Source organism: Sceloporus occidentalis, unplaced genomic scaffold (genome assembly GCF_023333645.1).
Source record: "Sceloporus occidentalis isolate IW3139 unplaced genomic scaffold, rSceOcc1.0.p SCAF_5, whole genome shotgun sequence".
Lineage (NCBI taxonomy): Eukaryota > Metazoa > Chordata > Lepidosauria > Squamata > Phrynosomatidae > Sceloporus > Sceloporus occidentalis.
In genome coordinates, this window is record NW_028316985.1 from 43,035,178 (window position 1) to 43,286,857 (window position 251,680).

At 40.0% G+C, this 251,680-nt stretch overlaps 2 protein-coding genes across 7 annotated transcripts; both read right to left on the reverse strand.

Annotated features, from left to right (window-relative positions):
• Positions 1-13,787: 13,787 nt before the first annotated feature.
• Positions 13,788-49,557, reverse strand: NEDD1 (NEDD1 gamma-tubulin ring complex targeting factor). Of its 2 annotated transcripts, none has more exons than XM_089523914.1 (15): positions 49,537-49,557; positions 46,500-46,645; positions 42,954-43,048; positions 41,191-41,307; positions 37,623-37,763; positions 29,509-29,738; positions 26,369-26,570; positions 25,322-25,508; positions 23,522-23,653; positions 23,117-23,164; positions 22,643-22,866; positions 20,290-20,440; positions 19,159-19,315; positions 16,591-16,657; positions 13,788-14,531 (listed from the first exon to the last, which is right to left on the reverse strand). In XM_089523914.1, the coding sequence occupies exons 2-15, from the start codon at positions 46,636-46,638 to the stop codon at positions 14,427-14,429; spliced, it is 1,995 nt and encodes a 664-aa protein (XP_089380040.1). In that variant the 5' UTR covers positions 46,639-46,645; positions 49,537-49,557; the 3' UTR covers positions 13,788-14,426. The 2 variants fall into 2 exon arrangements, with proteins under 2 accessions (XP_089380040.1, XP_089380039.1); XM_089523913.1 differs by lacking the exon at positions 49,537-49,557 and adding an exon at positions 49,438-49,530.
• A 12,893-nt stretch (positions 49,558-62,450) lies between these two features.
• On the reverse strand, positions 62,451-230,826 carry CFAP54 (cilia and flagella associated protein 54). Of its 5 annotated transcripts, XM_089523915.1 has the most exons (70): positions 230,613-230,826; positions 223,137-223,242; positions 219,415-219,561; positions 214,934-215,105; positions 213,349-213,407; positions 210,589-210,732; positions 208,521-208,634; positions 208,309-208,410; positions 207,587-207,785; positions 205,559-205,648; positions 202,468-202,580; positions 202,218-202,389; positions 201,177-201,262; positions 198,488-198,622; positions 197,113-197,263; positions 187,567-187,637; positions 185,501-185,629; positions 182,770-182,920; positions 179,571-179,645; positions 179,356-179,477; positions 177,122-177,292; positions 175,429-175,521; positions 174,226-174,411; positions 172,775-172,917; positions 171,528-171,675; positions 169,466-169,621; positions 166,287-166,409; positions 163,142-163,273; positions 161,384-161,483; positions 159,442-159,525; positions 154,074-154,200; positions 151,153-151,252; positions 148,191-148,285; positions 144,140-144,367; positions 142,312-142,454; positions 139,639-139,836; positions 138,583-138,731; positions 134,843-135,070; positions 133,771-133,994; positions 133,551-133,683; positions 131,870-131,957; positions 129,676-129,825; positions 122,336-122,536; positions 121,036-121,123; positions 118,243-118,449; positions 116,082-116,148; positions 113,847-114,029; positions 112,460-112,546; positions 111,842-111,964; positions 111,346-111,399; positions 110,099-110,315; positions 108,471-108,574; positions 108,007-108,176; positions 105,703-105,799; positions 103,222-103,372; positions 101,154-101,311; positions 100,262-100,447; positions 96,840-96,966; positions 94,604-94,759; positions 94,262-94,370; positions 93,543-93,654; positions 91,355-91,447; positions 88,077-88,218; positions 84,954-85,124; positions 78,027-78,235; positions 76,017-76,202; positions 73,536-73,642; positions 70,773-70,935; positions 66,315-66,392; positions 62,451-63,039 (listed from the first exon to the last, which is right to left on the reverse strand). In XM_089523915.1, the coding sequence occupies exons 1-70, from the start codon at positions 230,801-230,803 to the stop codon at positions 62,920-62,922; spliced, it is 9,594 nt and encodes a 3,197-aa protein (XP_089380041.1). In that variant the 5' UTR covers positions 230,804-230,826; the 3' UTR covers positions 62,451-62,919. The 5 variants fall into 5 exon arrangements, with proteins under 5 accessions (XP_089380041.1, XP_089380043.1, XP_089380045.1 ...); XM_089523917.1 differs by lacking the exon at positions 208,521-208,634; XM_089523919.1 differs by lacking the exon at positions 139,639-139,836.
• Between the last annotated feature and the right edge of the window lie 20,854 nt (positions 230,827-251,680).

Sequence of the window (251,680 nt, forward strand, 5' to 3'; positions counted from 1 at the left end):
AGAGGCAGAAGCGATCTACTAGGTTTTTTAACTTTCGTAAATAAGGTTTTTGCTACTTTTTGATTTTTTTTTTTTGCAAACTGATTTGAGTCTCTTGCCAAAAGAAAGGAAAGTATTAATTAATTAATTAAGCAAGCAAGCAAGCATAGATTTACAAAGCAAGAACATCAGACCAACCAACACTATTATTGACAAATCTCTACTTCATCTTCCCTCACACTACCCCCTCCCACACATATATGCACATAAAGAGTGAGTTCAACAATGTGCCATTAGGATCTAAAATAATTTTTACCCATTGTTTATCTGAAATAATTACCTATACAATATTGTGTTATCAAAGTTCACTCTCAGGATGTTATTTTTAAAGATACACAAGAAGCAATGCTTCAGTTCCTTCCCAGTGTTCATAGTTTTATTTTTAGTATAGTCATGAAATAATTTGTGAGAAAGAAACCTCCACAAAACAACCTATGGCATGTCATACAGTTAAAACATGTTGTTTGTGGTGTGTTTTCAAGTCACTTTTTGATTAATGGCAACCCTAAAATAAACCTATCACTCTTTTTTTTAGCAAGATTTTTCAAAGGGTCAGCTGTATGATTTGCTGAAGATCACCCAACTGGTTTGCATGGCCACGCAAGGATTCAAACCTTGGTCTCTCTCCTAGTACAACTCTCAAACCACTATACTACTAAATATGTACATGTTGTTACCTCTTATACGTATACATTATTTGATTAAGTGGATATGTAGCCCCATTAAGGCAGATATAGCAGAATCAAAGGGTGTGGGGGGGGGGCATTCAGAAACATGCAACACAATCCAATATGTGTCTCCTCAGACATAGGTCAAAATGAGTTCAACATCACTCTCAGACATGTGACTGTAGGTTAGTACCAAGGTTTTTGAATAGAGATGTATGGACTCTTAACCATATGAAAACAGTTGCATTTGGAGAGGCCTGTGTGTGCAACTGACATCCGTTCATTCACAGAACAAAAAAATATATGACCCAGGCCAATGGCCTGGAACATAAAATTGACATAATATGAAGAATAACAGCCTGTACAAACTGGATCTTATAGACTTGAAAACATTGTTAGTTTCACTGTGGTTCTTCCATTAGACTTGGTGTTGTAATCTTTGACACTAACTGAAGTATAAAGAGCTTAGACCTCTTGCCCTCCTATCTTTTTACCCCACCACTGGGATTTTTAATGGTCTGTAATGGATCAGGAGGCTTTCTCCGCCTTCCGACAAGTCAGATCTTACCATGCTGATCCCCAAGGTCCAAGCAGAATTATTGCAGTACTCTTGAAGAAAACAAGGGAAACTAAGCTGATTCAGAACACAGAAGTGCCTCTCTTACTTGGTGCAGGTAAGAAATGCAGACATACTTAGTGTCATCCACCTCATGCACTAATTTATCTGTTGTGCTTCCAAGCCCATTTCACCATACTGGTTTAAGCCTTTTATGGTGTAAGGAAGTATCATACCTTAAGGATTGTTTTCCATCACTTGAGGTCACCAGCCAGCTGAAAGTTAATCCACAAAATTGGCTTAAGTAGCACATCAGGATCATACCATCTGACTCTTTGGTTACTTCAGTCTCAGTGCACCAGGTACCAACAAAGTTTATAATACCATAATATTAAACAAGGAAGGGCCCTTTACAATATGCACACACCCTAGAATTAAGACCTCCTGGTTTGGAAGGTGTAATTTTCATAAGGAGCTACATTGACTAGACTTTATTCTCCTCTGTAGAAAAAAATCTTTGTTCTTTTGTATTAAGCCCTATTTCATTACATTCAAGAAAAGAGCTACAAGAGTGAGAATAATCATGGGGAAATATAGACATCAAATCCTGGTGGAGTAGGGTTTTTAAAAAAGGCCAGTTACACCTCTGTAAACCTCTAAGAAAGCACAATTGGTCATTCAGGTCTATTTTCATTCATTCATTCATTCTTCCATCCATCCATGGGGACCTGTAACTTCCAGTATGGGAGGAGGGAGTCATCTCTGTCCTAAAGCAAGTTCCCATCAAGAAATGCCCTGAAATGTCCAGTCATGACCCCAGAAACCTCTAAACCGCCAATATTTACACTGCTAAAATATTTTTAGGCTGAGGAATAAGGGAGCCCAAAATAGCAGAGTATGGGGCAGTATGGCTTTCTTAGGAGACAGCTGATGCCTGCCCCTACCATAAAGTGTAGCATGCAGCACCTCAGCTAACAGATCCTGGAGTGCAGGAAGGCCAAGCTGTGTATACCTGTGGTCTATCCTCAGCCCCACAACCTCCAAACACTATCCTCCTGCTTGCATGTATGGCAGACAATGTTATCATGTCTGTAGAAAGATTCAACAACCTGTCTGATTGATTTCTACTAGTGGGATGTGGGCAAGGAAACACCAGCTTGTTCTTAAACTCAGGCATCAAAACTGGAGCAGCCCACATACTGTGTGCATAAATACACAGGGGAAATACTTATTCCTCCCCACAACCAAAAAGTACACATCAAGGCCTCTTATGATCTGAACAGCAATAAAGTTAAGAAGTTAAATTAACTTAAAATATAGGCTGGCTCTGCCCTCTGCTGGAGAAATAGAATTATGTGCAACAAATCCTATAAAAATAGATGCTAAACATCATTTTTTAAAGTTGTTCTGTTTAAACTACCCATGCCACAACATAACATCCATCAAGGTCTGACCTTTATGAAAACTGTTCAGCTAGTGCTGTCAGGATTCAGTTGCTCAAAGGTGAAGTAAATAGTAAAACATAAAACCATTTCAACCCAATAAATTAGTTTATATAGGAACTTTACTTTTTATATGATAAGATATACATCCACAGCTAATAAATACTTTATAGATTCAAAGAAACAGGCCTTCTGAGTCTGGTACAAATCATATTGCTTCATAAGCATAAAACCAAACTGCTCCATCCTCAGAGAATCAGAAAAAAGAGAAACTCAACAAATAGAAGGCATGTAAGCTTGTAAGTTACTTTTATTTCAACACTGTAGTCACTGTCCTCCTCCACACCTGAAGGCAATAAGTGAGTTTAAAGGGAGAAACCATGGGGCATACCAAATGCTACACGTCCAATAAAAAACAACAGCAGGGAAGCAGCAATTGCTGCCTGAAGTAATTGCTTCTTTCTACATAATGGTCTCTTCTGGCAAACGATGTTCATGTTTCATGTCTTTTCTGACTTAAGGAACCCAAGATGATTAAACTGAGACTGTCATACTTTGGCCCCATCATGAGAAATCACAACTCATTGGAAAAGACAATAATGTTAGGAAAGGTGGAAGGACACAGAGAGATGCTAGATGGACTCTATTAAGGTGGTCACAGGTATTATTTTGCAGGACCTCAGCAGAGCAGTGGATGATAGGGAGTCTTGGAAGTGTCTCATCCACAGGGTTGTCGTAGGCTGGGATCGACTTGAGGGCAGTTATCAGCAACAAAATGTATTTATCACAGGATTTTCTTGGCAAGATTTCTCACAGGAGCTTTGGCACTGCCTTCCTCTGAGGCTGAGAGAATTTGCTCAGCGTCACCTAGTGGGTCTCCATGGCTGAGCAGGGATTCAAAGTCTGGTCTCCTACAGTCATAGTCCAATGTTCAAACCATTACACCGTACTGGCTCTCTATCCTGTTACAGTGGAAACTTGCCTTATTCAGGGAATCCGGACCCCCTCCCCCCGCGTAAGGTGAATTCTGCCTATGCTCGAGCCCCTGGAGCTTGTGTGTGCGGTCACATGGCGGCGTGCACACAGCATGGGCGCCTGCCCCATTCATTCAAATGGGATGTGCCGCCCCTTGCACCCCGTGTGCTCCCCACAGCTTGAGTGCGTACACTCAAAGTCACGTATAACACAGGCACACCGTATACGTCACTTTTTTGGTAACTGGTTGGAATTCTCTATTAAACTTGTGCAATAACTAAAATCAAACCACTACACCCCACTGGCCCTGTAATCCTCAATGCACTTATCTAGGAGTCTCTTTCCTAGGAATATCTCTCAACTGAATACAATGGAATTTACATCACGGATAAGACTGTGATGTAAGAGGGAGCCATCATTTCTGTGCTTGTGAGTCCAAGACATGTCTTAATAATTATTCCCAAGCATATTTTAATTACAACTAAACTCCCAAACTATGGCAGCTTCAATGAAGGACCATGGAAATATTGTTACTTTTTCCCAGTCTTTAGAATAACCAGCTAGAAATAACTGCCAGCCTATGCCTTGCATCCTCCTATGACCTCCCAGAGGCAGCAAAAGACATCAGTTCTCTCTGGTAAAGAAGTCTCAAGAGTAGGACACTGGCACTTACAGAACTGTCTAAAAGAAATCTATGTGAACTTTCCCTCATGTAGAAACTGAGAAATTGCAGAAACCATAGTCTACATCTACAAATGTTCATGACAGCCTTTCCTAACCTGGTGCTCTTCAAATATGCTGGATTACAACAGCCAACTGTGGGAGGTATGCTCCAAAACATCGGGGGGGGGGGGGGGACCAGGTTTGGGAAGACTGGACTATGGTCTGATGTAAAAGATTCTGTGACTATTTTTGCAGAGAAAATAAAACCCAACTATACGAAGAATCTGGAATGGCATGCAATTGCTTGTCCAGGGACTCTCACTGATCACAGTATGGCATTAAAAATTCCAGCACTGACATTATATGAATTAACAGCCAAAATAAAGCTGCTTCGAGTCACTTTGGAGGTATGGTATTTCAATGATACATGCGTCCTAAGAGTCCAAAGGCCGCACCAAAGCCACGCTCCAGTCCTAAGGACTGGAGTGCAGCTTTGGTGAAGCTTCCAGACTCTTAGGATTCATGCATCATTGAAATACCATACCTCCAATGTGACTCGAAGCAGCTTTATTTTGGCTGTCTGTAACAGGCCATAATTATATTCAAACTGTTTAACAATATCCACAGACAAATAATAAGAGTTGTTGGTACTCATTTCATCTCAAGTATGTTAAGAGGTCCATGCCCCCCAAAGTCATTTATGCAGCTCTTGGGGAGGGGTAATGCAGCACCACCTCCCCCACCCACCCCGGCAACATGGAGACCTGTGCCTCGAGGGGATGTTATAATATCCTCATACACCATATCCTCCAACATTTCTCAGATGAAAACGAGGACATATCTGGTCACGCAACAGCAGAATGTGGTCATGGTGGCAAAAGTTATCAGTAAGGAAGAACGCACAAAACAGTTTGCCTTTTCCTGAGCCTACTGGTAAGGACAACTTTCCACCCCTCCTCTCCTCTCTGCTGAATTAATTGCATCTAGAACTAAGTTTGTAGTAAATGAAGTAAGCTGAGAACAAAGCAAGAAAGGGGAAAGGAAAGAGAATAACTGGCACATTTTAAAAGCAGTTGAAAAAGTGGGCAACAGTGGATTAATTGGGAATGTCCCAGATAAATCACAATTGGAATTATGTGTACACACACCTTGAGCAGACAATTGTGTTTTTCTCCTCTGGTCATTCACTATTTTATTTAGAAGAGGGTCCTGGGGGAAAGCATGCACTCCCACACCCCTGAAGTTTGCAACCCTGCTATAAATAAATCAGTTTAAAGTGAGTTCTTGGGATAATTTAAGAGTGCAATCCTATGCGTTTGTTTATTTCCCTGCTAAATCCAATCTAGGCACATAGTTGTTGCAATTTGGAGAGCTCATATCTGAAATCCCACCCATGAACTTTTCCAATATCCTTCTGCTATCTTTAGGCACTGTGAGATACAAGACATAAGCTCCATAATTTCTTTTAGATTGTCCCTAAACCATATTTATTACAGATTGCTTTTAATGAAGGGTATGTCACTAGTTCCTGTTATATGTTATTAATTGCTCTACTATTAATAACAGAATGGCTAGCCGGAATGACAGTTTTATTGCTCTTTCTATTTTGTTATTTTACCATTGCTTTATATACTTTTCTATTCATTTTATTATATATTGTGTGTCACCTCAAGAAAGCACTGTTAATTACACTTTTTTAAAAAATAAACTAAGAGTATTAAAATAAGAGTACATTTCAAGAAAAGCCATGGACAGTACAATCCCATACATGTCTACACAAGAGAAAGACCCAGTGTGCTTAGGCAACAGCCTTTCTTCCCAGTTAGGGAGGTCTGGCCAGTTTGCTAAAAGTTTGCTGCTTTCACAGATAACTAATCTGTTAGAAATAAGTGGGCTTTCAACCACACCCACCTAAGCACCTGCCAACCTTGTACAGAAAAAATGTCTTAAGGGGCAAAGCAACAAGACTGGTCACATCATCTGGCATTTTCACAACAGAAGAGATTATGGTCAGATTCCCTTACTTGCCCAGCCTGTGCCTGCCTTTCAAACCATTCTATATTAAGCAGCTGTACGCTTCGCGTTCAAAGCAGAGGTTAGAGATATCCCCACCACTTACATCATTGTTACTATGGCAACTAAACGTACTTCAGAAAGGAGAGACTGTTAAGTTTGGGTCCTGTTAAAATAAGCAGAAAACCCAAAAGGACGGCACAGAAGCTAGGAAGACTTTACAGCTAGCTTAGGGAGACACAACGCTCCAGAGCAGTAGAAAGAATCCCAGTGGGTGCCATTTTTTATCACCATTTGTTTCGGCAGCTTATTTTATTTTGTTTTTATTTTTTTTAATGGCTTTTCCTTTTTGGAAAGACATGTTACTATGGAAACAATGGATTTACTTGGTATAGCTATCCCTTGGGTTCACCCGTGATTTAAGAAATGAAGTTAAATAAAGTGGCAGAGCTAGCAACAGGGAACCCAAATATAGATCTGGTAAGCTAGTGAAGAATCTGAATGAAGAACATCTTATGCTTGCGAAGACAGTCAGCATCTGCATAGTAAGTATACAGGCAGGGGTCATGTCCATTTCCACTGAGAAGAGGAACAGACATATTAATAGGTACATGTGAGGCCTATGTCTTAATTATACAAAGGTGCCAGGTGCCTGCCCAGAACTAAAGTATAATCTAAGAAGACATGGCCAGATGGATGATACAATCAAACTTGTTTAAAACCAATTTTGTGGCCACAAGGAGACCCAGCATTTTTGTCCCCAATGAAACTCAAGCATTACCTGCTTACTCCAAAACAAAACAAAACCAAGAAGTCCAAAAAAGTAGTTGACACAGAGGAAGCCAGTCAATCTTGCAGTTTCTTGAAAATGAGTCAGTTCAGTTATTGGCTCTTACTGCAACTTTTAAAGGTCAAAGGTATCTCAGTTCATTTTGATATGGTACATTTCATGTAGTAATAGCAGGTATCCCTGCCACAGAATATATTCATTCTTCAGATTTACCTCTGACATGATAAATAGCAGCTGTCACTGCATTAATAGGCCCCCTTTCCCCCTAAATTTTCACTTTCTGCGGTTGACAAGTCTTCACCACTTCAAAAGGATTGACAGAAGACAGATCAATTGTTCTCTAAAAAGAGGAAAATTTTCTACTTTCCACTTTTGAAATCTCAGAAAAATTCTAGCTTAGTTCAATTTTTCTCCTTTCACAGCATTTTAGGTCAACATATTTGATTTTATCTCATCTTAAAATTCTGTACATAGCTGAAGCTTTAATTTTTAAATATTTCATTCTAGAATAATGTCCAAGATTATGCATACACATATAGGTTAATGGGAAATCCTATATTTGGAAATAAAAGGAAAGTATTTGAAGATGAAAAATTATTCTAAAATATATGTGTATTGAATTTAGAAAGCATCATAAGCAGAAAACATAAGCAAAAGGCATGATAAGCAAAACAGGGTCAAACTCAGAAGGAGGAGAAATGAAAACATCAACAATCAAAGATACGCAGATGACATCATAACACTAGCAAGAAATATCACAGACTTGGAATAATTAAGTTCAAAAAATGAAAGTGCAAAGGCAGGCTTAATGTTAAACATAAAGAAGACTAAAAAATGACAACAAAAGAAATACATAAATTCAACTTAGACAATGAAGAAATCAACGCAGTTAAAATTCCTGTACCTAGGATCAAACATTAATCAGAATAGTGATTGCAGTCAAGAAATAAGAAGACAACTAGGAATGGGAAGGGCAGCCATGAAAGATCTAGACAAGTGTAAAGATATACACCTGAGCATTAAAGTCAGAATTGTTCTAGCCATTATATTCCTCATCACCATGTATGGATGTAAGAGCTGGACAGTGAAGAAAGCAGAGAGGGAGAAAAATCAACTCTTTTGACATGTGGTGCTGGAAAAGAGTGCTGAAGATACCGTGGATAGTCAAAACAGGCAAACAAATGGGTCATTGAACCGATCAAGCCTAAAATCTCCTTGGAAGTCCAGATGATCAAATTAAGGCTGTCTTACTTTAGCCACATAATGAGAAGGCATGGATTACTAGAAAGACAACACTAGGAAAAGTACAGGGTAGTAGAAAAAGAGGAAGACCACATGCCAGATATAAGAACTCAATCAGGGAGATCACAGACATGAATTTGCAGGAACTAGGCAGAACAGTGGAGTATAGGGGATCTTGGAGATGTCTCATCCACAGGGTCGCCCTGAGTCAAGATCAACTCAAGGGCATTGAACGACACTGAATTTATTTTGTTCTATTTAACAATAACACTTGTCCCTCCCTTTTCATGGACTTGGGAGTTCGCGATCTTGCTCTTCGCGGGAGGGACAAACAGGGAGAGAAAATGGTGGTGCGCTTGTGCCATTATTTTCAATGGGATTCAAACATTTGTGAGTCACCAGAACGAATCCCCCGTGAATTGGGAGGGGCTACTGTATATTTCAAATACATAACAAGTTCACTCAAAACAGAAATTTGTTGTTTTCACAGTGGGGAGACTGCAGAATACACAACCCTACACACTATTCAGGAATATGTGTCATAGAATGTATTGGTGCTTACTTCTAGGTAAGTGTACATAGAATTGCAGTTTCTGTGAACTGAACCCTTGCTATGGTTCCTGTTTTGCTTTCTCTCCCATCTCTCCCATCTTTCCCCACAAAAACACAAAAGTTGGCACACCACTCAATGGGCAATATAGTTTCTCACAATGACTTAGTTTGGCCATATTTTAGTGCATTCCCACTGAGAATTTTTTTTACATTTCTCAAAAAGTTGAATGGATACAAATCTCCTATATCTGTGGAACTTCATAAAAAATTAAGCATTTTATTCTATTTCAAAAGTGAAATAAAATTTCAATCAACTTTATTTACTTTTGATGGCTAAAATCTAAGTGTGGTTCAGATGCCATACTAACATTTTTTTAAAAAATTAAAAATTAAATTAAAATGCTGCAAAAAGATCAAGCATGCTACTGTGAATATTTAGTTTCAATAAAGTACTCGATATTTTCTTCCCTTTAAAAATACTTCTGTTTTATGTCTAGACATTAACACATTTTTAATGCCCTACTGATTTTCAGCTATGCAGCATGCGAAAGTGTAGCAGTACATCTTGTAAGTTCTCTCACATTTAGTGAGAGACTGAAAATGAGCAATGCATTAGTTGCAGTGGGATGAGGGGAAAAGAAGACAAGTACTATTTTGACATGTGCTATCCAAGTGTTTTATATCTTCTACCAAAATAATATGCATTTTCTGTATAGGAAGATAAAAGCTATTCAGGCTGTTAAATGCTTTACCTTTCACAAGAATTCCCACAAGGATTATTTCATATCGTCATCATCCATTTCAGTGTTAGAACAGTCATCAGCTACAAGTCCCTGATGAAAAGCCTGTACGATTACCGAAGAGTTTTCATTTACTCTACTGAATATCATACATTCCTAGTTTGTGGCATGTACAGGAAAACAATTCAAAAGTTACCTTGAAATATGAGAAGCAGCCAACTTTTCTGTTCTCAATCATTATACTTCTAGATTCTAGAAATGATCCTGTTAATGTTACAACAAAGGTGAGTGAGGCAACTTAAAAAATTAAGTGGATTGTTCTCTTTTGGTAGCCTATATAGTCATGGCATAAAAGTCACTTCAAGAGGTGCATGAAGTGCAATCTGCTTTAAAGACTAAGCTGGGCTAAGGAGAGTACTGTATATATAGACTATAAGTCAACTTCATGTATAAGTCGAGGGCAGGTTTAGGGGGCAAAATTATGAATTTTGTCATGACCTGTGGATAAGTTGAGGCTAAAACTTGGAAGGTTCCTTCAGTGTATGTATGTGTGCATGTGGCAAGAGGGACTCTGAGGCCTTTTGCTTCAGTGTTTCAGCTTTCACTCCCCAGACAGTGGCGGCATGGGCGGGAGAGGGACTTGTTTGTTTAACAGGAATCAGTCACCCAGGACTCTTTCTGCTTGGCTCAAGGGAGAAAGAAACTGTTCTCCCCACCATATGGGGAAATCTGAAAGAGCTATTATCACATTACCATACTGTCCCGTAAATAACCTGGGATTTTGGGGTCAATTTTTGGGCACAATGTTTTCGACTTATAGACAAGTATATATGGTATTCTTTCAAGTTACAGTATTAACCCCACTGCACCAGATACAATTTAAAGCATTATCATGTCAAAGGCAGAACATTCCAATTGTTCTTCCTATTAACAAAAATAAATGACAGATTTTGCCTGTAAAGTCAACCTTAAATGCATCAAAAGGTAGGCTACCTAATCTTGCTCAATTTTAAATCTCATCTTACAATAAAGCTGTATCTCTTCACTGCAGAGCCCTTGTGGTGCAGTGGTTAAATGCCAGTACTGCAGCCACTAGGCCTCCAAGGTCAACTCAACCTTCCATCCTTTCATAATTCAGTAAAATGAGTACCCAGATTGTTGGGGACAATTGGCTTACAGATTGTAAACCATTTAGAGAGTGCTAAGTTCACTATTAAGCAGGTATAGAAAGGTAAATGCTATGCTATGCTGTGAGCTGGAAGGGACTTCAGATGTCATCTAAGCATGTAGTTTGGCTCTAACACACATGCTTCCCCGATCAGTTTGATGTCATCAGCTAACTCGCTGAACACCCTCTCTTACTTCTTCTTTCAAGTCATTTAGAAGATGATGAACAATATTCTGGCATCTCGCATCATTCTTCAAGTTGACAAGGAACCACTGGAGTACACCTAACAATGTAATTTGTGCTGGCCAAATCAACCAGAAAAAAAATCTACTTCTAGAAGAACCTTTGTAAGCAGGCATCAATCCAAATGCTTTTGTTTTGTTTTGTTTTGGGTTTTTTGGTGGTGGGGCAGTGGAATCCTACCCTCTGACTGACAAGAAAGTCAATATGCTGCACAATCTGCAGCAGATATGGGTGAAATGCAGCCCTCCCGATGCAATGATACTGAAATTAGTATCAATCCAAGCCAGGATAATCAAAGGTGAGGAATGCAGGGAGATGCTATCCAATATCCAGAGGGCTGCACTTTCCCACTCCTGATCTGCAGCTGTTGTTCAAACATTTTAACATTACTGCTATTTCTCTCAACAATTCCTTCTCCAAACTAAACATGCCCTACTACTTCAACTTTTCTCATAAGACCTGGTCTCCAAGCCCACATTATACTTATCACCCTTATGTAGGCACACTCACTTTTCAATATTGTCCTTACACTTGGTGCCCAGAACTGGGTGGCATACTCTAGGAGAGGTCTAACTAAAGTACTGAAGTACAAGTGCACCACTATACTTATGCAGACATAAAGTAGATGTACATTAGACTTTTTAGCCACCAAACTATACTTCTGATTCATGTTCAGCTAGAATTTATTGTTAGTCTTAGCCAAATTTCCTATTATGTCAAGATCATCTTGATACTCTTTCTTCTAAGTGTCAAACTATATATTGCTTTAAACAGGTACGTGAACACAATTAATCTCAAATTGTCATCAACTGAGGTGTGTGTGGGCGCATGTGCATGTGTTCTAATTATTCTAAAAAGCAAGGTGGAGGTTACATTAAGAGAAATGGAGAAAAACAAATCAGCAGAAACAGATGATATTCCAATTGAATTGCTGCAATTCACATTAAACATTAGCTTTAGTAGTAACCAAAATGTGTCAACAGATTTGGAAAACAAAACAATGACCAACAGATTGTAAATGATCTTTATGCTCAAAATTCTGCAACATGGATTCCAACCATACATGGAGAGAGAAATCCCAGAGTTTAAGCAGGGTTCAGGAAAGAAAGAGGCACTAGAGACCACATTGCAAACATACAATGGTTAATGGAGTGCACCAAAGAATTCCATGAAAGGATCATGAAAGGCTATAGACTGCCCTTAAAGACATAGGAGTGCCAACACATCTGTCAGTAATGATGAGCAATCTGTATTCAGGACAGGAAGTTACTGTCAGAACAGAACAAGGAGAAACAGAATGGTTCCCAGTTGGCAAAGGAGTCAGACAAGGCTACATCTTATCACCCTACCTGTTCAACTTCTATGCAGGACATATTGTAAGAAAAGCAGGCTTGAACACAGAAAGAGGAGTGAAAATATGAGGCAGGAATATCAACAATCTAAGATACATAGACAACACCATAATATTAGCAGAAAACCTCACAGACCTGGAACAACTACTAACGAAGAAAGGGTCACTGCTGAACATAAAGAAAACAAAAATAATGACCATGGACAACCTAAATTCAACCTAGACAATGAAGAATCAGTAAAAGAGTTCTCATACCTAGGATCAAACATTGATCAGAACGGGGACCACAGCCAAAAAATCAGAAGAAGATTAAGAATGGGGAGGGTGGCTATGAACGAACTAGAAAAGATTATAAAACGCAAAAATATAAAACTGAGCACAAAAGTTAGAATCATACAAGCCATTGTATTCCTTCTTACCATGTAAAGATGTGAGAGCTGAACAGTTAAGAAAGAAGAGAGGAAGAAAATCAATTCATTCAAGATGTAGTGCTGGAGAAGAGCACTGAGTATTCCATGCATTGACAAAAAGACAGACAAATGAATCTTAGAGCAGATGAAGCCAGAAATCTTCCTGGAAGCCAAGTACTTCAGACAGATCATGAGAAGGCACGACTCATTGGAAAAAATAATAATGCTAGGAAAGGCGGAGGGAACTAGAAAGAGAGGAAGGCTGCATGCTACATGGATAGATTCTATTAAGGAGGCCACATGTATGACTTTGCAGGACCTAAGCAGAGCTGTGGAGGACAGGGTATCTTGGAGATGTCTCATCCACATAGTTGCCATGGGTTGAGATCAACTTGAGGGCGGTTAACAACAATATATATGGATTTTGGACAAAATGGAGGATATTTTAAACCTTTTCCATCCTATTGCCACAGCGCACTTCAAGACAGCGTAGATTTTACTTCAGAATTTTAAAGAGTGGTCTTTAAATAGAGATTATAGCCTAGATCCTGAAATGGGAGGGGCAGGGGCTTTAGCGCGCGCACACACACACACACACACACACCCCAAAGGCTGGGGAATGGAGAGAAATTATGACATAACAGCAGGCCAAAAGTGTTGTTACACCCTGATTATACAAAGCTTACCGTACAGAGTCAAAGAGACAGTACGAACCAGGTTTTCTGTTCGTTTTTTTTTTTTGCTCCAATCATTTATAAAATGGTAGAGAACAGTTGATACATCTTTTCAGCCACAGATGCAGAGCAGTAACCGAAAGTTATGTCAAACTGACAAATGCAAATGCAGACTGTCACCAGACTGGAAATGAACTTACTACTCTGAAGAACGGACTGAGGATTAGAATGAAATCCAAAAATACAGCAATATGAGCCAAGTGTGTTTATGCAGAAGTCCACAAATTATTTATTCAGACTGAGCAAATTAATCAGTGTGCTATTAAATTATGTAAATAAACAAAATACATAAGTCAGTTGCAACTAAAGGTAAACTTGCACCCTACATTTAGAAAGCAACATTTTTAAAAAAGTATATTGCAAATGAAGTATAGACATTAATAATAATTAAAAAGAAACCTCAGAGAGCCAGACATCTGAATATTTTTTCAGCCAAAGGAAAAGAGAATTTCATTGAAAGACTTCATTGTAAAAATATCACCCAGATGCCAAAATATAATAAATGTATCAAGACAAGAAAGGCTAATAAATTCTTATACAAAATACATTTCCTGTTTAGTTTCCCTTTTTATAAAGGCACTTTGTATATAACTAAACCTGGTTAATAATATTCTTACTAGCCTTTGTTTACAAACAATATGTTCAAGTTTTCCATAAAAACACTTTGATACAAACATTATTAGTGCATTTTTTCTGTATTAATATGTCATTGCTTTTTCTATCAATAAAAACTTTCTGGAAAAAATACTGAATTTGCACTCTTTATCAGTATTGGCCAGATAAGATCATGATGCCTGAGCACAACAGTTCAATTCGTTTTCCTTGCATGAACAGGAATTGTCAGTAGTGGGCTTGCAATCTTTTATTTTCTTCCCGCAGTCTCTCGATTTCAGCAACTAAGCTGTCATTTACAGAATATCTTTCAAGTAAGGTGTGCATTTCATTCTAGAGAGGGGAAATGAAGTAAAAACATTACTAATGAAAATATTTCCAAAAGTGGTTTGTCAATAAATGCTAACTATCAAGACCACATTTATGTTATGTGTTTTTATTATGCTGAAAGTATGAGTGTTTGGAGAGACAGAAAAATGATTACTTAACATATTCTACATGGGCCCAAGCTAAGTAAACTTATTCTGATATCCAGTTTCGAAACCATCCTTTGTGGTAACAATTAGCAACAGATGTTATAAAGCTGAGTTGTGGAACTGATGAGGAATGGATTGGTTAGGAGAGAGAGGTTGGGTCTCTAGGATAACGGAGAGCTGGTGGGAGCAAAACTGGAATTGGATAGGATGGGTTTAAGGTATTTTGGTCAAGAGAAAAGATTTTTGTGATGTCTGAGAGACTATCCAGAAAATGTCACTATGTATCTGACAGCCCCAAAGTTTAGCAACCTCCAGGAATATCCCTTTAATAAATTCCTGTTAACAGTGTGGCCTGTCTCAAGCTTGGACAGTGTTTGTTGAAGTTCTATCTTTACTGAAGGTTGTATTTCTCCTTACTTCAAACAAGTTTCTATCCAGTCCCATCTTCCTTTCTCTTTATATTTAGTGATTTAAGCCTGAAGTACCCCATTACAAGACAACTGTATAGCACTGGTGAAAATGAGTACACATCAGAGTAAGGGAGCTCTATAAACTTAAAAAGAAATTATTTCTCATTTTAAAGAAAACTTCAACAAATGTGGAGGGAAACTGTTAGACCCAGAGAAAGAATCAGACCCCACATGGTTTTATTTCTTTTTTTATGTCAAGTTCTAACAAGGCACTCAAAAATATTGTGATTTTTCTCTGGAAAGACAGATTGTACAGCTTTTGAAAATTAAAGACCATTCACCATAAAGACACCTCAGTCATTAATTTTTCTAATAAAGGGCCTGAACAGACAGGCCAAAATAAAGCTGCTTTGGGTCACTTTGGAGGTATGCTATTTAAATGATGCATGTGTCCTAAGAGGCCAGAAGCTGTGCCAAAGCTATAGCTTTGGCACAGCTTCTGGCATCTTAAGATGCATGCATCATTTAAACAGCTACCTCCAAAGTGACCCGAAGCAGCTTTATTTTGGCCTGTCTGTTCAGGCCCAAAGCTAACTAAGGCGGGTTACAGACCGCCCATTTGGGGCGGGCTGCACCCGCCCCTTTCCCCGGTGTATCGGGGCCTCAGCGGCCAGAACGGCAGCCAGTGAGGCCCCGATTCGCCGCTTTTCAGGCTGCGGGGAAGCAAGGACACCCCGCGGCGGCGGGGAGGAGAAAGAGGCCGCTTGGCCCCTTTCTCCTTTGGTCCGCTGGGCGCAGCCGTGTGAAGGCTGTGCCCAGCGGACCAAACCAGAAAGGAGCTCCAAAACGGAGCTCCTTCCTGCTCCGCGGAAAGGGCGCACTAGGTGCCCTGGCGCGGAGCAAGGACGTCACGTCCGCACCACCCCGTATAGAGGCGGTGCGGTCATGACGTCCTCATGGCAGCAGCCGTGCAGAACGGCCGCTGCCATTTTGTGCGCGCATAGCGTGCACTAGGGCTAGGGGGTGCGGAAGCACCGCCCCTTTCTAACCCTAGTGCGCGCTCCGTGCGTACTAAAGTGCCCGTCTGTAACAGGCCTAAGTTCCTCTTTGTCTTAAGTATGCTATGCTACTCTTTCAATCGTTTTTAATACAGGTTGCAATGTCTCATATACGTCAATCAGAATTTACTCACTTTTTTCCTGAGGTCTCTAGAAGACCAAGCACTGCAAATCTTAGGACAAGTTTCTATTAGAAACACTATGGCGGGTTACAGACCGCCCATTTGGGGCGGGCTGTACCCGCCCCTTTCCCCAGTGTATTGGGGTGTTAGCGGCAGCCGCTGAGGCCCCGATCCGCCGCTTTTTAGGCTGCAGGGAAGCGGCAAAACGCCGCTTCCCCGCAGCCTGAAAAGGGGTGTCCCTGGGGCTTCAAGCTAAAGTGCCCGTTTGTAACGGGCCGATGTTAGCAAACACATATACACACACCTCCTTACATTTTAATACATACCAGTTGCACATGAAACTGCTTGATCATCTCCACTTGCAAATTTACAATGTCACGATGACAGGCTTCCCTAGGAGAACAAAAGCTTTCATTGAATCTTCTATTTCTATGCACAGGTCTAGATTTTTCTCTTCAGTTCTCAGTTACAATAAGGTAATTTCAAAATGGCAGAGCTTCAAGGTATTTAATCGCATCTTACCGTTTAATGATAATATTTATCTTTGGAGTTCATTAGAACTAAGACACACTGGGATGAACACACATCCTTTCCTTCCTCTGTACCAATCCATTTCCAGATTCAGGTTCATAAGAAATGTTCCAATGCATCATATTTATCATAGCAGTGGTAAAAGGGAGGCAGATAAATGGTGTATCTCTTCTTGAAAATGATACAGAAAACCTCTCACCTATTACCACAGCTATACATTTTGCATTCACCTTTAACTTGAAATACTAGACTGCTTTTTCTCCTCTACAAAGTAGCATCAACAGGGAATCAGAGACAAGGGGGCAATGAAGGCCTGCTGCCTTCACTTTCCAACAAGTCACTTCTTCTCAGGGCCACCTTGCAGACAAGAAAATGTGACTCCAGGTTCAAGACACAAGATGGAAATAAAACACTGCTGTAAATATGAGATGAAGAAAGCTAAAAAGATAGAAATTATGTGGGAAATCTAAAGAAAATAGAGGCATTGTTAGGCAGCCCATCTTGAAATAAGCCCATAATGCTTCAGGTTCCAGGAAATGCACTGCATCAACACAATATTTGCCATAAATCTGTTAAACTGTTCCTAACAGGATTTTTTTAATGAACTGGAAAAATGTAATTGTTCCAGATGCATAGTAACAGATCTTCAAGGCAACATTCTTCATTTTTAATAAAAAGCTTCATATTATGTGCACCAATAGATTTTTGTTCTGTAGCACATCAAATTTACTAGATTTGAAAGGAGACCAAATAATTGTTTCTTTAATCTGTTTGGTAAATGTGTTTTCAAATGGTAGAAGAAAGTTTTCAAGACTGTATTCCACTGGCTTCTAGTCTAACTAATCTACCTCTTCAATTACTCTTAATTCTAATAGAAATTTCAGTGTCACATACAGTAATGTATTTTGCTAACAAGAAAAGCTAGCAAAGCATCCCTATGACAACAGAAGCACACAAAGACAAAGCCATTTCTTGATTTCTTAAAGCAATAATATAGCCATTCAAGCTAGTCAACTTTCCCAAGGGAGATAGGAGAAAATATACTTAAATTTATGTTTAATGGACATGTACATTTGAAATCTACTCCCAAAGCAGCATTGTGACATAAAGGCTGACAACATCAGCCCCATCTAAATTATACTATGGACCTGTTTCCAGAGTTACAAACCTCTCTGCAACCGACTAAAATGGAGTCAACAGAAGGTCTGGGAAAGAGGGGATGCAGCCTTCCAAACCCTTGCAGTTGCCCAACTGATTAAAATAAACCTTTTCCCTCTCACTGAATAAAGGCAATAATCTAGAACATACAGATTCATTACACAAATACTCCTGAAAATAATAACTCTAATGCACTCTCCTACCTCCTTCTGCTTCCATGATAATATTTAACAAGACTTTTCTCAGAAGAGCCATCAGGTTATGAACAACCTTGTCTCCTCCATCAAGATAAAAGAGGATGGGTGATTCTGACTGCAATGGCTACATTCTAAGAGTTGACAGCTCTTAAATATTTCAATGGAGAGAGGGAGATAAGACCACACACAACAGCAGATTGGGGGAAGGAGTCATCGGTTCCCTAGGTGTTACCTTACAACTTATATCAGATATAAAAGCATAGCAACTGATGAGATACAGTATGCAGTCCAACAACATCTGAAGGATTCCATTATCTGCCCTTGCGTTACATGGATGCTGGCTGTAGCCTCACATCTTCCTTAGCAGACACTGAATGCTGTGCTGAGACATGCTACTGCTTCAACTGCTACCATCACTATGTCAGAAGGGCACACTGATACCTTCTGTGCATGCACCCAATTACTTCATTTTTCAGAAGGTGTTTTGTTACTGAAGGAGATAGCTGGGGATATGCAGCTCAGCAAAACTTTCAAATCCTCCACCCAAAAAAGCAATTTGGGGGATTTGGAGCAAATAATGTAGTCTATTGGGTGAGGTGGAAATAACATCATAAGCAGACAAATGTGTTCTTTTTCACTCCATGCACAAGTTTTTGCACCAAAAATCCACACTATTTTTTAAACTGTGAATTTAGGGGACATTCTAGGAGTTCTACAGTGCTGTATGAGATAATCTGCAAGAAAAGGGAGGAAATGTGATGTCTCCATATTGCTATCAGCAAGAAACAAAGAGTTGCCTAACCAAATGAAATTGATTATGACTTTCTCCTGAACATCCAATCTCTGCCATAGCAGCATAAAATAGCAATCAAAGAAACAAGGCATTTCCCCTCACAAAATTCCTTGTATCACCTGAAAGTTTAGAAATCCAGCACACTAAGCTATTAAGCTCATGTAAACTAGTAAAGTAAATAATACAGTCACAGTGTCCATTCAAACTTTATTCACCTGAAGTCATCCAGAGTTTCTTGTATCATATTCTGAATGAAATGTATTTGAACTGAAGATAAAGGTGCATTCAAGCTGCTGCTTCCAATGGTATCTATTATTTTTTCAGATAATGAACTGGCAACTCCAGCAGTAACAGTAGATGTTATCTTTGGACCTATGCAAAACAATAAAAAAGAGAAACATTTTATTTTAATTAGGCCAAGTAAAAGAACACACAATAATACAGTTGTATTATTTCAGAGAACTGTCTATACTTAGGCGCGTCACAGACCGCTCATTTGGGGCGGCCTGTAGGCGTGCCTTTCCCCGGTGTATCGGGGCCTCAGTGGCTGGAACGGCAGCCGCTGAGGCCCCAATCCGCCGCTTTCCGGGCTGTGGGGAAGCGACAAAAGGCCGCTTCCCCGCAGCCTGGAAAGGGGTGTCCTTGGGGCTTCAAGCCCCAAGGACACCCCGCGGCAGTGGGGAGGAGGAGAAAGGGGCCGCTTGGCCCCTTTCTCCTCTGTATTGCTGGCGCAGCCATCTGAAGGCTGTGCTCAGCGACGCAAACCAGGAAGGAGCTCCGTTTCGGAGCTCCTTCCTGCTCCGCAGAAAGGGCGTGTTAAGCGCCCTCGCACGGAGCGATGGCATCACGTCTGCGCTGCCTCGTTTGGAGGCGGCGCATTCGTGACGCCATCATGGCGGCGGCCATGTGGAACGGCCGCCACCATTTTGTGCGCACGGAGCGCATACAAGGGTTAGGGGGTGCGGAAGCACCGCCCCTTCCTAACCCTAGTACGCGCTCGTCGCGTACTAATATGGCGGTTTGTAACCCGCCTCAGATTGCAGAACTTTTTTTCTTACTTTTAACTAGGAGTTCATATATGTTAACATTTAGAGTATGAACCAAGCTCCTACTGTCTGAAGAACAATCCTGGAAAATTATGTAAACTCACTGTGCATGATATCACATGAAATCAAAAACTTTATAGAGTTTAGAGTTTAATATACACTTCATAAGTGTAACAAGAGCATCTACTAAATGTGATTATTTTCTACGTAAAAAGTCAAATATTGTTTTAAACTAACTTAGGACACCAGGTCACTAGTCATTGTGTACTGTAACAAAAAAGGAACATAATTTATACTTACTTGCTGAGGTAGTAGTACCATTCACTGGTGATTCATAGGCCAGTTGTGCTTGGAGGTTCTTAATAAGCCTGTCTCTAGAATCCGGACTCTTGACTATGTTGATCAATGGTGGAGAATTTAGATTTGCAGAATCAGAGCTTGATGAACTGAACTTTGGGAGGGAAGGACACAAATAAGTATTAAAGCCCCTTAACTGTAAGGGAGGGTTAAGATGTGGCAACAGATAACTGGCTCCAGTGCCACCATGGTCTCTGCAAGATACACAAGGTATTTCTTTGAAGATTAGTGGAACAGGCCAGCCTCTTTGAACAACTAGTGACAGAAAACATATCATTTTGGGGGGGGGGGGGGAATACTATGTGAATCCATCCTAACTAAGTCAGCTCAACATGTTTTTTAAAAAATATCTATACTGCCACTAAGACTAGACAACACAATCATCAGTATGTTGGGGTAGGAAACCTGATGACTTCAAAATATTTGGGGACTCTGTGTGTACTTATAAATCACCTGTCAATTTAAGGCGATCCCATGAATGTCATAGGATTTTCTTAAGCAAGGCATACTCAAAAGTGGTTTGTCATTTCCTTTCAACAAAATGTAGCCTACAGCACCAAGTATTTCTTGGCAGTGTCAAATCCAAGTGCATACCAGGGTTGACACTGCTTAGCTTCCAAAATCAGATGGGATCTGATGTCTTCAGGGTGTTTACGTCTATTTGGGGACTACAGTTTCCATAGTCCCTTAGTACTAGCAATGCTGACTGAGGCTTATAAGAGTTATGACCCAAAATATAAGAAGGGCAGCCAGGTTGCCTTGAGCAGAGCCCCCGTTTTTTCTGTATGTCATCAAAAGGTGACCGCTGAAAAAGTAACAACCCTTCATTAAACAAATCAGCAAACCTCAGATACAAAATAATCTAAAACATTTCTTATCTTTTAGGCCAATCTCTAGACACTACAGAGCAACTTAAAAGCCCACTAATAGTGACCTAATGCTCCAAGAAACTAAGCATTCACTTCAACCACTGGTTCAGGGGAACCAAGCTCCAAAGTTTTTAAAGTAAAGGAGCTACATAAACATCAAGGATGTCCAGCTATGCCTGACTTGCTCTGCTAAGGCTTGTGCAGAGTCCCTCTGTAAGCCCTCCACCCAAACAGTATGATAAAAAGGAAACTTAACATGAGCCTATCATGAATGAAATAAATATTTAAATAAAGCAATGGTGGACATGGGACACACTGCAAGCCAAATAACATCACCCCTCAGCCAAAGAAAATGGGACTGGACTCTTTCACTTTTGAAAAACCTCCTTTGTCTTAAGAACTCTCTTGGGGATAGGATTGATAAAAAAAGTGTTTGTGTTTAAAACAGGAGCAGCTGAGGAGGGGAACAGGAGTCCAATGACTACAAAACAGCCAAAAGGGCTACACAATTCCTACTTGTAGCCTACAGCACATATGAAAAATGTGCCATTGCTCATTTACAGCCTAGTAAAAACATAATGGAGATTTCTGACATGCTGTATCTTTCCTCCTCTCATGCGGAAACTTTCCTCCCCATCTTATTTTTTTAAAAAGTTTATTATAATAAATATGTTTTAGGTCAGATGAAGTCAGCTGAATTTAGTTATGCTATGAAGCAACCGTAATCAATAACATTCATCTAAAACACACTGCAGAAATAATTAAGTTTGAGACCACTAACTGCCCTGGCTCAATGTTAGAGAATTCTGGGAATTGTAGTTTGAGAGACATCAGCCTTTGCTATCAAAAAGCCCTGCTGTCACAACAAACTACAATCCCCAGGATTCCCTAGCACTGAGCCAGGGCAGGTAAAGCAGTCTCAATATTGGATTATTTCTGCAGTGTGTTTTGGACCTAACTTGCAAAACTTATTTTAATCAGACTCAAATGTAACTAATCCAGATCAAACAAACTTCATTTATATACCGCTTCATATCACCTAAGCAGTGTCTAAGCGGTGTACAATTGTGAGCTAATTTGCCCCCAACAATCATTCATTCTGTCTACATCAGCATTTACTATTATCATGATTAGCTCCAATCTGATTGGCAGGCCTTGTATGTTCCTAGTTTTGATGTGGAACTAATCAGAGTCAGTAAAAACAAAAGTGTTTAAGTAATATGAACTATATTTAGCTACAAAAGTGAAAGAGGAGATAGAAATTTGAATTGAATCAGGGCAGATAATTGATGCTGCTCTAAAGTGGTTCAGTGTTCAAGTGCACAACTGTATAACATATGCCAACTTCTATGCAGCAAAATACAAATGTAACAAAATGAAAAAATAAAGCAGGTATTCAAGTTATGAACAGCTAGAGATCACTGTACCAGTTTGAGGTGTTCTCTAGACTCCTGTCTTCCGTTATTTGCTTTCTTAGCATCCACATCTGGATTCTCATCCTCCTCTTTAATAGGAGAGCCAACAAATATGTTAAGCGGACTAGAATGCATTATATGTGGGCTGGATCCTGTTGGATTTTTTCTTGCAGGTAAATTAGCATTGAACTGGGAGAGAAAATCCAAACTTGAAAGGTAAGGCTGAAAATCCAAACCTAGAATGCAAAGCAAATCACACATGTGCATACTGCATTGTTTATATTAAGAAAATCATTCCAAAATAACTCAAAAATTAACTTAAACACTATGCCACTAATAATACTCCCAACACATGTGCACATACATGCACACAGTTATTTTTAAATAATTTGATTTACTATTACTTTCAAACCTGCTGTACACCCACTACACTATCCAATTGCTACTATTACTTTAGTAATAAAAATTATTACAAAAAGTGCTTACCATCAGCCTTTCCTGGAACATCTTCACTTGTTTTACAAGCTGCAGCATCTATAAGACATCAGAGCAATAAATACTGACTGTAAAAGGAAAACAAACTGTATAGGTAGAACCTGAATCACAGCTCTACCTGATTGCTTGTTCAACCTGCACAACTGCTGCTTAAGCTTTTAATGCAAAAGACAAAGGTTTAGGATTACAGTTCAGGCATCGCCAGCTATCGTAAGAGAAAACCAACTAATATAGTTACAGTAATTCTGAAGCAGGTTTAGCAGACACCCCATACTGTGGACATGACAGTAAGTATTAAGTGTCTTTACTTCAGGATAGAACAGGACATACAGTTTTAACACACTGTATGAAGTACTTTAACAGTAAATCTGGTTTCTGGATTCAGCATCTACTTACCATCCCGAAGTGGAGAGAACAAGTCACCCAAACTATTCCTCACCAAATCATCAGAATTAGTTAGACTAGAAGTATTCCCGTGATCAATTTCTTTGGAAGGAATTACATCCAAGCTGCTGCTGCGTGGGAATCCTAAAAGGAGAACACATCCATTTTCCTGGATAAAATTGTTGTTTTAAAGGCAAATCATACTTTTTTCATAAAGGCATCAATTAAGAACCAGCACTGTCCATCTCCATATTACAAACACAGAAAAACAATATATTATAATAAGGGAACTGTTTTATGATTAGAAGAAGGCATAAAAGAATAGATGGCTATCAATATATATAGTGTGAAACATGTTCTGCTGAAACCTGTGGGACATGTCTGAGGAAACATGGGGCCTGAACAGACAGGCCAAAATAAAGCTGCTTCAGGTCACTTTGAAGGTATGCTGTTTAAATGACACACACATCTTAAGAGACCAGAAGCTGTGCCAAAGCTACGCTTCAGTTCTTAGGACTGGAGCATGGGTCTTTTCAGGCCCATGGTTTGCATTGGAATCCACACAAAAGTGTAACCATTATCAAGAACAATTTATCAACAGGCCAAGCAAAAAACAAAACTTAGGTACAATAGACATCTTAGCACATCATTACTCTGAACAGTGTGAATTAATTAAGACAATTCCAGCTCCCAAAACTGGTAGCTATTTTCCCCTAACTGTTTGAAACTAAGTAGGTTTGACAGAAAACTCTCACACAGTCTTTTCACAAGGAAGTGAATGAACATGTGTAAAAAGCTCTCTGTTCTACAAAATAGATTATGCTGTCTGCTTGGATTAACTTCGAATGTATCACATAAATCTTAATTGAATGTTATGCAATACAAAAAAATCAACATACAGAGAAATAGTTTTAAAATGTAGTTGTTTCAAAAGAAGCAAAACCATAGAGTAGCTGTCCTTTCTTACAAAAGAAATTAAAGCTGATTCTAATTTCACTTGTTAAGGGCAGACAGCTGTTTTAAAAGTCACTTACAAAAATACAGATTACTGATCTTCCTCCTTATTTCAGAGTCATTTGCTTGATGAACAAAAAAAACAAAACAAATGAACTGGTCGCTTCCCATGACAAACTATGGCTTCAGATTCTCAATTCACAAGAAACCTCACCTGATCACATCTTCAGCCTAGCAGCAGATTGCCAGCACCACTGCAAAATGGTTACATAAACTCAGCTGCAGCAGCCACAGCCCTCGCCGTTTGAACTGCTGAACAGCCAGGGCCACCATTACACCTTCTTCTCAGCTGAGAAGGGCCTCCTACGGGTTTTTGCAATGGCAAAGAGTTGGAATAAGAGAAGAATATCTGGAGCAGCTGCTCCCAGGTTTTAAGGAAGAAACTAGCATTCTGATACTGCCAACAGTCTTTCATCCAAAGAAAAAAAGTTAGGCCAATGAGACCTTACAACACTTTAAACTTGACAGAGCTGGACACATTGCTATGTTTCCCTTGAACAGAATTTCACAACACCTGACAGGGTTCTAATGCCTCTGTTAGAATGATATATAATAAAACAAAAGGATAGAATTGGGCTGCTTAAAACATTAATAGAATTTGTGCAGGTTAACTGATATTCCAGTGGCATTCTAACATTAAACATCAAACACCAATGCATCACTCATTCATTTGCAAGTGCTTTTGACACTTTTCACATTTTCTTAATGGAGCCGTTAAGCAACTTAGAAAACTACAGTATTCTCCATTTTCTTACTGTTTCGCCTTCGTCTTTTTCATAAATTTCATGTTCTTTGTACCTGATTTATCCTGAATAGCATCTGCTCCTTTAATTTCAGCAGTCGGCATGGACTGTGGCAGGAAAACAGTAGATATGTTAGAAGTCAGATTTTTGACCATGCCAGCATTCTGGATTCCTCCAGTGGTACTTGTTGCTTTGACATCAGATTTTTTGGAAGCTTGTTTATTTGAGACTTTAAGACTAGACTGAAAATAAAAATAAATTAATCAGAAGTGCTCTGCTCAGAACAAAAACACCACAATGGGTTTTCAAGCTGTCTAATTTGTTGCCATCTCTAAAAATATTTTACCCTTCTTATCTTTTGTGAGCTGTCTTGGGTCGAATTTAAAAGAAAGGAGACACATAAATTAAGTAAGTAAATAAATAAATAAAATTAAGCTATTTGATTATTTTGATCTGAATCTCTATTAAACAGCACATTATTTTATTTGTGTGCCTCCCTGAAATCCCACGATAAAGGGCAAGATATAAATATTTTAATTAAATACATATGTAAGGTTTAGGTTCCCTTTCTTCCTTTGGGTGACAGTGAAAGGATTCCAAAATTTTAAAAAATGCAATGGACACAAACCTGAAATATACAGAAGAAGTATTTAAGTATCTAAGGGCCTATACAAACAGACCAAAAAAAAGCTGCTTCGGGACAACTTTGGAGGTATGCTGTTTAATGACCCACGCATCTTAAGAGGCCAGCAACTGTGCTAAAGCTGCGCTCCAATCCTTAGGACTGGAGTGTGGCTTTGGCATGGCTTCTGGCCTCTTAGGATGCATGCATCATTGAAACAGCATACCTCCAAAGTGACCTGAAGCAGTTTTATTTTGGCCTGTCTGTACGGGCCCTAAAGCAGGGATGGGAACCAAGGGAGGGAGTCAGATAGCTGAAACAACCCTTTTTTCCATAGTTAGAGCTAAAACTAACTACAATAGTAACATATTGCAAGGCTTGATATACACATCTCCTGCAACTGCTGATGCATATTTAACATAATTAAAAATTTCAAAATTTTAACATATAATTAATCAGCTAAATCACAAGACCTCTTACCTTTGAAAAGCTATTATAGTACTGCAGCGCTATGCACTTCACAGAAGTTTTGTGAGCACTGACAGATTTCACAGGTGCTGTCAGTTTTCGTAAGTCATAATGGTATATCTTTCCGCGAGAAGATCCAATTGCCAGGGAAGTTCCTTCAGGCATGAATTCTACAGCAGTTAAAGGAGATTCTGCTACTAAAGTCCGCAACTGCCTTTATGAGGCAAAAAAGAAATAATCGAACACAAAGGAAGAAAAAGAGAAAAAATAAAAGAAGACAGCATAATGTGGCATTCAGTTTCCAAAATAAAATGTATGCTTATCTCACTTCAAGAAACTGTGAGGCAGGTTGTGCCTAGCTTGAAATTTCTCACTGCCAAGTCAAGACTGACAGTGAAATTGTACAGAACGCTTTCCCCTATATCCCACTATAATCCTGCAATTCAGTCATATAGTGACCAATGGTATATTTAAATTAATGTACATAAAAGCATAATGTACACAGTATATATTAAAATATACATAAAAACATACATTCTTCAAGCACAAATGGTCATCTGGCTCCTACTAGAAACCCCAGCTCCTCAGGTCTGAAAATGAGTCAAGTGTGTGGGACAGCAAGTGAAATTCTCGGAGTTAATGTTCCGTAGGTTCTGAAAAAAACTTCTCTTGACCCCTCCTCTTTGTCTAGCTATCGTCTGATTTCTCTTCTTCCTTTTCTTTCTAAGGTTTTGGAACAGGTTGTTTATTCTCGCTGTCTTGAGTTTCTTGAAGCCAATTCCATTCTTGATCCCCTTCAGTCTGGTTTCCGCGCATGGCATTCTACAGAGACAGCTCTCACTAAGATCTCAAATGACCTTTTACAGGCCAAGGCTAATGGCCTTTACTCTGTTCTCATCCTTCTTGATTTGTCTGCAGCCTTTGACACCGTTGATCACTGTCTTCTAGCTGATATACTCTCTGACCTTGGGTTCTCAGACTCTGTTCTCAACTGGTTTAGATCTTATTTGTCTGGCAGATCTTTTGCAGTAGTCACAGGCGGTCAGACTTCATCTCCTGGTCCCTTATCTGTTGGAGTTTCCCAGGGCTCTGTTCTGGGTCCCCTTCTGTTTTCTCTCTACACACTGTCCTTAGGAAACTCATTAGCTCTTTTGGTTTTTCCTACCATCTATATGCCGATGACACCCAGTTGTATCTTTCCACCCCTGACCTTTCTCCAAGGCTTGAACAGCAAGTTTCGTCTTGTCTCACAGCTGTCTCGCAGTGGATGTGCCATCATCGTTTGAAGCTCAACATGTCCAAGACAGAGCTTCTTGTCTTTCCTCCTAAGTCCACCCTTCAACACTCTTTTTCTGTCTCTGTGGACAACATTTCTATTCAACCAGTCCAGCAAGCCCGCAGTCTTGGTTTTATCTTTGATTCTTCTCTGTCGTGTATCCCTCAGATCCAGACCACAGCCAAGGCTTGTAGATTCTTCTTATACAATATTGCCAAAATCTGACCATATCTCTCTGCTTCTACTGCCAAAATCCTGGTCCATGCCCTAGTGGTCTCACGACTTGATTACTGTAACATCCTCCTGGCTGGGCTTCCTCTTTCTCACCTCTGTCCTTTAATTTCTGTCCAGCATTCAGCTGCACGCATTATCACATCCGCCCACTGCTCTGACCACATCTCTCCTGTGTTGGCATCCCTTCACTGGCTCCCACTCCCTTTCCGCATTCAGTACAAGCTCCTGCTGTCGACGTTTAAAGCCCTCCAGGGGCTGGCCCCTCCTTACTTATCAGACCTTATTTCTCCTCATCTTCCCACTCAGGCCCTCCGTTCTGGTAGTCAAGGTCTGCTGTCCCAGCCCAGGATTTTCTCTGCCCCATCTCAGATTTGCCCCTTTTCACTCGCTGCCCCTCACTCCTGGAACCTTCTTCCCCCGCGAACAAGAGCCATCACTTCTTTAACCAGCTTCAAAATGGAGTTAAAGACCATCCTGTTCAGAGAAGTGTTCCCAGGCATTGCATAACTGTCACTTGCTATTTGATGTTGTTTTGTTGCCTGTTTTATTGAATCATTTCCTGTATTGCTATGTATTTTATATGTATTATCCTACTAGAGAGGCAGGCTAATTCCAACAGGCCTCCTTGGAAGAAGTTTACCCATCCATTAAGAAGCCAAGCCCTCCCTCCAGTCCATCTGCCTTGGTCCAGGCCTCGGAGGTAGAGAAGAAATGCTGGCCCTCATCCACTTCCCCTCCACCACTCCTTTCTCCTTTTGTGTCGTGTCTTTTTAGACTGTAAGCCTGAGGGCAGGGAAGCGTCCAATTAAAAAGATTGTATGTACAGCGCTGTGTAAATTTACAGCGCTTTATAAATAAAGGTTAATAATAAAATAATAATAGGATTTTGTTGAGTTTCTCTCTTTCTTTCTCTTTTGTTTCAAAATTAGAGACTACATTAACCAAATACAGATTTCAGTTTTAAGCCAGCACTCCCTACTCTGTTTAACATCTCACAAGAATTCTGGTAAACCTAAAAGCTAGATCACAGTTGTGCAACATTTGGTTTAGTCCCGATAAAGGTACTCTAAAACAGTAGATCGTAGTATTTCTTTTATGGACCAAGACAGTGTTCTTTCTTTTGATCAGCTTCTCCTGTGATTGAAGTATTGGTTTTATTAGGTGCTAAGTGACTTTCCCAATCCCAGCTATTAAAGTGTTGAAACATCTCATTCTAAGACTCTTCTGATGATCACACAAAGTATCTTGTACAGAAGTATTCCAGCAGTCTTCATATTTCCATCAATACATTTACTTCATAAATTAGTATCAATATTACTTCCAAGTATCATCAATAAACTAGTGAAAAAATCAAGAAAGCACACATACGTAAATTGCTTTAGACTGTGTAAGAATACTCTAAAACAAGGGTCACAAAGCTGTCACAAAAACAAACCTTGTAACACAGCAAATTTTCAAATTAAACCATTTGGGGAATAAAATGTAAATGATTTAATTTACTTATCTAATTAAAAAGACATAAGACTCTTAACTCATTTTGGTATCATCTGGTTGTTTGCTGATAATCAACATTTCATTTAGGAGTTTATGACATAAGCTGCTGAAAAGCAGTAAAGAAATATCTTGGCAAATGTACACTTACCTTTTACTTGAGGTGTCATAGAGAATGATTCTTTTATCCAGACCTACAGTTACAAGTAGCAACTCACTGACAGGTGAAAAACAGATTTCATAAGCTGGGGCTTTATGTGCATTTTCAAAATTATGATATGGAGTTTGACTGTTGACATCCCACAATGTTACGGTTCCACTGTCAGAAACACTGCCCAACAATGCCTTCTTAAAAGGAGAATATTTCAAGTGTCGAATAGGCTGTAAAGGAAAATAATATGTTAGAGCATGCCATAAATTCTACCAATGTGTGGACTTATTTCAAACTAAATTAATCTTATTTCAATTCTGTGGAATTAAAGGGATTTCAGTGATATACTCTGTGAATTCCACTATGACTTAAAAATAGGAAACATAGACAGGATCCATGCTTTGAGGTTCTAAACCAAAGTAATTAACTGTTCACATGGGTTCTTTAATTTAAAAATTGTTTATAATTGTTATTTTTCAATGCATGACTGAACTCTATAGCCAAGATGGAGGTAGGAGAATGCAGCATGAAATGTACACTTAACATTAAAATTTTGCTAATGGCTCTTGTTAGAAAACGTTGAACATTGGTTCTCACAACAACTCTAGGTAAATTCACATGAACCACATTACCTTAGTGTATAATAAGCATATGGTAACAATTTGGGTAAGTGTACCACAGGCATTGATGTAATGAAGGAACTACATCTGATTTACTGTCACTGTGATTTGTGCAAATATTAATAAATGAATAATAGTCCTGGAATGTATTTGGAGTCTATTTCCAGATCATCAAAACGTATAACTTACACAAATTCTGACTCTCTTTCACCTTTCCTTCTTGGCACCCAGTGATAATAACTAATACTCTGACAAAATCCTGAAACCTACCGAAAAGGGACAATATGCCATTCAGAAATCCCAGCACTACTGCAGAAGATTTTTATTTCTGGAATATGTTCCAGCCAGTATTTAAATTCATAAGATTGATGCTAGCCAAAAAAAAAGGGTTACTGATTTCATTTTTTGTGCAATTTTATTATTTTCAGTGAATTGAGTCTACCTTAATTTGCTTACTTTCCTCTGCCATCTTCATTATTTCCTTTTTGTCTGATGTCTATTACATGAGCATGAGCCTACAAGTAGAAACTACTCTTACTACCTGTACAGCATATAGACTCATGTATGTGCTTTATAAGTGATGATGCCATTCCACAGAAAACGGTGCATGAAAAATGAGGCTTTATCAATGTGCAACTAAATGAAAGTGTTTCACAACTGCAACTGCCTTGTATTTAGATGCTAAGAGATAACCCTCCCCTGCTAGCATACAAGAGGGCAGTGACCAGTTTTAGAATAAAGCATATCCCTTTTTAAAAATCCCATTTTCATAAAGCACTTGGGGGGAAAGGAGATAATGGCTGGTGAGACTGATATAAGCTGATATAATTTGTTTACAACTTTTATCATGCTGAATTTTCACTAGCAAAGAAAAAGAGGGATTTGGGGACTTCCAAAGGTTCACTGATTTTACTACACCTTCTTCTTGCTTGTTCACAAAAGCCATGCGATTTAAAAATGGCTTTTTAAAATAATGCTTGTTCACTACATAACTCAATCAGAGATCAAATATTCAGCAACTCTATTATTGCCCAACCACAGAAGAGACTGAATTTGACACATTAGCCAAGAATATAGAAGAGAAAAAGTAACACCTGAAAAACCTTTAAGCCAGCATCAGCATTGATACCACATTTTTATCACAAAAACAGCAATTTCAGGTGTTTAGTCAGCAAGTCTGCCATCTATGCCTCACTCGAGTGACATGCAATTAAAATTTAACAACTTTTTCAAGTCAGGCAGTTTTGCAGTAAAAATGGAAACTTTTGAAGCCTGACAGAGTGCCAAGTATAATGTCTGCAAATCTCTACTGTTAAGAGTTTCATGACTAAAAATGTGGTTCAACAAGATACTTTAAACATGTAGCTGACAGAATAATGGATTTTTTCCTCTTTTTTTCCATGGGACTCTAGATAATTGCCCTTGATTTCAAATTCCTGAAAATATATTTCCAGTACAACCCCAGGGCTCTTAGTATTTAGCATACTGCAAATACACATTTTAAAAAACTGCACATAACTCCTGAAAAAACGGACAGCAGCAGTCCTTCTCTTTTCTCCACCAACTTTCACCCATCTCCTTTCCTGATCTTTGTAACTATGCATCTTTTGATTAACTCCAATTTCTCTCCATCCTCTCTATTTCTCTTTATCATCATTCTCTCCATTTCAGCATGTAGACCTGTTGAAATTCCCTCTTCTATACAATGAAAGAAAGTATAGAGAAGCCTTCTCCAGTTTTCACTATGGCAACCATTAATCACCATGCAAAGCAAACATGAAGACATGTATCAACCAAATAAGGAGATAATGCTATCAGGTAGTTGCACCAAGAATAAATTAAAAAATAGAGGACTATCTGATGAAGAACCAATGAGTTCAAATAATCTCTACCATTTTAAATTAGATGTCTGATTTTTCTAAACCTCATTTATCTTACATAAAAATTTGCTCGGCAGAAGTTTATTGATCACAAAAAGTTTGGAGCTACCGACATATTACCCATCCTAATTCCCTGAAATCTGATTATTCCTTCCTTTAACCCCATTTTCTCCACTGAACTTTTTCATTCTCTCATTGCGCATTACAGTCAAATAAATAATTCACAAAAAATCTATATAGGTAACAAGCAGAAAAACTGAAAGGCAAAGAAAGAACTGAATTACTGCATTAGCTGCCATATATATAAAAGTATGTGTAAGAACAAGAAGTTAAACCTCATTTACTTATATCCCCATAACATATGATTACTTCTCTGTCAAGTGTGCAGTAAACCTGTATATTTTACATTAATACTCCTCAAGACTTAAAAGCAGTCCAATCTTCCTACAGCACTAGTGAAAATGGAAAGTTACAAATGCAAAATAAACAGGAGTCAGGACAAAAAATATAAACTAAACACAGAGAACACCAGTCAATGTAACCCATCTGGAGGTCTTTCAGCACCTTATCACTGCAGCTCAGATTCACCTTCCCTGCTTTCATTGCTTTGGTCTTTAAACGATAGCACGTTGCCTGTCAATAACTGTCGGAGACAGTTTCCCAAATAAGCCACACATAAAGCACAGTGATGACAACTTTATTAGCTCTGCTATAGGATGGCTTTTTTAAAAAGAGCAAACTGACTATTAAGAAGAAGTTTGCATCAATATAACTGATGGATGATAACAATGAATCAAAAATATCAGGACCTTTATTTCTAAATAACAAAATGCTTCTACAAAGACTTTTGCAGTATTGTGCATCTGTAATACCAAAATGCTAGAAACTTAAAAAAAACAAAAAACAAAAAAAAATATCTTCACACATAAAAGAAGGAAAGAAGAAACACATTTTTCATCAGCACATTGTAAAGTTTTACCAGCATGTTTGCCAATGGCACTAAGAACAGATATGATCAGCACAGGCCAGTAATAAACTCTATTAAAGGACAGGGTTAAAGTGCCATAACTAGAGTCCGTATTCACACAAATCACACATGAGGTGAACTAACCAGGGAAAATGTGAATGTATGTTTTTATGGGGCAACATGTTTACATACCAGTTAGACCTAACCAGCAATGGAACTCAACTGTGACTTTCTCCTGCAATTCAGAAGGGCTTTGTATGATACTGATTTATAGTCACACACATTTTATCCTTTCTTCTTTTATGTTCACTTTTTGTTTTGTTTTTTTCTTTTCCCATTTACTATATACAGATAATGTATTAAAAAGTGGTGGCAACTGAGCAACAGAAAGCGTAATTTGTATATGTAGATTCATACACACACAATATTAAATCAAAATAAAAAATTGATTATTAAAATGCTAACAAAAAAACCTTCCAGTGTTAGCATGGCTATAAGCAAAGATCAAGAACAACACCATGGTTTTTGCCTTACCATATATACTCATGAATAAGTCGACCTCATGTATAAGTCGACGGCAGTTTTTGGATCCAAAATCATGGATTTTGATATGACCCGTGGATAAGTCGAGGGGCAAACACTGGAGGATATTACAAAAGATCTAATGGGGGGGGGGGGGGGACAAAGCACCACTTCCCTCCCTATATTTCACTCTCTGGACCTCTCCCAAGCATCAGTCTCAGCATGGAAAAGGGGAAACAAACCTCAGTGTGCACACACACACACACACTCTTCCCCTTACCAAAAGCATCTCCAAGGCACATGGCTTGTGAAAAGGAGGACAGACCCCACTGTCTCTGCTTGTCACCCCCAGGACTCCAAGGTTCAGGGCTTGAAGAAATAGAGGACAGGCCTTTCTCTCTCTCTCTGCTTTTCACCCCCAAGACTCATGGCTTTCAGAAATAGAGGACAGGCCTTTCTCTCTCTCTGCTTTTTACCCCCAAGACTCATGACTTTCAGAAATAGAGGACAGGCCTTTCTCTCTCTCTGCTTTTCACCCCCAAGACTCATGGCTTTCAGAAATAGAGGACAGGCCTTTCTCTCTCTCTGCTTTTCACCCCCAAGACTCATGGCTTTCAGAAATAGAGGACAGGCCTTTCTCTCTCTCTGCTTTTCACCCCCAAGACTCATGGCTTTCAGAAATAGAGGACAGGGCTTTCTCTCTCTCTGCTTTTCACCCCCAAGACTCATGGCTTTCAGAAATAGAGGACAGGGCTTTCTCTCTCTCTGCTTTTCACCCCCAAGACTCATGGCTTTCAGAAATAGAGGACAGTGCTTTCTCTCTCTCTGCTTTTCACCCCCAAGACTCATGGTGTCAGAAATAGAGGACAGGGCTTTCTCTCTCTCTGTTTTTCACCCCCAAGACTCATGGCTTTCAGAAACAGAGGACAGGGCTTTCTCTCTCTCTGCTTTTCACCCCCAAGACTCATGGCTTTCAGAAACAGAGGACAGGGCTTTCTCTCTCTCTGCTTTTCACCCCCAAGGCTCATGGTTTCAGAAATAGAGGACAGGGCTTTCTCTCTCTCTGTTTTTCACCCCCAAGACTCATGGCTTTCAGAAACAGAGGACAGGGCTTTCTCTCTCTCTGCTTTTCACCCCCAAGGCTCATGGTTTCAGAAATAGAGGACAGGGCTTTCTCTCTCTCTGCTTTTCACCCCCAAGACTCATGGTGTCAGAAATAGAGGACAGGGCTTTCTCTCTCTCTGTTTTTCACCCCCAAGACTCATGGTTTCAGAAATAGAGGACAGGGCTTTCTCTCTCTCTGCTTTTCACCCCCAAGGCTCATGGTTTCAGAAATAGAGGACAGGGCTTTCTCTCTCTCTGCTTTTCACCCCCAAGACTCATGGTGTCAGAAATAGAGGACAGGGCTTTCTCTCTCTCTGCTTTTCACCCCCAAGACTCATGGTGTCAGAAATAGAGGACAGGGCTTTCTCTCTCTCTGTTTTTCACCCCCAAGACTCATGGTTTCAGAAATAGAGGACAGGGCTTTCTCTCTCTCTGCTTTTCACCCCCAAGGCTCATGGTTTCAGAAATAGAGGACAGGGCTTTCTCTCTCTCTGCTTTTCACCCCCAAGACTCATGGTGTCAGAAATAGAGGACAGGGCTTTCTCTCTCTCTGCTTTTCACCCCCAAGACTCATGGTGTCAGAAATAGAGGACAGGGCTTTCTCTCTCTCTGTTTTTCACCCCCAAGACTCATGGTTTCAGAAATAGAGGACAGGGCTTTCTCTCTCTCTGCTTTTCACCCCCAAGGCTCATGGTTTCAGAAATAGAGGACAGGGCTTTCTCTCTCTCTGTTTTTCACCCCCAAGACTCATGGCTTTCAGAAACAGAGGACAGGGCTTTCTCTCTCTCTGCTTTTCACCCCCAAGACTCATGGTTTCAGAAATAGAGGACAGGGCTTTCTCTCTCTCTGCTTTTCACCCCCAAGGCTCATGGTTTCAGAAATAGAGGACAGGGCTTTCTCTCTCTCTGCTTTTCACCCCCAAGACTCATGGTTTCAGAAATAGAGGACAGGGCTTTCTCTCTCTCTGTTTTTCACCCCCAAGACTCATGGTTTCAGAAATAGAGGACAGGGCTTTCTCTCTCTCTCTGCTTTTCACCCCCAAGGCTCATGGTTTCAGAAATAGAGGACAGGGCTTTCTCTCTCTCTGTTTTTCACCCCCAAGACTCATGGTTTCAGAAATAGAGGACAGGGCTTTCTCTCTCTCTGTTTTTCACCCCCAAGACTCATGGCTTTCAGAAACAGAGGACAGGGCTTTCTCTCTCTCTGCTTTTCACCCCCAAGACTCTAGCTTTCAGAAATAGAGGACAGGGCTTTCTCTCTCTCTCCTTCTTACCCCCAAGACTTCCAGGCAAAACGGGGAACAAGCCTGGGCATACTTTCTTTGTGTTCCTTCTCTCAAGCAGCAGCTAGTTAGGTCTGCCTCCACAGGAAGGCTGAGAGCCTGGGAAACAGACACACACACAGAGGGAGAGAGGAGAGCCAGCGCCGGGGCTTCAAACAGGGAGCCGTTACAAGGCTACAGAGGAAGGTGGGCACTTCTTCTTTCACAAAATTTATTAGCATTAACTCATTGACCTTTCCATAATTCTACCCAGGATTTTGGAGTTCATTTTGGGACATAAATTTTTCGACTTATAGTCGAGTATATATGGTAATGCCCAAGTTTACATGGATTGCAACTTTATTACTGCCTTTAACTCCTAATCGTTTCCATTTAGATAGTCAATTCTGCCATTGTAAGTTCAAGCAGGTATGCAAGCCAACCCTCCTGTCAACTTCTAAGTAAGACCAATCTCCATGAAGATAATTAATAAATAAATAAATAAATAAATAAATAAATAAATAAATATTTGTATCCCACCTCTCCCATTTAAGGATCTAGGTGGGTAACAGCAAAAAGAATTCCAAATACAAAATCACAAGAAACTAATAACAGAACAGTCCCCCCAAAAACCCACCCTTCTACCCTCCCTCCAATCAATGCAATTAATAACAATAAAAACATTTAGCTAAAATAATAACAGTTAAACAGCTCGGCAGGAGATAACAACAGTATGACAATAATGATGCAATGTTGAGGTATTTTTGAGGCAATATTGAAGGGGGGATGGTTAATCAGGCAGTTGATTCTATTTTAATAGAGGTTAGTCTGGGAAGGCCTGCCAGAAGAGGGTCGTTTTTATCGCCTTTTTAAAAGCGTCGAGAGATGCAATCTGACAAAGCTTCTCCGGCAGGTCATTCCAGATTTTTGGAGCGACAGCTGAAAAGGCCCTTTGGGAAGTCACCACCAGTCTAGTTTTTCCAGACTGCAGTAAATTCCTCCCAGAGGACCTGATTGTGCAGGAAGGATTATATGGGAGGAGGCGTTCCTTAAGTAGACTGGACCCAAGCCATGTAGATCAACTATGGTCTGAAGTAGATGGACCAAAAGGACCATGTCGGCCACAATCATGCTGGGACCGTGGCAACAGCATGGGCCTAGTCCTTCCTCACCACTGGCTATGCTAGTCAGGTCTGATGGAAATTATTTCCAACATCTGGAGGGCCCCATGATTCCCAACCCTGGGGAGAGGGAACTGCAAACTCAGCACACTATACAGATGGAAGGCTAAAGCTTAAGACAAGCACAACCAGTTTCTCACACATGTGTTCAGAATGGGCTACCAAAATACAACTGAAATAAGGTACTGAGTGGGGCAAAAGAAAATTTACTATGTTTCCCTATGACAAGGTACTAATGATCACTTCTGGCTGGTTTCATAAAGGAATATTTTTAGATACAAAATACAGTGGACCCTTGTTATACACTGGGGTTTGGTTCCAAGATCCCATGTGGCTAACAAAATCCATGGATGCTCAAGTCCCATTAAATATAATGACATAGCAAAATGGCACCCCTTATAAAAAATGGAAAATCAAGGTTTGATATTCGAAATTTATACTTTTTTTGAACATTTTCAAATTGTGGATGCTTGAATCCATCCGTGTATAAAAAAAATCAGTGTATAAGAAGGGCTCACTGCATACAATGAAATCCAATGATACCACTAGAAACACGTCCCAGTGCTATACAGACTTTACCTGAGTGCTGCCATGGCCAAATGGAGTGCTGGATAGATTTGTAGCAAGACTGTGTAGAATAATTTCACCACTCAAAGATCCCGAAGCAACATAGCAATCATTCCAATTAAATGACACACACGTTATTTCATCTTTATGATCCTAAAGAAGAAGAAGGCAAATCTTAGGTTTGTTGCAATGTCTTCCCAGAGCCTCAGTTATGAAAGAGTGGGTTGTAGTACCATATATCCAGGGAACCCTACACAGAGGGAAGCCACTTTATCCATCACAAAAAACAAAACAAAACAAAAACACCAACACCAATTGAAGCTGATGGGACTTCATTTTGAGTAAATATGTATAGGATAGTGCTATGAGCCTTACAAATCCTGTCAGATTAGTAGTAATTAAAGCTTTAGATCAATAAGGGAGTCTCTCAGTTTTCTGTCACTTAACCTGAGCTCTTCTTAGTACCTAATTCCTGTAGCCTTCTAAAACGAGAGAAGTAAACTATGGCACTGTACAGACCGGCGCTTTGCATGAAGCTCCAAGGACACCCCTTTCCAGGCCGCAAGGAAGCGGCCTTTTGCTGCTTTCCCGTGGCCTGGAAAAGCGGCAGATCAGGGCCTCAGGGCTGCCGCTGTGGCAGCTGAGGCCCCGATCCTTCGGGGAAAGGCGCAGGTGCAGGCCGCCCCAAAGGGGCGGTCTGTACACCACCTATGATAGATTTGCACCTCTCTTAAAAATTTAAATATTGTTTCATTAGTTTCTTTCTCAAGCACACAAACAGGTTTTACTAAATTCTTCTTTAGATTTTTAGCATCCCTGTCTCCAAAGGCTGGAACTCCTGTCTAAAATATAAATATGGGGGGGGGGGGGGGGGCAGCCTAAACTTGCGTCCCACACCCTCTTCTAGGAGGATCAAGGTGCCTTCCACCAGTAAAGAAAAATGAACATGTCACACCCTGTGTAGGCGTGAGGCCTCTTCACATATGATCTTGCCTGCCCACTACACTCAAATTGTGCTATATACACTTCCATCCCTGAGAGAGCAGCAGCTTGAGCATGAGACAGGGCCTTCTCTATTGCATCATACAAATGCATCCACCAGCCCCACCTTTCTGCTCTGCTTTGAAAACCTTGCAAGCAGAAGAGACTGAAGGAGACAAAGGAAGCTGAGGCCTGAAGGCTCCCAGAGACCAGCACCCATCATCCACCAGCCCCGCCCTTCTGCTCTGCTTTGAAAACCTTGCAAGCAGAAGAGACTGTTAGGAAGCAAAAGAGAGGAAAGCACTTCTGGGTTTTTTTTAATTATTCATAGTGTTTAATTATGATTGTATTTTAGTTAAGGGATGAGGGATGGAATTTTAGTTGTATATATTGTGTTTTGTTTAGGTATTTTATTTATTTGCTTATGCAAATTGTTTAGGTATTTTATGTAATTGTTTATGTAATTTTGTTTAATGTTTAATGATGGTTATATTTTAGTTAAGGGATGGAATTTTAGTTTGTATACGTCATGTACTGTTTAGGTATTTTATTTATTTGCTTCTGTAAATCATTTATGCATTTTATGTGTTTTTATTTAATTTTGTAAACCACTTTGATCTTTCTGGAAAGGCGGTATATAAATAAATGCATTATTATTATTATTATTATTATTATTATTATGGGCACCTCTCCCTATAGAACCTGGCAATCTTTATTGGTGGTTCATTTGGTCCCTTACCCATACTGTCAAAATCGTGTGTGTGTGTGTGGGTATCACTTAATTTTTCATTTAATTCAAAATGCTTATCTGCCTTATTTAAAATAGTGTCTCCTTTATTTTGTTTTTGCTTTTATTCAGTTTGAACTGGTTTATGGCAACCACTCCGGAGGCTTTTTGTTAAGGCTAAAAAGCAATATACAAAGCATCAGATATAAAAGATTCCTCCTAAACATTAGGCAAGAACTTCCTGACATTAAGAGCTGTTTGACAGTGGAACACACTGCCTGTGAGAGTGGTGGAGACGCCTCCTTTGGAGGTTTTTAATCAGAAAGAAACTGGATGGCCATCTGGCAGGAGTGCTTTGACTGTGTATTCCTAGATGGCAGGGGGTTGGACTGAATGGCCCTTGTGGTCTCTTCCATCTCTATGATTCTATTATCTGTCTCCTTACGTGTATTTTGAGGTGACAAAGTTTCCAAAAAAGTTCTACTACATTTATTCTAAATATGCAGATCAGTAGTTTACATCACACCATTATTCACCCATAATCAGCAAAACTAGGCTCAAAATTCCTTAGAAGAAGAGATCTATTGTCTATGTAAACCTGTAAAGCATACCGTATACTGATGGAGCAGCCGCAACTAGTTACAATAGTAATGGACTCATTAAAAAGTTCCATAAATTTTATAGGGATGGGCATAACCTGAATGCATATTTCAACGGTCTTCAACATTTTCATACATAAAATGCTATTTTAATACAGTGCAGCTGCAATAACTATTTTCCATTCATGTAAGATGCTTGCAATGACAGAAATATTTACCCAGGAATTCGCAGTCTTCTACTTAATCCTAAATTTGCATATTTGTAAATGTCAAGGCATTATGCGCTGAGACAAAAAACAACATCATTATTTAAGAGAATCTTTATTATCAAGTAGTAATTATAAAGCTAAAAATCCTAAAGTTAGCACTGAAACTAAATTCCATAATTATGGTGATATAGGTATACAAGGATTACTGACAGATTAAAAGGATTAACTAAAAAAAAAACTTTATTTAAATTATTGTGGGGGCTTGGTTGTACTTTGCCATTCCTCATTAGTATAAGTTTTCTAAAATTAGGCTTGCAGAATCTGGATTTTCTGTCCCCTTCTGTGAATAGAACTACTGCTCTACCCCAAAAGTGAATTAGGATTTTAAGTATATCACACTGAGTGCCTTCACAAAACACACTATATAATTAAAATAAATAAAAGAGAAATAAGGGATTATCATTCTTGTCCAAAAATCCTAATTCACTCATGGCGTAGAGCAGTAGTTCTATTCACACAAGAGGACAGAATATCCAAATGCTATTTACATGTATAGACTAATTCAATAACCAGATCTGCAAAGACACAAGACTGCTTACAGTGTAATAAAATGAAAGTATCTTATTTTAGCCAGACTGTAAATACCATGCTGCTGACACAAACAACAATATGAAGTTTTGAAATCAGTCTAGAATTAGAGGTCTGCCTATTATATACTACAATCCTCCTCAATGTAGTGGTCCATGAAACCATGCCAGTCCATGATCCCACAGGCTGCAAGTTTCCAGGGGGGAAAACAGCGGTCGATCATGGGCACAAATATGGTACTGTTCCCTGGCACCTTACGGTGGAAATTGCTGGTCACTCACATCTGATAGCCTGAGAAGCACTGCTTAGTTGGGTTAGATGCAGATTTAGTTATACTTAAGAGTAGTCTCATAGATACCAATGGAATCAGTTAGTAATGATCAACTTTACTTCGCATGGATGGTTTCAATGAAACCACTCAAAACAGATTTTTTTCTGACCCAACACTTTGTTGAAAGTAAAATATTTTGCCTTACCTTAAGAGATCGGTGAAGTTTTCTAAATTTTAAATCCCAGATATTAACAGTGCTATCAGTGCCTCCACTTGCAATATACATGGAATTGGAACTCAGACTTATACATGTCTGTTTTGCCTGGTGAGGGAAAAAAATTGAAAGTGTTAGCATAACCCCCTTCTAGGTACCATAAAAGGAGCCAGAGTGGTGTAGTGGTTTGAATGTTGCATGAGGACACTGGGAGACTATGGTTCAAATCCCTGCTCTGCCATGGAAACCCACTGAATGATCTTGGGCAAGTCAGACTCCCTCAACTTCAGAGGATGGCAAAGGCAAACCATGTCTAAATAAATCTTGTGAAGAAAACCCCATGATAAGCCTGTGAAAACTCCACCTTAGGGTCACCATAAGTCAGAAATATCTTGAAGGCATGCCCTCTCCCCAACAACAGAAAGGAAAAACACATGCATGCACAAGTGTAAAGTGTCCTTTGTAGCATTCAAGAAAAAATAAAAATGTCCTTAATGGTCTCGCTCACCTAATCTGCTTTGAGAAACACCTCTTCTCCTGGGTGGACCAACAATAGGATCAGATACTGCCTACCTGCTCCAGCATGAGGTCTGTTGTTGCTATGTGCCTCCAAGTCATTGCCGATTTATGGCAACCCTATCATGGGCTTTTCTTGGCAAGTTTCTTCAGAGGGGGTTTTCCAGTGCCATCCTCAGCCAACAGTATGACTTGCCCAAGGTCATCCAGTGGGTTTCATGGCTCAGCAGGGATTCAAACCCTTGGTCTCCAGAATCCTAGGCCAACACACCACACCATACAGGCTCAGTACCATATCAAACTGAAGAATACCCTCCATGGCAATCAGAAGACTCATGGTTTAGCACCAGGGATAACATGTATGGCTTTGTTTTGTTTTGGTTGTTTTTGTTTTTCCTTTTAGAGGAGTATCCTGTCCTTATTCAATTTCTCCTCAAAAATTGAGGTTCCCCACTAAGTGACAAATAGCAGTCATTTAATAATCCACAATCTTCCCTAGCATTCAAGCTGATTAAGAATGGATGAGATCCTAAACCAATCAGTTCTGCATCCCCATGGAGCCCAACAACTGTCAAAACCTGGGTGAGGCCCATGCTGTTCCTGCTTACTGATGGGAGAGAGGAGGCAATTCAGACAGACAAGCAACTGGTCTTGGTTAGAGGGGAAAGAGATGAAGTTGCATTCATCTTTTTCTTCCCCAGAACTATGCAGCAATACCTTCCTTACATAGATTGGTTCCCTCACCTTCCCACCACTAAGCACTAGCAGCTCCTCCCAAGGCTTAAGAGCTGGAGGGGGAGGTTTTAAAGCATCATGCCATAGACAGATGTATTTACGAAGCAGTATATATTTTTCCACAGAAAATAGACCAAAATTCATCATTATTATTTGTAATATATTCACTACCAGAACCAGTGTGGTGTAGTGGCATGGGTTTTGGACTAGACCAGGGTTTGAATTCCCACTGTGTCATGGGATCACTGGGTAACATTGGGCAAGTCACACTCACTCACGTTCGGAGGATGGTAAAGCCGAATCCCCTCTGAAAACAATTCTGCCAAGAAAAACCCAAGATAGATCCAACTTGGGTAGCCATAAGTCAGAAAGCACGTGAGGGCACACCACCAGCACCATAGCAGGATTGATTACTACAGAATTCATTTAATCCTGATTTCTGAGTAAGCATATGTATAGGATTGCCCTGCTGGACTCCAAAGTAATAAGTTTCTTTTACTTACCTCTTCAGCTAGTTCAAAGAGAGGAACTGGTTTGCCCTTACAGTTTGAAATCACTATTTTATCACCAGCACCAGATGCAGTGACCAAAAAATTATCTGAAACAAATGTCAGGAACAAAGCTTTGTACAGTAACAGGGAACAAAAGTGTATTAATTCAAGCTCCTTTAACTACATTAATAGATAATATTGTTTTAACTTATTTCGGAAATTAAGTAAGGTTTTATTGTTCATTACTGTTCTGCATTTTTATGTTTGCATGTCAGCATTTTTAACAACTTTCTTTTATATACCACTTCAAGCTAACATACATACTCACGTACAAGTCAAACATGTATAAGTCAAGGGAAGGTTTTGATTTTTGATATGACCCATAGATAAGTCGAGGGTGCAACTTAGGGACATGTAAGAAAGGATGTAAACGACAAAGCACACACACACACATTTAGGCGTCCCTTCCAAAATCAACTGGCTCTTTCTCTGCTTCCCAGGAAGGCACACATGCATGCATACACAAATGCACACGCCTCTCCCAAAACCACTAAACTTAATCAATCGTACAACTCCTATAAAGCCATAATAATAATCATAAATTTTGATATCAGTGCTTTCTTTCATGAGAAAAGAAGCAATTCCTCCATATCATGCTCAAAGATTTGGGATTTTTTTTTCTTTTTATTTTGTAAACATTCCTCTCTATATATTGCAGAATGCATAAAGTAATCTTCAGGCCTAACACTGCTACATTGTTTTGTTTTCTAAGTCCTGCAGTAATTAGAAACTTTCAGAATCATAACAACTATACCCAGGCTGCTGCCATACTGCAGAATTAATGCAGTTTGACACAACTTTAACTCCAATGTAAAGTCGAAGGCTTTCATGGCCGGCATCCATAGTTTTGTGTGGGTTTTTTGGGCTATGTGGCCATGTTCCAGAAAAGTTTCTTCCTGACGTTTCGCCAGCATCTGTGGCTGGCATCTTCAGAGAAGATACTGGCGAAACATCAGGAAGAAACTTTTCTGGAACATGGCCACATAGCCCGAAAAACCCACAAAAATCTTTAACTCCATCCTAAAGAATCTTGGGATTTATAGTTTGTTGTGGTACCAGAGCTCTCTGATGCAGAAGGTTAATATCTCACCAAACTAAAAATTCCAGAATTCCATAGTATTGGGCCATGGCAGTTAAAGTGATGTCAAATGTCAACAATTTTGCAGTGTGGGTGCAGCCTCAATTACATTACTTGCAATAACTTAAAATGGCTAGTAAAGATATTACCTCTGATCTGCTAAGTGACCTGAATCTGTGCAGGCAAAGTTACTCCTGAACCCACTGATTTGTAATGGACCCAAGAACACCTAGTTCACCAAATAGGCTGTCAGTGATGACACAATGCAGCAATTTTCCCAATAGCTAACAAGATCTGCTTATCGGCTTATGCATACTGAATAGGATGGAAAGTCTTTAGCAATTAGTGAAAGATGAGAAGTGGCTTCTCCTATGCTGAATGACAAGTGACAGGATGATGTACAGAAGTTACCAGGATTAAAGTCTGACAAAGCATATACAGTAGATTCTTGATTATCCGACATAAATGGGCCAGCTTATAGTCGGGTAACAGAATACGTCGGATAATCCAGAGTGTTCCCAATGGCAGTGCACACGTGCATGCGCCACCATTGCAGCCAAAAGTCCCTCGCCTCCCTTCCCCTGTCCCTCCTTGGTGGCTTGGATCTCCTTAGCCTGCAGGGAGTGCGCGCACTCGCCGCAGGCTGCGGAAAAAGAAACTGGAAAGGGGAGGATTGGGCCCAACCCTAGCCTCCTCGGCTTCGTTCTCCTCAGCCAGCAGGGACTGTGCACACTCCCTGCTCGCTGCAGAGAAAGAAGCTGGGAAGGGGAGGACTGAGCCTAGCCCTTGCCTTCTCAGCTTCGTTCTCCCCTGGCTGACGAGAAACAAACCGGGATCCTAGATAGTGTGCTTTCTCAAAGACCTGCAAATTAATATTTGCTGCTGCAATTCAGCAGCACCTACAGCATGATATATAAAGGTACCAGAGTACCCTTGCAAAGCATAAAGATTGATAAAACCACAAAGAAGACCATTGGACAGAGTGCCCAGAATCCAGAGACAAAATTGTGTGTGATGCTGGCAGGCAATTTGGTGGTCACCAGGTGAACAATTTACAGTTAAGACATCTTACTGGCAACACTCTAGCTGTAGAACACTCTCTAAATAAAACTTCTAATCCCTGATGGGTTTTGGGTAGACAGATTATCAATAAACTGGATATTATTAAAATAAGTTTATGAAAAATAGTTTATGAATAGAAGAGAGCAAAATCTAAACCAGGGGTAGGCAACCTGCGGCCCGTGGGCCGGATGCGGCCCGGCAAGGCCTTGGGACCGGCCCCCGCCCGGTCCTGCTGCCGATTGCCGCCGGAGCCTTTGGCCTCTCACGTGAGGGCATGGGGCCTTTGGCCTATCAGGAGGAGGTGGGCAAGGGGGGGCAAGCAGCAGGCAAGGGGGGCAAGCGGCGGGCAAGGGGGGCAATTGTCTATAGAAGCCTCCGAAACATGCATTTATATTAACATTTTTTAAAAAATCAGCTATTTTTTTGCGTGTCCTCCATTTTTTTTAAAAAAGTATCCTCTATTTGAAAGTTTTGTCCTACATTTGTCCTGGTTTATTTATTTTATTATTATTTTTTTTAAAAAGTATTTAATTATTTAATTTTTGGCTTCGGCCCCCCCAGTAGTCTGAGGGACAGCAACCCGGCCCCTGGCTCAAAAAGCTTGCCTAACCCTGATCTAAACAGACACCACTAAGACAACACTTTAATTGGATCATATGTTCAAACAACCACACAAGCCATCTTAAATCTACCTGTAGTCAAAACAGCAGTACAACCAAGGAAAATTATTATCAGAAAATAATATTTTTTAAATTACACATTTAAAAAATCACTACATAAAATCTTAGGAGAAACCCATAACAAACAATATCAAAATTTCTCAGTCACAGCTTACACAAACAGGTATTTTACACAAACTCATATTTTCAAGCATGCACATCTCTATCTATATTATTTTACTGTCTTTCATTGTCCTTTGGTCTATTTGACAATGATGGCCATCAGCTACTTTTCCCTATTTCTTTCCACTTTCCACCATCCCTTGTCTCTTTCTTATCTTCTTTAAACCTTCCTCTTTAAACTTTCTTCCTTTCCTCCCTTTCTTCCTTTCCCCCTATTCCTAGTTTCTATCTTCATCACTCACCATCAATTCACTTACTCTAACCCTCAATCACTTTCTTACACCTTCTTCATTCATACCTTCCTTCCTTTCCATCATCTGACAATTTAGCTTTCCCTCTCTGGTTGGCTTTCTATTATTGGTATGTTATTGCTAACCACATCTTCTTAGGTTGTTATATTCTCACTTCCAATTATTGTTAAGCTCACTTATACAATTTATTATCTTTTTTAAAAAAAAAAAGAAAATAATGAAGAACAGCCCCAGATACTGCACCCCACATGATAGCAAAGGATACTGTTGCAGCCCCAACATACAGAGCTTACTGGATGGGAGGACGAGTGGGGACTGAATTGGTCTACTAGAGTTATGGATGATGCGTCCCATATTTTAACGTCATCATCTCCCGATGAAGCAAAACGGATGCTTTCCTGCATGGCTGGCCTGTAAGCAAAAATGAAGAAAAGCACTCTTGATTACAGGGATGTTGGGTAGGTAGGATCCTTTAGATTATTCTAAAAAGTAGAACTTACTGAATGCAACTACTAAAAGTATACAACTAAGAAAACGATCACAATAAGAATAAGTTGGGGAAAATATCTTCCAGCAAACAGCTGTTATGTACCATTTTGTATGCTGAAAACCTGTGTGTTAAATTTAGCTATTGGACTGCTGCAGTTATGAATGCACCTATCAATAGTTGTGATTCAAAGATTGTTCTTATTGTGTGCCTTCAAGCCATTTCCGACTTATGGCAACCCTATATCATCGTGGGGGTTTCTTGGCAAAATTTGTTCAGAGGAGATTTACCACTGCCTTCCCCTGAAGCTGAGAGTGTGTGACTTGCCCAAGGTCACCCAGTGGGTTTCACAGCTAAGCTGGGAATTGAACCCTGGTTTCCAGTCATGGTCCAACACTCAAACCACTATGCCACACTGGCTCTCAATTTAAAGACAGAACACATAAAATAGGCAGCATACACCAAAAGTGTTTATGAGATTTATTTTGAACTATAAATGTTCCAAGTATGTCCCTGATTTCCAACAACAGACTATGTTAGCCCGAATAAGACTGGGAAAAATACCAGCAAAACCTGTATTAGAAATGATGGCCATCCCACACATATGGCCAAAGTCTATTAGACAGAGTAGAAGTAATATATAAGACCAGGGCTGTTTTTGGAGCTGCCACAAAACAGCTGCTTCCCACATAATAAATGCAGGGAAACAGACACATGTGTTTATCACAATTAATAAATGTAACACGAGTGATATTCACAAAAATGCCTTGGGTACTTCTACACTGTAGAAATAACGCAGTTTGATACCACTTTAACTGCCATAGCACCAACCTACAGAATCCCAGGATTCGTAGTTTTGTGAACCAGCAGCACTCTTTGAAAGAGAATGCTAAAGACCTTGTAAAACTACAAATCCCTGGATTCCACAGGATGGAACTGGAGCACTTAAAGTAGTGTCAAACTGCATTATTTCTACAGTGCAGATATACCTTTGGATGATTTACTACGTGTGTAAGGCATTTCTTTTAAAACCCATCTCTCCACTTGATCCTTAACAATTGCTCGGAACCCAGTTCCTTGGCATAAAATAGTCAGTCGCTAACCGTAAGAGCCACTGGAAATACATAAAGAATATTGGACAGGTCTGAAGGCTGCAATTCTGGCCATGCTCAACTGACAATATGCCCACTCAACAGGAACAAAAATCATTAAAAATGTTTCCTTCCATCATAGAATCATAGAGCTGGAAGAGACCGCAAGGGCCATCCAGTCCAACCCCTGCCATGCAGGAAATCACAATCAAAGCATCCCCGACAGATGGCCATCCAGCCTCTGTTTGAAGACCTCTAAGGAAGGAGACTCCACTACACTCCGAGGGAGTGTGTTCCACTGTCGAACAGCCCTTACTGTCAGGAAGTTCCTCCTTATGTTCAGGTGGAATCTCTTTTCCTGCAGCTTGCATCCATTGCTCCCGGTCCTAGTCTCTGGAGCAGCAGAAAACAAGCTTGCTCCCTCCTCAATATGACATCCTTTCAAATATTTAAACAAGGCTATCATGTCACCTCTTAACCTTCTTTTCTCCAGGCTAAACATCCCCAGCTCCCTAAGTCGTTCCTCATAGGGCATGGTCTCCAGACCCTTCGCCATTTTTGTCGCCCTCCTTTGGACACGCTCCAGTTTCTCAATGTCCTTTCTGAATTGTTGTGTCCAGAACTGGACACAGCATTCTAGGTGGGGCCTGACCAAAGCAGAATACAGTGGCACTATTACTTCTCTTGATCTAGACACTATACTTCTATTGATGCAGCCTAAAATAGCATTGGCCTTTTTAGCTGCTGCATCACACTGTTCACTCATGTTCAATTTGTGGTCTACTTGGACTCCTGGATGCCTTTCAATTGCTCAGAGAAATGACTGGCACTTTCTTTGGGGTGAGAGAACCATGAAGAGCATCAGAAAAGCTCTTCATGGCGACTTTCTTCTTCCCAGGAGGCAGCCAACATGGGGCTGAATTAGGACTGGGCAGAGCCAGACTCAAAATCCTACTCAGCCAATAGGTTCAATGGGAGTCACTGAGCCAGTCGCTAACCTAACCTACCTCACAAGGTTGTTGTGGTAATGATGGAAAAAATGGAAGGCATGGCTAAATAAAAGCTCAGAGTCAGGCTTTTTGTTCAAAACGGAGGGCCTTCGAGAAAAAATGCAGGGCGTGAGCGAATTAATAACTGAAAACACTCTTAGAAATGTAAACCCATGGCTCTTAGTCATGGCCAAATTGGAGGACATCCAAGAAAATGGAGGACATGCCCGAATGAAAGCTGACACTCCGCTCCGGACCCCACAACAAACTCCAGCTCCCAGAATTCCATAGCCTTTGAGCCAGGCAAAGAGTTAAAGCGGTGTCAAACCGGGTTATTTCTCCAGTGTGGATGGCAGCCTAAAGCCTCGTATAAAAGTAAAGTCTTGCTAGAAATGGAGGCCGTCCAAGAAAAGGGGAGGAGGGCAGGGCCGAACACAAGCGAACAAAGCACGCATACAGAAATGTAAAGACAGGCTTCTTGGCGCTGCTCAAAATGGAGGACGCTTTGGACATTCCTAAGGCTGAGTTGTAGGACGCGTCCTGGAAAAGGAGGACGCCCAAGAGCTACAGCGGAGCAATGGAAGGGGATCCCTACCGCCGCCGCCCGAAGACAACGACCGGCAGCCCAGCCCTCACCTTCCCACTTGAAGAGGCGCCTAGCCCCTCCGAAGGAGCCAGCTCTCCTCCCTCCTCCTCCCCCCTCGACGCCGCGGAGGATGCTGACTCTGGACGCACTTTCCGCGCTTCTCGCAACTTAGCAGCCCATCCCAGCATGCACTGCGGGGAAAAAAACTCGCCTTCGGTGACAACGACGACGGCGGCCGGAAAAGGCCAAAAGGGTCCGCCGCGCGTTGGTTTCCCTGACTAATAAAGGGGAGGGGTTAAGAGGAGGGATCCCTTGGAAGATTCGAAATGGACCATTGGGGAAAGGGGCGTCCCCACTAAGAAGGGGGGGATGTGGACCGAACCAAGAGGCACCCCAAAATAGGGGGAGATTTGCCCACAGACCCTCTTGAATGCCCTCCATTTCGAATCCATGGGAAACATGGGTCTCATGTCCAAAGGAGTGTATTTTTAGCTTTTGTCTTATAATAATAATAATAATAATAAAATTTTATTTATATACCGCCTTTCCAAAGGATCAAGGCAGTTTACAAATTAGATAAACAAATACATAAACAGTTTATAAGCAAATACATAAAATACACAAACAAATACCTAACGTGTTACATTTACAAACTAAAATTCCATCCCTTATGGCCTCCATTTCCCTTGAATGTCCTCCACTTTGAATCCATGGGAAGCATGAATTTATGTCTGTGTGAATGTATTTAGCTTGTTTTGTAACGCCTTCCATTTTAAGCACAACTGAAAAACATGGATTTATATCGATGAGTGTTTTTTTTTAGCTTGCTTTGTAATGCCCTACATTTTTCTTCAATGCCCTCCATTTTCAATACGAGAAGCATGAATTTGTTATGAATGAATAGCATGAATATTAGTTTTGTTTTGTAAGGCCCTTGTTTTTCTTGAATGGCCATCTATTTTGAGCGTGACTGAGAAGCATATGGGTGTTTCATTTTTTATTTTGTAATCCCCTAACTTTCCTTTAACGTCCTCCATTTTGAGTGCAACTGAGAAGCATGGGTTTACATTTACTGTATATACTCATGTATAAGTCTAGAAATTTTAGTCAAAAAAATTGACCCAAAATACCTGGGTCAACTTATCCAGGGGTCAATGTAAGTAGTGTACTTTAACTCATATACATGTGTGTGTGTGTGTGTGTGTAAGGAATGATCCTCTTTCTCTAAATAGAGTGATAAAAGGTGAGGGCCACCTTGTGAGCACCAAAAAGAAGAATGGATCCCCTCTACTCTCTCAGCCATTCAGCCTTTAGGATGAGCACAAACAGTTAAGCCTGCCAGAATTTTCTAAGTTCTTCAGCATCATTTTCCTTTGAATCATCATTTACATCTTTTGTTACATCTTTTGTATCCATGGGTCATATCAAAATCCATAATTTTGGCCTCAAAGCCTGCCCTTGACTTATACATGAGGTTGACTTATAGTATATACGGTGTATGTGTTTTTAGCTTTTTATTTGGTCATGGCATACATATTTCTTGAATGTCCTACATTTTGCAGTGCCCTTGTCCTCCTTTGTAGTTAGGACAGATGGTCACTCTGGCAATACCACTGGTCCCCAAACATCTGCCTTTTGACAGAAATGGGCTGCAGTGTTCACCAGAATCCCTTTAAGACACTGAAGATATGGTGTGAGTGGGGCAAGGCTCAGTGGGAAGAGAAAGGAGAGGTCAAAGGGTGTGTGTGGGACACACACACACACACACATACTGTATATGTATATATATATATATATATATATATACACACACACACACAGTTAGGCTGTGTGTATGATACTGTATTTAAAGCTATGATTTTAATTATGCTACTGCACTCTCCACATTTGCTGGGGTTAGGGGCACAGGACCCACATGAATGGGGAAAAACCACAAATAACAAAAACTATGTTTTTACCTGAGAACACCTTGCTGGGAACCTCTAGGTTCTCCAGTGCAACTCTGTGGTCAACATCTGCCAGACACTGACTGTAGAATTGTGTCGGAGGAGCTACAAATGCCTAGAGGACTGTTCTCTCTAGGTCCTTCCTTGCGAATTGTGGTTAAAGTTGATCATAGAGTTGTGCTGGAGGACCTAGATATTCCTAGAGAAAGCATAATAATGAAATCCATGAATAATCAAATCCGCAAAAGTCAAAGCTGCAAATATGGAGGGACAAGTGTAGTTTATGTGACAACTATTGCCATTACATTCAGTGATATACAGGAATTACAATTTATTTATGAGTAATAGAAGTCTAAAAAACATTCCTAAGAATTCTGTATGCTGTGGTATGGGAGGAGGTAAATGGAAGGGGTGACACCAACCCTAGTTGTCACTAAGCACTTGGTTTATAAAAGTAGGGGCAGAGGTTGAAGCCGTGTTGTTGGATGAAGAAATCTCTCACACACTCCCTAGCTGCAGCTCTGCCAATGCCTACTTCTCCCTGATACCCTGGAGTAGTTAGTACACTCTCTGTTGCCAGCTCAAAAGTAACATTTGTGCATCCTGTGAACAGAATTCTACAACACAGGGGTTATGTCATAATAGCATGTGTTGGTCTTAGCATCTTCTGTGAAGCACAACAGGATTCTCATCACTTCATATTCCAGAGCTCTGGAGTAACAAATAGCAAAAATAACTTATTATTAGACTTCCCTGCATAATTAAGGCATGACCAAATATACCCTAAAGATACCAATCCCATCTGAGCTCGGATGTTAAGCAGGGCCAGCCCCGGTTAGTACTTGGATGGGAAATCGCCAATGAATACCAGAATGTTGTAGCCTCTGTTTCAGAGGAATTAACTGGCAAATGTGAGACCTCCAAGATCTTCAGTCATCAACTGCTCTGCTCAGATCTTGTAAATTCAGGGCCCTGACTTCCTTGATTCACTCATTTCCTGCTGCCTCCTACCTTTACCAAGCATTATTGCCTTTTCTAGTTAGTCACGTTTTCTCATGATATGTCCAAAGTACAACAGCCTCAGGGCCTAAACAGATGGCCCTAAAGGTGGCTTCACACTGCCCCTTTGTGCGCTGGATCAGGGCTGCAACAACCGCATACTGCGGCCCCAATCCAGCAATTTGGCCAGCTCCAAAAAAGTGGCAGAAAGCCACTCCTTTTGGAGCTGGCAAAAAGCTGCCCTTGCTGTGGTGGCAGTGGTTTTTCCGTGTTTCTTTGGCACAGTGTGTCTAAACACTGCGCCACAGAAATGGCATGACGCTGCCCGCAGTCTGGTTAGGCAGCCGGTGTGATGGCGGCATCGGGGTGGAATCAAAGTGGGCAGCAGGCAGTCACCACACCCCAACCATCCTGATGCCAGTCTATAGCCTCTCAGTTTAGTCTTCTTTGCTTCTAGTGAGTTCAGGCTTGATTTAATCTAAGACACATTCATCTTTTTAGCAGTCCATGGTATCTGTAGAACTCCTCTCCAGCACTGCATTTCAAATGAGTTGATTTTCTTCCTGTCAGGTTTCATCACCATCCAGACTTCACAACCATACATAGAAACTGGAAATACGATGGCAATGTGAAAATAAATCAACTAAATTTATATGCTTTGAAGACAACAATCTAGAAACCCCTGTGTTTGAGTCATTATTATTTGGAGGCCAAATGCCCAAAATAAAGTACGCTTTTGCAAAAAAAAAAAAAAAAAGCAAGGTATAAATTAAATAAATATATCTGCCTTTGTTTAGGTAAATAGGATCTGGCACAAAGAAAGGGTTGTGTGTGTGTGTGGGGGGGGGGGGGGGGTTGGCTTTGAGGTCTATCATCAGACACAACTCAAGTGTCCAAAAGTGATTTCAGCAATTAGTAACCCTCGTTTTTGATCAAAATTCCATTATATTAATTCTAGTTTATTGTTTGCATAGCCTTTCCCCCAAACACAAAGAACAGAACACATTTTCTGTATAATCAACAGGCAAATTTACCGAGCAATAGTAAATTAGTTACGTTTTGTAATGTCAATGAATGTACAATTCCTGCATATCTTCGAGTGTCACCTTCCCTACTCTTTTGGGTTATCCTTTTGGTGTGGGGAAATCATGAACAGATGGCAGGTTCTTCCATTTTATTCCATTCTGTGTGGGAATACAGGAATAACCATCTTCCTCACTCTGCTCTAAATCCCATTTTCCTTCAGGGAACAGCAGCCAGTGATCCTTTGCCTCTAGTAGGCTTGGAAACCTTGCCCAAAGGGGGCAAGAGAAAGGGGTGCTTTGGTTCATTGCTTGTATCTACCATTCCTGATCACGGAGAAAATCGTGTTGGCAACTTGGGGGATTGGGGAAGGCATACAGGAGGTCTCCAGGGTATTCTTCTGACAGGACATCTGTGCCTCTCTCACTGCCAGAAAGACGAATCTGCCAAGAACTGAATTTGGCTGTTTCAGTTTTCTGTGCTGAAAAGATCTAGACAGAGATAGAATGAAACTGTTAGTCCCTGAACTGGTCTTTTTTATAGCCTCATTAATATCATATTTCCCAAATTCAGTCGCTTTTTAAAAAAATCTTAGAGTCTATGACATGTAACCTTAACAAATTATGTAGTATTTAATCATATTTATTTCACATAAAATATGAGAGAACACTATGGAAATGAATCAGTTTACTCTGAAACATAAATCATTATAAAAAGTACCATGCTATATAATAGCCTAAGTACTTTCTTCTCTCTATGATCTTAAGCTATAGTTATATCAATACACACACATGCAGCATTTCCTTCTGAAACTTGCAATAAATCTTTAATCTTGGGTTTTTGGCAGGAACATCTGTTACTATGGTTACCTGAATATCAAGATCTCTTCATTACAATTTTTAGATGTGTTAAAAGGTGTGACAAAATTTCTATTTCATTAAAAACATCTTAAAATAATAAACTATTTAGAAATGTGACAAGTGTCTTATCCAGTATTTATTTTAAAAGAACTATTAATACTTCTGATAAGTACCCTCCTAATAGCCATACAAAGATAACATTTCTAAAATAGATATTTAGTTACTAATATATGCTTTTGATCTGAAGTTTTCAAATTACATTATTCATTTTAATTAAGATGCCTAATATTCCAAAGATAGAACTTCAAGGTATTCATAAGCAAAAATGTCCTTTTGCTTGTGATGCACAAACATCTCTTGAAAAAGCCTTTCGAAAGAGGTGGAGAAGAAAGGTTCTTTATTCTGCTGTGCTTTTCATCTTGGAAGTGTCGGATTTGAAATGCTTCTCTTTCCTCTTTTTACTGGAGATATTCTTGGAGGGCAACTAGAAAAAGAGTGAGAACTCTTATTCATCTTTAACTGAAGAGAGAGAGGAATACTGAATCTCTTGCTGTGCTTCTCACTTAAAGATATAAATTGATACATTTAAATATTCTGTTTTAGACAGAGGTGGCTTCAATTACTCTTAGCTGAGCCACAGATTACAAATACAGCAAAAATCTTGACACTAAGGGGGTCATTTAATGTCAGTGTAACTTCAGCCTATCGTCTTTTTACCTATCCACCAATAACTATGCCAGGTATATAGTAAAGTTGTTACGTGTGTGATTTTCTTCTCATGGAATAATCTGTTGTAAATTGACTACTACAAGCCTACTATAATAACCAATCTATAGTGCTTGAGAAAAAGGAATGTAGACATTTCTGACTTGCAAACAGGAAAGTTTTTTTTTTTTTACTGTGTATTTTCTGGGGGGTGAAACAGGCATGGTACCCTAATGCTTTAGATTGAGGGATTGAGAGTCCTTTGCTATTTCATTAAAAACATCTAATTTGTACTCTGTCTTGGGTCCCATCATCACCTTTTGACCACCTAGGCATCCATTTTATGATGTTGGTAAAAACCAGAAAGGCAGAGTTAACAACAGCATCCCACTTATGCATTCTTAAATTTTGGAATCTCAGGATGTTTACATGGGGAAAATGAACAAGCTTCTTTGGTAATCTTTTATTTGGGGGGGGGGGGGGCGCTATTTATTATATGCAATAAAGGATATACAAGCATATACATTATCCATCAAGAAATACAATGTCATCGAAGTAACAAATGAAGTTATGGATGTTAATAGATAATGGTTAAGTCTGATAGTTTGTGAGGATCTTATGAATGTCAAAGATGCTGAATGTAAGTGATGGAACGCTATATGTAATACTGTGTAAAACATGAATGTGTATTAGGATGCAGATGAACGTCTTCTTTCTATTTTTATTTCTAGAAATATATTGTGTGTGTGTGTGTGTGTGTATAGAGAGAGAGATAATCTCATCTACTGAGGCACCAGACATCTCAAAACAAGTATTTAAAGAGATAAAATTTTAATATAGTGCATTGTTATATCTATAAACCTCTGTTACACAATAATAAACATCTTTATATCTATTTTAGCACAGTAAATGATTCTTCCAGCATCAGCATGGCTGGACGGTTTATCAGTTATCAGGAACAGCAGCTCAGAGAGTAGCCCTCTGGTCATCCAACGGAGATTGGTGAATTACTTTTCATTGCTAGCTCTCTCTTGACTCTTTTTATTCTCTCTCTAGCCTCATCCGGTTTATCAGTTGCCCAATGAAAACAAATCAAAACAAAGATAATGACTGTGTTTCATATTATCCAATCAAAACATAGATCTTAGATATGACTTCCCTTGGAAACCAGCTAGTCTTTGGCTGGCTGCCATCCTGATTGCATTAGCCAGATGCTAGGAGAGTTTATTAGGAGTCACATCTGCTCATATTTTAATGTTGATAGACATGCATGCATTCTAATTTCTTGTTTACATTTGAGTAGGTAGTTTGTTTAGACATAGGCTACATGTAACACACACAGAGAGCACACACACACACAGCACCCACATTCTAATACATCTAGCTTTCTGCATTGTATTATAAACCCTATTATACAGTACTATACTCTACAGGTTACACTCTGCACTTCATAGGAATATTCACAGGCCTCAAAGTTGGCAACCAAATCAAGCCAACTTGTAACAAGGGCTTTCAATAACCTGTAGGTCAGCCCCCTGCTTTGAAGAGCAAACAAAGATGTGATAAAGATTATCTTTTTCCTGCCCCCACACACTACCTGCCCTACCTATTGCCTTCCCTCCCATACTAGCAAGGTGTCAAGATGTGTATAAGTCTCACTTCCTGACTGGGAACAGTGGGTTTTGCAGACCAACACATCTGAAAAACAGTAAGTTAATGAAGGGTGCCCTTACACATGGCATCTAACAATTGCTGCAAATAGGTTTTAGCATTGATCTTCTGTATCTTTTATCTTGTTTCAACCCCACCCATACCCCCAGCAACATGTGCTGTTCACCCACCTTTAAATCACCATGGGTTAAGAGAGTGTGACATCAACGTTTAACATTTCCTGTTAAAATCTCATAAAATGCCTTTCAAAATAACTTTTAAAACATCATCAGTCTTTGTTAACAGCCTAGTCGGTCTCCATTAAATTTCTTAAAAACAGTAACAGAAAAAAATGTCTGATGCTGTTTGTCCAGCAAGCCAAGCCTCTGAAATTGGGATGAAATATCAAAACCTACCACTGATCTTTCAAAAAGTAAACAGGAAATGAAACTAACACTAGAGGATTTAGAGGATCACAGTTGACAGTGGAACTTAATGGTCCACAGTTTTCAAGAATCTGAAGGTCAAGAGAGTGTCAGCACTTATAGCAAAGTGGTTTAAAGATGTTCTGCCCAATCTCAGTATTTCAGAAAATGATTCCAAAGGAAACATACTAGTTTCTCTCTCTGAAACTCTTGCCCCAACAAACACACACACATACACACAAAACCTTAAGACAGAATACTTAGATTTGCCAGATGTCCAGTGAAATAATAATTTCAAAGAAAAAGATTTTTGCTCAGATATGAAAAATAATTTTGATAAAATATAAAGACATATTTTATATTATAAAATATAAACACAAATTATTTTCCAAAATGTGAGCCTTGTTGCATTTTGGAGATGATATAACTCAAAATTGTATAAGAAATTCTGGGAAGCTTCCTTCAAATATAGATTATGCTTCCTGCTGTTACTCATGATGGCAAATTTTTATGCATTAAGTGCTTCCATGGAAACTAAAAACATCTCACGGGAAAAGCAGATCGGCAGCTGGGAGTGGCCTCTGGCTGTTCCAGCCCTGATTGTGCCCCCCAGGCAGGGATCACTCTGAAAGCAGGCCGCTGCCACAGTCGCAAATGAGCCATTGGCAGGAGTGGTTTTTTACTGCTTATTTTGGTGGCAGCTTCAGCTTCTGGCCGATCCAGAGGTGTGCATCATCTGCACACCACATCCCCGAAGTGGCCAGAAATTGCACCTTTTGGCCCATGTGTTCCCAGCCTTAGATGCAGTTCCAGTTAATTCCATTTCTACAACTTTCATTGTTGGACTGACTATATGGAAAAACGACAAGAGAATTAGTCTAGACACTAAGCCCACTGCACTCAGAAACACTAACATATGAAAGATAACAACACATTTGGAACATGACTCTCATACTGATTCTCCCTTTTAGCAGAAGTGCTTTAGCACTTGAAGTTGATCTAATTGGCTCTTTATGGTTTTGATAGCCAGAAAGTAGGCCCGAAGACAGACAGAAAGTAGGCCTAAAACCTTACAGTATTACTTAGAGAAGCAAGCAGAAGCCTTGAACCTTGTTCTTTGTGGTAGCAACTGACATTCCTTTCCCTGGAAACTTAGGAAATATAGCTACAACAGATAACGTGTTTCTGAGGGGTGAATAGACAACAGATGAATTCAGTTTAAGCAAAATAATGTGATGAAGTAAGTGAAGCTTGAGAAACCAATCATGATTTAGTGTCCTTGCAGTGTCCACGAGCTTAGGCTATATTGTATGTAAAATAATGGCTTCCAATCACAGTTTGCTCTAATGTCATAGATACAATTGTAAAACTGTATAAGAATGCTATTCTCACCAGTTATTGGGGGGGTTTACGTGATTTGCTGTTAAGCCACATGTACTCAATCTTGCAAGATTTAATAAAGTACCATAAAGAATCTCTCTCTCTCAGCATGTGAATTGGGACCCTGGCACGCTGGGCACGAATCCTCACTCTGAAGGGCCTGTCTAAGATTTAGGGTGACAGTTTCATAAATTATTGGATTAATGCCTAAAGAATGTAACAGAACTGCAAAATAGATTTTAACTAAATGGTCAAGAGGTAAAATGTGATGGGAAAGCTAGTATGGTATAGTGATTTCAGTGTTTCACTAGGATACTGGGAGACCAGGCTTTGAATCCCTGCTTGTCTATGGAAACCTACTGGGCAACCTTGGTTAAGTCACACTCTGTCAGCCTCAGAGGAAGGCAAAGGCAAACTCCCTCTGAACAAATTGTGCCAAGAAAACCGTATGATTGGTTCACCTTAGGGTCACCATGAGTCAGTAGTGATGCAAATAATATTCTTCAAAATTCGAAAACTGGTAGAAATACCTATTATTCGAAAATTTCAAAAGCATTTTAAAGAGAAGAAATTCTGAGCACTTCTCAATCAATGAGTAATAATTTTGATTTTTAATCATTTCCAAATGAAGTGAAGAGACAGGACCTTTCAGCTGACAATTCAATGGCCAGGATTTGCGTATTTTGCGTAAGAAAAGCTACCATTCATACTGTGTTTTACCAGAGGCTATTTCCTTTGTTAGGGTGATGTCCCCCCCCTCATCTTTGCCCACAGCTTTGCTTTGAAAAACGAAAGAAAACAAAAGAAGAGCATTTTGTGTTTAGGTGGTGGTGGATAAGTCCTTCTCCCCTTTATGTCATGCTCTGACATTCAAATTCTCACAGAAGAGAAGAAGGGGGTGGGAGTGAAGTCCTAGCATTGGAAGGGATTCCCAAGGGTCATCTCATCCAACCCCCTTTTTGGATACATCACACTCTCTCACTCATGGATATTCTGAACTCTCCTTGACAAAAAAAAAATTAACAAATAAAATGCAAAATAAAAGTAGGTTTGCCTTAGCATCACCTTGAGAGGTGAGAGCATCCACATATAGCCATCACTGGGAACAACATTAATCCCTTGCAGATGTACTTAATAAACTAGACACATATAAGAAGGATGCAGTTCTGTTTAATTTTGTGGAGAAAACAGGCAGTTTAGAATATTTGGAACAGTCAATGAGAATTAAGCTAGAGAAAAGGTGGGGACTGCTCCCAGGAGCGAGTATAAATAGAGGAGGAGCTGTGTTTGAGAGGGGTGTGTCATTTTACCCTGTGGAGTAAACAGCCAAGGAGGCTGAGAAGGACTGCAGTGAGGTGCATAGTTACCCAAGTTAGGGACAAGAGAAGTCCAGAATTAAAGTCTGTGTTGATATCCTATGGGATTACACCTGGGAAGGCTGTGGAAAATATTAGGAGCTGCCTGGGGAGCGGAGGTGGTTAAGAGTAGTTAAGCTGAGGGAGTTCCGCTAAAGTTACTGTTAGAGTAACGGATAACTTGAAGAGTTAACAGCTAAATAATCTGTTTATAGGTTCAGTGTGAACCAAGAGCAAAAAAACAGCGTACTGTATAGTGTTAAGTGAGAGAAAGTGATAAGATTTGTAACTACTGAAGCAATTCAAAATACTGTAACAAGCTTGAATAATATCCACTAAGAAAGATACAACAATAAACTTTGTAAAGTTCTTTCTTTTGTTTTCAACAAGAAGTTGCCTTCCTTCCTCCATTGTAGCCCCTGAATAACTGAGGGAAATAGTCAAAAACCTCCTGCTGAAGAATTAGAAAAGATCCTATGGAACATCTGGAGAGTGGGCTTTCATTTTTTTTCTTGCTTTTTGTGAGTACTATTGGTCCTAAAGCAGTAATCTTATCCCTTGCGGACTTTTGAAGCTCCTGATTCAACATGTCAGTGAGTGCACTTCTCCAGTTCCACCTGAGCAGCTGCTAGTTGCTTGACTTGCTGGAGAAAGTTAATTTAGACTTACTACCCAATGGGAGACTAAGGAGAAAGCAATGTAGTTCTAGTTGACTGACTTTCCCTTCTTGTGATGTCTGCTGCCTCCTTAAGCACTTGCATGGATGTTCTAAATCAGTCTTCCACTTAGGCTTTGCTGCCTCCATGACTTCCACATTGGCTATTATAGACAGGATCTGACTTGTAATTCACATCTTCTTGGCTAGGAAAAGCTGAGGAGCTACTAGAATGGCAGTTGAGTGGAATGTTCCTGGACTCAAAAACCAATGGTATAAGGCAGTGACCCTCCAGATGTTGTTGAATTACAATTCCTAGCATTCCTTCTACAGGCTATATTGTCCAAGGCTATTGCGAGTATAAGTCCAACATTATCTGGGCAGACCCATAAGTCAATTTCATCACCTGGATAAATCTCCATCAGTTCCAGTTCCAGCTGTGGGCATTACTGATGCAATGGTGAAGGCTAATTCCCTTTTCTTACAATATGTTAAGCAAATCCTGCACCATCCCAACAAATACATATGGGTCTGACTCAGACCAAATAAGAAGGTACAGGGTATAAACATCTATCACTAGAGGTGAACTGGTTTGGAACACACAATTCCCCATCTCCAATCCTTTCTGAAACAGGGAGAATCGTCTCTTTTCTGCCAAAAGATCTAGCCCTGCTCCTTCTTCTTCCTCTCAGTGATGTTCCTGACTAGGATGTGTTTATCAAGGGAAGGGAGAGGGAACCAGCAAAGAACAATTTCCATGAATTCACAGGAATTCTGAAATCCAAAATACTCCAAAAACAAAGTTTTTTCATGGGTGGCTGAGAGATTGTTTTCTGATGGTTCAACATACACTTACTTTGTTTCATGCACAAAATTATTGAAAATACTATATAAAATTACCTTCAGGCTATGTATAGAGTGTATATGAAACATAGGCGGGTTACACACCGCCATTTAGTACGTATTCTATACGTACTAGGGTTAGGAAGGGGCGGTGCTTCCGCACCCCCCTAACCCTAGTACGTATAGAATACATACAAGATGGCGGCACCCTGTTCATACGGGCGCCGCCATCTTTACGTATCGGACGTCGCGCGGCGTCTATGACGTCGCGAGTCCGCCCCAGGCGCCTCGCGACGTCATAGAGGCGCCGCAAAAAGAAGCTCCAAAACGGAGCTTCTTTTTTGCTCTGCGCGGGAGCCGCGCAGTGTGGCTGCTGCGGCTCCCTCACGGAGCAAATGGCGCCGGCGGGAGACCGCCGCAAAGCGGCGGTCTGTAACCCGCCATAAATGAATTCTGTATTTAGATCCATCTCCAAGCTATCTTATTATGTATGTATATGCAAATACCAGAATTCCAAAATTCAAAACTTTGCAGTCTCAAACATTTCAAACAGAGATACTCAACCTGTATATGAAAATACTGCTCAGCTCGGACTCCATTCTACTGATATGAGCAACCCCATCATCTTGACCTGACCATGCCTATTATCTAGAGAGAAGGGCTAACCCAAAGGTTCACCAGAATATAAACGAGAAAAACTCTACACCAAAATGAACTCAAACACAACTCTTTCCATCTTTACCATCTTAACCTTTGTAACTTTTATATGGAATTACTTTAATTTACATCCAATTAAAAGTGGTGGAAGAATATTGTTATTAGTTCAGAATTATGCCTAGCAGCCCATATCACCTTAATTAGTAGCAATTTTGGATGGCATGAGCTTGAAATCATAGTTCAACAGAATACAGAAATACCAGAAAGCAGGTTGATAGATAACACTTTAGATATTCTGAACAGTAAGAAATCAGCTTTGATAAATTAGCAGAATAAAACCAGGTTTTGTGTCAGTTAATACCTAATGCAATTTAATTCATATTGTTAAAAAATACTCCAGAAAGAATGCATTCTTGTATCAGCTGCACAGCAGGACTGCCCAACTGGTATTAATCACAGAGGTTTACAAAATCTAAAAGACAACCATCTGAATTTCAATTCTTTTATTATTATTATTATTTTTAAAATAGAGATGGAAATTAACCAACCAAAATATATCCACTGAAAGGTCACAATCCACTGAAGGCAAGTACTACTAAATGTATCAAAATCTTTAAATTCCAGAAACTGATGGAATATTATAATTATTAGTTCAGAATCATTACTCAGGTCTAAGCAGTTAAGAGAAAAGAGGAAGACAATATTTATTTTATTAGGCAGCTTTAAGAGGATGAATCAAATTTGCTCTAGTATAAATAGATATAAATCCTCTGCAATGTTTACTAAAAAAAAACCTTAATTTAATTCTACTTAAAACAAAAACAGTTCTTAGAATATCACTGAGTCCATAGAGGAAGGTGTTTTATATCTTTTAAACAAAAAAGTTAACATAGGAAATTACAATATGAATCAAGAACAATATAATTTACAAAGACCACAGATTTATTATTTTAAGTACTAAGGAATCAGTTATTCCAAAAATGGTCAAACTCCATAACTGAAAATACATATCAATTTCAGTCCACAAAGAACATTCAGCTGAGCAATGACACTATCCAGTTGAAAACACTTCCTGCGATTATCACACACCCATTAGCTGGATCAAATAATTTCCTTAAGCTCTTTATTGCTAGTAAAGATACGTCAAATGGAATCTGCAAAGAGAGAAAATACCAAGCAAGTAAATAAAATATTTTTCAGTTGAATTAAATGGTTAAAATTAATATTGTTAATAATCATCAACTATAATTAAAAGTGAAGTTTCCTGCCTAGAGTTTGTATCTGGGTTTCAGCTGCCTTGAGTCTCTGGGGAAAGGGTGTGCTATAAATAAAGATGATGAGGAGGAGGAGATTTTTAAAAAAAGATCCACTGTTGTCAGGAAATATTGCAAGATGTGAGTAGTAAGAGGATTCTGAGAAGAACAACAGTGAGGCACTAATTGCCAAATTTGAGAAGCAGCACTCCAGTGTCCTCACAGCTTAGGAAGAGCTGAGAAACTCTCCAACAGTGTCTTCTGCTTTCCCCACCTCTAAACTAGAAGTTGAGGGGCCAAAAAACAACTCCTAGGAGTAGTGGCAAAATATGAAATTAGCCATTTCCATAGCAGAACATCATTAGAGATATTCTAAGATCACAAGATAGCAAGTACAAGAGCAGAGTTCCAGTCATGAAAAGGGTACTCCTTGTAACTGCTAATGGAAGTGGGAAGTGGAAAGCTGATTCTTATTGATCCCTGCCTTTACAACATCTGCTCCAGAGTTCTGGAGATGTGACAGATCCAAACTCCCCCACCCCATGCCCATATGCTCCTCTTCAGAAACGCTTCTTAACAAAGGACATGCAGAGATTTGCAGAGACACAAAATTCTTCAGTGATTTAGTCTTACATTATAGATTAAATTATAGATTACATTATATAGAGAAACAGCCAAGGATCTGGAAGGCTGTGACCTTCCAGAGCCTTGGCTGTCCCCCTCCCCCTTCCAAATCCTTAGCTTCCTTCCCTCCACATTCAACCCATACAACATGGAGAGGGTAGGAGGTGGACATCAAAAAATCTGGAGGCTGTGGCCTTTCAAGATTCTTCCTGACACTCTTGTGCCCGCTCACTGAAAGACTATTTGAGGACTGGGTAGAAACAAGAAGGGGCTTCAAAAACAATTCTCCCAATTTGGGTTTTCAGACACTCAAAAAAAAAAAAAAAAAAACCTCTCTTTTTTTCCCTTGAGCATTTGATTATTTATTTCCATCCCTATTGTTTCCATCCCTGGTATAGACCTTGGAAAGCAATGGGCAACTCACCAACAGTTCTCCAAGGCTACTGATTAGTCAGTTTAAATTTCAGTCCATGGGAGCTGCCTTGCTCTGTCTAACTCTGTCATTTATTTCTGGTGGGGCCCAAACATGATTACCATATTATTCATATTCTGGTTTGTTTCTCCCCTGCAAACTAAAGAAGGCATCCAGGATTTGTTTTATGAGTTATGTATCTAGTTTGTTGCAGGAGAAGACAATCAAAGTGTGATTTCTACCACATTTTGACCTTATGAAAAACATACCATGAAGCAAAGTACATACATGGTTTATTTAGGGGTTGTTCCCACTAGGTGAAACCCCGCATTCTGAATCGAATCCAAGGAGTGGCGTTCCTACTAGGATCCGATTTAAACCTAGAACGGTTCTAGAGCAACCCGCAATCATCCCCACTACAAATCGAATCGTAGAGCGGGATAGAAATTTAAATCGAGCTTTCCTCATTTAACGCGTGTTAAAAAAACACTAGGGTCCGACCTACGTGTTTCCATTGATTCGAGTTAGGAACCGGAGTATTTAAATAGGAACGACAGCCTTTGAATCGTGTTAGATGGATGGGAGGAGCGGACTGCGATGGGGCTGGCCTTGGGGGAGTTGCCCTTTCTGTCCCCATCTGTCATGGCTGTCGCCATTTTTGCTTCCCTCACCCCTTTGTCCGCTATGGTCTTTCAATAAGAGATAAGGATTATTTTTATTTTTTATTTTAATGGTTTACAGGCGCTTAATCTCTTCAGCGCTTTAAGTGCCTGAAGTCCCGGCGGTGGATTGCAACCTCCCCTCTGTGTGGGGAGAGCCCATTTCTAACGGAGGAGAGGCAGGAAGGGAAGGCTCCTCTCCAAGAGGCATTCCCTGCCTCTGATCTCGCCCAGACAGGGAAGGGAAGGCTCCTCGCGAGGAGGCATCTGATCTCGCCCAGGCAAGGAAGGGCTCTGATCAATGGGGGGGGGGGGGGGATAGAGCCCTTCTCCCTCCCTTTCTCAAATGGAATCTGCCTTCTCCTCCAACCCTGGAAAGAGAATCTTTGGGAAGAGTGCTCCCTCCCTGCTTTTCCAGCAGCCTCCTTCATTGATCTCTGTGCTCTCTGAAGGGATTCTCCCTGGCTGTCTTTTGGGAGACATGAAGAGGGGATGCTGTCATGGAAAACCTATCCCATAGTTCCTCTGGAAAGAGCTTGGGTTTCTTAAATTCGCTTTGCCAGAAGCCTCCCCCATTGATCTCTGTGCTCTCTGAAGGGATTCTCCCTGGCTGTCTTTTGGGAGACATGAAGAGGGGATGCTGTCATGGAAAACCTATCCCATAGTTCCTCTGGAAAGAGCTTGGGTTTCTTAAATTCGCTTTGCCAGAAGCCTCCCCCATTGATCTCTGTGCTCTCTGAAGGGATTCTCCCTGGCTGTCTTTTGGGAGACATGAAGAGGGGATGCTGTCATGCAAAACCTATCCCATAGTTCCTCTGGAAAGAGCTTGGGTTTCTTAAATTCGCTTTCCTAAATTCGCTAAATTCACAAACAGTCAATGAAATGGAAACGATGCCAAAAGATAAATCGCTTCCAAATATTCCGGATTAACGTTACGTCATTCTGACGTACTATTGATTGACAGCTCCAAATAAGGTATGGAGGAGAAGAATCGCTTTATTTAAACACCGATTTCATGCCAAGTAGGAACGCTTGCAGGTAAAAACTTTGATTTAAATAACCAGATGGGAACGATGAACAAAGCGATTCGGATAGCGGGATAAGAACAGTGTTATTTTGAATCGATTTTATTAAAAACATTGTATTTTAAATCATTTCAAATCTTAAGTGGGAACAACCCCTTAGTCAACCACAGTGAAACCAGGAGGAATCAGTTTGTAGGAGCCAGCATGCTGGCTCATTCACAGAACCCTGGCTTACCATGATATTGAATGTGACACTTGTGAATTTTCTTTCATACCCTACACCTGAAGAATTTATTCTCTAGCTAATAAAGAAGTGCCATTTATAACCATGCCAGTACCTTTTCCTATATTGTATCTAATCATATACATTCCTAAAAAAACAGTAGCAACCAGTGAAATCTCTATGGAATGCTTATACAGTTGACAAAATTATTTTTAAAAATCCAAATAGCCTACCTCTGAGACTGGTGATGACTGATTTGAGCCAACAGATAACAAGGCTTTTATTTCAGAAATGCATTCTTCAACCATTTCCTAAATGAAACATGGAAAAATAAAAACACTATTATTATACTGTATAGTTTTAACACACTGTATATGGTAGAGTAGGGGCAGATTCTTGGTAGTGAGGTGTGATCTGATGCCTTTATTCCTGGCTCAAGTGGAAAGCCATTTGGTGGTGTGTGTTTTTAAAAAGGGGTGTTTTTAAATGCTTCTGGTGAATTGCTTGGAAATAGCAGATACCTTTTGAGAATTCAATAGGAACAACAGAAAAAAAGTCTCCCCATTCCTAAGTGCAATCATGTTCGCGTGCATGCATGCATGTGCATACACACACACAGAATTACTCTTGTAAGGCCAGTTCATAGTTGGAAATGATGCTAGCATGTGAAGGAGCAGGGGATAATATCCTTCTCCATATCAATGTAGGAGCCCTCCCCCCCCCCAAAAAAAAACCCTTCTGTAAACCTCATGATCCATGAAAGGACATAATGACCCTGACCCACTCAATATATTGTTTCCAATGTGTACAGGCTTTTTCACTTAGGGAATAATTTCGCCACCTGTCTCCACCACTACCCCTCCAAAGGAAACACTTTTATGCAGGAAGGGGGCAAACATCAGAAGACTTCACTCTAATTGGGGACATTTTCTACTATCTCATATTCTGAACTCTTTCTTCCCCTTCAAAGATCAACCCAATCTCTCTTTCTCTTCCTTTCTTTCTTTGTTCAGACATATTGCAGTGCTGGAGAGTGATGATGAAATCATAGCCTTTACTCACATCAAAAAGCAGCCAGATAGGAATCAATGACCCAGTGTTGGAGTATCCTTCCAACTCTATGTATCTCTTCTCTGTGCACCAGGGACAGTACTAAACCTCAGTAATTTCATTGCTGCCAATAATGATGAATAGAATCTTAGCACTAGAAGGGACCACAAGGACCATCTAATCCAATCCCCTTCCATGCAGGAATATGCAGCTAATGTACTCATGAAAGAAGTCCATCTGTCAACCTATTGCAGATCCATCTAACTATAACACAAGAGTAAAGCAGACAGACATAAAAAAGCAGCCAGAGGCCACTTTGGCCTCAGTTGGGTTGGGACCACAGTAAGCGCACGGCCCACTCCTGAAGTGGGCTGCTACTGCAGTCCCAAGCCTGCAGTCCCAAGCCTGTAAGTTGTGCAGCAAAACTGAAATGTTCTCATTTGAAATAAACAGATCTATGGTTAAATTATCCCACATGCCTTTTACATTTGTAAATTTGAATGGATTTTCTTTTACTTGTTTTTGTTCTATATTTGTATCAAATGAAGAGCCTCTATTTCTATACTCAACATTCAAGTTAGAAAATTAGTCACAAATCTTTGCACCAACACAATTACCTGGAACAGTCACAATACTCCCAAAAAACTACAGCCACAGTAGTTCCGGCGTCAAAGATTTTGAATGTATAAAATTTCATTATGAATCAAAACAGTCTTTAAAAATAATTTAAAAAGTTAATGCTGTCTGCCATTTAAGCCTACAGTATTATATGATTGGTTAAAATATTGTCATCCAAGCCACTCAGAATACAGCTTTTTGATAATGAAAGTAGGCAACTGTTGTCTGAGCTGTCACAATATCCATCAGGTGAAATGCCAGCACAAGCACCATTAATCATTTATTAGACATTGAAAAAGAACTGTCACATAATAAATGTCTACTTTGAAAATAAATGCCTACTTTTCCTTGGTATTCATCAAGCAGCAATTGTACTGACACCACTCCACTCCTCTGATATGAGAGACTGATCATAAAGAATGTTGTTCCTTGATTTTAGATAAGAAAATGTTAACCAAAATTGTTTTTAAAAATTTTAAAGAAATATGGCTGGCAAGGAAACCCAATTGTTTTTACAGCAATAGCAAGTACAATTCTATACAACTTACCAGTTCACTTAAGCGCTCCCTAAGTGGTTCACAATGTGTAAGCTAATTGCCCCCAACAAGGTACATACTCATTTTAGGATGAGACCGTAGTACAAGCACTGGTAACCTCACGCCTTGACTTCTGTAATGCACTTTACATGGGGGCTACCCTCGTGCTTGGTCCAGAAACTTCAATTGGTTCAAAATATAGCAGCCAGACTGGTCTCTGGTACATCCAGGAGAGACCATATAACACCGATCTTAAAACCACTTCACTAGCTGCCCATTAGTTTCCAGGCCCAGTACAAGGTGTTGGTTATCACCTTTAAAGCCCTAAATGGCTTGGGTCCAACCTATCTTCGGGACCATCTCCTTCCATATAATCCTCCCCACAGGCTTAGATCCTCATGGAGGAATTTGCTACAGCCTTATAAAACAAGGCTGTCCATGACCTCCCAAAGGACTTTCTCAGCTGTCGCGCCCAGATTGTAGCATGGCCTGCCAGATGAGATCTGTCAAATTACCACCCTAAACAGCTTTAAAAAAGCTATAAAGACAGATCTCTTCTGACATGCCTTTCCCAAATAGTTTCTCCGGCCATCAGAAGCTCTCCAACCGCACTTTAGTCACGGTCTATAGTTTGCTGTATAATTTTTTTTTAACTCTTATATTGTTTAATTGTATTTTAAGAGGGGGGAATTAAGGGCTTTGGAATACATGTTTTTTAATCTTTGTAAGCCACCCTGATTGCATCTTGTAGAGGGGCGGGATATAAATAAATTTTATTAGTAGTACTAGTAGTAACCGATGGAAGGATGCAAGGCTGAGTGGACCCTTGAGTCCTTGGGATTGAACTCACAACCTTGTGGCTTTGAATGGCTGCAGTACCAACATTTAACCACTGTGCCACCAGGGCTGCCTACCTCAGATCTCTTGCCATCCCTACCATCAACACCACCATTTAGAAGAAACCACTGCACATCTGTCATTGAGAAAAGCAATGTTTAACTTAAGCAAAAGTTACACAACAAGAAAGTACCCTTGTTTGGCTGGTGAATCTGATGTTCTCAAAGGAGGAGTGTAAACAGTTTTGAACATGGTTACATTCCCTGAAAACAAAAGGTTTGCCTTTTGGGAATATTCCTAGATCTGGCTGTACTCCCAGAGGTTCACATGGTGGCAGCTACCAGGTACCATCTTCATCTGATACTCTAGCTGTATTCTTTCCAGCAGAAGGAAGAATTGAATCCAGTCATTCCTATTCCATTCATCACCTGCTTGCAATGTGACTCATATGAATGTGCCCTCCAAAACATTCCAGAGACAGCATGGCTTACAGTAGAGGTGAGTAAAGTGTGCTTCCCAAAACTGTTCTTATAGCTCTTAATCCCTCCAGAGTGTCTGAGCCATCCTGTATTCTAGCTAAAAATGTCTGAGTGGAAGCCACTTTCACTTTTTTTCACTTTTCATTTCATTTTGGGGCATTTGGGGCATGGAAGGCCATGAAACTGCTACAATTATCTGGCCTTGATTTAGAATGTGGTTTTGGTTTTCCTGAGTCCAAAAGTAAAGATCATAGTGTTCCACTTCTGTAGTATTTCCAAAAGTGACCAATTTGTTATTGGTATTATGTTACACCTTTAGAGATCTAAATAGCCCATAAGCAAAGTTATAATGTTACAGGCTGTCAAATTTCAGTTAATAACTCCTCAGCCTTTTTATTTAACATCCAAAAAGGCCATATAACTTACAGGCTTTAGAATACAGAGCATAAAATCAATGACACTGTTTGCCAACCTTCTATCTTAGAATAAAAGAGAAGGGAAAAACTAATAGCCCTGACTTACCATCCTAAAATGCTAAGGTTTTGGCCAGCAAAAAGGTGGATTGGGGCTGCAGTGTGTGTTTGTCATGGCCCTAATCCATTTTAAGGGCTGTTCCACAGTGGAACAAACTCCCTCGGAGTGTGCTGGAGTCTCCCTCCTTGGAGGTCTTTAAGCAGAGGCTGGATGGCCATCTGTCGGGGATGCTTTGATTGAGATTTCCTGCATGGCAGGGGGTGGACTGGATGGCCCTTGCGGTGTCTTCCAATTCTATGATTCTATGATTGTCAGGGGCAGTCTGATTCACCCCTGTATGTATTATAAACTAGCTTGAATGCACTCTGAATGTTCAGAGGCTAATGTGGACTCTTATGTAGCCAAAAGGACTCAGTATACACAAAATAAAATAAAAGAACTGAATATGCTTGAGAAAAGCCCCAAATTTGCAATAGTTAAGAAAGAGAGAGAGAGAACCCTATCCCAATCAACAGCTGAATGTGAACCAAAGGGCCTTTCACACTACATAGTTACAGTGCCATGATTCCACTTAAACTGCCATGACTCCATCCTATTCAATTTTTTCTTTATAACTTTACAGCATCACGAGATTTTAAAATAAATGCCACACCTATGAAATATATGAGTGCTTTCTGAACAATTTGTCTTTATGTACCTTTGTTTTTTCATCTAATGACACCTTTGTTGCATTACTTCTGGTTCCTGCTAAAGGATTCTGTTGTGGTAGTTCAGTTACTGTCTGAGGAATCATCTCTGATTGAATTAAGAATTCAATTTGTTGCTTCACATCAGACAACTTTTCACGTACTGCAATAACCCTAAAAGAACAGAATGACATTACTCCTATAAACAGTACTGCAGATATTATAGCAGTATCAAGTAAATTTTACCATCTTTCAGTAATAAAATTAAGATCAGAGTCTGGAATATCTCCTTTTATTGCCTTCTGTACTAAAATGGGTTTCTGGATTCTTAAAGCTTTGCTTTTGCATAGTTGTGGTCAGTTGTGATAGTTATAGGAGCAAGAACAGGAATCAGGAAGACAGGAGTAAGAAGGGCCAGAGGCACAGGAGTACAGTAGAAACCCAAAGAGAGCTACAGTGACAGCCAGGGAGGGGGGTTAATCACAAAAGGTGATAGAAAACCAGGATAGGTACAGTGAATCCAAGATTTAATGAACCAGGCCTCAGATGCAAGAAAGAAAAGGACAGAGGAGAACATGGAAGCAGAAAAAGTAGGCTTAGCAGTGACTTATCTGGAAAAGAAGGACACAAGCTACAGCTATTTGGGTGCTTGTCAAAACTGGGGAGAGAAAGGAGCAAGGGGTAAAGTATCTGAGTTGGAACAGCATCATGCATGAGACCAGTGCATGGCAAATAGCTTAGGTGAGGACAGTCCAGTGGTTAAAGAAAAGATAAAACAACAGAGACATAGGAGAACCAGTTTACTATTGGCAGGATAAGCATAAACATTATAGAGCAGGAGTAGGCAAGTGTGGAAGGCTAGGAGACCACATTGGCTCCCTCCCAAACCCTGGAAGGCCATACCTCTCCACCACAACTACTCCTGTAAAAAAATAAATAGATTTGTTGCACCAAATGCTGTAGAGGGCAAGAGGGCATTTCCACCACGTTTCGGGTCTCAAGGCCCAGGACAGGTCTTATTTAAATATAATTTATTTATTATTTGTTTATTACATTTGTGTGCCACCTTTCTCCCAGAAGGGACCTAAGGCAGTTCACAGATAAAAACATTTTTTAAAAAATTACAATAAAGTTTAAAATTGTCAAGATCATCTAAACACAGTACACATAACATTACATTAAAGTTAAAAGGCATAACTAAAAGCCACCCGGGTATGATTATATGTTGAATGCCTGCTTAACTAAAAACGTCTTAGCTTGCCAACTAAAGGAAAGGAGGGAGGGAGCCAGCCTAACCTCCCATGGAAGGGAATTCCAAAGGATGGTAGCAGCCACCAAGAAGGCTCTCTTCTTGTGTCTTCACTGAGTGAGCCTGCGATGATAGTGGGGCAGAAAGAAAGCTTTCCCCTGAAGGTCTTAGTGTTCTGTCAGGTTCGTATGAGGAAAAGTCACTTCCTGTTCACTGCATGTATCATACCAGGCCTCTCTTGAGCTAAAATTGACCAAAGGGGCTGCAAAATGTGGTAGTAATGCACCCCACAATTCCCTGACAACATTTTGGAAAATTTGAGGGGGGTTGATTTGTTTTGAAAACTTTAGCAAAAATTGTTTTTCACCCCCCCCCATACCCCACCCCCCCAATAAGTGCTCAGGAAAGCTCCAAATTTGGTGGAAATGCCCTCCACCCAATTTGGGGGGATTTTGGAGCAAATGCCCTGACCTTCAGGGGAACTGAGGCCACAGAAACAGCCCTGGAGACCACATGCAGCAGGCCATACTTTTCATACCTCTGGTGTGTAGACTATAGTAACCTATTCTGTTGTTACTGTTAAAGACACTAAAGTAATGCTACAGACACATTCATTCTATTTACTACACAATTTTATGATGTGATGCTGCCTCTGCCTAGACCAGTACTAACACTGGCTTAAATCTATGGCTGAATGTTTTAAAGTCCACCAGTATATGACATGATCAACTGGACAGGTCTCTCTCATGCATCTGCACACTCTCTGTCAAAAGCTGTGAGAACGATCTATACTGAAAAGTGTGTGTGTGTGTGTGTGTGTGTGTGTGTGTGTGTGTGTGTGTGCAGTGCTCTCGGCTTTTGCATCCCTCATCTGCACTCCTTCTCACAAAATAAATATAAAAATAAATAATCATATTGGCCTCCAAATGAACATTCATAACCAAAATCTCCTGGGGATATTATTCCTCTGTGAAATTGGATTTTAATAACTGTATTTGATTACAGCTTTTCATCCTCCCAGGCCTTCCCATTGCAGCACCTCATTAAACATCCAAAAGTCACTCCTGGAAAGCAGAAACTGGCATGGGATGGGATTAGAGGGAGAACTGTTATCTGATCAGCAAGTGCAAAAATATATGCAGAAGCAGCCTCTGTGCATACACATTTCGAAACTGCTTTCAAACTTTAACATACAGTTATTCTGTCTGTGGCACTCATCATTTGGCCAGTACAGTAGCCCCTCCATTTTTGCAGGGGATCCATTCTGGACCTCCCGCGAAAATGGAAAATCGCCAATATTCCAGCCCCACTGGCTTGAATGGTGGTGTGCGCCCATGAGCACACACCCCATTTTGTCCACCTCTGTTTGCCGCTCACAAATGAGTGAGGGACACGGATTCGAAGTCCACAAAAACAGAGGAATGACTGTATATTTAAACAAGCTATCCAGACCAAGAACATAACAAAAATGTTTTCATATACAATTTAACACCCATGGAAATAACCAAAGATTGGAATAACTTACCTATTCAGTGGGATCCATAAATAACCACAAAATACATTGGCTGCATTGAAAGATTTGATGTTGGTCAGCTTGACTGGTTTTTTATTATATGCAAAAATGAACAAAACCTATGTGTACAAAAAAACAACAACCCAAGATATGAAATATTTTCTACTTCATTGTAATAACAATGCTAATACAATTATGATCATAAACAATATATACTGTATATGCCTGTAAGCTAAAACTTAAAGCAAATCTGTTTGTAGAATTAGTACCTAATTGTTCATCCAGAAGACATCTTTTTATCTTGACTTGGTTGTGTAATTGAATGTGGAAGCAATATCTAACTCTAAAAATTTTAGTCTTATACTCTGGAAAGTCTATCATTGTAGGCCTTGTACCCACTTGTAGCCATCAGAAAGAAGCAGGGCTAAGAATCTAGCTGGTTGACTAGTAGACCATTCCAGAACTACGAAAGCTAATATGAACTATGAGATCAAGCAGACAGGGCAAAAGGAGTGGACAGAGGCCGCTCCCACCTCAATTGTTGCAGGGCTGTGATGACTAAACATCGTGCTCCAGAAGCTGGCCGCTGCTGTGGTCCCAAACAGACTGCCAGCAGGAGTGGCTTTTCTGTTTTCTTCTACCTTTGCTACTCTGTTCCTTTTGTCTCTGGCTTTGGCCTGCCTTATATGGCTTTGGAGCAACTTTTGGGCGGTTCAGGGGAGCGTGTCATTTAAACGCCCTGCTCCCAAAGTGCCCAGAAGGCACTTTATTTGGCCGTCTCTTTTGGTCCGGTGCTTTCTTTAAGGGTGCTTAATTAGCGCTCCCAGCCTGTGGAATGGCCTGCCGGACGAGATCCGTCAAATTACCGATCTAGATAGCTTTAATAAAGCTGTTAATATGGATCTCTTCTGGCAGGCCTTCCCAGAATGTGATGACTCTGCCTACCGTTATTGTCTTAACTGTTTTTATGTATTATGTAATATGCAATTTAATCTTAAATTGTTTAATTCTTTTTAAGGGGGGTAGTTTGTACATATTGTTGTATTCTTTTAACACTGAAAGCCGCTTTGATTGTTTTAACAAAAAGCGGGGTGGAAATAAAAGTTTTATTATTATTTATTATTAATTTAATATATAGTCAAGATAGAAATAACATTTATTGTTTTTGTTGACTATTTTAGCTCACTTTTCTCAAAGAACTGGGGTTCAAAACAGCTTCTAGCATACAGTAATTTGTTTAAAAGGTTCATATTCAAAGGCCTAAACAACTTGGAATATCTATATCTGAAGGAGCCCCTTACCCTATAGAAGCATGTCTACTATTTGAGGTCTGTTGGATAAGCTTACTTCTGTGTTCCACCATTTGGGACATGCTGTAGGACGAAATGGGAGAAGGTATTTTCTGCTGTGGCATCCCAGTTGTGGAACATCCTACCCTGAGAAGCCTAATTGGTAGCAATGTTGGCATATCATGGTGCCAAGTAAAAATATGGCTTTTGTCTTTGATTGATTTGTACATGTGAGTGATTTAACATTATTTTAACTGTTTTAAACTGTCTTATTTTAAAGTTTATTGGTTTAACATTCTTATAACCTTTATCTTTATTTTATATTGTTTAAAAAGAGATGCAATGTGATGTAGTGGACTGAGTGCTAGACTAGGACAATTGAAGACCAGTGTTCAAATTCTCACTCAGCCACAGAAACACTTGGTGACTCTGGGCCATTATCACTCTCTCAGCTTCAAAATAAGACATTGGCAAATTTCCTCTGAATAAATATTGTTGAAAAAACCCTATCATAAGGTCATCATAAGTCAGAGTCAACATTAAGACATCTATCAAAAATTATTTTGAATTGTTCAGAATGATTTCATGGCAATCCACACTGAGATCCTTTGATACAGCATGGGATATCAATATTTTTAAATAAATGAATGAATTCCTGTGGGATCAAACTTTTGCACAGTTGCTCTTTGGCGAGACTCACATTCCATGGCAGGAGAGGCATTCCATTTGCATACTATTGTGAAATGGTGCATATTGCATACTAATGCACATTGCACACAGATGTTCATGGATGCATATTGTGCATTGATATGGATGCATATCCATGGGCAATATACATTTAGTTACACATTTTCTTCATTCTCTAACGAGCTGGCATAGCACAATGATGCATAATTGCATGAGCTTTTGCCTGTCAGTAGAAGAAGCAGTAGCTAGTATATGCTCATTTGAGATGGAGGTCCACAGGTTGAGAGTAGCCTTTGTGCCTCTGAAGATGGTAGGAGAAAGGCTTCTCCTACAAATCTTTAAGCCTGTGCATGCCCCAAAATACAGTGTTTCAGATAGCCTCAAGTCACAGGTTTTTATAATGCATAAAGGAATGTGGCATTAACAATAATCCAAAATCACACTTTCTTACTACCTACAGTACTCCTCAAGAAAAAATACTTTATATTAAAAAGGAGAACTGAATCTGTAACTATACCATTGTCTCTCCATCTTTTGATGATTTCTCCAAAGATGGAAGGTACCACTGCACACAAAGTTCCTTAATGGGAGTACTGGTTGCCTTGTTGTCTGTAAGGATGTCTACCTCAGACATAGACGTAACATCAGAAGTTAGTCTCCCCAATGAAGCTCTTTGAGCTAGTCCAAGTGAATCTAGGGTTGGCTAAAAATACAAGCAAGCATAAGAGAATTGTTAAATAGTTTGTCCTGACACAAAACCTATTGTTAAAAAACAATGAATTTGTTTAGTCAATTTGCATCACATTTTAATCTTGCTTTAATGATTATGACTGCATACACACTGCAAAAATAATCCAGTTCGACACCACTTTAACTGCCAGGGCTCAATGCTATGGAATTCTGGGGGCTATAGTTTTGTGAGACATTTAACCTTCTCTGTCAGAGAGCTCTGGTGCCACGACAAACTACAGTTCCCAGAATTCCATAGCATTGAGCCACAGCAGTTAAAGTGATGTGAAACTAAATTATTTCTGCAGTGCAAATGCAGCCTATGTAGTTCATTTATTTTATTCTGGCTGAAATGTAACTGGACTGACTAGATCCTTTTCCAGTGATGGAGGTGGAAACATTGAATCATGGGTTGATTCCCTCTAATTGCTCCAGTAGGCAGAAAATAGAATTGGAGGGAGCCACCACCAGAGTAAGCAACCCCCAATATGCCTTAGTACAGTGATGGCAAACGTATGCCACGTGTGGCGGAAGTGGCACTTGACGCCATTTCCTTGGGCATGGGGCGAGGGAGAAGGTGGAAGAGGCACGTGCATGACCATTCCCCCTTCTCCCTGCCTTTTCCTAGCAGAAAAGGGCGCTCGGGGGAAGGATCCAGAGGAGCGCGCCTATGGTTCCTCCTCGCAGCCTTCTCCCAGCCTTCAGCTGCCTCTCTGAGACAGCTAGAGGCCAGGAAAAGGGTGGGGAGAGGAGGAGAGACCAGCATGTACCAGTTGCTCCTCCCCAGGGACCTTTGCTAGCCTCCAACTGTCTTGGGAGAGACAGCCGGAGGCAGGAAAAGGTCCATGGAGAAGAAGGGAGGGGGCATGCTCAGCCCCCTTCCTCCCCACTTACCCTTTCTGCTCTCCAAGTATCCCCAAACAGGGCACTTGGAGGGCAGGCAAGGTCCAGGAAGAGGAGGACTGGGGCCATGCCCATGGCTCTGCCCCCTCACAGTAAATATACACTGGACTGACTATGTGACAAATGTTTCTGTCCTTGAGCAAGCAGGGATCACCAGCATTGAGGCCATGATATTGAGGACGCAGCTGCGCTGGGCAGGACACGTTTCTAGGATGAAGGACCATCGCCTCCCCAAAATAGTATTCTACGGTGAACTCGCCACGAGCCAGCATAAGAGGGGCGCCCCAAAGAAGAGATACAAGGACTCCCTGAAACAACATCTCAGGCTTTCCCAAATTGATCACCAACAATGGTCTGTCCTGGCCTCGCATCGGGAGGCATGGAGATGCACCATCCACAATGCTGCAGCTTTTTTCGAAAGCTCATGCCGAATGAGTCTCGAAGAGAAACGACAACGCAGAAAGAACCGCAACCCAGAAACATCACCCAAAGAGACTTTCTGCTGTGCTTTCTGCAACCGGACCTGTTTGCCCCGGATTGGCCTTTTTAGTCACCAACGCGCTTGTACAAAGCGCGGGATGAGTCCCTCCTGAATCTTCGTTCACGAAGCAAAGCCAGAGAGAGAGAGACCACCTTCATCACCCTGAATTTGTTGGACTGTTATCTAGTTTTTTTGATGGCTGGGGCTGGGGAGGGGTTGAAATAAGTGGAGTTGGGAAATAACCCAAATTAAAAGATGTTAGATTTTATTTTTAATCTAATTTATTTTATTTTTATTTTATTTCAGTTTGTGCTTTCGGGGTCTGGATGGAGCACAATTACTTCTGCACACAGAAACATTTCTTTAGACAAGGGCATTTTTTATACTCAGCAATAGGCTGGAATTAATAGTTACCTTCTCAAGAACAGTCATACTGTAACAAGGCTTTTCAAAACCATATAGCTGTTTTGGAGGTTCCTGAAGGCAGCAGTCAAAATATACAGGCAAATAAGCTTTCAAGAATGTATGCAGTTCTGCTAAGCGCAGAGTAATTGTTGTGTCAAACACTGAAGTGAACAACACATCTTCTTTAACAAATAAGCCTTCACCTGCTTTTGGAACAGCTGTGGAAAGAGAAGATATTTTATCACTATTTATACTTAAGGTTTTGAAAACACAAAGGTTTCACTATATATACAGGCATTATAAATTAAACAAAATTCATTTGTTAAAAAGTATTAGAACATTCCAGACATCATTACTTAGGAGTGACTAATTAAAGTGAACATTTCTGCTATTTTCTAATTAAGCAAAATAACAATTAGCACACCTGGCACAAGATTTCTTGGAACATTTATAAATCACACTTGTTAGAGGAGCAAATGACATAAAAAAAACCCAAAGATGATGATGCACGCAGGAGATCCTCTCAAAAATCCAAAACCTATCCAGAGCAGCACAACACATATAATAGGAACATGGAATGTGAGTAGCATGAGTCAAGGGAAGTTGGACATAGTAAAAATGGAAATGGAAAGCATTAACATAGCAGCACTGGGAGTAAGCGAGCTAAAATGGACAGGAATCTCCAAACACAAAAAAGGAGATACAAAAGACTGCAGTACCTATAGGACCATCACTGTAATCTCTCACGCAAGCAAAACCATGTTCAAAATTCTGCAACATAAACTCCAACCATACATGGAGAGAGAAATCCCAGAGGTGCAAGCAGGATTCAGGAAAGGAAGAAGCACTAAGGACCTCATTGCAAACATAATGGACTGCTAATAACATAGTGCTAATGGAGCACACCAGGAATTCAAAAAAAAAAAAAAAATCAAGATGAGCTTTATAGACTATAGCAAGGCCTGACGGCATAGATCACGAAAGACTATGGAATGCCATTAAAGACATAGGAGTGCCAACACATCTGATAATCTTAAGAGGAATCTTTATTCTGGACAAGAGGCCACTGTCAGGACAGAACACGGAGAAACAGAATTGTTCTCATTTGGCAAAGGGTTCAGACAAGGCTGCATCCTCTCACTTTATTTGTTCAACTTATATAAAAACATATTATATGAAAAAGCAGGATTGGACACAGAAGAAGGAGGAGTGAAAATAGGAGGAAGGAATATCAACAATCTAAGATAGGCAGACAACACCATACTACTAATTGAAAACATCACAGACTTGGAAAAACTACTAAGGAAAACCGAGGAGAAAAGTGCAAAGGCAGGCTTATTGTTGAACATAAAGAAAACAAAAATAATAACCACAGAAAATTTACACAGATTCAACCTAGACAATTGAAGAAATAGAAATAGTAAAAGAATTTTCATAACTGGGAACAAATACTGATCAGAGTGGGGACTGCAATCAAGAAATCATAAGAAGACTAGGAATGGGGATGGCAGCTATGAGAGAACTAGAATGTAAAGACATACAAGTGAGCACAAAAGTTACAATCATGAGCATAGGGGTGTGGCTAGGGCGGGAGTCTTAAGCCCCTCAACCCACCCCCTTCAGGAAGACCACTCCAGCTCAGACGCCAAAGCCAAAGCCAAAGCCAGAGCAAGCTTCCCAACAACACCGGGACTCAAGGCAAAGGCAGAGGTGGGGCAGAAGCAGCTGAGGAGGAAAGGGGTGTGGCTGGGGCGGGAGTCTTAAGCCCCCCAACCCACCCCCTTCAGGAAGACCACTCCAGCTCAGACGCCAAAGCCAAAGCCAAAGCCAGAGCAAGCTTCCCAACAAGACCGGGACTCAAGGCAAAGGCAGAGGTGGGGCAGAAGCAGCTGAGGAGGAAAGGGGTGTGGCTGGGGCGGGAGTCTTAAGCCCCCAACCCACCCCCTTCAGGAAGGCCACTCCAGCTCAGACACCAAAGCCAAAGCCAAAGCCAGAGCAAGCTTCCCAACAACACCGGGACTCAAGGCAAAGGCAGAGGTGGGGCAGAAGCAGCTGAGGAGGAAAGGGGTGTGGCTAGGGCGGGAGTCTTAAGCCCCTCAACCCACCCCCTTCAGGAAGACCACTCCAGCTCAGACGCCAAAGCCAAAGCCAAAGCCAGAGCAAGCTTCCCAACAACACCGGGACTCAAGGCAAAGGCAGAGGTGGGGCAGAAGCAGCTGAGGAGGAAAGGGGTGTGGCTAGGGCGGGAGTCTTAAGCCCCTCAACCCACCCCCTTCAGGAAGACCACTCCAGCTCAGACGCCAAAGCCAAAGCCAAAGCCAGAGCAAGCTTCCCAACAACACCGGGACTCAAGGCAAAGGCAGAGGTGGGGCAGAAGCAGCTGAGGAGGAAAGGGGTGTGGCTAGGGCGGGAGTCTTAAGCCCCTCAACCCACCCCTTCAGGAACACCACTGTAACTTTAAGGGGTTTGGGAGTTTGATTAGGTCACCTCAAGATCTGAGGAGATTGTGGGTCGAATTAAATATCCATTGGCCAGTAGGTCCCTTGCCACCTGATTGTTAGACCACAGGGCCAAAGGGTTGGGCCTGATTTATGTCCCAATCATTTTATCTTGCCAATGGCTATGAATTCCACCACCCCACCTGAGGCCGGGAATGTGGCGGGGGCGGCCATTGGAGTTGTGCTGGGGAATGGGAGGTATGGTTGGAATAGAGGGAACAAATGTTACAAAAGAAGACGGGATCGCTGCTTGAAAGCTATCCCGCCTTCAGTTCCCTCTGTTTCTCAGAATGGCTTGGAGAGCAGACCAACCATTCCACAGAACCTCACTCTGCTCCTCTGCAATGCCAGGTCAGTCAAAAACAAGACCCACATCATCCAGGACCTCCTCCTGGATGAGGATGCTGACCTGGCCTGCTTCACAGAGACCTGGCTGGGAGAGGATAGCGCAGTCACCTGGGCGCAGGCCCTCCCAGCCGGGTATTCTGTCAGTGAGCAGGTGAGGGGAAGTGGGCGGGGGGGCGGAGTGGCTCTGGTTCACAAGAACCACCTGGCCTTGACCAGGATACCTGTCCGGAACACAGTCCACTTCGAGTGTATGTATCTCAGCCTGAAGACCAGGGATAGTCTGGGGATTTTGCTAGTCTACCGACCACCCCGTTGTCTAGCAGACTCCCTGACTGAGCTGACGCAGCTGGTCTCTGAGCTACTGTTGGAGTCCCCCTGACTTCTAGTTTTGGGGGACTTCAACATTCCGCTCGAGACCAGCCTAACAGGTGCGGCTCGGGAGTTCATGGAGACCATGACAAACATGGGCCTATCCCAGCTGGTCATTGGGCCCACACATTGTGTAGGTCATACACTCGATGCGGTCTTTAGTACGGAACAGGAATATCCGTGGGCGGAGGTGGTAAGTACCTCCGCATTGTCATGGACGGATCATTTCCTGGTCAAGACGGCACTAAGAGCCAATATCTGCCCCACCGGGGGTGGTGGACCCATTCGAATGGTCCGCCCTCGAAGGCTAATGGAACCAATAGGATTCCAGAGAGCCTTAGAGGGTTTAATGGTTGGGAATGCCGGTGACCCTGTCGATGCTCTGGTTGATACCTGGAACACCGATCTTACCAGGGCTATCAACACGATCGCTCCCAAGCGTCCTTGCCAATCCGCTTCAAATCGTAGGCCATGGTATACACCAGAGCTTAGGAGAATGAAGCGGTTCGGACAACGACTAGAGCGTAGGTGGCGGAAGACTCGACTCCTATCTGACAGAACTCGCCATAGGAACTTTCTTTGTTCCTATCGGGAGGCAATTCGTGCAGCAAAGAGAGCTTTCTCCTCTGCACGTATTGCGTCTGCAGAGTCCCGTCCAGCAGAGCTGTTTAAGGTGGTGAGGGAAATGACGCAGGTACCTCCTGCGCCAAATCCCTTGCTTAACCCGACGATGGCCTGCTGTGACGCGTTTAACAACTTCTTCGCAGATAAAATCTCTCAGATAAGAGCCGACTTAGACGCCACTGTTGGAACAGAATCTATAGGCGAGGTGTCCAGTGACTCCGTCAATGAAGTTATTCTGGATCAGCTCCAATCAGTGAGTACCGAGGACGTGGACAAGCTGCTTGGCAAGGTGAGGAAAACAACCTGCCCTCTCGACCCTTGCCCATCATGGCTGGCCGTCCAGGGGGGGGATGCATTGAGGAGATTCCTCACGGATATCATCAATGCATCCTTTAGGGAAGGGCATGTTCCATCTTGTCTGAAGGAAGCGGCTGTTAAGCCGCTTCTGAAAAAACCTTCCCTGGACCCCCTGGATATGAACAACTACAGGCCTGTTTCTTTGCTGCCATTTTTGGGCAAGGTAATCGAGAGGGCGTTTGCTCTTCAGCTCCAAGCTGTCTTGGATGAAACCGATTATCTAGACCCATTTCAAACTGGCTTCAGGACAGGCTTTGGGGTTGAGACTGCCATGGTTGCCTTGACTGACGATCTGCGTCTGAGCATCGACAGGGGTAGTGTGACCCAGTTGGTGCTCTTAGACCTCTCAGCGGCTTTCGATACGATAGATCACAGCATCCTCCTGGACCGCTTGGGGGGATTAGGTATCGGAGGCACTGCATTGCAGTGGTTCCGGTCCTACCTCTCAGGCAGGTCCCAGAGGGTGCTGTTTGGGGACAGTAGCTCCAGAAAGAGGGAGCTCCTTTGTGGAGTCCCTCAGGGAGCTATTTTGTCCCCAATGTTGTTTAACATCTATATGAAGCCGCTGGGTGAGATCATACGGAGTTATGGTGCTGGGTGCTATCAGTACGCTGATGACACCCAAATCTATTCCTCCATGTCTCGTTCGTCGGCCTCGAATTCTAATGGCATCTCTTCTCTCAATGAATGTCTTCGGGCGGTAATGGGCTGGATGAGGAAAAACAGATTGAAGCTGAATCCGAACAAGACGGAGGTGCTCACGGTAGCGGCCCCGAAACCAAGAATTGGGTTGCAACCACCAGTCCTGGACGGGGTCACACTCTCCTCTAGTGACTGCGTTCGCAGTCTGGGGGTGCTCCTTGACTCGTCGCTCCTGATGATAGATCAGGTTAATGCGACGGTCAGGAGCGCCTGTTATCAGCTTCGGCTGATACGCCAGCTGCGCCCTTTTCTGGAAGTAAGGGATCTCGAGACAGTTGTGCACGCGCTGGTAACCTCACGCCTTGACTTCTGTAATGCGCTCTACATGGGGCTACCCTTGTGCCTGGTTCGGAAACTACAGCTGGTTCAAAACATGGCAGCCAGGCTTGTGTCAGGAACATCCAGAAGGGACCATATCACTCCGGTTTTGAGGTCCCTCCACTGGCTGCCTATTGGTTTCCGGGCCCAGTACAAGGTGTTGGTTATTACCTTTAAAGCCCTAAATGGCTTGGGTCCAAGCTATCTCAGAGACCGCCTCTTCCCATACAATCCTCCCCGCGCTCTCTGGTCCTCTGGGAGGAACTTGTTGCAGCCTCAAAAATCGAGGCTTGCGGCGACCTCCCGGAGGGCTTTCTCTGTTGTCGCCCCTAGGCTCTGGAACGGCCTGCCGGATGAGATCCGTCAATTAACATCTTTGGACAGCTTCAAAAAGGCTGTCAAGACGGATCTCTTCAGGCAGGCCTTCCCAGACTGAAATATCCCAGCCTCAGGATCTTAGGATTTCCCCCTCCTCAGTAATGTCTCCAAAGCCCCCTTTTCTTTAGAACTGAAGTTGCAGTGGTTTATTGGTTGGTATTATTTTGTTTAATTTATTGTTATTTTAACTAGTTATTGTGGTTTTAAATTAGATATGTTGTTTAATTACTTTTTAAGGGGGGAGGGAAATAAACTGTTTTTATGCTGTATGTTATTTTAATGCTGTAAACCGCCCGGATTGGTTCGCCACAGGGCGGTATATAAATAAAAATTTATTATTATTATTATTATTATTATCATAGGGAGTCTTGGAGATGTCTCATCTAGAGGGTCGCCATGGGTCAAAATCGACTCGAAGGTGGATAACAACAACAACAGCAAACCAGTAATTTCTTTTGTTTTGTTTTAGATGTCTCATCTAAGGGTTTTCTTGGTCATAAGGTTTTGCAAGGAGGTTCACCTTTGTCTCCCTTAGTGCAGTGCTAAGCATATGTTAGCTATGATGTCACTGCTGTTCTCTCTCTAAGGTTTAACATCAGTGTCACTCGCCACTATTGTTGTTGCCCAGCATAATTACTTTAGCTGGGACATATAATTGAATTTACACCAAGAGTCGAATCTGTATGTCTGTCCAGATATAGTTGGACTGTAACTCCCAGAAATTCTCACTCCTTTGCTTGTTTACATGATGTCCTGTTGTTCAAAACATTTTACTACAGGCTAAGTATGTACAGAATTGTAGCCATAGTCATAAATGGACACACATTTATGTCCATTCATGGTTCCTATCATAGGTTCTAATTTTAAAAATGTGCAAACTTTATAGCATTTCAAGCTGAAATCCGGCATTATGCTCTAAAAGCATAACCAGCACTCCAGAAATTACATGTGTATATACTTCTGTATAGCTGTCACCATGGAAGACACCATGTGTAGTATAGTGCATTGTGGACATTATCATAAAAATTAAACTATCTTCTGCCTTCTAGTGCCAAAACCATTTTGGATATGATAATAGTTTTGCAATAGCTTTTTAGTACACAAAGAAATGTGGAAATCCAAATTTTTAAATGTCCCATTTCCTTTAAGAAGGAAATTGAGAAAACTGAGCATGCACAATTATACGCATGTGCACACACAATGATTCATTCTCGTCATTAGAGCACACACACTTGTTGAAGGTTAGTACTATTGTGCCCATTTGAATTGTTTTAGAAAAATAATTGTCTGTGCACAACATTGCTCCAAGAGATAGTTCCCCAAAAGAAAAAATATTTCTTACCAACCAGAGGGATCATGTTCAGGAGTCTGGTTAAATAAGTATTATAGCGAATTACATGGATCCAGGGTATCTTCAATTTTCCCTGGCTTTCATCAGAAGACATACTCTCAGCTCCATCACTTTCTTGTGTAGCAGGCATAATGGGAACTTTATATCTAACTTCATATCCTTCTGGAAATAATAAAAAAAGATCTTCAATATCAATTCAGCTGTGAGATAATATGCAAAAATATACAATCATCTAGTAACTTTATAAGTTGTTTATTGGGCGTGATTTGGCATAAAACAAATTACAAATAATTATACTATACTGAACTTTTGTTGTCGCTATGTATCTTTAAGTAATTTCTGATTTATGGTGACCCCAAGGCTATCATGAGGTTTTCCTGGCAGCATTTGTTTGGAGAGGGTTTCCATTTGCCCTCATATGAGGCTGAAAGAATATGACTTGCCCAAGGTTACAAAGTGGATTTTCATAGTCCACTACACTTTCAGTCCACTCAACCCACTACACCATAATGGCAGCCTACTAAACATAATTCTACCAAGAGTGGGTTTGTTCTGTGTTTTTAATGAATTGTACATTAATTTATTACCAGCAGGAACAAATCAAACAACTCATTGAAACTCATTTATATACAAACAATCGAGTTTCCCTATCTACTATTGCATCAGATCTGTTTCCACCATCCACATAAACTCTTTCTCCACTACCTTCTCTTCTGGCACTACACTCAGAAGTGTGATGAGTCTAGTTCAGAATTGATCAAAATCAATATATGACGTTTCTTGTTCCAGAAAAGGAACTACTGTTTTCTTACCTGTATTCATGTGTATGTCTCTCTCTCTCTCTCTCTCTCTCTCTCAATATTTCAGTATTAGTGATTATTATGAGGCCCTTTCCTTATCCAAGTTCAGCTATGCTTAATAAGTTTATGTGCATCAGCCTTCTTCAGCCCACTTAGAACAATTAAAGGAATGATACTGTGTCTCATTATGGAATCATAGAGTTGGAAGAGACCGCAAGGGCCATCCAGACCAACCCCCTGCCATGCAGGAAATCAAAATCAAAGCATTAAGATTATAACACGTGAGGTATTGTCCAAACTAAGCTATGACCATTATTTCATGCAAAGGAGACATTTGTCATCTAACATAATCATACTTGGATTTAGTAAGCAAGTAATTTGATTCCACTGGTTAGCAACACTTCAGGGTTTGTACTTTCCATGAAAATGCTTGTTTAGTTTACCTGATTAATCTATACTCCGGTGAATACTTACAAATCAATCTCCTCTGTAAATACTTGGTGCAGATACCTTGTTTGCCTATGCTATCTCTGTGTCAAAATGTATGTTCATTTCAATACCAATTCTAAAAGTGTCTTATTTCTTTTTCTCCCTGGAACTTGATCCACAAATGGAATAGCAAACAAGCTAACATACAAACTCTTATTTTACTATTAGTAAGGGAATAAACGATCCCTTAATTTCTGAAAAGAAGCACAGCAACACGTCTTCACAATCTTGCAGGTGCATTTACAGAGGAGGCTTGGTATCTGCTGAGGGTTGGTTGCAGGACCTCCCATGGATACCAAAATCCATGAATTCTCAAGTCCCATTAATTACAATGCATTGTAAAATGGCATCCCTTATATAAAATGGCAAAATCAAGGATTGCTTTTAGGAATTTATATATTTTAAACATATTTTCAAGCCATGGATGGTTGAATCCATGGATAAGGAATCTGTGGATACAGAGGGCCACACGTATTAAATTTATCCAATGAGTTTGATATTGTCTGTTTTGAGAACAATGGAGAAATTGTTATAGGGCTTAATGGAGCAACATTCCCTTCTCCAATTGTGGCTTGTTCACAAAAATTGCATCTTGCTTTAGGAGGCCAACACATCTCTTGGCACTATCTGGCTCTCCCTTCTGCTTTTTCAGGAAACATGAGAGGAAGGTTGGACAAATATATTGTTATAGGCTAATCAGATTTCTATAAGCATCCCCAGGGTATAGATAGAAACTTTTATTTCTATGAGCTAACATGCCTACCCCACCATTCTATGATAAAATCTGTTTTGTGTCCTAGAACAGTGATGGCGAACCTTTAGGGGCAGAATGCCCAAAGTAAAGGTCTTCTGTCACCAAGTGTTACCCAGTGCCGGGGGCAGGACCTCCACCCTCTGGGGGAAGGACTTCAATGGTGGAACTCTTTCCCCTTCACCCTTCCAGGCCTTCATCTGTCTCTCCAGAAACAGCTGAAGGCCCGGGGGACGAGGGGGAAAAAAGAGTAACAGGCATGCACCTCTCCTCCTCCTCCTCGCCTCACCCTGTTCCCAGCTTTCAGCTGCCCTCAGAGAGGCAGCTGGAGGCCAGGGAGGATCTAGAAGGAGGAGGAGCAGGCACACGCCTTTTCCTCCTCCTCCCCACCGCATGCCGGGGGAAATGGTGTCACATGCCATCTCTGGCACGTGCATCATAGGTTCACCATCAACAGTCCTAGGATCATTTCGTTCTGTGTATAATGCAGAATATTGGACTGAATCCTATGTTTCATATATTAGAGACAAAGAAGATAGATGCTTTGCAATTTATTCTTAAAAATAAGCTAAATATCTTTATTGTATTGTCCATAATCCATTCAGGAATTCGTTACAACTGTGCCTTTGGCATCACGGTGACAATGCTCTTTAATTACTGCTTCACTTCACTAACAGCCCTCCATGCCAATTACTCTACATTACTGCAATGGGCCTCGCATAATGGGCCAACACCTGCACAATTTGGGAACAGAAGCATACTAGCATCCTCCCCTTGCTGTTTGACAAGAGTCTGCTTAAAGAGGAAACAGGTGAAGTAGCTGGATCGTCTCACTTAATAAAATATACAGAGGATGTTTCATCCAGTGCCTACAAGGGCAGTGGCAGAAAGAGGCTGTTTTTATTAAATGTATTTTTGGATCACAAGATGAGGGCCAATGCATTCTTATACCCAAGTATAAGAAATTATTTTGTCATCTTTCTATTGTGTTTTTCAGTCATCCAATATGGATAGCCTTACAAATGCTAATTTGCTGGTTTAACATTCAGATCATGTAACAGTAATATAAAATACCATCTAAAAAGTCTTTGTAAGAAGAACTGAGGTCCAGGAGAGCAAATTCTGGCATGCTTTGGAGTACTCTATATCTCACGTGGTACAATTTAACAGCCTTCTTTCCACTTAACTGCTGGGAAGCCAGAATAGCTTCACTGACCTAGAATTAAGATAGTATTTTATTAGATTTGGCTCATTGTAACATACTCTAGCAAAAAATAATAAAAAAACATCTTGAGATTAATCAAACAACAGCAATAACCAAGCCCTGAAGGTATGACTGTACAAATCTTCCATATTCTCCTGATCTACTGTCACTGACACATTTATTTTTTACACAGCAATTTGAAATCAGACCTATTTAGGTACATTGCACAGGTGCATGAATTTATAGTACTTAATAATCTATGTCGGAATCAAAGTAGAGGCAAGCAGTAACTGTAGGAGAGTTTTATGTGTTCTTTTAACTGTCTTTACTCTTCCAGGTGCAGTTGTGCAGGAACAAAACCTCTCAGTCATTCTTGTATATTTCAATCTACTAACAAGGCTTATTTTCATTACTGTCTCCACTACAGTTTTATGGCAATCTGGATATCCCAAATCAAACCATGATAGGGGAAAAACATGGCAGCTTTCTGGTTTCCTTTTTATTCATTTATAATGTATAGGTCTGAAGTCAGAGACTATAGGGATTCAAATACTGTTTTAAACTAGTATTATTCGATCTGAACAGACACTTACTAACTTTTGGACTCCATTTAAGATCCTGGTTCTTATCTGTTAATCCTTAAAGAGACTACATGATAAATAACTTAAGGACCACCCCTTCTTATTTGTGCTTCCTCTGTATTCTGCTCAATGTACTCCTGCCCACTTAAGCACCTGGTCCCCTTCCTACTGATTCATGGCAGTAAATTACATGGCACCACTGTGTACTATGGATGAAAAGAAAGCACAGTATGAAGAAAATAGTGAAGCACTGTAAGATTTTTTTGGACTTTTGTACATTTTGCAAAAAATGTTTGTATTAAAATCAGTTTTTTACACGCTGTATTTTATGCAAAAGGTTTAGTGTAGCAAAACAAAAGGTTCCTTGCACAATTTGTTTCCAAATGGGAGTTATGAAATACAAAAACAAAAAATCATATGAAAAATGCGCAAAACCTCTGGCAATTTTCCTCAGTGTCTTGATACACTGTCTCAGGGAGAAAAGTCTTGAAATTCTTCAATCTTGTATGCGAGAATGAAATACATCCTTACTGCCTACTTTTCCATTACCTGAAGTGCATGATCCCCTGCCTGGCGCACTATTTACAGAGAATCTTTAACTTGTCAATAAACTGTTTCCTTCCACTAAAATACTGAGGAGTTTGATAATGCCACATCAGTCTTTTAAAAATAGACTCCCCCCCCCTCTTTTCATTAGACTTGGGCTCTTTTCCTGTCAAGAGCCACATACTCTTCAGAGTAAACTGTGAATGTCTGCATTTTATTTCTTTGGAAATGCATCAGTTTAAGGCAATGAAAACATATGCATAAAACTTTTTCTGAAGCTCTTCTGAACAGGCACTAAAATGTCCTTTATATGTACCTTCTGTACTGAAACAAAGAGGAAAATTTCTCATTCATCATATTACTGAATGAACTGAATGATTCAAGTATCATTTCAAGAAATAAATCACATATTCTAGATAAGCTATGAGATACTTACAATTTTGTACATCCCAACTCAAATTTTAATTTTTAAAAATTAAAATCAGCATTAGTGTATTACTAAAATTACCGTATATACTCGATTATACATCAACTTCATGCACATGTTAAGGACAGATATTCGGCTGCATGCCAACTTCATGCAAAAGTTAATGGCAGATTTTGGTCCCAAAATTATGTATTTTGATATTGTAGAGGACTTGAGCTCTTAACTGAAGAAATGTATTAGAAATGCTTTTCTAACTGTCTGTGACAAAAAACTATGTCTATGACTATGATTTTTGAGTAAGGCTAGATGATGACTAGATATCTTTTTTTTAATTAAGAAATTTAATAAAATTTTACAAAAGGAAATAAAAAAGAATGATTAAAATCATACTAGATGTCTTAATAGAGTGCAAATGCAGCCTTCGCAAAGACTAATTTCAGAGTGAGCAATTCTTGCATAAGATTGCTTAGAGAACACAGTGCTTCCTCCATAAGGCTAAACTCCTTGAACAAAATAGTTTGAGGTTTCCAATTTCATAAATAATGTCATAATGAACTACAACAATTTCTGCAGTTACAAAATATCATTTCCAGAATATAAACATGCTTGCTAACACCATAGAATAAAGATTGTGAAATGTAACCGGGGGGGGGGGGGGAGAAATAGGGGTCTGGGTTTTCCTGTTTCACTTGTCTATATAACTGGTGTAAAGAATGTTTGTGGTCTCTCTTGCACCTTTCGATGCAGGGGAGTCCCGGCTGTAAGAAACTGTGCCTTCTGACTTAGCTGGTCGAGCTTGGTTATTTTCCCAGACCTTGGCATTCTTGATATAAGCCTCTGGTTTCTGCTATACAGTGGACTCTTGTTATACGCTGGGGTTTGGTTCCAAGATCCCCTGTGTATAACAAAATCCGTGTATGCTCAAGTCCCGTTAAATATAATGAAATAGCAAAATGGTGTCCCTTATAAAAAATGGAAAATCAAGGTAAATTTATACTTTTTTGGAACATTTTCAAACCGTGTATGCTTGAATCCGTGTATAAAAAATCCGTGTATAAGAAGGGCTGACTGTAATATGACCCATGGATAAGTCAAGGAAAAATTGGGGGACATGTAACAAAGGATATAAAGCATGAAGCAGAGGGGAAAGATGCCAAAGAACTCAAAAAATTCCAGCAGGCATAACTGTTTTTGCTCATTTTAAAGGCTGGATTAATGAGAGAGTGAGGGATGGGTATGGTTCAGTGCTTCATTTAGGTTCTTCGAGGACAGACTAAGCTCTCATCTTTTGCCAGTCTACAAAGAGAAGGGTATGCTTCCTTTTTTGATAAGAACTAAAATACAAAACTAACACTGACCCATGGATAAGTCAGCCCAAGTTTTTTGAGTCAATTTTTATCTAAAATTTCTAGACTTATACATGAGTATATACAGTAAGCTTTCTAAAATAGAAGGGTAGCCAGTTTTCCCCTTTACTTATCTTCCTTTCTTTCCTGTAAGAGGAAATATGAACTGCTTGATTTTTTTTTCTACAGGAAGCTCAATCCATATTTACTAAACAAAGTTAGATCAGGTTACAAAATATATTACAAACCTGCGCTGCTGCTCTTATTGCAATCCAGGCTTGCACTCTGTACATTTCTAGGGCTGTAATTTCTTCAGAACTAACACGATGTCTGCTAGTAGGCTAAATTTAAAATAAGTTCTGATTTAGGTTAGTGAGATATAGAATTAGAGGGAAACATCCATAAACATTTTAAATATCATACAACTACAAAATAAATCCTCTAATATATCATGAAGAAACAATTATCCTTACGTTACAATCTTCTACTTGGTTTCCATTGAGTAAGCTGAGAATTACTCCCAGGATTGCACCCTTTACAATTACTAATTCTGAAATGTTTTTATCATGAATAAAACAGGAAATTTAGTTAGTTCTAGAGCCTATACATACTGTACAGGCAGAATACTGCAGCTGTGGTATCCTGCCCTCTGTTCCAATCTGTTCTCAACCCCATGTTGGCACAGCAACAGGCAGGTGTTCAAACACTCACATACTTCTGTACCATGGAGCCACTACCACTGTATGCCCCTTACCTGAAGGTCCCCACCATAGGCCATAAGGGTTCAAATTCATCTTTATTACTGTCACTGACCAGGCTAGAGGGAAGACATGCCTTTTGACTCATGCATTCAGACCTTTACAGAGACTTCTATGTTACAATAAATTTGGGCATTTACAGACTGGTCAGCATATATAGCAGAGATGACCTGAAAAGGGACTGCAGCCCTCATAGTTGGATATTCAGGCTATAACTGATGCAAGTCTCAGTCCAATGGCATCTAAAAGGCTATACATCACCCAATCTTGGATCAGAGTAACAGGCATTCCAATTCTAAACATTATACAGTAGAATAGAAGCATTACTATGCTATATGATCCAAAATATTTGCATTAAAGGACAGTTTAGTGTGATACCTTGAAATAAACAATTAAACAGAATGGGTTCATTTACTCTCTCATTTATTATGATAACGTAAATGATATAGTAAACAAACCCATTCTATTTAATTGTCTATCCCAAGGTACCATACTAAGCTCATTTATTAGGGTCCAGTATTGAAGAGATCTTCACTATTTAGGAATTACAATATTTCATTATTTATTTCTCTAAATATTCAATCATTTATCTCAATTTAATACAGTGATAAAAATAAAAAACAAGCTAATTACCAGTACCAACTTTTCAAGTGCCTATCCATGAACTCCCACACATAGGTATTATGCACGAAGAGAGCCAGCCATGTGTGGAACTTTCCAGAGATGAACTGTTTTAGTGGGGATCTTGTCCCCACACCTCAAGAACACATGTGTAGGCACATTAAGCTATACACTTCCAAAATTTATAACTAGAAGCAGCTAGGTTAGGACATTAACAGAGAGCTGAAACAGACTGCCCCAAAGGGGCAGCTTCAAGCCACCCCTTCTGAAGGTGGACTGGGCTGCGGCAACCGCACGCCGCTGTCCCAATCTGCCATGAAGCCAACCAAAAAAGGAGCAGCAAAAAGCCTCTCCCCTTTGGGGCACCAAAAAGATGGTTTTTCCTGCCCGCCACAGCCAATGGGCAGCTTTAAGCCACTCCAGCGGCATGCAGTGTGTAAATGCCATAATTCCAGAGTGCCCGGAAGCTGGGCCAAATCTAGACAGCCAGGCTGCTTGAAGCTGGCTTCCAGGCGTCTTGAGGGCATGCATTGTCGGTATACCTTGCCTCCAAGATGGCTGGAAGCCGGCTTTTTACACTGGTCCGTTTCAGCCCAGAGGTGCAGAGGGTAGGTTGTATGAGTTCACAAAGAACCACCTGAACTACTGCTACAGATAAGCAACTTGTTTTTCATCATAATAAGGTGAAGGAACTGCAATTCCTCCTTCATTGAGTTACAAACACTATGTGAGATCTTCCTTGGCATATAGATACAATGACTCCGCAGATCTGATTTTTAAACCTCGTAAAACAAAACAAACAAACAAGCTTCATTTATATACCGCTTCATACCACCTAAGCAGTGTCTAAGCAGTTTACAACTGTAAGCTAATTTGCCCCCAACAATCTGGGTACTCATTTTAGCAACCTTGGAAGGATGCAAGCCTGAGTCAAACTCGAGCCCCTTTGCTGGTCTTGAACTCGTAACCTTGTGGTTTTGAGTAAGTGGCTGCAGTATAGGCATTTAACCACTGCGCCACCAAGCTGATTCATATGTAGGATTTGTAGGAGTTGTACCTTGGGTTTAAATGTTCTTCCTTTCAGTGTAGTCAAAGTAGGTGATTCCTCTATATTTGTGATTAGAAAAAAATATTGCAACGCTATCTCCATGTATGCTCTTCTTATCAAGCTGCAAAAAGACAATACAAAAACATCCACTAAATTTATAATACTACGTGAAACACACCTACAGCACTTAGGAAAAAAAAGCTTTCAGATCATACAAAAATATAAGGATTGTTACACTGTGTTGGTGAATTATATGACATTGGCATTTACTTATTTACAAATATTTATATATTGTTTATGCCAAAAATGTCAAAGTCTACAAACTAACACACCTATATCTTTGAATCCTAACATACACAGAATAAAATATGAAAATCCTTTTCCCATCAGAAAAAGACATAGCGATTAAGTTGGATTATAGTGAAGGCTTATTCACAAACATATTTAAAATAAGTTGACTTCTGTTACAACGCATTTTTTCAGTATGACTTTTCTGATTTTTATTCTTTCAAGAATTTGTATCTTGCATATAATAATAATAAAATGAAGTTCAAAGCACTATACAATAAGATAGGCATGCAAAAAAAAATCCACAAAATGCAATAAGTGGCAAGCAGAAAACAACATACTAACTTTTTAAAAAAAAATCTAAGGTATAGTAATAAATAAAATAAAGATAAAGATACCAAAATAAGGGACACACACACAGAATTCAAACAGTTGCTCACCTGTAATTTTGGTAACTCTTCAAGCTTACTTTTATGGCCTCCAACAAGGTTTCAACAGCAAGTGTTGCTTTATTACCACATATTGAATCAATATGTCGTTCTATCTTCCCTAAAAAAGAAAGACTTCAATTAATATGACACTTTTTCCTCCCTGTCAGAACTATCAAATGAGTTAGCTCAGGGCCTTTTCAGTTAAGAGAAGCCTCTGAGCTTCAGGAAATGTTCAAGAGGTTTTGTAGCATTCCTAATACAAGCAGTATGATGGATGCTTTCTGAGGCATTCAGGAACAGAGTAAGCAACATAGGTATAGGAATACTGTGAGAAAGTAAGTCACATATTACCTTTCCGAAAAAGAAGTTCTGCTTTCAGCTCTAAATCACTTCTTATTGATGCTGTAGAAAGGTTCAGTGCAGTTTCTATGTGTCTGAGAGCTTGTAGCCATTGCAATTCACTTTGTGGTTTTGATATGCAGGACAATTCTAGAGCTAATGTATGCCCTAGAATTAATTTACAATAAAAATCATACACTGTTTCATATTTCAAAATGAAAAGTACTGTAAAAATAACATATATTTTCTTTGTACTATTTTTAATGTTTCAGACAAAATATCAAAATGCAATTTGAGCCCAAATTATAGCCTATATATAGCACCTGAGATGCCTGGATGGTGGAAAGTGTTGAGATCTTTCACAGCAACACCATCTTTTTTGCAGTATAAAGAAACTATATTGGCTACGCAGCTTGCACTCTTCAAATAAATAAATAAATAACAGCAACGTTTCATACAGAAGGGATATGCATAGCAGAGATAATTTTCTACACAACATTATTTAGCAGCACAGCAGGTGAACCACCAAATGTCAGCAGAATCACTACCACCTTTGATGAAATTGAGACTTGACAATGGAAGAACATCAATATGGAAATTTTCAATTTACTCATTAAACCTGACTAATGGCCTTCAACTCCCATCAGCTTTAGCCAGCATTGCCAATGATCAAGGACGATGGGGGTTATAATTTGCAATCTGAATGATCACTAGCTCCCTACACCAATTTAGGGAGTTACTCTGTAGAATGTAATGTTTGAGTTTCAGTCATGACACCTTCCTTTTTTTTGCAAATTACACTGTCTAAGCCATGAACTGATTGATTAGTATGATGAGAATTTCAGTTTTTGTTGGGCAACCTGGTCTAAGAAGTGATCATTATTAGTAATTCATTTGTGAACTGCCTACCCCAGTGATTCCAAAGTAAGCAGTACTGTCCCCCGGGGGGGGGGGGGGGGGGAGGTGGAAAGATTCAAGAGGCAATGAGGCAAAAGGAGGTAGCAGATGGTGAGGCAAAGGGGGCCTTCAGTTGAAGTATTGGCACACAAGAAAGACAAAGGGAACCAGTGGCCTTTACGACCATTGTGGGGATGAGGATTTAGAGCATGTGGCAGTGGGGAAGAAGTGGCGGCAAAAAGGAACTTTCATATTTGGAAACGTACTCAAGCTCTGTGTACGTTGCTGAGACTTGGCTAGCAGGTTGGAGCTGCTCTGCTGCTCCTACTTTCTTTCATCAGAGGCTGAGATAAGAGGTGGCAAAAGAAACAATGTTTGTATTGGGGGGGGGGGGGACAACTTGAAGTTGTGTGGGAAGGCACATCTCTGGAGAAGGAGGAGGAGAGGTATCCAGGGTTGATTCTTCAAAATAGTCCTTCACTTATCTCATCTCTCTTGGACTAAGAGCTTCCTCTCTGGGGGAAAAAGTGGGAAGTCAGCTCCACCTGTCTCCACTCTTGCAAAGAAGTATTGAGAGTCCTTCCTCCACCATGGAGAACCTTCATCCTTGGCATTCAACTGGGACTTGAGCATACATGTATTTTGGTATAAGCGGGCGGGGCGGGGGGGGGGGGGTCCGGAACAGACACCCCGCGTATACCAAGGGCCGACTGTCTCTATTTTTCTGTCCATTGTTGTCCAAGGAAAGGTATGCTTCCCTCTTTGCCTCACAGCATGTATGTGAATATATACAATTGACAGGTTGACTCCATGAAATAGTGCTACCATTGTGCATCAGCAGAGTGGGAAAGAGCAGGTACAGTATGCATTAATGTAATTGTGTGTAGGAACAATAATGCCATGGATGCTATGGCTTATCTACCAATATTGCTACATTATGACTTGTTTCTACAAAGACTGGATTTTTTCTTCTTTCCGCTAGCAGTGTACATGATCACAAAGGAAACATTGATAATAAATTGAATATTGAAAAAGAGATTCCCCAAGCTCTCATTTGAAACAGCATTCCTACTACATCCCAAAATTCTATTACACTATACTGTTCTAAGTCAGCCATTTCCACTGTACTGTAAATGTTCATAATATAATGATATAATTTTAATAGCTGTTGAAATCACTATTCTGAACCAACTGTTGCTTTGTGATTACATTTTTGGTATATTTCCATTACAGATGCTAGCAAACAAATGACAAAGTTAACTGAATTCAGACATATCTTTTCACTAATTAAGAAGATGAAATTATTTAGTTAAATAACAAAATACTTTACAGGTAACTGATACTTTCTTACCTATTCTCATTTTTACTTTTGCCAGTAATGTGATATGTGGAAGATATATGTTTTTCAAAGGCATTTTCACAGTGGTCAGTGTAGGATCTTCTGCATGTTCCTCAAGCGATTGTCCCAAAAGAAACAACTGTTGAAAGATGCAATTCAGTTCAGATATGTCTGAATACAGTTTGTTTAATAATAAAGTTTACACAACACAATTCTTTCTATTTCCACTTTAAATCTTTCCAAGCTTATGGAACTGTAGCCACAATTATACAAGCAATACACAAGAATTATTAGCAGAATCAAGATAAATATAAAGTTTACAGATATTAAAAAAAATTCAGGAGAAAAAAAGACTAAGCAATGGCATAGGGTAGTGGGGAAATAAATGACAATCAGGGGGAGGGGAGATGAAATGAGGGAATAAAAGGCAATCAATGGAAAAAGAGAAGAGAGGGGGGAAACAAATAGATGTAAAAAGGGCATAGAACTATATAGATATGTTATTTACTACTTAGTATTCAGATGCTGTTTTAAAAATTTGTCCATAACCAATCAAGAGAGCTGTTCAAAGAAAGTACTGTAACTGAAATATTCAAGACCTACTGTAAATCCAATTGCCAGTTCCACCTAAAGTAGACTCAATTAAAAACTGGAACTTATACTGTATAGGTATTAACTGACAAAAGCCCCAATGAATCAATGAATCTACAGTTGATCCTGGATTATTTATCCACAGATTCAAGCATCCATGGCTTGAAAATATCCAAAAAATATATAAATTCCAAAAAGTAAATTTTGATTTTGCCATTTTATATAAGGGACACCCATTGTACTATGCCACTGTATATAATGGGACTTGAACATCCATGGATTTTCGTGCCCACATGGGTCCTGGAATCAAACCCCAGTGGATACCAAGGGCCCACTGTACAATATATGCATTGTACATGTTCCTGGACATTGCTTCTTTAACAGTAAATTTGTTACCAGACACAGAATAACATGGAAAGAACAGAGATGCACCATGAAAAAGAAGAGCAGTTCAACACAATTCAGCAAACATTTTATGCAAAATTAACAATATGTACATATGAAATCAAACAACCAGGTCAGGTAAGCAGGTCAGGTAAAATAAAAAAATAAATAAAATCCTACAGATCACTTGAAAGCTTCTTTTAAAATGCACCAGTCCCAGAACCATAGAGTGAGGGCGGGAAGAGTGGTGGAGCGAGTCCCTCCCTGCTTGTTCAAGTAGTGCATGACTGTGATATTGTTCATGGAATTATAGAATCATAGAGTTGGAATAGACCACAAGGGCCATCCAGTTCAACCCCCTACCATGCAGGAACTCTCAATCAAAGCATACCCAACAAATGGCCATCCGGCCTCTGTTTGAAGATCTCCAAGAAAGGAGATTCCACCACACTCTAAGGGAGTATGTTCCATTGTCGCACCACTCTTACTGTCAGGAAGTTCCTCATAATGTTTAGGAGGAATCTCTTTGCTTGTAGCTTGCATCTCTTGTTCTGGGACCTGTTCTTTGGAGCAACAGAAAACAAGCTTGCTCCCTCCTCAATATGACACCCTTTCTAATATTTAAACAGGGCTATCATATCACCTCTTAACCTTCTCTTCTCCAGGCTAAACATACCCAGCTCCCTAAGTCATTCTTCATAGGGCATGGTTTCCAGACCCTTCACCATTTTAGTCACCCTCTTTTGGACATGCTGAAGCTTCTCAACATTCTTTTTGAATTGTGGTGCCCAGAACTGGATACAGTACTCCAGATGGGGGCTGACCAAAGTAGAATAGAGTGGCACTATTACTTCCCTTGATCTAGACACTAGATCAAATGAGTGGAATGCCTTCTCTACTACCAACTGTTCCAGGGTGTTTATGTGAAAAGCCTTCTAATCTATCAGCCATATTCTCTGTGTGAACAGTTCGTCAAGGTGGGGGCCCCCATCCTAACACTGACACTTTGTTTGTTTGTTTGTTGCCTTTCCCCATGGATTGAGGCAGGAAACAACAGGAGATAAAAATGCACATCAATTAAAACACATTCAGCCAGCCTGAGAATATGTTTATTTTCTTTTACTAATACCACCATTTCCAAAAGTGTCTGGAGTCCTCTAACTCAGGGGTTCCCAAACATTTTGACTCATGAAGCCCTTATTTCTATGGTCGAGCTCCTAAGAGGCCTACCCTGTGTCTTATAAGTTAATGGTATTTAGGAGTATATATAAGAATATATTCTTATTCTTTAATTTCATTCAATTTTTATTTCTTTCATTTTCCTGGAGAAGACACAGAGCATCTGAGGAAGTGCATGTGGAGCCCTAAGGACTTTCAGAGCACAGGTTAGGAACCCCTACTCTAACTATAAATCCATGAGTTACATATCTGTGTAGTTCCTTATGCATACTATGTATAACAGTATTAGACAGGACTACACATGGAGGTAGCAGATGAATCTGATAGATTATGGAAAGTTATTATAAACTGGTGCTGCAAAGAAAGAAAAGCATATTATTATTATTATTATTATTATTATTATTATTATTATTATTTATATAGCACTATAGATTTGCACAGCACTGTACATATAAACAATAAAACAGATAAGAGTAAACCTGCCCATGGCGTACAATCTAAGAAGTAATAGCATAATACATATAAATAATACATAACAATACAGGAAAGGGTTCAGTAAAACAGGCAACAAATTAAAAATGTCAAATAGCAAATAATAGTCGCACAACGCCTGGGAACGCTTCTCTGAAAGAAAAGTTTATTGATAAGGTTTGTTTGTTTGTTTATTGTAAATCTTGCCTTTCTCCCAGAAACAGAATTCAAGGCAACTAAAGTTCAGCAGTTAATAGACCAAAAATGATAAAGGATGTTAGTAAACAGAAGCCCAAAGAAGTCACATGCTCTCAGACTCAGGGGAAGGCAATGGCAAATGTCCTCTGAGCAAATTTTGTCAAGAAAACCCCATGATAGGCACCTTAGGTAGCCATAAATCAGAAATTACTTGAAGGCACTCAACAACAACAACAAAACAAATTGTTAAGGTATCAAACTATGCAAAAGCTAAGATCCAAAACAATTCTTGTACAAACCTAGTAAAATTCTTGACATTTTTGACATTCTGTCCTTTGAATAGCAGACTTCTGTTCTAAAAATGCTATGCTAAACTATTTTATGGGCCTCAGTTGCTTGTGAGATTATTATCTAACATGATATAAAAAGGATCAAGGAGACCTGGTTTAAATGTGGTGAAACTTTAAAAAAGGCATTGGTTAAGTGACTATCTACCACCCTGCTCTTCCTTACAAGATAGCACTGAGAATATTTTTGTTCACTCATATATTCTGTTCTGAGTTTCTCACACCAAGGACAGTATATGTGTAATATTGCATGATAACACTTACCTGTTTAATGACAATTGTGTGTGCCAGAAGTAATAAGTTCAGTTGTTCAGTCTTAGATATATGACGTTCTGAATCACCTTCTGCTTGCATTCTCATTATGTCAGCTAGCAAAAGCATACTTTGCACTAGTGTTAAAGAAGCTGGTGGAGAAATCATTGTCTTGTCTTCAAGCAACCTGATTATATTCTATATAGACATAACAGAATATTGTATATTGGCAATTACACTCTAGATCAGTGTTTTTTCGGCCGATCTTCTAAATTTACCCTATCTTGCCATCATCCCACTGTCTAGTGCAGTGATCCTCAAACTGCCCTTTAAGAGATTTTGGACTTCAGCTCCCAGAAGCCTCAGCCATGTTGGCCAATAGTCTAGGCTTCTGGGAGCTGAAGTCCAAAATCTCTTAAAGAGCAGAGTTCAGGGACCACTGGTCTAGTGCTAGCCATGTTTCTCAGCTCATTAAAAAAGAGATCCTAACATACAGTGGAATATGGATCTATGGAATAGAGAAATAAACCAACACAAGCATAGAAGAGGTACAGAATAGGTGATCACTGGTATCCTCTTAAAACTATGAGGAAAGAAAAAGATAATCACAACAAAACAGTTTCTCTTCTTCCAAATAAAGTTCTAATAGTAGAACTGAAGGGGGGGAGAGACAATTAATGAACAAAATCCAATATTTATGGGCACTCAGCCTATCCATATAAGCTACACCTAGGTCAGGACTACACCTTCCTCAAGGAAATCTGAGTCCCAAAAGCAGCTCACTCCACAGTCATTGTATATCTGGACAACCCAGAATAAGAAACCTATGAACTACATTACAATAAATCTGTTTTCATAGCCATTTTATTGTGGAAAAAATAATTATTTGCAAGTGTGTCCAAACCTGTAGACCAAGTTTAATGTCTGCCACTGGTTGTTTTTCCTGCAGGCCAAGCATAACTGCTTGCATAGTAATGTCAGCAAGTGTCTCAACATCATTAAATGCCTGAGCTTCCATTTGTACCTCACTGATCAGACATGAACACTCCATCAATTCATTTTCTTAAAGGAAAAAAAATACACATTTATCAATTCATACATTTTGACATTTTAGCATATAAATGTATAATACAGCATTCCCAAAATGCAAATTGTTTTATACTTTATCTGAGGCTTTTTGTTTTGTTTTGTTTTTCTGAGAAACTAAAACCAATCACAATCATATAAGCCATACACTGCTTCACTAAAATGCATAACCTTTTCCTCAAATGTTGTTGGTGGAAGGGATTCCAATGGCATGTTACTGTATGTCTACTAGCTTCCATCTACCGACAGGATGACCACATGCAGAGGGTTCCACTGTGGTAAATGTTCCCACTGTGCCAAGTGGAAAGCTGATTTCTCGTCCTGAGAATAGCAGGTGCAGAACACGGAAAAGGTTGTTCTTTAGCTGGGGCAGAGGAGAACCACTAGATACAACACTGTTTTGTTGTCCTAGATAGACTAATATAAGCTTTATAACTGTATCACCTGTGAAACTTGCATCACTAATCCTCCACCACCAGGCTGCTGACACCGGATGACTGGAGCTGTAAGTATACTGATGTGACAAACTGAGCATCCTGGCAAAACTATGCATCCGTTTTTCAAATTGGCTGGTAACATCTAGCAAAGCCAGAGAGAAAACTAGTTCTTCCTCGCTACTCCCAGTTGCCCCATTTGGGATTGCTTTGCCCTTGTAGATTTTCAACGCAATCATCTGACTATGTATTTACCCAATTTTCTAGCAATACACCTTTATGCACAGAGCTGGCATGATGCAGCTAGACTTCCACCTAATAGGGATAGGAAAATAGTAATCTCCAGGTTGAAAAATAAGTTTCGCGAGAGCTGGGGATCCCTGCCAGGAAGAATAATAGACCATTTGGGATGATTTGGGTCAATTTTCTCCTGTTTTCAAGATTCTGAAGTGTTGTAGAGGAATTATTCTATGGAGAAAAACACATGTGTATTTTGGCACTGGAAACACTGTTTCCTGTAGAGAAAGTAGGTTCTGTGTAAACCCCCCCCCCAAAAAAAATAAATATTTACTTCTCTGCAGAATAATTCCTCTGCAACACTTCCATAATTGAATGCACAGAGAATACGCAGAGAAATATTTGTTTTCTCTCACTGTGGGGAGAAAACTAATTAATCTGTTGATCTCTGAATGCATAGATAAAATAGTAAAGGATTTCTCATCACCTAATAGGGAATAACCTTTCTGAACAAGTGATCACACTGAAGGCATCTTATGCTATGTAGTAGGCTTTCAAGGTGTCCCTTATTATTAAAAAAGTTCCCTTTTGCGGGGCTGGAAGATGTCACTTATTATGAAGGATATCTCTTAGAGCCTCTACAGATTGGCGTTATAAGCCGGCGTGGGGGCGTGGCGTACATCAGCATAACACTGCATGCCAACCGCACCGGGGGGGGGGGGACATCATGGCATTCTGTTGGCCCAGTGTTTAAATGTGCTTCACCAAAGGAGTGCCGAAAAACCACTGTTTAGGGGCAGCTAGGGCGCCCTTTCCGTGGTGCGAAAAGGAGCCACTTTTGGTGGCTTCTTTTTACACCACGGAAAGGCCCAATCGGGGCTGCAGCGTATGGTTGCCGTGGCCCTGATGCGGTGAAGTCCCCAAATCCTGGTATATTTGGGTATGACCTCTTCATACAGAATTAAATGTGTTGCATCATTTAATTTATGAATGTGGACAATGTGTTAATTTTAAAGACAATTATGTGGCTAACCTAACTGAAATCAATTGGTATCTAGATAAAACACAAATGTATTAATATCAACTTCCTGATTTTTCAAGCCTGTATCTTATAAATATTGACTGTCCCATATTGCTGTTTTGAAAACGTGGCAACATTAACGTGCAAGCCAACACATTTAGATTATTGCTAATACTTTTAGGATTTAATATTACCTTTCATTGTTTCAATGCCTCGTGCTTGTGCTGTAATCGCAGTCACTAAGGCCAAACGACATCTCAACCATATATGTATATTGATATGTTCTCGTGCTATTACATTGTGAAGCAGATTGGAATCCTCAGTATAAATCCCTTCATTATGGGTCTGAAAGTCACAGGAAAAGTCATTTGTAAAATAACCTAAATTAATGGGTCCATCCAGTTCTTCTATGGAAGATAAATGCATTACTGAAATATACCAAGAATTATAAAATGTTTGTTCTGTTTCTAGTTCAATTGATCATGTAGATTAGTATATACAATTCTATATAGTCATCTATATTAACATCTGGAACTGTATGTGTTACAGTCCTCTATATGTCCCTTGGCCTATTTGGTTATTTACATTTTAGTTAATTTAAATCTATCTGTAGCCTACAGCTAGCAAAAGCTAGTGAGTGCAACTTGAGATCATAGAGCAGCAAGTTGAAAACCACGCAACAATGAGGGGAAAATTGCACTCAGAGCAGATGAAACTCCGGGGGACCAGCTTGTAAGACAAGGAGGAAACAGATCAGGAACAGACATTTCAGAGTATATACCTGCAAGACAGGAAGAACTTGTGGGAGAAGTAAAAGGAAGATCACCCACTAGATGAAAGGACAAAAAATGCCTCAAAGGGTGGAAGCGATAATGAATTGGGGGTGGGGTGGCAACTGAGAGGTTGGTACTTACTGTGAATGGTCATTCTTGGATGACAGCATGAGTAAACCACACTCATGGGTTTATCCCTTGTGCCAGCATCTTAAAGCAGGAGTCCAAAAGTTCTAATTGAGTTGAAAATATTGACTCCACTCTCCCTCTCACTAGTTTAATTACAAAGCTCTGCCACTAAGAACCTCCTCACAAATATAATATTGAACTTTTTTGTTTTCATTTTATCTTTATCATCATCATCCCCCAGGTGGGGGTGCATTGCTCATGGAATCATTCAAGAATTATCATTCACAGTAAGCACCAACCTTTCATTCTCTGGATGACTGCCTGAGCAACCCATTCTCAAGAAACATACCCAAGGCCATTCTCATGGGTGAATGTTATTTTGTTTGTTTGTTGCCACACCCTGTAAGACTTTGTACCTGAAGGCACACCGAGCACATATAACTCATCAATTCTGTAGTGCCTAATGGAGATGAAAAGCGCCTTCCACCCAGCTGCCTCACATATTTTCTCCTAGTCTTTGGATGAAAGAAAACAAACAAGGCCTCTGTGTACTTCATCCTTTTTGTCCTTTTTACATAAACTTTAAGTTCTCTTTTACGTGCTCTTTCAAAGTGTGCCATTTTTTTTCTTTTTAATGTCATGGATCTGAACAGAAGGTATTGCTGTTTTACATCCTCACATGGCAACATTCTTTTCAAGAAATGTTAGGTCTAATGTTATTCTGTCCTCTTCAAACCTACATAAATTAGGACTGACTGACAGATTAGTCATTTTTCTCGCTGATGTGGCCACCAGAAAAACTACTTTTAATAACAGAATTCTAAGTGAAATCTCTCTAAGTGGTTCAAAGGAATAAGTTGTTGGTCCATTTAGTAGTTGATTTACATCCCATGATGTGAATCGGTGTACCATAGGAGAAGTTTTAAGATGAGTTGTTGTTGTGTGCCTTCAAATCATTTCAGACTTATGGTGACCCTAAAGCAAACCTCTCACAGGGTTCCTGCTGCTGATGCTGCTGTTATTATTTGGCAGGATACATTCAGAGGTTTACTCTGAGCCTGAGAGACTGTGACTTAGCCAAGGTCACCAAGTAGGCTTCTGTGACCGAGCAGTAATTTGAACCTTGGTTACAGAATCATAGAATTGGAAGAGACTATTCATACAGAATGAAGAGACCCTTCATACCTCAGATTTGCTATTAATGCCACCAACACCTTTGTGAAAATCTTGGGTGCAAAAGTCAGGCCAAAAGGCAGAGCTCTGAACTGACAGTGTTTCCTGTGGAAATGAAATCTTATATACAGCCAGCCCTCAGTAACTGCTGGGGTTTGGTTCCAGGATCCCCCATGGAAATCAAAATATGTGGGTGGTCAAGTCCTATTATATACAATGGCATCCCTTATATAAACCGGCAAAATCAAGGGTTGCTGTGAATTAAAGTTTGACACATGGAATGAACCCATGAGTGTGGCTTGGTCAGGCAATCACCCAGAAAATACGGGATTATTAGACCACAAAAAACTGGGTACTTCTACTAATACATGACAAAAAAAAAAAAAAAAACTTTTCCAATGTTGATGGTAACTTCAATATACTTGTGCTGTTTTCAGCACTGCATTACCTTACATCAGCCTTCCCCAACATGGTCCTCACTAGATGGAGGGATGGACTAGAATTCCCATCATTCTGGGCAATCAAACAGATATGAAGGACACTCAGATTGCAAAAAGTTTTGTATCTTCTATTGTTAAACCAAAAATCTACAATATGTACCTCACTTTTTCTCTGTGTGTTTTGTGATAAGTTAGACTTCTTCTTGAAAACAGTTGCATTCTGAAGAATTTTTAATGCAGAAAAGGCTAATGCAGCACTGTGATAAACAAATGTAAAATTAAGCATTAAAAGTGTGTGTTTAAACATTTTATTAAATAATTTTAATACATTTCATAAAATGATTCTAATACCCACATTTTCTAGGGCTAAGCACGACTTAGCCTATCACATAGACTAAGATTCACAGAAGCCTAATCAAGAGCAGCAGTTTTAAAGAGGATGACATCCTGAGACACTCAAAGTACACACATATGGTTCAGAAGTGCTGAGACAGACAGTCATGAGAATGAATAGAAGGTCTGTGTAAAACTCCTATATCCTTGTTCAGCCCTCTTGGTATGGGTTATTTGTTCACTGGATTACAAATCATATGTATCAACCAGACAAGTGTTATGGCAATATGGAAGGCATGTATAAATTTATATTGTTTCAAGCATTCCCTGCACCGATATGTAAGTGCTGGTGGAGCAGGTGAATTAAACATGGCTGTACTGAGACTACAACAAATCCCCATATTTCAGCATTCCACCTATGATAAATTGGACTTAATTATTTCAGATATATTTTACCCTGCCTTTCAACATTTCCAATTAGGATTACCAGACTGTAAATGGCATGGGGCTCATGTAAATTTAATTCTGAACAGACTTTGGAGAAGAACAAGCTACCATAAAGCTCCACCAAGCTGGATGAAGGTTCCTTTCATAGAATTTATAGATTTTGCCTGGACTGCTTGCAAGCAGAAGGTACAGGGTTTTGCCCATTGTCACCAAGAAACTCCTGTTTCCAAGGTATTTGCAAGGAAGTCCTGTAAGGTCTGCTGTCTCCTTGTCCTGGCTGAATCAGACAAAAGGAATGGTAGCAGTTCTAACCTGCAGGGTTGTTGTTATTCCTTGTTCCTCCAGCTATATTCCAAGCTATGGCTTCTTTCACAGATGACAGGAAGGATGAAATCCTAGTACTGTTAGAGGTTCTGTTTTACAATGGTAAAGTTATGGCAATGCCTACATCTAGACCAGTAGTGTGCATTTGTCGCCTTCCTGTGCAGACATGTTGGTTTATACTTAACAGCAAACAGACCTACCAACCACTGCCTCCTTGTTACCATTTTTATCAGAAGTGACCCTTCTGTCCTCCATTAAGGCACCAATGAACACCATATCAGACTGCTCATTTAGCAAGACAGATCACAATGAGCACAACGTGGCCAGAATTCAGGCTAGTACATCTACACATGTACATGGCCCTTACATACACAGATGTGACTTTTTAGGTGCTGTGGAGGTTGGTATTCCTGTCCTTTCTACACAGTGCCCAACCCCCCCCCCCCAACTTACTTTAAAGCCTTGGAGCTACCTTAAACAGGCATTCTGTGTTTCTACGTAGACAGACAGGATTGAAGAACTGTCTGGTAATCATAGATTTTTGTGGGTTTTTGGGCTATGTGGCCATGTTCTAGAAGAGTTTATTCCTGACATTTCACCAGCATCTGTGGCTGGCATCTTCATTCTCTGAGGATGTCAGCCACAGATGCAGGTGAAACGTCAGGAATAAACACTTCTAGAACATGGTCATATAACCCCAAAAAGCACAAAAAACTATGGATGCCAACCATGAAAGCCTTCGACTTCACAATGTCTGGTAATCCTCTCCCCCAAACCAGACACACAGTTATTACAGAACTAAGCCCTCTGGATGACCCATGTGAATCTCAGTGTTGACGTCATTGTTGTGTCTGACTATGGGGAGGTAACCAGCAGTTCTGACTGTTCACACTGAAATACTGAAAGCCTGCATCACATAACTTTGGGGCTTTAAAGCAAGTTGGTGGGGACAGGGGGCTATATGGGTAGCATAACATACCACATGCAGATCTATACAATACACTGAGGGGGTGCTAAATTGAGGCCACTCTGCACTTGTTTCAATTACCCTGTAGGATAGGATGGATCTTAATATGCATCTCCAGGAAACTGTTACATTTTAAATAAACCAAGTATTTAAAAGGTATTTACTTAATTACATATGACACTCAGCAAGCAACTACTTTCCCCACTGTTATTTTATAAATAGATTTATTCACTGTCTTTAAAGAACATAAAATAGTGGAAAAATGGGGGGGGGGGGGGACAAGAAGCACCATTTTATTTGTCACTTAGATTGGTAATCAGTGTAAAAACTGGGTGTTAGATAATACAAAACAGCAACAACTGTGAAACTGCAAGATGAAATACACTTTTTTACCTGAATGCTGTCTGAAGCCTCTGTTGAGCAATAGCTGCAAGTTGAAGTTTAGCTTCAGTGACAATCTCCAATTCTGAAGCTGAACACTCATAAATCAATGTACCATACTTATTTTGTACAGTGTCAAGAACTGTATTAATCCTTTCTTCAGCTTCTTCCAATAAAATACCCTAAAATAATAAAAAATTATATCACCAACCAATTAATAACGAAAAAGAATCCAATACTGGAGTTTAAAACTTCGTATGTTTGATATGGCTGACATTCTATTGGTGCAGCAATTGTGTATGTTCAGTTCACATGTAATGTGAGTATGAAATAGTTTTGATTCTCAAATTATAAACCAATAGTTTAAAATTAAAAGGCCCATCATTTATATGGATTAAAGTGTATTTACATTTGTATAAAAATATTACATTATTAATTATGGAATATAGTGCTCATATTTTAAACAATGCTTTTACCTTTAGCATGCCCATATTTAAAAGATCTTTGTTTCGTTCAAGTTCCACAACCATAACAATTGGTTCCCGCTTCAGGGTTGTAAATGCTGAAGGTGGTATAAAGCCTTCATTTAAAAAAAAAAAAGTCTAGTCAAATCTGAGTCAATTAAACAATTAAAAACAACACAGCACTGAAAACCAAGCAGACATTTTCATATGTGATTTGTTCCATAATCCTGTGTGAAAATTCAGAATGTATGGGCTTTTTATTTTTCAGTTACTTTCAGTAATATAAAATCCATGTGAAAGCGAACGCAATCATGTGGTTTCACATTATTGCGTAATAGACTGCCACATGCAAATTCGGGCAATGGCATGCTATTTTCAAGCAATGGAAGCCAGTTCGAACTCAATGCTCATTCATCTAATTGCATAAAACTAGCGACTTTAAGTGAATGCGTTCTGGCCCCACTTTCTTTTCATTCAAATTTAAGAGAAATTCCTCCCATTTGATAAACTCCACAGAATAAATGCCAGAATACACTTAGTCTGTAGATTGAACATATATAGTTCTAAATGGCCTCTTGTATCAGTTGTCACTTTGTCTGCTTTCCTGGAAAGTACTGTCAAATTCCATAATTTGGTTCTGGAGATCCAGGATATGGAGCCAAGACGGAGCCAAGCTTTGATAAATTTAATTATTGCTGTGCCTAACACAGGTTGAGAAAATTACTACTTCAGGTCTTCTCATCTATATAGGAGAACTAAACAATTCATACTATTCACATTTCCTCACATAGAATCAGAAATGACAAGATTCAGTTAGCTGGCTAAATGGCTAACTTTGACATTCTGTATGAAGTTTGAGGACTCCAGTGCAGAAGATACAATTACACTTTTAACTGTTTTACCTGGAATGAATTTTTTTATGCTGTCTATGGGCTGAAAGAGATGGGCAGCTTCAGCCAGCTTCAAGTCAGCTTGGGGGCATAGCATTTACAGTGCCATGTCCCCAAGTCGCTTGGATGTTGCGCTGGCGATTACACACCAGGTAGCTTCCGGGCGACTTGGGGTGTGGCGGTTAGACACTACATGCCCCAGAGCCAATGAAAAGCTGGTTCCAGAGGCAAAGGGGCAGCTTTTCTCCGCCCTAAATAGGAGCGGATTTTTTTCTGCTCTTATTTGGGGCAGAAGCTGGCTGGATTGGGTCTGTGCATCTGTTTCCCATGGCCCCAATCCAGCCTTAATTGCGGTGGCTCCAAGCCACCCCATTGGGGCCGTCTGCCTGTAGGTGACCTAGTTTCTAACTCATAATCCACATATTTCCATGCATGAGCTTCATCCCACTCTGATCTAGACCAGGTGGGCAACTGGAGAGGGGCTGGAAGTGCATCACACCAGTATGCCTCACAGGAGTGGAAGTGAAGCCATGTCACTTTCAGTTTTATTTTTGGCCAGTTTTCAACTTTTTTTATTTTGTTTTCAGGACATTTTACTATGTCACTGTATATAATGGGACTCAAGCTTTTGATGTCCACTGGGGTCCTGGAACCGAACACCAATGGATACGAAGGGCCCACTATATAAGCTTTCTAACATACTGTGTTACTTTAAAGATTTGTTTTGTTTTGTTTTATTGTTACCAATACCTTTCAGGAATGCCTCTGTGTTTCTTCCTGCCCTTCTTAAGGTTTCAGTGTCCACACAATATGTTGCTTGTATCACTTTTTCAGGAACACAATTTAATGTTGCAGATAGGCAAATAATAAAATGTGTTTTGGCTAGAATCAATATATTCATGATTCGTGGATCACATGCTGATGCCCAGTTTGAATTTAGAGGCCTGTTGAACACATCTTCTATTGCCTTTAAAATTAAAATGAAATTTTGTAATATAATTGACCTACATCTAAGAAAAACATCTAATTACAATTATTGTAATATAATTGACACATATCTGTGTTTTCATTTTGTAGGCTAATCTTCATCTCAGAGGCAGGAACAAAGGCAAGCCTATAACCTGACAGCCATTTAAAAACATTTAACTGATTAAATTTTAAGGGTGAGACAAATAATATCACATAATATAATATATGCCTTGCAGAAAAATACTTTATCTTTTGTAGAACAAACTGTGACATTGCCCCAGCTGTGAGATATAGCTTAAATATAACAGGGCCGTACAGAATTCAGGTGTTTAGCAGCTTCTGTCTTCTTCAAACTATATATACCACCTCAGTTCAACATTTCAGCTCCTACCACATTAAGAGCAAACTATATCATGATGAACCTCAAAAAGGGCAGGAGTGTGAATATCGCTACCATTATCTACCACAGAAATAACCAAAACTGTTAACTATAAAGCTTACATGTCAGACAGGGAAACCTCAGAGGCACAAACATACACAGTGTTTAGTAGCATGCAAGGTGACACAGCTTAGACAAAATGACTCTCTGCAGTCGATATAAAAACCTCTGGGCCATTCTTTTAACTCAGATAGGTGACAACAAGATAGCACATGGCCAAAGAGGAGAGCTCATCAGACCAAAGATAGCAATATTCTCAGACTTCTGATCAACTTTATCATGCCATTCCATATGATTACACAAGACAGAAGAGACAGTTATATATAGGCATGTGGGTGATGATGTTATATAGATTCAACTCCCACGAAGCTTAAACTGAATAAGTTAACTTCTACCGGGTTCAAATATACATTCCATTCCTAATTACCAATTAAAGAGTAGGGGTGCTGTATGTGCATAAATGAGTGCCTGTACCAGGAGAAAGGAGAGAAATAAATAGATGATAGATAGATAGATAGATAGATAGATAGATAGATAGATAGATAGATAGCATTATTTTAATAGACTAATCAACTAAATTTTCTGTTACCTGCAGATTTACATTTGTCAGGAGTGGTTGTGATGAATCAAACTTTGGAAAGACCTACAATTAGTAAAGTATACCAATAAGCAATATATAATAATGAAGTATATATTTCCATAAGAGATCAGGAAAAATTGAGACAATGATAGAACTTTGTTCTAACGTGGACAAAAATTTACAACATGACAAAACAGACATAATAGGTCTTACTGAATTTACACTAATGATTTGGTTATCAAACATATCTGTGTTTTCATTTTGTAGGCTAATCTCCATTTCAGAGGCAGGAACAAAGGCAAGCCTATCACCTGAGAGCCATTTAAAAACACCAGAAGTCCAAAGTAAAGAAATATCTGCTAAACCTTCCCTAAAAACATACCTGCAAGTCTTATTGCCTAAAGAACACACCTTGCAATAACACAAATCCCTGAATAAACCCTAAGCATATAAGTGATTATATCTCTTGACATATTAAGTTATGGAATGCAGTAATCAGTTTTACCGGGAGTTTTGGAGCAGGCTTATAGGCAGATGGTAGTTTCCAGGGAATTTTCTCTCCACGGTTAAGAATACACAGTTCATGGAAAGCATCGGTGTAAAATCCTAAATCTGTAAGAACTTTAATCTTTAAAAAAATAGTTTAGCATTAATAATTAGTTTGCTGTTAATACCCTGCAAAGAGCTCCACACTAAAAATTTAACACACAACTAGCACCCTCCACAACTAGTGGTATTATTATTTTCATAAATGGTCTGACTTATTTATTTATTAAATTTATACCCCATCATTCTGCCTAATTATAAAGCAGTTTAAATGAAAATAAGTAACACCCCCATTTCAGCAGTATCCCAACTTAAATGCCCAAAGGTCTCTCTCTTTAAAAAGAACACAGGAGAGAAAGCCAATATATCTTTTTTCTGGCCAGGGGTTCCAAAGCCTGGATATGCCCACTAAGAGGGTCCTCTGTCACACTGCACCAAAAATGCCTGTGAGGATTGCAGCAGCATGAGAAAAGCCTTTCCTAAAAACATGGGCAGACTCAGCAATAGATATTATTTTTGTAACAGATCGTGTTAAATGAACACTGAAAAATTTAATGTGTTGCTCAGCTATTATTACCTTGAGAATCCGGCCTTCAATACATTTATTTGCATCACGACAAATTTCAGAAACAAAGTATTGATATAATGTAAATAATGGCAAAATCTGCAAAGAAGAAAGTCCTATAAATATTTTTATAGGTAATTTTAGTAGCTGTAAGAATAACATTCAAAAATCTGAAAAAACAAATTCAAAATTAAACATAGAAAAATACCATCAAGAAATCATAAATAACTCTCACAATGATATATTATATCTTTTCCATTTCATATAGATAAGGAATAAAAGTTTTATTCTTATAATACATTTCATCTGACATACTATACATTATATCTCTTAGAAATGTAACATACTTCTAGGAGAATGTTTAAGGCTGCAATGCTGAATGCCCTTTTTAAACTCACTGGGATTTAGTGTCACAGTTTAAGAGCATTTTAACCTAAATATATGAAACCATCATTTTCATGAAGCTACTTGGTTTTACACAAGAGAATACATAGGAAAAATTCCTCTTTATCAAACAAACAAACAAGCTTCATTATATACCGCTTCATACCACCTAAGCAGTGTTTAAGTGGTTTACAACTGTAAGCTAATTTGCCCCCAAGAGCCTGGGTACTCATTTTAGCGACCTTGGAAGGATGCAAGCCTGAGTCAAGCTTGAGCCCTTTTGCTGGTCTTGAACTCACAACCTTATGGTTTTGATTAAGTGGCTGCAGTACAGGCATTTAACCACTGCACCATCAAAGAGGATAAAGAAGTATATCAACTGGATAGCCATCTGGTCTCATACTTTGTCAGGCAGGTTTCAATGATATACAGAGCTTGACAACACACTCTAAATGACATTAGTCAGTATAAGAAACTGTCTTCTCTTACAAGATTCCAACAAGCCTTAATCCTTCCCTGCTTTTATCTCATCAGTGGAGACTGTTATTTGAAGGTAAAAGATAAATCTGTTTGTACTGAAAATTTCAAGAAATCAAATGTGTAACTTGGCTTGTTCACTTGAGCTACTTGAATCTCATGACTACAAGAATAATTAGCTTTGTTCACATCATCAGCACTTGCTATCTGCTAGTGGCACATTAACATTTTGATGAGGGGGATTAAGTTTAAAAAAAAGGCTTTGATCACAGTTAGTGAACACAAATGTCTGTCAAACAAATATCCTTATTTATAGAGGTTGGGAGTACAATCCTATGCAAATGTTGTTAATTAACCCCACTACATGTTGTGGACCTTACTTCCAAGTAAAGTGTGGGATGTTTAACCAAGTCTAATGCATAACTGCATGTTTTGTGTGTCCACCTGTCCTTCCTAAAGGTAAAAGAGCACATTAATCAAATTTATAGCTCAGGCATACAGGAAACATACATGATTTACAGATTTCAATAGTACTTACTATTAGATTGTGTTTGCTGCAGTGCAATTCATACATAATGAAATTCAAACTTGCAACAACATTTGCAACATCAGCTCTAAAATAATCCGCAAATAAATCAATGCCAGGAATTAAAATATCTGTTTCATATTGTGCAAAGTCACAATCAGCTTCAGGATGTGGTAATGAAACTTTAAACAGGGACTGAAATTTTGAAAAAAAAATACAGTCTTTAAATTCTGTACATAAGTCTTTAAATAGATTTCTAGTGTTTCATATAATAGCAGATAAAATATTGGTGTGAATACTTCAGGAAAAATAGAAGCAATATACAAGAATATATATCAATATGCTTTGCTTCTCAATTAAGTTTTGGTTTATTTTTTTCTAACTATGTAGGGTCTATCCTAAGCTTGTAATATTTAGCTGTAACATCAAATCATGTTAATATCTATTTCCAAGGAGTCTGGGTGACACTTTACAGACCAAACTGCTCAGATCCTGATTTGGATGCTACAGTTGATACCAGTCCAGTGGATGTAACTTTGGCTCTGTGTTATTGGATACATTTCAATTTCTGTAGCCTGAGAATGTGGACAAAATCCTTCAAGAGGTGAGAGCCACCATGCAAGTTCTAGACTTCCTGGCTCATAAAATGCAGCTAGAGGACTGACTAAGTGGGTAGGGGACTGATGAAAGTTTCATTGTGGTAAGCCAGGTTCCCATCATGTCTAAAAGAGACTGTGGTGAAGCTGTTATTGAAAATCTGTTATTGAAAGCTTTACAGCTTAGATCCAGACTGAAAAACCATATTTCTGTACACCAGCCTGTTCCAGTCAGGATCCACAGAGGAGGGTGTCCTCATGGTCCCATCATCTTCATAACCCCATTTGGTAAGAACAAATGGGAAGGTGTTCTTGGTGACTCCTCCCAAGCTGTGGAAATCCCCCCCTCCATGGGTGGTAAAGACTGGTCACTTAGTTCTTTTGCTGGCAAGTAAAGATCTTTTAAACAGGCACTTGGCACTCTGTTCTTCAATATTTCAATTTTCCAGAAGAGTTGATATGGGCAAGGTTCTGGAAAGTGTGGATTGGCTTCAGCAAATGTTCCCTGTTGGTTCTGCTAGACCTCTCAGCAGCTTTCAATGCCATCGATCATGGTATCCTTCTGGGCAGACACTCTGGGATAATATAACTTCCTTGTTAAAACAGCTTTGCCAGGTACTGGTTCATTTCAGGGCAAAATGCAAAGCACTGGTCATGACTTATAATGAACTAGGTCCTGACTGTCTGAAAGACTATATCTCCCCATACAAACGTGCTAGTTCTAAGTTGCACAGGGAAAGCCTTTGTCTTGGCCCCACCATCATTACAGACTCTTGTAAGGACACAAGAGATATCTTTCTCAGTGGTTGTTCCCGACTCTCTGGAAATCCTTTCCATGGAAGGCTAGGCTGGCCTCTGTTGCTTTTCTTTCGCCGGCAGACAAAGAGCTTTTTGTTTAAACAGACTTTTAATGTGTAAGCTTCTTATTGGTGTGTTACATTTTTCTTTTTAAACTTTTGTATGTCTTTTAAATGATTTCATACTGTTTTATGTTGTGATTTTAATTGTTTTAAATTTTTATTGTGAAGATTTTTTTTAATTGGCTCTCTCTGAGAACCACCTTCGGTCCCACTATGGGAGAAAAGTGGCATACAAATAAAATAAAATAAAATCAGAACACTAAAATCCTAATCATATCTTGTTCTTGTTGTCTGCCTTTTACTCATTTCTGATTTATGGCAACCCTAAGGTGAACCTATTGCAGGCTTTTATAAGCAAGATTTTTTTCAAAGGGCCTTTGTCTTCCTCTCAGGCAGACAGTGTGACTTGCCCAAGATCAAGCGGGTTTCCATAGCAAAGTGGGGATTTCAACAGAATCCAAGTGTAATATTTTTAAAAACTCCCCCAAATGGTTTTAAATTAACCACATTGTTGCATAATATTCCATTTGCATTCTATTACCAAAATAAAGCTATATACTTACTGAGGGTGAAAATCTTAAAAATAACTTATATCAGTTTATTATATATTTATCTTCACACACATACCAAAAACGGTGAAAAGAGGAACAATTCTGGAGGGAGTGCATCCCACATAATCTGGGGCAACACAACAGAAAGCCTTCTTCCACATATACTTCAAAAGAAACTTCATAGATTGTATCTGGTAACTCTTGAGAATACCACAGTCTAAATTAAAACATCTAAATTACCTTGAAGAGAACAGCAGATAAAATGCAGGTTCTGGTTCTTAATTTGATATCATATAATAATATGTGCCTAGGTGCAAAAGAAGAAGAAAAAGAAGTAAATAGGTTTGGTTAAGATAACCAAAATTCAGTACTTCTTTGAACTTGAACATCCTTCTTTTCTACTAATTTCATCACATAATGATAGTCACTATACAGTCCGTCCTTGGCTTACGTGAGGGATCCGTTCTGGACCACCCCCCCCCCGCATAAGCCAAATACCAAATGGGATGTGCCGCCCCTTGTGCGCCACACGCCTTTCGCCATATGCTGAAAACCACGTATGATGCGAGTGCACTGTACTTTGCTCTATGGAATGTATTTATTTTAATTAAGATATCTGAATATATTATCCTGAAATGCATGAATGTCAATTGATAACCTTCAGATAAGGCATCCCCCCCCCCCCATAAAAGACCAACAGTTTCCTGTCAAAGAGCTTTTCATGTTGGAATGGTTTGAGGGAAGGTACAATCTGCTTCACAAAACAGTTGACATGACCAAGGCTGCTAAAGCCAGGCCAGCTGTTTCATGGACCTTCTTCTGATACCTATCAGATCTATGTTACCCTGCATCTAATTGGGACATTCCCACATTTAGGCATTACTGTTTCAGATAAAAGGGCTGCTACTGGAACATCAGCTAGGAGCACTTTTTGCAAAGTACAGAATAAACATGTATCATTATGGACTCTTTGGAGCACTGTGATGCATCCACGGCACCGCACTTGCGTCATATGGATGGCACCCACGTATGGATGGTACCATCCATATGTGTTAGGGTACGGGAGCATGCGGTTGCTGTGCACTCCCAAATCCTAATTTTGGCCTGAGGACAGTGCTTCCTGCCTGTCTGTCTCAGGCCTGGGTGACCTTTAAGAAGATTCCAGTACTATGACTGTAGAGAGCAAAGGAAGTTTTCATTATACACAAATCCAGTGCTGACTGAATCTTCTTTATTCTGTAACAAAAGTATTAAGATCCACTACATTGTGGAAGTACAGTCAGATGTATACAATGAGGTTTATCCACAGCAGTGTCTGTAGTACCTAAGGATTCTTTGAAGGAATGATGAACAGATTGTTCCTGTGCTTTTCAAACATACTGTTATGTGTTTTCCCCCCTGGAAGAAGGAAAATGTCTGAAGAGATATTCTGTCTTCCTCATGAAATTTTCAACTAACTCTTGCTGACTCCTTAGAAGCTGGGTAACAAGATCTTTTGCTTAGTTTTTGTCACAATCAAATAGAAATGCAACACACACAGAAGGTTGTGTCATCAGTTTGAATACAGTTTGAGGGAATCATGGCGTAATGGGGCCATCTGGTGGTTGTCTTGGAGTATAGTAACAGCAGCAAAAGTTGAGAACTGCTTATAGAATCATAGAATCATAGAGCTGGAACAGATCACAAGGGCCATCCAGTCCAACCAGCAGCTGCTAGCCAATGAAAAGGAAGGAAAACGGGGAGAAAAGGCACTGTCCTGGGTGAGGATCAGAATGAATGGAAGAGGTGCCAAGAGCCATTCATACTAGATTTTAAAAAATATGTTCATGTAATCCCTAACTTCCTGGGCAGTAGGAGGACAAAAATCTCCCCAAACATTTTATTATATGTTAGGTTTATGTCTTGCATTTTCCTGGTAGGATGTCTCAACTTTGAGTATATACATTTAACATTCCCCCAGCTGAACTTTGTAAAAACATCAAGTGATACAAGAGTGCAAGGTGGCTTTGATGAAGATGAAACATAAATATAATCAAACACAGTGTTTCTTAAACCATCTGATATGGGGACCAGCAGGGACTCCCCCCCCCCCCCCAATTGTGCCAGGGATCAGCACAAGATTTGTGCCTATTGGCTACAACAGTTTACTGATTTCCTGGAAACTCACCATGGACCAGCGGCCTATGACTCATGCACAAGCACCAGCCCACAAACTATCACACTGCATAGTACTGATTAAGACATTACTATATTGTTGTTGTTTTGATATTCTGATAATATGAAGTATTCTATCCTTAATAAATGACATATGGATGAATTATTCATCAAAGTATGTGCAAAAAGATATATAATTAAAATAGATTAAAGAAGATACAGATTATTACATTTATAAAATACTCACTGAGCTGTTTTAGCTGCTAATATTGCTCCTTGTAAACAACCCCAAATTCCAGCTCGAGAAACAAATCTCTCACAGCATTTCTGAGACACATTTGCCAAGTTGCCAATGTCATTCTCTGACAAACCATCTAACTCTTGCCAGTTATTAAGGGCATCAACTATTTTGAGGGCTTCATCAAGGCCTTGACACCAGCATTTAAAAGCTGCTCTGTAATACATTTTTAAAAATCCATTATATTGCTGACATATATTAAAATGGAGAACAATTCATGTGGAAGTCTCATGGGTTCAAAAAACACAAAGTGCAGAAATTGGGGGATAATGCACAAGATGCAGATAAACAGTACTTAACTGGGACAGTCTGAAATGGTTAAACACACTATCTTTTTGAACTCTAAACAAAAAGGTAAAAAGTAACTTTTTCTAGACATAGTGAAGAAGGAAACAGAATGCATGAATATAACAATACTAGATGTGAGTGAGTTAAAATGGACAGGAATGGGTCACTTTGACTCAGACATCTAAATAGTAATCTATTCAGGAAATGAAAACAAGAAATGGGGTGGTTTTCATACTAAGGAAAGATATAGCTAGAGCAGTGATGATGAACCTTTTAGAGGCCAAGTGCCCAAACTGCAACCCCAAACCCACTTATTTATTGCAAAGTGCCATGTCCCTCTGGCTTTCTAGTAACAAACTCTGGCAAATTATGTGCCCACAGAGAGGGCTCTGAGTGCCACCTCTGCTACGCGTGCCATAGGTTTGCCATCACTGAGCTAGAGCATTCATAGGATACAACTCAAAATCAAACCGTATATTATCAATAAGGCTTCAAGGTAAACCCATAAACATCACAATAATCCAAGTATATGCACCAACTACAGATACAGATGAAGAGGAAATAGAGAGATTCTATGATAGAGGCCATGAAGAAACTGACAACATACCATCACAAGATTTCAAACTAATCATTGGAGACTTGAATGCTAAAGATGGCAACAAAGAAGAATCAAAAACAGTAGGAAGATTTGGATTAGGAACAAGAAATAAAACAGGAGAGTGTCTGATTCTATGAGGTCAATAATGACAAAATGACCCTTTGGAGGCTCATCAAGCGGCCTGGCACTGCTCTGAAAGCCATAATAAGTCAAAGAAAAGAAAACAGCATCCCAGGAAGAGAAAAGAGGCTAGAGTAACACAGGGGTGATGGAATATTTCAAATGTACCTTAAGCATAATTTAATGTATTCATGTATCTTTGCTCTGATTGCAAGAAGAAACTATATGTTTAAAGTTTGAACCAGCCAACAGAATGTATTTTAGGAACCTCTTTGTTTATACTCCGACTGATGCAGTGACCAGGGATGGCATCTCTCCTCTAGATGCCTGTCTGGAGTCAGTAATGGGCTGGATGAGGGAAAACAGACTCAGCTTGAATCCAGAGAAAATGGAAGTACTCGTGATAGGTTCTCCTGGCCCAGGGAAGGAAATTTGTCCACCTGTCCTGAATGGGGTCACGCTCCCCCTGAAGGACTCTGTTCGCAGTCTGGGGATGCTTCTGGACTCATTGCTCCACCTGACATCTCAGGTAGATGTGACAGTCAGGAGCACTTGTTATCAGCTTCGGCTGATACGCCAGCTGCGACCCTACCTGGGCCGGGAGGACCTTGAAACGGTGGTACATGCTCTGGTGACCTCTCGGTTGGATTTCTGTAACATGCTCTACATGGGACAAGCCTTGTACCAAACCCGGAAGCTTCAATTAGTGCAGAACATGGCAGCCAGACTGGTCACTGGATGCCCCAGGACCAGTCATATAACACCTGTTCTACAAGATCTACATTGGCTGCCCATTTGCTTCTGGGCGCAATACAAGGTGTTGGTTATTACCTATAAAGCCCTAAATGGCTTGGGCCCAGGGTACTTGGAGGACCACCTCTCCCCATATAATCCGCCCCGTGCTCTCAGGTCGATCGGGAAGCAACTGTTGAGGGTTCCAGATACGAAATATTCTGTGACTGCACAGAGGGCATTTTCCAGCTCAGCCCCGCAGGTTTGGAACTCTCTTCCTGGTGAGCTCCGCTCGGTTACCTCCCTTGACTTATTTAGGAAGAGGTTAAAAACCTTCCTCTTCCAACAGGCTTTCCCCCAGACAATGTAATACCTGCTCTCTCCCCGCTGTACTGTTGCACCTGCACTTTAGGCTAGCTATTGTTGTGATTTTAATCTGTAACTTTTTATCTTGTTTTTAATTGTATTATTGTATTGTTCGGGTTTTTATATGGTACTGTTTGTAAAATTGTACATCGCTGTACTTCTGTGTAACCCACTTTGATCTATTAAGGAAAAGCGGGCTATAAATAGTTTATTATTATTATTATTATTATTATTATTATTATTATTACTATTATAAAGGCAGCCATTTTCTTCTGTTATGGGCCCCAGTTTGTCTTTTGGAATTGGAATTCCAATGGGGTCTCTGTCGGCATAATAAACTCTGAATTCTTAGCAAATTTCTGGGTCCTCTTGTCAACTCTGTTCTGTCAGCTATGGACAAAGGTCCAAGCTATTAAGATCCCGGTTTTCTACAACACTTTTACTTATTCCTTTAACTAATCAGGTTAAAATTGAAAATTTCAGATAGTACAGTGGGACCTTGTTATCCGCTGGGGTTTGGTTCCAGGACCCCCCATGGATAACAAAATCCGTGCCATGGATGCTTGAATCGGTGGATAAAAAATCTGTGGATAAGGAGGGCAGACTGTATCATCTTTCATTTGTTGCACTCAACATACCTTTTGTTTCCTGTAGAAAAGTGAAGATTTCCAAGTTCATGGAAAGCCTGCACCTTGAGGCCTTGCTGGTTATTTGTTTGCAGTGCTTCTGTTTTTCATCAGTTTGAGGAGAAAACATTTAAAAAGTAATACATTTAATACTGAATACATTTATGTAAGTAATGAATCACTATGTTAGATAATATTATTAACTTACATTTAGTATTTTGGATTGCTATTTTTATAGTATATTACCCACAAAATTTGCAGAACTCCAACTAGCTGGTCAGAGCAATCCAGACCATTATAGACACACAGAGAGAAAAACAGTTGTTCGGGTCCCGTCTCATCCCATCCACCCACAACAGACACCCTCCCCCTCACCCCACAAAGTTCCCATGAGTTTCTTCATGATCCCATTTTTGGCTATGATTCTATCAGCAGTCATCAACTGATTTCAGTATTAAAGGAACTTGATCACCGTGGGCTAATTTTTCATCCAATTTCTTTTCTACTAACAAAAATTAACATAAAAATAAGAATTTATGTTGTCCATTTGCTTAGAAGAGCAGGTGGGCAAAGCATGTGGCATTTTTATAATTCAAAGTCAATTCAACAGAAAATGGCCTGTAAGAAACAAAAAGAAGTGGTCTTTTTTTTAAAAAAAAATAGCTTAATTAAATGGTGTTTAAGCCTGAATTTAGCTTTCATCTATGGAAACAAACCTCATCTACAATTGAAGGAACATTTGGATATAAAAAACCACTGAATAAATTGTGTCTCATCAAGAGATGACCAAAGGAAATTCCAAAAGAAAAACTATCCTGGATGCGGGCTAGGAAATTTGAGAGGCTATGTCCCAAAACTGTACCTTCTCCAAGAGAGATGAATACAGGTATGTATGTATAATAAGCTGCAGCACAGGGAAAGAAGGTATGCTGACCTAAACCCTTGCTTCTGATGAGAAGCCATTTTGGTTCTTCTCTTCCTGAATTGTTTCTACCCAGAATGCAAGGAAATTGTTTCTTAAATCCAACTCTGTACTGGTGGACACCAGCTAATGCAATGGAAACAGTTCCATCAGCAGAATGACCTTGGATCCTGCCCTACAATTAACATTGTTACCTGAGTTTATTTGTTTTCCTCCCCCCTCTTTCTCCTCTTGCTATTTTCCTTTTCCATCATGTCTTTTAAGCTGTAAGTCTGAGAGCTGTCAACATCTTGTTTTAAATTGATATTTAGGTGTGATAGCCCCTTTTCTCTCTGAAAAGCACAAAAAAGTGCTTTAAACAAATAAGGAACAATTGGAGCATAACCTTACCAAGTGTGTGTTCATATGAAGCAACTACTATTGACAGTTTTGATCGTGGAATGGAGTTGCTTTGAACCATACCAAGGCAACTAAAAGTTTCTTCTGAAAGATCAGGTGGTTCTGGTTGGTATGTCAATTCAGCTCCCAATATAAATCCCACTTTTCCATGTGAGGACACTTCTTTTGTTCTGCTTAACCTTTCAGAATGTTCTAGATTAGAAAAATAATTAAACTATTAAATACATTCTGCCCAAAAGATATGATTCCACACAGCGAGGCACTGATTAACTGTAAGGACAAGTTAACGTCCCAGACAGGCAATAGTATCATAACTCATATGTCAGGTTTTTTGGCTAGCAGAGCTTTCTGTTAACACAAGATCTGAGAAACGTGCCAAAAACAATCTACCAGTAGAACTACTATGTTAGCCATGACCTGCCAATAGATGAACCAGAAAAAGAACTAAGAAATAGGCAGGGAGGATTTCAGTTACACCAGATCAAGACCTCTTTCAAACCAATGATAAAACTACAATGCCAGGACAAACTTAGGACAGGGTAAAAGTAGTCAAAAGTAACTTGCAACATATCTGGGTTGAGAGCGGCTTCAATTCAGCAAGACTTCTACTGGCCTAGAGTCAGGTCAACTGGCCTTTGACCATCTTGGCCAATTACGATTGTACTCTAATCCTCTGCAATTCCAAACCCCCTCACTAAACCTGGTAAAAATTTGTAATTTTTGGAATGGTTAATAATTATAGTTAAAATTTGTAGTTAGAGGAATGGATAAGAATTTTTAATGTGGAATTAGCACTAAAATACTGGTGCTAACTGAACTCAGTTTTTTAACTCACATTCAGAGGGGTTCAAAACACACTTTTCATACAATGGGCCAGATTTACAAGAACTTTCATCTCTATCTTTTTTCAGGCAGATGTTTTAGTAACAAATTCGTTCTTTCCCACTTGAAAACAGGAGAAATAATAAGTTCCCAAATAAGAAGAAAACCAGACAATAATTTTACTTAAACATTGGCAACTTAAAAAACAAGAATGTTCAGAAATATCATTAATATAATAAAAGGCAGGACAGAGGATTGAAAAGGGAACAAAATAAACATTATTCCTGGATCAAAACTTGGAATTTTGGAAATCTAAGCTTGGGAGCTTGGCAAACTAGACATACCTGGAAGAAAGGCGATTATGCTCATGATGACTGAAGCACAGACAAACAAACAAAAAGGTAGTTTCTGGCCCAAATATCAAGTCTATAATGCTTTACAATGATGAGTGGCTGGCCCCAAGTAGCTGCTTAACATGGCATTCCAGCCACAAATGCAGACGAAGCAGACAGCTCTTGTGGAATGAGAATGGACTTTGTTGTTGTTTTTTTAATTATTTAACTTAATTTAACTAAATAAGAGATATGAAGCAAAACAAGTGTACAAAGATACTGAAGGTAGAATTTTAATAGTGGAAGTGACAATACGGGAGGAAAAAATAATCATTGCTAACATATACACCCCACTAGAAAACAAAGGATCCTTCTTCCAATTTGTAAATGAAATGTTGTTAGATTACAATAAAAGCAATGTCATATTAGCAGGGGACTTCTATGCTGTCATAAGGTCCTCCAGAGACAGAAAATCTGATAAAGTTATAAAACATAACCAAGGGAAATTTCCAGTAAGTGGGTTTGAATTGATAAAAGATCAGGATCTTATAGATGTTTGGCCTAAATTATATCAGAATAAAATACTTTTTTTCAGACTGCCACAAGTCTCATTCAAGGATTGATTTATTTTTAATATTCAGAGAGTTGATAGCAAGAGTAAATAAGATGGAAATTATGCCTAGAACCCTTACAGATCATAATTTAATAGAGTTGTATTTACAAGAACAATACAAGGGCAATTATGATTGGGAACTAAAGGAAGACTTATTAAACGATGCAAGTTTTGTTAATAAAATGAAAAAAGAAATAAAAAACTTTTTTGAAGAAAATGACACTGATGGTATGTTAATGAAAACAACATGGGACACTTGTAAGGTGGTAGTGAGAGGCTTACTTATTCAGAGAGCAAGTGTACTGAAAAAGACAAGACAAAAAAACCCAAGAACTGTTAATAGAAGAACTGAAAAAGAGTGAGGAGCAATTAAAACATCAAGCCCAAAATAAGGAAATACTTAACAAAATCAATTTTTTACAAAAGAGAATGGACTTTAAACATATAGTTTGGGAGGCTAATGAAATGGTACAATCTATCCATTTTGAAATACGTTGCAAGGAAGCTTGATAAGGACAGGTTGCTTCCCTATAACAGTAATTCTCTGAGTGGTCATCTGTGAATTCACACAAATGGGTTTTCCTGCTCAGAGACATTCAGAACCTTCTAGGGAAGACTTTTTGGTGGTAGCTATGCCCACCCTATATATATACCCCTAGCATTCCAGCTCTTTTCCCTTAGTTCCAATTGGATACCACAGAGCAGCATAATGAGGGAACATGTGCAAGGGCAGGACACAACCCGAGAGGAGGATGGGCGGGTTTGTCTAAATTCACAGATGACCACTCAAAGAACCACAGTTACAGGTAAGCAACCTGTCCTTCTTCATTGTGGTCTCTGAGAATCACACAAATGGGTTAGACTAGCAAGCTTTAGTCACAGGAGGAGGGAGTGCCGAGATGACAAGCACCATGTGTAGTAAGCCATAAACATGTTTTATTAAACAATAAATAAGAAGCATGCAACAAACAAACCTCAGTTCACACCAGAAAGCTACACTGCCCTCCCAAAAGCTTCATCATTCCTAGCTCTGGTATCCAGCCTGTAGTAAAAGATGAAAGTAAATGGCTGCAGCTTTACAGGTGTCCTGTAGGGGGACTCCACTGAGAAAAGCAGAGGACAGCGCTACCACCCTGGAAGAGTATGATCGAAATTGAGTAGGAGGAGTCTTCCCAGAAAGTTCATAGGCTAAATGAATGGTAGCAGTCACCCATTTTGAGAAACGCTGAAGCGTGACTGGAAGGCCAAATTTCTAACCTGAGTAACAAACGAACAGTCTCTTGGATCATCTCAAATCTGAAGTCCGGTCGACATAGAATGCGAGCGTTCTTCTGACGTTGAACAAATGCAAAAAGCACTTGGTACCAGTGTTCGGATTCAGAGCCAAGGTAGGTAGAACTATGTCCTGGCTCAAATGGAATGAAGACAACACCTTGGACAGGAAAATGATGTCTGGACAGAGAATAACTTTATCCTTGTGAAAATGAAGGGAAGGCTGGACCAGACAGAGTGCACAAAGTACACCAACATGCCGGGTTGAGCTGATGGTAACAAGGAATGCAGTCTTCCAGGTGAGGAGTCTGAGATAAGCTGTAGCCATTGGTTTGAAGGGCTGTTTGGAAAGTTGTGTTAGGACCAATTCAAGACTCCAAGCCGGCATCAGTGCGGAAGCAGGAGGATGGAGGTTAACAAACTCTTTGAGGAATTTTTTGATTAGAGGGACTTGACAGAAAGATGGGTGACTGCTGAACTGGTCGTGGGCACAAATGAACACCAAATAACACTTTAAAGAAGAAATGGAGAGTTCAGTTTCTGCTAGAGACATCAGGAAGTCCAGAACTTGGACCTGAGAAGGGGACAGATTCTTTTTGGCTAGGAACGCCAGAAATTTGGTCCATTTGAGATGGTAGGACTTTTGCATTGATGGCTTGCATTACAGTTTGTACAGATTTGGACAAGGAAGTGATGGTCGAATTCACCAAGCGACAAAGTGAAGCATCTCCAGGTCTGGATGTCGAACCCGATCTCCAAGTACTGTGATAAGGTAGGGCTGCAAGGATAAACAGAGATACTCCTTGTGAGCCAGCTGGAGGATGGGAGCGAACCATGGCTGTCTCAGCCACCAAGGGGTGATCAGGATGCATCTGATTTGTCCCATCTCATCTTTACCACAAATCTGGTGATGAGAATGGAGGGGAAGTGTACAACAGTTTTCACGTCCACTTGAATAGGAAGGCAGCGTCTTGCATCCCAATGCACACATTGGTGGGGTCCAGCCACCAAAAGACTCACAATCTTGGGATTGTGAGTCTTTTGAACGAAAAGTCTCGAAGAGTGTCAACAACAGAGAGGAACCAAAAATGGAGCTGTCAGAATTGAAGCCAGGACCAAGAAGTGACAGAAGTGGTGGAGGCTATATGGCCTAGAGAGACCTGTACAATGTGGGCCAGGGGTTCTTCTGTGTCAGGTGCATGTCTGCACCACTCAGGAAAAAGAATTAAACCTGTCCTACAAAGGTATGCCAGTGCCTGCCTCAAATTCAACATCCCTCCAATAAACTCTTAAGATGGAGAAAGGTTGGACTTGGCCTCATTGACTATAACAACAACAACAACAACAACAACAACAACTATTATTATTTATATTTTCCCGCCTCTCCCAGATGGATCGAGGCGGGATTACAGTCCGTTAAAACCCATATATCAATAATAAAATACATGTGAAATACATCAATAAAAATAATACAATTAATCCTAAAACTAACTATAAGGCCAAAGTCAATGTCACAAACCAGAGTTTGCCTGGAGGGAGCTGTAAAGAGCCAATTGTCCGGGTATGGAAATACAGCTATACCGTGCTAATGAAGGAAGGCAGTTTTTGTGAAAACTCTGGAGCTATGCACAGGCCAAAAGGGAAGACTCAAATATGATAAAGATGCCGCCCCACTGCAAATGCCAGGAATCTTCTTTGGTAATCTCGGATCCCTACATGGAAATAGGCATCCTTGAGGTCAAGGGTAGCAAACCAGTCTCCTTTCTGCAAAAGAGGAAGGATCAAGGATCATATGGAGCTGTCTGTAAGGAATGCAAGAGTTCAAATGGTGCAAGTCCAGCATGGGTCAGAACAAAGTCGAATTCAAGAGATGGGTATCAGTTCAATAGTGCCCCTTATTGAGAAGTTGCATACTTCATAGAATAGAGTGTCAGAGGAGAGTCTAACCTGTAAGAACCCCATAGGGGGAATTTCTTCAAATTCAAGGGTATAGCCCTTGTCGGTGATGTTAAACACACGGGAGTCTGATGTAATGGAGGCCCATTCGGTAACATAACGGGCTAATCTATGTCCAAAAGAGACATAGATGGGGAGTGCACATAAGAAGAAAGTCACAGGCGCTTTTTACCATGGTCATCCTTTATCTTGAAGGATAGTTGGTATTGAGGCTGGTTTGTATTACATCTGCCAGAGGAGGAGGAAGATTGGGAAGGAAATCATTGATGTTTTACAGACTGCCCAAAAGGGCGGTCTGCCCCTGCCCTTGTTTGCTGCACAAGGGAGCCGCAGCGGACAAACCGCTCGGCTCCCCCACACAATAAAAAGAAGCCGGTGCCGTTGATGCCGCAAGGCGCCAATGGCGCCCTTGCAACGTCACAAGGGCGCTGAGACATGTGGACTCTAGGCGTCCATCATGTCAAAATGGCGGTGCCCATCTGTATAGGGCGCTGCCATTTTGACGCCCTCATTACGTGCGAGGGGCAAGGCGCATCAGGAAGTGCCGCCCCTCGCGCATAACGATGGCACCCAATAGGGCCCGTCTATAAAGTGCCATTGTCTCCTCAGTCCCAAAGGGATGTAGCACCTCATTTGCCCATAGGATAGCCCAATCAATGGTGCAGAGTGAAGTGCAGCAAGGAAGAGGATATGCCATATTTTCATGATGTAATCATTTTATGTGTGAACTTCAGCTTTTCATCCGCTTTCTTTTGGAATAGGCCGGAGTCATCAAAAGGCATGTCCCCAATAGCATCTGAGGCCTGAAGAGAGAGATCTGAAGCTTGAAGCCATGCACAGTCCGCAGAGTGCCAAGCAAAGTTGATTTGCTGGACTCCAAGACAATGTGCCTCAGATTGGAGGGCCTGAGCCAGGCACTGGTCTTCCCCTGTGAGCTTGTCAAAGAGAGGAAGGACTCTCTTCCAAATATGTTGTTGATAGGCTCTCATACAAGCAGAATAGTTCACCACTCGAAGGCCAAAAGCAGCTGCCTTGGGTTTGAGCCAATATTTGGCTGAGGAAGAGGCATCATGGCTCCCTTTCGAAGAGCTAGGGCGAATGGAATCATTGCGATGACGACTCGATTCCATCATCAAAGGCATTCTCGGGACTAGAGACGGTGGGGGCATAGAAAAGTTTATTGTGGGAGCCACATGCGGCTTCAAAGCTCTTTCATATAGAATCACCTGAAGTCTAGAAAGGCAATTTTTTTCAAGCCTGAGAAGTGAAAGCCCTACAATGGTGGCAAGTTTGTATACTGTGCCTCTCGCCAAGACAGAGCAAGCAATGAGAGTGTTTTTCCTGGCCTGGAATTTTCGCCCCACATTCTTCACAACATTTGAAGGACATGGTTTAAGGGGCCATACTTGCTAACGGAAACCTTGTCTAAATGTCTGTGTCAAACCAACAACGTCAAACAGAATCCAAATTGTGAAACAAGAGTAGTCGAAGTCAAGCTGTCAAAAACCACAAAAACATTATGTCAATGCCCAAATCCAAAAAGAAAGAGAGTAGTCAAAGTCAAATCTGTTGTTGAAAAACCGTCATAACCAGAAATGAAAACGATTCTACAAAAATCAGCAGACAAAAAGGAACTGAGGGAAAAGAGCAGGAACACTGGGGTGGGTGGAGCCACTGCCAAAAAAGTCTTCCCTAGCAATTCTAGAAGGTTCCGAATGTCTCTGCGCAGGCGCAGGAAACCCTATTTGTGTGATTCATAGAGGCCACGATGAAGAACCTTACTTATGAATTCTGTAGCAGGGGCTGTACAGATGTGCAGCGGGATGCTGTCCCATTTTGCTCCAGATTGGTACCACAGCAGCTGCACACAGCAGCACCAATCTGCTCCCTGTAGGGAGCAAAAAGAAGCTGCTCTAAGCAGCATCCTGGAAGGGGCATCATAAGTGCTGTAGTGCAGCATCATGATGCCCCTTCCACGCAGCGCCATTTGGACACTGTGCCTGACGTGCATCATCATGGCACATGGCATAATGATAGCTAGGCTGCATGGTAAGGGCTTCAAGCATACAGACGCTCAGCCCTCACTGTGTGTACAGACTGGCACCAAGTGTCTAGAAGATTTCCTGAAATGCTTTGTCTGGTCAACATAGGCCAGGGCACATATGATTTCTAATGTATGCTAAACTTGCTCGTTGTCAGTTGTTGGGTTTAGGAAGAAAGTTGGAAGTGAGAGCTGCTAAGACAAATGAAAAGTTGAAGCCATTTTCAGAAGGAAAGTAACCTCCAGAAAAAGGATCAAGTATTGTTATTGAAGAGAAATTACAAGAAATACTTGCCTTGTGTGTGAGCAAGATACAGTGAAAGTAGTTTCCTACTATATTTAAGGCATCTGCTGTAGTGTTTTGCTTTTTCTAGGCTTTCATTGAAACATTTCAATGTATCAGATACATCCAAGGGAACAGAAACCAATGCTCTTGCTTTTGTATCTGAAATGAAAGTAGTTTTTGAGGTAACTTGGCAGAGTAGCAGAAAACAAAAGAAAACAATTCAATACAGTACACTTACCTCAATCTATAAAGGTTATCCATATGATGCTGTCAAAGGAGGAGACAACATTTTGTGCAGGTGCTTATTGGGGTGAGAGGCTATCACTGAAATATAGGCCTGTTACAGACTGCCAAAATAAAGCTGCTTCAGGTCTCTTTGGAGGTATGCTATTTAAATGATGCATGGGTCCTAAGAGTCCGGAGGTCGCGCCAAAGCCACACGTCATTCCTAAGCATCGGAGTGCAGCTTTTGGTGCAGCTTCCGGATTCTTAGGATGCATGCATCATTTAAATAGTATACCTCCAAAGAGACCCGAAGCAGCTTTATTTTGGCAGTCTGTAACAGGCCATAAGCTCTTTAGAAGTTTCCTAAAGGCTGCTGTCTGGAGATTCCATACATGTGATGCATATAGTCAAAAAAGTATTCCAATGTTTTAATGTTACATTTGAAAACACAGATATACAATAACAGATGGCACAATTGGCCATCATACATTGGTGCAAGAAAAAAACCTGTTTGTTTTCCTCTGCACTACGGCCTGTGAGGGTTTGCCTGAGCTTCAAGACAGGCTACAGTTAGAAGATCCTTTTCTGCAGCAAACCAAGATCGAAATGGCCAGAAGTTGCTGACATCAGTTAATAGATATTGAGGATCACTTTCCACATTAAGCAAACAAGGACATGGGGGCAAGCCAAGGCAAGGGAACTACTCAGTGGGATAAGTGAGGCTGTGGATCCATATCTGGAACATTAGTCAGCAAGGCCCCTATTGGTTCCTCATGTAAGGATGGTTTCTTCCAGTGACTATGTAGGTGGCTTATTGTGGTGTGCCTTCAAATTGGTTCTGATGTATGGCAACCCTAAGGTGAATCTATCAAGGTGTTTTCTTGGTGATAAACTTCACAGCAAAGGCAAAGTCAGTAATTTCATCATGATGATACAATGAGTAAGAAATCTCAGCCTTGCTTCATGAGGATCAAATTCAAATGCTCTGGTGCACTGCAAGTCCCAATCCAAACTAACACAAATTACCTTTGATGAAAAGGCTTCTTCTAAACTGAATCAGTATTAGCTGAGGAAGATCCTACTGTACTCCAGGAAATTTTAGTTCAGATGGATAAACCCATTTGCCTCTTCAGCAAATATTCAGGAGCTCCAGTGAAGTCATAGCACCAATATCCAGTTTAATTCTTTCCCGCCCCACCCAAAATACAGATAATAGTAAACTTTAAAATAGATATCTTGGGGGAAAAGATGAAGACAGAGACAATAAATTCAGTAGATTCTAAGATTAAATGAGACACATTTTTTTCTGATTTATTCCGATAAAAACATTTAGATTAAGATTTACTACTTGTTATACTACATTGTGCTAATGTGTGTGTTTGTGTACCTTAAATTCACTTCTGATTTAAGTTGACCTTAACACAAACTTATCATGATATTTTCTTGGCAAGTTTTATTTAGAGGGACTTTGCCATTGCCTTCCTCTGAGGCTAGGAGAGTGTAATTTGGTCGTGACTTTCCATGGCAAAATGGTGATTTAAATCCTAGTCTTCCAGAGTCCTAGTCCAACACTCAAGCTATTAAACCATGCTGGCCTTCTGTTGTGCTAATATTTGTGGTTAATATGATCTGTTTGTGATTGAGGTGTAGCCCATTACTACACAAAAATTAAATTATATAATCTTCAGCATATTGTAGTGATCTGAGCATTGGATGAGGACATTGGAACACCAAGGTTCAGATCCCGGCTCGGCCATGGAAACCGACTGGATGGCCTTGAGCAATTCACACACTCTCAGCATCAGAGGAAGGCAAGAACAAACCCACTCTGAAGAGACATGCCAAGAAAACCCCATGAAATTAGGGTTGCCATAAGTCAGAAATGACTTGAAAGCACACAGCAACTAAAGTCCAAAAGGACATGACGAGGAAATCCTTGGTTGATATATGAAACTTAAGTTAATGTATGTATTCTGACCTGAACTATAAAAATGTTCTTCATCAGCTGCTTCACTGCATTTGGCAATTGAATGTAGTCGTTTTGCAATAAAATCTCTGCAACACACCTAAGAGAGAATGTTTGTGAAATGGTTACGTTTACTAACAAAACTTTCAAATTAAGATAACTAAAACTCAGGCTATTAAATCTTTAAAATTTGACTTCTAAAAATGTTATTAAATCTCAGCTGTAACTGAAAAATGTAAGGAGATGTAAACATGAATAAAGCCAATGTTCATTATCTAACATTCATAATAACAAGATGTACATATGCAGTCCCAGGAAGCAGGGATGCTCAGAAATTTGGTTTTGCAAATTATTATAGCATCTCATCTGATTTGACAATGAAAGATTAAATGTTACAACATAATCCTATGTATGTCTCATCAAAAATAAGTCTCATTATGTACAAAGGGCCTTAGTTTTAGATGATTTTGCACAAGATTGCATCATTAATTATATCCAGGTTTTTACAACCTCCTGTTTTGATACCTCTACTTGAAAACTCACATTAAAATATTTTAAAGCATTTTGAGAGAGATTCATTTTAAAATATCACTCAAATAAATATTTCTGTGTTAATTTTCATGTGTTTCTGTTTTTAATCATAGGGTTTATCCAGAGACACCAAATATGTCTCTATAGTGAAGGGTTTCTGTGTGGTGCACACCACTTTTTTTCTGAAATCAAAATTATGTTTTGCTAATTACAGACTGTTTGGGGCTTGTTCTCCTCATATTTCTACTTTTTTGTTCCTACTAGAAAAGAACTCTTTACTTTTTTTTAAATTGTATTTTCCAATGTTGATAATTTTTCATAATAGAAATATGTTTTGCTTCATTTACGGATGTCTTGCTTGTGACATGGACTCTGGCATTGGATGTAAGTATATCCAGTGCCTTTACCATCTCCGCATTTTGAATTTCTCCCCCAAAGCCTCCTTAAAATTTTAATTTAAAAAAAAATCAAGAGGACTAGTTCTAATTCTATAGGCTCTTTATAGAGCTATCAGTGTGGATTTTTTCCAGTACCAAAAAATGAGCACTAATCTTGTGGAGAAAATTTGAAAATAATTTTAAAATTACAAGGAAATTAAAAATGACTCAATTTGGAAAAAGCCACAGATCAACTGATAAGCAGAATGGAACAGACTTATAGGAGAAAACGCTTAGAAGTTACATAGGCTGAAAATAGGTGGATTTGTCTATTGCTGACTGGGAGCTTTTGCAAATGACCCATGCTATCACAGTTAATACAGAATAATTTCCAAAAAGGAATTTAAGACATGCCTAAATGTAAAAAAGGCTATTAGATTAGTCCAAGAGCAGATCAAGCCCTAGAAGCCAAGATGACTAAACTGAGACTGTTGTAGTTATGGACGTATGATGAGAAGACATGACTAACTAGGAAAGACAATAATTCTTGGCATGGTAGAAAACAGAAGGAAAAGAAGAATTACAGATGGACAGACTGAATCAAGAAATCCATGGCTCTAAGTCTGTAAAACCTGAGCAGGACTGTTGATACTGTTTATTGAATAGTGTGACTTGAAGATCTCTCCTTCATAGAATTGCCATAAATCAAAGTCTGCAGCAATTAACAACAACCAATTTAAAATACAGTCTTCCACCTACTTTCTCATATCTAAAATATTTTTTACCTTCTCTCCAGTATTAGTTACAAGATGTTTGAAGCAAGACTGTGGGCCGTCAGAATCACTGAATTGTATTTTTTCCTGCAACTGTCTCTGAGCAAACACCATTAAAGGAGTAACTTGCTCAGTATATCTCTCACTGAAAGCAGAAGACAATTAAAATATTAAATAAAAAACTAGTAATACTCCAGATAAATAACTTAGAAGAATCTGGCATGATACTTACTGTGTAATCGTGTTAAACTGCATGGCAATGTATACTAGTGATTCCCATTTCTTCAAATGAAACAGAATCTCAATAGTTCGAAGGACTACATTATGTACTCCAGGAAAATCAACAACATTCATATCATCAAATGGGTTTTGGAAAGAAAGATTAGAACCTCCATCATAATCACCAATGCCTCCTACACAGCTTGGAACACAGAAAACTCCTTCAGCTTCAACAATCTGTGAATTGAAAACAGAGAGTATTAAGACAGGAATCCACCTTTCTAAATTCAGATGTTTATGTCCTGTTCTACTCCAGAACTGAATGTAGTTCCAGGCCTCCCCAAGACTTTGTTTGATGCTGAACACCGTCACACATGATGCAATAGTATACTGCAGAGAAGCATCCCGACCCTTTCACTAATGAGGACCAGCATCCTCTCACAAAATCAACTGTAAAACATATCTCCAAACTACTAATTTTAAACAGATGGTCATAGATCAATGATTCAATCCCCCATGGCTGTATAAATAGGGAGCTCTTGGGCAAAGGTGCTCCTCTCATCAGCATGGCCAGTGGAAGGTGGACTCACAACAATTATATAGCAAGAAGCAACCAAGAAAATATAAGTGCACAAGTGTGACCCTTTCTCCCCAGCTGATAGCTATTAGAACTTCACAAGCAGGTTAATAACAGAGGAATATTCATTCCCTCAGTCTGTTCTCAGTCTTCATAGCTTCCCTCAGCCTCAAACTCCCAGGATTATGCAAAAAAAAAAAAAAAGTATCAACATTGCTGATAGAAATTCATCCTTGTTCTACCACTGGGCAGCTATTACGTTTGGCCATGATGCTAATTAGAACTCCAGAACATATCTGCCTGTGGCAGAGTCCCAATTCACTAAGGGCCCTACACAAAATCTCTCAATGTATATCAAGAACCAATTTTTCCTGTCCCACTAGTAAACCAACTTTTCTTGATGTGCTAAATTCTCCTTTGAGAACACAATTTTGTTAAATCTCTTATATCTTGGTTATAAAATAAAAATAATATAATATGCATACAACGTTGGGTTTTTTTAAATTACCTTTATAGAATTACTAGCTTGGAGATCAACTAACATGTCAATCAATGCGTCCGACGCCAGATAATATGATAGCCAAATTGTATTATGAAAAAGCTCCTTGGTAATTGGAAATGGTGCATGAAAAGATGGTGAATGTTTAATAATGGACTGTACTTCCTGAGTGTAGTTCCAAAGGTCTCTGCATGCATTCTGAAGCATTGTCCAATGGCCACCACGATGAGCAATAACCTGCATCAAAATGCGACAAAGTAAAGATTTGAAGAGTGGGAGGGAGATACTTCTCACAACTTTAACGTTAAAATAGAAATAATTATGTTCAATTATTTAAACCTTTGCTCTTAAACATTCATTCTTGCAGCAGCCCCACCAAAACTCACTTTTACTGTCCCTGAAGTCCCTCCCCCATCTCCCCCTGGAGCCTTCCAAAATTTCCCTTTTTATTTTTTGTGCAATTTTTAGATGTTTTAATTCATAAAACACAAACAAAACTGGCATCAAAGCACCATCTCACACGCCCAGAATCCCAACCCCCTACATACTTTTGTATTCAGCTATGTATCAATCAATACGGCAAACAGAAGTGACATTGTAAAACCTCCCAATGCCATTTAGGCCAATATACTGTACTGCTAAATATGGAGATAGCTAGGGGACATAGCAAAAGGGGTTAGGCAAGGCTGCATCCTATCACCTTATTTGTTTAAATTAAATGAAGAAAACATCACAAGAAAAGCAGAATTAGTATCAGACAAAAGAGGAATTAAGATAGGAGGAAGCAACATTACCAATCTAAGATATGCAGGTGACACCATAATATTAGCAGAAGACATTCAGGAATTGGAACAGTTAATAAGCAAGGTCAAAGATGAAAGTGCAAAGACAGGAGTACTTAGGATACTGTGGACAGCCAAGAAGACTGGCCCAAGTGGTATCTGGTCCCACTCATGCTGCTGGGCACACTCTAGACCTTGTGTTATGTATAGGGAGGAATGATGGTGATCTGGGAATGGAGGAGCTTTCTACCATTTCATTTTCATGGACACATCATTTCCTGGTCAGGTTTAGACTTGCTATAAGTCAGAACGTGTGCAGGGTTGGGAGACCCATTAAGACTGTTTGCCTGAAGAGGCTTATGGGTCCAGATGGATTCCTGATGGCTCTTGGGGAATTTCCTGCTGCCTTGGCAGGTGGTCCTGTGGAAGCACTGGTTGATCTCTGTAATGGAGAAATGAACAGGGCAGTTGAGACGATCGCTCCTAAGAGTCCCGTCTCATGGAGTGGAGCTAAACTAGCCCCTTGGTTCTCTAAGGAGCTGGCAGCAATGGAACAAACAAGACGAAGACTAGAGCGACAGTAGCAGAAAACTCAAGAGTGAATCCGACCGAAAGCAGGCTAAAATCTACCTGGAGACATATGGTAGTGCAATAAAGGCAGCAAAAAAGGCTTTTTGGACTAAAACTATTGGAGCTGCACAGAATCGTTCATGCTAAGCTATTTCATGTGGTCAGGGATCTGTTACAATCTGTTCCTGAGGAGAACTTAAGCCACTCAGCAGCTCACTGTCAGGAATTTGCCTACCATTTTGCTGATTAAATCGTTCAGATTCGCTCTGACTTAGACGCCGGAGTTGATACAGGTTCAGTAGGTGTAACTTTGGCTCCAGCTTGTCCTGTATTGATGGATACTTTTCAATTTGTGCAGCCTGATGATGTGGACAGGATCCTTGGAGAAGTGAGAGCCACCACATGTATACTAAACCCTAGGCCTTCCTGGCTAATTAAACAGGCCAAAGGAAGACTGGTGGAGTGGGTAAGGGAAGTAATTAATGCCATTTTACAGCAAGGCGGGGTTCCAACATGCCTAAAAGAGGCTGTGGTAAGACTTAAAAAAAAACTTCTCTGGATCCTACTGTACCAGATAATTACAGACCAGTCTCCAACCTTCCATTTTGGGGCAAGGTGCTGAAGTGTGTGATGGCCTCTCAACTCCAGGGGTTTACTGGATGAGACGGATTATCTAGATCCATGTCAGTCTAGTTTCAGACCTGGCTATGGGACATAAACCACTTTGGTCACCTTAGTGGATGACCTACGCAGGGAAATGGACAGGGTGTGTGTGTCCCTGTTCATTTTACTGGACTTCATAGTGGCTTTCAATACCTTCGACCATGGTATCCTTCTGATCGCCTCTCTGGGATGGGGCTTGGAGGCACTGTTCTACAGTGGCTCTGTTGTTTCTTGGAAGAATGTTTTCAGAAGGTGGTGAAGGATTCCTGTTTGACTTCTTGGCCATTGGCCTGTGGGGTCCCTCAGGGCTCAGTCCTGTCCCCTATGCTTTTTAACATCTACATGAAACTGCTGGGAGAGGCAGTCTGGAGTTTTGGAATAAGGTGTCACCTGTATGCTTATTATGCCCAGCTCTATCACTCCTTTTAACCCAATTCCAAGGAAGCTGTTTCTGTCCTAAACTGGCGTCTGGCTGAGGATGAGGCCAAATAAATTGAAACGTAATCCAAGCAAGACAAAAGTGCTCCTGATCAGTCGAAAGACAGATCTAGGAATAATGATTCAGGCTGTGTTAGATGGGGCTACACTCCCCCTGAAAACTCAGGTCTTAGTTTGGGGGTACTTCTGGATTCAGTGCTGAACCTGGAAGCCCAGGCATCGGCGTCGACCAGGAGTGCTTTCGCACAGCTAAAACTTGTGCACCAGCTGCGCCCATTCCTGGAGAAGTCAGATCTGGCCACAGTGGTACATGCCTTGATTACATCCCATCTGAATTACTATAATGTGCTCTACGTGGGTTTGCTTTTGAAAATGCTCAGAAACTTCAGCCGGTCCAAAGAGCTGCAGCCAGGTTCTTAACTAGAGCTGGCTACAGAGAACATACAACTCCCTTGTTGCAACAGCTCCGTTAGCTGCCAGTACATTTCCAGGCACAATTCAAAGTGCTGGTTTTGACCTATAAAGCCCTATATGGCTTGGGTCCAGGTTATCTGAAAGATCATGTCTTCCTGTATGAGCCACCCAGAGTATTGAGATCATCATGAGAGGCTCTTCTCTCTGTCCCACCACCCTCTCAGGTGTGTTTGGTGGGAACAAGAGACAGGGCCTACTCAGTTATTGCTCCCAAGGTTTGGAACACCCTCCCTGCTATCCTTCTGGCAGCAGATAAAGACATTCTTGTGCCAGCAGGTCTTTGCAAACTGATAAGGACTAGGTTTTTAACGTTGTGCAATACAAAATGTAATGGTTTGTATTTTAACATGTTATATTTTAATTTATAGCTGCTTTAATGCTTAAAATTGTTTAATTGTTTTTTTAATTTTATATTTATATCTTTTAATATTGTTGTACTGTTTTTAAATTGTATTATTTTATGCTTGTTGTTCATTGCCTTGAGTCCCTATATTGGGCCAAAATGCTCCTAATAGCCCTAAGAAGTTTCCGAAGCTTACTGTGTAGATGCGGAATAACCCAATTTGTGTGATTCGCAGACACCACGAAGAAGAAAGGTGGGATATAAGAAAATAAAATAATAATAAGTGCAAGAGCAGATGGAGTCTTGCTGAGCTTTCCCAGGAACCTCTGAGGTTTTAAGAGTCAGACACACACTGATTTGGACCTCACTAATACCTCAAAGAGAAAGATAATTTACAAAAAGTATTTGTAACCAATACTGATTTTCCCCACTAAAAGTTGATAGAGAAACATAAATGCAGTAATTCAAGAAGGCATTACCACAGCTCTTCTAAAATGAAGAAAAATCTTAGGGAAGTGATCCATCATAGCAGTGTAGCAGAGAGCTTTTTCTCGTTCCTTGATGGTATGATATCCTTGACCTGATCGAGAAGTATCTCTTGTAGAATGTTCAGAAGAGTAATCTGTGTCTAAAACCAAAGTAAGGCATCAATTTCTTGAATTAAGGTGTGAGAGAGCCTGTAATTAGTAAAGGTTCTGTCCAAATTAGTTTCTGGCAAAACAATATTTGCTCATAGTAAAAAGTAATCTTTATACTCTATGCTTATGCTGATATGATAATACTTAAGTTACAGGTGCAATTGTACCTGAGAAATACATTACAAATAACACATATGATTCAGTTTTAATGGAATAATATCCAAATCCACAATTCAATGAATGTGTTAATCAGTAAACTCAAGAATGATTTCTGTTCATGTAATCAGAATCAGCTGGATCAATGTAACTTGGGGAAAATACTCTATTAGAAGCCAGGAAGCTTTGTCTGAGAGGACTAAGGATCTTCTGCCAAGGTGAGCTGATAAGAGAAATGAAATGAAAACATGACAAGAGAGAAAGCAAAAACTTTTAGGAAAAACAGACTAGATGCTATGGGGGAACACTCACCTTCCCCTTTCTTCTATGTAACTTTTCAGATTTTTTTCTGTCCTTTAGTCTGAAAATATATCACCTAGGAAAGTAAGCCACCTCCACCCTATCCCACATCCTTTTATTCTTCAAGTTATAAGATTCTGATCTATATGTATCCTGCCATACTCTTTTACTCACTGACAACTACTCTAACTTTGCTATTTCATCTCCCAGCGACTATACAACTACTTGCCTCAAACCACATACAAACTCTACCATTCACAGAACTTTTTTTTTTGTCAAAGCACAGAGATGGAGCATTTGAAAACATGGAGCATAGGGTTAGCTGCAAGCTGCATAGATGGTTTTTCTGAGGAAGTGATAGCTGGATAAAAAAAATTGTGGGGAATTATCCCAGATCTGCTCCTTGCCTATTAGACATTTCACCAATATACAATAACCTACCTTTATCTGGAACTGAAGGTGAAACCTGAGTCAGATCAGTGGAATCCATCATGGCATCAGTTTCAGGAGTGAGACAAGTACTGAGGTCAAGTAGACTTGAACTGGAAACAGTAGCCGAAGAAGCACTCTGCAATGTATGGTAAGATGCAGACAAAGAAGGAGCAGACTCGGAGCCAGGGGGAGTAGGGTCAAGTGTGTCTGAGCAAAGAAGAGCAAGCAACTCTTGACTTCTAGAAACTATTAGGTGAAGAATATTGAGGAAAGTGTTTCTTTGATTCCAGAATTGTTTAAGTGCACCCAGCAGATCAGAAACACAGATGAAAAGCCAAACCGAAGGAACCATCTACCCTTCTCCAAAACTTCCTCTCTAGATGTACGGTTGAGGATGCTACACTTGCCCTGAACTGAACAATGACATTTCACATTCCCTAGTGTGGGCACCTGACAAGCCCAGTAGTTCAAGAGGTATAAAAAGGTAACCCTCTTTATGGTGTGGCAGATCTCAAAAGATATGGAACAGGTATTAAGTTTTACAAGATGTACCAGAGAGCCACTGGAATCAGAATTCCCTCTTGCTATAATGCCTGCTAATCCTGGAAAGCCTCAGAGATAAAAGGGAACATATTGTTATGCAGTTAATGGTAAAGGTACAATGGTAAAGCTCGTTTAAATCAAAGATTACATCAGGACACCTGCTTTAAATAACCAGTTGACAGAAGGAATTGTCATGCTCCAATTTAAAGTACTATAGATTCTCTTCAAAGAAAAGTCCTGTAGTGGTTCAAGCATTTCAAAAAACATCTTCAAAATTTGCTGTATAGTAATTGTATGAATTGTATAAATATAACAAACAAACAATAAAGTATTGATATAACTGTATTCTCTGGAATAAATTGCTACATGCTTTTGGAATTATCAACTACTGCTGAAAAAGGCTGTCTCATGTTAAATCTATGCCATGCCCTCAGTTTCCAAACAACAAATAATGTGATGTTGTCATCTACCTGATTCTGGTAACTTTCACCAACTCAATTTCACAGCACTAAATAAATAAATAAATAAATAAATAAATAAATAAATAAATCTGTCCTTAAAATCATTATTAAGATGCCCTTTTTTATTCTGTTAGTTTTAGCTCTCTCAGTATTCCTGAAGTGGACAACAAACTGAGAGCTCTTCTTTGAAATGACAAATGTAAAATGTAAATTAGAAGCAAATAATCAAATACATGTCATTAAATCAACAGACACAAGAACTTCTGAGAAAGATGTAGGTATTATACAAATAATGAACTGAATGAATCAGTAAAAATGAAGCATTCTTTTCAAATTGTATAACATTTCACTTTTTCTGTATTAAGCAGGAGATTGTATTGTGTTAAAATTTGGGGCACCGTAGCATAGAAAAGATGTTAAACATGGGATATTGCAAAAGAAAATTGGCTGTTCAGACTACAGGAAAAGAAAAAGGAGGAGGGACCCATTTTCAAATATGTATAAGGCTCTGAGAAGAAAGATGTGAAATAATTCACATATCCCCTAAGAAGAGATAGAATACATAAACAACACAATCAGTATAAATATGCCAAACTAAAGAAATAATTCAGCAAAGAAGCACTCTTCTTAAAGTGGTTGTGGAAATCTTTCTGTGTAAATGTTAATGTGCATGCCTCTTCCCCCATTCCCTTGGGGATAGATGCTTTATATCAAAGATCTTGTTATAAAACAGGCACGATTTACTAAATCTATTGCCACTCTAATTAAGGTTTGTTTACTGTATGTATAGTTTCTATGTGTTAATAAAAGGACTGTTTTCTATACTGTGAGATATCAAAATTTCTAGTTGTTGTTGTTTCCAGAATAGACACAAGTTAAACTAGTACAAGCAGTCAGAATCAAAACAAATACTGAGACAGAAGGATTGTACAAAAATTCAATTAAGGATTCCATGATAGGTAATCAAGACAGGAACAAGAACCCAGAACCCATCAAAGCCCTGGAAGCAGAATGGGTAGACTAGGATTCAAGCAGACAAATAGAACTGTAGGCACATCTTGATCAAGAAATCCAGAAACCGATGCAGACATGGAGCACAATGGAGAATGGACTACAAGATATCAAGACAGAACATATGCAGGACTCAGCTCATGCTTTTGAGAAGGAAAGGATATGCAGGAAAAATAAAGCACAGGATAAGATGAACAAAGTAGCAGGTTTGTTTTGAATTCACACTGAACTGTGCTCCACCTTCCAAAACCCTGATGTCTCCCCAAAAGTCTTCCTAAACCCTTAGTAAATTATGATGGTTTGTTGTACAGGTTAGCAGCAGGACAGTAAATATTTTTAAAAATCAGGCATGGGTACAATGCAGAATATATTATATTATGCAACTGCAATAAGGCCACATGCCACTAGCCCACATTTCATGCAGTCAACCTTCTTTGTAAAATCACTCCTAATTAAATAAAAATTAAAAACAGATCACTGAGGACAGCACATTAAAAAAACGAACTTCTTTTACCAATAAAACCAAATTTACCATCAATGCAACCCTTGAGATGACTAAATTCACAACCTCTGAAAGGATGAAACAAGATATATGTTTAATTCATTTTAATAAACAATTGGATAAAGCAAAATTGCAACTACGTGGTATATTATACATTTATATTACCAGTTTTTCTTCTAATCTTCCCTGATGCTGTTCTTTTAAAAAATGGAGGAGTAAAAGATTTCATTTGCTCTTCTGTGGTTGCTGTCACAACTATGGTGCCTGACTTGTTTAATGATAGTATTTCAGGGTCCAGATCATCATAACTGCAGAACAAAATATCAAATTAGAAAGGTACCAAATAAGTGTAAGACATTAATCATGCAATTTTATAATTCAGCAAATACCTGCCATTTAAGTAATAAAAGTACTAAAAGGCTTATGTCCAGTATGCTTCAGCAATGAACATTTCCTGCTGCTCCATGTTCCAGTATTATCAGTGGTGATATCAGCCACTTCTAAAGCAGAATGTGATAGCTCTGAATGTTGACTTTATTCATACTTCCATTTATTTAATGTATATAATTTGTTATCTTGAGAATAAATCTTTATTAAGGTCATAGAACAGCACAATAATTTATCAGAATTTAGTCAGGTTAATGTTGTAAGAGCAATGTTATAAAAATCACAATGGATGGTGAAATAGGCATGGCTCCCCACTCTGTCTCTTTAGACTAAGACACTGAGGGTCTTTGCCACTTGTCAGATAACCTGGATTATGTCTGGAGTTTCATTAGCACTTTCTGGCCACCTGGACATCCAATTCAGAATGGTGGTCTAAACCAGATAGGGAGAATTAAAATCAATACTCCACTTCAACATAGAATCTTGGGAAATTTACACAGGATAACAAGCACACTCAAATTTTTTAGGCTATTTATTATATGCTTTCATAGATATACAAACATATACATTTCCCTCAAGTAGAAACACAGATGTCAATTCTGGGGCACTTGTTTTTCTCATCTGTTTCACAACATTGCACTGCATGTAAGGCATCATACATCCATTACATTAAATCATATGGCCATTAAAAAGTTACACTTTCATAAGGACTGGACCTGTCTTCATCGCTTTAATAGGCTTTCCTGTAATTAACACATATAAAAACAATACAATCTTAAACATAATTTAAGCCATTTATCCATCATCCTCAGATTCCTTCATACTTTTCATAGTGCCTGTTAAGACATATACAGTAGGCCCTTGACAGCTGCTGGAGTTTGGTTCCAGCTTCCAATAATATATACACATACATTTTGAAACATCTAGCTTTCGGTATTGTATCTTATATGATATAGTCTATAGGTTACACTGGAGCACATTCTGTACTTCATAGGTATATTCCGAGGCCTCAAATTTGACAATCCAACAGGCCTTGCCTGTAACGATGGTTCCTTATTTTGAATCAATTATTTTCTCTTATAGTCTCCTATATGAATCAATTATTTTCTCCTATAATCTCCAAATCCAGAGAAAAGTTAATAAATAGAGACAAGAAACTAATGGCATGCTGTAAATGAAAAGCTGTTCCACAACTTTAATGCTGCTCTACGAGAGTTGCATAATTAGTTCCCTGACATTTGTATTATGTCTCCCACTCAAGTTTACCAGCTAGGTTTGAACAAATAAAAGAAATGGAATAAAGCAGAACATGTCTGAAGGCCAAGAGTTTGCTAAAACAGAGGTAGAAAGTTTGTCATTACGATGCAAACTGCAGGAAAAGAGATTCCACCTCAACATAAGGAGGAACCTCTTGACAGCAGGGGCTGTTCGACAGTGGAACAAACTCCCTCAGAGTGTGGTGGAGTCTCCTTCCTTGGAGGTCTTCAGACAGAGGCTGGATAGCCATCTATCAGGGATGCTTTGATTTAGATTTCCTGCATGACAGGGGGGTTGGACTGGATGGCCCTTGTGGTCTCTTCCAACTCTACGATTCTATGATTTTTACCTGGTCATATTCTGTAAAGTGTGAACTTCAACATTATAAAATTCTTCTATCCGTTTTTTAAACAAATTGAAGTGACCAATTCCCAAGTAAATATTCAACTGAGATCTCCATGGCATTTCTTCAACATATATCCAACGAAACCTTCTTCGTTTTATGTAGACATGGCAACGTAAATTCAGCTTGTTAATCAGCATTTGGTAAGCCAACTTTTTTGATTCATTTTCTTTCCTAAATAAAATCACAGTAACAATATTTTAGATTACAAAAACTAAATTGTTTTGCCAACAAGAATTATTTAACTAGACCAATGGAGTGCATTTAGAAAGGAAATAGTTCTGAAATTACAATAATGTTTACACTGGTTCTCTTCACTGGAGCATAAATAAGCTTCCAATATTTGTTTATGCTCTTTCAAAAAAACACATTAAAATACGCTTGATATGTAAGGTATGCATAAAAATCTAAAAACAGGAGAATAATATAGGAAACATGTGACTAGTGACAACTGCATAACTGAGACTTAGCTACAGTGTGCTCTTTTGTAGCACTGCCTTTCAACATGTGGCAAACCCTGCAGCATACGCTCAAGGGAGAAACTGATAGAAGTGAAGAAACTGCTCAAATGAATGAATACCGTATTTTCTGGCGTATAAGACAACTGAGTGTATAAGACGACCCCCAACTTTTCCAGTTAAAATATAGAGTTTGGGATATACTTGTCGTATAAGACTACCCTTCTTCCAACGCACACCAATTTTTTTTAAAAAAACATCAGATTTGATTTCAATATGGTAATTTTAATTCCAATGCTTATGACATGCAGGTACTTAGCAGGAAAACTTGTTTTATCCAAAGCCTGCTTGGATTGGTCAGCTCTCCCTGCCTGCCCAGCCCTCCCTGCCTCCAAGACTATCAGAGCGGTAGCGCAAACACAACTTTTTTTTCCATACCCTGGGCATCCCGGACACCTGCAGCTTGCTCTGCCCTTCGCTTACACCTTCCTGGTGAGGTGCCCCCTCACCTTGTCATCAGGACCACATTAAGTCACTTCTTTCAACGAATCCTGGTGAGTGGATTTTCTTCTACCATACTTGTACAGCGGTCACCGCATACGGTGGGGATGCAGCCGCGGCCGCTTTTGAGCTCCCCCCACCATATGTGGCGACCGTAGATTCTCCAGTCCGACTTGGAGGTTTCAACACCTGCCCTATAAGACAACACCTGGCGTATAAGACGACCCCTGACTTTTGAGAAGATTTTCCTGGGTTAAAAAGTAGTCTTATACACCAGAAAATACAGTATCTTAGTTCCTTAGCTATATACACAGAAAATCATGCCAGTTTATATGCATTTGGAAAATTATGCATGGTTGATTGTTCACTTTCCAGAACTACAGTATAGCTCACATTCACTGTCAATGTCATAACTCTTAAGACATTCCTGGCAACATCATGTAAGATGCTCATACTTAGCAACTTATTTTGTGCAATTTAAATATGATTTCTTACAGAATTCTTATCAGTTTTCTGTGTGATTTTATTGCTGTTTTAATGGTATAATAGGTATAATTTGTATTCTGACTTGTAATTTGTATATTAATATGTATAGTTTATTGTATTTTCATTTTAGAACCCTTTTAATTATGTAGCAAACTGCCGTATATATATACCTCTGCAGAAAAGTGGGCTGTAAATCAAATTAATAAATGCAGTAATTTATTTAGAAAGGCAATGAATATACCCTAGTAAGAATAATGTATCAAGAAAAAGGGCAGCTTGCAATTTGGAAAAGTCAATAAAAGACGATATATACATGCAGATTTCCCTGTGAACATGTCTGAATCATGGTAATTATAAAAATAATGCCAGAAAACTACTCTTCATCATCCTATCTCCAAAACAATACCAATTATATTATGATTGCTATCCTTATTGCCAGAAAGACATGTGAATGAAATAATGCCTTAACAGTCACTGAAATACTCTCTGTTACTCATCATTTCTCATCAGCATAACACTACTTAAAACAAGATATAACTTACTGCAGACATTCTGAATAGAAAAGTGTTTTACTGATTTGTGTTAGATGAAGACAGTGTCATTTGGAGCATTTTTACAAGTTTGGAAATGCAAGTCTTAGGGGCTCATATAATGAATTCACTATCAAATTCTCATTAGTCTGAGCCAGAGGGAAAATTGAACTTCCTCCCAAATCAACCTAGCTGCTAAATCAAACAACTGCCAAATTCCATCCCATTTCTCCCTCCTGTTGATTCACTTGGTGATGACTGTTGCTTCTGTGGCAATACAAGGCTGAAAAGAGAGAGAAATGAGGGGAAATTTCTCCCAAATTCCCTCTCTAAGGCCTATGATACTATATAGTATGCTACATACTGTACCCTTAAATATCCCACAGTCCATGGGTGTATAACGCCATGGGTTACAGCAACTGCCATATTAGCTCCTTGTAGGAGCATAAAGGACAGAACCTTCCATTGTAACTTCCTGCCCTGTCCCAAATAAGTCCTCTAAAAATTAATGTTTGTCCCAGAGAGCCAACTGTGACTTCCAAAAGACTTAAAGAGGATCCAGACCACACCACAGCTGGATAGATTTATCAAGGAAACCACAGCCCTCAATTTGAAAGACCTACCGTATATACTCATGTATAAGCAGACCTGATGTATAAGTCAAGTGCAGTTTTTGGGGCCAATATCATGGATTTTGATATGACCCGTGGATAAGTTGAGGGTCAAACACAGAGGCATGTTACAAAAGATCTAAAGGGAGAAACAAAGCAACATTTCCCTCCCTATAATTCCCTCTCTGGACCTCTCGCAAGGGTCACAGTCTCAGCATGAAAAGGGGGAAACAAACCTTGTCATGCATGCACACACACACACACACACTTCCCCTTACCAAAATCATCTCCAAGGCTCATGACTTACAAAAGGGAGGACAGACCCCACTCTCTCTCTGCCCTTCACCCCCGGGATTTCCAGGCAAATGGCTTGCAAGACGGGGTACAAGCCTGGGCATACTCTGTCTGTGTTTGTGTCCCTTGCCTCAGCAGCTGCTTATTAGCTCTGGCTGCGGGGAAGGCTGAGGGATAACAGATACACATGCACACAAAGGAGGGGGGAGAGAGGACAGCGTGCTGGGGATTCAAATGGGAAGCTGTTACAAAGCTACAGAGGAAGATGGGCACTTCTTCTTTCAGGAAATTTATAAGCATAAACTTATTGCCCCATATACAAGTCTACCCAAGATTTTGGAGTCCATTTTTGGGCATTAATTTCTCGACTTATAGTCAAGTATATATGGTAAGCAGGGCAGTTGAGGACCAAGAATTTGGGGATTCTCTCATTCATAGGGTTGCCAGAAGTGGAAGTCAATTTGACCCTAATTAACAGCAACAATAACTCATCACCCTGTCAGCTGTTTCACTTTTTAAAGGCCAATTCAGACATTTTTTTCAAACCAGGAAATGATCTGACTTGCTGTTCCACTCCTGCTTTGTTTCACAAAAAGGTCTTTATACGGTGAACAGCAGTTTCTATGAGCCTAAAACATTTTGTGCGTTCACAAAAATGCTCCCAGAAGATAACAAAATGGCCAGTAAGATATCTTCAAAGGTTTCGGAGCACCATTAGACATTTAGGGACAAAAATAAATCTCTAGCACACCCCCAAATCTGTTAGATGAATGGGCCCTGAGAGTTTTCAGGCAGCCTGGGGAATGCCCATTGCCCAGCTCTGATGTAATCCTTGGGATATCTACATTTCCCTTAAGTACTCACACATGCTATGCTTCAGAGATGTGGGAGGACTGGACTTGGTTGAATCTCCAATCAAAAGTGGTAGAGTCCCAACTGTTGTGAATTGCTTCAATATTTTGGGACCAGTTCACCAGTCACCACTCAATGTGAAAAACCAAGTTATGAAACGTCTTTTTCTAATTCTTTAATGATATATGCCACAAAATCAGAAATAAAACAGCTATAATTGAAATCCAGTTAAATTTTATTTACAGACCATACAGAGTTCAATTACCTTTGTGCATCAGATAGTCTGCGTGTAATTTGTTTCACGGGATATTTTTTCTTAGCAGACTTTGATTTTTTCCCAGGTGTTGGTGACATTGTCATCTGCATAAAAATAAAATATGCTATTTCACAATAGTTAACATTTGTTAAATCTGTAACTGCACTACATTAGCCACATGAGAATCCAGATGATTACCTATAATATCCTAAAACTTAACAACAGTGGACAGTGAAGGAGAATAAAACAAATTATTCTGAACTGTGGTACTTATTAAAAATTTACTATAAAGAAAAAAAATTGCTTAGTTTCTCATGGTTGTCAAAAAATAAAAAAGAAGCCACCCCAGCTGCCATTTTTCATGCTTTCAAACCTTTTCAATTTTTCACTTGGGATGTCCCCCAAGTGGATGGGATGGTAGGATTCAACTATGTGTCTGTATGTTTGTAAACAAATACATTGTTAATATACCATACTATTAGAAGCTGATTCCCTCACGTTTACAAGAGGAAGACGCTAGTCTCGAGTCACAACAAAGTATTACTGCCATAACTCGAGTTCTTGAATAGATCTGTACGATGGCAAACTCTTCCTTGACTCATGTATAGGCAGCAGAGCACATCATTTAACAGGAAAAAAGGCAAATTTGTCAAATACAGGAAATATAAATGTAAGAAAACAGAAAGAACATAGGATAAGCAGAAACCTCAGCTTTACCAAGAAACATCTATGCAAGAAACATCCATGCAGCCATCTATCATGGACGAGGGAGCACAGCTCCTCCACCCACCCAAGAATGACTACCACAGTGAGTATCCAAACCTTATTCTCTGGATGATGCACTGAAGCAATTCATAATTATGAATGATGTACCCAAGATCATAAACTGAAAGCTGCTTCCACAGTTATTTTATGTAGGTGTACTCTCTTACACACCTGGATGGTTCCTTGAACCTGTTATACTCCAAATGTCTTCCAAGGACACAAAGAAAGAATAGGCCCTGAGAGTAGCTGCTGACTTTACAGAATGAGCCCAAATGTGCTTAGGCCTTAACTTATGAACCTTCTCAAAAAGTATGTACCTGTTTTTAACCACCTTGGTATCATCTGTCTTGAAGCTGTGATGTAATGTACATAAATCAAATGAAATAAGTGTCTCTGTGTGCTCTTTACAAAATATACTTTCACTGCTCATCTCACATCCAAAGTGTGCCATTTTCAAGTGTGTGAAGCAGTCTTGGGCAAAAAGAAAATGAAAAAAGGAAGATGTAGTATATAGCACCTAGACTGGACTCTACAGGGCTCTACTGGGCTCTATATCAAATCTTATTCATTTCTTGTGTTATGGTTTTCCAATATCTCTTTGCTTTTTTGCACATCCACGAACAATGGAGATACGAACCCGGTACTTCTCCACATTTCCAACAAAGATTATCTGTGCTTTTATAAATTTTTGCTAATTTTGTCGGGGTTAAATGCCATCTGAGGTACATTTTAAACCAATTTTCTTTCAAATTTTGTGCAGCTGTATATTTTATATTTCTTGTCCACACTCTTTCCCACTGCTCTAGTTGAATTGAATGACCCATACCCTTTGCCCAACTAATCATTGATTCTTTAGTTACTTCTTGTTCTGCGTCCCAGGAAGCACCTGGACAATTTCAACAGGAAAGAAGAAATTCTTAAAGTAAACAAAGTTTGGCCATCAGTCCTGAAAAACACCAAAATCAAGACCTAGCAAATGCAAATGAAAACTACACAGGGTGAGGGGGATTCCCACAATGGGTCATTAAATAAATGGACAAACTGTAGGACTTGGCATTCAACAACAGAACAATACAGAGATTAACATGCAAATCGCCTCCTCTCAACCAGCAGTATATAGGCCCCACTCTTTCATTCCAGCATTCTCTGAAGATGCCAGACACAGCTGCTGGCAAAACATCAGGAATAAACTCTTTGAGAACATGGCCTCATAGCCCAAAAAACCCACAAAAAATCTATAAACATAATTTGTTTAACAGCTGTGTTTTTAGTTACTCAGTCAAATAATGTTCATCCCCCGGGATGAGCACATCTAACTGGCAAGGCAGGATAGAACAACTAAGAAGGAAAGAGAATCAACAGAAATAACCGAAAATGTGATTCCTGCCTTGGACACTAGTGTGCGGAGGATCTTACCCAAGGTTGTGGGTTGCTCTCTGCACATTCCATACAAAGTCATTTTACTTTGGTTTACTCATAACTCTGTTTCCCACTTGGGAAAGGGGGAACAGAGAGTGCTGAGGAACATGTGGGTATTTAATGTACTTTTAAGAACACTGTCACAAGGGTCTTCCTGTCAATGCCTCAAGGCTACCTTTTTACCTCAGCAGCATCCAAAGATACCTCATGAATGACACTTGCACAACACCCCACTCTTAATACATTTTCCCTAAATGTATAAAGGCTAGGGCCCCCAGTGTCCTCCTCTTATAAGTTTGACATCTTTGGTAGCATGTTTCTCGTGTCTATATTGTCGTGAATTCACTCAGATAGAAGCTTCTTGTAACAAACAAGCATCAACTTTATTCAATAACATGTAGCAAGAATGTAGCTTATGTAGAATAGTTTCACAGATGGTATGGCTACAATGGTTACAATAAATCAACAGTTGCAGGCAACTCCCCACTCAAATTCTAGTCACTAAACTTCCCTGAACAGATCTCTGACTACTCATCTGCCTTACTCTTCCTACTCCCTCAGCAGAGCTCTAACTGAATATTCAACAACTCTTCTAAACTAAACTGTTCTCTTCTGCCTTCTAACCAACATTCATTCCTCCCTTTTATATCTACTCTTCCCACTGCAGCCCCTACAGCCAGCCTGAACCAGAATTGGCTGTTGGAAAATCAAGTCTGCCCAGTGGCTCCATCACACACACCTGTTGATATATTCCCAGATATAGGCAACAAAATAATATAGAGCCTACCTTATTGAGGTCTGGAGTTTGAAGTTTCTTTTTAACTGCAGATACATTACGTTTTCCTTTTTTCTTTCCTCGCTTGATACCAAGAATACCTCTATTTCGTCTAGTAAACAATAAAAGGGAAAATTACTACCTATAGGAATGCTGCAGGAAACAGCACTAATTTTTAGCATTAGATATGGTTAGCCCCTCAAAGCATCTTTATAGTTTAAAGCCTAGCGGCCCCATTAAATGTCATCCAACTTTACTAAACTTTAAATATTCTGTTTCTCAAAGTATTAAACCTTGTTTGCCAATGCATACTTATTCTAATCTGATTTCATAGTTGTGAAGGTGGAAAAAGTTGTTACATTATTATTATTATTATTAAACTTTATTTCTATAGCGCTGTAATTATACACAGCGCTGCACAAAGTCGGTAAAATTAGGAGTAAATAAAAGCCTGCCCAAGGCGTACATTCTAAGATAATAACAATTAAAAGAGGAATAGATAAAATTACCATATAGAAAGGAAAAAAAAAGGGAAAAAAATCTTATTACAGACTACAGAGTGAGATTTAAGAGTAACAAACCTGCCTGGGTGATGTCACTGAGTCCTTAGTCACACATTAAAAATTTAATTATTATTATTATTATTATTATTATTATTATTATTATTATTATTTGTATGCCGCCCTCTGGCAAACCAATCCGGGCGGTTAACAACAGTAAAATATAAAATATGACAATTAAAAACACTTTATCCCTCCCCCCCTTAAGACAGTATTAAACAGTATAACATATTAAAAACACAATATCAAAGCATAAAAACAACAATTAAAAACTAAACCCCCTGATATCCCTCTGTTGATCCTCGACCATCACTAAGATGGGGCCACGGGAGGAATGAGGGACTCAGGGAACCTGGGCCGGGATGGTTAATCTGGAAAGGCCTGCCGGAAGAGATCCGTCTTGACCACTTTTTTAAAGCTGTCTAATGATGTTATCTGACGGATCTCATCCGGCAGGTCGTTCCAGAGTTTATAACAATTTATAAATTACAGGGAAGGTATGCCTAAACTGCCATACAATAAATATGTTTTGACCAGTGGTGTGGGTTTTCTGGCAATAGTAGAAAAGTAGAATTTTGTAAGTCTACTAAAAGTTAGCTTCTTTAGTTTCATATTACGTTCCAATACATACAAAGCTTACATTATAATTATTTATAATTATCAATAAAAATCCAGACTAACCTCTCCTAAAACAGAATCAACCACCCATGTCAATCACCCCCCTCATTATTGCCCATTATTGTTATACTGCTGTCACTTCTTGCCGAGCTATTTTAACTGATGTTATTCCAGTTAAATACTTTATTGTTATTGTTATTATTTTGTATTGATGGGAGGGAGGGTGGAAGGGTGAGGGTTATCAGGGACTGTTTCATTATTATTTTTCTGTGACTTTATATTTGAAATTTTCCTTACTGTTATCCACCTCAATCCTCAAACGGGAGAGGCGGGATACAAATAAATAAATATATTATCATCATCATCATCATCATTTTACTGGGGTATTTGCAATAATGCAAACGTAATAGTATATGCTTCCTTTGTACAGTGTGTCTGTGTCATACGCTGACACGCCATACTCGGCTTTCAGCATATGCTGAATGCTGCGTCGGAAGAAGTAATGTTGTGCGCGCCGATGGTGTATGCACTGCACCACACACACAAGCACCATTGTTTTTAATAGGGCTCCATCATACGTGGTATTTCCCTTACGCAGGGGGGCCCATAACCAGGCCACTGTAAGAAGGGGGAGGGAGGCATGTGTGGCCAGCCCAGCTCCTTGCAGCAGTGTGGTTTGCCTGTGGAAAACCAGGCTGCTGCAAGGAGCCAGGCCACGTGCCGGCCTTCCAGCCAGAAGTCTCACTCCTTCCAGCCATAATTCCCACTCTTTCTGGCTGGAATCCTGCCCCTTGCTATGAGGTTCTAGGAACTGTAGTTTTCTGTTGTTGTGTGCCTTCAAGTAGTTTCCAACGTATGGCGACATTAAGGGGAACTTATCAAGGGGTTTTCTTGGCAAAGTTTGTTCAGAAAAAGTTTGCCATTGCCTTCCTCTGAGGCTGAGAGGGTGTGACTTGCCCAAGGTCCCCCAGTGGGCCCCGATGGGAAGAGAAGAAAAGCCCTGCTTCCCTAACTCTCCCTCAAAAGGAAGGACTTTGCAATCCTGGGGTTGTGCTCAGTGGAAAGTAAAAGACCAGCTGTCCTCCTTTTCCAGGACAGGCCCTCCATTTCCACCTCCTTCTGTCCAGGAGGAATTCCATAATGTCCTCCATTTTGAGCCAGGGTGACCAGCCATCCTCCTTTCCTAGGACAGGTCTTCCATTTCCACCTCCTTCTGTTCAAAAGAAATTCCATAATGCCCTCCACTTTGAACCAGACGTCCTCTTTTTTCCAGAACATGGTTCCATGGGAGAATCAGGCCACTGCAAGGAGCTGGGCCAGCCACACGCATCTTCCTGCCCCTTCTTGCCATGGCCCAGTCGTCCCAGGGCAAACATGCACGAACCCCGCCCCCACCCAACCATCTGTGGCTGCCACATGCCCTCAGAGACTGGACCACGTACCAAGAAGGGCACACATGCCACAGGTTAGCCAACATGGTTCTAGTCTCTGGAGCAGAAGAAAACAAGCTTGCCCCAACCTCAATATGACTTCCTTTCAAATATTTAAATATGGCTATCACCTCACCTCTTAACCATCTCTTCCCCACACTAAACATACCCAGCTGCTTGAGATGCTCCTCACTGGACATGTTTTCCATAGTGGAGGAACTATCATTTCATTACATCAAATTTCTAAAATCTGGCCCATAAGGCCTAAGGATACTTTCAGTAACACATCCAAAGCTGAAATAATAGAAGTTATTTTTATACCTACTTTCTAAAATAGTCTTGTACTTCATCAGCCCACTCTATTATTCGTGAATATTTTTCTTCTTGGAGTGCTTTGTAAACAAGCTTTACAAAATATTCAAGGAAGCGGGGGCTTTTCTTGAATTTCATAACTGTAAATATAAAATAGTTGTGGTTATTTTAACAACAAACTTCAACTAGTCCGTCTAATTACAGTATACATGCAGGGGGTGTGTTTCTGGAAAGAATAAACATTATCCACACTACTATAATCTTTGTCTTTTCCTTCCATAGGACTGAATAAATAGACTGTGCAAAACCACAGGACAGATGTAGGTTTAAAGAAGTATTTGCCAAGAACTACAATATAGGTTTATGTCCCCCCTACAGCCACTTCTCTTCTATATACAGTTGGCCCTCCAGATTAACATATTTTTTTATGCACAGATTCAAACATCCATGGCTTGAAAATATTCCCCCAAAAATATAAAATCCAAAAATCAAACCTTGGTTTTGCCATTTTATATATGAATCACCATTCTACTATGCCACTGTAATTAATGGGACTTGAGTATCCACAGATTTTGGTATCCACAGGGGGTCCTGAAACCAAACCCCAGCAGATACCAAGGGTCCACTGTACACATGAAAAATTATTTTCCCAACTGATCCTATCTTTGTCATTCTTCAGAAGAACATTGCACTGATTTCAGTAAATCCCCTTGTCAGTAAGTACTCCTAAAATTCCAGCAGTTAGATTTTGGTGGCATCAAAACATAAAGCAAGAACAAATACATTTAAAGTGAATATGTGATTCATGAATTGCACTCAATATCCACTCAGTGTAGATCACTTTGGGACACAAAGCTACAAGGTAAGTGAATCCATTTGGAACAATTCAAAATTTGAGAACAAAGGAATTTTATCTTTGTTTTTTGCTCTAACAAGAAGCAACAAAACAAAACTTCTACTGGTTTTAAGATTAAACAAGGAAAAGGAAGAAGCAGAGAGACAGGAATTCCTTTGCTTGTGGGAGAGAAGTGCTTCAGAGCATGTTGTTGTTGTTGTCATGTGCCTTCAAGTCATTTCTGACTTATGGCAACCCTAAGGCAATTGTATCATAGGTTTTTCTTGGCAAGATTTGTTCAGAGGAAGTTTACCATTGCCTTCCCCTGAGACTGAGATCATTTGGTTTGCCCAAGGTCAGCATGTACATTTTGTGGCTGAGCTGAAAATCGAAAGCTCATATCCAGAGTCATTGTCCAGCACTCAAACTACTATGCCATGCTGGCTTGCAATACTTTTTTTACACTTCTTTGGACCTCTGTGTACTGACGTCCATCATCATTTTTGGCCTATCAACTGCTGAAACTTTAACTGCCTTAAATTCCATTTTTGGGGGAAATGTAAATGAATGAATGAATGAATGAATGAATGATTATCTACAAACTTTTCTTTATATGTTTTTCTTGCTTTCCTGCTTTCTTTTGTTGGACAGGCTGAGAGAAGAAGTAGCAGAAGAAACTATATGTGTGTGGGGGAGGGCTGACTTGAACCTGTGTGAAGAAGACCCATCTCTGGGGAAGGATGGAGAGGAGCATCCATTGTCAATTCTTTGAAAGAATCCTTCACCTCACTCACCTCTCTCAGACCTTCTTCGCTAAGGAGAAAAGTAGGAAGCCAGCTTCACTCCTCTCTGCCCCAACAAAGGAGGATTGACAGTCCTACCTCACCATGGAGAAGCTTCACCTTTCCCACCTGGTCATCTTGGAAGGAGGAACCAAGTAGCTGGTCAAGCAGACAGAGAAGCTTTTCACCTGTGACAGCTTTTGCTACATGACAAGCATTGGCAAAAGGCTTCTCAAACACTGTTCAGACTCTCACTTGCTACTCTCAGGTTGACCAGGTACAAAAGGAGCAACCGAGTAGCCAGTGAAGCAGCAACCAAGAAGCCTCTCGCCTGCACTAGCATTTGCCGCAAGGCTGGCATCAGCATGAAGCTTCTTGGCCGCTGCTCAGCCAGCAACTTGGTTGCTATTCCCAGGGTGACCAGATATAAAGGGGACAGCAACCAAAATTGGTTGTTTTGAATTTGCATTAGAACAGACCTAACATCAGGAAATAGGCAGGGGGGGGGGGGGCACTAGGGTTGTTGTCTAAGAGAAAGAAGGTGATAGCCCAAAGAAGTTTGGGGACCATGCCCTAGAAAGTTGTACTGTGCTTGATATACATGCATTGTAGACAGATGTTACTGAAGTTGATTCAGAAGGATGTTGAGGTGGATATGAAATGGGTGCAAAAGACTCAGAATGCTGCTGAAGAGGCAAAGGTGGAGCAGTAGGCCATGTATCTTGGGCATTTCTCCAAATGGAATAATGAGGAGCATGAGATCAAGGCATCTAATAAGGTGAATGACATGGTACACACAATGGGGATGGAGAATGTCGTGAATGTAGATCAGGGGTCGGCAACCTCCGGCCTGCGGGCTGGATGCAGCCCGCGGAGGCCTTTGAGCCGGCCCCTGCCGCCACCGCCGCTGCCGGTTGCGGCTTTTGCCCACTCTGGGCGCTGCCATTTTGGGGGGAAATGGTGGCGAAATCTCACGCGACCTTCCCTGAGGTCGTGCAAGATTTCACCGCCATTTTTTTGCCCAAAATGGCAGCGAAATCTCGCACGACCTTCTCGGAGGTCGCGCAAGATTTCGCCACCATTTCGGGCAAAAAATGGCGGGGGAAGGTCGCACGAGATTTCGCCGCCATTTTCCCCCCAAAATGGCGGGGCCCAGGGCTCCGATGGCGGCAGCGGGCCTCTGGGAGGCCCGCTGCCGTCGCTGGGGCCCCCCAGGAGGGCTCCGACAGTGGCAGCGGGCCCCTGGGAGGCCATTTGCCGTCGCTGGGGCCCTCCAGGAGGGCTCCGGCGGCGGCAGCAGGCCCCTGGGAGGCCATTTGCCGTCGCTGGGGCCCTCCAGGAGGGCTCCGGCGGTGGCAGCGGGCCCCTGGGAGACCAGTTGCCGTCGCTGGGGCCTCCACGAGGGCTCCAACGGTGGCAGCGGGCCCCTGGGAGGCCCGTTGCCTTCGCTGGGGCCCTCCAGGAGGGCTCTGGCGGCAGCAGCGGGCCCCTGGGAGGCCAGTTGCCGTTGCTGGGGCCTCCAGGAGGGCTCCGACGGCGGCAGCGGGCCCCTGGGAGGCCAGTTGCCGTTGCTGGGGATTCCAGGAGGGCTCCGACGGCGGCAGCGGGCCCCTGGGAACTCCACCCCCCCTGGCTTCGCCCCCCCAGTTGTCTGAGGGACAGCAACCCAGCCCCCGGCTCAAAAAGGTTGCCTACCCCTGATGTAGATGATCCCTCAACGCATGGTCCCTTTTCTGCACATATCCTTCTGAACAAACAGAGTAAGGTACTCATCTGGCATAGTTGTATTCATAATAACATTGGTGTTGAGAAAAATGTCAGTGCAAAGGAGTCATGTCTATATTACTATTAAGAATCTGAAGTAGGAGAGTACTGTGTAACTGAAAGTTCTTTAGAGTTACCCCTGTTCTGATCAAGACGGACAGGAGGAGAATCATGCTGACGTGAAGAACTATCCCAAATCTCTCTTTCCAAGTATGATTCAACACAGAGAATTTTGGGAGAAACAGAAACAGTCCCTGGTTCTATAAAATGACAATTTTCCAAAGGACACACAATTACAGGTGTTATAGCGGGTACTGGAATCCTTCAATTACCAAAGATGCAAACTGAGAAGAATCTCCACCAGTTCTGAGCTGGAAGGAGGAGCAGTTATCGTGGTCGAAGATGCTGCCAATACTGGTTGAGGAGACATGTGTTTTCACAGAGGTTTTTTCTTCAGTGGGAGAAGAACTGTGCTTAAAGCCAGGCTTCCCACCACTAAATCTGCAGAGCTTAGACTCCTCCCAAGCTGTTCATGTCAATTTTAATTTTCTCTTTTTGAGAGCTTGGTTAGAAAAGCCACAACAAATGACGCAGAACTGAATTTTATACCCCTCTCCCAAGCAGTAAAGGCACTCAGAATGACTAGTCGCAGAAGGTGCAGAGCCCTCCTAGAAACCTCTGTGAAGGAGTAAGAATGCCACCAAGAAAAATAAAGAAGAAAGAGGTATTTTTAGAAGTAGAAAAGAAGAGAGAAAATGATTTAACAACCCAGAGGAAGTAAAAGAGAAAAAAAATAGTATTTCCAGTTAGGAAGTTAATTGTTCTGATACCTGAGGGCAGGTCAGCAAAAAACAGTTTACTTGCATTCATGAGCCAAACTAAAGGATAGATCTGAAGAGAAGCCAATTGACTGAATTAGCCCTTTATTCAAAACTCCATAGATTAACAGAAGCCAAGTCTTTGACACTGGTGGAACATTAGGTTCTGTCAACATACTTATAGAGTTGACCACAGTAGGACATATGTTCAGAATGAAAAATACAGCTCAGTAAATTTATGTCAGAGCATTTATTTTCAGAGAAATCAGGAAATTTATTTCAAAAAAGGTGGGGAAAGTATTCAAAAATACTCTTCCAATACTATTTTTCCACAATTCCATGGGATACATGCAGAAGCCCAGGAGTGTGACAGCTGCCAGTCACAATTGGCATGAAGGAGTTAAATCCCATTCCCCTGCCCTTCTCTCAACCAAACCAGTGGCCATTTGGTTTGGGGATGGAACTGCTTCTGGCAGTTAGCCAGATACCATTGTGCAGCCAGAGAAAACCTGTTCCACAAAGAAGGACTAGATGACTCCTTGTGTAATGTTGTAAAAAGTATTTACACTTGAGGATACATAAGCATTAATCACCAGGAATATTAAAGCCACAGGCTCAATATACAATTACATGGAATTATCATTTTAAACTACTTATATTAATTTTATTAATAAATACTTCTGATAAAATGGAAAAACAAAATGTACTATACTAAATGTATCAGATGCGATGGAGGACATGCATGGGTTGCAGCTGTAAAACAGAGTATAATGAACAAGTACGATACAAACAATTTCTACTGTCATTTCTACTGACTGATTAAGATGGCCTCCATTGCTAACAATTAAATCTAGTTAAACTTACATTCAACTAGATCACATTCACAGCTGAATGATCACAAAGGTTTATTTTAGTGAAGGAGAAGACAAAGTGCTTTGGACTCCAGACGCGGTTGGACTGCAACTCGCACCATTCTAACCACTAGCTATATGGTCAGGAGCTGCAATAACTGGAAGATACATTGACCTTTCCTGTTTTAGGGTAAGATGATAATCAAACTATAAGATTATGTTCTTTTTAGAATTTTAAAAAAAGTTATATTAGATTGATGCCATAATTATTACATGTTTGAGATTTTAGTGCAAATACTAAACTCAAAATAAAACAGATTAAAATTGTTACCTTCCTTAAAAGCAGTCTTAGTTTGCCAGTTTGAAACTACAGGATACAAAAGCAAACAATCTTCTTCTCCTGTAAATTCCTGTCCTACGTGGACCAGATAAAACAAAAACCAACATGACAAAGGTAATATAGAAGCGTTCCAGAGAATGGACACAATCCAGTGAAAGTTAAACATTTTTAAGTACCGGTCATTTCAATAGCAAACAATTATTAACTATGTACATGAATTTCCACTGCGAACAGTATCTAGAACATTTATACTAAAATATAAAATGAAATGCAAAATTATTATTAAATTATAAAAAATATACAATTATATAAATTTATAAATAAAATTATATAAATTATAAAAGCAAATCGGTTGTAAAGGAAAACAATAAAGAAAGAAAGAAATAGCATTCATTAGTTAAAACCCACTTCAACAAACATCTTAAAACTGAATTCAAAAATACAGCCATGTTAGCCTGTGGAATCAGTATGAAGAGAGATCTTGTAGCACATCTGAGACTACCTGAAGAAAGACATTGTAGCATGAGCTTCCTCAGGTGCATTTGGTGGGGATGCACCAAATGCATCTAAGGAAGCAGACTGAAATCTATGAAAGCTCATGCTGCCAATTTCTTTCTTTCAGTTAGTCTCAAACATGCAACAAGATCTATCTACAGCTTAAAACTGAGACACTGAATAGAAAGACCTTTCCTGGGCAGGAAAAGCTGGGAAAGGCCTTTTTCATGTTCCCACTAATCCTCTGTGTGCTGAGAAAGAAAGATGGCCTCTTCTGAGAATCTTAATATCCAGGCAGACATAACAAGAAACAAGACATAACAGACATAACAAGCAAAGAAAGCAGAACATCAAAAGGTTGGTTATGTGAGCAACAAGATAACCATTTGAAGAACTACAGTTACATCAATGGGTTCATTCCTACTCTAGAGTCAGTTACTTGTGAAGGACCATACAGAATGCTGTGTACCCTTGGTTGAAAAAGAGATGTACTGCTTTGCAGGAGAAGGAAATAGTAGGCATTCCCCAATTGGCAAATCTCTTTGTAGAAACCAAGAATCCCTCCACTTTGACTCTGCATGGGCCAATGTAACACATGAGTAACCAGACTGAAGGATGGAATTAATCAATGTTATTATCTTAGGTAGCCAACACTCTCCAAACATCAGCAAAGAGTAGAACAGTGTCAACAGGACTAGAAGTATTTTACAAAAATACAAGCATTACAATATCCTAGCCTTCTCTCAAATTTCACTCTTTAAGGAGGCTCTGAAACACAGTACATCATCTGAGAACTGATGCTCCAGCACCATGTGAGTTTTCACCAGGAAAGAAATAAATGACTGCATGAGGCATGATAGCAGAGTTGCTAACAAATGAAGCTTTGTTCCACTGTCTAATGGTATGGGGGAAATCACCTCCATCAGTTCCAACTAAATCAACAATAGGACTGTGCAATGGGCTCTACACTCAGGCCATCTGGCTTGAAATTATGACTTGTCAGATGACTCTGTGTAGTGGATCAAAGATGAAAATATTCTGAATAACCAGGGAGCTGTCCAGCACCAAGTTACAAGGAATGCAGCACAATAAGGGGATCTTTAAGCACATGGTAGATTTAACTATGCAGATTTATAGCTTGGTTCTAGAGGCCCCACCCTCTCTTGGCTGATCATCAAGTCTTTGATCAGGAGGACTTGAAGAATTTGGTTTTCTTCTCATGAGCAGGGCTCATGTCACACTATGATTAAAACAAAATAAAGGGTAACAACAATTTGTGTTCAGATTTTATACTTAAAAGGTCATACCAACATTGGATTAATAAAGAAATTAGATTAATCTTACATTATCTCTATGTAACAACTAAAAATCATAGTCAATGTTTAATGTTTTTATGACATATAATGAATTTAGAAAAGATTTAAAAATCAAACATTACCTGGTTTTGTCAGTTTGAGCAAGTTGGATTCCAGAGCTTCTAAGTTTTCATTTACCTTCTCAGCTGCAGCTATTTGTGCTTTAAGCCTTTTGGAAGGGACCTGTAATAATAACTGAATAAGTTTCTATTGTTCTAATTTTTTTTTATTGTTCTAATTTACCTAGCATTTGTCTACACTGAAGCACCAAGGCAACTATAGATACTAAATTATGTATTTAACTTATTAATCATATTTAATATGATTTGGGTTATTTAAATTGTTTTTAACTTATTTACATTTATTTTACTTGTGTACTGCACTGAGATCTCCTGATATAGGGCAGGATATAAATATTTTAATAATTAACCCGATATTGTTGACAAGTAAAAGACATTTAATTTTCCTAAAACATCAAGCAGCCAGCACGGTGTAATGGTTTGAGAACTGGACTAGGATTCCAGGAGACGTTCAAATCCCCACTGAACTACAAAACCCACTTGGTGACCTTGGCCAAGTCTCCAACTCAAAGGAAGGCAACAGCAAACTCTCTCTGACCAATCTTACCATGAAAATCTTGTAATACGTTTACTGTAAGTCAGAAACAACTTGAAGTCACACAACAAAAGCAAGAACTTCAAAACATCAATCAGTGGTACATTTCAAAACAACTGCAAAACATTAGCCTGTGCTATTTTTTATATTTATTTTTTATTTTTGGTTACTAAAAGGATAGGGAATTTGTGGCTCTTCAGATATTTGTGGGCTATATCTCATCATCACTCAGTACTAAATCCCAGTTTTAGGGAAATGGTGAGGTATGCTGACAAGAGCTGATGTAGGTTGAAATCCAGTGTTTGGAGGGTCACACATTACAATAAGGTCAGAAGGAAATGAAATGCAATAAATAAATAAATAAATAACCCATAACCATTATTAAATGCAGCTAACGAAACTATTCTAACATTCCTAAGTTAATTAACACCTGCAGCAGATGGAGAACTATTACTTCACTTCCTGGACTCTCCCTTCGAAGTTCCTTTTGTTCAAAAACAGCCATATTCAGGTTAACAACAGGGCATGCTAAAGTGTGCAATGTGCTTCCACAGATTCAGTTTTGTATATTCAGACCTGCGCTATGAGCCTACCAAGCTCAGCAGATGTTGCCAACCATCCCTAGTGGCCTAATCAGGGTCATAAATTTTTGATTTTGCTTCTTACATTACATGGCAGAAACAGAATGGCTGACTTGACATGACAAATCAAGCTTAATAATAATAACAACAAAGGCACCAAATCATGTCTGATTTTGGAAGCTAAGCAGAGTCAGCCCTGGTTGGTACTTAGATGGAAGACCACCAATGACTAGCAGGTGCTGTTGATTATGAGTGCATCGAAACTGTAGAGGTAGTGCAGTTTGACAACACTCTGCTGTAGCTCCATCCTATGGAATCCTGGGATTTGTAGTTTTACAAGGTCTTTAGTCTTCTCTGCCAGAGCGTTGGTACCTTACAAATTACATATCCTAGGATTCTGCAGGATGGTGCCATTGCAGTTAAAGTGGCATCAAACTGCATTATTTCTACAGTATAGATGTACTCTATATTTCAAAGGAAGGAACTGGAAAAATATCCTCTCAACATTCCTTCTCTAAGAAAACTCTATGAAATTTATGGGGTTGCCATAATTCAACAGGTGAGTTGAAGGCGCACACACACACACACACAAACACACACAAGGCATTAGAAAAGAAAAAGGTAATGAAGATCAAGAACAGTTACCTCATTTTCTATTATTTCATCTACTTCTCCACCTTCAGTCAATTGTGATGTTGTCTGTGAAGAATCCAGCAACTTTTTTCCACAGTTAATAACTACGATCGCTAATTCATATTCCTTCCATGAGCGCAGTACCTATAAAATGTATATCATGAATCTTCATAAATATAAATACTCCAGAAATATCAGATTAGCCAGGATGAGAACTCCTGGGATAACAATATCTAGAATATTTAACATGTGTAATTTGCTGTTCAGTTGTGGTATAACTCTCACTGGTTTGGGGAAATTCAGCTGTAAAGGTCTAATCTTTGGTACAGCATGGGCCTCTGGACTCTGAATAACATGTTTTGGGGCAGATCTGATTTCAGGAGCTTGTGTAACAGGCTCGTCTGCATTAAAAGAGAGGTGACTGCATCCCTCAAGTTTAGAGGTTGGCTTCTTGTTAGTATCAATGTCTTTCTGTGCTGATCTGCTATCCAGTAGTTTGAAGTTTCTTGAATTGCATCTTTTTGTAGTGATTTGGTTTCAGATGTTTACCATTCTTGCTCTTCTTTTTGCTCTTCTTCCTAATTGTAGTTCCCCTTTTGGTAGCTTTTTTGTCACATGCCTGAATGCAGGGGTTGGCAACCCCTGGCCCACGGGCCTGATGTGGCCCGGGTAGACGGCAGGACCAGCCCCAGCCCGGTCCTGCCGCCGCCACCGCCACCGCCTCCTCCTCCCCAGGCCGCGCAGCCTGGGGCAGAGGAGGCAATGGGGGAAGCCCCGCGCCACCCTCCCTGCCTCCCAGCACCGCCCACCTCCTTCTCCTCTGCCTCTTCTGCCCCACCCCCAGGCCGCGCAGGAAGAGGAGGAGAAGGAAGAGGAGGCAAAGGGGGAAGCCCCGCAGGACCTCGCGCCACCCTCCCTGCCTCCCCGCGCCGCCCACCTCCTTCTCCTCTGCCTCCTCCGCCCCGCCCCCAGGCTGCGCGGTGCATGGAGGAGGGGGGAGGAGGAGGAAGAAGAGGAGGACGAGGAGGGAGGAAGAGGAGGAAGGGGCAGCAGAAGGAGGAAGAGGAGTGAGGAAGAGGAGGAGGGGGCAGCAAAAGGAGGAAGAGGAGGGAGGAAGAGGAGGAGGGGACAGCAGAAGGAGGAAGAGGAGGAAGAGGAAGAAAAGGAGGTGGGGGCAGCAGAAGGAGGAAGAGGAGGTGGGAGCAGCAGAAGGAGGAAGAGGAAGAAAAGGAGGTGGGGGCAGCAGAAGGAGGAAGAGGAGGAAGAAGATGAAAAGGAGGTGGGGGCAGCAGAAGGAGGAAGAGGAGATGGGGGCAGCAGAAGGAGGAAGAGGAAGAAAAGGAGGTAGAGGCAGCAGGAGGAGGAAGAGGAGGGAGGAAGAGGAGGAGGGGGCAGCAGGAGGAGCAGGAGGAGGAGGTGGTGAGTGGCCAGAGGCCTCAAGGTTTTTTTAAATTTTATTTTGTGTGCTTTTAATGCTAACAAGTCTCCCTTGGTTTGACAATGATAGTGTGATCATGATGATGATGATGATGATGATGATGATGATATGACTCGGCTTCAGAGGCATGCAAGCACTGTTTCAGAAGCCGAGAGAGTGTCACCTTCCAAAGTGTGTTTTGGGTGCTTTTAATGGTAACAAGTCTCCCTTGCTTTGACAATGATAGTGTGATGATGATGATAACGATGATGATGATGATGATGATGATATGAGTCAGCTTCAGAGGCATGCACGCACTGTTTCTGAAGCCAAGAGAGTGTGACTTTCCAAAGTGCCTTTTCTGTGTGTTTTTGGTTCTTTAATGGTGATATTGATATCAGAAAGCCTCTGAGGCAAGGCCAATGTAAATTGCTATGATTTTTACAAACTCATGCGCAGTAAAGAAAAACCAAAGTCCCTTGACCAAGTACACACTTTTGAGAAGTACACTTGGTGCAAGAACGGTGAAACCACCTTGACATGTTCAATATGCATAGCCATGTTAAACCATACTAAGTGTTAAACCCAAGGGGTTTGGTTATGGAATAAGCCTCTGAAATATGGAAGAGGCCACGTTAAGTAAAGCCATGTGAAATGCACAAATGTGCTGTTGTGTGTGTTTTGGAATGGAGGTTGGGGGTGTTTGGCCAGAAAGGGACCGAGGAGGAGAGGGCGGGCACACGCCTCCTCCTCCCTGCAGGGCTTCGGTGGAAGCTCCGCCCCCACCCAGAATGGTCTTTGGTGAAAAGAAAGCAGAAAGCTTACCCTCTGCAGAAGAGAGTTCCAGGTGGAGCAGCCACTAAGAAGGCTCTCTTTCATGTCCTTACCAAGCAAGCATTTGATGGTGTTGGGACTGAGAGAAAGCCTTCATCTGTAGATCTTGGCAAATTCATATACGAAGATATGGTCTTTCAAATAATCTGGACCTAAGCCATATAGGGTTTAATAGGTCATGACCAAGACCTTGAATTCTGCCTTAAAATGAAACGGTATCTGGTGAAGCTGTTTTAACAAGATGTTCTCTATAACTGGCCCAGGTCAGCATTCTGGCCATAGGATTTTGGAAGTTTCTGAACTTTTTGCGGGTTCTTTTTGCTGCACAAGGAAGCCGCGTGGTTTGTCCGCTGCAGCTTCCTCATGCAGCAAACCAAGGTGCCAGCAGACCGCCCTTTTTGGGCAGTCTGTACTGGGCCATAGTTAGACAAGGACACATTTCTGCTATTTCCTGATTTAAAGCTAGACCCTAACAGGCCTGACTTTGGTATTTTTGATATTTCAATATTTTTGTTTCCTTAACAAAGGCTGAAGCCTGAGGAAACTTAAATTGCCCTACATTTATCTATTTACACTTTTACATGCCTTCGAACTGCTAGGTTGGCAGAAGATGGGACTACTGACAGAAGCTCAACTCGTCAAGCGGCACTTGGGCCTCGAACTGCCAACCTGCCAATCTTGCAATCATCAAAGTCAGTGTCTTAATTGCTGAGCCACCATGTCCCTTATAGATATATATACACATGTGCACACACTCACAGGCTGTATCTCTACTATAAAATTCTTTGAATATCTATTATTTGCTGAATATTTTATGTACACTAAACAGTGGAATCTCAAGCATTTCAAACTATTAAGTTCTTAACAGAAAATAAATTAGGAAAAATAACTATGATAAATAAATACCTTTGCTGCGAAAAAGCATAAACAAGCTATCATGTGTTGAATGCTCTCAAAACATGCTGCTGATCTTTTTTGCAGCGTTGTATTTGGGATTTCATGAAGAACAGTGAGACACTTAACAATGATCTAAAAAATACAGGCATAGACATTTCACTCCATAGGTACAGAATACTTCATTTTTGGTAAGTAACAGTAAATAGTTACTTTGCAGTTAGTTTGCTTTTATCAATAAACTTCGGACACCATCTAACCAACATATGTCAATAGATATGGAAAACAAAACAATCAATATACATCCCCATCCACAAAAAAGGAGACACAAAAGACTGCAGCAACTATAGGACCATAGCACTAATCTCCCACTCAAGCAAAATCATGATCAAAATTCTGAAACATAGGCGGGATACAGACCGCCGCTTTGCGGCGGTCTCCCGCCGGCGCCATTTGCTCCGCGAGGGAGCCGCAGCAGTCAAACCGCGCGGCTCCCGCGCGGAGCAAAAAAGAAGCTCCAAAATGGAGCTTCTTCTTGCGGCGCCTTTATGACGTCGCGAGGCGCCTGGCGCGGACTCGCGACGTCATAGGCGCCGCGACACGTACGGACGCTCAGCGTCCGATACGTAAAGATGGCGGCGCCCATGTGGAAGGGGCGCCGCCATCTTGTACGTATTCTATACGTACTAGGGTTAGGGGGGTGCGGAAGCACCGCACCTTCCTAACCCTAGTACGTATAGAAGACGTACTATATGGCGGTATGTATCCCGCCATAGACTCCAGTGATATATATAGAAAGAAATCCCAGAGGTCCAAGTGAGGTTCAGGAAAAGAAGAGGCACTAGGGACCACATTGCAAACATATGAGGACTAATGGAGTGCACCAGGGAATTCCAAAAGTAGTCTATAAAGCATGTGCTTTATAGACTACAGCAAAGCCTTTGACTGTATTGATCATGAAAGGCTATGAAACACCCTTAAAGACATGGTAGTCCAATACACCTCATAGTCCTGATGAAAAAATCTGTACTTAGGGCAAGAGGCCACTTTCAGAACAGAACAGAGAGAAACAGAATGGTTCGCAATTGGCAAGGGGGTCAGATATGGCTGCATCTTATCGCCCTACCTCTTTAACTTATATGCAGAACATATTGTAAGGAAAGCAGTCTGGGACACAGAAGGAGGAGGAGTGAAAATAGGAAGAACTAATATCGAGAAGACAGGCATGGCACGGAAACAGCTGAATGATTACAAGTACACCAATCCCTGTGCCATGGACCTGCTACCGCTGCATGGCTCTTGCCTTTAATCCACCACTGAAATTATTGAGAAGACCCCCGTCACTGCATCTGACCTGAAAATGGGGTATCTGGCTGCAACCATGTGGCCAGACACCCAATTTCCACATCAGATACAGCAACGGGAGTCTTCTCACTAGTGACAACAATTGAGTAAGATAAGAGATATGCAGGATCATCTGATCTGCCAAGGTTTGTCAAGCAGTTTCTACAAAACTCTGTAACAAATGGTGGGTTACTCTCACCTGCGTTAAGGGCCCTTTGCCCTGGGATCCACTGGATCCAGAGCTGGTCTGACAGATCCTCACCAGCTAATGGTCTGCATCATCCAAAGATGATGTGAGGCCTGGGGAAACATGGGTCTTTTGGCCAACATGGACAGCCCCATTGGAACCTACCTCTGAGTAAATTGTCCAAGATTTCACTGTATGTAAAGTCATAGTCAGAAACTACCATATATACTCATGTATAAATCAACCTCATCTTTAACTCAAGGGCAGGTTTAGGGGCCAAAATTATGGATTTTGATTATGACCAATGGAAAAATGAAGAGTAAAACCTAGGGGTATGTAGCAAAAGATATAAAGGCTGAAGCAAAGGAAAACAATGCCAAATAATTTTCTGACTCACTTAACTTGATGAATGAGGAGGCTTTATGGATGAGGAGGGAACTACAGTAAATGGTGTGATGTGTGGGGTCAGGCAACAAGGTACAGGTGGGGCTACGAAAACACACACGTCAAAAAGAATGCAAACATAAGAGTTAAGGCACAGTTTTCATATATATATATATATATATATATATATATATATATATATATATTATTCCCTTCTTCAAGTAGAGTGGTGAAAGGCGAGAGTGTACTCTGTCCTGGGAGAACCTAAAAGAAGCACTGACCACCTCTACTCTCTCAGTGCTCCTTTGGGGGGAAGCTCCAAAGAGCTGCCATCACCACTATTTTCTTGCTTAGACTTTCAAAAAGGCCAGAGGTAGTCCCATAGCAGAGAGTAGAGGGATTCAGTGGTTCTATTAGGTTTTTCCAGGACAGACTAAGTTCTTGCCTTTTTCCACTCAGAGAAGAGGGTGGCTCCTTTTCATAAGAATTAAGGTACAATACTTACCTATGAATAAATTGCAAGGGTAGATTTTTAACTAGATTACAGGGGTTGATTTTTAACTAAAATATCTGGACTTATACATGAGTATATACAGTAAGCTAAACAAATGAATGACAAGAACAGAAAATTCATGAGTCATATCACTGTCTCATAAATGTATATATTATATTGAATTATATTCGGTCCTCAGTATCTGCAGGGCATCCGTTCTGCTCCCCCCCCCCCCGGCCGGGATACCAAAACCTGTGGATGCTGAAGCCCACGTTATCCCCAATAACAGCATGTGTCCATGGCAGCACTGCTATTAGAGAGAGCTCCCGTTGTCCTGTGGTGCCGCATGTATGCAGCCTTGCCACCACTGGTGACCATGGAACTTAATGGCGGCATAGCTGCATGCATACACCTCCACAGGACAATGGGAACTGTCCTTAATGGTGGTGTGGCCACAGGCACATGCCGCCATTGGGGATAATGCTAGCTTGCTGTCTGTGGATACTTGAATCCGTAGATGTCAAGTCCACGGATACCAAGGGCCGACTGTTTCACTCCTTTGCCTATGGTTCATCTCTTGCTTAATTTTAAGAACAAGCAAAGACTGTTCTGTGTGCACTTTGTTCATCTTAAGTCTTTATTTTAAACCATCTGAATTTCTAATAACTGTTTATATTTTGGAATAAAATAGTAATAGTTTTCCAGATATTTACAGTCTTTCAAACACTTCATCCTTACATACAGCACATTTATACAGACTGATATTTTAAGAAGTGTTCTTACCTGAATGATCGGTTCTGAAGGAATCTTATGATACACCATGGGAGCTATAAGGCCATAACAATAAACAACTGATTGGAGGACATAATGTACATCATTTAACCAGTTACTGAGGTCAATTGCCACTAGCATTCGTCCACACTCAGCTATTCTAGCAACCTAAAGAGGAACAGATATTTTAATTCTGTATATATATTTTATATCACAATTCAAGCATAAGAAAATAGAATTCTATTTCTGGAATTTCAAACAGCATTTGATGTTAACATGTACTGTTTCTTACATGTCTAACTTCATAGAATCTAACAGGAGGTTTTTACTGAAACTAGTCCAAGCCAAAAGGAGAAGAAACCAAAATGTTGCTGCACTATATTTCATTAAGTACAAATACCAAAAACCAATAAGATACTGCAAAAAATTATTTTGTTATGCTGTTACAAACACATGTGTCATTCAACAAGTATCAGAGGAGAATAGAATGTTTATTCATCATATTGGTGGAAAACAATGAAGTTGTAGGTTGTAAGTCCAACATAGGTCACCTCACAGGAATTGTACTGTAAATTGCATGGATTGGTAAAATGGAAATAAATCCTCTTCTCAAATGGTTAATCCATGGCAGTCAATGTGAGGCAAAAACAAACAAACAAACGTCCAATCAGGTGGAAAGCAAGGTAATGGGATGGCACAGGTAGCAGACAGCTACCTCCAGAGTTATAGAGCCGTTTCGACTATGTAGTCTTCTTCAGTTATATTAATTTTATCTCAGTTCCGGATATTCAAATTAAGAAGATAGGTTTCAAACTTGCTATTCCATAATTCTGAATATATAAATTTAACATTAGCAACTGATATCTCATATATTACAAATGGAAGGTGAATGTAAGCATATTATAATTGTTTGCTACCTGGGCCAGAGTGTGATCTGTCCTAGAGGCACTTGATTCTCCCCTCTCATTTTTTCATCATCCACCTTCTTACTCTCTCATCCATCCAGCCTTTAGTGTGAGCACAAAGTTATGCCACTTGGAATTTTAAGCTCTTTAGATCCTTTAGAAAGATCCTTTAGATTTTTTGTTACATGCCTTTAAATTTTATCCTCAAGTTAGCCACAGATCATATCAAAATTCATAATTTTGGCTCTAGAACCTGCCTTCGACTTATATATGAGGTCAGCTTACAGTTGAGTATATACAGTGGGTATTATTGCCCCAGTGTGCATCACTTTAAATTAGTTTACTGAACTGTATTTTCCACATTAATGCTAATTTGTGCAGTTTGGGAATATCTTTGTGAATCTCCTTTTATACCCCTTCCTGTTTTAATCAACCTAAATAATTTGGCTACAATATATACATATTTCTCCACCTTGCCACTCATTTCTAACTCTGTATTATCAGGATAAACATCTATTGTTTTTTGTGGGTTTTTCATGGCTATGTGGCCATGTTCTAGAAGAGTTTGTCCCTGACGTTTTGCCAGCATTTGTGGCTGACATCTTCAGAGAAGGTGTCTTTCTCTGAAGGTGCCAACCACAGATGCTGGCGAAATTTCAGGAACAAACTCTTCTAGAACATGGCCACATAGCCTGAAAAACCCACAAAAAAACTATGGATGCCAGTCATGAAAGCATTTGACTTCATATTAAATATCTATTTTCTACTAGTTCTTCCAACAGCAGGAGTTTAACACATTCAGTAAACTCTCCACCCATGTGACTCCAGCATCCACACACTCTATTATACAAAGGCAAGGTGGCTCCTCATTAGCAGAGTTGGGGAATTTACCATATGGTCCCAAACACAGCGACTTCCCACTACTTTAAGCAGAGCTTACCAAGATCAAATCTATGGACTTCAATGCTCTAGGGCTGAAAATACTCTTGAATTTTTTTAAACAAGAAAAAATAGCCTCGGGGGGGGAGGGGGGACCAACTTTCAGTGTGAAAATTTAACTCAACCATACATTTAAATAGATATCCATTAGGAAACAGAATGTTTGTAATTAAAATAAGAAGAACAAAAAGGATAACAGCAATCCAAAACATAAGTTATACCACACATACCTGTCTACTGTATTTTAACTCATTGAGACAAAGAGAGTCACAGAAGAGAGTTCCATCTTTCACAGTGATGTCATTGATAATAAAAATGCTTCTGATGAACAAATATAATAGGTTTGGAGATGCGTGAGAAATGGCTTCAGTACTTAATCTACAAAATATACAAAAAGGAAACAGTGTAAAGTATTTTATATTTTATATATTTTACATAGTATATGCTATTATAACAGAAAATATTAACACAACAACCAGTTGTAATTCTTCAGACATAGGACATATATCTTCATTTATATTGTTCTTACATGTGAGAATTTAAAATATCAAAAATACAATGTCTGTGGGAAAAACAGTAAAAACAAGTGCCAGCCTGTTTTTGTTTACTTAACATTTGCGTTACTATAAAATATTTTGCACATAATCATATCAATTCTACATTGTAGCACAACAAAATATGTAAAAGGTGGAGGGTGAATACATCTGCAATGCACTGTAAACACTACGTTGTTTCTAGCTAGAAGAAAAGTTTTGAACAAAGAATACCACACACCAGAGTACAGATGGCTGTGGCTGCTCTGTCAAATACTAAATCAATGAAATAGCAAGGCCTAAAACTCAGCTTCAGGGAGAAAAATACCTATTTCTCTCAATGAAAAGGCACAGCCTTCACTGGTCTTTCGTTTGACCAAATGGACACAATGATGCATGCATCAAACGTAATCCAGTGCAAAACAGATTTTGTATATATGGTACAGCTGTAATAAAAGATCAGGCCCACTATTTACTAAAAGGCTGGCTGTATATCAGTTGCAAACAATATTACTTATCATCATATCTTGACTTATGATTAATTGGGAGGTTCAGGTCAAACCATTTTTTCCTTGTACAGATCTAACCAGTTGATAACTTAGAGGGTTACATTCTTTACATTTAATATGATTAATTTAATGAAGAAAGAAAGGAGAAAGCTATCTGAATAAACAAGTCATATTTCAGTTTTTAAATCATGTGAGGTTTAATGGGTTTATAAAAGTTTATTCTGTTGAAATGTATATATCATTTTAATGTTTTATTATTGCAATCTTTTAAAATTTTCATGTTTATTTTTATATGTACACTTTATATTTGTTAAGAGATCAGCAACATTATTTAACAAAAAATTGACTATTTAGTATAAACATGCTACAGTTTCTCTCTTTAATAAGTCAACATATGAATCCATTAATAATTTCAAAACAAGTTCTTCTGATTACCTGTTCTGAGGTATTGTCAGAGTGCTGCTTACAGAAACAGTTGTGACATCAGTGACAGGAGTACAAGGTACTGAGACAAAACTGTCCCAGAGAGGTTGAAATGCCTTCTTACATAATGTATAGTGTTTTACTAGAAAAGCTGACTAAAAGAAAAGGAAGGATTTGTTAAACATTTCTTCAAAATACTTAAGTGTTAAATTTGTTAGTAAAAATATCATCAATTTTCTGGCACTATGTAAAACAAAGCAAATACAAACTATAAGGCAGTATTTTTTTCAGGAAAAAAGTAGACTTCCCTAGTAGAATGAGACAGTAGTGAGAGCACAACTTTTTATGTCCTGCTGGTTCTAATGTGGATAAATGCCCTAGCTGATCTATTGAATTATCTTGGAGGAGTCCCTAGAGGACACAAAGGTTAGTGGAATTCAAAAGATACTGTTAACCAACCCAGGATCACTACCAAAAGTATGCCTCATTGAGCAAAGCCACAGGAACAGTGAATTCTAGACTGATGAAGATCATCTAAAAGTAGTAGCGCACCCAGACAGATTCCCAAAGCCAGAAGCACATTATCCAACTGGCAGTATGTCAAGTATCCAAAGGTGACACACAAGGAGTGCTGAACTCATGAGGAGAAAGTGTGCTCTAAATTGCTTCTAATGGTAAGCCATTATGGGTGGTCCACCAATAGTTCCAATAAAGAAAAAAGGGTAACACGCAGAGACAGATCACATGCAGCCCCCAAGCTGGACATACCCACATAGCACCACAAGAAAAATGATTTTATTTTTTTAAACCGATCTGCTGCTGAAAATCTGAGGTGCAATTTGCTGTCAAAAGGAAGCTGGAAACCACTAAGCACATTAAATCCACTTAACTGACACAGTCAAGTACTGTGTGAATTACCAATCTAAATGCTGAATGATTAACTCAGTAAATTACCTAATCAATTGCCAGTCTCTTGAAAACATTGCTTATGCAACTATTTCAATGCTTTCCAGAGTGTTTTCCCAATCTGTTTGAACAGGAAGCATTTAATATGCTAATTCTGTTGCCACTTCTACCATTCTACCATAGCAAGTTAACATAAACATTAATGCCTTCCTAATGGATTTAAAATTAAATATTATTCTATAATGAATTAGAAACAATTCTTTAATGAACACAATCATTATTCAACAATGATTTAATTTTAATACTAAATAAACTGTAGTAATACAATAATATTTAATGTATTAAAAATAAGATTTTTTTAAAAAATGAATGAGTGGGTTGGGGAATTTTATTTCTTAATATCAATTTTTTTTTACAATAACTGAATAATATATTTATGTGTTCATAATAAAACATACATTTATTACTAATTTTCCCTTAACCACACCTGCTTTTGGTATATCTTGGAAAGGTTTGCCGGTCAGAAAAAAGATTTGCTTGTTAATAATATATCCTACCTGAATCAAATGTGCTCGCACAGTAGCAGCTGAAAGAGGAGGATATGCAAGGATTGGCTTAGTTGTTTCTCCAATGTTATCACCAATAAGTTTTCCATCTGAGTCATACGCTGCAACTGCAAATATGTACTTTTGATTGGGTTCTAAATCTTTCACTTCTAAGATGCACATTTCATCAACTGGTATCTAATAATAAAGAATGTTTTTTGTAAAGAGCATCATGTCAAACAGACACCAACATAAATAATGACACTACCAAATTTTCAAACGTACAGTGTTTGGCACTACAGTCAGGAAGAAAACCTTAAAAACCAGCCACAATCACAAGAAAAAATATCTATTGGTTATTATCAGAAGATTTTTTGACATTACCAAGTATCTGAAGAAATATTAAGCCCAGGTGAGCAAACTGCAGCCTATCAGGTCCCACTCTGTAGCAACCACAGTACCTCCCACATCACCTGAGCCCCCCACATAATATTTTTCCCCCAAAGGGATATTCATGCTTTTTAAAGAATACAATTGATCGTTCTGCTTCATTCCCTCCAACTTTGTTTTATTCCTTGGATTTGGCATAGGGGAGCAGGCTTTTTTCCCTCCACCATAGTCACTTTGAATTGAAATATTCTCATTTTAATATACTATAGTACTTGTTAGGCATAAAAACAATCTGAAATGAAGGTGGAAACTAGAATACTTGCTGTAGATAATGCAGGGGAAACCATGACTACTTCTTATGCAGTTCTTAAGGAGAACAGGAATTTAAATAGACTCACTCAAGTGAAGGTTTTTGTTCGTCATGTCTCAGTTACCTCTGATCATACCCAAAGGACAGTTCAGAATGATAAAATAGGATTAGAGAGGAGGAATACAATAAGCCCTCCTTACCTGCAAAAGTTTGATTTTGGATCCTCCTGCGAATACCAAAAAAAGTAGGACCTCAGGTCCCATCAGCATTAACAAAAGTCAGCATGTGCATGGCTGCATCTGCCATTGGCAATAATAAGGCATGGCCATCCATGAATCCACATGCACCACCATTGGCAATAATAAGGCAAGGTCATGCGTGGATCCTCCAATCCATGGATGGCTAGCCCATCGATATGTAGGGCTGACTATAGTTCAAACAGAATGTATGTCTCAATTCTGAGGGAAAAGACAGAATATATAAAGAATATATGTTATATATTATAATGAGCTTACCGCTTCTCCTGTATTCTTCAGATTGTAATTATTTAACCGGACTTTTGGGTTGCTTCCTTCTGCTACACATCCAAAAATACTGTACCATGACACCTTTAAATTACAAAAAAGGACAACTGCAATATACAACATGGGTAAGCAACCTGCCCAAGAGTTGGGTTCTTTATTGAACACTGGAGGCCTACATTCCCCAATCACCCTATGTCCCCCTCAACAGTTGTTTTTTTTTTTTGTTTTGTTTTGTTTTGTTTTGCCCCCCAAATAGCCCACCTCTGGAATGTACCACCAGCAGTTTTATCATACTTCCTCCTTTCATCTTTTTGCAAACCAGGAACTTGGGAAGGAAAGGAAGGGTAGAAAAATGCTCTTGGGGACTGCATGTCATATTTTATCCAGACTTGTTCTGACATTTCCAATGGTGAAGCCCAAAACATACTTAATCAGAAGTAAATTCTGACAAATATGGTAGGACTTATTAGTAAACATGTAAAGATTAGACTAAAATCAACGGTTCTTCAACTTTTTAACCTGGTGACCCCTTGACATCTACGTGTGGATGTTGCCTCCCCACTCAACATAGTACAATTAGCCCTCATTATCCACAAATTCTTTATTCACAGATTCAAGCATATTCCAGATAGCAAACTTTGATTTTTCTATTCTATATAAGGGGCAGCATTTTACTATGTCTTTGATTTTAATGGGACTTAAGGATCCAGGGATTTTGGTATCCACAGGAGTGAGGAGGAGGGTCAGAGAACCAAACCCCATCGGACATCAAGAACCCACTGTATTGCGCCAATGTATTTAATGGGACTTGAGCATCCATGGATTTTGGTATCTATGGGAGGCCCTGGACCAAACCCCAGAGGACACCAAGGGCCCACTATATATGCATAAAATATTTTGTTTGTTTATTGTGCATCTTTTCATTTGCAGATTCATGTATATTCATATTTTAACATTTTATAAGGAAATAACATTGTTCAAATTAGAATAGTTTTATTCAAGTAAATTCAGTTTTTAAATCAATGTGTGTATATTTTACACATTAAAATAGTTTGGGAAGAGGAGAAGGATGAGGAGGAGTTTTTTCCAAGTTTTGCAGCCCCCTTGAACAACTCACGTGCCCCCCAGGGGTCCCAAACCACAGTTTGAAAACCACTGATCTATATCAAGGGTGAGCAACCAGTGTCCTTCCAGATGTTATTATATTGCAACTCTAACTTGCCTAGCCAAAAGGTGAGGTATGACAGTTGTTGTAGTCCAACAATATCCACCCTTGATATAAATTACTGAGGGGTATATACAGAAAAATATTAAGATTCTGACAAGAGTTCAGTTCTCTACCTCCCAAAAGGCCAGTGGCGTAGGATAGGGAGTGGACAGATTTTACACAGACGACTGAATTAACATTGCATAGGCCTATGGCTTCTAGAAGGTGGAGCATAGCTTTTTATATAATTAAAAATTGCTAAAAAGTTTGATAATTTTAATCAATTTAACCTCCAGTTTATACAACAGTAACAATTCAACACTAAGTAAGTACAAAATTGAAAAAAGTTACATCTAAGAAAAAATAAATGACAGAATCTGTATTTCCTATCATCAAGAAAAATATAATTAAATGAAATCAATACATGTATCCTGTCATAGTTTCAAATATATGTAAGCATGTGCTAAAAGGCATTACCTTCACATGCGACTCAAACGGTGCTGGCTTAAATGCCATGGAACAGTGTGATCTGTAAACCAATATAGGAGGAGGTGGAACTTTCCTTTTTACACTACTTGCAGGTTGTGGGAAAGTGGCACATAATGTATTTTGTTCAGCTTCTGCTTTCTGAATTAGAATAAGTGCTTCCTGAAAATCAAAGTTAAAGCCCCCAAAACATAAACATCAAATGAAAACAAAGAAAGCATAAATATTCACAAAACAACAGAGTTGAGAGGAAAAAATGGTCCAATTGAAAGAGTATTAGAAAGTTTTTCATATTATCTGCTACTGATATTTATGCTGGGAATTTGCAGCATTTGTCTAGAGGGGGTTCACCATTGGTTTCTCTCAACCCATTTTACCTTTTCATATTTTACAGTATGTGTATATGCAGTCATGCATTTATATGTGTGTGTATAATCTATAAATACAGTGCTGGAGAAAAATGAAATGAAAATCATTTAAATGCAGAAAGACCACTCCGCCTACATATACCCTTACAGCTGTGGCCAAGACGTTACATGTTCTACCACAAATGTACTAGATAGCCTTGATTTAGTTACCACTTCTGCTTCAGTTGCCAAGCAATAATAATAATAATAAATGAGCTAGCATAGTTGTGGTGAAAATGAAATAAATAAATAGTTTTTAGCACTACAAATTCTATATACACATCCAAAAAGCATCATTCCAGAAGAGATATTCAAGTTGTCCATATGTATTTAAATATAGAACATTTTAAAAAGGCTTTTAAATTCTATTATATTTAAATAAAGTTTCTCATCTGGAATTGAAACTTGCATAATGTAACAGGCCTCAAAATCAAAGCAAGATAAGATGCTACAATTGCGTATGGAATATTCATGTATAATTCAACCTCATGTATAAGTTGAGGGCAGGTTCTGGGGGAAAATATGGATTTTGATATAAGCCATGGATAAGGCAAGGGTGAAGCTTAGGAACATTTAACAAAGGTTGAAGCAAAGGAAAATGATACCATGTCAAAAAACACCACTATTTTCCTATCCAGGCATTCAAAAAGGCCAGACGCGGTGCTGCGGCAGAGAGAGTAAAGGGGGTCAGTACTTCTTTCAGATTTTCCCAGAATGGACAAAGTTCTTGCCTTTTGCCACTCTAGTCAGAGAAAGCAATGGGTCTTACTTTGATAAGAGTTAAAGTACTGTACTTACATTGATCCATTGACTAGGTTTTGGGGCTGATTTTTTGACTAAAATGTCTAGACTTATACATAAGTATAATGTAAGTAAGTATAATGTAGTAATAATACAGTGAGCCTGCACCATACGTGGGCTCGTTATAGGTGACTTTCAGCTTACGCTGAAGCTGTCTGCGAAAGGAGAAAATGTGTGGCACGCATGCACAGCCAAGCAGCGAGCACAAGCCCCATTATATGCACTGGGGCTCACGAATGGCGCGTGCAGCCGCAGAACAAGCACAAGCCCCATTATATCCAATGGGGCACAGAATGCAGCAGAAGTGTATCATTAGATCTCACAAGATGTACTAACAACCTATGTGATTTAAGCACAAATCATCCCAAACTCTTTGAAAGAAGCAGATAGAAAGCAATGTTTATAACATCTTCTGAGAAAGGATGGTTGTGTTCAAACACATCTAATGAATGGTACAATCCTATATATTTTTAGGCAGCCAGGCCCCTGGATTCAGCTCACATCTGGGATGTCATTACAGTAGCACTTGCCTCTTCAGATAGTGTATGCCTATTCTTACTTCTCTGTACCAACTTTTCTTCTTCCAGTGTGTACACATGTGTAGGACAAAGAGCCAGAGAGGCAGAGAGCAAATATTATTTGGCGACTGGGGTGGGGGGCAGAATAAAATAAGCATTGATAGAAAGGAAGTCCAAAGGGGAAAAAAAGAGGGAAGTGGAAATAGAATTAAAATCAAGCCATAGCAAACACTGTACATCTTGCATTCTCCCATTTAACACTACCCCTGACTCCGGCACAAAACTGAAGGGAAGTTTAACAATTCTATCCACTTTCATCATTGATCAATTCAGATTTAGATATATATTTTTGAGCCCATATTTTAAAAAAGATCTGATCGTCCAGACCAGAGTCTTCATTTTAAGGACTGCTGTTTCAGTAAGCAGTTGTGTAAATGACAAACAAAGAATTCAATAATCCTATTAAGACCTCTGTTTATTTACAATGTAATCTGTATACCTCAAGGAGCTGATTTGGAGAAGTATTAATCAATCCTCTTGGAAGCATCAACGTGGCTTTCTGCATCAAGTATAAAGCTTTGGACAACCTGTTCTTTTTTATTTTGTTCATTATATCTGGTTCTGTAAAGCAAATTTTAAAGCAAAGTAGTAAATCTTCTTGAAAAGTACAGTATTTCCATAGGCTACTTAAAAAGTGGATATTAGTGGCCTTACCTGTTAAAATTTTTAATTGGTTTATATCTTTTTCAGGGATGCTGATTTTAATATTTTTGCCATCTATTTTCACATCTAAAAGATAGAAAGTATCATTTTATATCTCACACTTATATTATTTACTTAAAGCTTAAACACAGCTGTCTTACGTCCAATAGACACGCAAGACTTTGCTGAATTAAAAGGTCATATTTGCCTTATAGAATCTATAAGTCTGTTCTCTATTCAGCCCAGAATTTTTAAAAATAAAATAAAGCAAGCTACTGATCCTATGACAATTCAGCAGAAATCTACAGAGGTCTTAGATCAATCCTTAAAACTATCTAAAATGGAGTCTTCCTTTACCATATGTCTCAAGTTACTTCTTTCCTCCGTAGTTATCATTCACACACGGTGGCTCATTCATAGCCTTGATACCATTATCTGCTGTTCTAAGCCAGAAGTGAGTGAAATTGTTGGACAGGAAATCCCAATATTCCTTACAATTGATTAAGCTGTCTACATTTGCTGGAAGTTGCAGTCCAACAATAATATGGAGGGCTACAACTGTGACCGCACTTTTCTTGCCTATCCTCGTTCTCCAGTGAACCACTATGGGACTGTGATCAGTACAGCACCATCTTCCCTCTCCATGGACAAATTAGGATATGAAAGGGATGAGCAGTGTAATGGCCCTTCCCACTCTCAACATATTATGACTGCAATGTGAAGAGGTTTTGAATGAGAGGTGTAGTACTGTAGCAGTGGAGTTCCTGTATCATGAGTTGAAAGACCAGATACCCTTTTAAGAACCCTTTGAATGTTATGATCCAGTGACTTGGACATTCTAAATCTATACCAGTCAGGTAGCAATATTTCTTATACCTCATCTGGATTATCTGCTCTAAAGTGAACACTTGTTGTAGATGATACATTTTAATCATAGCTATTTTCTTTTCTTTTTTATTAAAATAAAGCTTCATCATACACATTCTAGTTTATTATTACATCTTCTATAATCATAAATTATAAAAACAAGTATATGCTTACATTGCTTTAAATCATTTATGTAAAATATACAGTATTTCAAACCTATGTTCTTTTTTAATCCTCAATTCTGTCTCCACTTTAACTTCAGTTGTAATCATAGCCATTTTCACTTAACTTTGGTAAAGCAGAAAGAAAAGGCCTACAGTTCTGGTATGTTCTCTGTGGATTAACTATTATTAGTTTTTATAGTTGCCATAGTTGATAGATTTATAGCTTGACTGTACTAAAATACATTTCTTTGGTGGCCAGGTTAAATAAAATGCACAAGCAGGCTAAAGCAACACCTGCTGAAATTCTCTTTTACACAGCAATGTGACAGAAATAAGAGCCCTGTCCCTTATTTCTCCTAGCAACCTTAATTAGTATACTGCAGTTATAGAACTTTGATCCCCTTTTCACTTTTATGGCTCCATCCTATGGAATCCTATGATTTGTGATTTGGTGGCCTACTTAGAATTCTTTGGTTTGAGTTCCATTGCATTATTCAGACCTACAACAGTTTTTGAGTTCCTCATCAGACTGCAGATCCCAGAGATCCATGAGATGGGTCCGTGGCAGTTCGGGTGGTATCCAGGTGCTATGATTATATAATATAGATGTGCTCTATATTTGTGAACTTCTCAAATATGTTTGAATATCAGTTCCCAGAATCCCTGAGCATTGATTATGCTGGCTGGGGCTACTAGGAACTGAAGTACAAAACAATTGAGAGGTACTACTCTGTGGCACAGTCCTTCAATTGTTGTGCTAGGAGCCATGCCTGGTTATCAGGCAGGTCGCAACAGCAGCCCAACTGTCATACAATACAAATTCATGGGTCTAAAATGAAAAAATAGCTGTGCAACAGGCCCTTGACATTTTGTTTCCTGAAGACAAGATGGACTCTGCTCTACCTGCCCACCGCCCCTCTGCAAAAGAAAACTGGACTGGAAATTTAATCTCCTTTTTTCCAGCACCGTTCTAGAAGACAACCTGGTCAACATTCCTGAAAGGAGCAGGTTAGTTTAGGAGTTCCAATGTCAGCCATATGGAATGCAGCCCTCTTTGCACCAGCCAAGGGAACAAGCCAGAAAGATGCGGCTACAGCTCATGGCATCTGTTGGCTGGGACACAACAGCCTCTTCCTCTGCCTTACAATTCCTAGAAAGTGGTGGTGTCTCTTTCTCTGAATGCCTTCAGAATGAGGCTGCACAGCTATCTACTAGGGATGCTCTAGCAGGATTTCCTGCATTGAGCTGGGTCAGGTGTTTGGACTCAATGACCTATGAGACCCCTTCCAACTTTATGATTCCCCCACCTCTCTCTCTGATATCCTCTTCAAGATAACTCAGTGATACAATTTCTTTTCTTCCTAGCTATCTTAAGACAGTCCCACTGCAGTCTAATGAAGTGACTTTTCTAATGACCACACCATATACCATAATGATGGAGACCTTGTTTGTGACAGCCTTTCCAAAATCTTTCTTGGGAATGATTTTCAACCAGAAAGGGATGGATTAGTTTTCTGATTAACACTTCTGAATAATTTCCTGACCTTCTCCTTTCAAATCCAACTCCAACTCCTCCCTCAATTTCAATGCCAGACACTTCCCACATTTCAAGCTTAGCCTGTGACCCAAGTGTGCTTGCCAATGACAAATTGCAGCCAAGCAAAAGAGGCACTTTTGCTACATGGTGTCAGAAAACAAACCCCAGTTTTCTCTGGATGAGTACTCCACTGTTTCCAACACTCTAGGTGAACACTCCACTGTTGCAATAATATCCTGAATAATATACAGCCATGGATGACTTTTTTTAAAGTAAGAAAACATAAAAAGTTGACCAAGTGTTCATCATCACTGATTCGTATGCAATGCCCAAGAGGTGCCAACAACACACATTAACACACTGCAGACAGTATAGGAACAATTCCGTGTGGAATACTCCACTTCCTTTTTTATTTTTAAGACTAAAATGTTACATTCTAAATCCAAGGAATACATAATATATATTCAGTGATAGCACGGTCCTGACAAGAAGTATCCACCAAAATAAAAGAGTGATCACTGAACATTTTAAAATTATAGCATACAGTGTTATATGTCACACACTGATAAAGCTGAAAAGATCACCTTGAATAAAATTTATTACCAAAAATAATGTAAAATAACACAGTTTCATTTGGCCCTACCTTTTCTCAAGTTAAGTAGTTTAACAGCTACTCTGTGCTGAGCCTGAATAAGATCAATGTGTAGATCCATAATAAAATTATTTCCTGTTGGTGATCTCTCCATAGTCTCAGATGTCAAAGACCTACTCAAATTCTGGTCATGTACAGGAATCTGCCAAAAAAGAATTAAGCATATTCAATCTGAAACATTTTATGACTATTGAGAATTTTTTAAAAATATTTTATTTATTAGTTCCATTAAAAACTGCAACAGAAATAACACAATAACAGAATTTACTCTAAAAAAAATAGTCAAGAAAAAAATCCCTTTAATCCAAGCATTCTATTCCAGTAAACCTTGTCATTAATCACATATTTTCTGTTTGCCTTAATTACTTAATTGCCTTAATTACTTTAGCTGAAATATTGTTTGACTCATTTTGTATTTTCCCAATTACACAATTTCTGTTATAAAAAACAAACAAAAATCAAAGGCTAATATGCAAGATGTTACTACATTATTTCCATTACAGTTAATATTTTTCCTATAATATTTCCGTTCAATATCTTCAAATTCACTTATTACCACACTGACTTGTTATCTCTAACATTTGTCATATTAGAGTAAATAGTTGCATTACAGTCCCTGGTGGGAGGATTCTGCAGTACAGTGGACCCTTATTATCTGCTGGGGTTTGGTTCCAGGAACCCCTGTGAATAACAAAATCTGTGTATGCTCAAGTCCCATTGAATACAATGGCAAAGCAAAATGGTGTCCCTTATATAAAATGGAAAAATCGAGGTTTGATACTTGAAATTTATACTTTTTTTGAATGTTTTCAAGCCGTGGATGCTTGAATTCGTGTACAAAAAATCCGTTTATAAGGAAGGCCAACTGTATATGTTTAGACCAATGATATATTAAGTGTCTATATATTGGTGCACATTTTCATTTAAACAGTCATATAGAGATAATACACATGCAAACATTGTAATTTCTTCACTAATAAAATAAGACTAGTGTGTACAGAGTGATGTCTCACATTAAATTCTTGTCCATTCAGTTAATAATTTAATAATATTTATATTAATAATAATACATATTTGCTATGGGTGTTCACACTTAATATGTTCACACTGCATCTGCACTGTAGAAATAATCCAGCTTGACACCACTTTAGCAGTCATGGCTCAAAGCTATGGAATTCTGGGAATTGTGGTTTATTGTGATGCCAGAGTGTTCTCTGATGGAGAAGGCTAAATGTCTCTCAAAACTACAGTTCCCAGAATTCTTAATCATTCAGCCATGGCGGTTAAAGTGGTGTCAAACTAGATTATTTCTGCAGTGTGAGTACAGCCATAGACAACTTCTTGTTTTTCTGAAGAAAAAGTAAATAAACTAAGATTTAAGGAGGACAATTATGGCTAAGTTGATTACAGAACATACTAAGGATACAGTTCCTGAATAGCTTACCACATATACTACACTAATAAAACAGAAATAGAACAGGAAAAGTTACAGTAAATGTGGAGAAAAGAAGGAGTAAGAAAATCAGATTAGACAGTTTTGGAAAAACATTCTGAATAAATTTGAACCCAGAACCTGATAAATGTCTTTTAACTATGGCCCGCTACACACGGGCTAAAAAGTACGTGCACAGCGCGTACTAGGGTTAAGGTAGGGCGGTGCTTTTGCACCGCCCTAACCCTAGTGTGCGCTGTGCGCGCACAAAATGGCAACGGCCATTCCACACGGCCGCCGCCGTCGATACGTCACGGCCGTGCCGCCTCCAAATGAGGCGATGCGGTTGTGACGTATTGGGGTCGCGGCTGGGTGCCTAGGGCGCCCTTTCCGCGACCCTGGAAGGAGCTCCATTTCGGAGCTCCTTCCTGGTTTGGTCCGCTGGGCGCAGCCTTTAGACGGCTGCGCCCAGCGGACCATTTGGCCCCTTTCTCCTTCTCCCTGCCGCCGCGGGGTGTCCTTGGGGCTTGAAGCCCCAAGGACACCCCTTTCCAGGCTGCAGGGAAGGGGCCTTTTGCCGCTTCCCCCGCAGCCCGGAAAGCAGCGGATCGGGGCTTCAGCGGCTGCCGCTCTGGCCACTGAGGCCCCGATCTGGTGGGGAAAGGTGCGCCCAAAGGGGCGGTCTGTAACGCGCCAATATTTAACTATATTTAAAATTACATGTATACCAAAACCAGACCTTTTAACACCACAGCTTCCAAGTAACTGACAACTGATTTTCATGTTAGTTCCTAGCGGATGGGATAAGAATACTTGCTAATACATCCCACTTCCTTCAAATGGTACTCATGGTTAAACTTGAACTAGATTAGCATTCTGGTGCCACATCAACCAACCAGATGCTATAAGCCAATGATAGCAGCAGAACTTCCCACTCAGCGGCCTAGCTCACAATTTCTACTCACCAAAATGGCACACTGAGAATGATTTGAAAGAGACAGAATGGATGAAAGTACTGTATAAATCCACAAAAAATAAGTACAAGCCATTTCAGTGAAATGACACTTCAAAACCCAGCTTGAATAATGTGGGAAACAGTAAGAAGTGACAGGCACAGACCACCCCCTTAAGTAATTTAGAAGAAGAAAGAGATGGAGATAAGAGCTGGAAAGAAAGAAAGAAAGAAAGAAAGAAAGAAAGGAAGGCAGGCAAGAGATGATTCTTAGTATGGAAAATCAAAGTATTATTGTCAACTTTCTTACTTGCTGAGTATCATTTTGAAGCCCATACCTTTTTGCAACAGTTGTCAAGTACGGAGGTGCCATCAGGCAGAATAGTAACTTGGCGAGCTTGATTCATTCCATGAATTGCCCTGTCTAGTTGTTCATAAGCCAACTGTAATTGTTCTGTAGCAGATTTCTGAAAAGAATCCACACTTTAGATCAACAAAGACAAAACTGAAAAGCAACTAATCTTTGGTTCTTGTAAGACTCAGTCATGTATGTAACAACAAGAAGGCAAATTGTGACAGTGGCTTTGCAAATGAATTATTTTTCAGCCCTCATTTCTAAAATTTCAGCAACTAAAAAGAGTTTCAATTATCCAGAGAATGTTACGTTGAACTGAATTAGTCACATACCAAGAAAATGTGGATTCAAGATAACAGCAAGGCATATAGGTGTAAATGATCTTAAACCTTTCATATTGCAAGTTATGTAAATTCCAATACATCCACAGCACCCTCAGCAAACAAGGAAGAATAGCCAAAGCAACACAGGTTGTATATATATTACTGTTGCTTATATCTGGAGGAAGGACCATTATCATCTCCTTCAGTGCATGTCTGATTTCTAGGCTGCATCAATAGAAATATAGTATCTAGATCAAGGGAAGTAATAGTGACACTCTATTCTGCCTTGATCAGGCCTCACCTGGAATACTGTCTCTAGTTCTGAGCATCCCAATCCAAAAATGATGTTGAGAAGCTGGAGCATGGGCAGAGGAGGGCGGCCAAAATGGGGAGGGGGCTGGAAACCATGCCCTACAAGGAGAACCTTAGGGAGCTGGGTATGCTTAGCCTGGAGAAGAGAAGGTTAAGGTGTGATATAATAGCCCTGTTTAATATCTGAAGGGATGTCATATTGAGGAGGGAGCAAGCTTGTTTTCTGCTGCTCCAGAGACTAAGACCCAGAGCAATGGGTGCAAGCTGCAGGAAAAGAGATTCCACCTCAACATTAGGAGGAACTTCCTGACAGTGAGAGCTGTTGGACAGTGGAACACACTCCCTCAGAGTGGTGGAGTCTCCTTTTTTGGAGGTCTTCCAACAAAAGCTCGCTGGCTCTTAGGGGTGCCTTGATTGTGAGTTCCTACATGTCAGGGGGTTGGACTGGATGGCCCTTGTGGTCTCTTCCAACTCTATGATTCTATGACTACAATACAAGAGAGGAGCCAGCATATGACATATCTGTACTTTGTATCAAACAGTCTTTGCAACACAGTACAAAAGTATTTCACACAACTAAAAGAATAAAAACGAATGTGTTTGCAATGGAATTAATTTACATACCTGAAATTAGGCAAACCAAACACACAGAAAGTTAATTAACTCCATGGTACCAAAACCCTTTTCAGAAACTATCTATAAGAAGATGGAAACTACTGCATGCCTAAACAAACAACCAAGGACCACTCAACAAATGGAATTTAGAAGCTGTGGAAATTCAGGAATGATGTATAATGCAGAATTTCTACAGATTATCTTCATGTCAGACTGGCTCAGAAATGAACTAAAGTGTAGTAGTAGTTATTTAAATAAAAAACAGAACGAATTCAGATTATTTGTCAACCAGTGCAAATATTATACCTCTGAAAAGCCTGTGAACCCTGTGTTCTGGTATGTTTATACAAAGGATGCAGGAGAAGCAAGGAAAATACTTCCTTCATACCTTCTCCCTTTGGTCACTGGAGAGCAGTCACTAGAGCATTGAAATATTGCTGCTGCTGGCTGAGCAAGTGAGATTTTAAAAGGAGACAAGGGGCTAGGTTTGGGAGGCTGGGGTAGGTAAAATGGGAGTGCTTCACAGGCTTGGGTTTATTCTGAGCTACAGAAGGGGTTATGTGATTTTTTTTGCAACTCTTTCTGGAGATAAGAAGATATTCTTTCTGGTTTCAAGTGCAGTAGTCTTTGCCAGAATCCCTAGTATTTTGTCTCACTCAAGCTTATCTATCTTGAAACAGATAGAAACAACAAATATGATAACAGTTCATGTTTCTATCCTAGTGTTCTGTGTGAGTTCCCAATATTCCAGATTATATATAGTAACAAAATTTTCATCTAGTAGAAAAAGGAACTATACCTGTATTAATGAAGGCATACCAGCAATGTTGTATTCTGAAGCCAATATAGAATCATTTATTTCTGTAAGTACTAAAGAAGAAAAAAGTCAAGACAGAAAGGAAGCACTTTTAACTAAGTACTCCAATAGCAATGTAGACCACCATTTTTTGCCCCATTTTCCCAACTGTCAACACTATAAACTATAAAAAGCGGTTTAACATATGCTATTCAAAACTTGGAGTTCTGTATGTTAGAAATTGCCACTCAGTTCTCTTGGCACTTAGACAAACCACTTTTCACACAGACTAATGATAAATAATTTAGAAACCCAAAGTATCTATAGTTTTTTGTGGGTTTTTCGGGCTATGTGGCTATGTTCTAGAAGAGTTTCTTCCTGACATTTTGCCAGACGTTTCGTCAGTTTCTTCCTGACGTTTCTGCAACATTATTTTATTATTATTATTATTATTATTATTATTATTATTTCTTTCTCGCCTCTTCAATAAGATGCCAGCCACAGATGCTGGTGAAACATCAGGAAGAAACTCTTCTAGGACATGACCACATAGCCCAAAAAACCCACAAAAAAACCTATGGATGCCAGCCATGAAAGCCTTCGACTTCACCAAAGTATCTACTTCTAAATAACTGTTGCTACATTTCTTTGATATGTAACTGACAACCAGAAAAGATCAGATTTAATTCTCATTATTTATGATAGTTTAAGAGCTCCTATCAACCAAATCATCATTAACAAATTAACAAAACACTGTACATAAGCAAAATACAAAGTACAATCCAAAAATATAGAAATCAGTTTAAAACATGCAGTTTAAAGTACATACTATCGATACAGTATTTTCTGACCAACACAAAACTAACAAAATTAGCCCATGATCAACATAAAATTAGCATAAAAGAAGCATAAAATTAGTGTAAAGCCATCAAAAATACAGCAGAAGAAAAAACAATTAGTACCAAGATCGAAAACACTCTAAAGACATATGATGAAAAGGCCTAAACCTATAAAAATGTTTTCAGCAGCTTCAAAAGTATCATAACCTTCTCTACAGAGGATAAAGTCCTCTCCCTAGCAGTCATCTGCCTCAATTCATTAAGTGGAAGATCCTGAGAAGAATATCTTAAAGACCAGGCAGGCACATGCAAAAAGAAGAAATAATTGAAGTAAAGCTGGCCTGAAATCATTTGGTTCTACAGGTCAATGTCAGCACTTTAAATTCAGCTCAGATATGGACTGAAGATTAGTGCAAATGACAAAACACTGGCACAATGTGTGTACCTGTTAATAACCTCACTGCCCTAATTTGAGTTATCTTTTTAACAGTCTCACTTCCTAATCTAAATAGGAGGTTATCAGAGGATAAATAAATGTTGCAAAGGGTAACTGTGATGTTGACATTCAGTCACCTAACTATTTTCTTCTTGTGGCAGCAGCACAATGGGTTTTGTTATCCCACTGCTGCCATCAATTTGTGAAGGTGACACACCATTCACTTTACTATTTTCCATAGATGGTAGCCCAATGGGATTTTGTTTTCCCACCACTGCCACCTGTTTGTAACAAGCACTGGTACTTTTAAAGATGTTTTTCCTTTTAAATTGACACTACCACCTATGTGTCACAGTCACTTTATTTTTCTTCTGTATACCAACTTGTATATGAAACTAATTCCCTATTTGTAATGTCAAAAGTGTGGCTACTTATTCAAGTCCCAGACATGCCTGTATGTGAACAATAATAAAACTTTATTTGAAAGATGGTTTGAACAATGTTTCACTTGTTGTGATATTTTATGCACTTGTTACTTCCAGGTCTTATTTTCTTGGTTCTACTTTGTTGCAGTTACAGTTTACTTCATGACACTCTGCAGAGAACAATAGTTACTTTTACCCGGGACCCACACAGTCCTTATATTAGGTTACTTTCCTACCCTTAGTTCTGTACCAGCCACCAAGGGTAACGATATCCCACAGGATATTACATCACAGCAATTCCAACTCTCAGAGTTCTGCATGTGTCCTGAGTCCCTCATTTCTGGACTCTAACCCTAACCGTTCCTATCTGACTCTAACTGTCACCACTGGACCTAGTTATTCTCTCCAGCCTTCAGTTTGATTGGACATTGCTAGGCTGGCCAAACTCTGCCTTCTCTCTAAAGTATCTCTGCCCAAATGGGATCACAGTTGTGCTTTCAGGTGAAACTGATACAAGGTGTTCCAAGGCATTGAGGCCATCTTTTGTCTCAAGCGACAATGATGGATTTAAGAGCATTCATAGAATCATAGAATCATCGAATCGTAGAGTTGGAAGAGACCACTAGGGCCATCCAGTCCAAACCCCCTGCCATGCAGGAAATCCAATTCAAAGCATCCCTGACAGATGGCCATCCAGCCTGTGTTTAAAGACCTCCAAGGAAGGAGACTCTATCACCCTCCGAGGGAGTGCATTCCACTGTCGAACAGCCCTTACCGTCAGGAAGTTCCTCCTAATGTTGAGGTGGAATCTCTTTTCCTGTAGCTTGCATCCATTGTTCCGGGTCCTGTTCTCTGGAGCAGCAGAAAACAAGCTTGCTCCCTCTTCAATATGACATCCTTTCAAATATTTAAACAGGGCTATCATATCACCTCTTAACCTTCTTTTCTCCAGGCTAAACATCCCCAGCTCCCTAAGTCGTTCCTCATAGGGCATGGTTTCCAGACCCTTCACCATTTTTGTCGCCCTCCTTTGGACACGCTCCAGTTTCTCAATGTCCTTTCTGAATTGTGGTGCCCAGAACTGGACACAATATTCTAGGTGGGGCCTGACCAGAGCAGAATACAGTGGCACTATTACTTCTCTTGATCTAGACACTATACTTCTATTGATGCAGCCTAAAATAGCATTGGCCTTTTTAGCTGCCGCATCACACTGTTCACTCATGTTCAATTTGTGGTCTACTTGGACTCGTAGATCCCTTTCACACGTAGTTTCATTCAGCCAGGTGTCACCCATCCTATATCTGTGCATTTTATTTTTCCGCCCTAAGTGCAATACCTTACATTTCTCTGTGTTGAATTTCATTTTGTTAGCTTTGGCCCAGCTTTCTAGTCTATTCAGGTCATTTTGAATCTTGATCCTGTCCTCTGGGGTATTAGCTATTCCCCCTAATTTGGTCTCATCTGCAAATTTGATAAGTATGCTCCCAATTCTGTCATCCAGGTCATTGATAAAGATGTTGAATAGCACTGGGCCCAGGACAGAGCCCTGTGGGACCCCACTGGTCACTTCTCTCCAGGATGAAAAGGAGCCATTGTTGAGCACCCTTTGGGTTCGGCTGGTCAACCAATTACAGATCCATGTAACAGTTCCTTTGTCTAGCCCACATTTTACAAGCTTGTTTGCAAGTATGTCATGGGAAACCTTGTCAAAGGCCTTAGTGAAATCAAGATATACTATATCCACAGCATTCCCTTCATCTACCAAGCTGGTAATTTTATCAAAGAAAGAGATTAGGTTTGTCTGGCATGACTTGTTTCTCTGAAACCCATGTTGACTTTTTGTGATTATGGCATTGCCTTCTAGATGTTCACAGACTCTCTGTTTAATGATCTGCTCCAGAATCTTTCCTAGTACTGATGTCAGACTAATTGGACGATAATTGTTGGGATCCTCTTTTTTTTCCCCTTTTTGAAGATGGGGACAACGTTTGCCCTTCGCCAGTCTGCTGGGATCTCTCCTGTTCTCCAGGAGTTTTCAAAGATTATTGCCAATGGCTCCGATATTACATTTGCCAGTTCTTTTAATACTCCGGGACCAGAGTTCATCTGGTCCCAGAGACTTAAATTCATTTAGATTAATAAGGTGTTCCTCTACTATCTCTACTTATTCTGTGCTGAAATGCCCCTATTCTGTCCTCTGCTCCATTATCCTCAGGTTGAGCACCCTTTGCCTTTTCTGAGAAGACTGAGGCAAAGAAGGTGTTGAGTAATTCAGCCTTTTCTCTGTCTTCTGTTAGCATTTTGCCATCTTCTCCACGCAGTGACCCTACCGTTTCCTTCTTCTTCCTTTTGCTGCGGACATATCCAAAAAAGCCCTTTTTATTGTTCTTAACCTCTCTAGCAAGCCTGAGTTCATTCTGCGCTTTAGCTTTTCTGACTTTACCCCTACACATGCCTGCTATTTCTTTGAATTCCTTTTTTGTGATTTCCCCCTTTTTCCATTTCTTATACATGTTCCGTTTCAAACTCAGCTCAGTTGAAAGTTCGTTAGTCATCCATCCTGGTTTCTTGAGACACCTCCCGTTTTTCTTTCTCACTGGAACTGTTTGAAATTGTGCCTTCAGTATCTCTCTTTTGAGAAACTCCCATCCATCCTGAACTCCTTTATCTTTTAGTATTTCTGACCATGGAATCGCCCTCAATACTTCTCTAAGTTTACTGAAATTCGCTCTCCTAAAGTCTAGGATGCGTGTCTGACTATGCCTGGCTTCTCCTTTCCACTGTATTACAAACTCCAGGAGAACATGGTCGCTTCCACCTAATGATCCCACCACTTGCACCCCATTAACCAAGTCATCCTTGTTGGTTAGGATCAAATCTAAAATAGCTGACCCCCTTGTTGCCTCTTCCACCTTTTGGACCATGAAATTGTCTTCCAGGCAAGTGAGGAATTTGCTAGGCCTTGAGGATTTTGCTGAGTTTGACTTCCAGCAAATATCAGGATAGTTGAAGTCGCCCATCACTACTACATCTCTCTTTTTTGACTGTGTGGTCATCTGTTCTAGAAAGATATCATCCAATTCCTCAGTCTGACTTGGGGGTCTGTAGTAGACTCCCACCGTAACATCCTTATTGTTTCCCTCCCCTTTAATTCTTATCCAGATGCTCTCCACCTGGCTTCCAGGATTGATGTCCTGGATCTCTTCACTGGTGTAAATATCTCTGACATATAGTGCTATTCCTCCACCTTTCCTGTTTGGCCTATTTCTCTTAATAAGGTTATACCCCTCTATTTCCACATTCCAATCATGAGACTCATCCCACCAGGTATCAGTGATGCCTATTATATCATATTTGCTTTCTTGTACTAGGTGTTCGAGTTCATCTTGCTTATTTCCCATGCTCTGTGCATTAGTGTAGAGACATCGCAGACCATGGTTCCCTTTTACTTGCTGCCTGTGCAAGTTTTTTTGCCTCCCACTGTTGGGCCCTTGCACTGTTTGCCTTGTTTCCTCTGTGTCATTTTGACTATTTTCGTCATCCCTTTCGCCTTCCTTAATATTGTCTCCCTTCCCCTCGGAACTCAGTTTAAAGCTCTCCTGATCAAGTTCTTGAGACTGTTGGCAAAAACATTTCTTCCAACTGGCGTGAGATGCAACCCGTCTGTTGCAAGAAGTCCCTCCTCATGGAACCGCAGCCCATGATCGAAGAATCCAAATCCTTCTCGGCGGCACCATCTGCGAAGCCAGTTGTTCACATCTGCTATTTTCCTCTCCCTTCCTGGACCATGCCCTTCAACTGGCAGAAGAGACGAGATGACAACCTGTACATCCATTCCTTTCAGCTTCCTACCAAGCGCCTCGTAATCCCTTTTGATGTTCTGAAAGCTGTGTCTTGCAGTATCATTAGTTCCCACGTGGACCAAAAGGAAGGGGTATTTGTCAGTAGGCTTGACCAGTCTTGTCAGCCTCTCTGTCACATCACGGATCTTTGCACCTGGAAGACAACACACCTCTCGAGACATCTTGTCAGGCCTACAAATCACTGCTTCTGTACCCCTCAGCAAGGAGTCCCCCACTACGACCACACGCCTCCTCAGAGGCTTAGCAGCGACTGTTCCCTCGGGTGGGACTCTCGGGCTCCCATGCTCTGTCCCTGAAGTCTGTCCATGCTGCTCTTCTTCATCCTCCTTGATAAGGGAAAGAGCTTTGAATCGATTCTCTAGCTGCAAGCTCCCCGAACAATTCCTTCTTGGCTTACTTCTCTTTGTGACATTCCTCCAGCTGTCTACCTCCTCTGTTTGGCAAGTGACCTCTTCCACCCTAGCATCTTCCTCTGCGTGGTACTCATCCAAGATGGTTAGTTCTATTGTGTCCAGGAAATCCTCTTGTTCCCTAATATGCTGAAGTGTAGCTACTCTGGACTCCAGCTGCTGCACTTTCTCCTCCAAGAGTGCTACCAACTTGCACTTGGTGCATGTGAAGTTCTCCACTTCTGTAGGCAAGAAGAGAAACATCCCACAAGAGTTGCAGGTGACTGCAGCAGATCCCTCGTTGTCCATACTGCAAAGTCTTTAGTAATGAGTATAACAGTCAATCTAGTGGGAATACTTCTTTAAAGGAATGTACTGGCTGCTATCTTACACTTAAAGGGAAGGTTCTGTTTCAATATCTGATTCTAACCTGATGCCACTTGAGCAGAGTTACTGAGTTAAAGAAAACTAAAATTCGCGCGCCATTAGGCGCGCGGCTCTGGAAGTTGGTATATAAAGCTAGTCTGCTAGCTCCGCCCCTTGTGACTCACAGATGTGACTCACAGAAGCTCCTCCCCTTCAGCAACGAGCACACGGTCTCAAGCACACGGTCTCAAAATGGCTGCCAAGCAGCTCCTCTCCTTCTCCTCTCTCTGGCCGGACTGCTCTGGAAGGCTCTGGAAGTTGGTATATAAAGCTAGTCTGCTAGCTCCGCCCCCTTGTGACTCACAGATGTGACTCACAGAAGCTCCTCCCCTTCAGCAACGAGCACACGGTCTCAAGCACACGGTCTCAAAATGGCTGCCAAGCAGCCCCTCTCCTTCTCCTCTCTCTGGCCGGACTGCTCTGGAAGGCTCTGGAAGTTGGTATATAAAGCTAGTCTGCTAGCTCCGCCCCCTTGTGACTCACAGATGTGACTCACAGAAGCTCCTCCCCTTCAGCAACGAGCACACGGTCTCAAGCACACGGTCTCAAAATGGCTGCCAAGCAGCTCCTCTCCTTCTCCTCTCTCTGGCCAGACTGTTCTGGAAGGCTCTGGAAGTTGGTATATAAAGCTAGTCTGCTTGCTCCGCCCCCTTGTGACTCACAGATGTGACTCACAGAAGCTCCTCCCCTTCAGCAACGAGCACACGGTCTCAAGCACACGGTCTCAAAATGGCTGCCAAGCAGCTCCTCTCCTTCTCCTCTCTCTGGCCAGACTGTTCTGGAAGGCTCTGGAAGTTGGTATATAAAGCTAGTCTGCTAGCTCCGCCCCCTTGTGACTCACAGATGTGACTCACAGAAGCTCCTCCCCTTCAGCAACGAGCACACGGTCTCAAGCACACGGTCTCAAAATGGCTGCCAAGCAGCTCCTCTCCTTCTCCTCTCTCTGGCCGGACTGTTCTGGAAGGCTCTGGAAGTTGGTATATAAAGCTAGTCTGCTAGCTCCGCCCCCTTGTGCCTCACAGATGTGACTCACAGAAGCTCCTCCCCTTCAGCAACGAGCACACGGTCTCAAGCACACGGTCTCAAAATGGCTGCCAAGCAGCTCCTCTCCCTCTCCTCTCTCTGGCCGGACTGTTCTGGAAGGCTCTGGAAGTTGGTATATAAAGCTAGTCTGCTAGCTCCGCCCCCTTGTGACTGACAGATGTGACTCACAGAAGCTCCTCCCCTTCAGCAACGAGCACACAGTCTCAAGCACACGGTCTCAAAATGGCTGCCAAGCAGCTCCTCTCCTTCTCCTCTCTCTGGCCGGACTGTTCACAAACTACAGATCTCAATTTTTATGAGGACTGTGTGTATGCGACGCCTACCTAGGTAGCTTATTATCCTGAAACTCTGAATAACCCTGTATACATAGGCTACTCTTTCAGTTAAGATCATTCTCCAGTTAAGCCTTCCTCAAGTAACAAGGTCTTCCTGAGTCTGGTGTATTCCAGTATTAATTAAATATCCTCTACTAGTAACTTCTGGCTTATTTATCCATCTAGCCATCTTTGATCATTTGTTCTTCAGTCCTAACTTCTGGCTCACACTTCTTCCTATTGATTTATCCTTTGGTCCTGGCATCTTGTTTATTTTTCAGTACTGTCTACTAGTTTAACCTTTAATCCTAATCTAATTTTTGCTATTGGCTTCATCCCACAACTCCTAGTTTCTGGGTACTGCCACACTTCAAGCTGCTAGTCTCAGTTTGACAATGTATGGACAGGTTACATACTGTAACTATAGTTCTTTGATTGTTCAGCTGTGAACTTACACAACTGGGGCTATCAGCACCTATGCAGTGCATCATTCAGAACGTTCTAGAATAGTTATATATGCTTTTTGGTGGTAGCTCCGCTCACCCTCAGCTCTATCCCTCACTGTTCCCATTCATTTTCCTCAGATGATTTCTGCAGTATGTTTTGGACCTAAGCAAATTAATGTAATTGAAATTTTGAAGTCTCCTGTCTTGATCACTAGGCACATTTGTGTGGAACGCTCCTTCAGCAAGCCTAAGAAGTATGCATAATGCCTAAAATCCTATAGCCAATCAGTGATGGTGAATCTTTTCAGGGTTGTGTGCCTAAACTAAAAAAAATTCTGGCACCGGCTAGCAGCCAGTGCCAGGGGCAGGAGTTCTGCCCTCCGGGGGCGGGACATCCAGTGTATGACTTGTCCCCCTGACCTTTTCCCAGCCTCCAGCTGTCTCTGAGAGACAGCTAGAAGTCAGAGAAGGTCCGGGAGGAGGGGGCAACAGCGCTCCTCTTCCTCCTGTCCTTCTCCCAGCCTCTAGCTGTCTCTGAGATACAGCTAGAAGCTGGAAAAGGTCCCTGGGGAGGAGGAGGAATAGGCATGATGCATGCTCCCAAACATTTCTTGACCCCCAGCTGTACCTCCAGAGGCACCTGGGGGCCGGGAAAGGACCCTGCAGAGGAACAATGTGTGCGCACCGGTCACTCCTCCTCCCCCTGCCTTTTTCCCAGCCCCCTGCTCTCTCTGTGCTGAAGGCCAGGAAATGTCCAGGAACAGGAGGAACGAGCTCGCTCCTATGGCTCCTTCTCCCCAGCACTCAGAGAGACAGCTAGAAGCTGAGAGAAGGCAGGGAGGAGGAGCCAGAGGCACATACCTGTGGCTCCTTCTCCTTAGTGCCATTTTCTGGCTTCCAGCTATCTCCTAGAGACAGCTGAAGGCCAAGAAATGGCAGGGACGAGGAGCAATGGGCAAGTACACGCCTGTTCCTCCTCCTCCCTGACCTGTGCCAGGCAACGTGGCATCGTGTGCCACCTGTGGCACGTGTGCCATAGGTTTGCCATCACAGCAATGTATCTTTGGGTTATGTTTACACTGTAAAATGGCTAGGCTTTGCAGTCATTTTCCTCTCAATTTTATTACTGGAAAAGGCCCTGAGTATGTGTCAGCAATTCAATAGCAAAACAGCACCATACCACAGGTCAGACTAAAGCAGATGTAATCAAGAAAATAAATTTCTGTAAGAGTTTACAATTTACTTTATTCATTCTCTTTACATTTCATATTCAATAGAGTTTTTAAAACATATTCTTCTAGATTATTTTATAAGAAATGTATACACAATACACATTATCAAACATAACCAACTTAACGAGATACCTGTTGTGCTTCCAGATTTGACTGCATAGTCTGCAATACTTTCCATCACTGAAGTTAGTCGTAGTGAGACTTCAGCCATTGTCACAGCATTGACATCTCCAAGATTAATGCTATGAATTACTTCATTAATTATATTAAGGATATGAATCCACTAAAGAAGAAAAAATCAGAGTAAGATTCTTCACTAGAGAGGCAATGCTTTCAAATCATCAGTGGTCCAAAACATACTGCAGAAATAACACAGTATACCACCTTTAGCTCATATTTATATATAGCCAGGCAGAAATTCCAAAATAAATACAGTGGGACCTTCACATTCACTGGGCTTAGGGGCATAAGATCCTTGTGAAAGTGGAAAAACCACAAATAAAAAAACACTAAAAAACTAAGTCCTCTAGTTCACTCTCTGTGTCATCCATTGCAACTCTATGGTCAATCTCCAGTAGAGTCATGATGGAGAACCTAGAAATTCCTAGAGAGAACACATTATAGTGGTCCCTTCTCTTATGAGGGGGATCCGTTCCGGACCCACCCACCCCCTGGGTAACGGAAATTTCGCATATGCTTGAGCCCCATTAAGGATAATGGGCTTGTGCCTTCAAGGGCACGCACACCATTGCTTTTTCCGGCATGTGGTGCCACTTCTTCCAGCATGGCTTCCAGCATACGCTGGAAGCCACGTAAGACACGGGTACACTGTATTAAAATCCATGAATAATCAAATCAGCAAAAAGCTGTGAATGTGGAGGGCTGACTGTATAACTACCAGACTGTTCAACTAAAAATCAACATCAACAAATTTGGTTACATACATACATGCATACACTATCATGAGAGGTCCAAAAGCCTTGCTACTTCTATTATATCTTCCAATACTCTTCCACTGTCACAAATATTCTCCTTAGATGCCATCTTCTTGATCCACTCACTATTAGTTGATTTCAACTACAGTGCCTCTGAGCCTCTATCATTGGCCTCTCTGCCTCTAGATCTCTACTAACTGCACACAGTCCCCAACATCCTTAGTCTCTATATCCTCTATCTATCAAGTCCCTGCTTCTCAAGTCACTAGTTAGCTTCTGCCTCTTATCTGAAGATCCTTGAATTGGAGTCCTATGCAATCTTACCTCTCAGATTTCAGCATTCCTGTCTGGTCACAGAGTACATGTGTCAGCTTTTGTGACTTTTGTCACAGCCAAACTGATTTTTTCATTTCCCATATAGAAGCTGGCCTATTTGACAACATTGTAATTATTTATACTGAAGAGATAGACCACTAACAAGCTCATATTATCAACAACACAGTCAGGATCACCTATAAATGGACAAGCACATCCTAACAGTTGTACTCTACTCAGTATAAGTGAAGGATTACCTTGGGTGTTTGATATTTTTGAGGACATTTTAAAAAGTTGCTTCCACTTATTTGTATCTTCTGAATTCCCAGTTTACACTTCTGCCACAGAAACATTGTGGCATCTATTATCATTTCTTTATCTGGCAGGTGAACCTGAGTAAAGGTATAGTTCAACCATGTAATGAACAGGTACTATTTAAGTAGCCTTTTAAACTAATCAAAATCAATGTGCATTTTAACATACAAATCCTCTTTAAAAGCCTGATCTTTGCATTACTTTAATAGTATTGCATATGCATAATGAGATATCTTGGAGATGGGACCCAAATCTAAATACAAAGTTCATTTATTTTTCCTATACACTGTATACACATAGCCTGAAAATTAATTTTATACACAATTTTAAAATAATTTAATGCATGAAACAAAGCTTATGTGAGTCATTTGAACCATCAGAAAGCAAAACTTCACTATCTCTGCCACCCATGCAGACAATTTTGGATTTTGGAGTAAGTCAGATTTTGGAATTCCAGATAAGAGATACTTAACCTGTAATACTATCTCTCCTCCAAACTTATCTTCCCTTTTGTTTTACAATAAAAAGGGGCTGAGAAACTTGGGTACAAATCTCTCTCTCAACCTTCGTTTTATTTTCCACTCTTTTCTTACTAACCTTCATTTTACAACCTTCATTTTATTTTTCCACTCTTTTCTAGCCACTCCTTTGTGCTCTTGAGATTATTAATTTACATGGTGCCCGCTCCATATGCTCCATACACGGGCGTCCCATACACAGCTTCCGCTTTATGCAGAAGCTACGCTGCAATACATGGAATGGTGTGTGTGCCTATGGTGCACGCACGCCCCAAGCACGAGCCCCATGTAATGAATGGGACTTGAGTTTACACAGTATTTGCCTTAGGCGGGGGGGGGGGGGGGTCCGAAATGGATCCCCACATAAGGCAAGGCTGCACTGTACTTTAACGGCATCATTTTATATTATATTATATTATATTTACTATATATTTATATTATATTTTGTCCTATGCTTTTATCATGAAATTAATTACTTGAGATATGTTCTTAAGAGAACCTTTTTTAAATTTAAATTTTATTTTAAACTCAAAACCATATTCCAGTTTGGTTTGAATCCAGACTATCTAAAAGACAATGGCCCGAAACAGATGGGCAGATGATAGCGGCTTCCAGCTGCTCAAGGGGCATGGCATTTACGCAACACATGTGCCAGAGAGCTCTGAAGCCAGCCTGGGGCCATGCCAAGGCCTCCTAAGACCGCCCAAAAACAGCCCCAGAAGGAACGGATCTTTTCTGCTCCTATATGGAGCCATAGGAGGAGGTGCCCTCAAGGCCACAGCATGTGTTCACCATGGCCCTAGGAAAATCGGGCTTGAAGCGGCTTCTAGCCACTTCTTCCTGCCCATCTGCTTTGCCCCTGTATCTTCCTATATAAGCCAGCCCAAGTTTTGATAACCTCAAGGGAGAGCTTTCTCCCATTCCCACTACCATCAGAGGCAAACTTGGTGAGGATATGGGAGTGAGCATTTTTAGTAGCTCCTTCCAGGCTGTAGAACTCCCTATCACAAGAGATGACCACTGCCTGCTCTTTTTCAGCTAGCAGTCAAATGCCTTTTTGTTTACGCTGGCCTTTGGGTCTTGAATAATGTGGCAGAAAGGTGTCTGAAGGTGGTAAGGCACACTTTTATTTTTTCTATTATGTTCTGAAGGTGTTTTAAACTGTTTTTAACCATGCACTTTTAAACAGATTTGGTGAGGGTTTTTTCACTTTTGTTAAACAAAGTTTTATCTGAATTTTTGCTTTAAGCTATTGTAACCTTCAGTGAGTCCCACATCAGGAGGGAGATAGGATATTAATTAAACATACAAATATTTTTTTCATCATTGTGCTAACATCTAAATATCAGCTATGGTTCATTCTATACCCAAAGTAATGTAAAAGCAGCCCACATTTTTTTGTCTTTATACCCACTTTATTTTATGTTTATATTATAGCTTACTTCAGAAGCATGACTTGTACTATGCAGCTAGCATAGGCTTGTAGGTCTACATTAACAAAATACTGAGAAAGCCCAAGTGCATTAAAAAAATCAAGCAACTGTATATCATCTTGTTCTTCCCACTGGCTCACCAGTCCAGTCACTGTTGCCTCTTTAATGTCTTACTGGTAAATAAAATGCCCTCCAGCCAGCTTCTTGAAATGAGAAGAAATGAAGCACTTCCTTTCTGCATCCACTTGTCTGGCTCCCTTTCCCCTTCTGTTGCTGTACCCCCACTACCTTGTGCTCTTAGGAAAGAAAAAAAGAGACATTCTTTATGTCAGGCAATCAGCTATAGGATAGTTCCCCAACAGATGGGTTCTAGGTCCCAGCAACTGGGCAGCTAGCCAGTGGGAAAGAGTAAACTGATATATCAACATGCAATCTATTAGTAGGCTACAATTTTGCTGTTTATATATTTTACATACAGAAGTGCACACAACACACATTCATTGTGAGCCACCTTTGAGCTCTCTTTATCTCTCTTTTTAATTTTATAATTTTTAACTTTCTAAACCTGATATTTCTTACATACTAATTTTTCCAATGAGTAATTTCCTTTATTTTCATTTGCACTTATTTAATACACCAACTACATGGACTTCATAAACTTGACAATAATTTTCTCATACCTTCTCAGACATGCAGACACAAGAATAAAGAGTTTTTGCCAACAAAAAAACTTCATCAGTAGTTTTTCCTGTCTGTGTTGTTTTTTCTACAGTGGTTTATTTTTTTTAAAAAAAAGAAAGAAAGACAGTCAATTCCATTAAATTATCATTTAAATCCAAATTATTTGTTGAGGTAATTTATTACTTGTTAATTCATTCATATTTATTTGATAAATTAAATGCATGTACTAACAAACCACCAATGCGCTCTTTCTCTGGGCTCTTTATTCCTTCATTCTTTCACTTTATTTATATTGACTTTTCCCCAGAACTGGTCCTCAATGCTTGTAGTCTTAAAATTGGTCATGACAGTTGGTAGATTTGGAGAACTAGAGTCTGGAAAAGTAACTTTTCCAAGCTCTAGTTTTAGTGAAACAACGCCTTGTACTAAGTGAAGTTTCTGGCTCACCCTCAAGGGCAGCCTCATTGCAATAATCCATATGTGAATTTACCAGTAAATTGATCATTGCAGCCAAGCTATTTTCTTCCAGATACAAATGCAACTTGTATTTCAACTGAAGCTGATAGAAAGCATCCCATGGCAGTGAGGTCGCTAGATTCTCAAATGATAGGTGGCTGCATCAGTACTCCCAGAATATGAAAGTAGCAATAAAGTTATGAAAATAAGGTATAGTGCGATGTTATAAATAATTACTAATAATTTGCTAAGTGAAGCACAGAAAAATGTGAATCAACTTACAGTTTTCAAGCTACATGACAACTACATGTATAGCAAAATGTCTATTTAAATATGAATTTTGTTTTTGTTAGAAACCAACACAAAATTGTTCTTGTCTACATATAATGGTCTTATAAGGAAAGCCCATTAATATTTAATGGTTAGTCACAATTTGTACAATCCCAAACAGTAGATTAATGCAGTTTTACATTACCCAGAAAAAAAACTATACTTTTAAACATTCTTATTCTCTGTAACTCTGCAAGGAACTGTTAATTAAAGTAAATTACTGCAACTCATAACTGTAGTTAATTGAGGCACACCTTGAAATGAAATGGATTTTCTTCTTGGACTACGTAAAACAACTGCTTCTCGGATATTACCTCCCTGAATACACAAACCATGTCTTGGTTTCCGTGTAGAGAGTAGAGGCTGCATTATTATAAGTAGTTTCAGTTCTGATTCTGCTTTCTTCCATTCTGTGTTGTTTTGATTCTAATAAAAACATAGAAAAATAAAGTTTTGCATGGAGTTTGATTTATTTTTTAAAAAAACTGTCAATACTGAAATTACCTGAAGAAAAGGAAAAAACAGCATCATTGTATGATCAAATGAATCCCATTCCTCATAGCTGAAGGCCATCTTAAGAAACCTCAAAACAGCAGTTGCAGAAACACTATTCTTCCCTGGAATACAAAAGAAAAAGATGCAAGAAGTCTTCATAAACACCCAGGAAACTTTCAGATTGTTTTTTAACTGCTAGAAACTATAAGCATATATGAAACCAGTATTAATCTGGATCTATTTGCAATGATACAACCCCAGCTGTTTTCAGTTAAGATTTTATGATATCATATATTATTGAAACCAAGATACATGTGCCATCTCTTCTCAGATCTCTTTGGCAAGGAATAGGTGGTTTATGGGCCAAGTTAGCTATTACATGGGATAACAGTTTTTATGTTTTAAAAGACAGATGCCTAAACCCATTTGTTAATCCCCACTAGAGTTCCACTGAATCAAAAGAATTTATTCAGCTGTTGGCTCTATACAGCAACTGATTCAACGAGTCTTCCTTAGCTAGGATTAGCAATTTATTTATTTTTTACTTTATTTATATCCCATTTTTTTCCTGACAGAGGTAGCTTTGAAATGGATACAGATCGATGTATATGTGTGCATAATGCATATGCATGCCAAGATTCACAAATACACACTTCCTTTATTTTGGTCAAAGACCATAAATAAATTACAATTACAGTTACAATCACACTTAAAACTGTTTTGGAATTCTCATGACCAACATTTTATTCCCATTTATACCATCTACCAAAAGATCACAGCTTGATCAATGCCAAAGTATTGTTCACTGTAATAAGGCATGATTCATGCTACAACTTCAGAGAGCTGTAAATGACTCTTCTAGTAATTAAGTACACTAAGGGGCTGTGTATAGATTACCCCTAATGGGCGGCGAGTGGCTGCCTCTTTCCTGGCCAGATCGGGGGCACGGCAACTACATGCCGCGGCCCAATCCAGCCTTTGGAGGGCGCAAAAAGGAGCCACAAAAAGTGGCTACTTTTTGCACCCTCCAAGGGGCGCCATAGGCACGGTGGCATGGCTCTATGGTGCCCCTTCGGCGCTGAGTCATTTGGACGCAGCACTGGAGGTGAATCACGATGGTGACATGGGGGTGGAGTTAGGGCAAGTGTCATCAAGATGCTGAGCTCTGACTCTGCCCACAGGCTGGCACAATGTGCAGGCCCTACATTTCCAGTTTCTTCAACACTGTATTAAATGTTTGCACCCCATGATTCAATAAAGTCCTAATCTCTTTGCACATATCTGTCTATAGGCTTGTCTACACCAATGAAAAACCCTGTACTCATCCTGAAGCCAGTGCTGGCTGTCCAAATGACATATTGGCTACTTCTGGGAAGGATCCAATTTTTTTTAAAAGCTTAACCTGATTTTGTTCTGAACTAAGCAAAGTCACTGAAAATCTTGGTGTTTCTCAGAAACCCTGGGCCAACGTCAGGCTCTTTTAGTGTATGGGCAGCTTGACTGGGTGCAATTCAACCCAATCCACTTGTCCACATGCCACAAGCTGCACCATCCCCCTTCCTCATGCTGAGCAACACAAAAAAAGAGGATAGCCTATTTTCGGAGCTGCCACTACCACCTTCTCATGGGCAGGAGCTCTATGTAAATTCTTCCCATATGCCACTGCTTTGGCTGAGGACAAAAATGGGTGCTGGGCCCCTTGTCTATGACATGTTTGGGTGACTGTTTCTGACCTTAGCAGAAGTAACAGCTAGCAGTCTTTAAAAGGAGCTCCTGCCTGTGAGAATGTGATGGTGGTAGCTCTGAAAACAGGAGACAGGACAGGCCACTGGGGCCAATGTGATGTCAGTCCAGCTGGTCTATGTGCACAACGATGCAGTCTTACACTGGATTTAGCCTAATGCATCTGGTTGCCATTGTGGTCAGTCTGGTGCCAGACCAAGGCATAATGCTCCAGACTGGCTCTGGATTAAGTAGCTGATGTAGATGTGCCCTATGTCTGTTGGCAACAGATTCACAAAGTTTCTCATCTTGCCAGCAGAGGCTGTCTTAATACAACAGCTTTTGTACATTAATTTATCTTTTTTTTTCATTAAGGGACTTTTCTGCAAAAAAAATCATATAAATAAGAATTGCATAGTGATCAAGATACAAAGTTCTTGTGCAAAATATGTTATATTTGAACTTTTTAAACAAAATAATATCTGTTTAAAGCAAAATGCAATATGTTTGCACAAATGATTTTTCCCCCCAAGGAGGTCCCAAAATGTGAAAAACAACTGAAAAATGCACAAAACCTCTTATAATCTTCTTAACAGGGTAAAAACCTTTCCAATTTTGGGTGCAAGAGATTTCTCTTTCAGAGTGATCTGATACCACAACAAACTACAATTCCCAGGATCCCATAACATTGCCATGGCAGTTGAAGTGCTGTCAAACGGCATTAATTCTGAAGGATGCAGCCCCAGAGTTAGCAATATGTCACTCTCCAGACAAGATGGAGTCCACAGTGTGAGGAGCGATATAGAGGCGTAGAGCCATATTGGAATGTCTGTACTTCTTTCTGGTATTCCCCACACATATCCATGGGCTTAGCAGGAAAACTGGCCAATCAGAATTAGTGGGGATTCCAGCGGACAAGCCTTCAGCTCAGAAGGCTGAAGTTTTCACTTAGGTCAGCTGAAGGCACATGTACGTAATCACTCCATTGGCAGAGCCTCAATACAAGGTTGAATGTTATACCATCCTCCTTCCATCTTTCACACATCTGTCATACTTTCTGTGGCCGGTTGGGCTACCTCCACACACACACCCACACACACACCTTGTTTAGGCCCCCAGTAACACTTCTGAAAAACTAGAAGAGACATTCCAGTGAGTCCATTCCACTGCTGACAAAAGGAGTAAGTGCAACCCATAGAAACACAGAGTAATAAAAAATCATGCATGGGTAGTAAAATAGTCTTTATCAAATCTGCTCTGTGCAACATTGTGTACTACACAAATAAATGATATTTTAGAAAACCCTATTCAGGTAACTGTACCATTTAATGTATAATATTTCACAGCTAGATGTTATTTAAAAAATATATAAATTTACCTGCAAGTATCTGTTGCATAAGTGTGGATGATGCATTTATTACACCAGAAACATCAATGGGTGTGTTACTCATTGTATTTATGCCACCACCTTTAACACAAGTAAATTGTCAGATGTTGAACAGTATATGAATGGAGTTTTAAATGTTGCATGATCTTATGATGTATTTTCTTCACATGTGACAAGCATTTTCCCATCATGTCGCAATACATTCTGACATCAATAGAGCTCCAGTTGTTTATCTGCCTGACCATGGACTAGCAATTAAGAGTTCCCTCTACTGAAACTAACCATTTTTCTTTCATTTAATATTACTACTGTTTATTCCCAACTGATCCAGCTATAGTTCCTGAGTTGCCTATAGAACAAGAGGAAGGAATTCAACTAGCAGTAAAATGAAGACCCTCCTGGGTGAGGTCCTGTGCCTCTACCTATGTTTAAGTACAAATATGCCTGTGAAGTTGAACCGATGTTTTATGGATGTTTTTAACATCTAAACAGAGAACATTGTAACTCCAATTCTGAAATCTTTACACTGGCTGCCAATCAGTTTCTGGGCACAGTACAAGGTGTTGGTAATTACGTTTAAAGCCCTACATGGCTTATGGGAACGTCTCTTTCCATATAATATCCCCCTCCACACACACACACACACTCAGGTCCTCTGGGACTAATTTACTACAGCAAAAGAAGACCAGGCTTGCTGTGGTTACCCAGAGAACCTTTTCATCATCCGCTCCTAAACTTTGGAATGACCTACCGGAGGAGATCCATCATATAACATCTCTTGAGGCCTTTAAAAAAGCCATTAAGATGGATCTCTTCCAGTGGGCATTCCCGGACTGACAAACAGACCCTCTCCTCTCCATTGTCCCACAACTGTGTCTCTGACTCTCCCTTACATCGCCTCATTTTAATGGGGGCTAATTTTATTGTGATTTTAATAATTGATTCTATTTTTATGATGCCATTTTTAAACTGTGGGGTAGGGATTTGTGTCAATAAATGTATTTGTTTTATTTATATTTTTACCCACCTCGATCCTCCGGGGAGAGGTGGGCTATAAATAAATCATATTATTTTATTATTTTATTATTATTATTATTATTATATTATTATTATTATTATTATTATTATTATTATTTATAGATAGTGAGACACTATTTGTATACAACTTTAGAACATTCTAGATTCAGGGAGAATTTCATAAAATAGATGAAAATTTTTCTATCACTCCTAATAAGGGTAAAACTAAATGGGTCCATCAGTTTCCACAATAACTTGGTCCTTGGTCCTTAAAGGGATGATAAACAGGGGTGTTCTCATTCACACTTACTATCTCCTTAGACAAAGAAGTTATCTTAGAAACCCCTGTTCAGTAAATACACTATTTTAATGTATTATATTTCATAATCAGCTAAAAGTCATAAAAAATAAAAGCATAGCTATCAGTTTAGCTGTAAATCCTATAACTATCACTGTTGGGCTATAAGGCATAGAAACTGTAACAGGAATTTAATATTGCTCTCTCAATAAATGATATGGCATTAATTCATTGCATTCAATCTGACAGAAAATTATTGAAACTATTGCACAGATACTTTACATATTTTAAGTAATAGGATTTTGTATGTTTCCACATGTACTTGAGCTTTATTCCTAAACATGTTGATCAAAAGCAACATGATTTGATTTGCTTACACTGGATCAATATACTTTTTCTTGGAACTAAAATAAGATTTATTTATTTCTCATGTACATCCTTTGGATCCCAGACAACGACTGATAAAAGGGCTACAAGCTTCAGATTCAATTTTAAAAACTAAGCAAATATTGTTACTATCAGTTACATTTTAGTAAATCTCCCACATTAATGATAATATTCAAATATATTGAGAAATTTAAATTCACTACATCAATAGAATGAAAGGCTTAAATCTGATTATCCTCATACAACTGTTATTACGGTCAATGTATTCCAGTAAGGTAATTATCCTTTCCGTCACAATGTCCTTTTCATCCAATTACCTTCAAGAATATCCACGCCTGCAAAACAGAGCTCGGAAATGACATCATGAACTTCAATTTCGTCAGGAACAGGAGGCCCAGGGATCAGTGTCCGTCTATTTTTATCAAATAGAGCTTCCAGGATGGCCAAAAAATAAGATGAGTTACAATCAAACATCTCCATTAGCAATCGTTCTGTAATTGTACGAGGCCAAGGCAGCTGAATAAAAAGGAAAACAGTAAGAAAAATAATTACAATTTAGATTGTTACAAAGTAAATAATTTATTATCAAATAATAGCATGTTAGAGTTCACAATTATTTAAAGTTATTTTCTGCAAAAGCCTTTACTGAGTAACCCATCTTCTTACATCAGAGATGTAATGTTTCCCAGTGCTTGCTTGTCGATGCAGGGAGCACAGAGGTGATGGAACAGCTGAAAGGGATTCCCTTTTTAGCATCTCCACTGTTCAGGAAGGAGGTGAAGTGAGTATGCAATCTAGCCTAGCACCTCAGTTCTGTTCCAGATTTTGTCAGAGCAAGGTAGCCTACTTGGAACAATCAAGGTCTTGCACTTTCAGTCTAATATCCTATCCTGATATCCTAAATCCGTTTATTTGGGAGTAAGGCACACTGAATTCCCTGGGAATTTAATTCTAAGTAGACATCTATAGGAATCATCTGGAAACCACCTTTATGGTCTTCAGATTGTGCTCAGGACAGTCCAAAATGACTAAAACTTACATGCTGTAACTCTCTTAGATTAACTCTCACTCTTGGTCGAAAAAAACTCTTTGGCCGTCTTCTGGGTTCAAATGCTGATCTTTTGAAAATCAATGCTGCCATCTGATCCAAACAGACGAAAGACATAGTTATTACAAAAGGCACAATATACAGTAATGTATGATATATGATATGCATGTTTCAGTACTATAACCTTTATTAAATATGTATACCTTCACAGTTGCTTCTTTGAATTTTTTCTTTGTTTCCACACTCAGTGGTGATGAACTCATATTTTCCATTTGCTTTAGTTCATCAATTTTCATCAAGCCACGCCGTGCAAATAACTACAGCATAAATATATATATATATGTAAGAAGTTAGTAGATATTTGTGATATTTGTCTTCTTAATAGGGGTAGGCATTAAAAGAAGGGGAGAAATGTCTACTTAGCATGAGCTTGAAGTCCAAGCCCCTGTGCAGGCTGGCCATTAAGGCTGGCCTGGGGGCAGAGTTGGAGCATGGAGTCCATATGATGCATGCCCTGACTCCGCCCCCAGGGCGCCATGATGTTGTGTGCCACTCCACACAACGTGTGGCGTCATGGTGCTGCTGTGGCGCTGCGTCCACACGATGCAGCACCAAAGGAGCACCTTAAAGCTGTGGTGCCATGGCTATCATGCCCTTTCCAGAGTGCAAAAAGGAAATGCAAAAAGCAGCTCTTTTTTGTGCCCTGGAAAGGGCAGATCAGGGCCGCGGTGTGCAGTTGCCGCAGCCCTGATCCAGGGCAGCTGAAGGCAGCTGCAGGCCGTTCCTTAGGGACAGTCTGCACAGCCCCCAAGTGACACAAGCATTCAGAATTCCCAAAATAATCTTTGAGCCAAATTGCAAGAAAGAAAGGTAATACAACTGAGAAAGTTCTTATGAATCAGCTACAGTCAACAGTGGCACTATGTGAGTCTCGCTGATGCTTTTATGATTAACCAACAAAAATTCAGACTACTAAAAATATAAGCAGAGAAGCAGATAGTGTATAATTGTAAACACATTAAAAAGGAAGTTGAAGGTAAAAACAAGCAGGACATTTTAACAGGAAGCCAGAGCAAAACCAGTGAGAAATAACTAGCAGAAGTTTGTAGGCAGACATCACTAGTTAAAGCATCTGACAAAAAAAAATCTTATTTTTACAAAGTCTTTTTATGCCCTCTCAACCCTCCTCCTTACTTCCTTATTCTTCACATAGCTAGGTTTTTTAACAGCATCAGCAATGAATAGATTATACAAGAGAACTGAAGAAAGACAGGGTGGTAGTGCTGGGTTGCACCAGTGTATCTGCAACCAACAATGCAATAAAGCTTGACCTGAGAAAAATTGAATTCTTCTCTAGCCAGTCATAAGGTAGCTGTGTGCGCCTGCAACAGGCAATGTACACAGTAGCCATCTCCAGAATCCCTTATTGAACATGTGTGAACAGCAAAACAGGCAAAAAAGGGTAGAGCAGATAAGCCTACACACCAGCTACCTCCAGTATGTTAAAAAACATAGTTAATAAGTTTGTACACCACAATTAAAATAATAAGAAAAATGGAGGCTGGTGAAAGAGACTGCACGTATCTCTAGAAGGCTCAAAATGCTTTTGTTTACTTCTGCAAGACTTACTTGACCAGGTCATTTTATTTCACATTTGCATATTGTTAGCTTTGAATAAAACATTCAGTGGAACATGTTGAACTGCTCTTCTTTTTTGTGGCACAGAAACCTATCTCTATTCTTTCATGTTATTTATGCCTCTGGAACCAAATTTTCTGTTATAAAAGTAATGTCCAGGAATTTTTGTTTATTTGTTAATGGTGATACACCTGTACTTAGATTGCTACACTGAATACCAGCAGGTTAGGAGGATGAACAGGTAATAGCATACGTACAGCACTCCTAATTATGTGGATAGGAACTGCTGGTCAGTCATTTATTGCAAGCAAATCTAGGAGTATTTTAAGTTCAAAATGCTGCAGGGGGAAATCAAAAGTATCACATGCAACAAGTACATTTTGTCTGAAAAAAGTTTATCAGGAAAATTCCTAGATTGAGTTCCATAAAGGCCAGTTTTAGGTTCAGTCTCCAAATCTGAAATACAATTATAGTTCTAAGCAAAACTCTCTCTGTGTTTTGAACAATAAAGCAAATAAAGCTTCCCTACATTTTTACTAGGAACTGCTAAACAGAGTTTACTTTCTCTTATATATCCAGTCATGTAAATATTTTTTAATAAAAATTCAAATGTGAGTAATTATAAATTATTACCTCTCCATATAAACCACAATGGCAGTCATAATAACACTGGCAAACAGCAGCATACAGAGTCGCTCTCCATGTCAAATAATGTACGGCTAGAAGTGGAACTGATGATTCCATACATACACAAGCCCACAATAAATACTCAAGTACCTATTAAAAGAAAATCAGATTATAAGGCATGCCATACATGTTTCATAATCAACTGTTTGTCTATTACCACTATCAGTTTATATTACATGGATCAACAAATTTTATCTGACCTTTATTGTCCTTATGCCTCTGACACAATGTCAGTTACAACGAAACATAGAATCACAAAATCTTAGATGCCTTTGTTCCCTTTCTTGAACTAGAACAGTGATTCTCAATCTGTGGGTCGCAACCGCTTTGGGGGCCGAACAACCCTTTCACCTAAGACCCAGAGTTGGCGCCATAATCTATAATACTCTATTGCAGCAGTTCTCAACCTGTGGGTTGCAGCATAAGGAAGGTTGAGAACTACTGAACTAAAGAAAGAGGGGATTCCATGTAATTCAAAAACAAATTGTCAGCTCATATACAAACCTCAGTTTGGAGCTGGAAAGGTTTTTTTAAAGTTATCCTATTAGTCACAACTAGAGAAGACTCCAGTAAATCAAATGCTGAATGGTGATATAATACGTAGATAAATTCCAAAGAATCAATAGGTCTACTTCAGTCGGGACTGACAATAGGATTCAGGCCAAAGCTCGCTCTGGTTGCTCCGCTCTGGTGGCAAAGAGACAAGCCACACATATCTGATTTCTACCTCAAGCTCAGGGATGGTGATAGGCAAAGGGTATGAGCCTATATTTGTCTCAACCAATTGTTTTAAACTTAGATTATCTCGTAAGTACAGAAACAAATCCATGTGCCTCTATCCTTCCCTGCCAGCTCATAGCATGTAAAGGGAAACAGACACATTTCTACTTATCTTTGCATTTGCTGGCTATTCAGTGTCACCTCTTTGCAAACAGTGAGTGCAATATCTTTTTGGTGATTTCAAGCCAGGAAAGGAAGGCAGAGGTGGGTGTTGTGTTTCGTTTTGGCACTTATACTCGGCAAGAATGGAGCAAAACAAAACAAACTGGGACTGCTAGAGAAAGAGTAGTCTATACTTCTTCCCCTCAACAGTGCCAGAGTTGCAAAGTTTTGGGTCATCATACCTGATAATTCAGGCCTAAGCAGTAACACGTGCTCCACTGAAATTAAGTGTGACAAACCCAGGTAGCAATAGCAAGTACATTTCTATACTACTTATGAATGCACTTAAGCATTCCCTAAGCAGTTTATAGAGTGTAAGCTAATTGCCCCCAGCAATTTGGGTACTCATGTTAGTGACCTCAGAAGGATGCAAGCATGAATCAAGCTTGAGCCCCCTGGCTGGGATTGAACCCGCAATCTTATGAGTGGCTGAACTACAGCCATTTAACCACTGCGCCACCAGGGCTCCTGGTAAGTAATTAAAATATATTCATCAAAATTAATTAATCAGAAAAGTATTGGTTTAGTTAGATTTGTTCAAAATCATAAGACATAAATGAGACTGAATAAAATATTTTAATCTATCAGGCTTGAAAAAGAATCAGGCTTGGATATAGCAAATTACCTAGTCCCCTATGGAAAGTAAAAATTTATAAACTGGAAGGGTTTTATTTGTGTGCTTGTTTGTTTTGCTTTTAGTTTAGGCCTTCAATATGCCATAAAAGATTAACTTGTATTGGCAGGTGAGCTAGTACATTTGAGGGAGGAATGGACTAGGTTGGGGGAGGCAGATATTTTTAAAATTAGATTTTTATTTTCCACTCTAGCTTCCATAGTGACTTTTTGTATAATTCAGCTAACAATGCTTGACGGTGATTTCAAAGAACAGCCATATGATGGCACTACAGTTCAACTTTACTACGGTAGAAGTATCATCTTATCACCAAGCAACACATTGTTTCCATATTACAAAGAAATATTAAGCAGATATTACACTGCAGACAGGGAAAATCAATTATTTAGAAATTAAACAAACAAATAAAATAAATCTTCTAGGGTATATAAAGTAGATTCTATCAGTTCTCATCCAAAATACTCTCAAGGTGTCAGATCCCATTTGATCTTGAATCAGCCCTGATCAGTACTTAGATAGGTGACACCGAGGAATACCAGGTGCTGTTGACTACATTTCAGAGGAAGGCAATGGCAAACAATCTATCCAGCAGTTTCAGAGACAGCTTTACCCTACCCCCATAACAGCACTGCTCAATACTGGTGGGGGGGGGGGGGGAATTTGCCCTTAGCTTCCATAAAGCAAGCCCCCTTCTTACTGAGTTCTCTCTTCTGATCCAGTCACGTTGCTCACCATAGCCTCCTATATGCATGGGAACTAGAGGTAAGGGCAGCGTTATCAACATGACTCTGCACCAAGCCCCATGGGTAGCCCTGCCCAATGTGAGCAATAGGGAGGTCTTACATTTGTTACCACAAACAGGAACATTAGGATGCACTGTGGATATCCATCCTTCCTGTCCTAAACCTTACCACGTGGTGGATTTAGTGGCTTCAATTGCTCTGTTAGCTCTTAAAACAAAAACACTTTTCTATACTATATTATTGTTTCAGCAAAGGACATTAAAAACAGTAACACAAAAAAAAACCCCAGAACTTTATCCAATTAAACAATATCAATTTCAAAATAAAAAGTATTTTGACAGCCAGTCCCTGGAAATAGATCACTGTTTCCAATTTATCCTGCCTTACCTTAGCTGACTGACCAATGGTCATCAAATGTCTAGATATGGTATACATATGAATTGTTCCTGTAACAACAAAAGCATTATTTTTAAAACACATACAGCAGCTCTGTGTGCATACACATGAGCAAGCATATACTGTATGTATGTTCATACAGATTATGTCTGTATGCAGGGAGAGAGAGGGAGGGAGGGAGGGCGAGAGAGATTAAGGCCAAGGTCACAGTCAATCCTGGTACAGCAATCCTGGTATTTATGAGGGATTGTACATGGTAATGCATTACAATACACAATAATGTGTGGTGCTGTCAGAAGGAACCAAAAAAGATGGCAGCAACAATAGTGACAGGAGAACAGCTTAAACCCAGCTATTTCTTGGAGTCAAAGCACTGATACTTAGTGTCATGGCTCCAAAGCAATCTTTGTTTTTTCAGAATGTTTTGATTATATTTTATTAGTACTTATCCATCTATATTAAAGTTTTCTCACTAAGCTGTGATACACAGATTGTTTCCATTATCTGAAATGCTTCGGACCAGAAGTGTTTTGGATTTTAGTTTTTTTCAGATTTTGGAATATTTGCATATATATATAATGAGGTATCTTGGAGATGTCTAATCTAAACATGAAATTAATTTATGTTTTGTATACACCTTAAACAAATTGCATGAAGATAATTTTATAAACAATATTTTTAATTGTGTCCACTGAGCAATGAGGGAGAAAAGGCTATCTCAGCCACATATGTGGACACTTTTACATTTTGAAGTACTTCAGATTTTGTAATTCTGTATAAGGGATACTCAAACTGTAACAACTCCTTTGCTTTATAGCAAAAGTTTAAAACAGAACTTAAGAAGAAATGGAAATGAATTTCAGATTATTTAACTCAGAGGTGGAGAAGCTTTTTAAAGCCCAAAGTTGTATGGCAGCAGTAAGTAGAACTATCCCACTCATGACACATAAATTCCATGTGCTTGCTGAGACACATACATACCATTACATTGGGCTAATGGTATCCACTGGGGTTTGGTTCCAGAACCCTCAATGGGTACCAAAATCTGTGGAAGCTCAAATTCCATTATGGCATCTCTAATATAAAATGGCAAAATCAAGGTTTGCTTTTGGTTTTTCTAAAATATCCATGCATACATACATGCATACATATATTAAAGCTATGGATGGTTTAATCTATGGATGCAGAATCCATGGATATGGAGGGCTGACTGTAATACACCAAAATGGTGTCACTCACCTATTGGGAAAGACATGAGCTAAGCCTTCAGCAACAACAACTTCAAGGCACTGAGTGCTATGAAGCCATACTCCAAATAAAATGTCTTCACATAATAGGCAACTGAAAGAACCTTCAGGAACTGTTCTCTGATAGAACAGGAGTAGAAGGTGGGGGGATGAGCTCTGAGGAGAGAAGCAACACACCATTTTAAATGCGCCCTATCCTGGCTCTGAACTATTGACAGAATTCTCTTTAAATGTTCTTTTGAACGTCGAGAAGTCTCTTCAAAATTATTTTCCTCAAAACATGAAATAATATTTAAGACTGCATTTAGAAAGGAACAGGAGTAACATACCATTATAAACAAGCCAACATAAATGCTCATGTGGCAATGTCATCTGCATGATTATTTGCAATGTCGTCAAGATTCTGAAACATGTCTTCACAGATTCCTGATTCAGGAGATCGATGTCATTATCACATACTATTTTGTAAAGGCAAATATTCCACACTTGCAAAACATGGAACTAAAATAAATAAAAAGAATTAATGAAATCAGAAATTTCAAATCAAGGTGTGGAATTCCCTCCTCTTTTATTTCTCTGCCCCATGCCAGAAACAGTACTTAGCCCCTTCCTCCTGCATTCTAAACATCTCTGCTACATTAGCCCTTTCTTTTTCATCAGCTTGTCTGTTTTATTCTTCCTTCCATAAAATGCTTGGCTTTTCACTAATTAAGTAATACACTATGCTATACTTTCCTTTTTACTTTCCACACAATATGGCTAATATGTGGGTCTGAGATCCCCAGGGTTGGTGAAACAAACTCTGGCTTACATGGGAGTGAAGATTCTGATGTTTCTCCTGAGAGCTTCCCTTCTCTAGTCCACCTGTAGCCATGTTACCTCAGTAGCCAGGAGCCCATGTGATTTTGACACTTCCCTCATTCTTGCTGCCCATCTCCTTATCCTCTTCCTTATCTGTTCAAGTCTTCTGGTCTCTGAGTTTCTCTCTCTCTCTTCTTTCTTTTCTCCCCACAATTTCTTTCACCCCTTTAGGTCACCTTATCACTTCTGCTCAAGCCTCTTCCCTCCTCTCTCCATCCTTGTTCTTTTCCTCTTTTCTCCCTTCCATGTCCCTGACCCTCCCCTTAAATATGCCAGCTTCCTCCTATTCTTGCTTTACCATTCTGCCTGAAATTCCAGGAAATGCCCAGCCACCTGCATAAACAAAGTGCATTCAATGCTGATGTCATTCCTGGGTGCTGCTATGGCCCAAGATTCATTGTCAGCTGTTACAGCCATGAAATGAGGCACACACTTTGAGGCACCCCATTTTTCCTACAGCCCAGTCACTCTTTGTTAGAGAAGAGGGATCAGTGAGTTAAAGAGCATATTTAAAACACTGAGAAAACTCAAAGGTCAGAAACCTCAAGGACATCAAACAGTTTCATTTCATTTTAGGGAAAATAAGTTATACATATAAACATTCTTAAATGTGTTTCAAACACAATGTTGTAATTTCCTGAGCTATGATATTTGGTTAGCAAAAGAATACAAGAGATCTCATTCCCAAAATCAAAGAACAATACATTGGAGTACTTTAGCATTACTTTTCATGAATGTAAAAGATAAGCTTGGATTCAAGTATCTCATCTTTTTACAGCAAACAGCTGGCTTCCAGTTACTAAGCTTCAAAGTAAAATTCTTCCTTAGAATCTGTGCTTAAAGCAGGAAAATAGATGCTATCTAATGAGTCTAAACCTTGAATACCATATTTTAAAAATGGCAAAATCTTTACTGTAGTTATTAATCTGGACAACCCCGGATGGGCTGAACAAGGTGAATAATCTATTGCTTTTAAAAGTTAATCAAATATTTCTTTATACATAGATACATTAATTATATCTAACAAAAGGTGTTCAATTTCTGACAAATCCAGCAACCAGTTTACTTGTACAAGTAGCAGTAGCAGCTTCATTTATGTACTGCTTCATAGCACTCTAAGCAATCTCTACGCAGTTTACAACTGTAAGCTAATTGCCCCCATCAAGCTGGGTACTCATTTTAGTGACCTCAGAAGGATGCAAGAGTTCTGTGTGCCTGCAATATCTGTTTTTACATAGGTTCCTTCTGGTTGTTGTTGTGTGCCTTCAAATTGTATCCAACTTATGATGACACTATGGTGAAACTATCATAGCGTTATTTGAGGCTGAGAGTGTATGACGTGCCCAAGGTCACCCAGTGGTTTTCCATGGCTGAGCAGGGATTCAAACCATGGTCTCCAGAGTCCTCGTCCAATATCACTACACTACACTGGCTCCTGCTTACAGACAAAAAAGATCCAATTTAAAGGTTTGCCTTTCACTCATATAGGGTAGTAGACAAAGGATCTGCATAACCCTTGTATTGATAAAAATGATTATTTATTTTAAGTTTTAATTATAGTTCTATCATCTCATTGTATTCAACCTTGAGTCCCATTTGTGGGACACCTTTTTATTATGTCTTGATGTCATGAAGTGTACAGTGTCTAACAACAAAGTAATTATTTTTCTGTTACAGAAGAAGGAGTCACCCAAGATTTTTGGACAGCCAGTAGAAGGTATGGGAACACGGGCAAAGCAGCCATAGCAGCAGCCTAAGTATGGTGTAATGAAAACCAGACAACTAATTTGCTTCTGGCTGTGTTACAGCCAAGACTAAAGACTTCACCATTCTCATTATCTGTTCTACAAAAGCCCTCACGTAGTTCGTAAAAGAGGAAAGTTCTACTACACTCAACAAGGTTGGAAGTTTCCGTACCTGAATGATAACTGAGTCAGAATCAAACTCATAATTAAAGGATGACGTAGTCAAGGCCAAAGGCGGTGGTGGTTGTTGTTGTTACTATTTATTTATTTATTTATTTCCCGCTCTTTTCCCAGAACTGGGACTCAGAGTGGCTTCACAATATTTAAAAGAACAATACAATTAAAAAAATAGAAAAGAGGTGCATTAAAAAGGAATTAAATTATTACAATGTTAAAATAGATAGCTATTAAAAGAATAAAATACATTTTAAAAAGATAAAAATGATATAAAACACTTTAAAATGAAACAACATCCCAAGCCGGTTTTACAAACATTCTGTTTTAAAAACCTGTCTGAATAGGTAGGTGGCCTGCTGGTGGAAGGCCAACAAGGAGGAAACCATTCTAGCCTTCCTGGGAAAGGAGTTCCAAAGTCTAAGCGCAGACACCAAGAAGGCCCTCTCTCATGTCCCCACCAACCATGCTTGTGATGGTGGTGGGACAGAGAAGGGCCTCGCCAGAGGATCTCAGAGCCTGGGGCCAGTTCATACAGGGAGATACAGTTTGCCAAATAGTATGGACCTGAGCCATATAGGGCTGTATGGATCATAACCAGCACTTTGAATTGTGCCTGGAAACAAACTGGCAGCCAATGGAGCTGTTTCAATAGGGGTGTTGTATGGTCTCTGTAACCTGCCCCAGTTAACAGCCTGGCTGCAGCTCTTTGAACCAGCTGAAGCTTCCAAACACTCTTCAAAGACAGCCTCAGTAGTCCAAACGGGATGTAACCAAGGCATGTACCCCAAGGCAAGTTCTGGCATCTCAAGGAATGGGTGCAGCTGGCGCAGAAGCTTTAAATGTACAAAAGCAATCCTGGTCACTCCAGAAGCCTCCAGGTTCAAAGCTGAGTCCAAGAGTACCCCCAAACTGCAAACTTGAGTCTTCAGGGGAGAGTGTAACCCCATCTAACACAGCTGGATCCCTATTTCTCGGTCTGCCTTCCGACTGACTAGGAGCACCTCTGTTTTGTCTGGATTAAGATTCAACTTGTTTATCCTCATCCAGTCTATTACTGATGACAGACACTGATTTAGGATCCAACAGCCTCTTTGGACTGAGGTGGGAAAGAGTAGTAGAATTGAGTGTCATCTGCATATCGATGACAGCGCACCCCAAATGGAGCTTGAATACCAGCAATTTCCCATTTTAATTGTGGGGGGTGTCTGGAACGGATTCTCCCACAAAATGGAGGGGATACTGTATTTGTTAAATAGCATAGGGGACAACACAGAACCCTGAGGAACCCCGTAGGCCAATGGACAGAGGGTCGAGCAGGAGTTCCCTAGCACCACCTTCTGGAGTTTTACCAATGTAAAACAGTACCTCCAAGTCCAATCCCAGAGAGGTGGCCCAGAAGGAAACTATGGCCAATGGTATCGAAATCACGGAGAAGTCCTGAACCAACAGGGACACACTCCCCCTGTCCAGTTCCCTGAGTAGGTCATCCACCAAGGCGACCAAGACTGTCTCTGTTCCATAGCCAGGTCTAAAACCAGATTGAAATGGATCTAGATAATCCAGAAAGCCCTGGAGTTGGGAAGCCACCACAAATTCCAGTACCTTTCCCAAAAATGGTAGGTTGGACACTGGTCAATAATTATCCATTATAGTGGTATTCAGGGGTGTCTTTTTTAACAAAGGTCTCACAACTGCCTCCTTTAGGCAAGTTGGAACTCTGCCTTGTTGTATGGTGGTTGAAGGACCTCCACCACAACAGAAACCTCCATCTGAGCAAATGAAGCAGCATCCAAAGGCTGAGCAGTTTCAGAGAAGTGCAGACTGCGGCAGTTGGGCCCTAGACAGGACTGGTTCCTTCTGCGCCATTGATGAGTTCTCCTGTAAGTCTCATTCAGTGTGCTGAATAGTAGGCTGGGCCAATGTGACTGGCCCATGGTTGTGGGTGGGCTGAACGTATGAACAGTCTGATTAATGCCAAATTAAGAAAACATTAAGTAATATAACATTTTAAACACTTAAATACTCACTGTACGTGCAGCAGTTGGATCTTTAAATCCATTGGGGAAAAAACTGGTCTTAAACTCATGCACATCTAATCCAAGTTTGTTTATATTTACATTACTGATGTGCTGAAGGTATCGCCCATAGCAATGTGAAAGTGCTAGTTTATATTCCTGGAAATAAAAAATAGATTGCCCATATATTTTTGGGTTTTGCAAATTATATGCCATATATTACAATACATTTACAGTGCAATTCTACACATCTGCTCAGAAACAAGTTCTACCAAGTTCAATAGCATTAAAATGTGTATTGTGAGGGGGGATTCTGATTTAGGACAGCTAATAAAACACAAAATATATTGTAATATTTTATTGTTTCTCTGCATTATCCAGTCAAGTTAGGTATTTTTACACAGCTTTAGTAGGGAATGTGCATAAATCCTGCCAGCTATAACTGGCTGGAATTATCCAAATGTTCAGCTTTGACCAGTCTATACCCAGGCATGAATTCTACTGGGAATACCAACTACAGCAAACTCAATAGATCAACTGAGGCATCACCTGCATGGGCAAAAGGCTGTTTCTCCCCTATTTTGACATCACCCTGTCTGGACAATGCATATCCCAACTCCCAGTTCTGGTGTGGGCAGTTCAAACGATCCCCAGCACATTCTACACCAGAACTGGTGTTTAACAGTCTTAATATGAATTTTAAAAAGTTACCTGTTGCTCCAAATCCATGCCACAGCACTGGGCTGCCCAATGCATCCAAAGATCACTCATTCTGGCCTCAGAATTGAGCAACACACAACAGTGTCAGATGGCAGGATGCTCATGCAAATAGCTGCCATGGCATGGAAATGGAGGCCAAGGTAACCTGTGGGTCTAGGATACTCTGGGCTGCCCCTACAGTATTCTTGCCAGTGCAGACAATACCTGAGTAATGAGTCAACACAAAGGCAAGTTCCACTGCTCCAAGGGATCTACTATAGCTGCAATTACTCATAGGATTCAGGCTCCAATGTGAGTAGTTTTGATGATAAAAAGAAGATTTACTTTATTATCTCATAATGTGTTGGAAAATAGAGAAAATTCAATGTAATATCTTTTTTTTCTAACATCATCTTTGGGGAGGGAAGCAAAATTAACCATGATGTTATCATGATGTTCCAGCTTCTCCCAACATAGCAGTTCGAAAGCATGCAAATACAAGTAGATAAATAGGTACCACTCTGGTGGGAAGGTAAACAGCATTTGTTACAATCATGTGGGCCACATGATCTCTGACAACACTGGCTCTTCAACTTAGTAACGGAGATAAGCACCACCCCCTATGGTCGGACACAACTTGACAACCTTGTCAACAGGGAATACCTTTACCTTTACCTTACTGCATTTTACATTTTATAATAAATAGTGTTATAAACAATATACTGCATCTATTCAAATATAAAATATAAATCTACAAAGAATAGCTTCAAATTAAGAAGCAGGAACTACACAATTGAGAATACAACTATCATTTAGGTGCTTGAATGAACTGAGACATACAAGTTGAGGAAAAGGGCAGACAATCTTTAAAACACAAAAGCAGATCCTGAATTTGTATGTATAAATTTTACACTTCAGTCAAAAAACAGAAGTTCATGGACACAATTGCTTTCAGCATAATCTGCTGGAATGTTACTTTGTTGCTGAATCAGAAGCCCATAGATCATCAGCATTACCATCAACAGTGGGACAGGCAACTTCTTTTGGATCAAAGGGCAGTTCTGACGTTGAGCAATCAACTGGGAATGCAGAGGGGGATGTCAGAGATAAGGGGCAGAGCAAAAAAGGGTTGTATATCTTCATTGTTCTCACCATAAATCAGGAACACAGTCTTACCTTTAACATCCGTCAAAAATATAACTGTACAATTCTTTGACCCTACCCTATCTTTCTTTTGGGGTAACACCATGACCAAGATCTATTAGTAGAAAAATCATTTGTTTTTGGAGTTACTAAACTATTTCAATTCACTTAATATTTCCTTCATATTTTCCCCCTGCAATTACTACAAATAGTGTATGTTCACCTTTTATTTATCACTTGGCCTTGTTATTCTTAATTTTACTTTATACCCCTTTTAAATTTAATGTTACAATATACTCCTTAAATTTACAATGCACTTCCATGATCCTTCCACCTTTTATCTTATCCATGTATTTGACATCCTTTTTCTAGCTCCCATTAATCCTCCCAGGAGGCAAAGCATCAGCAGCCCCACCAGCAGCCTAGTGAGTGTGGTACATATAGAGAGCCAGTGTCTTCCAGGAGAAACTGTTATCTGTATTCAGTCCTATAAGAGTGAAAAATGCACTATTTGTGAAAGTCAGGGAGAGACAACTGCAGAGGCAAATGCGAGCAATCAGGAGAGGGGGAGACATAATTTTGTTAAAGGGGGAGAGAGAATAGAAAAAGAAAATATCAGTAACAGAAATTTAATTGCAATTAAACTCAGAATGGAGGAGAAAATTCTGCTATAAGGGAAGAAAGGAGGGCAAAGCTTCAGTGAATAAAGTAACAGCAGACCCAGCAGCAATGGCAAAAGTGGAGGAAAGGTGATGGCAGCAAAGGCAAAAGCCACTATATCGAGGAAAAAGAGGTCAAGTAGTTGGGACCACGGCTCTTTAATTCTTAAGTGAAGAAAATGAAATATTTTGAAACATTTTAACAAAGGGAACCTGTGGAGGGCCACAGGAAAATTCTTCAAGGGCCACATGCAGCCTTCATGCAGCCCACCTGAGGTCATCCAGTGGACTTCCATGGCCAACCAGAGATGTGAACACTGGTGTCCAGAGCTGTCTTCTAATGTAGTCACTGACATAAAGGCATAACATGTTCTACATTATATTTAGCGGGCAAACAGAAGAGCTCCCTACTTTCATAGAATGGACCATGTTTTCAGCAGAGACTTCAACTCCTGTGGGGAGGGAGATTTTCATTCATTCCCCTTCCTTGTACAGCTTCACACACCACATTTCATGCAGTTCACACTATTTCCATGCTGTCCAACTCTCCATTACCACAATAAGCTATCCAATATTGGTATTAGTTTTTTTGTTCATGCATTTAAACTACTGTGTTTAACAGACTCCAAAATAGTAACAATGATATTGTGGTATGTTAAAAAGTAAGGGCCAAATTATAGGTGATGTCTAAGTTATCATTTTCAAGTCCATAAAACTTTTAAAAATAAAACAGGAGGACCGAATCTGAATTGGGGCTATTATACATCAGAATGGGGTTTTAACCTTTTCACCAAAACTATGGCCCGGTACAGACTGCCCAAAAAGGGCAGTCTACTTGGGGCCTAGTTTTCCACTGAGGGAAAAACACAGTGGACTAACTGCACGGTTTCCCGCCAGTGGAAAAAGAACCCGCAAAAAGCGGGTTCTTTTTGCGGCACGATACTGATGCCACAGTGCGCCAATGGCACACTTGTGACATCAGTATTGCACCGTGACATGTGGACACTAAGCGTCCATCACATCAAAATGGTGGCACCCATCTGTACAGGGCGCCCCCATTTTGACATATGGAATACGTGCTAGGGTTACAGGGTGTCTGTAAGCGACGCCCCTAGCACTTCATTAAGACATGTGTCGAGGCACATCTGTACCGGGCCTTAGATAATCATAAAAGGCACACAGAAGGGGGAGTGGGGTGTATGTTAAAAATGATTCCTCAGGAATATCACTTACTTTCATTTCCACAAGTTGATCACCAACTTTGACAAGCTTTTCATTGTAATACCAATCTGGGAATCGAGCCTTGTAGTTACTCCAAATATTAAACAATGTAGTTACCCTAAATAAAAATCACCATAGACAATTAGAGGTTTTAAAAATAGGAGGAAACCCATCATGTTTTACATTCGCTTTCAAAATACTGTGAAACCTCCAAAATTAAATGTTCAACGATTTCCCTTCCACTGGTTCCTAGGGTTCCCAGGGAGTAGAAATGACAACATGGAAAAAGAAATGCTGAGAAAAGAATAAAGAGGGAAAACATAGGTCCTCCCTCCCTTTTCCCCTTCCTGACTCAAACTGCCAGGGCTTTGGAAAACTGATTTCTTTATCTTTGCCTCCTCCCACCCTCAGTAGGCAGACTGCTCTATAAATCATATAACACAACTGTGGGAACCATGCAGCCATCTAGATGTTGCTAGACTGCAATTGTTACCATCCCTCACCAATGACTTGTTGGTGAGCAATGATGGTAACTGTAGTCCAGAAACATCTAAAGCAGTGGTTCTAAACCCTGGGTCCTCCAGGCATTCTAGACTTCAGCTCCCAGAATCCCTGATCATTTGGACAAGCTGACTGAGACTTCTGGGAGTTGAAATCCAAAATATTAGGAGAGCCAAAGGTTGAGAACCACTGGCTAAAGGGATGCACCATTCCTATCCCACATAAAAAAATACAACCTTTTACATAAGAAATTTGAAATGGGCTTGACTTGAGCATTAATAAATACATTTTTTCTTTATTTAATATATTGGTCTAATGACTTTAGCCACCAAAAAAAACTTAAAGATGTTTATTCTATAAAACTTCAATGATTTAGATAAAATCAATGAATTACAATGAGGAAATTTCATGGAACTGGAACAATTACTAAATCAGAAGACAGGGGGGGAAACTAAATCAGAAGACAAAAATGTCAAAAGGAATAAACCATTTCAGGGAACTAAAAACACTGTTGAACACTGAAATCAAAACTGATATACAGTCATTCCAATTCGAGGGGGATCCAATCCAGACCACCATCCCCACAAATCAGGGAAATTGCCAGTATTGGAGCCCCATTGATCCTAAGAACTGTAGCTGAAGCACAGCATTATTCCATTTTCCCCACCAATAATTTTCAAAAAGCAGTCAGGAAATGACATTGCTGCACCCAGTCTCTTTGTTGAAAAGGAAGTATGTACATTAGTGAGGAGAAGAACAATGCACAGGTGCAGATTGGCTTAGACTGTGGATCCTGAAACCTCTTGGAGGAGATGGGATCATGAAGATGTTACAGCAATCATTAACATCACAATTCCAGCAAGACCATCAGGGAAACTACTCCGTGATCATTGGGGGTCTGATTACATATAGCCCATATATATATGTGTGTGTGTGTGTGTGTATACACACACACATACCCAATGATATCTAGATATATATTCCATCCTTCTCAGCAAGAAGGATGATTTCCATCCTTCTCAGCAAGATAGATAGATAGATAGATAGATAGATAGATAGATAGATAGATAGATATCGTTGAGAAGGATGGAAATCATCCTCTAGATACCATTATTTTCTTATAGCTATAAGGAGCTGTACCCTCTACAGGTTCCAAAGTTAGTTGCTATGTGCTTTCAAGTAATAGGGCATCCCTAAATGGGACTAAAGTGGACCTATCATAGGTTTTCTTGGCAAGATTTGTTCAGGAGTTTGTATTTGTTTTCCGCTGAGGCTGGGTGGTTGAGCACAGATTCAAACGATGGTCTGCAGAGTCATAATCCAACACTCAAACCACTACACCACACTGGCTCTCATAAGTTCTATTATTGATTAGAAAATAATATTTCAAAGGCTGAACGTGGGAAAGGTGATCTGTGTGCCGAAACAGACGGCCCTAATGTGGTGTGGCAGTGGCGATACTAGGGTTAGGGACCACGCACCAACTGTATGTTCCCTGACTCTAGTACGTGCCAGCAGCATTTTGATGGCGGTCTCCAGTCCACACGGGGGCCGCCATCCTTATGTAAGCGATGCACAGCATCCGCACATCACTGTGTGTCGCTTACGTAATGAGTGCGCCATTGGCACATTTGTGACGTCCGCCCAGCTGCACAAAATGAACCCAGTTTTTCCAGGTCCTTTTTACTCCAGATGGACACTGTGCGGTCTGGCGGCTGCAGTGTCCCTCTGGAGGGAAATAGGCCGCCAGCAGGCCACTCTTTCGGGGCAGTCTGTCCCGTGCCTGTGTTTCATTAATCACAGAAAGAAGTTAGAAGGCCTTTTTTATTGTGTGTGTTGTCTTGGATAACAAAAAAAGCAACAAAATCCCAAGATGCCAATGATAATGTATAAAAAGATCTTCTTTGGGTTTAATATGGGGAGGATCTTTATAAACTGCTTCCAAAAAGCCAAAAAAATTGTTTGCTTCTGTAACTCAAATGATTAATAAGACATTCAAGTTACAAAAGAACAAATTTTTGGCTAAAATATCTGGGAATCCTAACAAGCTATCATCAGGATCTTGGGATGTGGTCCCTTACAATTTCAAGTACTCATTAGTGAAGGACAAACTGAAGGTGCTGTAGCAGACATTACTGTGAGCACCAGCTTATTCATGCAAATAACTAGTTACATGAGCAAACTGCCAGTATAAGAGTGGAAGATAAAATACAGTATGTCAAAGACCTGAAAAAACAACCAAGTTTCTTCTTTCATAGATAGGAAAAAAATACACACCAATTCTCTGATTTTTTTTAATTACAGAGGAAGCATGATGTTGTTAAACTTTGTTGTTGTGTACTTTCAGGTTATTTCTAATTTATGGCAACCCTTAGACAAATGTATCACGGGGTTTTCTTGGCAAGATTTTTTCCAGGAGTTTGCATTTGACTTCCTCTGAGGCTGAGATTGTGTGACCTACTCAAGGTCACCCTGTGAGTTTCCATGGCTGAGCAGGGATTCAAAGGCTGGTCCAGTGCTCAAAGCACTACAGCATGCTGAGTCCCTACTATTACTGATGGTTTAACAACATCTGTATTATTAAACTCATAACAGTAAATAATTTTTAGAAGTACATTAGTTGCTTAAGCAAGCCAGTTGTAGTAACATTTGACTTAGGAAAAAGATTTTAAAAAACAGACGTTTCCTTGCATAAATAGAATGTGAGATCAACAATCTAATTTGGTGTATTGGCCAAAAGTGAAGTAGTGTTAATCTTCTGTCAGAAGCCTTGATGGACCCAATGGCCAGGTGTTGATTCATCTCTTATTTTGCACGTATTGCAAATATTTTGCTAGCTCTTCTAAGAAGGCCTTCCAGGCTGTGTTACAATCTTTCAAAAGAAAAGATTTAAAGATCATGACATTCTACTCATCATTCAGTAGCTGACACGGAAAATCTGACTGAAATGATGCTTATAAAAACAATATAAAAAGGAAAAGAGGGAGAGGAATCTGGCAGCACCTTTAGGACTAATTGATCTATTCCCACATAAGCTTTCCTGGATATCAATCGACTTCTTCAGATGTCCTGATAAGAGTGACATTAAAACCACAGATTTAAGCACAGATTTAAGATTGTAGCTGGTGAAAGGTCTGGAAACCATGAAGCCCTATGAGGAACGTCTTAGAGAGCTGGGTATGTTTAGCCTGGAGAAGAGAGCATTAAGAAGTGATATGATAGCCTTGTATAATCATTTGAAGGGATGTCATATTGAGGATGGAGCAAGCTTGTTTTCTGTTGCTCCAGAGAACAGGATCCGGAACAATGGATTCAAAGTATAGGAAAAGAGATTCTTTCTAAACATTAGGAGGAATTTCCTGACAGCAAAAACTGTTTGACAGGGGAAGACACTCCCTCAGAGAGTGGTGGGGTTTCCTTTGGAGGTTTTTAAACAGAGGCTGGATGGCCACCTTTTGGGGTGCTTTGACTGTGAGTTCCTGCATGGCAGAAGGCGGTTGGACTAGGTGGCCCTTGGGGTCTCTTCTAACTCTATATTTCTATGAGTTGTTGATATACTTGAATTGTTTTTAATACGTATATTAGTGTTAGCTGTTTTGTTGCTTTGGTTGTGTATTCCTGCACTGCAGAATGGGGTGGGACTGGATAGCCCTTGGAAGGGAATTGTCTCTTCCAACTCTATGATTCTATGTAGGAGTGGAATCTAGTATAACACAATACAGAGAGAGATGCAAGTTGTGACCCTAGTCATGACCAAGACAGTTTGTGTGACCAAATATATCCAGCTCTTTCCCCCCCACCCAAAGAAATGAGTTTACAGTTTGAATACAAAATTCTTGTTTATTGTTTACAAAAGTACCAATCAATGGCACTAAATAAACTGAAATTGACACATATTTTCAGGTAACTACTCAGTTCTGCAGCCACCATCTCTTTGGTATAGGGCTCCTTTGCCATTAATGAAGAGGAGCTCTTATGCCCCAACAAACTACAGTTCCCAGAATTCCATTGCATGGACTGCATCCACACTGCAGAAATAATCCAGTTTGACCCCGCTTTAGCTGCTATGGCTCAGTGCTATGGAATTCTGGGAAATATAGTTGGTTGTGGCCCCAGAGCAAAGCTCTTGAGAGGACCCCCTGAGAGGAGACCAAAACTTTGGTGCCACAACTAGCTATAACTCCCAGAATTCCCTAGCACTGAGTCATGGCCATTAAAGGTCCAAAAGACACTGCAGAAATCATCCAGTTTGAGACCGCTTTAACCGCCTTGGCTCATTGCTAGGGAACTGAGGGAACTGTAGTCTTGTAAGACATTTAGCCTTCTCTGTCAGAGATAGCTCTAGTGCCACAATAGATTACAGTTCCCACAATTCCCTAGCACTGAGCCAGGGCAGTTAAAACGGTCTCAAATTGGATTATCCTTGCAGTGTGTTTTGGACCTTTAACTGCCACGGCTCAGAGCTAGTGAATTCTGAGAAATTCCATTCACTGACGCACCACAGCTTTGCTCTCCTCTCAGAGGGGTCCTCTCTGTGGTGCCACACAAGCTACAGTTCCCAGATTATTATTATTATTATTGGTATAAATAAACAATATTATCATTATGTTTGTTTATTTATACCCTTAATAATAACAACAACAACCAGTCCTGGACGGGGTCACACTTCCCCTAAAGGACGAAGTCCCCAGCTTGGGAGTACTCCTGGATCCATCTCTACACTTGTCATCTCAAGTAGATGCAATGGCCAGGAGTGCTTGGTATCAGCTTCGGTTGATATGCCAACTGCGTCCCTACCTGGACCAAAAGGACCTTGAAGCAGTGGTACATGCACTGGTAATCTCTCGGTTAGACTTCTGTAATGTGCTCTACTTGGGGTTACCCTTGTACCAAGTTCAGAAGCTTCAGTTGGTTCAAAATGCTGCAGCCAGACTGGTCACTAAGACACCTAGGTCTGACCATATAACACCGGTGCTGAAATCTTTTCACTGGCTGCCAATTAGCTTCCAGGGGCAGTACAAGGTGTTGGTTATTACCTTTAAGGCCCTACATGGCTTAGGCTCGGGTTACTTGAGGGAACGCCTCTCCCTACATAATCTGCCCCTCACACGCAGAACATCCAGGAAGAATTTATTGGAATATTATAACACTAGATTAATCACAACTTCCCAAGAGCATTCATTGCTGCGGCCCCTAAATTGTGGAATAGTCTACCGGAAGAGATTCAGTAGAGGTGGATGCAACAGTCAGGAGCACTTGGTATCAGCTATGGCTGATACACCGGCTGCGCCCTCTTCCTGCAAAGGCGAGATCTTGAAGCAGTTGTACAAACACGGCTTGATTTCTGCAATACTTGATTTCGGCTTGATTTCTGCAACGTGCTTTACATGGGGCTATCCTTGTGCCAAGTTCGGAAACTTCAATTGGTACAAAACATGGCAGCCAGGTTGGTTATGGGCACACCAAGAACTGCCCATATTACACCTGTCCTAAAATCTCTCCACTGGCTGCCTATCAGTTTCTGGGCAAGATACAAGGTGTTGGTTATAACCTTTAAAGCCCTACATGGCTTGGGTCCAGACTACATGCGGGAGCGCCTCCTTCCATATAATGCACCCCACACATTTCGGTCCTCTGGGAAGAATCTGCTACAAACTAAGCAGGCTAGGTTGTCTGTGGTGACCCAGAGGACCTTTTCATCTGCCGCTCCCAGGCTCTGGAATAACCTGCCAGACGAGCTCCATCATCTTACCACCTTGGAGGCCTTTAAAAAGGCAATCAAGACGGATTTCTTCCGACAGGCCTTCCCAGATCAGCCTCCTTGACCTGCCTCCCCCTGCTACTACTATTACTGTTGCTGTTATTTCTACTGCTCCTAACATTGATATTTACATTGATACTGATATCACCATCCCTGCCCTCTCTCTCCTATAGGAAAGGTTATCCTCTCCTATAGGTTAACCTTTCCTGCACAATTCACCCACAAGCTTTTTATTATTATTATTTTATTATGCTTGTATTGGCATTTTTTATACTATCTGCTGTTTAATCCTATTTTATGGCTTGGACTTATGCTTTTGCGACTGGAGAGAGGGCTGGGGTTTTGTGATCTTTCTTTTTAATTGCAATTTTAATTGTATGCTGTGTCATTTTACTCTTGTGATCCGCATTGATTCCCTGTGAAAAAGCAGAATATAAATAAATCCACCCCTGATCATCCGACGATTGCATATTTTGAAGGACTAATAGGAATGCTGGAATTCAGTATTAGTATTTTATAGATTGTCTGTTTGTATTTGTGTTGTATTATTTTAATGATGCAATCCCGCTTCAATCCTTGGGAGAGGTGGGAAATAAAAATAAAAATTATTATTATTAATTATTATTATATAAATAATAATGATGATGATGTTTATTTATAAATAAACATATAAATAAACATTATTTTATTTATGTTTATTTATACCCAGAATAATAATAATATTTTATTATTATTAAATAATAATAATGCCTATTTATAAACTTATAAACATTATTATTATTATGCTTATTTATACCCAGAACAATAATAATAATTTTATTATTAAATAAAAATAGATATGTTTATTTATAAATAAACATATAAATAAACAATGTTATTATTGTTTATACCTATAATAATAATTTTATTATTATTACATAAACATAATAGTAGTAGTAATGCTTGTTTATAAATAAATATATAAACATTATTATTATTATTATTTATACCCAGAATTATTATTATTATTATTATTATTAAATTAAATAAACGTAATGATAATAAGATAATAATGTTTATTTATACCCCGCTTGGCTCTGGGCCCCACAACAAACTCCAGCTCCCAGAACTCCATAGCACTGAGCCAGAAAAGAGTTAAAGCGGTGCCAAAGCGGGTTAAGTGCTCCAGTGTGGCTGCAGCCCCTGACTCCCCGGTTCTCCATCCCAGCGCTGGGCGTTTCTTTTACCCTCTGCGGTGGAGCTCCTGCTCCTTTGAGCTCGCTTCCCGTTTCCGTCGCAAGAAGCCCAGGCAGGCGCCCAGGTCGCTCTCGAAGCTCTCGACCACCGGGTTCCCTGGCTCCAGGGGGCCATAGAAGATGGCGGGCGGCGGCGGAGGCAGAGGCGGGGAGCGCGAGCGGGGCTTGGGGACCACAGCCATCTTGCGGCCCCTCACTCAAGGCCTCCTCCTGCCTGAGAAGAAGAGGCACGCGGACGGTTGCTAGGAAACAGAGCAGCGGGGCGGGTCTAAAGGGGCGGAGCCAAGGGGAAGGGGAGGTTCTGCAAAGGAGAGGGGCGGGGCCTTCCCTGCGCCTGCGCACTTCAGTGGTCACTCAGACTCCAACACAGGAGGTCTTCCTTTCACCCACTTCCCCTCAAACTGTGCTCCGTTTTATTTTGAGTGTCCTCCATTTTGAGTGTCACCAAGGTCCAAAGCGCACTGCAGCAGGAATAAGACTGTGTTTTGTTTTAATATTTATTGATTTTTAAAAAAACACTTCACATTTATTTTATTTTTTTAATAAATAATAATAATAATAATAAAAAGTTTATTTATATTTCCCGCCTCTCCCTGCGAATCAAGGAGGAATTATCGAATAAAATGGATCCATGCAAATACAAAATACGATCAGTAAAATACTAAAATTACATAGGGATCGTAAGCAGCCAACAATCATAAGGAAGGGGAGCGTTTGGTTTAATAGAGCTCTTGTACAGAGTATAAGGCGGCTGACGGCGTATACAAAGCACATTCAAACAATAATTAAAATCGTACAATTAAAATTGAAAGAGAGTCTGTGAACATCTAGGAGGCAATGCCATAATCACAAAAAGTCAACATGGGTTTCAGAGAAACAAGTCATGCCAGACAAATCTAATCTCTTTCTTTGATAAAATTACCAGCTTGGTAGATGAAGGGAATGCTGTGGATATAGTATATCTGGATTTCAGTAAGGCCTTTGACAAGGTTTCCCATGACATTCTTGCAAACAAGCTTGTAAAATGTGGGCTAGACAAAGGAACTGTTAAATGGATCTGTAATTGGTTGACCGGCCGAACCCAAAGGGTGCTCAACAATGGCTCCTTTTCATCCTGGAGAGAAGTGACCAGTGGGGTCCCACAGGGCTCTGTCCTGGGCCCAGTGCTATTCAACATCTTTATCAATGACCTGGATGACAGAATTGGGAGCATACTTATCAAATTTGCAGATGACACCAAATTAGGGGGAATAGCTAATACCCCAGAGGACAGGATCAAGATTCAAAATGACCTGAATAGACTAGAAAGCTGGGCCAAAGCTAACAAAATGAAATTCAACAGAGAAATGTAAGGTATTGCACTTAGGACGGAAAAATAAAATGCACAGATATAGGATGGGTGACACCTGGCTGAATGAAACTACGTGTGAAAGGGATCTAGGAGTCCAAGTAGACCACAAGTTGAACATGAGTGAACAGTGTGATGCGGCAGCTAAAAAGGCCAATGCTATTTTAGGCTGCATCAATAGAAGTATAGTGTCTAGATCAAGAGAAGTAATAGTGCCACTGTATTCTGCTCTGGTCAGGCCCCACCTAGAATATTGTGTCCAGTTCTGGGCGCCACAATTCAGAAAGGACATTGAGAAACTGGAGCGTGTCCAAAGGAGGGCGACAAAAATGGTGAAGGGTCTGGAGACCATGCCCTATGAGGAACGACTTAGGGAGCTGGGGATGTTTAGCCTGGAGAAAAGAAGGTTAAGAGGTGATATGATAGCCCTGTTTAAATATTTGAAAGGATGTCATATTGAAGAGGGAGCAAGCTTGTTTTCTGCTGCTCCAGAGAACAGGACCCGGAACAATGGATGCAAGCTACAGGAAAAGAGATTCCACCTCAACATTAGGAGGAACTTCCTGACGGTAAGGGCTGTTTGACAGTGGAATGCACTCCCTCGGAGGGTGATAGAGTCTCCTTCCTTGGAGGTCTTTAAACAGAGGCTGGATGGCCATCTGTCAGGGATGCTTTGAATTGGATTTCCTGCATGGCAGGGGGTTGGACTGGATGGCCCTAGTGGTCTCTTCCAACTCTACGATTCTATGATTCTATGATTCTATTTTTAAAATTACAAATATAAAATTTAAAAAATATACAAAGTTAAAAATAATAATCTCAAAATCAACTCTGCCATCCCCCAATAAAACCAAGCCTGCAAGATCTCAAAGATCTGTTCAAATAAAAATGCCTTCGCCTGTCGGAAGACTATCAAATCGACAAAATTTGATTGACAAACACAAATCTTTTTAGAGCGTAAGCCTGAGGGCAGGGAACCATCTGAATGACTATTTGTAAGCTGCTCTGAGAGCCTTTAGGGCTGAAGAGCGGGGAATAAATACTGTAAATAAATAAATTATTACAAAATATTACATTCTACCATCTTAATCACACGTGCCATTCTCAGGGTATTATATCCTTATTTGCCTATTAGTTTCCTCATTGGAATAATCCAGTTTGAGACCTCTTTAACTGCCCTGGCCCAATGCTAGGGAGCCCTTGGGAAATTGTAGTTGGTCTTGGCACTAGAATTTTCTCTGACAAAACGACAGTTCCCAAAATTCCCTGACAGGGCAGTTAAAATGGTCTCAAACTGGATTGTTTCTGCAGTGTGAAGTCGAAGTCTTTCATGGCCGGTATCCATGGTTTTTTGAGGGTTTTTCAGGCTATGTGGCCATGTTCTAGAAGAGTTTGTTCCTGACGTTTCACCTGCATCTGTGGCTGGTATCTTCAGAGAATTCTTCTAAGATGCCAGCCACAGATACTGGCAAAATATCAGAAATAAACTCTTCTAGAACATAGCTACATAGCCTGAAAAACCCACAAAAAACTATGTTTCTTCAGTATATTTTGGACCTCGGTTAATCTCAAAGATGCTACATGATCCCTTTGCATACTGATTTTCCAGACTAACACAGCTATGTTTTTGAATTCTTGTTGTTCTTGTGACTTCAAGTCATTTCCAACGGACGGTGACCCTAAGGCAAACCTATGATGAGGTTTTCTGGGGCTGAGAGTACGTGATTCACCCATGATCACCCAGTTGGTCTCCATGCCTGAGCAGGGAATCAAACCCTGGTCACCAGGTTCATGAACTAACACTCAAAGCACTACACCGCTAAACTTAATTTAGGGAATAACATAAGGCTATTGCTTGGAAGATACTGTTGGTTCAAGTCCCAATACCACAGGCCTGTTCAGAAGTAGATTGTCAGGTGAACTAACTAGTAACATGATTTTCATTTGAAAAATAAAGGATCAAACCTACGGGGTTTTGTGGGTTTTTCGGGCTATGTGGCCATTTTCTGGAAGAGTTTATTCCTGATGTTTCACCAGCAGCTATGGCCTGCATCTTCAGAGAATGCTGGAATGGAAGAGAGTGGGGTATATATACTGTTAGTTGAGAGGAGGTGATTTGCATGTTAATCTGTGTATTGGTCTGTTGTTGAATGGCAAGGCCTCGGGGTGGGAGGATATGGAAGGAGGATATGTGGCTATTCAATTAGTGATTCATTGTCTGCTGGGATACCCCCCCCCCCTGACCCTGGTGGTTTTCATTTGCATTTTGCTGGGTCTTGATTTTAATGTGTGTGTTTTTTCAGGACTGGTAGCCAAACTTTATTTCAAGGGTTTCTTCTTTCCTGTTAAAATTGTCCAGGTGTTTGTGGCCATTGCAAGCCACTGAAATCCACAAACACCTAGACAACTTCAACAGGAAAGAAGAAATCCTTAAAGTAAACATTGGGCCCAAACAGACAGGTTAAAATAAAGCTGCTTCAGGTCACTCTGGAGGTATGCTGTTTAAATGACACATGCATCTTAAGAGGCCAGAAGCTATGCCAAAGCTGTGCTCCAGTCCTTAGGACTGGAGGGTGGCTTTGGCATGGCTTCCAGCCTCTTAGGATGTATGCATCATTGAAACAGCATACCTCCAAAGTGACCCGAAGCAGCTTTATTTTGGCCTGTCTGTTCAGGTCCAAAGTTTGGCTACCACTCCTGAAAAACACCAAAATCAAGACAAATGAAATGCAGGTGCAAATGAAAACTACCCAGGGTTAGGGAATTTTCCCAGCAGATAATGGATCACTAATTAAATAGACACCCTGAAGCCTTACCATTGAACAACAGACCAACACAGAGATTAACATGCAAATCACCTCCTCTTAACCCAGGGTCACACAGTATACATGTATACCCCACTCACTCCTATGTCAGCATTCTCTGAAGATGCCAACCACAGATGCTGGCAAAACGTCAGGCATAAACTCTTCCAGAACACCGCCCCAAAAACCCACAAAAAACCATTCATGCCAGCCATGAAAACCTTTCACTTCACGTGATACAACTTATGGTCAATCTATTATGCATGCAAGAATCCTAGAACAAATGTGATGCACAGAAACCTGATATTTATGAACAATTATTTGGGCCAAGAACCACAACAAATCCGTAACATCCAAATGTATTCTGGCATAGTTTTCAGCTTCACTTATCTTTCACAACAGCTGATGAAAAGTGACTGAGCAAATCTGTGCATCGGTCATTGTAATACATTTTGCTGAAACATTCATGCAGCTACCTCAGTTGATGTATATAATAAATGACATACTTTCATCTCAAAGCAAAGATTGCATATTCAGAGAAGAAATTAGGCCTGGAGCTTTTCTGTCTTGGCAGCCAAAGCTGACAGTGTGTAATCTTTTTAGTAGTTTCTTTAAAAATTTAGTGTATATATAATAAGCATGTACTAAAACCGTAATGCTTCATTCCAGGGTAGAGACATTGGACTACAATACCCCTTACTCCTGACCATTGACAATGCAGTCTGAGGCTTATGGGAACTGAAATCCAGCAGCTTCTTAGAATTATGTATTCCCCATTCCTTTTTAAAATTGCTTTAAAAAGAATAACTTGCTTTTTAAATTGATTTTTTAAAATCAAATTACAATATTTCTGATCAAATGGTTAACCTTTCTCATGTCTGGTATTTGCATATATGCAGTGACATACATTGATATGTATTGTAAGATACACTTTGTTGTTATGCATTTGGTTTCAGGCAGCCACACTGTCAAGTAGGCAATTTGATAAAACATTTTTTTTAAAGTCAACTACAGAAAAGTAAAATTAAACATTATAACAGTCAGCACTTGATTCGCTGTCTGTCTATTCACCTTCCAAAAATTATCTATATAGCAAAATAAAGAAGGAAGGACAGACGGAAGGAAGGAAGGAAGGTAGCATCATCTATTTTGCTCCTGTTATTGTCACCGAAGTCTGTTTGGCTGAATGTCTTCATTTCGGGATTAATTTACGACAAACATGTTGGAGCCACTGTCTGAACTACAGTCTGATCTTAGACTAGACATACTTTTATATATAGTGGGACCTTATTATCTGGTGGGGTTTGGTTCCAGGGTCCCTGTGGATAACAAAATCTGTGGATGCTCGTCCCATTAAATATAGTGGGAGAGCAAAATGGAAAATCAATGTTTGCTATTTGGAATTTATACTTTTAAAAAATATTTTCAAACCATGGATGCTTGAATCCATGAATAAAAAACCCATGGATAAGGAGAGACAACTCTGTGTGTGTGTGTGTGTGTGTGTGTGTGTGTGTATTTACAATTGCACTATGTTTACCAAACCTTAGAAAAAATTTTCATTCCCAGAATCCTCCAGCTTGGACAACCAGTGGCCATAATTACTATACTTTATGTATTATGAGAGTTAAAGTACAAAAAGACAGAGAAAAAAACACTTTCCCGAGTATGGACATTTTGTTGTTGTTGTGTACCTTTACATCATTTCTGACTTGTGGCAATCTTAAGGTCAACCTGTCATGAGGTTTTCTTGGCAAGATTTGTTCAGAAGGAGTTTGCCTTTGATTTCTTCTGAAGGCTGAGAGAATGTGACTTGTCAAAGATCACTCAGTGAGCTTCCACTACACTAGCTCTATTTGTAAATTCCTGGACAAACAAGCCGATGCATCTATCTTCAATAATTTTACTGCTAGGTAGAAATCATCATAGTATTTTCACTGTTGATACATCTATATTGATTTTTGTGTACTTCTGTCTCATGTATGTAGAGTTAACACAGAACCAGGATTATAACTACAAGTTCAATATCTGCCCTGTAGCAATGTAATCATTCAGGATAATTATAAAAATGACCAGATATTTTTAACAAGTTGTTCACAGTGGTTCTTCATTCTCTAATGTCTTTTTCTGTATCTGAGCAAAGTTATATGTCTAAATGTGTTAAATCTTCACAGTCGTGACCTCACTTGCACTGTAAGTCAGGACAATCTTCACTCTTATGGAACCAAATCATTTCTGCTTCCAAGATACAGTACTATTTTCCTGTTGTTGGTTATAGCTGAAGAAATCACAATGCAAGTAAGTAGCAATGTTACAGTGCATATTTATTTTAACAAAAAATCTCAGAATTTTATAGATCTTCATCCCCCAAACTGGGTGCCTCCAAATGTGTTGGAATTCCCATCACCCACCAACCAGCATGGCCAGTACATATGGAAGACACCTAGTTAAAGAAAGTGTAAAATGTTGATAAAGGCTATTTATCTGAAAAGGATGGAGTCATTCCAATAGGGGTGGGGATTACCTCATCACTCCTGACTCCAGTGATCAGAGATAATGGGATCTGCAGTCCAATAACATCTGCAGGTTTCCCAGTCACCTATAGGTTTCTAACATGGCATTAAAATTTTCCTAGAGCCATTTTTCCTTTAATCCCAGCCCTGTTCTATAAAAACAATTACAAATGTTATTTACTTGGCAAGACTTAAAGTGCTCCAGTCCAGCCATGTAATTATGTCCACAAAACCTGGATATTTTAAAGGTAACTTATTGTTTTATATTTATTGTATTTGCTAAAATAGTAATCAATTATTTACAGTTATTTGATAATGGTTTGAAGATGTTTTAAAAAAAGCTCCTACTGAAGATGATACTAGTTGAAATGAAACATTTATTGTTGTTTTCAGTAATTCCCTCCTCCTTTTATTCTTTTCTGATATTTCAATCCTCTCTGCAACTGGAGAGGCTCACAGGAACTGTGCAGCACACGTGGACAACGACATGTGTTTTCCAAGTCCCACATAGGAAGTAAGAATTGCTGGAAAACATACTTGGTTGCTGTATGAGGAAAGAAAGCAGGCTTGCACAATTTATGAACTGCAAAGCTGAGTACTGTGGACAGACAGGTACTTTCAACCACCACCACGACACATCCTGCTTCAGTGGAGCCAGATAAGCAGTGAAACAAGAATTAGTCGCCTCTGGTGGGTTGCCATGCATGGTTGGCTGGATGACTCAGGGGCTGGCTCAAGGTATTTTTTTTTTCTGCCTGAAAAACACAAGATGCCATCCCTGATCACATTATAATTGCTGGATTAGCCCTAGTAACAGTCAAGAATTCTCAACAACTTCTGACCAGTAGGTTAGTGTAGGGGAGCAAAGGCAGGCTGTGTGGCATGTACAATTCTGTCCTCTAATAGAGGGCAATGGGAGGCTCAGGAGGAACAGCTGTGTGGTGCAACTGCCCCACCTGTCATCTGCTGCTGGAAGTGATTGCCTCCCTTTGCCTAATGGTACAGTATGGCCTGTTTATTTTGGTGTTCTTGAATTGGATCACGTGAGTTAGTTTGTCCTGTTTTTTTTTTTACCTAAAATATTTTTATTTTAAAAATTGAAGGAATTCATCAATATTAAAATCAGCAATGCTCCATTCAGACTAAACAGACTAAAAGATATAAATAAAAAGACTAGAGGGGCACAATTTAAAATATTTCATATGCAATATTAGTATGAAGTTGGAAGCTCTTCTTCTAATTCATCACAAAATGTGTACAGTCATCCTCCACATTTGTAGCTTTGACATTTGCAGTTTTGACTATTTGTGGATTTGACTAATATGCCAGCATGGATAGTGGTTTGAGTGTTGGATTATGACTCTGGAAATCAGGGTTCAAATCCCAGCTCAGACATATAAACCCACTGGGTGATCTTGAGCAATTCACATTCTCTCAGCCTCAGGAGATGGTAATGGCAATCCCCCTCTGAAGCCATTTGCCAGGAAAACCCTGTGAGGTGCCTTAGGGTCACCATAAGTCAAAACTGACACAGCAACAATAAAGGAATCTCTAGATCCTCCAGTGCAACTCTGCCAGGAGACGACTATAGAGTCATGCTAGAAGACCTAGAGATTCCTAGAGAAAACACTTCTGCAGGCATTTTTTGGTCCTCCAGCATGACTCTATGGTCACCTGAGGGACGTTGGCCACAGAGTTGTTCTGGATGAGCTAGAGATCCCTAGAAGGGTGTTTTTCCACTTTCACCCCTAACACCAGCAAATGTGGGGGACCCACTCTACTCAGTTTGTTCAGTAAATCTCAGTTACCAGATTCATGCCTTTCTTCTTTATTGTTATAGGTTAGTTTCTGCATGTCACGCACTGAATACAACATTTCACAAATTCCTCTTTATGGATGGAGGTCCACAAGCACTACATGTTGGATTCATATATGAAATAAACAGAAACCAGATACAGTAACTTTATAATAATAATAATAATAATAATAATTTTTATTTGTATACCGTTTTTCCATAGATCAAAATGGTTTACAGACTATAAAACTATTGCAAACATCTCATAAAAATAGATAAAAACAAGTAATACAATTATATAAAACACAATCATTCACAGAGTAAGGCAGAGAATTGATGGCATTAAGAGCGCTCAACTTCATTTCTCGGGAGGGAAGGCTTGGCAAAAAAGAAAGGTTTTAAGCCTCTTTTTAAACGTTTCTAGGGGGGTCATGAGACGGAACTCCTCGGGGAGACTGTTCCAAATCCGTGGGGCCACCACTGAAAAGGCCATCTGGGATGTGGAAACATATTAGATGGAATTTCCAACAGATTCTTCCCGGATGTTCTGAGTGTGCGGGGCGGATTGTGTGGGGAGATGCGGTTCCTCAAGTAACTCGGGCCCAAGCCATGTAGGGCTTTATAGGTAATAACCAACACCTTGTATTGCGCTCGGAAGCGAATGGGCAGCCAGTGAAGATTTTTCAGAATAGGTGTTATGTGATCAACCCTGGATGCACCGGTGACCAGTCTGGCTGCCATGTTTTGTACTAACTGAAGCTTCCGGGCTTGGTAAAGGGTAGCCCCATGTAGAGTGCATTACAGAAATCTAAATGAGAGGTTACCAGAGCATGTACCACAGAGTTGGTTTATCACTGGTGGCAGCTTCCTTTACAACTAGGAAAGCAAGTTGTTCATTATAAAGATGTCAATGGCAAGATCCATCTGAAAAACAGAGAGATTTAAATCAATGGTATTCACAGTGGTGGTCCATGGACCAGTGTCAATCCATAAGCCATTGGCTGCCAGTCTACAGAGAATTTTCAGGTAAGAAACTAACAATCCCAGTCAATGGTCACAAATACAGTACTGGTTCTTGACACAAAAGGAAAAGAATTTGCCACTCTTGCACATCAGATAGCAATACATGCACTGCTTTTAACAATGTCAAAGATTTTTCGAAGTTAATTTTTAGTATAGATAATAGGATATATCTTTTGATTGTCTTGTCTTTCATTTGAGAGTGCATTAAGTCTTTTTGTTATAAGGATATCTAACATGATAACATCTGTCTTCTTTATGAAATCAAGGATGTAAGATAGCAGGCATATTAAAACTGTACTATTCTATAAAAGGAACAAGTAGGAGGGCAAACAGCAGTTTCTAACAAAGGTAAATGAAAGTGCAGGCAGCTTCCCACAGGAATGCTCGCAAGCGTCTTTGGCAGCAGGCAACAAATTGCCTCAGGAGAATGGCATATAAGGCTGCAGAGGAAGATTGGGTAAGGAGGAGTAAGCTGAGTCACACTGCTCCTCAGTCAGCAACCTCAATGACAGGGCTGAAGGCAAGCTTCTGAAATCCCTGTTTTCCCTCCTGCAGCAATCTCTGTGGAATATGTTGTTGCCTGTGATGTTTTCACTGACAGCGGGGCCCACATCAGGCTATTCTGTTGACATGGGCTTAGATTCTCCAGAGTACCACTAATACGCACTTTCAATGGGAGGCATTTTTTAAAAATGGAAACATATACAGTATATATAAACCAAGCAACTTTAAATGCCTCCCATTAAAGCAAAAGAGGAGAGCATACCTACATCAGTTTTGTGATGGCATAGGTTAGGGAACTAACACATGTATTCAAATACTGCTTCTAAAGTTTCATAGGCACGATACAGACCTCCCAAAAAGGGAGGCCTGCCAGTGCCTTTTTCCCCTTGCAGGGAATCCGCACCCGCCAAACCGCATGGCTTCCCTGAAGAGGAAAAAGAACCTGCAAAAAGCGGGTTCTTGTTGCGCCGCCATTGTTACGGCACCACGCCATAGTAGGGTTAGGGACAGTGCTTTGCCACGCTTTCCCTTAACCCTAGTACGCCGCCAGCACAGCACTTTAGCCATAGATTCCTTGGAGCTGAAAACTGGAGGTAATGCTAGACATTGTCCATGTACGGACCACATTTCAGCTAAAGCTCCAGATTTTTTGATCCAGTGATTTCATATAAACGTTATGAAGCACAAAGGGCAGGATGGCTCCAACACTCTACAAGTTATAGTTTGTAAAATGGTGGAAAAGAAGAAAGCATGACTGTGTGAAGACCATTCCTCTAGAAAGGACTATGACCTTATTCAGAACAACTGTATCAGTCTGTATCATCTGTATTAATTCAGAAATCTGCCCTTGGCAACAAACATAGATATTGAGCAAATCTGTTTCTAATTTTGTAAATTTTAGGAGGTGATCCTGGTATTGCTAATAGTATATTAATATGTAAATAACTTTAGTGTAGGTATGAATAAACTGTATACTCTTTTATAGAAATTTATTTGTACTATAGTCCAGGTATACCTTTTGATTATTTCAGAGAAAGTACATGGAATGGTACTAGCTACTGTGTATATGACAATTGATCTAGAGTACTACTGTTCCCTATTGGGAAAGACAAGATTCTGCCCTTTGTCTCCTCTCTGCTAATTTCATTGAGTACAAAGTACCTTGAACTCAATTTTCAACAAAGGAAGTAAGCTGAGGACAAAGGAAGGAAATGGAAGAAGGAGAGATAAATTGGAAACAATAAAGGGTTAATGAGAACTTTCCCTGCCAAATCAAATTAGTTGGAGTATGGTACAAAACTCCCGTGCTGTACATGGATCGACTATATGTGGCTTTCAGATTATGCTGAAGCCGCGTGGCAATACAATGAATGGTGTGCATGCCCATGGTATATGTGTACTACCTCGCCCGACGCACCCAAGCCCTTTTATATTCAATGAGGCTTGAGCATATGCGTTTATCGCCTTACGCAGAGGGTCCAGAGCAGATCCCCCACGTAAGGCAAGGGTCCACTGTAGTTTGCTTAAGAGAAATGTGGTTTAATATTTACTTAAAACCTATTTAATATTTGCTTAAAATCTACCTGTGGTCTGTAGAAGTTTAGCCTATTTTAATTTTGGCCCTTTCCTACTGCCACATTGTGCAGGTCTGTTTTAGAGGATTGCTCCTTTCTATATTTTCTTATTGTTAATTTTCCCATTTTCATTTCCATCTTTCTCACACTGCCAAGAATAGTTGAAGTCACAGTATAATTTTATTTTTTGGTCTGAGGTGAACATTACATACATCATTGGCACAGTACAGACTGCCGAAAAATGGTGGCCTACCAGCGCCTGTTTTTCCTACAGAGGGTAACCGTAGCTGCCAAACCGCACAGCTTCCCTCCAGTGGAAAAAGAACCCATGAAAGTCTTGTTTAGCTGTTGAAAATGTAGGATAATTATTAAATTTCTAAGGCATGACTACTAAAAATAATCACCTGCCCTGAAAATCCTTCTTCTACTCTCAGATGTTACTATTGACATTATTCTCTTGTTTTAGTGGTTCAAATCCCCATTTGGCCATGGAAACCCACTGGGTGACTCAGCCTCACAAAACCCTGTTGCCTAAGGATCGCCATAAGTCAGAAACTTGAAGGCACACAAGAACAAGGGGAATGTTGTTAGCTGCTCAAATATCTCTTGTTCTGCAGCAATAAATAAATAAATAAAACTTTTATTTTTATCCCGCTTTTCTGTGACGAGACAATCAAAGCGGCTCACAACATTAAAATATCCACATTCACAACATTATGTCCCAAATTCCCCCCCTAAAACAGGATTAAACATGTCATAATTAAAATATCTATTAAAAAAAAGACCTTAAATCTTATTTAATCCTCTCATGTGATGATGAATAATTAGGGTAGTTTCTTCCCTGCTATGGGAAACAAAGAATATTCCTTGGCAATGTTCTCCCCATATTCAAACATTCCAAAGTGTTGCAGAGGAATTATTCTGTGGAGAAAAACATGAAAGGTTTCTTTTCTTGCTAAGATCAAAAAGACCACCTGCCCTCTTGACCCCTTCCCTTCATGGCTGGCCATCCAGGGAGGGGAGGCAACTATGAGCTTGTTAAGATCTATAATTAATGCCTCCCTCAGGGAAGGCAGTTTTCCAGCCAGTTTAAAACTGGCTGTGGTTAAACCTATTCTTAAAAAGCCTTCCCTTGATCCCCTGGAGAAATCTAACTACTGGCCGGTATCTCTTCTTCCTTTTTGGGGCAAGGTGATCGAGAGGGCAGTTGCCAACCAACTCCAAGCAGTCTTGGATGACACCAATTATCTTGATCCATTTCAAACTGGCTTCAGGTTGGGATACGGAGTCGAGACCACCATGGTCGCCTTGGTTGATGATCTCCATCTGTGTATTGACAGGGGAAGTGTGGCCCTGTTGGTGCTCTTGGACCTCTCAGTGGCTTTCGATACCATTGACCATGATATCCTTCTGGAACGCCTGAGAGGGTTAGGAATCGGGGGCACTGCATTGCAATGGTTCCAGTCCTATCTCTCGGGTAGGTTCCAGATGGTGTCGCTTGGGGACAGTTGTTCGGCCAAGAGGGAGCTCAAATCGGGTGTCCCTCAAGGCACGATACTGTCTCCAATGCTATTCAACATTTACATGAAGCTGCTGGGTGAGATCATCCGGAGACATGGGGCGGGGTGTTATCAGTATGCTGATGACACCCAAATTTGCTTCTCCATGTCTTGGACTGCTTTGGTGACCAAGGATGGCATCTCCCCTCTGAATGACTGTCTGAGGTCAGTAATGGATTGGATGAGGGAAAATAGACTTAAACTGAATCCAAATAAAACGGAGGTACTCGCTATAGGCAATCCTAATCTGGGAATGGTGATAAACTCTCCAGTTCTGGACGGGGTCACACTTCCCCTAAAGGACTGTGTTCGTAGCTTGGGGGTACTCCTGGACTCCTCGCTTCAGCTGTCATCTCAGGTGGATGCGACGGTCAGGAGTGCCTGTTATCAGCTTCGGCTGATACGCCAGCTACAACCCTTCCTGGAACGGGAAAACCTAGAAACGGTTGTACATTCACTGGTAACCTCTCATCTCGATTTATGCAATGTGCTCTTCATGGAGCAACCCTCATGCCATGTTCGGAAGCTGCAACTGGTCCAAAATACAGTGGACCCTTGTTATACGCTGAGGTTTGGTTCCAAGATCCCCCGTGTATAACAAAATCCGTGTATGCTCAAGTCCCATTAAATATAATGACATAGCAAAATGGTGTCCCTTATAAAAAATGGAAAATCAAGGCTTGATATTTGAAATTTATACTTTTTGTGAACATTTTCAAACCGTGTATGCTTGAATCCGTGTATAAAAAATCAGTGTATAAGAAGGGCTGATTGTATGGTAGCCAGATTGGTTACAGGGAGTTTGAAATTTGAACCTATTACACCTATCTTAAAATCCCTACACTGGCTGCCTATTAGCTTCCGGGCACAGTATAAGGTGTTGGTCATTGCCTATAAAGCCCTACATGGCTTGGGTCCAGCGTACCTGAGGGAACACCTCCTCCCATACATTCCTTCCCGCACTCTCAGGTCCTCTGAGAAGAATCTCTTGCAGTCCAAGAAAACCAGACTGGTATCGACTTCCCAGAGGACATTTTCTGTTGCCGCTCCAAAAATCTGGAATGACCTGCCGGAGGAGATCCGCCATATAACATCTTTAGAGGCCTTTTAAAAAGCCAATAAAAACGGATCTCTTCCGGCAGGCATTCCCAAATTGACCTCCACGGAATGTTTACTCTCCAGTTGGGAATTATTGTTTTTAATGCTATTTTAAGGTGGGAGGGAGACAGGGAATTGGATTTTAAATGTTTTGCCATGTTTTTACTTGTGGTTTGTTGTGATCTATTTTTATTGTTCTTATGTTTGTTGTTACCCGCCTCGCTCACAGGGAGAGGCGGGATACAAATAATAATAATAATAATAATAATAATAATGCAAAAACCCAAAACAACACAGGAAACTGATTTCTGCAGAAGAAGCCTATTTTCTATTCCTCCACAACACTTTAAAACATTTAAATAAATTTGCACAAAATTCTTGCTAGGCTATTACTCTTCCTGATGAAGTTTCCCTACTCTTGGAAAACCTGTTTCTTGACCAGGGAATTAATAATTGCGAATATTTTTTCTGTACCTGTTACGAAGTAGAACATTATGGGCTAGGTCCAGACGTTGTGCTGAAATCACCCATTAAAATCAGTGGAACAAATAAGTTATGGCTAATTGAAAATCCACTGATTTCACTGAGTATGTATGCCTAAATTTGAAACAAATACTGGTATTCTAGGGTGCAGGTTCAAATACAATCCTAAATCACTGCTTCTTGGGCTAGATGATGCAGCAGCCAGCAATAATTGTTGGCTACATTGTGCTAGGGACCAGAATGACATTATTTCAGTGTTTACTGACTACCGGACTGTACAGACTGGCAGTTTGGGGCGGAGTTGGAGCGTAGTATCTACACGACGTATGCCCTGGCTCCCCCCCCCAGGGCAGCATGATGCCACACGCCCCACCACACAGTGCACAGTGTCATGGTGCTCCTCTGGCACTGCATCCACATAACGCAGCACCAAAGGAGCTCCATAAAGCCATGGCACTGTGGCTATCATGCCCCTACCAAGGTGCAAAAAGCAGCCACTATTTGTTGCTCTTTTTTGCGCCCTGGAAAGGCCAGATCGGGGCCGCAGCATGTGGTTGGCGTGGCCTCAATCTGGCTGTAAAAGGGGGAGCTGGAGGCCACCCTTTTGGGGCTGTCTATACAGGCCCTATGATTGCTTTGTTTCTTTCATTAGGAAGTAGCACTGATCCAGGGACGACCACTTTGAGTAGCACTGTCCAAAATGATGAGATTCTACCATGTTGACATTCCCCCACCCACGTATTTTCAGGCCAATGGATAATTAAATTAGTTACAACTCAGAATTGGATTTCAGTACCACTGAACTGTAGACAACAATAGGTGACATAACGTTAAAATTTTGCAAGTATCTAATCGAGGTGATTTTATTTTATTTTTTTGCTGCCCTATATGTCTCCACAGCTACAAGGGGGGATTGGAACAAATTTAAGCATTTTTCCTGTTGTTTCATGCACTTTTCTCTGTATCATCAGGTTGCCACACAAATACTGCTGTCACTGCATCCCACTCACTTTCTGTTGCTATGTGCTTTAGACTGCTGCCTGCAATGTACGAATTCTGAAGCTCTCTGTGTTCCCACACTGTGCTTGTGAGAAAATTAACCTATCCCTGAGGGAGTGAAGGCTTATGTACAGCTAGTCAGCGAGCAACCAGCTTACCAAAATTGGCTTATCAGTGCCTGGAGCACAGGACACACATACAGGACACAACTTGTATAAAGGAGAAGCTCTAAGTTGGGTAGTTGTGATGTGAGTTAGGAGGAAGAAAAAGGCAGAGGATAAAGTTCTGTCTTAGAGACTCCTAGCCAGCTGTTTCCCCTTCTGTGATACAGACAGCTTGGCATCCTCACTATATACATAAAACTTGCCCAATTTTCAACACCTCTGTTTTCTTTGCCCTGAGCTGTTGGGTTCACTATATGAATCCCTAAATCCACCACTCTTTTGTGTTTATTTATTCGATTTATGTACTTTTTTTCTCCTGAGAATGGGACTCAATGTGATTTAAGTACATAAAATAAATAGAAGCATTAAAAGCTGAAAATAATTTTAAAACACACCAGTAAAAAAATAATAATAATACAGCACCCTTCAATTAAAAGCCCCTTTTACAGCAGGCCAATTGCTGAAGGCCAGTGTGCCTTCATGTGCCTTCAATTTGTTTTTGACTTACGATGACCCTTAGGACAACCTATTGCAGTATTTTCTTGGGAAGATTTGTTCAGAGAGGGTTTACTGTTGCCTTACTCTGAGGCTGAGAGAGAGAATTACTTGCTCAAGGTCAACTACTGGGTTTCAGTGGTTGCGTGAGGATTCAAACCTTGTTCTCTGCACAATCATGCTCTAATGTTCAAACCACGACACCACATTGGCTTTCTGAGGGCATGCTGCTATAAAAGGGGGGTTTTATCTGCCAGGAAAAAGACAGTGGGGAGAGAGCCACCAAAATCTACAGAGCAGCTACTAGGAAAGTCACTCTTGTGTCCATGCTAGATGTTCCACTCAAGATGGTGGGACAAAAAGAAGGGTCTCCTCCAGAGATTAGAAACAGAGGAAGACAAGTGGAGGTATTTCTCCCTTCCTAATAAAATTTTTGCCACTCAAATAGAATTTTTCTTCAGTCATCCAAATCTTCAGCATTGTGCCTGAAGATTTAGAAATACAGCCAAAGAAAAAGATATAGTAGAATCCTGCAAAACATTAACACTTGATAAACTTACTAATATATTATAGATATATAAGGAAGCCATTCCATGTGTATAAACTTTGTATACTGCAGGGCTTGCCTATGATAAATCCACAGCTGTGTGAAAAAATATATTGTTAGCTTTGAGAAATATGCTGACGCCATACAGGTGTTCATTGATTCATCAAGAAAAGTAAATGTAATAATCTTGGCTTTTGGGAGAAACATAGTGAAAGGAAGTTTTTTGTGGGTTTTTCGGACTATGTGGCTATGTTCTAGAAGGATTTATTCTTGACGTTTCGCCAGCATCTGTGGCTGGCATCTTCAGAGAATGTTGGTGCAGCTTCCAGACATGCTTGGGGGCATGCGTCATCTGAATGGTACACCTCGAATGTGGCTGGAAGATGCTTCATTTGGCCCATCTGTTTCAAGCTTAGGACTGGAGCATGGCTTTGGTCGGCTTCCGGACTCTTAGGAAACATGCATCATTTAAACAGCATACCTCCAAAGTGACCCGAAGAAGCTTTATTTTGGCCTGTTTGTATGGGGTCTAGGGTACAGCTGTTTGTATAGATAATTTATCATTAACTATACCAGGTACATAAAACTACTGTCATTTGGGGGGGGGGGTATTAAATGCAAATGAACGTTGGAACTGAAAAATATTTTTTTAATCTTTATTTTTAGCAGAACTGAAAAATATTTAATACTGTATTCCCAGGTAATCACATGTCTAAGCAGCTGACTTCATTTTAGTCCTGAAACATATGTTAAGGAAGACTTTGAAATATATTTTTCCCTATCTTTCCCCCCCCCCCCCCTTTACTCCATTTCCTTTCTTGACTGGGTATTATGCAGTTATTGTAGGTTCTGTTTTTCATATATTGTTCTAAATGCTGTTCTTTATATATGTATATATTACTTAAAAGCTGCAAGGAAATTGGTAGCTAGACAAAAGAATAAAAAGAATATGAACAGCAAGAAATAAGGGAATGTATAAAAGCTTGTGGCTTTAAGTGGGATTTGAATGTCAGTTTGAATTTTTTCTCACTACGGGAAGTGAACAGCAGAGATTTATGATCAAAACCTTAAATATCTGTGATTGTTGGATCCTCAGGGGAGAGTGGGTTAGTTCTGTTTCAGAAACAACCGTGTGTTCCTGCCCTTGAAGAAAAGGCATGGACAAAAGGGTTTCAGTGCATGTTGATAAGTACTGTATGTATTTCAGGGCTGCATCAGACTCAGTGGTTCCCATCATGCTCCAACTATTACCACTCCTCTATTCCCTTATGTTTTCCCTTGTTTGTGATGTCTCCACTAGGCCTCAGGGCTTTTGCCTTCCAATGTTTATGTCAATATTTCTTAAGCAATCTAATGTAGGGGACTGTCATCCCTCCACCTCATGTGTCAATGATCAGTATCATACTTGTGGCTATTGGTTACAATTGTTTCTTTCCTGGAAGCTCTCCAAGGTCCAGTTACTGATGGCTTTTCGACCAGCACTGGTCCATGGATCACATCACTGAGCAGCACTGGTCTAAGTCACCCAAGCCTCAAGCATTCCAGTTCACTAGCTATCTGGTCTCCTTTTCTCCCCTTCCTTTCTCCACTTGCTTTCTCCCTTAGGCTTTTTTTAAACAAGCTTTGCCTCCATTGTCTTATTTCCCCCCCTTCTTCTGCTTTAGAATCATAGAGTTGTAAGAGACCACAAGGGTCATCCAGTCCAACCCCCTGTCATCACCACACAATCAACTCTTCCTGGGCTCATACTGTTACCTTTCACTAGCTGCTTCCTGTTGAGGATTGTGACAGGGCTTATTGTCATGTCCAGCTGTCCTCCATATTGGGCAACCTGGCACAGTCAGGTCCTTTCCTGGTTGGGAGATGAATCTGATTAGATCTCTGAAAAAGTATGTGTATTTTTCTTATACTATAATCTGTGGGATGAGACAGAGAGACAGCACAAAATCAAAGAAAGCTGCAATTATAGGCATAAGAGAGTGGATCAATACAAGTACACCTCTGTTAACAAAGTGGATATGTTCTTGGAGCTTATTTTAACAAAATCTGGAACCAGAAGCAAAAATAAAATGTAACAAATAGAGATAGGTTTATTGCTCCTAAGTGCCTGTTTTTAAGAAACAGGTTCTCAGAGGTATAGTAATAAACTAGTAAACTGTAATGGTTGTACTGTTTGAAGTAGTGGCCTTAAGCATGATTATACTCAGCAGATGAAAGTTTCCATGCCTCTAAAAGCTTAGGCACCGCTTTTATTCATGTCATTTCCTGTTTGTTGGTTTTAGTTCCACTCTCTCTCTTGCGACATTCGTCAATTTGAAGTTAGTCTGAGTTCCTTTGCCCTCCATTTGATCTTTATTTATTTGATTTATACTTTGCCTTCTCTCAAATGGGACCCTGTAATTCTTTCTCTTTCTCATCTTCATGTCTGAAGAACCAGAAGAGCCATTATAGAGCCTTTCACTATGAAATTTAATTGAAACTTTAGCATATGTAAGTTAACTTTATGGTTTTTAGAAAGAAAACTTTGTTGTTGTATGCCTTGAAGTCACTTCTGACTTATGGCAACCCTAAAGTGAATCTTTAATGGGGTTTTCTTGGCAAGATTTGTTCAGGGAAATTAGCCATTGCCTTCTGCTGAGGCTAAGAGCATATGACTTGCCCAAGGTTACCCAATGGGCTTCCATGGCCGAGCTGGGAATCGCACCCTGGTCCCCATAGTCACAATCCAAAACTCAAACACTCAAACCACTACACCATGCTGGCTCTCTGAAAGAAAACTCATTTCACTGCTAGACATAACGGGGATGGGAAGGGTGACAGTGCAGGATTGGTTGTTACATACCAGTTTGTGGATACTAATTACGTTACTTATGAACTACTATCTCACATATCCCCCAAAAGTTACTGTTATTTTTATTTCCTGGAAACAAGATCACCTCAAGACACATGTACTTCCAAGGAGAAGCCATAGCAACAGCACAAATACAGTTATCACTGTACAGGCAGCCCATGTATTATGCAAATCTGTGTTACATGGATGCAGTTTTAGATGAAAACCCCTGTCCTTGCTGCTCACATTATCTTGCATTGCTTATGTTGCTTGCACTATCTTGTATTCAACTTTGATTAGTTCCTGTAGATTGTCTTGTGCTGTTTGTTGCTCACATCATACAGGCCGGTGAAGCAGTTGTGTTGATGAAGGGGTCATGCTGGCAAAGTTGTCCTGCTGGCAGAGTGGTTGTGCAGGTTTATGGTGGTCATAATGCATCTGCAATTCATTTTGAATAAGAAAAATAGAGTTTCAAATGTTATGCAAAAATTGTATCATCATCATCATCATCATCATCATCATCTTATATCCCGCTTTCTCCCAGTATAGGGACTCGAGGTGACAAACAGCAAATTTAAAACAATACAATAGCATTAAAATGTATAAATATAAAATGTATTACCCAAAGGGTCCCAGAACAAATCTCTCACATAATATATGGACCACCTCTATCTGTCTTTGGAGGAATACAGAATGTTATTGTGTGTAGATTGTGAGAGAACTGCGATACATCTGGGAAAGGGTGGGACACACTAACATCTAACATTACAAGCCATATCACAAGAAAGTTGCCCACAACCTAACCATAATGTGTCATCTTTTTACTGATATATTTTCTTAAAGGTCAGGAGAGCATTTGGCTGGAGAAGTGACAAGAAGAATCAGGAAGTGACATTAAATTGTGAAGTTTGTTTAGTCTTTTTGGAGCTTCTCCCTTTGATCGTTTTGAGACAGACAACCTGGGTCCACAGTATATCAGGTTGTCAGATAGCCAAGAAAATCCAAATATCTCTATATTCTTAATTATTATCTAGAGGTCTTTTCGGCAGAGTGTCCTTTGAGCTTTCGCAAGTTAAACCATAATGTAAACAAAGAGCAACATATTATATCAGCCAATACACATTGTCAGATGTGGGCTTGACAATATTTTAAACCTTTTAACCTTGTTTTAATTTGTTGACATGTTTAATATGTTTTTAGCCTATGTAATTTTTAAAAATTGTTTTAAACTATTATTAAACAGTTTAAATTATTTTAAACATCAATTTCCCCAATATACTACTAAATTTAAAGAATTAAGGTTTCTGCGAGTAAACATATGAG

Coding starts and splice junctions, on each gene's coding strand:
- NEDD1 (XM_089523914.1), bottom strand. CDS start 46,638: ATGCAGGAAAGCATCCGTTTTGCTTCATCGGGAGATGATGACGTTAAA. Junction 23,654..25,321: donor TGCTATTCAGGATAAATCAG/GTACAAAGAACA, acceptor TTCTCCTTTTAG/GATTCCCACGCAGCAGCAGC. Junction 23,165..23,521: donor GTTCTCTCCACTTCGGGATG/GTAAGTAGATGC, acceptor GATGTCTTATAG/ATGCTGCAGCTTGTAAAACA.
- CFAP54 (XM_089523915.1), bottom strand. CDS start 230,803: ATGGCTGTGGTCCCCAAGCCCCGCTCGCGCTCCCCGCCTCTGCCTCCG. Junction 207,786..208,308: donor ATCTAAGAGAGTTACAGCAT/GTAAGTTTTAGT, acceptor CTTTTTATTCAG/CTGCCTTGGCCTCGTACAAT. Junction 205,649..207,586: donor AGGCGTGGATATTCTTGAAG/GTAATTGGATGA, acceptor CTTGTGTTAAAG/GTGGTGGCATAAATACAATG.